At 37.2% G+C, this 288,358-nt stretch overlaps 3 protein-coding genes across 3 annotated transcripts; 2 read left to right on the top strand and 1 right to left on the bottom strand.

Annotated features, from left to right (window-relative positions):
* The first annotated feature begins 25,589 nt into the window (after positions 1 to 25,589).
* On the top strand, positions 25,590 to 94,676 carry LOC149070593 (bone morphogenetic protein 2-like). Its single transcript, XM_089248984.1, has 3 exons — positions 25,590 to 26,537; positions 79,402 to 79,769; positions 91,871 to 94,676. The coding sequence occupies exons 2-3, from the start codon at positions 79,412 to 79,414 to the stop codon at positions 92,686 to 92,688; spliced, it is 1,176 nt and encodes a 391-aa protein (XP_089105110.1). The 5' UTR covers positions 25,590 to 26,537; positions 79,402 to 79,411; the 3' UTR covers positions 92,689 to 94,676.
* An 11,365-nt stretch (positions 94,677 to 106,041) lies between these two features.
* On the bottom strand, positions 106,042 to 239,493 carry LOC149070591 (follicle-stimulating hormone receptor-like). The gene is made up of 10 exons (XM_089249033.1): positions 239,060 to 239,493; positions 158,287 to 158,361; positions 156,192 to 156,266; positions 151,028 to 151,105; positions 150,034 to 150,108; positions 149,636 to 149,701; positions 127,630 to 127,698; positions 124,086 to 124,160; positions 118,734 to 119,707; positions 106,042 to 108,744 (listed from the first exon to the last, which is right to left on the bottom strand). Exons 1-10 carry the CDS (start codon positions 239,278 to 239,280, stop codon positions 107,678 to 107,680), a joined length of 2,775 nt encoding a protein of 924 aa, XP_089105159.1. The 5' UTR covers positions 239,281 to 239,493; the 3' UTR covers positions 106,042 to 107,677.
* Positions 151,506 to 153,193, top strand: LOC149070592 (THAP domain-containing protein 1 B-like). Its single transcript, XM_089249064.1, has 2 exons — positions 151,506 to 152,018; positions 153,082 to 153,193. The coding sequence occupies exons 1-2, from the start codon at positions 151,866 to 151,868 to the stop codon at positions 153,142 to 153,144; spliced, it is 216 nt and encodes a 71-aa protein (XP_089105190.1). The 5' UTR covers positions 151,506 to 151,865; the 3' UTR covers positions 153,145 to 153,193.
* Positions 239,494 to 288,358: the final 48,865 nt, after the last annotated feature.

Here is a 288,358-nt window from a genome sequence, read left to right as displayed (position 1 = left end):
CTACTTTACCGCGCACCAACTCCGGTCATATATCACCATATGGCGATTTTCAACCAGTGCAGTTGAGTGGGATATGAAGGTTCCATCCATCGGTGGTCGCCCCAGTCTCGCCAGGTAAAGAACTTGCCTTCTAACGTTCTATGCCCGGATTCGAACCCATAGACCATGATAGTAACCTTCACAGTGGAAGACGAGCACGCCACTACGCCACTCGGGCGTCGGAACCATGTTCTGGTCAGACGTGTGTATGTTATTTCGAGGTAAGTAAGGGTCTGAGGACATCACTTTATCTGGAGTGGGGGGGGGGGGGGGCGTTTCTAGTGTTTATTCCCCCCCCCCCATGAAAATTGTTTTTTTTTTTGGGTTGCTCAATTTTTAAATGTATTTTATATCGACATTTTTTTTAGCCACGCTGTTTGGCAGTTTTCCTATTGCTGCCAGGACGGCAACTAGATACTTAGCCAGCCGGGGCAAACACGGAACTAATTCAACTAATGAATTATAATTTTTTGCTGCGAATAAATACTTATGCAGTGAAATCTCGATATAACGATTCTCTGCGAACCACGAAAAAATATCGTTGTGGAGTAATTTATCATTATACTGTATTAGGTACCTTTCTAAAGAGGTTTCACTACTACTTATACTACTTAACCGTACATGCATCTCGCACAAATGTGTGTGCTGAGTATGTGGCCCTAACGCATTTGTGTTGACAGAATTGCGGTTGTTTCGTGTTCGACTGATGATGCTATTCTTTTTCTATATGAGTTATCACTGGGGCTGGACAAATCGCAAAAAAATCTAGGCGTAAGCAGCAAAAAAATTTTACCTGTAGGAGAAGGTCCAAAATAATGCTTCTTTTGACTTTTTCAGGGTCTCTCTCATATGTTGGCAGATATGCTGCTATAAATAGAAACATTTTGCCCTCAGCCTGCAATTCAGAAACTACACAAAGAAAATTTTGGGAGCCAATTACCAATTTTTTAGTCGCCATGATGACCTGGTGCCTGGGATTTGTCTACCCCCTGGTGATCACTGTAAAATATTTCATTCTAATGAGTAGGGCTAGGATTTTTATGCTCTAAAAACGTCTAAAAAATGCTGTATATAAAAAACGCATTTATGCTCTTATAAAACTGTACCTATGCCTTATAAAACGAAAAATATGTCCTAAAAAATTTCATTTCTATCTCAAATAACATTAGTTTTAGCAAAATAATATGATAATGAGAAATGTTGATGCAGTCTAAACTATTTTGAACCATTACTTACTGGGGCTGAACTTTCCCCTTGTCCTTAGCGACGTTTTTCTCCTTAAAACATAAAGGGGAAAGTTCAGCCCCCTCCCCCATGAAAATTGTAAGTAAGTAATGGTTCAAAATAGTTTAGACTGCATCAACATTTCTCATTATCATATCATTTTGCTAAAACTAATGTTATTTGAGATAGAAATGAAATTTTTTAGGACATATTTTTCGTTTTATAAGGCATATGTACAGTTTTATAAGAGCATAAATGCGTTTTTTATTTACAAAGCATTTTTTAGACGTTTTTAGAGCATAAAAGGACCCATGTATGAAGATAAATTCTTCGTTTTACTAACTAACCTCATGCCAAAATTTCCCTTTTTGAGCAAGTTTTTCACTACAAATTCAAAATTAATGTGCTGCCACCTACAGGTAAAAATACCTAGCCAAGTAGTGTATTCAGCTTTAGAAAAGCACAAAATTAAAAATAATAATAATAAAAATAATAATAATAATTCTGTTTATTTGATAAAACTCTCAAAATTCCCCACAAACGCCAAAAGGCCCTCCCCATTTACCAATTTTAGCCAATTTTCCCCACGACTTACAATCACCGACACCGATTCAGACGATTAATATATTTACAGCCAAACACCAGTGTCGTTGAAGGGCTAATATTTTTATGCTCTAACAATTCAATGTTATTGCTGATTGGTTGAAAAACCTGAATTTCAGGATTTTTTACCAATCAACGACAACGTTTCATTTTAAGTACATAAAAATCCTAGCCCTAAGAGCTCTCGTCAGAGGCGGGAACTGCAAAAACCAGTTTGAAGCGGGACTGGAATAGCAAGGAAAAATGCACTTTTCATCGAAAATCCTGAAATATGCAAAATATGCATTAAAATTTTGAAAATATGCTCTATCACGTAAAAATAGCGAAATATGCAAAGAAAGAAAAGAAAATGCAAAGACATAGAAATGCAAGCCCTAGTAATAAGGTTTCACTGCAAAACATTTCATTCTAATGAGGTTTCACTGTAAAGCATTTTATGGTGGTGCTAACAATGCCAATTCAGAAGAGATGCCTACAACAGCACAAATTTGGTGCACGTGATGATAATGTTGCCTCTCGGTATTACGATGACCCCCACCACAACGATATTTTTCCTTGGTGTCCGCATAGTATATCGCATTGAGGTTTCACTGTAGTTGAGAACATAACTCGGTTGGATTTCTGTCATGCCTATGCTCAAAGATTAAACACTAATAGGTCTTCTTGGTTCCGCTTTGATATCCGTTATCTCCAGAAAATAACTAATGTTTGTTTTTTTAGGCATAAGATATTACCTTCAGTGGATTCAGTACATCCTCAGAAGTGGATACTTCTTTTCCTCGGAAGAATCTGATTCATTAATGTTTTCCCGCCTCGTACAGTATGTTGTTAGTAAAAAAAAAAAAACCGAAAAAACATCCATAAGAAAGATTCGAGAGAATCATCTTGAATGGTAAAAAGAGAGTGCACCTGAAAAAGAAAAAAAGGAGCACCTTTTTTTTTATTATGATTCGAGGAAAATAGCTCAAAAAGTGACTCTCGCCTCCCTCTCTCTTTCTTCTTCCTGAGCTACTTAGTAACGGATGTCCTTGTCGTATTTGGAATTCCACTGAAAAATGCCGCTTTGTTTTCTAAATGGAATAGATAGCAGCGTCTTAAGAAGAGGCAGGACAGAATGTTTGAGGTTGTTTGAGGGGTGGTTTTTTTTGTTTGATGCGAGGAGTTGAAAACAAAAAAAATAAGAAAGACCACCGAGATGGTTGGAATAGTTGCGAAGGTCATCATCTGCCTTTACAACGGATATGACTTCCTGTCGGTTAAGTTGGAATGACTGGGAAGGACTAGGAGGCACTGGAGCAAAAGCTAAGAGCAAAAGAAATATGCCCACCTTCATCACTGGCCGAAAGCACGCAGGTAAAGAGAAGGTTCGAACCAACCTAATAGCAATTATCTATCAGTATAAGTAGGAAGAGCTTTTGCTATCTTTCACCTTTTAACGACCTGCTTCGTGGTACTACTCTCGGGTCCGTCCACTCAGCCACCGCCCCACACAGACGCATACGAGAAGCGAGAGCTCTACATAAAGTCCGACAAAAAAAAACAAACCAAATACCAGGTTCGCCCCCTTATGCCCCCGACTTTTTCTTCAGAAAACATGAGCACACTCACACGTACTCGGACCTACCTACGAGTGTTTTTTTGTCGCTTCCGTTTTCGAGCTATGTTAAAAAAAAGTGTGGGGGTTTTCCTCTGCGGTCACGAATGTGTGGTCTCTATCTTTCTGGCCGACATATTTCCGATACGGAATCAATTTTGTTTTTTCCATTTCTAGGTAAAAGAATAAACACACCAAGAGGATACGCAGCAATCCCCCCCCCCCCATATTGTGTGAGAATGGCCCACACGCAGTATTTCAGGAGAAACAGAATGACTAATAGAGTGGTATGTACACGACAAACAGACATTAACGTTTCCACCTCATAGTTCGATACTCGCAACACCACATCCGTATCAGCTCCTATCATAGGCGGATACAGAGGGGATGCGATTGCCCCACACCCTTTCAGTGAAAAAATTCTATTATGGGCGTAGGCGGAGGTGGGCATTCACCCCATTCTTCTGGTGACTCCCCCCCCCCCCGAAAGAGGGGGGGGGGTGTCTGCATCCACTTATTGCTCCTATATTGAATTATTGCCCATTGACGATTGAGGACAAGTCTCGATATAAGTTATGATGACGATGATCGGGTGTCACATAATTTCGTAACAATTGAAGGAAGGTTTATATTTGAATGCGATTTGCGAAAAAGTTATTCTGACGAAGGGTGGATGCTTTTTTTTTTGTGTGTGTATGGAAAAAAAATAGTTCAAATTTTTGTCGATTGGAGGCGCTGAACGAAAGCAAATAACAGGAAATAGCAAATCAGAGTCCTATAAAATGCAGGGTGTGCGATTAACAGCTCATTTCTAAATGTTCATTTACATGTGCTCACATAAAGTTTCCATTAATGCAACTAAGGTCACCGATTTGGGAAATCGGATTTGAATTCAAATGAGAAGTATATATGACATCTATATGCGTTATGGGAATATTCTTCCCAGCAGTCCGTTGGGCATTTTGCTTGTTTGACCTTGCATTTGTATATAGTGATGTTGACATTGATGGACAAAGCACTATTGGTGAAGTGGTTTTACCTCCATTACGAATCGTCAGCTAAAGCTATACGAACGTTTCGGATAGACAGATCACTATTTATTTTTTTTTATTTTTTCCTTTTCCAGTCACCTTGTTGGACAATTTGCCTGTGGTGGTTTCTAATTTTGTATTTTTATTCGCAGATTGAGATTTTCACGGAATTCTGTTCTTTACTTTAGGGAAGCACCCTCTATTGACAAAAATTTGAACTATTTTTCGTTCCGTACCACAAAAAAAAAGATCTCCCCTCGTGAGAATAGCTTCTTCGCAAACCGCATTCAAAAATATACCAATCACTTCAATTTTTATGCATTTTCATACTGTTTACGAATTCATGAGAACACACTGCATATAAACATGCAACATGACATGAACACCAGAACTTAAATACGTTGAGGATAGATCTTCCAGCCCGGCATTACGACAAAGCCTTACCAATGTTTGATTGACAACATGGGTGGTGGGGGGGGGGGTGCATTCCGTAAATTCCAACTTCAGCAACTTTTTCCTTGCAATTTTGCATGTGGAGGAATTCATACGTGCTTTTGGAAGGCAAAATTCAGCTTTTATTATCAGAAAGGAAAAATTGGTATTAAAACTCCTCTTTTGTGGACACTTGCAGAAACTTGACCGTTAAGCAAGGGTTCAAAACACATTATTTAAATAAGATTTTTTTTTCCCGGGAAATTTTTTTTTGGCCGTGAAACAGGGGGTGATCGCATCCGAGGGATGACCGTTAAGAGGGGCTTTCATTGTATTAAAAATTCGAAATATTCACGTTAAATGTCCATTTTAATACCATTGAGACACACGCAACTCTTATTAGCTTCGTGGTTAAATCGTTGCGATAACGAGAGTATAACGAGAGAACATCAACATGAAGGACTATAATTGAAAAGAGATGTGGGCGAGTTTCGGCTTCGGAAGGAATTCATGAAAATATTTCGCTCTTTTCTCTCTCTCTTGAATTTAATTCTTTTTATTTCGATACGAGTATATACTATATAAAAGAAAAAAAAAGAACAGAGCCAGAGAGAAAACTAGCCATTGCGATAGCTTTTTAAAAACTAGTTGGACTGGTTTCTCATTAAGTGGCCCTACCTTATGCACTTGCCACCACCAGCAGCAGCAGCACCACATTCATACCATTTCACCTCTAACTCGAGTACTATTTTCTTGTCTGTTTTGCTGCTGCAATGCGTCGTTTTTGAGATCTTTTTTAGATCTTTGTTTATTTTTTATTTTCATTTTTGTTGGTAGCACATCAGTAAATTACGTACGACAACAAAAAACATTTCGATCTTATTTGGCTGTTCCAATGAATGACGCGAAAAAACAGTCGTCAATTTCGCAACACGAGTTCGCTTTCGATTTCATTCACGTGTGCGTGTCTGCCTCTAACAACATTTTCTCGCGATTTTCTTTCCTCTTCTCCCCCACATCTTTTATACCTAAAAATATCTTTTTAATTGTTAGGGGTTTAGGAACAGCAGGGGCGGCTTAAGCGAGGATGCAAGGAACAGAGGCGGCAGGTTGTAAAGGGCGGCAGTTTAGACTTTAATACTAAAACGACGGGAATATCAAACTACCTAGAAAAGGGTTTTCCGACGTAAACCTTCTCGCGGAACCCTTGATAGTTTTTAGGCTGTTCCACGGAACCGTGCATTTCATGCCTTCTGGGGTTATTATTATTGTAAATTGTAATAGCTTTTATGCTGTTCCCACGGAACTTTTGATGATAATGAGGCTGTTCCCACGGAACAAATTTTTGAGTATTTATTTAAAAAAAGCGTCTGTCCCTATTGCCGTCTCCATAGCCTCATAGCTCTAGGGCAAAATGAAAGAGGACTTGGGCACAGTCGCGTAATCTACATATTGTCATTGTGCCAGCTCTTATCGCGAAAGCCTCTATGCAAATGCCCGGATGGGACTCATGTGTTAAGATGGCCATGGGTGTCCCGCAAAGCACACGAAAATTTTGCAATTCAAGAATCCTCACTTCTAGTGGATTTACAAAAAAAGACACACACACAGTTTTCACAACTTATTACATTCTGATGAAACGGAAAATGACATCCATGAGTTTCTGGTTCAAAAATTCGATATAGAATAAATTTAATGTTATCATTTTCCTTAAGCTGTCTGGTCTGATTCGATTCCGTTATCATGTCTCGTCTGATCTTTTTAAACGATACTATTTCATTAAAATTCAAAATATAAAAGAACAGCTTTACAAGTATTGGTGACAAGACAGTTTTTTCCTCTTTGAAAGTTCACTGTTTCCGGAATTTTAAGGGTTCCGCGGCGATTTATCATGCGCAACCCCAAAAAAGCTGTCACGGAAACTCAGGAGATTTCTCGGAACAACAGTTGGAAACCCATGACCTAGAACGACGGAAAGCGGTCATTTTGACCGCAATAAGAGAAGTGAATATAAATTATTTACCTTCACCGAAATTTCATAAAATGACATCAATTCCGTCTCTTCGACTTATTTTTACCATAGACCAGTGGTTTTTTCTTAACCTTTTTTTCCATCCCTCACTCCCAATGCAATACGATTTACCTTCTCGCACCCCCCTAGATAATGCGTTTTCTACTTTTGTTAAAATTCAGGTTTTTTTTGTAATTATATATATTAATTTACTCATCAATTAAATTTTATAAGTTCTTTATATCTTTCTGATCTCATTTTTGGCTGATGGTTAATAGTTAGTTTTTGGCTTCTTTTCCTTTAAAAAAAATTCAAAGCTAAACTAAAATGTATTACAGTCGATAACTGCTATAACGAAACTTATCGTTCTGTGAAAACTAACGTTATGGTGGTGGTTATATCGAAAGGGAAAACATATAGATAGTTGCTATATGAAAACATCTGAGATTTATCCTACCGGTCGTTGTAATGATATGGTTGTTATTTTTTTTCAGCAATTCGTAATTTTTTTAACGTTTTGCCGGAGTCGTGCTTACGATAATATCGAATCCAAGCGGAGGGGCGTTCATAACACAAGATACGAATGTAAGCAAATCGCAAAGCATTTTGAGCAACGTGAATTTCGCATGTTACATTCTTGCAAGCGAAAGCTGAAACATGAAGTGTCGAAATATCAATATGATTAATTTTTTTCAAGGAATTGAAACAATTTAATTCTCATCATTTCACTTTTCCTGAAAAATCAGCCAACGTTAAAATTTTTTTTTTCCATCTCGCGCCCCCGATTAAGAACCACTGCAATACAGGCTTGTTCATATACCCTTTTTTGAAATTTTGAATAATAAAATGGCAATGAACAAACTGAAAGCAATGAATTTTGAACAAAAGGGCCTGTTATGGCATATACTAATCTTTTGTTCTGTTGCCGTAAAATGAGTTTTGATCGTGATTACTTGTGCTCTTGTAATTCGTGGCTTCATTTTCACTCGGCAGTCCACTGATAAGGTTGGAAAAGTACAGGGTTTCCCATAGATTTATAAATAGTTTAAAAATTCATAAAAATTGAAGGAATTAGTATGTATTTGAATGTGGTTTGCGAAAAACTTATTTTCGTGGGGGGGGGGGGGGGGGGAGAGGAGAAAGCTTATTTTCGGTACCAGAAAAGAACAAAAATAAAAACATTAGCTCAGACAGTTAACTCGACAGAGTGCGCTGCATGAAAGCAAATTAATTATACAAATTTTTGGAAATTTCCACAATAGTAAAAAATTTACTTGACATCACGCTTTCGAGCTATACCTTGACGGGGAAGATGTTGAGAAAACTTGAGGACAGACAGGGCTTGGGACCGTAATACAAGAGACAAGAATGTACTGCAGTAATATCTCGACCTACGAAAATAAATCATTCCGGAATCACGTCCGTTAACAGAAACACAATTTGCCATAGGTTTCCATGGAAAATCATCTAATTCAATCCAGGTACGGCTCAAAATTTTAAGACGAGTTTTATGAAACACGAAAAAAAGACAAAAACTGACTGAAGACTAAAATGAACCGCTTCAAAACTGGATAAATGAGAATTTACAGAAAGATGAGATACTGAAGATCTTTTGATTTCATGCACACAACCCATTCATTTGTGATTGGGTCTGATACATTCATTTCTGTGTCTGATACATGCGGGTGGAAATATGAGCTCCCACAATGTCCAGACTTTTTGAAAAACAAAACAATTATTGGGGTCGTAAAATTTGTCCATTTTGGCCCATCGAGGATTGAAACGCCCGTATAAATTCGATTGAATTGAAATGGTGATGTCCCGATATATCTCCTTTCCCGTTTCATCTTCTTGCTGAGCTAGTACCGTTTCAACCTTGATAAATGCATGGACTAAAGATATACTACTATTATTACTCTATGGATAAATGCCAGTCCACAGTTTCGTCTACTCCATTCCCCTCCCGTTTGTATGTTGACATCTTGAAAAAGGGGGAGTACACAGTATTTTTTTTTCAAAAAGTAATCTTAATATTTTTTGAGTCAAGAGCGACTGTATATCTCCATCGTTAGAAGAGGAGCACCTATGTCAAGGGTGCTCAACTTTAGAAGTGTGTAGGGGCAGCTCAAGTTTACCTGCTGCCTGGGTGCAAAGCCTCATGTGCCCACTATCGCATTCACAGCGGAAGAGAGTGGCTTAATGGGCTATAGTCCAGTGCGGCAAGGCCAGAGGAGTAGCAAATTTGAGGAATTAGTGGCCTTGAAATTAGATAGAGCTTGAGATTGTGCATGCTTGTGAATAGGGGAAACAGTGGCCTAAAGTGCCTGCAAGTATATGAATGACCAAAAGAATAACTTGCAGTGTTTCCCAAAGTAGGCAATATCGCCCCTGGTGGGCGATGGAATGGTCTGGGGGAGTGATAGAAACTACGGCTGTATTATAGGATATAGGATCATATGTATTCGATTGATTTCGGGGGGGGGGGGGGAATGAGAGAAAGAAATTTCTGAAGAAGCGGGTGATGGAACAAAAAGTTTGGGAAACTATGACCTAGAGCAGTGATTCCCAACGTGGGTGTTAACGCCCTCCGGGGGGCGATGGAATGTTCCAGGGGGCGGTAGAAGCTACGGGTATAGCATAGGATTCTATGGGTTAGATTGCGTTGGGGATGCTACGAAAAACAAATTTCTGAAGAGGGGGGGGGGCGATGGGACTTGGGAAACTATGACCTAGAGCATGTGCCAGCGTTTAAATGATCAAAAGAGTGACCAAGGAACCAGGGACACCACAAGAATGAACACCACACAACACAAGAATGACCAAGGACAAGCAAGGAACCATGTGAGTGATGACCAAAAGAGTGAGTAACCTAGAGTGCGTGCAAGTATACGAGTGTTCAAAAGAAAAAAAAGTCGTAAAGACACGTGTACTTACGGGTGGGGGGGGGGGGGGGTTGCCCAAGCTGTTTATAGTACAGGGTGGAGAATTCAGGAAAAGATTAGTGAAGAAAATTAGGAATTTGGGACTAGAATAGGAAGGGCAGCAAAATTCGTGTAGCCCACAGGCGGGAAAAACCATAAATGCGCCTCTGCATTCGCCACCCCTAAAAACGACCCTGGCAGGAGGCTGACAGGGCTTTAGACTAGGTGTGGCTCGAGTTATATCAGATATTTTTTCTAGTAAAAAGCCACACACACACACCATTGTTTACTAAACATATCCGTGACCATACGTCCTGCTTTTAAAGAAACTGTCGCAATTTTTGGTCCAGGATTATTCTATTGTTCTAACATCAAGTAACTAGATGCACATTACAACTCTCACTGATGATCCATCATTTATTATGTAAAGAGGAAAGACGAAGTATATAGATGCGACTTTTATTAAGAAACTTATTTCAATGGTGTTCCCCTGGAGCTCCAGAGCTGGAGAAGTAAGAAGCCGAATCGAATTGACCGCTCCAATAAAAATTACTGGGCGGGATCACCAACAGTATTATGTGGCCCCAGGTTCTGTCTGTTCCCGCAGGTTTTCTCAATACTTTTGTTGTCAAAGTATGGCTCAAAAGTGTGCTGTCGTGAGTTTATACAGTACTATTGGAATTTTTTTTAATTTTCGTACCTAACTAAAGCCTGAGCTGTAGCCCGGGTGCACCACATACCTTGCACCCTCGCTTAAGCCGCCTCTGAGTGCGTGGGTCACTTCATTAGTTTTAAAACGTGTCGTGTGCTACTTAAGTGCTCTGGAACTGTGCCGCGGGTCGCTTAAGCCATGTGGGAGTGTGACGTAGGCCGCTGAAGTATAATCTGGTCTGGAACTGTACTGCAGGCCATTTATTTGTAAATACGCAGCAAGTCATTTGAGTTATCTGCAAATGTGCCGCCTATTCATTTTCTACAAAATTAACTTTGAGGTCGCGGGCTACATCAGATGACTCCGAGGACCACATTTGGCCCGGGAGCCATGGGTTGAGCATGCATTACCTATGTATTCACATGCTTGAACTATGATCAACATAAATGGTGAATGTTTAAAACGGGTATTGATCTCGCCAGTATAGAAGAGAGCACTTTTAGTACTTCAAAGAGTATCGCGGTGCTCGCAAATTCTCATGGGCACACAATTTTGGATCAGACTCTTCCGCAGGAATATCTAAATTTGAAGTTATGAATTCCTCTATTCTTTGATTTGTAGGGGATAGAACAGGAGGAGAAAAGGGGCCGAAGAAAAGAGAGCACCAGAACGAGACACTTTTAATTGAACTGAGGATGAAACGTCACTATTTTGACTTGAGGATGAATCAGGAAAAGAAAAAACGGTACTTAGCCGATTGAAAGAATCCGATCAATGGAAAATTTCGTTATTTTCAGTTGAAAAAGCATTTTAAAGGGTCTCATAACTCTGAACATAGTGAAAAACTATGCTCTAGAAGAAATATATCATTAAAATTATTATTAACCATTGATTCATTTCAAATTTCTTACATGCATTTTTGAGTGTATATATATATATACACTACTTTATGTGGGTATAATGCAACGGTTCTCAGCCGGTGATCCGCGGAGGACTGGGCGGGGTGCATGTGTGGTGTAGCAGTAGTAGGTAGGGCCTCCAAAAAATGGCTCGGGGATCCACGATGTTCTTAAGTCAGCCACTTCGTTGGGCAATTGCCTGTTGTGGCGTGGTATTTGTATTTGTATAATTCATTGTTTCATAATCATTATTAAATTCATTGTTTCATAATCAATATTAAATTCATTGTTTCATAATCAATATTAAATTTATTGTTTCATAATCAATATTAAATTCATTGTTTCATAATCAATATTTAATTAGTTGTTTCATAATCAATATTTAATTAGTTGTTTCATAATCAATATTTAATTCATTGTTTCATAATCAATATTTAATTCATTGTTTCATAATCATTATTAATTTCATAATCATTATTAAATTCATAATCATTATTAAATTCATTGTTTCATAATCATTATTAAATTCATTGTTTCATAATCAATATTTAATTCATTGTTTCATAATCAATATTTAATTCATTGTTTCATAATCATTATTAATTTCATAATCATTATTAATTTCATAATCATTATTAATTTCATAATCATTATTAATTTCATAATCATTATTAATTTCATTGTTTCATAATCATTATTGTTTCGTGATGATTATCAAATCCGTTGTTTCATAATCACTATTAAATCCATCGTCTTCAAACACATTTCTCAAGTTCATTGTCTTCCAAGATAGCTATTAAATTCATTGCCTTCAGTTTAGCTATTAAATTCATTGTCTTCAATTTAGCTATTAAATTATTGTTTCTTAATCGTTATGAAATTCATTGTTTCATGATTATTATTTAATTCATTGTTTCATAATCATTATTAAATTCATTGTTTCATAATCATTATTAATTTCATTGCTTCATAATCATTATTAATTTCATAATCATTATTAAATTCATTGTTTCATAATCATTATTAAATTCATTGTTTCATAATCAATATTAAATTCATTGTTTCATAATCAATATTAAATTCATTGTTTCATAGTCATTATTAATTTCATAATCATTATTAATTTCATAATCATTATTAAATTCATTGTTTCATAATCATTATTAAATTCATTGTTTCATAATCATTATTAATTTCATTGTTTCATAATCATTATTAATTTCATTGTTTCATAATCATTATTGTTTCGTGATGATTATCAAATCCGTTGTTTCATAATCACTATTAAATCCATCGTCTTCAAACACATTTCTCAAGTTCATTGTCTTCCAAGATAGCTATTAAATTCATTGCCTTCAATTTAGCTATTAAATTATTGTTTCTTAAACGTTATGAAATTCATTGTTTCATGATTATTATTAAATTCATTGTTTCATGATTATTATTTAATTCATTGTTTCATAATCATTATTAAATTCATTGTTTCATACTCATTATTAAATTCATTGTTTCATACTCATTATTAAATTCATTGTTTGATCGTTATTAAATTCATTGTTTGATCATTATTAAATTCATTGTTTGATCATTATTAAATTCATTGTTTGATCATTATTAAATTCATTATTTTAAGATCACTATTAAAAATAATCGTTTTGTTGGAGCACCATTAGATGTCTTCTTTCTTAGCCAAAGCACTATTAAAAAATATTGTTTGTCAGTATACTATCATCAGAATCCTATACAATGCAGGGTGTACAATTGACAGGTCATTTCCGAATAATTTTCCTGTTACGAGGCTTGGCGCTTGAAACTTTTCATTGTGGTTACCAAAAGTAATTGTTTTCCGAGGGAATCTATTCATTGAAAATTGATTTCCTGTGTGTGTGAGTATAATATATGTTTAATTCTCTATAAAAATCTAAAATTTTAGACCGATTGATGTAAAAAATTTTGCATATACAGTACATACCAAACCGAACCCGTCACGTGAACAATAGGTTCTTCAAAAGTTCCGTTGCAGACATGTATAATTGTATATGCCTCTCTACACTTCTTTAATGCTGCCAGTATACGCAGAAAACACGGGCAGGCGAAGGGTATTATTTCTCTAGTTAGACTAATTATTAAAACTAGTAATTTTTTTTTCTAAATAGGTTGAAATTCATTGTTTTTAAAAAATAATGAAAAGTCGTTTTTTAGAATAAAAGTCCTCGTAGAGAAAATAAAAGTGGTTGTTGTTTAGAGAAGGAAAAGATTTTTGATTAGAGAATAAAAAAATGATTGTTTTTTTTTATAAATAAGTCATTGTTATTCAGAGATCATCAAATAATGGTTTAGGAATCAATGGTTTTGGGAATAAAAATGATTGTTGTTTAGTGACTAAAAATGGTTGTTGTTTAAAGAATAAAAATGATTGTTGTTTAAAGAATAAAAATGATTGTTGCTTCGATAATAAAAATGATTGTTGCTTCGATAATAAAAATGATTGTTGCTTCGATAATAAAAATGATTGTTGTTTAGAGAGAATAATTTATTGTTTTAAATAAGTCATTGTGCGTGTGTGCTATTTAGAGCTCATCAAGCAATGGCTAGGGGATCCGCTGGACATGATTCCCACATGAAGGTTTTTTCCAGAAATGAACCTTGATTTTCATTTTTTCCCTCTCCCACTATAAATTGGAATTGGAATTTTCAGTGGGGGCCCTTGAAAATTCCTTGCCCGGAAGTGCACGTAAATCACAGTCTCAGGAAGGGGGGGGGGGGGCAATAAATCTTAGGGCCTAGCTTCAGGATGTAGGGATTATACCACTGGGTATTATAAGCACCTTAGGTTGCTACGAATTGCATTTACTAGGGAATTTCGGGAAAGCTGAATACTCTTCCTTCAGGCACTCACTGCGTTTATTTCAGCACGCAAGATTTTATTGATTTTTCTGTTGTTTTTTGTTTTTAGAATATACACTGCTGGCCACCCAAATTGCAACACCAAGAAAGACAAGAGATATCGCAACAATATTTATTTTGTAGATAACATGTTGACCAAGCATCAAATGATTAAATTTATAGACTTCTGTGAAGTGTGGTTCCTGCCAAAATCAGAAGCCAGAGTAGCCGCCATTGTTGGAGATCACCGCTGCCACACGCCTCGGCATTGATTCAAAGAGATTTTGGATGTGTTCTTGTGGTACAGCAGACCAAGCAGCTTCCACGCGTTGCCAAAGTTGATCTGGTGTGGCAGCTGGGGATGTAATCTGGGTCAATCGTTGAGCAACCATGGACCACATGTTTTCTATCGGCGAAAGATCCGGAGAGCGAGCTGGCCAGGGAAGCAATTCAATCTGGCGATTGACGAAGAACCTTTGGACAATGCGTGCCACGTGTGGTCGCGCATTATCCTGTTGAAATATGGCTGTGGGCAAGCCCTGAAGGTAAGGAAGGACAACTGGCTCCAACACCTCGGAGATGTAGCGCTGGCTTTTAAAAGTACCGGCAATGCGTACTAGAGGAGTGCGAGAGTGATATCCAATACCGCCCCATACCATAATACCCGGTGCAGGACCAGTGTGGCGGTGCATAACGCAGCTTTTCAGCATCCTCTCTCCACGGTGTCTCCAGACTCGAATCCGACCATCGTGGTGTTGCAGACAGAAGCGTGACTCGTCAGTAAAGACAATTTCATTCCATTGTGCCGTCCACATCCTTCTTTCATCGCACCATTGGCGGCGGAGACGTCTGTGGTTCTGTGTCAAGGGTAGACGAAGCAATGGACGTCTTGCGGACAGACCACTCTGCTGTAAACGGCGTCGAATGGTACGCGCAGACACTGGATGATGCGGTACAGACTGAATGTGCTGTGCTATGGTTCGTGATGTGGCTGAGCGATCCGTCACTGCCATACGCACAATACGCCTGTCATCACGTGAAGTGGTGCACTGAGGTGGATGCGATCGAACACGTCGGTCCGTCGTACCCTCCTGCATCCAACGATCACATATCCGCATTACAGTTGTTTGGTTTCGTCCAACACGACTACCGATTTCCCTGAAAGATAATCCACAATCTCGGTAGGCCACTATCCTTCCTCTGTCGAACTCGGATACTTGATCAAAAGATGATCGTTTTTTTGAAAAAAACCACAAGAAAAACACAATTGCCGTACTTCAAATCGTCGAAATCTCCAAGCCTTAAATAGCGCTTTGAAGTGGCGCCACAGGCGCGCGTGATGTGCGTCTGCGCTGAAATTCTAATCATTTGCATGTCTCACCTCCGCTAATGCATGTTGTAAATTTCATATTTTTTGCATGCTTCCTTCAGGGTGTTGCATTTACGGTGGCCAGCAGTGTACATGCTCATCCTTGGCCCGTGGGCCAAATGCGACTCTCGGAGTCATCTGATGTGGCCCATGAAAAATAACCAAACAACTCAAGTGGTCCACGAAAGATCATCAAACCACTTCAGTAGTTCGTGGCACATTTCCACATCATTTCAACTGCCAACGGCACACATCCAGATCCTTTGAGCGATCCCAAACACATTTCCAAATCCCACTACTCTTTACATTCTCGTACGTCTTGGTCGCTTCACACGCGACTTAAGGCAGAAACACACTACACTGACGTGTAACGCGATTATCATGTCTCGTCAGAGACGTTGTGAATTCTGATTCGTGGAAATTCTGTGACGTGAAATTCCCCCGTCACAGATTTTCCACGAATCGGAATTTACAACGTGTCTGACACGACGTGACAACACATCACGTCAGTGTAGTGTTTCAGCCTTTATTCTCTCTCGTAGTAGCTTTCAGTGGACGACCGGCCTTATAGATCACTTAAACCACCCGTGGCATTTGCACATTTCTAAATCGTTTTAAGTGACTCGAATCGCATTTTCAAATCACTTAAATTGCCCTCGGCCCATTTCCAGATCACTCTAGTGGCCTCCGGCAAGCGTGAGGCAACTTCTAGATAACTCGACTGGCCTGCGACGCGTTTCTCAACCAATGAAGTGGCATGCACTTTCAAAAACGTTGAGCAGCCCTGGTCTCGAGTTTTTATTTGTATCACTTAGAATTAACGTGCACATTTCATTGAATTCTAATGATAACTTCATATCATTGCACTTTCTAAATCTTACGAGTAGATCCCAGTAAAGTAGCGAAAATACTCTAAAAATATGCGAATCCGCACTTGAAAATGCCAATACATGCATTGAAAAACCCAAATATGCTCTTAAAAAATCTTAAAAATGTGAAAAATTCCGAAATAGTTCTCTTTCAGTGTTACTCCACTGGAAGCTTCGCAGCTGTCTCGATAAATGAATGTGAGGAATCTCTAATGCTTCAGGATGAGTCATGAGGCTGGTGCTTCGGCAATTAACGAGTTGGACTCCATCTTCATTATTAGATTATATGCACTGAAAGAGTGGCAAAATATGCACTTGAAAATGACAAAATAAGCATTAAAAATGACAAAATAAGCATTAAAAATGACAAAATAAGCATTAAAAATGACAAAATAAGCATTAAAAATGACAAAATAAGCATTAAAAATGACAAAATAAGCATTAAAAATGACAAAATAAGCATTAAAAATGACAAAATAAGCATTAAAAATGACAAAATAAGCATTAAAAATGACAAAATAAGCATTAAAAATGACAAAATAAGCATTAAAAATGACAAAATAAGCATTAAAAATGTCAAAATAAGCATTAAAAACCATAATATGCATAAAAAACCCAAAATATGCACTAAAAAATCCTGAAAAACTTGAAAATTCCAAAATATGTACCAAAAATGAGAAAATATGCATTAAAAAAATCAGCGGGTATAAAAAAGGCGATATGTTTTTAAAATGCATACTTTCTATTTCTCAGTGCATAATTCATTTACAAAAAAAAAATATGCCCACAAATATACATACTGCATATGCAAATAGCTTCTACATATTTTTTATTTCGGTGGATATTTGGAATATACAGTATTACAAACGTCCCTATAAATTCACCAAGTCCCTGAGGAAAAAAAAAATCCCAATGTTGTGAAAATATCGTGAAATATCTTGAAAACTATAGCAGAATGCTAGTTTTTTCAAGGTAATTTCTTACTTTTATTTTTCAAATTTAATCATCTTTTTCAAGAAAATATTTCACCATTGAGTTGAGTATTATTCATTTTAGGGCACATTTTTAGGCATTATACACTTCATATTTTTGCAGTGCTAAATGTGTGTTTTCTAATTTTTGGTGCATACTTTTCAGTTTTACTGAATGTTTTTCTTTCCTCTTACGTTATACTTAACTACTTTAACTGCAATTTTTTTATTAGATATTTTTCACTTCTAGGTTAAATATCTTCCTTTTCAAAAATTCACGGTTTTTTTGCCCATATTTTCTCTCATTAGGGAAGCTTCAGCATTTCCAAATGCATTTTCTTTCATTTAACGTATACTGTATTTTTTAATATTTTCATTAGGCATATTGAAGAATTTTTGAGCAAATGTTTTTATTTTGCTCATATTTAAGCATTTTTAAATGCATATTTCAGCAATTTTTATGAATTGCTTCATTTTTTTCCACTTTTAAATGCATATTTCAGCAAATTTTATGAATTGCTTCAATTTTTTCCACTTTTAAATGCATATTTCCCAATTTTTTCGTATATTTTTCATTTTTAATCCTATACTTTATCATTATTAGAGGGATTTGTTTACATTTTTTGCACATATTTTTGATTTATGTTCATATATATCTCGGCATTTTTAAATGAAGATTTATTTTACTTTTAGTTTCATATTTTAGCTTTTTTTAGTACATATTTCAGTTGTTTTAGAGCAGATTTCAGCTGTTTAGTGCTGATTTCAGATGTTTAGTGCGGATTTCAGATGTTTTAGTTCTAATTTCAGATGTTTAGTGCCGATTTCAGATGTTTAGTGCCGATTTCAGCGTTTTTAGTGCATATTTTGTCCCTTTTTTTAGCGCATATAATCCGGGCTCTACTTATGAGTAATCTTAAACACTACACTACATAAAAAGATCAGAACTTGAAGTGCAAGGCACTAAAAAACATCTTTTTATTTTCACGTCATATATAATATTCCCCCCCGGGTTTAATTACAACCACTTGTAGGAACTGTACGTTCATCGTATGGATCAAGTAGCGAAAGGGATTCGAACTGGGTTCGAATTGCTTTTTATCGCCCCAAAGTTTGAAACCTTGTGAGAGAGAATGAATAAGAGAAAAGAATTTTTTTAGAGGTCAAAGAAGTACTAAAATAAAAAAAAAATAAAAAAAACCGGTTTAATGACAATAAAAATGTGAGTTCAGGCGAAAAGACGCTTTATGTATAAAAATAGTTAGATGAAGAGAGGGAGAAAAAAAGAGAAATTAAAAAAGTACAACATATACTAGAAAATAACAAGAAGAAAAAGATAAAAAAACTGACCAGAAAAAATATACAAGATATATGTTACTGCCGAAGTTCGGACAATTCGTGATGTGGCCGGCCACTTCACGGATTAACCAATATTCGATGTGCTAAGACGGGTCTGGTAGGCCCCAAATTCATTCATTTTCATCGCCAATTGCTGGCGATGAAAATGAATGAATGGCTATATAGGGTGCATAGCAAACAGGAGGTACGACATTTTACTGGCTACCGTTGATCCTAGTGGTATACTTCAAGTTATAAGAAGTTTCAAAATAACTTGAGGTACTCAGATATGTCACTCATGTTCCAAGGTGTTGTTTAAATATTAAAATAAAATTTTTTTATACAGTCCCAGTGTTTCCCAAGGAACACACGGAATGTATAAAAAGTTAATTTTTTATTTTAATAGCTACACAACCCCCTGAAACATGAGTGACATACGTGAGTACTACGTGTTATTTTGGAACTTTTTCTAATTTGATGTATACCTCTAGGATCAACGGTTCAACCAGTAAAATGCTGTACCTCCACCGTTTGCTATGCACTCTGTATACACTGTACAGGGTGATTCAGAAAAGATGGGAAAAACTTCAACAGGTGATAGTACACACTAATACAAACAATTTTCATCAAAGAATGCATGGTCTAACATGAAACGCAAACGTGCTTGCGCGTTTCGAAACAGCCGCTCCGCAAACGTTAAAACGGCATTCCTGCTTAAATCGGGAGAAAAAGAACACTATGCACGCAAATGTAACCTGGAGAAGAAGAAAAAAACCGTATGTAAATCTGCATCACACAGTGAATAAAAGGCGTGGGGCCAGCCTTATGTAGTTATTCCAGCGTGCAACCGTTCTAACAGTTGTAACGTACGGGATAATATGGCACGCTTTAGTAATACTGAAAAAGCAGACATGCATTTCATTTACGGAGCTGCAAACGGAAGTACCATAGAGGAAGCACGAATGTACGGTGAGCGTTTGTATCAGTGTGTACAACCACCCCTTAAAATTTTTCCTCATCTTTCGTGAATCACCCTGTATGCTAGCTGTATTGGATTAGCTCCATGTGACGAGAGAAAAACTATAAAAATAATAATATATACATATAGTTTTTCCTTCCAAATTTTGAAAAAAAATAAATTATTGCATCGTGACTGTGGCTTCCCCCTCTTCAACGATATTTTTTCTGATCATGCTTGGAGTTTCCTGTATGTAATCTGATATTATCTCCCCTCCATATAACGATATTCTTTATTACAATAAATCCCTCTATAACAGTGTTTCTCCACCTTTCTAAAAAAAAGGGCTCGTAAAATGACTGAAACAATTTGATGGATCACTTGTGTCCCGTAATACGGGACATACCTGCAATTGTTCCGTTTTTTTTTTCATATATTTATCCCGATACGATTTTTTCAACGATATTTATTTGAATGTGTAATTATTACTAAAGTCGTAATACACAGAATATTTATAATACAAATTATATTATGATAAGTATGCCAAAAATTATAAGTATTCATCCCCCCATATTTGCCAAGTTCAAGGTTTTTCTGTAGTTTTTCAGCAATTTTTTAATTGCAATCGGTGATTGTGACTTCTTTTGACAATTTTTTTTTGATGAAAATTGGCAGCGTCCCGTATTTAACAGGTTATTATATTTAATAGGGCTGGGAATCGACTAAAAAATTTTTAACTGGCTAATCAAAAATTTTTAATCGATTAATCGAATTTTAATCGAATATTTTTGTGACCTAATAATATTAATAGATGCTATAAAAATATAGTTTATTCTTTTCACTCACCTATTCTGTAGATGTACACAAATGTAGGAATAGGTTAAAAAATTAAGGCTGTGAGATGAGCTGATGCTTCCAAGAATACAAAAAACTACTGCTCATGGCGGAGACAACAAATTTTGATAGTCTTTTAAAACTCCTTTGATATAGAACTTTCACAGCGACACCAACACTCTCATCAAACTCAATCTGAAAGTGAAATCATCAGTTTTCATTTAATCTAATTTGATCAAAATATGATTCAAATATTTTAAAATATTTTATGGCATTTAATCGGTTTTTTTTTCAAAAAAATTGAGTAAATTCAAACTTTCATTAAAATTTTAATCGAATTGATTGAGTCGATTAATAACATTTTTAGCTGCGATTAACAACTGGTCGATTTCGATTAATCGGACCAGCCTTATTATTTAAGATCCCCATTTTACCGTATTTTTCCTGAATAAACTATGATCATCAGATCACTTGAATATAGTGACACGTCGCTATAACGATAAATCCCTCTACAACGATACTTTTTTTAAATCTCAGGAATTGCTTATAGTCTAATTCAGTATGGAACTTTTCAAGTCACGGAGCACTAACGTTCACAGGGACGCCGGAAGTCACGCTTCCCTGTGTGTGACTAACATTATTTTAGTTTGAATGCATCCAGATTTCAACAAAATTGTCTCGTTTTTGGAAAATGAAAGTGACGATGTATTGCATATTTTTTTACTTAGTTAAAAATCCGTGAAAATTTGCAGAGAGGAAAATTCTTGTGAGTATCTCACGAAATTTCTTGAGAACAACGTGGAGCAAGTTCACGATTAGGGTCCGGAAGTTCAGGCAAAATACCTCTCTTAAATGCCTTTTTTGCCTATTTTCAAACTTTTTTTGTAAAAATGCCTTTTTGGAATTTTTCCTGCCATAAATGCCTATTTTAACATAGTTTCAAGTTTGTGACTGAATTTCAGAGCAGATAATCTGTAAAACTTGGATATTTTGAGCATTGAGGATAAAAGAATTGAAATTTGTAAAATTTTCCAACTCTCAGTACCAGTTATCGTCAGAAAACACTCCTCTACCCCTTCCAGCCTCATTTAAACGCAAAATAGTGATCTGAAAGATAGAGAAATTGGTGTTGCCATGTATTAACTTTGCTTTGACCGGATGATGTTTTAGACTTCAATGATTTTGTTACAGATGAACGCAGCCCATATTAGAAAAGCAGAGGAAAATTAGAAATGCGTTTCTGCGAGATACGTTATTGTATATGTACAGCTGAACGATGACTGTTCCAGGCGGTCATCAGTTGACGTCACACAAAGTGGGGTAGGAGCAGACAGGGCTGTAGGGGCCCATGTTGTTTTCATAGTATTTTGTACACCATAAATGCACTGCAAGCAACCATGGAATTTATTTTACATACATATTTAGCATCCGATTAAATTTACGAGTCGCCCTCAGGGGATTGATGACATGCGTCCACACAAGGTCCAGCTCTCGAAGGAGTCCCGCATACGTAATATAAAAGAAGTTAAATATTTTTACAGAAAAAAAATGGCTATGTTTTAGCTACAGAGATCATAACGATTTTTTCCAAATAATACAACAAATAAACGAAAATTATTCGTAACTCGGAGGAGCCTCACCTCTACGGCTCCGTGTCTGGTAATGGTGGCCCTGAAATTGACTTAATCCTGATGATCCACTAACATTTTATTTTGGGCGTGAAGTCAATTCACCTTGGAAAATAATGGAATTCCTATAACCTATTTTTCAGCGAGTTTTTGGACATTTTATACATAGTTTTTAGTTATATTTTCTTCCTTCCATTGATTATGAATGCCGTTTCTTAGTCCCTATTTTAAGCATTTTTAGTGCTTTTTTTGCCTACTTATTTCAACCATTTTCAGTGCCTAAGACTTCCGGGCTCTATTCATGATAATCGACGTCCAGTTACTAGAACAGATCCACTCCCCCCATCAGATAAATAAGGCAGCAACCGGTACCACCCCACCCCCCAAGAAACGTTGCCAGAGCAAATAGCATGAAATGACTAGTCATATTTCCAACTCTACTACGCTGTTGCGCGTTTGAGAATATGGTGGAGCTCGCATGAAACTAAGGTAACATGCCACATTGAAATCGTACAAGTTCATCGTTATCTGATGATGGCATGATGCAGAGCCGTCTTCAGCCATTTCCTCCTACACCCTCTCTAGGAGGTACTGTTTTAGCCGCATGGGCTCAACCATTACCTCCTAGAGGTTGGTAATCTAATGGCTCAACCCGGGAAGTAAAAACTCCGGAAATTTTTCCCCTGCTGGTCGAATGAGAATGCAGTTTAGCTCAAAAACAAAACCTCCAATGTTTGGCTCCGATACATTTCACAACATTAAAAATATTTGCTTCCGTTGATTCAAAAAAGAAAATAGCTCTTAGCTTTAGCCTAGTGTGAATGAAAACTTTGAAATACTTGGGAAAATGATTTGTTTATCTTCCAATCTCTTCGCGGATCACCAAGAAATCTTTGGATGAGAAGTTTAAGAATCCCCAGGTCTAATGTTAAACACCTCTTGATACAACGATATCCTTTACTACGATAAATCTCTCTATAACGATATTTTTTTGAGATTTTGAAACCGCTACAACGATATTTTTTTATATTTCGCTCAAAATTGTTTTGAGTTTAATTTTAATTTTGTTATTTGTCGCGATTCTTCCAAGAGCGTCTAATAACATCGGTGTTTTACACCACGTAAACTTCTTCACAATGGAACTGCGTCTGAATGAAATTCATCAATCAACTAATTAATTACAGTTTTTCACGACGAATAAATACTTCAACGAGCGTTTTCTGATGGTACTAACAACGAAAATTTAGAAAAGATGCCAAAAACAACGTAAATTTGAAAATTTGGTCTTTCAATATAACGATAATCCTTCAACTTCACTGTATTTCTTTTCGTGAAATACTGTACATTTTTGTTAACTGCGATTTGTAGCATCCCTTTATTTCCACACACTTCAGCAATTTCAGCAGTTATTAGCAAACTGCGTTTAAAGCAATAAATTGAAGTTTTTGGAAAAATTTAGTGATATCCCGTATTTAATAACGCAATTTCCTCCATTCTCCTCGAGGATTGCTGTCTGAATCTAAGTAGAAGGCATAATTTTAATTGAACAATTTTAAAATTATTTTAGCTATAAATTACAATACTATGGCCCTAAATTACAGAATGAAAACCTCAAGAATACAGTAATATCTCAAAATTGATAAAAATGGACGTACGATAGTATGGTTCTGAGGTGCAGATAGTATATTCTGTCGTATAATCCATGGATTAATTGGTTTACAAAAATCTTTGGAATTTTTTTGTGTGGATTATCTACAGATTTTTTTCTCCTAAGAGGTTGGAATGGAAATAAATAATTAAAAAATTAATGTGTAAAATATTTAAAAAATATTAAATTTTTTTAAACTTCTGTTGATGGCGTACAGATTTATGAGTATCGTCATCTTTTCTTTTCTACAAAAACGGGGGGAAAAACGGTCACTTCCATTCCTTAAAATTTCACTATGGTGATTGTACGACGGATTTACCATGACACTTTTTTCATCGTACATTGATATCTCACTACAGCGATAAATCTTCCTACAACGATATTTTTCGAATCTTGTTTGGAATTGTCATATTCTAATGTCAAACTCCTCTCGATACAACGATATCCTCTATTACGATAAATCCCTCTATAACTCTTCATCTCTAATAGTTTGACATGTTTTGTTCTATTGTGATATTCGTAAACAGCGCTGTTATTTGAATAAAACTTTCTTTACCTACTCTGAAATCGGAAAAATCGAAATTTCCGGAAAGTTGAACTAACGATAACTCGACGCTTTTTACGAATGTTTCTTGGGCTGAAATGGGTCTGCGCAATAGACAGCCTCATAACTCATCAACAGCTCGTAACGGCATTAGCCCCCAGATGGCAATGTCTTGTGATTCCATTCTCCACAATAAAATTAGAGAAGAGTTTCATTGTCTGTCGGCCGCTGCATATTCGACTTAGGGCCCATTCAAGTATTACGTAAGCAGATTTTCAACCATTTTTGACCTCTCCCCCTTGTCAGTAAAAGTCAGCAAAACACTGACCCCCTCCCCCGTCAGCAGCTTAGAATATTTCATATCATCAAAAAGGGGTGGTTGATGACGTAAGCAATCTTCAAACCCTCCTCCCCCCTTGTCATCAGAAGTCAGCAAATTCGAAACCCCTCTCGATGCTGACGTAATACTTGAATGACCCCTTATAGAGATTTGACTGTATATTCATTCTGGATGTTTGAGAATTTTATCCAGATCACACACACAAAGATGAGAGTTGAATGTCCGTGAATTGATTTTAAAGGAAAGAGACAGTTGCACACAATGGTGGAACTTTACCACACTGTTTTACTATTCCTTCTTCAAATCTGCTTGACCATTTGACTTGATTGATAGTTTTGTGTAGAATGCAACTGGCTATAGTCCGCTTTTTGATACGTTTGAATAAATCAAATAAAAATAAATTTACTGCGTCCTTCACAAGGCGTTTTGTAGACCTTAAATGCGTTTTCTTACGATACACGAAAAAGATCAAATACAAACACACAAAAAAGTACATACAAAACAACACCTGAGGAACTTTTCCCCTCAAAGATTTTCATTTCTTCGACAGGTAAGGTAAGGTAAAGGAAAAAAAAAAATGCAAACAAATATAAAAGGGAGTAAAAAAGGCCTTAAAGGTGTTTCATGTTGAGAAGACCTAAGAAAAAAAAATAATGGTGGAAAAAAAATGGAAGTATAGAGGGCAGGTGGGGGGGGGGGGTTTAATCAGAGGGCCGGACAAGAAATTTTTCCGACGCATGCGCATAGAACTAGGCCATATGATTGGCCTACGCTGCGGCGACGAATTAAGATGCCAACATAGTCAGTTCTTACTTGGTCAGTACGTGGAACAAGTTAACTAAAATAATAAATAAATAAATCAAAACAAAAAAATTAGGAAACAAAAATAAATCTTTTATGTAGATATATATATTTTTTTTAAATTTCATTTTTAAATTCGGGAACAAGAGAATTATTTGGAAAGAGCGATCGATCAGGAGAAAAGTCGATCTTATTTTATAGTGAATGTGTGTGTGCGTGGTCCAACATGGATTATGGACGTCGTATACTTGATCGTATTACTACTACTGCTGCATCAAGGTGTGAGTGTCATGCAACAACAGATCAACCGGTGATACTGGATCGTAAGGATTCCGTGGTCATCCCGCTGCTGCTGCATCAAAGGAATTCAACCATCCGCAACAAGATCTAATCAACGATCCAACACCATCTGTTTGAAGATCTAACCTAGCGTGAAGTGGTTTTCTATCGCGCAATTGTTTCATTTTGTTTTTGCTTGTGTTCGAAGTGCTCGGCGGTTAATTTGGTGCTCGTGCGAGTGTAACCAATAGCGGGTGCTCTTCTTATCCGTTTTTATCTACTTACTCAATCAATTAAATGTTTATGGACGTCGTTTCGGCCAACGATTCGCACACCCCACTGTGTATTTCTTGACGGTATCTTTACTAAGTAATATAGGAGTGAGTGCGTGTCACTTTGGATATTGTGTCTTTAGGTGGATGGGAAAACAAATCAGCGACATGATACTTATCATGACAAGATTTATCACATTGGATAATCAGTCGTTTCGAAAGTGTTGGATCATGAGCGTCCACTATTGTGTGAAGTGAATGAAACTATAAGAGAAAAAAAAGTTTTAGGAAAGAAAAAGGTGGAAGTGAGACAAAATAATATTAAAATTTGAATAGGAAGTATTTGAGGAAGGCGGTACGACACTGGGATGCCAGTCAGGTTATTATTCTAGAAGTAAGTACCTTTTCTGTTTACAAGTACATTATTTTACATTCTCAATACTTGATTACCTGCGTAAAATCTTAAAATAATTTCTAGGCAATATTGATTGGCATCTCACTTGAGGAGGATGAAAAAAGCCTTCTACAAGCTATTTTAGAGGTCGAAAACATAATGCAGAGTTTCATACTTATTTTATCTCAAAATCAGTAAAAAATTAAACATATAATTAAAATTATAGTTTTATTATTATATAACTTATAGTAACCTCAATTTTCATTCCCTCGGTACAATACGTTATGATTTTTCTAACTTTTCATTTGAAGTTGCTTGATATTCTAGCGCTCTCAGGTTGAATATTTTTCGATTTTAAGTTCATTCTCTAAATGATTCATTTTATAATGAATATATATTTATTTATAAAATTATCCTATCTATATAATCTATAATATCTATAATCTCCTATTTTATAAATGTTAATGGACTACTAAACCACGCATGCACCTCGTCCATATTTCTCTGCAGAACTTCTAAAAATTTTAATAGAAATGTTCATAGACCAAATAACATTAGATATTAGTTAACTTTTAATTTGTTTACACCACCATTAAATTCATATCCTTATAAATTCGTCCAAAAAAGACACGATGGATAAAACTTCTTTGAATTATTGTTTTGAAAAAAAAAAACAAACAAGAAAATTTACTAGAAGTCATTAAAGATCAGTTTTGTCTAACCGATCATGTTTGAACTTGAATTTCGTTGCGGAATAAGATACATCCCAAGTTTAATATCAATTTACTGTATATCATTATGAATAGTTCTGCTCTTGAAAAATATACTTCCATTTCGCTAATGCAAAACTGTTGGCATTGCTGCTGAAAGCGATTTACAATGAGATCTCGATGTAACGATGCTCGAATATAACGAATTTGGTATGTTTACGAATTTATTGTGCGTGAATTGTATATGATACATAATTCGCGATTTACACAAAACTTGAGCATCTAAACCAGAATGACGAGCCGAATAAACTGATACATAAAAAACTTAATTATAAGAATGGTCATCCGAAATTTTGAGTCGATCCTATCTTATTATGACAAACGTAGAAACGGCACATCTTTTTATTTCCATCCTTGAAATTCGAATAAAAGAAAACACGTATCCAAAATATTATGATGGTAATTGAAGAAATCTGTACTGTATTCGAAAAAAATGACTTCTATGAAATCTTTACTTCTATTTTCGATTATTATACCAAATTTGTTTTTAAAAAACATTGTCACGCCAAATTATTCATAGAATAGTTGGAGATCGATGATTCAATTAGTATTTTTGCTTTTTTAAGCAAAAAAATTTATATTTTTATATATTATTATATTTGTCTTAAATATTATTATAGGCAAAGTGGACGAGAAGTCATGGGCATGTTTTAAAAATTAGAAACAAATCAACCAATTGGCATAAAAAGTTGCGGTTGGCACTAATATATTCAACATGGACTAGAGTTTTTTGGATAAAGTAAAAGAAAGTTCACTCACAGATGAGATTGCAAAACGAAAACCTGGACGCAACACATAAAATACAACACAAACAGCGCATAATTAATGTTTATGACAATTTGCGTTACATAAAGCCATCATACTACAACATTAGTGCCCTTTCACCCGTTTAGATGTAATCCGAGCCAAAAAGAGCGCTCTTATTGAAATGCGATAATTTTATGTAACGTAAATTGTCATAAACATCAATTATGTACTGTTTGTGTTGTATTTTATTGCGCATCCTTTGACAGGACTGGGTTGAAGTCGGACGTAACTGTATTTTATTGTGTTTCGTCGAGTTTTACATTTTACTGCGGAACATATGAGTGAAATTTAAAATATCGAAAAAAAACAAAAAAAAAACTTGAGGCCATGATAAGTATTTCAGTATAAACTGCACCGTTTTATGCCAATTGGTTGATTTGTTTTTGATTTTTAAAATGCATTCAGAACTTCTCGTCCACCCTGCGTTTCTAGTACAGTGAAACCTCAATATAACGGTACTCTGAGGACCAAGCAAAATATCGTTGCAGAGGGATTTATCATTATATCGAGTATCGTTGCAGCAAGGTTTCATTGTATCTCAAAAACCATTTGATACATCAAACAAAATATTGCATACTTACTCATTCACGACAGCTAAATTGCCCAAAAGCTTTCCACCATAATAAAATTTTTAATGGTTTTTAGCAAGAGGAAACTTTTCGAATTTTACAAATTTTGGCATTTAATTTGATATTTGAATTTATTTTTTTGATTTTTCAATTTTAGTTTATTAAACGCAATAGAAATTTTTTTTTCTCTGCCTGTGAATCTTCCTCAGACTTCTTTTTTTTTTTCGCAATATCCATGTTCTCAGAGTATAGTAAATTTTTGAAAGGAGTCATTCATAAGGATGAGCAGAGAAAGAAGGGCGTGAGAGACAACTTACCTTACCCCCTCCCCCACAAACATAATCCCCCTTGAAGAAATGGGGTGGGGGAGAAGGAGTGTGAGTGCATATTTTCACGCACCACGTGCACACACCACGCACATATCTTCAGTGCAGCACTCCACGACAAATACAGGTGAACAGGTTGTTGTATATAGCGGTAAAAGGGGAATAGGAGGTAGAGAAAGGAAACCCGAAACCCTCCGTAAAAAAAAAATATTAGTGACGGGGGGGGGGGCACCTTTTCACGAAAATTTTACTGTACATATCCCCCGGAAGGTACACATACGCACATACTCGTGAGGGGGTCGAGGGTTGGGTACGAAAACCTCTGCCTATTCTTCAGAGAGACAGTGAGGACAATATCAATAGGAAAAAGCAGTCAGTCCTGATTCAAAAGCAAACTTTGCAAGGTGGTACGACAAGGGTACTTTTTTTCTCCTTGCAAAGTACAGGGAGCCTTCTTCTTACCTAAGCTCCCCCCCCCCCCCCGTCTTTTATTATACCTGTTGTATCAGCCACACGTCCATCCAAGCAAAAAAACTGTTGGGGGGCACTTTTCGTACTTCTTATTTATTTTATTTATTATCATGGTTTCTTTGAAAAGGGGGAGCTCTTCAATGCAAAGGTATGTGGCTGTTTTTACTACTACGTACTCTATAGGCTTCTCTCGACTTTCTTTTTTTTCTCTTGGCAACGGGTTATATACATACCTGTGTGTATAATGTATAAAAAGGTACATGGAATTGTCTGTGTTGGTACCCCTACAAGAAAGGATTCTCATCTTCATTCAGGTAAGCAGTGAAAGTATAAGATGACGTGTTATGTGTATAGTAAAGTATAGTATGCCTATACCTTTTGGTATTAAGGGGGACCCCATGGTCCTTCCTCCTATGAACAACTATTGTTAAGATATATGAACGCAGGTGTTGAAGTTCGTGTGTTAATCCTTTCACTCATTCTTTGGGTTTTATCCTATTGTTGTTCTTGAACAGGTGTGTTGAGGATAATGCGCGAATGTCATTTTTTGTCAATCAATGGTGAGATTGTTGAAAGGGACGGCGAACTTCTACCGACCATATCCGGAGACATGAGAATTATCGTGACATTTCATTGGAACAAGTTTACTTAATTAATTAATTTAGACATTTACAGACCCGTCCTTAGGGGGAGTGCGACAGGCGTGGTTGAGAGATTCCGCGCTTATACGATAATAGAAGTGAAAAAATATACATATGTCAAGCAATATTTCTTTTGTAGTAAACAAAGTACATGAACTTCAATTGATTTGATTCTGGACTTTTCATCAAATCTAAAATTGTTTGTCTCATTAATTCCGAATTTTCATCAAGTCTGGGACTTTTCTCTTCGATTAATTCGGATTTGAAATTTTTTCCATAATTCTGAATTCTAATCAGTTTTGACATTTTTTCCCTCATTAATTAATCTCAATTCTTGGATTTTTTTCTTTGGTTAATTCTGAATTTTTATTCGTGAGTAGATGTTTTTCATCATTCTTGTAAATACAAATACAAGGCCACAACAGACAAAATGTCCAACGAGATGGCTGTGATAATGCATAGATTTTTGGGTGCCGATTCCCTTCCCCCACAAAATATATAAAATGGAAAGCCTAGAAATTATTTGCTCACCGGGCCCCAAGTTTTATAAAGACACCCCTATGTCCAGAGGCGCATTTATGCATTCACAAGCTTAAACACGTTTTAGATCACTTTTCATCATTCACATGCTTTCACGCTGCCTTGGTCATTCTTTTGGTCATTCACGTGCTTGTAAAATCTCTAGGTCACTTTTTGGTCACTCACTGATCTAGTCCCTTGCTCCCCAAAGCAGAATGTTTTGCGATGTTCTGCAACGAGCCCTCAGCTGACTGAAAATGTTCTGCGGTAAAAATTCGCATATACATAATAGCGTTTTTCTACACTATTCTTCAAATTCTTCCAGATTGTTCTGCAACAGCACTGGTTGTTCTGCGACGTACGTCGCACAGTTCGGCACATTCTGCTTTGGGGCACTTGCTGTCTGGGTAGATGGAGATTTATTGAGAGTTATACAAATTTTGCTACCCTTCTCCCATCCTACCAATTTTTTTGGCCACCGGTTCCTCAAATTTTCCGCCGTCTGAACTTGCCGACCTGGACTACTTATTGCCCGCTAAAAAAACACTTTTCCTGTAAATACGCCACTGCCTGTGTGTACCATAAAAATAGTTTTTTCCTCAGGAGTTTTATTTTATGTAGAAAATTTATTTAAATGACCCTTAAGAAAAGGCCACTTTCGCTTAATTCTTCTTTTCTCAATTTTTTATGGTCATGGCTATTGACTTTTATAAGCTCTGAAATTGGTCTTTTTATTAATGGGCTGTAAATTAAATGATTATAATTTTATTAAATGTATGCATAGTAGGTGTTTCATATTCTATATAATCATTGATAGATAACTTTATCATAGACAGGGGTGACAAAACTTGTTAAAAATATTATTTTATATTCCAAAGTGAATTTTATAAAAAAATCATGATATTTGAAGCACTTTTGAGGACCCAAAGTATCGGAAATGTCTTGTGTGTGAAACCGCTGAGTCCTCCACCTGAGCTTTGAGTAGGATATTTTCTATCTTTTATTAGTATAAAATAAATTTTAGTACGTCAGGCATTTTCAACTTGTCGCTCGCGAGTCACTTGCTGCTCATGGAAATGCGCGAGTTGTGGCCAAAATTTTATAGGCATTGATGTTGCATCATATTATCAACCTACACTGCAGTAGCATATATGTTAATATACTATTTCCTCATTTCTTTTGCAATTGGTGCTTTTATTGAATTTTTAAAATTTTAAGTTCACTGTGCAAGGAGAGAAAAGTTAAAAACATCGGTACGCAAACATATATTTCGGCTCCCCAAAACTTTTTCATGTTGTGAGTTTCATCTATCTACTCCCATCATTCGAATTAGAGCATCCGTATGAAAACTCTGAAATACTGCATAGCCAAATTCAAATCCACATAATGCCGATCCCGATTGGTGCATGGTCTCCAGATTTTGCAGCAGGGCCCTAGGACGAGTTCTTTGGCGGGCTCGCAGGCAAAACTTTTCACGAACCCCTCTACAGTGGATACATTGTGTAGAAATGAAAGAAAACATGCTAAGAATCATCCCGGGCCTGAAGGCAATAGACCGGTCAGCCCCACCCTTGCTGGGACAATAGATTGGCGTGTCGACCTCTATAAACAACGCGTAAAAAATCGAGCACACGTATCGAGTATATTTTGATTTTTAACCCTCTACGGTTCACCCCCATAAGAAACACTAAGGGTAAAATATACAGTTTGCCTTTTTATTTTACTGTTATCTATAAACAGATGTTTATAAATTATTCTGATTATCTGTAAACCGAAATTTTGCTTAGCAAAGTTGAATAGTTTTCACCTTGATTTCTATTTCCAATTCCCTCTATTTTTTGTCATGTTATGAGTCTCTGAACAAAGTAAAATTTCAGCAGCTCTCAAAAAATGACAGCGACAAGGAATCGACATGTTAATTGCATTTTTAATTGGGTTGCTATATTTTTGAAATATATGACATCCATAGTTTTATGGGCATCTTTTTCTCAGCCACCTCGTTGGGAATTTTTTGCCTGTTGTGACGTTGTTTTTGTATTTGACTATTTCTAGTAAAAAAAAACCAAAAACGCACCGTACGTATTCTGATCATTTCATAATTTTTTCTGCACGCGAGGGCAAATTTGACGAAACCGACTATTTATTGCTGATCGCGAATGGCAACATTTGACATTTTACCTATTTTTATACTCACCGAGAGGTTTGTGCGCTAACCCCTCGGTGTGGGACTTCTTGCGGTGGTCATTTGTCACCGTTTCTGTTGCCTTCCCTCGTAAAGGAAATCTCTGACAAGGACGAACCGGGTATCGAACTCGCGACACCTCTAAATATCCCTCGGTACTTTAGGCGAGTATCTTATCGTCCCGAGCTACCGCGCCCTAATGTAATCTGCACTGAAATGACTCTAAAAAAATGTACTTCCTAAAATACCAAACAAAAGTTGAGAAAATAAATTGGTGTAATCAGTTTTTTTTTACCATGTATATTTAGATATTACGGGGTACCTCATAAATTCGTAAATACAGTAGTTAGGAAAAATTCATAAAAATCGAAGGAATCTGTATATTACAAGAGGAATTTTTTCTCGTACAGAAAAAAATTTATCACAAATTTTTGTCGAAAGAATGCGAACCACAGGATTCTGGTCCTGAACCTTTCTTTAATTCCTTCGGGTCCGAAATGTTCCTAAAACTTCAGTTGACGATTCGTGGCTGAGCTATAACAGATTCATCAACAGTGCTATGTACACAAATTTCAATATCACTATCACAACCTCATGTAAGGTTGTCCATTTTAACACGTAAGCAAATCACTGAAAATATGCAAGTCAGATTCCTATAAAATGCAGCGTGTGCGATTAACAGTTCATTTCTGAATGTTCCTGTAACTGGCGATTACATAAGGTTTTCGTTGCGATGTTGACATTGGAGGATAAAGCACTATTGGTCAAGTTGTTTTACCTCAACCACGAATCGCTGGCTGAAACTTTATGAACGTTTCGGACACAGAAGAGATCAAAAAATGTTCAGGTCCAGGAACCTATGATTTGCTTTTGTGAAGAATCCTCTGTTGACGAAAATTTATTAATTTTGGTTTTCTGTATCAAAGAAAATTCCCTTTTGTGAGAGATTTTTTTCGTAAATCGCTTTCAAATATTACGATTCCGTCAATTTTTACGAATTTTTAGAGTATTTACGAATTTAGGGACACCATGTACACCAGACCACAGCGGGTGAAGTGAGCACCACGGTGCTCGTGCGCAGCTGGTTGAATATGCCTGCGGAATGCGAGAATTTATTACGCCGAGTCCTGCCCTCAGGGCTATAATAGCGGCTTGTAAAAGGCCTGGCATGCTAAGATACAATGAGAAAAATTCCCAAAGTAGTAGGGCTTGTTTTATTCGAATTTTTGGATAATTGAAACTTTTACGAGCTCCCCCTGAGTTGACGATAAGTTGCAATTTGTAATCATTTTACAGATCCAGGATAGATAAATTGGATAATTCGAATTATTTTTTTTCCCAGCGACTTAAAACCAAGTCCGACTGCATTTATAATGGCATTGAACCCACAGGAAAGACACGTTTTCACAGGAGAGAACTATAAACACAGAAAATGCATGTGAAAGGGGGGGGGGCGCCCAGATCCAACACGAAGGACATATGAACTCAAAAGGCAGGATCCGGGCCAATATCATTGCTTCTTGTGCTGGTACCAACATACGTGAGTTATGTTATTTTCTGCCAGCTTATATAACTCATTGAAAGAAGAAAAGGAGCACCATACACAAATATTTTGACATACGTTGTATGGGGTGATAGACAGCCCTATATACATGCTGAAATTGAATGCCTTCTTCACAACAGGGTAGCAGCGGCAGAATGAATGTGTAAATATTATACACACACAGAAAAGAATATTTGTGGGGAGTTTCCCCTGCCTTTTTACTACCTTTGCAGGGGGTGGGGTGAAATAGCTTTCCCCCCCAGTACTTCAGACTTCGCATTTTCGTTCATTGTCAGCTCAACATGTATATTATCTACGACATTAATCTTAACCGACAGGAATTTTTCTTCCCCGATCAGTGATTTCCCTATTAGTGTTTAATTATGGAAGAACCCCCGCCCCTCCGATAAATTCTTTCAAGTCCTTGGAGAGCCGGACTATGATTTCAGGGGTTCTTAAGTAAAACAGCCATTTCAGGGTTAAAAGATGTGAATATGATCCAAAAATATTGGGTGAGAGCGTGGTTCTTAATCTGGAGGCCCCTTGTGGTCTTGGGATATTTCAAGCAGGGACTACGGGTGAAAATGAGATGAGGGGGGGGGGGCTACGGTAAGTGGCGAATGGGACAACAGAGAGCTGTGAAGAATTAGAGCTTTCAAGTGATATAGGGTGGGAAAAAACGATACTAATTTCGGACCACAGCAGAGCTGCCATGCATAACCCCCTCCCCACAAGTAGGAAGCTCACAGGATTCTATCTCGGTAGGCACCGACCCAGGTGATGTGCCGGGAGGGGACGTTTATCATTCCTTCTGAGGTTTGTAAGATTGTCCCGTATTTTACAAAGACCTATTTTCCCCATATAATTAGGCTTATGAGAGGGATGATCAGACGCCTTCTAGATCCATGCCTGCCCCAGGGTTCCAGAGAGATTGATTTTAATATTAAAATATTTTTGTTCATTATTAAATTTATTTATTTTTATTAAATTCAATTCGATAAGTAGAAACGTTTTCGCTTTTGGATGATGGTGAGGGGGCCCTGGATAAGACGGGGGGGGCACAAAAAGAAAATAGGGTCAAGAGTGGGTCATGGGCTGAAAAAGGTTGAAAAACACTGTTGTAGACTTTGTTAGCGCGATGCCCGTAATGGTCAAGACGCACACTTTGAAAACCACTAGATTAATCAACGGCATTACTAGCTTGCCCTACGCATAGGGCGATGGACGAATCATCGCCAATCATCTCCATGTGGACCATATATGTTATTCTAAAGTTTGAGTTTTAAACTTTTTTCGAGTCACGAGCATCGTTTGTTCCCACCACAAAAAATAGATTTGCCCAGCTCCACTGGACACCAGGGGAGCACCCAGGATCGGACTATGAGCAATGCCGTCTTAACAGCATCCTGCGGTCCCTGAAAAGAACCCCATTCGTTGCAAATTCAGGCCCAACAATTCCTTCTCTTTAATGCAAGTATATCATCGAAGAAATTTCCTTTGATATTTATTCTCATGTCTTGAAATTGAAAAAATAATAATAATGAACTCAAATCATCAATTGTTCAAAATGTAAGTTAGTAAGGCTACGGTAGCCGTATTGCTGGATCTAAATTTCTGGTGTCAAAAATCGACAAGAATGAATGCAGCAAAAATTTTATTGAAATTTGATTTAGTTCAGGGTTTCCAGCGTCCTGAAAGTCAGGGAAAATGAAAAACGATCAAGGGAAATCGTGCACGTGCGCACACATACACACATAAATACACACGCACACACGCACACAGGGAAATGAAAAATTGTCAGGGAAAGTCAAAGAGAATCTAAAATATTTAGCAAATATGCAAATATTTGATGTCTGGGGAAGTTCTGTGAAAGGGAAAACAAAAATTTGAAATAATTTGGAAGGGTAAGATTTGGAATTATATTTTTTCTCTTCCGAAGTTTTGGTCAGGGAAAATCAGGAAATTTTTGTTTTAGTCAGGGAAATGATCAAGCAGATTTTTCTCGGAACCCTGTAGCTCAAACAACCATCGTTTTTTTGGGGGGGATGGTATTTCACCAAAGCCAGCCTTCGACCAAAGCAAGTGTCGACAAACCACGTAGAGATAGATAGAAGAAGGCCGCAAGGACGATACGTAAGCGAAAAAATACGCTATATACCCGGCAGGAACCAGTAATAACTTGAGTTGGGCGGTGAAAATTTGCATACGTTGCGTGACCAGCATCCGAAAACGTTTAAGGGTTGAAGGAAAAAGACTTCGGTGTCAGCTTTTGTGTAAAAATTATTTTTCTGGATGAAACAATATTTCATTAAACACATATACAAAGGGAGCACCGTGAGTTCTCTTCACGATGATTTTCGCATCCATGTCGACAGAAATGAATGTTTGAGAGAGTATGATTTTCTGCCACCATCGTCGGAAGAAATCATATCGGCGGTTCCTAAAACATTTTTAGCAGAGCCCCACGAGGAGCTCCGCTAAAAGAGACAGGGCCCTACAAAAAACCAGGGGAGAGGGCCCTGCAAAAAACCAGGACGAAAGGGAAAATCACCAAACTCTTTCCCAGGGATACGGATTTGAAAAATTTCGCTCACTATGAAATTTTCAGAAAGATAGATTTAATAAGTAGAAAAAGTCTCGCTCCTGAATGAGGGAGAGAAGGCGATGGATAAGACCAGGGGCCACGAAAGAGAAGAAAAAAAATATAATTCATGGCAAAAATATGGGCCCCCACGCGTGAAAAATGGTTTATTTATTGTACTGTCCTCTAGTTAGAAAAGATGCAGTTTTACAAATACAGTAATACTATATTTTGAATTTGGATTTATGAGTTTCATCCTCTGAAGACAAATTTTGAAAACATTAGCACACATCCGTGTACTGCGTGATGCTCAAAAGCACATACAAATCGCCCTGCTTATTGAATAAAGGGAGCTTCTCCACCCCCTAAGCGTATTTTGAACAAAGAGAACTCATCGTTTTGATGACGCCGACATCGAAACACACACACACAAAAAAGACGGTACTCGTGCTTGAATATTCAGGAACTTTTTTTTACTTATAAAATGGGTTTTTTTTAAGGAGGCCAAGTGTTTAGTTGAATGGGAGACCGAAGACCCTCCAGTGATTAGCGGTAACTTCTTTTGAAGTATTCCGCCAAAAAATAATATACAATAGAAACTGCACTGTACAGAAGAAGAAAAAGGTATTTTCGTTTGAGCAAAAAGACTATTGCGATGTTATTGTTGCATCATCCACGCCGCCAAAGACTTCTATACGACGAGAATGGCTTGAGGGGGGAAGCGTTTTATTTGATGTGGCGCATAAAATGACTAGGACGATAGATCCCAGGCATTAAGTGTTCCTTCTTTCTATCCTTCTCAGGAATTCGACCAATCGATTTTTTATGGTGTTTTTTCTAGTACAGACATCCAGAAAAATTTTATTTTACATTCATACAGCAAATTACTGAATTATTCTCTAAAGTAGCGAATGGTCCCGCAACTTTACTTATTGATGTTGGCTATGGTAAAGAATAAATTTCAATAGTGTGGGTGGTCGTCTAACTGTTCTGTAAATACTAGAACTTCAACTTTACTACGACACTTAGAATATGAAAATTGAAAAACTGTAGATTTTTTTCTTTCTTTTATCAATATCTATTATCATCTTTTATGTATCAAGGATTCGTAAGAATATACTTGGCTCTTTCAACTTATTTATCTGCGTTGAACCAATAAAATTGTTGAATCGGTTGTTATGATACATTGGCTGTGTTAAGCAGATAAAAGCCGAAACGCATAAAAATTAATATTAATCAACCTCGCTTATACGTTTAAAAAGGTTCAAAAAGTTAGAAAAATAGAATAAGATTTATCGAGAAATCAGTTTCCTCTCAATAATTTTTAAAATCTTCATTAAAGCGCTGACACATTCTTCATAGGCTTGAATCCACATTTAGATGCAGCACAACCAAAAGAACAAGCCGGTTTTCGAAATGGATTTAATACAATGTATAAAATACAAACAATATATATCAGGAAAATCGTAGACAGACGTAAGGAATACGAATTACCATTGTGCATGGCTTTCATTGATTTCGAGAAAGCTTTTGACTCTTCTTTGTCATCTGCTGTTAAACTTTTCGGCATAGAGAAGATTCACGTTGATATCATCAAGAGAATCTAGGATAAATCAACAGCAACGATTCGTTTGGAAAAGGAAAAGCAGAAATTAATCTGAGAAGGGTGATGGGGTGATACTAAAGCTATTTGCCGCGGCTTTAGGAGAAGTATTTGGAAAACTGGATTGGGATGAGAAAGAAATTAAAACAAATGGAAAATCTCTCAACCATTTGCGTTTTGCCGACGACATTGTTATTATCAGCAACAATCTAGATCAGTGATACTCAACCTTTGGAAGCCCGCGGAACGGTAAATATTTTTTTTTGTAAGTGAAAGGTCCAGTCATACAGACAACTAAGGAGAAATTTATGGGAAAAATGAAACTGCGAATCACTCGCGTCCCGGTGTGACTAGTGTTAGGGCCTCGTACTGCGCTGCGGCCCGAGAGAAACACTGATCTAGATGAACTAGAGGAAATGGTACAAGAACTGGTGAAGGCCGGTATTCAGGACGGTTTGAAAATGAATCTGCAAAAGACTAAAGTCATCACCTCCCCCCCTCCCAGCATACTGCTCTAGGGCCTCTAATTAGGTTAGGATCGTCGGTGGGGCCCCTTAAAAAAAAGGAATTTATAGCGTTGAAAAAAGAAAGTAAAAGATAAGAATCGTCCTGGGCTCCAGGCTGGAGCCCTGTCAGTTCTACTCTCGTGGGGATATGACTAAAGTTATGTTCAACTCGTTTGCTCCGAAGAAGACGATTTTTCTCAAAACACAGGTGGAAGAAGTACAAAGCTATGTATACCTGGGACAAGAAATTGACATGGATAAGAACATCATTAATGAAATAAACAGAAGAATCAAGATCGAGGGGAGCACTTTTGACAAAAACTGTGATTCTGAAGAGCAGTATTCCATTATGCCCGAAAAGAAATGCTGATCCTAGCTCCGCTGATTTATGAAGATGGAACATGGATACTCACAAACCAAACGGTACAAAGACTGCAGAAAGGAGCATGAAAAGATGCATCTTAAGCATCACATGGAGAGACAGAAAAAGAATCACTTGGATAAGAAGCCAAACAAAGTAATACGATATCGTTGAAAGAATCAAACGTTTAAAATGGAAACGGGCTGGACATATTGCAAGAAGAGAGGATAATCGATGTACCACAAATATACTAAATTGGCACCCCACTAATGTGAAACGTCCAAGAAGTCGCTCCCGAACAAGATGGAGCGATAAGATCCGGAATGTGGCCGGAGTCAACTGGATGACTGGGAAAGTTTCAGACAGAAAAATGGAAAAATTTAGAGACCTTCATCCAGGCAGTGGATTGAAAATGGTTGATGATATGTTTACGACAGTGCAACGACTTCTAATTAAATGACGCATTTCTGAGAATTTTTGTTTTCCTTAAAATAATATACCACACACTTACTGTGGCAGTTAAATTTGATTTGCACTGAATCAAACATTTGTTGATCTTACTGGATAAAAAGACGTGCCTGAGAGTATGCGTAGTAGCAGATGATTCAGCAATGCCTAGGTAATTGAAAAAAAAAATTAAGCGCCAGGAAACCTCCTAGGAAATGGATATTTTTCTCGAAAAAAACGGTCCGAAATTCTCTTTTTTTTTTCTCGATTTCTCTGTGACTTGGTCATCATCCCTTTCCATGTTGATAGGCACCATGATATGAATTCCAAAAACTTTTGTGTTGTCCTCAGACCCTAATTGACTAACCCCATGTGTTACAGACAAAGCTCAAAGTTGGCCAATTCGCGAACTTGCCGGCCATTTGCCGGAAGTGTCTGAAGATTCCCTATCATACCGGTATCAATCCCCTAAATTTTCGATATCCGATCCCTTTGATCGTTAGGGTTGTCATATCTAACCATGATTATAAATGGCCATAATTATCACACAAAAAAATGTGCTAACTTGGCGATGAACCCGAATCATGCCTTTCATTTGGCCAGGGATTTCCAGCCACTTCGCAAACTGACGGACATTGGCCGTGTCAACTGGCCGATTTCAGGCTTTGGCAGTAACTTATACAAAATTTAGGCACCAATAAAAAATTTCCATTCAACCATGGCAATCCAGCGCCCAGGATCTGTTCGGCTCTGATTTATATGTAGCTAGTCAATTAATAATTGACTAGACCATATGATCTAGTCAATTAATAATTGACTAGAGCATTAATTGACACTAGCATTAACTGCTTTGGTAGCTGGAAAAAAAACTGAATTTTTTAAGTAATACAGTATTTAACAAAGGTCCTAACCTTTGTGTTTCATTTGCTTACTGCTTTAGTATATATGCAGCCCCAAAACAGAATATACCGAAAACTGCGACGTATGTTGCAGAACAATCAGTACTGCTGCAGAAAAATCTCGGGAAGAGTTTTAAGAAAAATTTAAAAAATAAATATATTATGGGAATTTTTGCCTCTCAGAACATTTCTAGTCAGCTGAGGGCTCATTGCAGAACATTCTTTGCTATACAGTATACTTTTCAGCAATATTCTTCAATCTTTTTACAGCTGCGGACCGGTAAAGCGACAAAAATTTAAAATAAAAGTGCATAAATGAGAGAAATGATTCACGGACCGGCAAAAATAAATGAGAAATAATTCGCAGACCAGCAAATAAACAAATGAAAACAAATATAGGAACACATAAATAATAATCTATATATAAAATTAATTTTCTATCTGTGTATGTTCTCTATACAACTCTACGATTTTAGATCGATCGTCGTCAAATTTTGAATATATGCCAAATGGGACCCAACTCGAACAGGGCAAAACTGTCGGGCAACAATGGTTTCTGGGCCTCAACAATCACTTGGGGAATGTTTATTTTAGTTACCGTGGTTCCCTAGCAATGCGTTTACAATGGTTTGTCATTCCTTTAATGATGCCAGTATTATGTATAAGGGGGCCGTTTAAGTATTACGTAAGCAAATTTTTAGTAATTTTTGACCCCTCCCTCACTTGTCAGCAAAACTCTGACCCCCCCCCCCCTGTCAGCAAAATTCCGTCGTCATCAGCTCTGTCTCTCTGAATCCTAATGCATATTGGTGGAATCAGAGACGTACACAGGGGGACATAGAGCTGCTCGTGCCCCCTCCCCCCCGACGATCAAACATTTATTTTTTTAATGCAAAAAAAATTATTTTAATTGAAATTTCGGAAGAAAATACCTTTATATGTTACCATGACCAATTTCTGTTAATTTCAATGTTATCTGAAGGCTATGAACTCAAAATTTATCTTTAATAAATTCATTACGACCCACCCTCTAAGCAGGCTCGTCATTCGGGGGGGGGCGCGTTGTCCTCCCTGGCTTTTGAAATACACTAAAAATGGTGTGTGTGTGTGTATATATATACATCCATACATACATTGAGTACATGTGCTTTGCCCCCCCCCCCCCCAGGAAAAAGTTGAAATGACGGCCCTGCCTCATTTAGGGATCCCTTGTCAATAGAGGGAATGTTACTTCAAGAGAGTGCCCACAAAATATCAAAAGGTTTTTCTCGTTTTTGGCGCACCGAGTAAGATGCTATTAAGAATATTTCATATTTTCATAAAGGGTGGTTGATAACGTAAGCATTACCCCCCCCCTTTGTCATCAAAAGTCAGTAAATCGGAACCCCCCCCCCCCCCCCATCGATGCCGACGTAATACTTGAATGGTCCCTAATAGCTTATGCCTTTATAATGGTTTTTGTCACTTTTTCTATCCTCCCAGTAATGAGGCCTTTCGAATAGACGTCGTAATAATCATCACCAGCATCACTTTGAGGGACAGGCAAAGGATGATCGCCATAGAAATCAGTGTTGAAATTGCCGATTTTAACTGTAGAAATGCGTGTAAGGTTTTCCTCCACATCAATAATTTAAAAAATTGAATTGAATCCTCGATTCAATTCAAATTGTTTATTCCTTTACAATGGTTTGTCACTTTTTCAATCGTCCCAGCAATTTAAGAAAATCCGGACAGCGCCGGGTATTATAGCTAGTATTTAATAAACCTAAAATTGTGTATCAGCTATATGAATTGGTCGCATTGTTTCGCGGACCGGTGGTTGAAGAAGGCTGCTTTACAGAATACAGAATAGTCTGAGATGTTGATAAATCTCCTGTTTATCACACTTATAAAATTACCATTGAGAATAATACTTAGATCAAGTATGTTATTAAGTTATCAATGAGTATAATTAAATTATTTCAATTAGTTTTACTCCACCTAGTTAATTTACAATGCTAGAATGACGCATAATTAAAAACTATTCTTATTATTATTCAAGATTGGTTCATGTATGTTACTGTCAAAGCCCGAAGTGCGGCCAATTCACGACGGGGCGGGCCACTTCGCGAATTGGCCAAGAGATTTGGCCAAAGTACGAATTGTAGATGTGGCTGGCCATTTCGTGAAATTTGCAATTGGTTTTAAGACCAGAGCAATAAATTTGAATTTGAATTTCGTGAAGTGGTCGGAAATCCCTGGCCAAAGCTGGATATGCTGATGTAAGACGGCCCGATAGGAGCCAAATCCATTTTTTTAATCGCCAACGTGTGATACATGTTTATTTACAGCGTCTGTATTGAATTAGCTCCATGCGATGAGAGAATAAAAGTGAAATTTTTGAGAGGAGAAAAAACTATAAAAATAATTATATACAGCTTTTTTCTGCCAAATTCTGGAGGAAAAAATGATCACTGCATCGTAACGGCAGTTTGATTGGTTGCCATAACTAACGTGGACATTAATATCACGAAAAAATGCGCCAACTTGACGATGATCCTGAATTATGTCTTTTGTTATCGGACTTTGGCCAGGTATTACCGGCCATTTTATGAACTGGTCTGCCAATGTCTGAATTTCGGACATTAGCCGGATCAATATTTAATGAAATTCTTGAAGTGGCCGGCCCCGTCGTGCCAAATCGGGCTTTGGCAGTAACATATATAAATTTTGTGAATTGATTTTTTTTAATTTAACCATTTTTTACACTTGGTTTTTTACCAATGTCTTGGTAAATACTATACTATTTTCCCAGAAAAACCACCAATCCTTTCGAGAAGCCATGGAAAAAAAGTGCTTAGCACGTCTCTACATCGCTAAAAACGTATATTCGGGGGATATAGAGTCAGAAGATTGCTAAAATTTATCATATACTATGTACATTCCAAAAATCATTGTTGCTGAACTGTAATTTTGAATGTATGTAGCCTGATATAGTGTTTCTCAAAGTGCGCTTCGCGGCTAATATGGCTTCGCCAACCTCTGTCAGGGGCTGGATATACTGATTTTATATGTGTATTTGTGCTTTGAAATGGTTTTGTAAGTGAAAATATGTAATAAACCACACCGGGGTTTATTACATATTTTGACGAAAGTTTGACAACCACTGTGTTAACGGCGACTCACAGCTGAGTACGGGACCCCCAAAACATCACTTAGCCCAGGGACACATGATGTTCAGAAAGCCCTGCATAGAACCCCCTCCCTAAGAAGGAAGTTCACTGCACTCTAATTCGAGGTAGGCGCGGATCGAAGATTATACGTCGGGATGGACATGGCATGGCCCCCGCAAAGGTTGGGTTGACAAGGCTCCAATTCAGGAGCCCGGGACTTCTCTAATCATTTTTTGTTTTTTCAGGCTATAATTTCCCTAAAGACTGACCCTTGAAAATTCTGGCTCGAGGGGGGGGGGGCGGCATCAAACATCCCAGCCTAAAGGCAGGTGAAGATGGACACTAGCGGTTTGCGAAGACGGGACAGGTGGTCCTATATGGCACACATGGGAAATTAAATTCAAACGAAATGAAAATTATTCGATCGTATACCATAGATATAGATATTCCCCTACTGTAGGTTCCCCAATAACTAGTTGTCCGTCGAATTGTATCAGGAATTTCACTGGTTATTGGGTTCAGAAAAGTTTAAAAACACTGCCATAGACCAATGCTTCTCAACCTGGAGTCATATGGCGTCCCCCTTGTAATCCTGGAATATTTGTAAACTGGTGAAAATCAGATGAAATGGGGATGACAATTGTTGGAAAAATAAAACTACCAAGCGATATGTGGTTGGAAAGAATGTGACTAGTCTCAGAATCTAGCAGAGCTGTCCATGGGATCAGAGACATCTTAACCAACGCGAGAATGTGGGTATGACCCAGGGCTATACATCCATGGAAGGGGGGGGGAAGGTGAACCCACACAATAAGATCTGGTATGTCTGTTAAACGTAAGTATGCAAGCTGTTACTTCCAGCTATGGGCCCCACGAGCATCACTACCCGGGATTCACGATGTTGAGACAGCCATGCATGAAGCTCCCCCCCCCCAACCCGCACAAAAAGGAAGCTCACTGAATTCTAGCCCAGGGTAGACGCAGAGCCAGGGCGATATGTCGTTGGGGGGGGGGGGGGTAGATTCATTGTGTAGGTTCGTTGGATCATCCCGTGTTTTACATAGACCCTATTCTTCCCATATAATTCGCCTCGTGGGAAAGTTCATCATAACCCTTCTGGATCCATGCCTGGCCCAGGATTCTAAAGACTGATCTTATTTATAAAATTCTTGTTCATTATTAAATTTATTTTTGTTAAATTCAATTCAATAAGTACAAACATAGATATTTAAATACGATAAACATGTTGGGGTAAATCAACAAGCTCTCCATACTTAGAATAAGACAACCATAAATACATTTTACGGGCATTGTATAATATTTTATCGTGTATATATATATACATTGGTTTATAATTTTTGTAATTACATTTTCAATTGGGTTGCTGATTTCAATTGGACTGATTATCTGTGGATGATGCTATATGATCACAATTTGTACGATTATTTATTCCAGATTATTTATTGTATATATGTATATCATTGTTATTTTCACATAAATTAATAAATTTCCGGATACACCCATCCCCCGGGAAAGCTTCGATATCTCTCTGAGATGGGAAGCGGGGTGTGTCCGGTCCTTCAATGTTCAATGTATTTTTAAAATATATGGCATCCATACTTGTTATGGACATTTTTTTCTCAGCCACCTCGTTGGTGGGCATTTTGCCTGTTGCGTCCTTGTATTTCTATTAAACGTTCTTGTTCTTGGATGAAGGTAAGGACCCTGGATAAGACGGGGGGTGGGGGGCGGCACAAGAAGAAAATGGGGTCAAAAGGGGACCATATGGGCTGAAAAAGGTTGTGAATCACCGCTGTAGACCCCGTTGTGAAAACGGGAGTGCTCGGGAACTACTCTGGCGTATGTAAATGACCAAATTCCATCTATATGAAGTTTTTCCTCATTTACGCGAAACAGTCGGAGAGGGAGAGAGAGAGAGAGAGAGTCTAATAAATAATTTTCTCTCTCGGGGGAGAGAATTACTATTATTATTATTTTCAATTTATTTTATTTTTACTTGACTATGACGAAATAAATAGATAAATACGTTTCGCAAGATACTTCGGCAAAGAAACATGGCGTTTTAAGAGTTATTTCAGAAAAGAAAAATAGTTTTCCCCGACGCCTGTCAAGAGGAATTTAGTATTCTGTCAACGTGTAGGTCGGTGTAAAATATAAATGAAATGGAGAGAGAGAGGAGAAAAAAAAGATGTTGGAATTAGTATTATAGATGAAATGTGGGGCTGAATGAAATGCTGCCAGGTGTACGTACGCACATGCAAAAAAAGGCTGTACGCAGTCCGTCTACGTTTGAAACCATCATGTGGTTGAGCAAGGCAAGAAAGAAATCGGTGAGGTGTTTCTTCCTGAGAGAGAGAAGAGGTCGATTTGTCTGGCAGAAGTCTTGACAATGCACATAGTCTATAACCAGATTGTAATTCTTTTCTTAATGGAAGAATGTGACTTGTAACTTGTAGATAAAGTCTTCGAGGTCAAGGTCTGTCTCTCTCTTTCTCGCATTTTAACAAGTCAGCCGCCCAACAGTTTGCTGGAATTCCACAAAAACACACACATTGGAATTTTGTTTATGTGTGTGTCCAACGTTTTCTTTTTTTTTTTCCTCCCATGTATTTACGAGCTATCGATCAAATTGATAGATTTGATATCGATCAATTGATAGATATTCGGATTGCGTTATGATAAACACACTTGTTTAACAAAATTGAGAGAAATGCGAGATTTAGTTCTTGATGGATACAAATCTTGTACTTGGGCATACAGTCAAACTAAGCGTAAAGCACAACGAGGAAAATGCTGATGTTGAAAAATGATTGCAATTCATCAATAGAATCACACAATCATGACCAAGTAAAAAATAAAGAACGTGAAAAATATAAATTATAGTTGCTATTTAAGGATGATATTGATATTATTTCATTATACACCAATCCCGGACAAATAGAAGTACTGCAATTTGCTGCCGTTAACGAGTTAGGTTGCTACTGAAGGCGCCATCTATCGGTGGATACCTCAAGCTCGTTAGGGAAAATATCTTGTTATTTATATTCTTCCCCCAGTTGAAATTTGAGACCAGACGGCAGCCTTCACGGTGGTAGACACGCATCCTAACATCATTATGTATTAAGGATGAGTAGCTTCCCGAATTGGTTTGAAGTGGATATTGTACCTTTGGGAAATGCCAAATATTGTATAATCCAGGGCTTGACAAATTCCGGTGCCTGGTCGCCATGTCAACTGAAAAATCGGTATTGGTGCCTAAAATTTTCTGTGTAAAAAAAAATTATTTACCATTTATTCTTGGGGGGGGGGGGGGGAATTGGCTCCTAGAAAATTTGGCTGGAGTTTAATTTATTTTTTGATGCGTCAAGCTCTTTTATAATCAAATTCTTCGAAAGGTAAGGTATCCACTACCGATATAGAAAAGAACTTTCTACCAACCCAATCTCTGTCGAAACTCTGGTTCAATGGTATATTAATTTGAAGATGTTAAATACTTTAGTCAGAAATCAATTATAATAAATATTAAAAAGAGGTTCTTAATTCTAAACTGCTTGATATTGATACAATACAGAAGAACCAACGATAAAAACAAATAGCAATGAAAAACTCCCGACTTCTTGTTGTCATTGATAAGAAATCAACAGCACCGATTGCATCATTGTTACAAAGCAGAAGATGCTAATTTTCTCCATCTTTTTACTGGAGCTCCATTTGGTCAGAGAGAACTAGTGTAAACCAGAGCGTGACGAATCCCAAGCACTAGATGTCCATCCTGACTGAAGTCAGAATTGACACCTGCAGTTTTACGTGTGAGCGTTATGTACAGTTGCGTCAGAGACGGGGGTGCTGTGGGTGCTCCAGCACCCACGATAATTTGTGACATTGGTCTGAGCACCCCCAACATTTCTTCAGAAATCGAAATGTCCTATATAAAGCTCAAGACTAGCACCCACAGGTTCGAAAAAGTTCCCACGCCCCTATGCATGAGATTGCTAAATTGAAAACTCAAATTTTGTAGAAATTGTGTCATGTCTCTACCAAGACGAAACGGAATTACCAAGTCCTATGAAAAGTTTTAAAGAGAATTTACACGACCGTTTCTTTCAGGAAAATAAAATAAGCTAAGCTTGGCTCCCCTAAAAAATTTATACCTATACTATTTTCCAATTTTTCAAGCCCTGGCGCAAACCCTTGGTCTTAGGAAACATTCTTTCGTTTTGCATTGGTCACTCATCGAGTCTCTCCGTGTGGCAACCCGTGTTGGATGTTGGCTGTTTTTTTTCCCTACACATCCTGTCTTCTTGTGAAGATATCTCCTCCTAAAAATACAACAAAGGACTGCTTGTGGTCAGTTCGTTCTCACCCAAAGAGTTTCTGTCGTCTTAATCATATTACTAGGTATTTCAACGTCAGGACCACTGGGCAGTTCCAGACTCAACACGGTCAGTCCCTATAACAAAAGATACATACATTTTGCAGCAAAAAAAACACATCTCTCGAATAAATAAAACAGTTCAAATCAAAAATTTCGCATTAAAAAAAACTGGCCGTATTACTGAACAGTGTTAAAGTACTTGCTTGAAATCTAACATTGTAGTAATATGTCTCTACTTTCACCTAAATTAACCTTATTTTTCAAATGCTTTCTATAGAATTTACACTTATAACATAACCCGGATAATAACCCTGTGTAATCCTTATAATTTGGCCCAATTACGTCTATATATTTTTACTTATGTCATAACATACTCTGCTTAAAACATACACTGTCGATATAATAAACTAAAAGAATGATCTTAACCAAGAAAATAATCCGGATATAACACACTAAAAAAAACCCTAGAAAAATATAGTTAAAAACATCTTTTTATGTACAACATTTATTGCATGCCGGTGATATCTTGATGTTTTCTCACAAAAAAAGAACCTTAATTTTTTTTCAATATTTATTTTTATTTCCGCTGTAGTTACATTTCTCATCAACAGATGACAATGAATATTTTTTATTTTAGCGCTATCTATCGATAATAAATGTAACTATTATGGAAATAAAATTTTTTCGGCATTTAATAAAATCCTGTCTTTCTGTGCAAAACTGTATCGTAACTTGTAACTATCGTATGAAACTTGTTTTTATTACTTTGTGATTACGTTATGAATGGCGGTGATAAAGAGCAATTGTAAATCTACTCATTCACTATTGAAAAGCTATGCTAATTTAAGTGTATTTTGATTGGTGACGTGCATAAAATTAATAAACATCAGTGGGTTTTTTTTCTGAATTTTTAAATTGTACACTGCTGTCAACTTCGAAGGGAAACTGTTGGCATAAACTCAAAAAAAATCATTAACATTTCCAAAAATGTCTGAATATTGTTGTATATCTTGCGTTTTCTAATACATTTTCAAAACTTTTCAGATGTCAATCAAAACTATATTCATGCTATATTATATTTCAATTGCTGCATAAGCTTATGTTGTCCAAGACAATCTCATATAATGCATACATGCTATTGTTACGTAAGCTAATTTCAACGAAAAAAACATACATGTCGGTTATTACATACACTTCTTGAATCACCTAAGGATTATGTTATGAACGCATTGTCACAGGGGAAAAAAGTGATGCTTGTGGTTTCACTTTCAAGCACGCTCACAGGTACTCGGTAAAATTACGACTTCCCCACTTCAAAGAGTGTAAATTACCTAGATTTCGCTAAAAGTACAATTTTAGCATTTATTCGTCAAAATTGGCAAATTTCGCAGTTATCGCGGTTACTTCTTTAGTATGAAACTTACGTATCACTGTATTTTTGATCGCTCTTATAATTTATGACCAAATTGCACAATTTTTTTATTTTATACATGATACAACTGATTACTTAAATAACATGTTCGGGAAGGAAAGAAATCTGACATTAATTTTTGTCATGGTTCTTTGCAATAAATGCGAATTTCCAATTAACTTTTTAATTAATGTAAATTATTAACTTTATTTAGCTAAAGTGACTAGTAGTTATGATTGCGAAAAACCTCATATGCCATGTGACAAAATAAAAAACTATATATTTCTCCATTTTTAAAAAGTTTATTTCTGGTTATGGTTGTGAAAAAAAAAACAAAAAAAACCTTGGATCGAAAATATTAGGAAATATTTCGGAAAATTATATTTTTGAAAAGTCACGAGAAATTAAATTTGATTGCAAACAAATAAAAAAAAAACGATCTCTCACTCTCATTGGGTCTTTTAATTTCCAAAAATGTTCGTTTCATCAAACTTGATTGAAAAAAAAAATTTAAACAAAGGTTTGAAATGAAACTTCAGTTAAAAATCGGTTAATGGAGGCAAGGGCTAAAATTGGCAATTGTCTATAGAGCCTGGGCCGGGTACTGTTGAAAAGAATTTTTTCCATTGTCTTGAATTTCACCCTTGTCTTCTCTCCATTAAAAAATAATTTACCAGCGTTATCTCTTCTTAAACGAACCCACAGAGTTCTTATGTTGTACTTGCAGCTACGTACTACCACCATTCTGGTACTGCGTTCTGCAGAAGAGCGATGTAACGGTTGAGGGAAACCATGATTTTGACTATTTAGGAAAAATTTGTTCGTTAAAAATTATCGCAGCTGTTGTATTTAAATACTGACAACACCGGTTGACAGAATAGTGATTGCAAAATTATGAGTAAACTATTTACAATATTTCATATGGAAGAGTTAATAATTCTCTACCTGATATAACTACAAAAGAAGAATAACGAAAGAGGCAAATACATCGAAAAATACTGAAAATACGGTATTTTTTGGTGTATTTGCTGCTTTCGCTGTTATTTTGTGATTATTCATCTCATTCACTTACAGATCCTAGTTACAAACCCGACTCGCGTCATTAGTCAAAAGATATTAATTGGAGAAAAAAAAGTGTGTATAGGCGTGTCCTCGCTTTAAGCGATTAATTGGTAGCAAAAAAAATAATCACGTAAGGTGAAATCGCGTGAAGTGAATTCAACTTTAACATGGGTAAGATAAGGATTTTCTTCAGACGGATAAGAAAAAAAATAAAAATAAAAACCAACTTCCAGCAGTAAAATAATTTTTTTTAATGAATTAATGATACAAACCTATAAATAGATCTCGTTAGTTTAGGCTATATGAATAAATTTAATATTTTTTACTTCTGTCTTCACTACTTCTCATATTTATTCTAGTGTGAGTGTGTGGATGTTTTCTTCCCTGAAGAGCCTGATATGATAACTACCTGATAACTTTTACACTGAAAGCAGTCGAGATTCACACACTGCTGACAAGCAGCATCCTTCGTCTCTTTATAAAAACTTTGGAAGCAAAGCTAGAGAATCGTGAATATTGCCGGCGAATATGACAATTCTAGATTCATTGGAATCGATTTCGATTAAAATTCTGATATGTCGATGTGCTGCTACCAAAAGATCCTCCTTAGTGAGATCCGGTGAGATGTATTCATACAAAGACCGCAACAGGCAAAATTTCCTACAAGGTGGCTGTCCCAATATGTTTATCGTACTACTTTTTAAACGTGTCAATTGAGATAGAATTCACGAATCTTCCAACCCGGGGGGGTGGTAATATATAGTATTCCATTTATTCACAATCCTATTACGGAAAAATTCACTGCGGCACCAAAACCTCGAATTGTCCCATACCAATCGATACTGGTGTCTCCTTGTGTAAGGAGTCGATTGACGGTGTATTAATATAACTCATGATTCCTCCTATCCATCGCGTTGAAAATTTTAAACACTTTGATCATATCCCCCGATATCTGCGTTCCTCTAATGTAAACATATTCAAGAAATCAAGTATTTCCTCATAGCTCAAGCCTTGTGTGCCAACAAGAGCACGCGTAGCTCTTCTCTGCACCCCCCAACCAAGTCTATGCCCCTCTGTAGGTATGGTCTCCAAAACCTTACAGCATACTCCAGTCCAGGACGAACTAAGCCTCGGAAAACCGGAAAAATGACTTAAGGAGAACGCGACAATGCACTCATCAACACTAAAGTTCGTGCTCCAATCGTTAGCCCATCCTGTAATTATATTCAAGTTCTTTTGGAGTATCTCCTTATCACTTGGATTCCCAACTACCCCCTATTAGCTTCCATCGATAACCTGATCGAGATTATCAATAAAAAGTGAAAATTTTATGGAAGAAGTGATCGATTTTCGGACGCTTCTTTCATAATTGTCTACTACATCACATCCAACGGATTATGTCACTTTAATTATGTCATACTTCTAATTTGCAAGCCCATTTTCGAGACTGTAACTAGAGGACCAAATTTTGCTGGTCTCAATTTCTAAAATTAACTTTTCAAAATCGCGTTATAGCGAAATCACGTGAAGTGAAACCGCTTAGGGTTGCTTTTATACTCTGTATAAGAAATCTTGACGATAGCACCACACGTAAGAAGAAAAGAAAAAGATCGTGTCCTTGGTTAATTGAGACTTTTCTCTCAGTTAAGACACGATTTTCATAGATTTGTTATACATAATTATACATTAGCGACGCGAGTTGTCGATTAGAAGAAGATGCACGGTATGTGTGTGTGTGTAATGTGACGAACAAGTATAAAGGAAAGAAAGATAGAGACTTTGTTTAAGACTCCTTGTTTCTGGACATAATGGTGGTGGCATAAAGAGAAATAAATGGTGGAGGAAGAGCTCGTGGTATGAGAAGTGCGATCGAGTGCTGAGACGACCAAGGACGTTGGGTACGAATTACCGATGCTAAACACGTTGTATTTTCATTTGAATTCCCTCCTCTCTTTCACTCCTTTTTTTATTCTTTTCTACTTCTCAAAAGACTTGCCACATAAATTGAATCCAGTCACCTGCAGATATCATTCTGTGAAAAGAGATAGAGATAGAGAGAGAAAAAAAAAGGCTAGTACGCGCGAGAGTTGGTCCATTGGCAAAAAAGTGGTGCCACTCGTAAATTGTGCTAATGACTTTTTTTTTCTTCTCCCTTATTTAGCTGAAAGCGAAAAAAAATAAATAAAAATCAGCATTGCTAAAGCCTGGGCTTAAATATTTTTCTTATTTTATTTTACTTTTTCTACGAGATTTCGTTGCGAAACGTCTTTGCCCTTTCGTTGTTGCTCCACTGGAAGCTTCGTAGCTGCCTCGGTAAATGAATGTGAGGAATCTCTAATGCTTCAGGATGAGTCATGAGGCTGGAGCTTCGGTAATTAACGAGTTGGACCATCCTCATTATTAGATTATATGCACGGAAAGAGCGGCGAAATATGCACTTGAAAATGTCAAAATACGCATTAAAAACCCCTAATATGAATAAAAAACCCCAAAATATGCACTAAAAAATCCTGAAAAACTGAAAAATTCCAAAATATGTACCAAAAATGAAAAAATATGCATTAAAAAAATCCCCATGCAAAGAAAAAAAAACCAGATTTTTTTAAAATGCATATTTTCTATTTCTTAGTGTATATTCATTTACAAAAAAATATCCCCATATGTATATATATATACTTGCATATAAAACTTTCACATACTTTTCATGTATGCACTTTTCACTTCTAGTTGGTTGTGGCTGTACTCAGTAACGAAATACCAGTAACACAAGAACTTCGACACTATTTCTAAAAAAAAATTGAACATTTTTGACACACTTCTAGAAATAGCCTTACAATAAAACGATAGATATTTGGAAAACACTGTATTAAAAAAAGAGCATTAATTACAAATATCTCTATTAATTCACTAAATCCCAGCAGCGGAAGAAAAACCGATGTTGGGAAAATATTGTGAACAATATTTATTAAAAATTTAAAAGGGAAAAAGTGATTGACTTTAAATAAACCTTCGAAAATATGCACTTATTCTGAAAGTTCTTTGATTTTATGCATTTATGCTAAAACAGGCCAAAATACGAAATGCTCATTTGCATATAATCCGGCCTCTACTCATTATGCTCAAAATTGTTACGAATGTTTTTCTCTATTATAAGCTTTTTTATATAATTCATAATCGTTCTTGAAATGGTATCGATATTGTTTTTGAATATTGCTTGGAAATCAATGCTATCACGAAATAACACTCTAGCTCAGGAGTTCTTAACCTTAAGCCGCGACCAAAAATCTGACAACATGATCATATTCGCGACCTGTTCAACTGTTTGTTTTTCGAAATTGATGAAACCATTGGCGTAATAAGTGTATTTATAGCAAGAATTGCTAGTGGATTTGCACAACCCATTTTGGAAGCCCTTGTGAACCAGTTTTGGGTTGCGACGCACAGGTTAAGAATCCCAGTTTACAAGTAAATTTGTACCACCCATCCGTTGAAATCCCCCGTCTATAAAAGGATTCCTACGGCCCATCACAAAAGCCACCGTGATCCAAGTTTGGGTCACGACCCATGGATTAAGAATCCGTGTCGATCAATGGATTTGTACCAATCGTTGGTTACAAACTCCTGTTCGTAGAGGGAATTGTATCACCCACCAAGGAATCCTCTATGAACAAAGTTTGGCTCGGGACCCATAGGTTAAGAATCCCTGTTGGAAAAACGATTTGATTTTACGCAGAATTTGAATTTCCAGCCAATCTCGGAACAAAGTTTGTGTCGCACTCTTGTCTATAAGCGAATTTGAACGACCGATATCAAAAGCAACAGTGACTCAACTTCCTCGACTTCTTCATAAAGTGACACGTATTCATTGTTTTTCTGACTACGTCCCCCACATCGAAAATTAGTTTCTTCTGCAAATTATCCCATCCAGTATGTCCCTAGTTTAAATTTTACCAACAGAAATTTTTCACTAATTTTTCTTCAATTATTATTTTTTTGCCCTTGATTCGACTGTCTTATAGCGGCACGGATTATTATGAGGAATTATTCCTACTCACCAGTAGACTTCAAGAGGAGTTTTATTATTGTGTGTGGGATAAGTCAGAGTTGTCATGTTTCACCAATATCTTTTTACCATACGTCTCATTTGACCAAACGGGATGTATGGTCACCGAATTTGAAAACGGGACTTTTTTTCGGATATGGTTATCATTCGGTTTTTGTTATCAGAAACCCGAGTTCCGATGTGATCACATTAAGCGACGTGGACTATTTGGGTATGCGTAGCCGATTCGTTGAAGTTCCGCGTGGCCATTATGTGTTGGAATCCATTCCGAAAAAGTTTCGTCATATTGAGCAGAACAAATATGCATGGGTTATAAATACAGTGGCTACAAAAGGTAACACCCCCAAAAAAAGGAAAAAATGCCCTTAACAATCTTTAAGTAGTGTGCTCGAAAAGGCAGTATGGTTAAAAATAGCAAATTATTTTCGTTACTTAGGAATAACAACTCAGGGCTGCACAAATTGCAAAATTATCTAGGCGCGAATAGAGACCCCATTTTATGTTGGCAGATATGATGTTAGAAATTCCTAACATTTTGTGCTGCTCTCTGCAATTTATTAACTACACGAAGAAAATTTTAGGCAGAAATATCAATATTTTAGTCTCCATGGTGCGTGGGATTTGTCCACCCCTGAAATAAATGCATGTATGTATTTAGTTTGTTAATCAGAAAGTCTGCTATTAGAACCAATAGCCAGAATAATGATCACAAATTTAATTTTCATGCACGGTATTTTCACCTTGTCGGGCGGGGGCCGCATAAAATCACCTTGCGGGCCGGCTATCGGCCACCTTTGCTCTACGGGAATCAGCCGAGATCGCCAATTCTTGACGTTATAGCCGAGATGTCGTTGCAACTGAGGTCGTAATAATCAAGTTTGACTTATTTCTATGCTCCTCAGCCTGAGGATCTCTCATGAAGCATAACTCATGCGGCTCCTCGATGATGCAACATAACATACGCAAATAAAACTCGATATCATCGGGAAGGGAAAAGAAATTGATTCTACCTATAGAATACCGAGAAGAAAAAAAAATCTATAAGGCTTATTATATCGTTAGCATAAAAAGAAAACAGGACAAAATTGGATTCCGAGCACGTCTCGTGCCTACCGAAGCAGCCACTTGTAGTAGGACGAGAGAGACGATAGGACGAATTCCTTATTAATTAAAAAATTTGAATACACATCGCCTAATTCGACGTTGCCGGTTCTTTACTTCGGTAGAAGATTGACACTGGCGCCCGGCGTCCTGATGAAGGCTGGGCCTAATTACCATCTCGACAAGGACAAGCGAGGCCACTATAAGCATCGAAGACTAGGCTTGCAATTCCTAAAACACGTGAATTAAGTTTTCAACGAGTTGTCCGCTTATTAATCATTTAAAACAACTTCCATGTTGATCTTTTTATCGAATCGCTACAAAATATTTCTCGTTAACTGTTGCCAATGGTACTTATTATTTTTATGCATTATCATATTATCATCATTATAACCGAAAATAAAACTTGCTCAGCTTTTGAACAAAAATAACACCATACGATATTCGTGTGTGTGTGCTCGTAGAATGTACTAAAATTACCCAGTTCTTCTGAGGATTTAAAATTCTGGAAATAAAATGTTTGAACTCTTACGCGCTTTTTACGTTGCAAAAATCTCTTCTTTTATTATGAAATACAGTATGTCCTAACATTAATACCCAGAAATTCCCGGATATTCGTTGTGCGTGGAGTAGAGAGTGGCCTTGATCCCCATTCGGGTCTATTTTATTCGAGTAAATTTTTTGTCTAGCATCGGAAAAAAAAGCCATACCTAATAAGGCAATTCTAACAACCAGAATAATATAAAATTGATTGATAGGGTGTTGTATAATTTTGAAACTCCGATTGAGACCTTGTGAAATCAGGCACGAGTACTGATCACTCTTAAGCCAGATCCACGCCCTCAGCGCTACGCAGCTTCAATCCACGGAAACACTGGCTTTGAATTGTGGGACACAGCATGGGCTATTTTAATGGCCGATTTTTGCGTTGCCACCACAGCAAAATCGGTTTTGCGCAGCTCAGAGTCACGTAGCGTGGCTGGTGTGGACCCGGCTGTAGATAATTCAGCAAGCACACAGAAAACAGATGGAAGATGCTTTACTCGGACTCGTTGAAAGCATTTGCGAGCGTGTAGAAACCCCCTCCCCCCTCATCAAAAATTGCGAAACGAAGATGACAAATAAAAAGAAAAACAAACAAACTTGGACACCCCCCCTTCCCCCCTGAAATTTCTTAGAAGCTGATCATATTTCTTTTTCCGGAAAAAACGGTGCAATTTGAAAACAAACTTTTGAGGCTCGATGACCTCTTTTCGTATAAAATTTTGTATCGGTCTCAGACGCTAAATTAGTAATCACAAATTGAAAATTTTAGATGCAAATACCAGAGTTTTAGTCATAGTGGCGACCTGGTGACTGAGATTTCTTAAGCTGAAGAAAGAAATAAAGATAAATCGCTGCGTTTTGAAATTATAATGATCACATGAGTTTTGGATTCATGGTAACAAGAGCCAAGCATTGATCTAAGAAGATCATGGGCAAAACAGGCATTAAGGAGACCCTAGACTTAAATCAATGATGTTCATTATCACACGTTGTTTAAATATGAGCCGCTGAAAATCACTGGTGGTCTGCCGAATGTCTTACCCACCCGTGATTGACTATTGCCATTGTCGTAATAAAAAAAACCCCATTACACTGTCTTATATTTTTCTTACAATTGCCGGCGTTTGTTTAGCTTTAATAGAGTTTTAAAGTAGCCTTGTTGGGCGAATTGAATCGTGTCCGTTCTATTTTCAATAATGTTACAGACCAAAAAAGTTGAATTCACGAAAATACAACGGTATACCTTTACTCGGTAAGGACCCAGGTTCTTCAAAATCCTGGGTTCTAGGGACTCGACAATCATAATAATGTGCTGTCTCTGTGTGTGTGCATAATTCGACGGCAATCGATTGAAAATTGTATATTAGTATTAAAAATATGCTACAGATGGGAAAACCAATTTTCTATATTGTCCTTGTTGTAAAGTAACGAGTGTCTATTCTACGATAATAATGGAGACCATCGCCTAAGGCAGAGCTCGACAAATCGGAAAATATGTATATATATTCAGGTAATAGTAAAACTTTTTAGGACTAAAGCATGGTTTTTCGCTCAAGCTAAACGATCCTAAATAATATTTTTTGCGACTTTCCAGTGACTTGAAAAATCCTCCCCATGTTAAAGAACGAGACGGAAATGTAATGAAATCAGCTCCCCATTTAGCAATCGCATATAGAAAGTTTTAGGCACCAATATCTATTTCCAATTTGCCATGGCGACATGGCACCTGGACGTTTGTCAAGCTCTGGCCTAAGGGGTTTCTCAGAACTAAATAAAGTATTTCAGAGAAATGCTCTAAAACAGCCTTCTCTGCTCTGATTTTCGATCAGCTGAACTTGTATGTAGTAGTGCCGTATCAGTTTCAGAACATTGCAGTGAATGGAACTAGAAAAATAAGAGATAGGATCATTTCTCATTGCACAGTAGTTTTTCCTAGTTGTAGACCTTTTTTTTGCCTATGCCTACTCCTCCTCCTTAAAAAAGAAATTCAACTCATAATAGGTCAGTCGTTAAATTTTGTTGACAGATACGTAGATACATATCCAAAGACACAGCAGGCCCTCAGCCTCTTGAATACCGTCACTTTCCCGTGTAACCGGTTCTGCCTGATCTTTAATCTCTGGTTTTGCTTCCCTTTTGAAAAATTGTAAAAGAGAGAGAGAAAAAAATGATATAAGGAAGTCAAATGCTTGGTCAAAAGATATATTATAATGATAGTAAACCTTCATCATGGTATTCAATATTAGTTGTAGGCGTGTGTGCAGTGACCACGACCTCAAAATGCAAGAACACAAATAAAAAGAAAGGAAATAAAGCACAAGTAATTAATGAGCACGTGCTCACATGCTCATGATTTACATGAACTGGATTCCAAACAGGCTCGGATATGATTGTACTCGGAATGAAATGCATTTGCAAGGCGTAAATATATCAGGAAATTTATTATTCGTTTCTTTTGAAATGCTAATCAGGATTTTGGAAAATAAATAGAACTATGCAGTATATGTTAGATTATTAATAACAATTTTTATTTTAACGTTGTAGCCAGTCTTTATAAACTACATGACCTTATATTATCCTGGAAGAATTACTCTATGCTGAACGCGTTTCTCAAAGAAGAACGAAAAACCTAACAAAACATTGATAAAACGAAAATATGTTTTCACGTTGATGGAAATGCATAGTGTGAGAACGAGAATAAATATTCCAGAAGTCATTGTTGAAGCCAAGAAACCATTGTTGCCGCATAGGGGTTTTCTCCGGATAAAGCGGAACATTTTCCCCGAATTCAATGGTAAGCTTTTTAACTACTTCGAGAGAGATAGGGCACGAGGGAAAGGTTTACAGATTTTAGGATGTGTGGAGAAGCGTGTGCTGATTTCGAAGAATTTGCGAATCAGCGTGCAAGAAAAACCTATCCAGATTTTTAGAGTTTAGAGAAGGCGCCCCCCCCCCCCCAAACTTCTCTGGGAGAAGCCTGAAGCGCTTGGTTACGCGTTCTCGCTCTTCCCAATTCAGGTTATGCTGCTTTGTGATAAAAACACGAAATTTTGTGACCAGATAATTTTCAGCTTCACTTTTCATACATTGCAGCCACACGCAAGGTAATGAGAAACTTAAATATCGTATGCACTGTAGTCCTTAAGAAAATAACACACAATTTAGCTAGATAGAAAACCACTTAACAGTTTAAATTTAAAAGAAATGAGTAGGACTCAGCTAGGAAATGGGTCTGAGTAACCGTCTATTTAGCTACATGTTTAATTGTAGATTTTCGTATTACGCAGTAAAAATAAGTGATATCATTACTTTTTGTCAATTTTCTTTCATTTACTGGTTCAGCCACGCTTCATGTGCGTTTGTTTGCAGATCTGAAATAAAAAATGCCCAGAAATTACAAAAGGTCTCCTGGGAGCAGAAAATATGCGGATGTCATAGTTGAAAAAAGTTTTATATTAGCTGCATTTAAACGAAGAATGTTTAAATGCTGTAGAGACAGGAGAAATATCTTAGAGAGAGATGCATGTCAGTCTACTTTAAAATGGCATGGAGAAAAGGGCATTTTGTGCAACAAGTAGTGCGGTGTAAAATAAAGAAAATAAGTTCACAAAAAAAAAAAACTAATGAAAAAGAGGGTTGTTCTCAGTTCCAATTTAAAGTACCTTTTTCGTACATTATTATTATTAGGATTAGTTAGCAAAATATGGGTGGAAAATATTACATTCAGCATCACAGAATTTATTAGGTATTTTCAAATTTAATGCCAAATTGCATAAACATTCTGGTAACTAAAATGTCTGAGTGGATTATTATCAGATCCTAGGACTTACTTTAGCCTATTACCAATTTAAATTGTTTATTTCTTTCGTGGGGGAAATGTAGCTTGGGTCCAAGTGATCCAAACTCGGGGCCTACTTGGTCTCAAATTTAAATAATTTGTTACAGTTACATGAAATTAAAATTTTGGTTTGACAAAAACTTAGGATCTTAGAAAAATATCACAAAAGTAGTAAAAAAATTAGGTTATCGGCACAATTAATATTTTTTAGTCTATCGTTTAGTAAGGAATGCACAAAAATGGTCCACGTTTTGGGTCCAAGTAACCCCCAGTTTACGGTACTTCCTACTATTTTGATATAAATAAGAGCATGGCGAGGGCGAATTGGTCTTTAGAGGACTTGGGGAAGCACCAGGGGCGTACGCAGGATCGACTTTTGGAGAAAGGCACAAAGAAATTTCGAGTTCTACATTTCAAAAAGGAGAATTTAAATGAACAGAAATTGATTAAACTAGCATGTAAAAGGTACTTTACTTCGATATTTAATTTATATTGCAGCAAAATGTTTGAAAAGCTGTAGAGCATATAAGGGAAAGCGAGAGTCTCTTAACTTATTTTGTGACTGTTGCCGCAATAAAATGAAATGGATAGATTTATTTGCACAAAACAAGATGAATACAAAAAACCAAGGATTAATACCGAGCATTCATGTTATGCATACAATATCGACAAAATCGTTAATTAATTAGGCCAAGACAAAAAAAAGTCAGATTCATGGAGGCGAGTGGGCAACTCACATAAATAATGTTAATGAAAAAAAAAGACTTGATCATGATTATTATTGAGTGTCGGGGGACCACTCAAAAAACGGGGGAAAAAAGTGCTTCAAAATATGATTTTTTGACGCATATTGAAAAGCAGGTTTTATCAATTTTTTGATAAAATTGTTATCTTACAGGATCATGGCTGGCTCGAGCTTACCTGCCGCCTGGGTGCGAAGCTTCATACGCTGCCCTTAAAGATGAGACCTTGTCAGAAGGCCGATAGGGCTTCAATCAAGGGGACCTCGATTTTTTTCAGAAGAAAGGCGCGTATCATTGCTTGCTACGTAAAATGCTCGTGACCATACATCCCGCCTTTGAAGCAGATTTTTTTGTTAGAACTTAGGAGATAATTTGTGAGGGAGAGGCATGACTCCCACAAGGATAAGACTGATAGAGATCCAGTCTGGGGGGGGGGGTGACTCGATCCTTCTCATTTTTCTTTTCAAACAATATAAATTAACTACAGAAGCTTCCCCCCCCCGCAAGAAAAATCTGGCTGGGGGTGCCCACTAAAGACTCCAGCCTAGGTACCCTGATGCAAAATGTAGGGTCTATGGGGGTATAAGCAGCAAGCTAAAAAAAATACGTTCTTCACGGGGTACAGATTTCGTCTCTAGCCGCCCCTGATTATTACATTCTTTTTTCTGGTATTACGGTCTTAGACCATCTCTAATCCCTCAAGATTTCTCAACATCTCCGTTGTCGAGGTATGACTCAAAAGTGTGATGTCATGTGAATTTTCACTGTATGAATTTTTTTAAGCTGCCCCTATACAGGGTAGTCTGAAAGTTTATGAAACATTTATGAAATTAATAGTACAGCATATTAGTATACGTTTGCAACAAAATGCTCGTCACAATCGAGAATTTCATAAGACATTCTCAAACCTTAGCGATTCTCATAACATGCTGTAGTGGATTCCCATAGCTCCTCAAATCTTCGGGCTTGTTTCCCCCCCCCCCCCCAACCCTTGAGACCTATATAAATTTTCTTCTCTGTCAAGACTTTAAAAACCTTAACTTGAGCATCTAAAATCTACACATCTAGATACTACCCTTGAGCTCTGCACTCGTTTTTCCTCGAGCTCCCGAAATTTGCATTCCCTTTTCTTGAGCTATCAAAACACGGAAGTGCTTCTCCTGAGCTTTTTGAGTATGTACGGGTTCCCCCACCAACTTCCAAAAAATCTGCATGGACATTTCTCTCCGGCATGAGTTTTCAAAATCTGCCGAAGCTTCTCCCGCGCTTCGAAAATCTACATGGGTTTACCAAGCTCAAAAAAGCTTCTAAAATCTACATGAGTTCCCCCATCCCGAGCTTTCAAAATCTATATGTGCTTTCCTTTCAAGCTTCCAAAATTTACATGCGTTCTCCCTTCAGCTTCTAAAATCTAGGTCTCCCCCCCCCTTCCCCAATACCCAAAATATGTCCTCCCTTTCCCTCTGAGCTTCTAGAATCAGAAATGATTTCCTCCAATTTCCCAGGGCACTTAATTTCCCCGAGCTTTCAAAAACTTCCTATGAGCTAAAATCTGCACTGAAATTTCTCCTCCCCCTTCTGACATCCCAAAATCTGCACGGCTTTTTCTTTCCGAACTCCCAAGATATGCACTCCCTTTCTCTGTTGAGAAAACATTGAGGATTAATCGAAACATACGAAATCTCAAGCCCGAAAAATCTGACGATGGTCACAGAAACATTATCAATAGTGTTCGGATTGTGTACATGCATTTGCATATTTTGGTCTTTTTCCAACACATTAATGCATAAAACTGGGAAACTTTCAGAGTAAGTGCATATTTGTCCATGAGCCCGACATGCGGACTACAAAAACTGAAACAAACGGTTGGATGCTTACAAAGAAATAAGCTTCTTTTTTTTCTTCATTACAATGAATGAAAATGATGTATTTGCTACAACTGGTAAAAAGAAAAAAAAAATTGTTTATAGATACTACCGATAACAAAATAAGTGAACTCAAATTGACAAAACTCTTGAAAAATAGTTTATAAATCTTTTATACAGTGTAATATTTATTTGCTATCTCAAAGACATTTTTTTATTTATTTATTCATTCATTTACTCATGCATCATATACATTTCGGAGAACAAATAAAAGCACCAAGGATTGCAAGGATTATGATCACCAAGGATTATAAAAAATAAATTTGAATAAAAGTTTTATAAAAGGTATTTATTAAAAAAGCGTTATAGTGTAAATCCAGCCTGAGGTTGAATTATGTATTCCAAGTGGAATAAAAGAAAATTCGGTCCTTTAAATAGTTTGATGAATGTAGTGAGATGAAGTATGGACGATTGAACGTTCAACATCTTTTTGCTACAATGGGGCCAGAGCTGAAAGCTAGGCGCTTTATTTGCTTGCCGCGTGTTTTTTTTTTAATTCAAATGCTAACTCTCAGGTAAAGAAATTGCCACTTTTGACGCTATTTCTGTTTTGTTAATGATGTGAACCATAGAGTAATATTTTGCTCCAAGGAGGCATGAAGTATACGATATACGTATGATGTGTACGTATACTTCATGCCTCTTTGGAGCAAAATTTTCTCTCTATTAGGACAGTTTCACTCTACAGTTTTTATAAAAAATCTTTTTTATAAAACTTTTATTCAAATTTATATTATAAAATATCTTTTAAGACAATGAATGTAATATGAATAGATCATATTACACTGTATAAAATATTTGTAGAATATTTTTCGAAAGTTTTGATTAGTTTGAGTTTACTTGCGCTGTTACCGGTAGTAGGTATGGATAAAATATTTTTACTCTTCCCTGTGTGTGTACCTCTGTACACAAACTAACATAATTTGAAACCGTTAAAAATGATTTCAAATGGTTTTGATGATTCTTTTTTAAAATTAAGAATTGAGGTACGCGGAAGGGTACATAACTAAAATGGTACTAGGAAATATATTGACCCAAATCAATTAGTTAAATTTTTTCTTTTTGAAAATTCATTTTGAATACAATAAACACAAGTCAATAAAAAAAAATCCCTTTTCTTACTAGCTAGCTTTGGCTCAGGTTTGAAGTGGCTATCATTTGCATTGATCGTAATGGTTTCGATGTTGACGAATAGAAAGAAAAGAATTCTGATGTTCGTGCACTGGGATCTTTCTAGTTCCGACTGACCAACTTTCAATCATTTTTATAAAAATTATTTGATCAAATCAATCACAAAGTACAGTATGCATGTAGTAGTCTTCCGCGGTTAAAAATACAGGATAGAGAAAGTGCATCTATATAAATTTTTTTAAATCAGATGATGAGACCAGTCAGAGTTGACCTTTACACTATCATATTCAAAAAGGTCTCTTCGCGTTCTCCTAAAGCCATTCTTCCGCTTTTCCGAGGCTTAGTTCGCCCTGGACTGGAGTATGCTGTAAGGTTTTGGAGACCATACCTACAGAGGGACATAGACTTGGTTGAAGGGGGTGCAGAGAAGAGCTACGCGGGGTTATGCAAACACCAAACATGGCCCCCCGCTCTATCCCTTGTACGGCTGGGTCATGCTGGAAAAAAAAGCATACGGTGTTATGAAGAAAGATTTCATTTTTTGAATATGTGTTTACATTGGATGAACGCAGGTGTCGGAGAGATATGATCGAATTGTTCAAAATTTTAAACGGGATGGTTAGGATGGACCATGAATTATTATTAATCAACTGCTTTCACAAGGGGGCACCAGTATTGATTGGTAAGGGACAATGCTATGTTATGGCGTCGCAAGGAATTTTTCTCTAATAGGGTTGTTAATAAATGGAAATAGAGAAAAAATAGATATAAAACCCCCTGTGAGGTAGTAAATTCTAACACAATTGACACGTTTAAAAAGAAATACAATAAACATGTTGGGGTAAATCGGGAAGCTATCCATAGTAAGAATAAGACAACCATAAGTATTCTTTATGGGCATTGTATAATATTTTATCATGTATATATATTGTTTGCAATTGATTTTTAATTGGGTTGCTGTATTTTTGAAATATATGACATCCATCTTTGTTATGAGCATCTTTTTCTCAACCACCTCGTTGGACATTTTGCCTGTTGTGGGGTTATATTTGTATTAAACCTTTGCCAAAGAAACTTTATTGTGTAATACCGGCCTATCAGTGAGCAACAACTAGTAACTAGAAATTCCTGAATACAATAATCATGTGGAAGTTATTTGCACGAGAATATTTTTTTGTAAATGAGTATGCACTATACGAAATAGCAAATATACGCTACATTTTGAAAACATGTTTGCTTTTCTGAGGGTTATTCAATCGGATGGGTTAAAAAGTTACAGTGGTATAAATCAATAATCCTTATTTTGAGGGATAAGCAAAGTTTACTGGAATTGTTATCGTAGGTTCCCAAATTGTTGAAAATTTTGTGATTTCGCAATTTAGAGGTGAATTATTGAAGCTGTGACTTGGTTAATTTTTCCTTTTAATAGTTTAGCACTTCTAGATTGCTAGATCTGGACTTGGTCAGAATTTTTGAAAATGTGACTTGCACCACTTAACTTTAGCCCGTCAAATTCTTAAAAGGATTCGCATGGATATACTCGATTGTAACATATGGAATCTGTGCTTGGGAAAGTGCTTGCTATACTAACATAAATAAATTAGATAATATCTACATATATAAAATTAATTTTCTGTGAGTGTGTGTGTATGTTCTCTATACAAATCTACAATTTTAGATCGATCGTCGCCAAATTTTGCATATATACCAAATGGGACCCGACTTGAACGATAGGCTACTTTAAAATTTCGTCAGAGCAGGACAAATGCCCCAAATGGGCAAAAAAACCAAAGGGCAACAATGGTTTTTGGGCCTCAACCATCACTTTCCGAATGTTTACTTTGGTTACCGTGGTTCCCTAAAAATGCGTTTCAGACATGTATATGCCTTTACAATGATTTGTCATTTCTTCAACGCTGCTAATGTATGTATAATATTTATGCCTTTATAATGATTTGATATATTTTCAATTCTCCCAGTAATGAGGTTTTTTGAATGACGTCATAATCATCATCGACATCGCTTTGAGGGTCAAGAAAAGGGTGATCCTCATAGAAATCAGTGTTAAAATTGCCGATTTTACTGTAGAAATGCGGAAATTTGGTGGGGTTTTCTGACACACACACATATACATACACACATACATTAATAATTTTAAAAATTGTATTAAATACTCGATTTTTTAAATACTGAGTTCCCTTAGAGATATATGAAGCCCAGAAAATTAATTACGAAGTGATTAGCCGGACCTACTTTCGAGTTGGATATCCATGCAATAACATTGATTTCAACTTTTCATTTATATCTTCTGAAGCATGAAAATTAATGTCTCCGAATTGTCTTTTAATATTCAACTGCATAAATTCACATGTAGTTTAGGATGTTTAAAAATTAATTATGGGCCCATAAAGTACATCGAAGAAATTCCACATCTTTAACTAAGCATTTTTGGAAGCTGGAATACGCAGATGGATAACTTGAAGTTCAAAAGGGGAGGGGGAATCGAAATATTTAGCTCCCTTAAAAAAGGAAAAAAAATATATTCATTTCTTCGTTTCTTTAAATCTAAATTTGTTTTTTTCATGAGTCGCACAGGAAGTCGCCATATTGGTGAACTTAGACACGGTTTGCATGTCCCTCAGAGAAAGGGGGAGATATCACGTGATCCAAAAAAGCCTCATTGAAGAAACCCCGGGCAACGCCGGGTATTATAGCTAGTATATAATAAAATCGGATCCGCAATAAAAAATAACCCCTCTAACCAAAGCAAAACTGAGTGTCACGCATTATCCCATAAGATAAAACTATACATACAGAATAATAAAATTTGCAATTGCAAATGAAGAATAGTTGATAAAGAATTAGAATAGATCATCAAAATTAGATTACGAATTGAATATCAAGTGCCAAAAGCAAACAAAACACTATTCAAAAAGTTTTAGTTACACTGCTCCAAAAATATTGAATCAATATCAAGCTACTAATCATATTAATATGAGATCAAATTATAATATTTTTTGTTTCGCAAAGAGTATTGTCTTCGAAACACTAATACAATAAAGATATTTGCATTGAAATTTTTTTTTTCACTTTTACAATACATGTGTTTCATTTTTTGAGCATAGAGACATTTATCAAAAATGTGCATATATTCAACAATTTGTATGATCACTAGTTATCAAAGTGTGAAGAGAAAATACCATGAACAGGATATAATTAGTTTAATTTGCAACTCTCATGATATATTTTTTGTGACATATTATAAAATAAAAATTTAATTATTGTGCGCATACACGTGTGTAAATGATTATTGCATACGATAATAGAATTGTATGAAAGTTGCTTTGGCATAAATAAAAATTTAATATTATAAATTATTTTTGACCACCTGGGAGGACGAGCTTTCCCGTGAGGGTCACAGAATGGGTGTATGTGCATGTCCATTTTGTTTCGCTTTGTTTATTTTTTGTGCATTTTTGTCTTGTCATCTTTCTTTCTTTTGTATTTTGTTACATGTTCTGTCCAATTAAAAAAAAAGAAGAAAATTTTCTCATTTTTAGTACCTAATTTGAAATTTTTAACAATTTTTTGGGAATTTTTCTAGTGCATATTGTGGAATTTTTAGTGCATATTTTGGCTTTTGAGCTTTTTCGAGATTGTAAAGATGGCAAAGGTTATTTATTTTATGAAGTATATTTTAGCGCTTTTTTTTCTTTGCGGTGACAAATTGGCATTCAACATAATCCGCTTACTAAATGTATGAATTCAGTATAGATTTTCCACAGATCCATTTCCAAAACGAAACTACGTGGAAAAACTAGCTCACGGCTTGTTGGTAAATGTGACTTTCTCAATTGTGTTAGAGAAAAGATAAACAAAGTTATGAAACCTTCGAATGAGCTTAAAAAAACTTGTTTGCGTGTTGCCCCCCCCCCCCCGTAATTCTGGATTGCTGTGTATTCAGTTCAGAAAATACGTAAAATTTGTTTTTCCTTGTCCACCCTCGACCTACGTGCATTCGACACTCACGAATAAAACGGCCCAGCCTTTCCAGCTGACGTCACAAAACGTTCTCATTTTATTGTTTTCACGGCTTTTGCCCCACGAGTGACGTACGTTTTCGGACTAGTAATGAGCCGATTTCGCGCCATTGACGTCACGATTTGATCGGTGATGTCTCGGAGGAGCGATTCCTAAAAGGCTGTAATCAATTTTCTTTCCATTTATTCAACGGATTTCTACCAACATAAAAGAAAAATATTTCCTCGTATATGTACTTTACATCAACAGGTTTCAGTTACTTATTTACAGAATGTGTTTAGCTTTTACTGATTGGATAGATCCCTTGCGTAACAGACTGATGTGTGATTAATAGTTTTATCCTGATTAATCAATTGATATTTATTAAGTCTTTTTTCTTCGAAATAAAAAAAAACCACAAGTTCCTATCATAACAGATGTTTCTCATGTAAACATGTTCAGATGTTTTTAGATTCAACGTGTCAAAACAAAAATCGGTGATTGATCTACTATTGTTTTAATTGACTTGATTTATAACAATGTAATAGCAATGAAAGATTCTCGTAAATCTGCAAGCACATCGGAATTTTTCGAATCTCAGAATTAAGGGGGTGAAATATTTAAAGCACCAATTTCAAAAGAAGTAGAGCATAAGAAAGGACGTGCAGATTCTGTGAGTTTTTGGGAAGTGTGTGCATGTTTAGTATTTATTCATTTGTTTGTTCAATATTGTATGTATGATGCCTATACAAGAAAATGCGCTGATGAAATTTCACTAAAGTGAAAATTTGATGATGCAATTAAAATCGGAAATTGTTGTACAATACAAATTATGTTTGATGGGAGATTGTTCTAATCGGTTAGTGTTTGAGGAAGGAAACTAAATTTGAAACAACAATCTGTGGATGCTAAAAAAGGACACAGGGGATTTTAGAAAGTAGTGTGAATCGAGCGATATGTTTATGAGAAGTAAGCGGTTGGATATAGAGTTGGCGCTTGAGCTCTAATGGATACAGAGGAAGATCAGCAGTTTAAAACAGTGTTTCCCAACTTTTTGACGACGCGGACCCCCTTTAGTGAAATTCAATGCATCGCGGGTTCTCTATAGAAAAGCCAATTCTTCGCGAACCACCCTCCTTCCCTGCATCGAAGGTCAATTTAGAGCACCCCCCACAAAAATTCAAAATTTATTGTTTTGTGTAATTTGCATATCAAAAAATCGATGTAATAAATTATAATTTCACAGCACTAAATATGTCATTCATGCAATCGTAGTGAATGAAAATGATACCGCGGACCCCTTCAAAAGTACTCACGAACACGAACCCCCTAGGGTCCACGGGCCACAGGTTGGGAAACACTGGTTCAAAATGAAGCGGGTGGCTTTATTTTGGATGAATTGTAATTGTATCATGGAGAGCGCTGGGGGGGGGGGGGGGCACTCGCGAGCACTTGATCAACGCTCCAATTAAACACCTCGCACAAATTGCATTCAAGAGTTGAAATCATCCAGATTTCATGTATTCGCATGTCAAACTTGCCGTAAGGGTGTTTTTCTCTTGATGATGGATACAGGCAGTGCTCGTGACCAGAGAAATATTGAATACATCTGGTCGTTCATGAAAACGATCGAACCCTTTTTTGATTTCCATTTAAAAAACCTTATTCAAGATATGCAGCAATTTCATCATATTTAGCCCATCATGACGAATTGGAGAAGAAACAAGCAGGCTTGGCTAATTCGAGCTTGGTTAATTGGAATTACGAAGGTTTTGACAGCTGGATGATACGAAGATAAATCCAAGAAATAACGAAGAAAATTAAACTGGCCTTGCAGGGAATCCAGCCCACGTCCTTTCACTTACTGGGTGAGCTCCCTAGACCACTAAACTACAAAGCCAACGAATCATTTTTCCTCAGAGCTCGTGTGTACTGAACAAGAACTGGGCCGTACATAGACAACCAGACCTAACTCAGGCTAAAGGTCACAATTTCTGATCACTCTCCGCTATTACTACGAAGTTTCGACAGCTGGCTTTATGAGCTTTGGCCTGAGTTAGGTCTAGCTGTCCATGTAAGGTTCTCTACACACGAGTTCTAAGGAAAGAGGATTCGTTTGTAATCTAGTGGTCTCACCTGCAAGGCAAGTTCCTTTCCCGGATTTATCTTCGCATCAGCCAGCTGTCGAATCCTTCGTAGTAATAGCGGAGAGTGACATCGTCTTTGGGTTAATTTGTATTTTAGGGTTGAGTTCTTATTCAATTTAATATTGAAATTATGTGTATAATTCGAATTTTCCCCCTGATGTTTTGGATAATTCAAAGTTTGATTGTGATATTTAATTTTCAATATGATTTTTTTTTCTGACAATCACACGGCTAACTTTCACAGGAACCCTTTCATTTACTCCGTCGTTTACAGATGACTTTATGACTAGCTTCAGACACTAGCTTTTGTCTTCCCGCTGTAGCAACAGAACTGGTAGGCCTATACAAACAGAATTTCTGGGATGACTTCATTAGTACCTATCAATGGTAGATGCAAATGTTACAACTGTACTCGGAATATACAAAAGTTTGTGTGTGCCGTGATCTTTAAAAGCTGGAATGATAAATTGTGGTTTATTGCCTGGTAAAAATATGTTGGAGATTCGCGTCTCTTTTGCATTATTGTTCGTTTATTTTTTGAGTATCAAATATAGCTCTTAGTAACATTTTACACCATTTCCCAAATTTTGTTCACACGCACGCTTGTTGAACTCTGGGAAAAAAGAAATTGGGGTTGACTTACGGATGCAGACATTGGTGAAGAAGTAAAAAATGTAGAGTCACGTGTTATCTCCTCATGCAGAGGATGAAAAAGAATCAAAGAAAGCAACAGAGTAACCCTTTTCACCACTGTCAGAGGCAAAGGTACATGTTTGAGGAAATCAGACTGCTCGAAGTTCGAAAATCGCATCTTCAATTCTCTAAATCAGGAGTTCTCAACCGATGCACCACGAAGCACCAAGGGCTCCGCGATGACTCCAGGAAAATAATATAAATCGGTAAATTTGATAAATAAATAAAAGAGACCTACAAGGTTCTGCCATAAACATTATGTACAAAAAGGGTTCTTTGAGTCACACAGGGCTCCGCCATAGAAATTAGAACTGAATAGAAATTATACTGATAGGGCTCCGCAAGTGAGAAAAGATTGAGAACCGATGTTCTAAATCAACCTGAAGATTTTATTGTGCAAAGCTTAAGAGCATTCAGAAAAAAAAAAGAAATTTACAGATAGGTCCTTGTAGTTTTCCTGATTGCTTTACAATTTTATAAAAACACTAGTTGCATTTGGCTTAGTAAGTTCATTCAATGCATTTTTTATAATTATTACAGGGTTCCCAGCCACCTGTAAAGTCAGGGAAAATCAGGGAAATAGAAAAATGGTCAGGGAAAATATAAAATATTTGCCAAAAGTCAGGAAATATGCAAATATTTGATAAGAGTCAGGGCAGAGTTCTGTGAAGGGAGAGGGAATTTAAACTCGAAAAACAAAAAAATTCGAAATTTGGAAGGTCAAAATTTTGAATTATATTTCTTCCAGAGTTTTGGTCTGGAAAAGTCGAGGAAACTTTGAGATTTGGTCAATGAAAGCCAAGGAAATGATCAAGTAGATTTTGCTGGAACCCTGTATTAAAAGTTTGGATTTTTTGTGAAAGTATAGTTATCCTATACATTCTAATGCTGTTTTAACGAATACCGTTATAGCGAAAACCCCGTTGTAACGAAAACTTTCCTACTTAAATAAGTTTACATAGGAACAATATGTTGTGAATTCCGATATTACGAAATTAAAAATCTGTTATAACGAATTAAAAAACAAATTTCTGAAAATTAACTAAGTAGTGTAGAACATCCCGTAAATGATCCCGTAAAATCGGGGTTTCAAAGAATTAACGTAGCTTAACTGTTGAAGGAAAGAAGAAGGGTTGTTCGTCAATGGCTTGTGTGGATGCGTGAAATAACATCAGAGTGGAAAGAGCCAGTGTTTTGTGTTGGGTGTGCTTCATATTTCTTCTGTTTCAAAATGAGTGGCCTCCAAAAGAAACAGTTTTTGATCAAAAAAAGACTTGAGATAATTTCTGATGGTGATGCTGGAGTAAATAAAAGCAATCTAGTTTTGAAATAGAGCATACCTCCATCTACTCTTTCAATATTTTTGAAAAATCTGACTAAGATGGATTTTCAAATACAGTAGGGAAAACTTTCGAATTTTCGAAGTGTGGTTGTAGCTGTCTTTACAAGATATTTTCCAGAAACGTACATGGGTTTTGGGACATTCATTCCACAAATGTGCCAGTTACCAGCGCACTCTAATGAAAGAATATTTTGGAATTTCTATGTGCTTTTTTGGACGCGAAATCTTTCAAGCATTGCACGCGTTTGAGCGTGCGTGTACTTTAAACATATTTGTTGTTTCCTCGACTTCCACAATACACGTGCAAAAACAATTACGGTTTATTTGCCTGAAATACGATAAGTAAGTAAAACTCATCCGAAAAAATTTCAACGTTTAATTGATTTGAGTTATTCCGCTCCTACAAATGTTAAAATTCGTAAAATTGGAAATTTTTTTTGTATCGAAATTTCAGTATATAACGAAGTGATTTCTCCACTCCCTTGGAGTTCGTTATAACGGGATTGGACTGTGTTGATGAATTGGATAATTGGAATTTTGAATAGTTCGAACTTTTTTTCCCGTCCCCTAGAGCTCCGAATCAAAAGTTTGACTACTAAACCCCATATGCACCTCTGCTCCATATTCCTCTGCGGAACTCATGAATTGGTACGTTTGGAATGTGCGTGTCCGTGTTGTGAAACTAACGTAAAGTTTGTTTCCGTGCACTGCTTGTTATGTGTATTGCTTCCATCTGCCATCAATTTTTCTAGCTATGAGTGAGGTGTAATGATTGAAGAATTTACCATTGTAGGCCATGGTGCTGCTCTCTGTGGCGACTCGCACTCTCGCCTAGAAATTGGGAACCAACCGAGTTTGACTGTACTTCGGGCACTTCCAGCGAATCTCCACGCATTCAAGATGCCACCCAAAAATGACGAGCGAGACGCACATTAAAATGGTGGGAGGATGCACAGAGAAAACAAAAGTGTCCATTAACTAATGATAAGAAGCTCCTTTCATTTTTTTCGGAAGGCATTTAAAATTCGGAAAATACTTATTTTTTCCAGCATTGAAAGATGGACAAAGGAAAAAAAAATTAACGTAGGAAAGAAATAAGTAGAAGATTCTTTATTTTAAGTAGAAAAAGAAAGGAAAAAGACACACACGTGATTTTTTTTTTTGGTTGGCCTCACGAAATTTCGTGACTTGTGCGAATAGATGGAGAGCGAGCGCTTCTTTAAGGTTTTCTCCTTGGAATGCATCGCCTACGGGTTTGAGGACCTTTTCCTTTATATTATTATTATTATTATTATTGGTTAGAGCGGCGTTACACACTCATGTTTCCATTGGTTGGTTTGGCTCTTCTTACTTTTTTTTTTTCTGCCGCCTCCCTCGTTTCAGCTTTTTTCTCATAGCTTTTCTTAGCTTGAAATTTGCGTTTCTTTTTCCATCCTCAGAGAAGTCTCTTTAATGTTAATGGCCCGGCTATACGGCTATATAGTGTTTCATTTACCTTCCCTCTCTCACCACTTTCCCTCCCTCGTAAGATCACAGGTTAGAATTCGAGAAATATTTGTGGAATTTTCAGTGCACGTGGCTCTCGATTAAGATCCGTTTTTTTTTTGTTTTTTTCCTCTCCCCAAGAAGCTTCTGATGTTTTACTGTAGTACGTTTAACGATACAGAGTGTCTTCGGATTCCTGACGTTCAATATTATGATAATGGTGATGGGCCGGAAGCGCTGGATTGATATCACGTACGAGAAACTTTTTCTGATTTATGGTGATGAGCAAAAAATTTTTCCCTATAAAGAAGGCAGTTAATGAAGTGATTGATATCAATGGTGATTTTGGGACTAGCAACACAGGGTGTCCTGTAAGTGCTATTGTTTGTATATCATCAACCGCCTGTCGTAGAGGTACGATTCCAATTTAAAAAATGTTAAAAAAAGCTTTCAAAAACTTCCCTATACCAGGGCCGTCTTAAAAGCATCATGGGCCCCCGGGATAAGTGATTTTTCTGAGGCCCTACCAGGCAAATTCTTGAAAATTTCAACCAGATTCCATTCTTGTGGGGCCCCCGGGCCGTGCCTTAAGACGGCACTACCCTATACTAGTTTTGAGAATGAAATAGTGTGCCGTAAAATAAAAATCTAAATTTTCATACTGCGCCCCCGTCTTCTAACTTTTGATTAGAAAGTTGTTGCCTTGCCTCTTTTGAGCCCAACAAAATAAATTTCAGTGCAATATTCACTGAGATGTTCAAAAATGCATAGAAGTTGGGAAAGAACAGCATAAATGAGGGGAAATTGTCTGTTAATGTTTGCTGTTAATTAATTTCCCAACTTTTCTTCGATTTTAGAATTAAAATATCTTATTGAATATTGCATTAAAAACTTTTTTTTGTTGGCTTCAGGAGAGACAAGGCACCAACTCTCTTAATTGGAAGTTAGATGACAAGGGATTTGTAGGAAAAATTAATTTTTTTTTATTTTGTGATACTCTCAAAACTGGTTCAGGGCGATTATTGAACGCTTTTTGATAATTTTTTAAATTGAAACTATACCTCTACGACGAACGGTTGATGAGATGAAGTATTTACAGGACACCCTGTACACTCTTATAGAGAGTTTTTTTCTCCTTCATATAATTAGATTTCTTTTAATGCTAATGTGGATGAATATCGTACTTATATGTAGAAATAGCAAAAACGTCTCTGTAAGAGACTTCCTATTTTGATGATAAAATTCACGAAAGCATAAAAAAAATTAGTACGCGAACACTTCCGATACAACAGTAACGAATGATAAAAGTTACATTTAGCCACGTTTCACTTACGAGATGAATGGTATTACGTACTATCCCGGATGCAACTAAGGCCCCCGATTCGGGAAACTCTCATTCACGAACGGCTTAGGTTTTCTCAACACTGTTTAGAGCCAGGGCCGTTCTTAAGAGCATCGTGGGGCCCCGGGCCAAGTGATTTTGTTGAGAACCCAAATATGGCAAATTCTAGAAAATTTTCAACCAGATCTCACTTTTGTGAGGCTCCTTTTTCACTTGAGGCCTTCGGGCCGTGCCTGGGTTGGCCCATGCGTTAGACGGCACTGTGCAGCGGTGGTCAAAAAATCGAACAGAATGCTCGGCTTCATTCTCAAAAAAGTCTTTTCGTATTCTCCTAAAGTGATGCTTCCACTTTTCCGGGACTTAGTTCGTCCCGGATTGGAGTATGCCGTCAGGTTTTGGACACCATAAACAGAGGGACATTGGTCGAGGGGGTGCAGAGAAGAGCTACGCGTGCGCTTGATGGCACACGGGGCTCAAGCTATGAAGAGGGACTTTATTTTTTGAAAGTGTTGAAATATATATATTGGAAGAGCGCAGATGTCACGGGAGATATGATTGAAGTGTTTCAAATTTTTAACGCGGATGGATAAAATGGGTTATTAGTACATCGTGAATCAACTGCTTCGACAAGGGGACATCAGTATCGTTTAGCAAGGGACAATTACAGGTTGTCGTGGTTAAAATAAGGTCGTTAATAAATGGGATAACTTACCTCCCGGGATCGTGAACTCTATCTAACACAATCGACACATTTAAAAAAAAGTATGATAAAGATACTGTAAAATATATCGTGAAGCTATCCATACGGTAAGATATCGTAATTACATAAGTCTATTTTTTTAGATAGTCCAGTCCATATAAAGACAACCATTATATTTTTTACGTGCAGTGCATTATACACAGCCGAATCCCGTTTTAACGAACTCCAAGAGACCGGAGAAATCACTGTTTCAACGAAATTTTGTTATAAAATAATCCAAGGTTTCAGCTATTTGTTCCTATGTAAACTTATCTGAGGGGATTACAAAAGTTTTTGTTAAAACGAGATTTTTTTGCTATAACGGTATTCGTTAAAACGGGATTCTACTGTAGTATCAATTATTAGTTTTTTTTCTTTCGTGATATATGGTACGTGAGGTTACAGTAGTTTGTTTTGGTTATAATTTTGATATCCATATTTTTTATTGGCATCTTTTCAGCCACTTCGTTTGGCAAGTTGCCTGTTGGGACTTTGTGTTTTTATTTGCATAAATGATATGCGGTGAAAGCTCGCTGAAAATATAACCCGTGTAACGACAAATCCATCTACCGTGATATTTTTTAAAAATCTCATTTGACATTGAGATTGAAACTTCGCGCTATCCTACTATAAATCCCTCTGTAACATTCCTCGAAAATCAAAAACGAAAATTATGTGCCAGTGAAATTTCTTGGGAACCAAGCAGCGTTTTTTTTTCAAGAAAAAATGGTCTTACATAATGTTTTTCCCACTTTTCCAGGATTTGATGACCGCTTTTCATGTTCGCACACGATAATGACATCGAAAAATTTTGCGTAATCCTCAGACATCAATTTACCTGGCACCTGGGATTTTGCCAAGCTTTGTGCCTAGGATTTTTCAGCAATCCCTGTTGTAGAACAGTTGAGATTTGAAACCACTACGAAGTATTTTGCTATATCTCTTTGTCATTAGACCCCCCCCGAGGGTGTCTAATGACATTGTTATTTTCCACAACGTTATGCCAGAAAGTGTTGATGAAGTTGTTGGTATTGCTACTCTTACAATAAGGCACAAAAGTGCAATGCGGTAAACTTTATTTATTTTTACAGGAGCATTGCTTTTATGCAACTGAATTTTATCCACCAACTAAATAATTATAAGCTTTAGCGGCGAATAAATACTTGAAAGTGCATTCGTTGGTGGTATTAACAACGCCTATTAAAAAACAATGGCAACAGCAGCATAAATTTGATGGCACGTGATGATAATACAGCCTCTCCATAAAACGATAATTATCGTAATAGGTTTGTCTAGTAATTCGCTGATTAAATTAACAATTTATGAATGGTAAATTCACAGTATACAGGGTGTCCAGTAAGTCCTAATTTGGCCTTTATCTCCTCAACCAGTGATCGTACAGACAATTGTTCTAATTTAAAAAAAACTCAAACTATGTCCAAGAATCTAGTCTGGGGTGACCAGGGCGCTGTCTCTGGGCCCCGAGCTAAAAGGGGGGGGCACGAAAGTTTACACTTGTTTTGCATAATAATACGCCCCCCCCCCCTTCCCCGAGAAGGCACGTTAGAGCCTTGCGCAGAGCATTACCTTTGGGACACGACATTGGGTAAAAAATTGCAACAAAATCTTCTCGCCTTGGGAAAATATCCCAACCCAGCTAAAAGCCAGGTTTTCCTAGGAACAGGTTACTACAGCGCGTGCAGCGTGAAAACGCCGATTGGTCAAAAAACCTGAATTTCAGGTTTTTAACCAATCAGCATTTTCACGCTGCACGCGGCGCAGAAAACCAAATTAGACCATTTCGCGCCGGCACAGACGTGTTGCATAATCACGTTACGCGTTTGTGTTTTCCTAGTGTGGCGCATCAGATCAAGGCGGCTATATTGTATTATATGGCTTTGGCATCCGCTACTCCGTATCGTCTGCATGCTCCAGTTTGAAGGGGAGGGTAAGGAAACACAACAAAATGAAGAGAAGATTGGTGAAACGCGCAGCGCACGACGCATTTGACGAGCAGTCCGCCAATCACGCCCAACGTAATGCGCTGTTGTGAGCCGTATTGCGCTTTCTAGGAACAGTCATGCTGCTTTTCTTCTTGGTGAGTGGACGGCGTGTCGCGCTGTGCGGATCACGTTGCACGCGGCACAGAAAACCTGCTCCTAGGAAATCCCAGCTTAAGCGGTAATCTATGCCGTTTTTCCTACCTGGCTACGAGATCTTTCTATTTCAGCGGCATAGGCTGGTCTATGAATCCTTTTGTCATCCGCGCGAAGCTTTTGACCTCCAAGATGTTTATTCAGAGGGGCCAAAAAAAGGTAAAAATCACTCAGACCCAAGTGCGCACTGTATAAGTAGGTGCGGAAGTTGTTCCGAATGCGATTGGTCAATAACCGCTTCTGTTATGGTGGCCGAATGGAGTATCGCATTATCGTATTGAAGAATGACATTTTAATTGACAATCCTGTACGCTTCTTCCCTCTGAATGGCTTTATACTGAATTTAGTCGAACTGACGTAAAAATAGGAGTTCACTCACCTTTAGTAGTCTCATTTTTGAGAAATAAAAATGAACAAAATCTCGTTCGCGCCCCCTACATAAAATTTTAAAGTAAAAGCGCAATAGAGAACCATAACAATGGTAGAAAATGAAATCCCAAATCCAAGAAGGAATGTCAGTAGGTAGACAAAAACTATATATGCGGCATATTAATTAGCTAGAAGGACCGGTACCGGTAAAATGACCGCGGGTTGATTTTCACTACATGCTTTAAATTTTCTTACATTTTGTTTTGTTTAAGTGCACGTATGAGCGTAAGTAAGCACTAAAATGGAATTATAAGATTTTTTTTGAATAAAATCACACAATTCAATATCAGTTTAAATTACAAAAAATTCCTCGTAGCATAACCAATAAAAAATATTTACATTCTAAACATTATATCTGCAGTTGCATTCGCACCATATTACACTTACATATCTTTGTTCCATTTTATATATATATACAGTATACACACACACACACACACACACAAATGCGTTTCCCGCTTACAGATTTCGTAATGTATCGCTTGTTATGCCTTTACATTAGCTACATAGCGGTATCTGGCATCGCTATATTTTTCTTAATACCGTCCGATTTGCCAAGCCCTGTTATAAATACACCTTGTGCACATGCATACCATGTTCCGTTTTAGTCTATTATTTCTGAGTTTCCCGTAACCTTTGCTCATAGTATAGCCATAAATCAAGATTCCAGAGGCTCTAAAATACTGTAGGTGATAAAGTATTGTGTACAAAAAATATTCTAGATATGTAATACTGTTACGAGTTCATGCAATGTACGATGTGATTAACATGTACTCTCTGGTAAAGTTGGAATGAGAAAAAAAAAAAAAAGATAGATGCCACTGCATTATAATGAATGTATCATTTTCAAAAGTTTTTAATTAAATACAGTAGTTACACAATTATTAATTTTTGTTTTCAATTCCCTTGTGAATGCAGGTCGCTGACAATGCCCCAGTGCACCTGGGCGTTGCTACCGTTGATGCTGGTCGCCTTCGTAGCTGCAGGGGTGAAGCTAGCATCAGGAGCAACAACGACGGTGTCGGACAGTGGTACGTTAGTGTCGCCCCTCGTGTCGGCCTCTAGCAGTGATAATCATCAGTATAGCAGTATCCAAAGAGACCTCTTTACGAAGAGCTTCGAGAAGAGACTCCTTAATATGTTCGGACTTAGTAAGAGGCCTAGGCCTAAGAGTAACGTCACGATATCGGATTATATGTGGGAACTTTATAGGAAGCAAACGAAGCTCAACAAGGGCTTGTTGGATAGGCCCCCAGTCAAGACTATACGATGCTTCAGAGGCAAAGGTGAGTAAAAGCGTCGATTTTTCTTTCCTTCTGAACGATATTCCCAAACAATATTTGTATACGTGCTATTGTTAGAATATACTTTATACTTAGCGTACGAAGTCCCGGTACACTATCGCCATAATGGAAATTTAGTCCTGTCCGTAAAGATTAATCTCCTGTCAAATAATCTCCCGTCCGTAAATATGGCTGTGTCCGAATTCATTATTGTGGAGCGTAACTGTGCATTTATGTAAGTTTTCGTGCCGGGCTCGCGCATTCCAACGTCGAAGTTGGTAACCACAGAAAACCAACTTCTGCCAATCATTACTGAAAAGCAGCGGGAATCGAACCTGGAAACTCGCAGCGTCAGTCCATCACGACGCGAATACTACTGCGCAGCGGCTAGAGTATAGACCAGGCGTACAGGAATATACTGCATAATATAGTGAAGGAAACGTCCAACTGTGTGGGGCACGCTTTCCCGGAAAAGTCCTTAATTTTTTTAAATTGCCATAAAATGCTGCTCTGCAATGATTCAGACGAAATTTTGAAGCGAGTCCTTTGTAAATTAAATAGTATATCAGATTTATACAAATACAAATACAAATACAACGCCACAACAGGCAAAATGCCCAACGAGGTGGCTGATAAAAAGATGCCCATAAAAATATGGTTGTCATATGTTTCAAAAATACAGCAACCCAATTAAAAATGCAATTAACACAAATTACAAACACTATATACACATGAAAAAATATTATACAATGCCCATAAAGAATACTTATGGTTGTCTTATTCTAAGAATGGATAGCTTCTCGATTTACCCCAACATGTTTATCGTATTTCTTTTTAAACGTGTCAATTGTGTTACAATTTACTACCTCCGGGGGTAAGCTATTCCATTTATTAACAACCCTATTGGAGAAAAATTCCCTGCGACACCATAACCTTGCATTGTCCCTCACCAATCGATACTGGTGTCCCCTTGTAAAAGCAGTCGATTGGCGGTGTACTAAAAGTTCATGGTCCATCCTATCCATCCCATTGAAAATTTTGAACACTTCGATCATATCTCCTCGACACCTACGTTCATCCAATGTAAACATATTCAAAAAATGAAGTCTTTCTTCATAACTCAAGCCCTGTGTGCCAATAAGGACACGCGTAGCTCTTCTCTGCACCCCTTCAACCAAGTCTATGTCCCTCTGTAGGTATGGTCTCCAAAACCTTACAGCATACTCCAGTCCAGGACGAACTAAGCCTCGAAAAAGAGGAAGAATGACTTTAGGAGAACGCGAAGAGACCTTTTTGAAAATGAGACCAAGCATTCTATTCGATTTTTTGACAACCGCTGAACAATGTTCAGAAAACTTAAGTCGCTCGTCAATGAGAATTCCCAAATCGGTGACTCTAGTTGCATCCACGTATATATTTGCATTTACGTATATTCTGTGCAATCGGTGGATTCATGCGCTGTTAATGCATGGCTTGTTTATCGAAGTGAGTGCAGTGAAACAAACCATATGCACATAATCTTATGAATTCCAGTAAAAAAAAAAGTCGTAGGAAATCTTTGGACTTGGAATCACGACCTGAGAAGAAAATACCGTTCTCTAAGCAGGATTCTCAACATGGTTCTTATGACCAATCGCCTGAGCCTGAGCCAAATGGAACACCATGGTGATTTTGCAAAGAAAGGGTAACCAAACGTGTGTTGCTCAAAATGTGAAATGGTTTTTGTGTTTTGTTTCAAAGAGGTAGTAGCTGTGTTATGAACTGAATCAACTGCATCTCATGTTAAAGTGTTACTCGTGTTTAACCTCCTAAGTCCTGGAGACCATAAAGAGACACTAGACAGAATTTTTAAAAAAATTTCGCCTAGCTAAATATGAAATGTTCACAGAGAGACCTGAAAATAAGTTCTAGATCTAGTGAACATTTGGTAGTAAATCATTCATATTCATCTGTCGATAGAAACTAACATTGGCGTACGCAAAGGAGGGGGGTTGGGGTTCTAACCCCCCCCCCTCTGAGCCAAAATTATAGTGTTATTTTGGAGGAAAAAAGTAACCCCACCCCCCCGAAGGAAAAAAAAAATCGGAACCCCCCCTTCCCCCTCGAGAAAATTCTGCGGACGCCTATGGAAACTAATTCTATCTGGCTTCATGTTGGAAATAGGCACATTCATATAGTTATTTACAAAGTTGCTTTCGGGACTGAAGAAATTAACTATCATATTTAATACTTCATATCACTTAAATTGTTGTTCGGTCTATGCTTCTTCTTATTTCGACAATGTTACTTACAGGCAGTATCACATATACAGTCGAACTCCCAATATAACGAACTCCGATTCAGTTCCTTGATTTAACAATTTTCTTCTGAAATTATGGTGACAATAATGGTTTAACCCCTATTTAACTAATAAAAAACCTCGATATAGCGAATTTTTTTCGAATTGCCCTCAATTTTTTTTTTCTTATTTCTCGTCGCCCAAAACCACAGTTCGTAGATTTGACTTCCCAGGATTTGACTTTCAGCTCTTTTTCAAAAAAATAAAATAAAGAAAGAAATTACAGCAGCGGTTCTCAACCTCTTTAGAATCGCGGGGCCCTTTTCAGTATACAGGTATCCCTCGCTGTAACGCGATTTTGAAAAGGTGATTTTAGAAATTGCAAACAGCAAAATGTTGTGTGCTTTTTGATTATAGTCCTGAAAATGGGCTTGTAAATTAGAGGCATGGCATAATTAAAGTGCCGAAATCCGTTGGATTTGTTGATGTAGGTGAGACATATATGGAGGAAACGCTCAAATCCATCTCAACAGATCTCACTAATGAACATATTTTGGTAATACATCGACAATTCCACCAGAATTTTAATCGAAGAAAACGATCTTAATGAATCTAGAATTGCTATATATTTGCGAGGCATTTTCAGAATCCTCTTACTTTGCTCCTAAAGAGAAGATTAATGCCACTTGTCAGCTGCATCTCAACTGCTTTCATCAAAAAAAAGTTACCAATCTCATACAGAGAGGGCTCTTCAGAAAAGAAAACATCTACATTCACTAGAATCAGTCAGAAGGTAGTGAAGATAGAGATGTGAAAAGTATTAATTATAAATTTATTCATATATAGCCTAGACTGATTAGATTTATTCATAAGTTTGAACAATAAATAAATTAATAAAAAATTATTTGGCGCTGAAGGTTGAGTTAATTTTTTCTTACCCTGCTGAAGAAAACCCATTCTCTATCTTTTAACTCGACTCACTTTATTATTCGATTATTTTGTGGAACCAATGAATCGCATAAAGCTAGGGATGACTGTATAATTTCTATGGCGGAACCTCGTAGGCCTCGTTTATTTGTATATAAAATTTAGCGATTCGTTTTATTTTCCTCGAGCTGCCGCGGAGCTCCCGGGAAGTGCACACGGAGCCCCAAGGGCTCTGCGAAGCACAGGTTGAGAAATGCTGCATTAGAGTAAGTGTGGGAAGGTTTCGTTGGCCAAATTAGTGTACACCAAAAACATAGTGCTGTCTGCATGTTCAGAGATTTCTTAATAAATAAAGTTACTTCAAGTTTAAGCTCTACCTTGACAAGCAAAGAATGGTGGGTCATGTGAAAAGAAAGGTTTTCAGTCAGCGAAAAAAAATGACAATTTTGACATAATTTGATAAAAGTGTTGGACATAACAAAATTTTTTCATGCATTCTGACTTTATTCTTAAATTTAAATAATTTTCAAATTGTTGTCAGAAACAAGAGAAATAAGTTGTAACAACAACCCCGAAATTAAGTAGGTTTTAAAATTTTTCGTTTCCAGTATGTTTGTGATCCTGATCAATTTGATCCCCTCCCCGATTTAACGAATAAAGTTGGCGGATTCTTTCGATTCGTTATATATATATATTATATATATATATATATATATATATATTAGTAAATAATGACATTAATTTTTTGTGATGGCATCCAGGGTAACTCATCTGCTTAATATGACTAACTACTCAAAAAAAAAAAAAAGTGTTTCTTTGCAAATTTTCAATCCTAGCCAATTAAAGAGTTGATAAAAGAACAACATATAATTGAACGACTCGTGGAATAGAAGTAGGATTAACAAGTATGCTATTATTATTAGGATCATTACTAAATCCTCCGTCATCGAGAGCCATTTTACAACCTCGATCGACAATTCATTCAAAGTCCGTTTTCAAATCAGTCTTAAGAGGTGAAAGAAAGACTTGGCAAGGAGCAAAAAAAAAAAAAAAATTATGCCGATTTTTATGAATAACACATTTCTTTTCTCTCTTTTGGCAATTGATTCTTTTTCTTTCCCTTCTTGTACGGATTGAGACGAGGCTCTTCACTCCCTTCTGACAGCTTCTCAAGATAAATGCGTATGCTCCGAAGAAAATTAATGGAGGGGCGATACACGAAATAACTGTAATTACGCGCAGCAACGTATTTTAAGGGCGTTGAATCGAGTGAGGCCCGTTGGACAATTAAAAGCCTTCAAACCGTCCAACTCCTTTCTCCAAATGCGACGGGTCCGTCCGTCGCCCTTACGTCTGACAGGACCGTCAATGATCTTGCACCTGGTCTCACTCATCTTTTTTTCATGAATGTTTCGTATCGTCACTCGCGAGTTCATTAATGTTCCTACGGATGTCGGACATTTGAAATTTCTTTCGTTCCGGCTGTTTGTATACAGTCGATTTCGGTTGCAGCGACGTCGAAGATTCCACGAAATTTTGTCGTTACAACCTGGGTCGACGTTTTCAGGAACATTTCAAATAGTAAAAACACCATCAGGTGCAATATAAAGTGGGGCAACTGAAAGTTGAATTTTCATAACAATCATTTATTTTATTGAGAAAAATGCGGGAAATTGGGATGTTAAGCACGGGCTTAATGAATCTCTTTTGCATCGCCAAGCATCGATACAATAACAGACGAACGTTTCCAGAATGTGACCAGTTCAAATTCTGGGAATTTCTTAAGGAAACGCTATAAAATGAAAACAAAAAGCTAAAAAAATGCATCTTATATCTAAGGTCATTGCGTTTTCTTTTACGTTATAAGCAATATTCATTATTATCCTCAATAGATTTATTGACGTTATAGCCAAGATGTCGTTACAAGCTAGATCGTTATAACCGAGTTTGACTGCATTTCAATCAAACTCGAATTTCATAGTTTTGGATTTTTTAAAAAAATCTTTGAAAATTCAATTTGATTACTAAATTTTAATTTCGAAAAATTCCATTCAAATTTCTGGGGAGGAGAGGGGAAATGAGTACCTGTGTATTGAATGTGCCACCCTATATATTGAGAGAATATCTGTGCTGTGATTTTCGCCCGTGTATGTTGTTGTGGTGTGTTATAATGCTTTGCTTTGTTAGTTTCTGGTGAATGCTAGCGGGGTGCAAGTTCGATTTAGAACCTGTAGAAAATACCCAAAGACGCCGTAGTTCGATTAATGAATTCTGACGTCATTAGGCTCTCCGAGACTGTCAACCCTTTAGGAAAGAACGTACACCATCCCAAGATGGTATCCGGGCGGTCAGCGGTCATGTCTGTCTGTGTGTATTGAATGGGAGTTTTTGTTTTTTCTTTTGCTTTAGGGCAGGGTTTTTCACCTTGTGGTCCACGGGATCACTTACTATCATTGTATTAATGACACATTTTTTTGATGTGAAATTTGTAATTTACTCAACCTTTTTATGACCAGCAAACTATAAAAAAACAACAATAAATTTTGGATTTTATTTGAGGGTGGCTCCGCAATGGACCTCTAACGTTGCAGTGAGGGAGAGGGTTCCGCGGAAATTTTGTTGGATTCTGCAATTGTATAGTCACTAATATAAAAGCTTTATTTCTTCACACCTTAATTTTTCTTCTCAGCTCCCACCAAACCACCTGTCACGGCCCCTTTCTAAATTTTCTTCCGTAGCCCCCTTGAAGTATCCCAGTGCCACTAGGGGGGCCATATAGCCCCCGGTTGAGAACCACTGCTCTAATGTATACCCACCTTTAGACTACATATAAGAAGCCTGAACGAATCCTATATCGACCTTGGAGATATTTAGCCTATATTTTTAACGGGACCCATCTGTCTTCATTTGCGGCCTTGATTTCTGAATTTAGGTATTCAAGGGATAGACGTAAAAGTTATTTGTGCATTATATTATGCAATATACACCTGAACGAGTTTATATTTTTGTGTGTACTAATTTTAAAAAATCTGTACTGCCTTTTCAGAACAAATTCAGAAAAGTTGTAGCGCAACAATATGGAAATTATAAAGAAGCATTAAAACAGTTTTGAAAAGTGTATAATGTACGGCTTGTCATTCCGTAGCGAACTTGGTGGGATGAAATGATGGAAAAGTCATTGAAAAATTGTGGAAAAGCATTCAAAAGACCAATAATCACATGAAAAGGGGGGGGGGGCTGAGAGAATTCCATACATTAGTGAAAAATAATGAATACGGCAAAAGGGACGAGGTTAAAAAATGGAAATGTAAGAACATGGCCAAATTCGCGGGTGAAAAACAGGGCTTCGCACAAGTCTTGCTTTTGAGGAAAAAACGTTTTCCGATTAGCGAAAAAAATGACAATTTCGATAGAATTTAATAAAAATGTTGCATTTGTATCAAACAAACTTCTATCAAACAATGTTTTCAATTATTATACTCTATTTTTAAGTTTCTGTTTCTTTCCAATTGTTGCCAAAAATACGTTGTAACAGCAACCTCCCAAAGGGAGTTGCTTTTAAAATTTGCCGTTTCGAGTGTGTGCCGTTCGAGCTGTTAGAGAGCCGAATGCTCCTGATCAATTTGACCCCGATTTAACAAATAAAATTGTCGATTTCTTACGATTCGTTAAAAAGGGATTCTACTGTATCAGACCATTGAATTAGCAGTCCATTGAATTGTTTCAACTACTTACTAGACCAGAATTAAAGTTTGAGCCGAGTCCTAGCTCTCAACGGCTGACTGTTGGCATCAAAACCGGCTCAAGGAGCTTGTGAAGAAATTAAAAGATAAACTGTGATGTTTGTGAGGGTGCGAGTGTGAGTGATTTTGGCAAAATTTTGATGAACAGCCTGGCTCTTTTAAATATTTCGCCTAAGGGAAAATTTCGTCATCATATATGTGAATCACATCTGTAAAAGCTACCAAAAACGTCGTTCATGTCAATTTCAAGGAATCCGGTACACGCAGGACTAGGTTCACAAGTAGATGCTTGGTCAGCCGGGCAAGAACGCATTTTTGCGCTACCTTGTAATGTTGAAGAAAAATTTGTGCACACTCTGTAATGGTGCCGCTGGCGCCAGACCAGAGTGTGGTGCACAAATTTTTGCAGAGTGTTCACAAAAATCCGCCTGCCCCCCCCCCCCAGTTGCGGCAGAACAATGGCCCCACAAGTGTGGGACTGACGGGACTCCAGCCCCGGGATCCGAGACGATTCTCAATGTTTTTGGTTTTGCCGGAGTAAATTCACTATAGAGGGGCCCATGAGAAGTTTCACCAGGGAAATCCGCCAAAGTGCCTAGCCTCGGGGCCCTGCTCCAGGATATTAAAAATTTCTCAAAAGCAGCTTTGGTTTCAATAGAAAAACGAAACATTTTTCTTCCAGATGTAGGGTTACCGAATTCGAAAACTGAGAAAGGAGGACGCCTGCGCGCGCATACTAAGTGATAACTAATCTTATCCCAATTTTCTCAGTAGATAACGCCGCTATTCCAACCAATAAAACCGGCCACAACAATTTTTCCTAACTAAAACAGAACTGCTAAAGAAGAAGAAGAAACAGAGAAAAATTCTGGGAATTTCGGCGGTTATTGGTGAATGTGTGTGGTGGTGGGGGGAAGAAACAAGAAACACTCATATCAATGAAGAAATATATGTTTGAAAGTGGAGAAAAAAAAATTTCTCCAGAAAAAGGGAAAAATGAAAAGGGGGGGGGGGATAAGGGATCGAATTTTCAGAAACCAAGTAGGAGGACGCTTGGTAACCCTAACCACATGGAAAAAGTCACTCCGTGACAAGAACAACGTGCTGCCATCTGGGAAGCGGTTAGCGATACATACACGTTTTGAAATTTACGAGTGATCATCACTCGAACTCAGCACTTTAATTTTATGTAATGAATTTTATTTCAAACTCAATTTTGTTAATGAGTAAAACTATGTATTCAATCATCAGTTAAACTGCTTTTAAATAACTTTATTGAAAATAATTAAATACTATTTATTTTATTATAACTATCCATTGGAACCCCGTTTCACCAATTACGGTTTTCGGTTTTCGAAAATAGATTTTCTGTGGCACCAATCATCAAGTGATCTTTTCAAGTGAATTTATAGCATGGTTATCCGCAAAAACAATGCGGATAGTTGTCCCGGGACAATTAATAACAGGCTAATTAATTTGTCAGCCCTGCTCTTGTCAGGGGGGGGGGGGGGCCCATAACGCAGTGTTTCTCAAAGTATGCGTCGCGGCGAGATGGAGATATTCATTTGTATGCCTATCTAAGCATTTGAAGTGGTTCTTTTAAAAGTGAAAATATCTGCCAAACCAGCGTTTCTCAACCTTATGGCCCGTGACAATGGTGTAAGTGGACCGCAAGCAGACTTAATAATTCAATTTTAACTGGTTGGGAAATTAATCAATTGTTGTAATCAATATTATAGTAATATCAATACGGATTCATAAATAAAAATTGTACGTTATAAAAAAAATGAATTAAAATTTCATACTTAGATTCATTATATCTCATCAAGGAGAGTGACGTCATCCGCATGAGTGACCCAGTGATCACTCATAGGATCTCACATACTGTGAGGGAAGGCGAAATGTCGAGGATGAAATTTCAGTTGGTCAAATGCGCCTGGGACGAAACGTGCTAGGGCCAAAATGTCGGGGGGGGGGGGGGAGGAGAGTAAAGTTTTTGTAAACCCATGCACAGCCATTGTCTCTATCAATATGTTTGTCATTTCACTTTTCAAGTCAACCAACGTAGAGGAAGAATAAAATTCTAAATCAACCAACCTGTGGCGAAAATTCGTGTGAGAATAAAGTGCCGCGTGTTCGTGTATAGGGGGGAAGGGGGTTTCGTTCAAAAATGCATGAATTGAATGCAAACCAATCATTGAACATCCGCGAAAGAAAATAAAAACATCCGTTCTAGACATTATTCTCTAATCTGTGCGTTGTATAAATAGCGCCATTACCAGCACTTCCTATCTCCATTCAAATACCAGTAGGCCGTGGTATCTTTAAGGGGAAGGGATACACAGTGTGTCCTGTGTACCAACAACCAAACAAACAAAAACCGAGAAGTTTAGTTAATGGAATGTAAAGAAGGATGAAACGGCTATCTTAAAGATTAAATCACTGAAAAAACAATGTGTTATAGAGTTCAAAACAGGAAGAAAATGTGGTTTTCGAGAATGTGTTTTTTCCCCTCCCTCAGTGTTTCCCAAAGTGGACAATATCGTCCCCTGGTGGCGATGGAATGGTCCAGGGGGGCGAGAGAAAAGCTACGAACTTAACAAAGGATCCTAAGGCCGTTCTAAGGGTTCAGTTGAGTTGGGGGGCGATGAGAGGAAAAAAATTGCTGATGAAGGGGCTATGGAATAAAAAGATTGGGAAACTATGCTCTAATTCATAGAAGGATATAGGCGAACTGGCTGGCCCAGTTGACCCGACCAATGTCCGAATTTCGATCGCCGGGCTTTGGTCGGCCCCATACACCGATCTAACGGTTCTTTGAGTCATTATCACGTTAGCGTATTTTTTTGTCATAATTACAGCCACTTATAGTTATGACTATCTATGAAAACCCTAACAATCGGGGATCGATATATAGGGATATACAGGATGCCCTGTAAATGCTAATGTGGCCTTTATCTTATCCACCGTCCGTCGTACAGGTATAGTTTCAATTTAAAAAATGCTCAAAAGGCGTTTAAAAATTACCCTGTGCTAGTTTTGAGAGTGTCACAAAATAAAAAAATCTAAATTTTTATGCGGTCCCCTTGTTTTATAACCTCCAATTAGAAAGTTGTTGCCTGTCTTTCCTGAACCCAACAAAAAAATTCCCATGTTTTTCACTGCAATATTCAATAAGATATTTTAATTTTAAAATCAGAGAAAAGTTGGGAAATAACAGCAAACCCTAACAGACAATTTTCTCTCATTTATGCTGTCCGAATTCGAATATCTTAGCGAATATTGCACTTAGAAACTTGGAATTTTTTTCTCGGCCTCACCGTATTTTCACTCTCAGAACTGGTACATAGTAATTTTTGAACACTTTTTCAGAAATTTTAAATTGAAACTGTACCTCTACGACTGATGATTAGATAAAGATCGCATAAGGACACCCGTTATAGGGGCGGACTAAAGCCCGAAATCCGGACGTTGGCAGGGTCAACTGGCCGATTTCGGGTTTTGGCGGTAACATATATGTAATATATCATAATTTGGTATCTGATATCGAAACTTTAAATTTTTTTTACTTCAACTTCCGAGCTGTTGTGATCGTGAGAACTTCATTTTAAGAGAGATGAATTTTAATTTTATAAGATTTGAAATTCCATTCGTATGACGGCTGAGCCAGTGGGGGTGAAGCTTACCCTTCGTTTCCACGAATCATTGCATTTTTTCCTATTCATTCTCAATATAAGGAGTTTGTATTTCTTGCCTCAATATCTTGTTCACTTTTTAAAAATTGGTACACAGTTCAATTCTATGCTTTGCAGCTGAAACACGTGTTTTACAGAAGGTGAAGAGGACGTTGCTTGTGTGTACGTTTTCGTTAAAAAAAAAAAAAATATATATATATATATATATATATATATATATGTTACGGTAAATGTGATTATTATGTATACTTAGTAATCGTCCTGGTAAGCTTGATAAATTTACCACTTTTACCGGCGAATATGCATAATACCGAAGCGTCGTTAGTAAGTTTGATAAATAATAAAAAATTTATCTATTTTTTTTTACCGGTGATTAGGCATGATAACTAAGTGCTATTTGTGAATTTGACATTTATCGCCTTATCTGTGATTATTCATAACACTCAACTAATATTGCTGAATTGGTAAATGCGAAAACATTCCAATTGAGTCTAGTATGTGTGACGAATATAGTCATAGTAATATGCACTTCAGATTTCCTTAAAATTAACAATATGAACTTGATCTATAATTTTTCCATATTAATACATGATGAGCGAACTTTGAAAACATTCTAGCACTGGCTGCAATTTTGCATAAGGCTCATTATTTAGCTAAACCTCATATGAGGAATGGGAAATATTCGAGATTCAATCGATACACAGGGTGTCCGGATCAAATGTCCCTAATTTCAAACAACGAGTAAAAGTCAGAGACGTCACGTAGGGTGACGATATTAGAAAAACTTGGACGCCCAACTCTGCGAGTTTGACGACAAATTTTCTGAAAGCGTCGTTACGTACGCTGTCATTGTTACGAGCCAACGAAGAGGAAAATTGCATCATCACAATTGAAGACGCAAATTGTTCTGTGGAATTGATTGTTAGCTCTCTTCGACAGTGAACCTGACTTCCACTCCAGAATCACTTTTTTTCAGATGAGACAATATTCCATGTGTTCAACAGGGTAAATAAGCACAGGAGCCGAATTGGGGGCTCAGAAAATCCTCATACAGTTTTCGAAGTGCAAAGCAACGATCTCAAAATCAATGTATGGTGCAAGCTTTCACGTGATATTGTCATTTGGTCATTTTTCATCCGGGCAACAAAAGGAGCACACGTAGAGAGAAGTCCACTGATTTTTTACAAAATTTTTTTTGAGTGTTGCTTACTTCTCACCTCCTTCCCAACTTCTTGTAAACTGACTGATTATAAATAGGGACATTTGATCCGGACATCCTGTATGACTGCTCCCCCCCCCCCCCAAAATCACTCCTTTGTTTCGTTGTTAGAAATTTTATTTGAACTCGGAAGTTCAATTTATTCATTTCTAACAAGCGAATATGCAGAAGAATTATAACATATTCTCAAATGCTTGATGAATTTTCATTAATTCCTTTTTTTCCCTATTTATTTTATGCAGAAAAAAAGCACGCAGAGCTTCACAAAGCCAGCTTCAAGTTTGACCTGAACAACATTCCTGAACAGGAGGACGTCTGGACTGCAGAACTTGTACTATATCGTCCTCCAGGATCAGAGACCATATCATCGCAGAGGGTAAAAATCTACGACGTGCTGAGGCCGTCCAAGAATAAAGGTTCGGAACCGATCCTCAGGTTGGTTGACACGAGGGTCTTGCATTCCAAGTCCAAGAAAGGTCAGTGGGAAACTTTCGACATCATGCCGGCCCTGCACCGCTGGCGCAAAGACCCTTCCAGTAACCACGGTGTGCACATCGAACTGTCCACGGGAGCGAATAGCAGCGTCCCGCTTCACCTCAGACTCAAACGCGATACAGGGGAATCGCACGAGCAGTGGCAGACGTACCAACCCTTGCTGGTGACTTATTCTAGGGACCCCACGAAACAGGCGTCTATCGGCAGGACTCGCCGCAGCCCCCGTAAACACCGGCGAAAAGGACGGAAGGACAATTGCCGCCGTCACGCGCTGTACGTGGACTTCAGCGACGTCGGTTGGAACGACTGGATAGTCGCTCCTCCAGGTTACGACGCGTACTTCTGCCACGGAGAGTGTCCGTTCCCGCTGGCGGACCACTTGAACTCCACCAACCACGCCATCGTGCAAACCCTAGTGAATTCCGTTAATCCGGCAGCCGTGCCGAGAGCGTGCTGCGTACCCACAGAGCTTTCTCCCATATCTATGCTGTACGTGGACGAGTACGACAAGGTCGTGCTCAAGAACTACCAGGATATGGTCGTCGAGGGATGCGGATGCCGTTGACGAGACGCCCATCGACATAGTTGCCAACCCCCAACTTCTTCTCAAGTACGGTGAATGTTTGAAAAAAGTTTGTGTCATTCTATTATTTTTTTTTCTTTCGATGAAAAGGTAAAGATCCGCGCAAGTTCTTGCGAAAGAGGCAAGGGAGAATCCAAGGTCTTTCTTCAAACGGCTTGCCGAGAGATGCGCTGAAAAATAGTTCGTGTTCGGGTGTGTTTTACCTTATCTTCTATGACATGTCCCCATCACGCGACTGTCACTGGACGAACGACATGAAAGGAGACGAGATGGTAAACTCTTTGGTTTTGAAATTCTGACAAGAACCACCCGACTGCCAAGTTCTAAGCCAGTAGAGACAACAGCACTCCTCTTCGAAAACCTACCGCCACCATCAGCAGCACGAAGACAGACAAACACGTACTGCTTTTTCCTTCGAGTTGGATCGATTCCAGCTGAAAAAAAAGTTGCTTTCCCAGTACATCTAATTGCATAATTTTTTTTATATATATACTGAATATGTTATATTTTGTATTCAAAGCTATATCATTGCTTGGAGGCACGACTTCGTTTGTTATTGGAAGCAACGGAAATAGTAAATAACAGAAAAGAGCAGAAATTCTTTCTTACGTTTTTTCTTAATTACGTTTTGCCCTTGTATTTCAATCTGGTCATGTATTGTGTACGCTTCTGTTTGTGATTGATTCTGTGCGTCCTCAAGTGTCCTTTATTATTGTTAGAAATTATGCACATGTATAATAATATATGTTTACCTTTTATTATTTTTTTTTTGAGCTTGTTTGCGTGTGTGTTGCTTTAAATAGCAATAGAAAACAACTGAATAGCTTAATTATTGTGAACATATATATCGAACAGCTATACATAGTCAACTGGCAATATCCGAAGGTGATTACCAAGTACAATGCAGTCCATATAGAAGTTCTACTAATCACAGACTATCCTGAAAGCAACAATTCATCCTCTTTAAAACATCAGAATGATGACACTTGAATCACCACTTCTCTATCCTTTTCGTAAATAAATTTCCCAACCTCATGAACTATAGAAACCCACAATATCAAAGTCATTACAAGTCAAACAGGAACACCGTGGAAGCCAGTTATGTCCTTTTGATTATCTAGCATTATTGTATTTTTATGTCAAGCAAAAAAATAATCAATATAGTTATCAATCAAATTGCAATTTTTCCGCCAACTGCCAATAACACACGATTTATCCACCGTTTCACACAAAATGAAACGATTCTGAACAGACGTAAAATTTCTATTATGGCTCATATTTTTTTTTTTTACTATGCTTGCACCACACACACAACCCGGTACGATTTTGAAGCATTGATCCCGTTGAGACTTGCTCCTCTCACAAACACCGAATTTGAAATAAATATTATGTGGAGTATTCAATTCTGAGGAGCAATTAGTTATAATGGGTGTTTCACGAAAAAAGTGTCTGAGAAGAATTAAAATTCTACGGTTGATTTCAAAATAGCGTATAGCTTAAAATCTGAAATTTTAAGCAAAAAGAGGGTAATTCAAATGTGATATTGGCACATCCGAGAAAAATGATAATTGGGAAGAAACATCATATCAGTAGATCCCGGATTATATGCGCAAAAAAGGGGCAGAATATGCATTAAAAATGCAGCATTTTATATATGCTGAAATATGCATGAAATAAAAATATGCCTAAAAAATTCTTCAATGTGCTTTTAAGACAATTCTTCTATGCATTTTAAGGCATATTTCGATAATTTTTCATATATATTAAAGGTATATTGAAAAATATGTATACAGGAAACATGAAAAAATATGAATTTCAAAATGCTGAAGTTTCCCTAAAAAAGGAAAATGTGCAAAAATTAAAAAAAAAAATGTGCATTTAAAACTGCAAAAATATAACCTAAAAATGGAAAATATGTATAAAAAGAAAAATATGCATATTAAAAGCACAAGTATCGCCTAACCTAAGAGAAAAGAAAAATAAGAAAATAAAACAAAAAAATATCCGCAGGAAATGAACCCATGTATTTAGAAATACAAAAATATGCATTTAAAAATGCCTAAAATATTCATTTAAAAATGCCTAAAATGTTCATTTAAAAATGCCTAAAATATTCATTTAAAAATGCCTAAAATATTCATTTAAAAATGCCTAAAAATACGGCCTAAAATGAATAATACTTAATGGTGAAATATCTTTAAAAAATATGAAAGAAATTTGATCAAAATTGAATAAAAATAATCTTGCAAACAATGTGATCGAAACGGCAAAAATGCTAAATATATATATATATATATATATATTCAAAAATTTCGGTGAGTTTATGCATTTACATGCAGCTACTGTAAAAAGCACTAAAATATGTAATTGCATATGTACATATTCGGGCTGTAATTATCAGTAATGAAATTCTTAATTTTCGCCACTTTTTAAAATAATTGTCTAAAATATTTCAAGACTTCGAAAAACACAATAAAATAACTTTAAATAACGGATATCTTGGCAAATGTATATTCAAATGCTTCGGCCGCTTGATCAGGATTACGATGCGATCATTCAAGGCTCACTATACACGCTCATAGCTCAATAACGTGATCATTGTGCTGCCAATTAAAGAATATTAAACGTCTCCAATTGTGAATTCATTATACCCTCGCTAATGCCATTCGTTAATTTCTTCGCCAAAATGAAATATATAAGATATTACAATTTACTTTCACAGAAATCATCGCAGAGAATAACCCCCGCCACCGAATGCTTTTTATACCCTGCCCTCTTCAATTTTTATTGTTTGTGTTGTTCGTGGGGACTCTCGAAACGTAACCCCCGCGAATACCGAGGGCCAACTGGAAAAAGAAATACCGTAAGGGCGTAAATTTTACTGATTGGCATGTTTTCTTTGTTAAGGGCACTATAAAAAAGCAAGTTCTTATATTTCCCCCTAATTATTATTTCACTAAGATGCCAATATATGAACCAGTGTTTCCCAAAGTGGAAAATATTGCCCTCTGGGCTGGGCAGAGCAGTAGAAGCCATGAGTTCAGTATAGTGTCCCACGGGTTGGCTGTAGCTTTTTTTTTTGCTGATTGTTTTTCATTTTGGGATCAATGATAGAATGTCTATACCCTTCGTGAAAGATCATGTATATCACCAGGAGCTTATTTGAGCATAACCTTCAATTTTCGTGTGTTTCTTGTTGAAAATATTCGCCGATATGTTCTAAAACAGATTTTCACATTTTCCTATGAGTATCGTCTATCTCAGTGCTTCTTAACCTTTTTCGCCAATGGCGCACTTTGGACCATTTTTTTTCTGGTACCCTTCCTGCCCCCTGTGTCTTATCCAGGGTTCTCCTCCCCAACAAAGGAGCGAGACCTTTCTTACTTATTCAGTTGATTTTTTAAGCAAATTGATAGAGAAATTTCACGAGTTTCGAACCCTTGATTCAGTGAGAGTTTTTGTGAGGAGTTATATGCAGTGTCGCCTTCACACCATCGATCTTCGAGCAAAAAAGACGTTCTGCAGCCCGTTAGCTGGAAGCAACAGCGTATTTAGGTACCCTCGCAAATCAATGTACCAGATCTCATCATGTATCTCCCCTATTGACATCAGGCTCAGCGCCATGAAAGAATGGGCTCATGTGTTAAGATGGCCCTGGTTGGATGCAGGCCTATTTAGTAGGGGTCCCTACCCGGCTGGGAATACCTGTACTCAAATTTACATACCTATTCTCGAAAAAAAAAAACCAGTAGTATATCTACGGATTCAAGGCGCGAATGCGAGCCGATCTCCCCGTTAAAAAGTTTCACCACAGAGAGCAACAGGCTTACAACGGTACAATTACTCAATCATTACGCTTCACTCATTGTTCAAAAAATAGATGGCAGCACGATAACAAACATTAACATTAGGTTCACAACACATGCACGCACATTACAACACGTACTTATTCGTTGGAAATTCCGTAGAGGAATATGGACGAGGTGCATGTGTGGTTTAGTAGTAGCCAGTCACATTTTTTCTCACCATCTTTCACTTGAAGCTTCATTTCTTTTCATCTGAATTTTTTTAACAGCTCTTTGTGGACCCGTTAACGGTCTGTGTGTCATGGCTCCTTTTCAACTTGAATCAACCCATGGCCCCCGACGAGGACCACGGGGAAGCCATATTGGGTAAGAACCAAGGTTGACTCTGATCTTTACCCGCATCAAACAAAGATGCTCACCTCGTCATTCCATTACTTAAATCGTAACAATTTTTTTCCCTTGGTGTAAAAGCATTATCTTCTATATTTATTAGGCATAATCTCGTTTAGCACTGAATATTCTCGCACGTGTCAACAATGCAAAAAAGTATATACAGAGTGCACGCCGCTTAACGTGATTACACCGGAACTCGGGGTTTCTGATAACAATAACCAAATGATAACTATCCAAAAGTCCCGTTTGCAACTACGGTGACCATACATCCCGTCTGTTCGAATGGAACTCATTATAAACGGATATTGGCAAAACGGGGCAGCTCTGTTTTTTGTTTCCCGCATAATTGGTTGCAAAATGTTCAAAATTGTCTCATTTTTTAAAATTCAATTCTAAAATGAGACATTTTTTCCCTTTGAGCCAAAAATTTTTCATTCTGCCGTTCTGAGGCGTTAGAATTAAACTGTCTGATGTGTATCACGAATTACTTCCTCGTTGGGCATATTCCTCTGCGGAACTTCTATCGAATTGGTACCTGTTGGAATGTGTGTGTATGTGCAGCGAACCTGCCGTGAAATTTGTTTCTGTGTAATGCTTGTTGTATGTAGTTCTTCCATCTGCCATCAATTTTTCTAACTATGAGTGAAGTGTAATGATTGAATAATTGCATTGTTGTAGGTCTGTTGCTCTCTGAGATCTGGTAACTGAAAGAAACTGATCAAGAACTAAAGAAAGGGCTTCTTTTTTCGTTGTGCATTTGCCTTCACTATGGGAACGACATTGCAAAATGGAATCCAAATTCGAATCACTACGGACTGTTTAATACATCAAGTAGGGAAATATTTGTCAACGGGGAGGGGGGTGGCGGAGAAAACGCTTTCTATCCTTCTACATAGTCAGGATCATAACGATAACTTACGGAGGAAAAACACTTTTGATTAAACTTTAGTTTCGAAATGCGCAAAAAAAAATTTCCGATAGAAAAGAAGTTGATAACATAAGCCAAAATCCCGATAACTATAAATGAATTGTTTCCCATGTTCAGGTTCGTTCCATTCTTTGCAAAAGTGATGACAGTTTCGAAATGATAACATTTCCGTGATTCTAATAAGCGGCGTCGACTGTGTATAATATTTGTGGAACAAATTTAAATATATCGTAAGAAAAAAAATAATTTCATGTACTTATGTGATCCGAGACGAAAAAAAAAGCACGCATACACAACTTGAACCAAAAGCTAAACTCAACTGTGCAGGTCTTCTTTTCCTCTTAACTTCTCGATGCTTTTGCCATTTTAGAATGCAGATATAAGTTTGCTAACCACATTATTTATTTGTATTGTTCTATAAATGTATACTTGTATTTTTTTTTAAGAGAAAAAAAAATTAGTAGAATTATTTAAAGAAACTATAACAGGATATTGTAAATAACCAGTTATGTAAATACATTATATTTCCGAAAGATTTTTTAAAAAGTAGAAATATTTTGTTTTCCTCCCTTGATTGTAATTAAAAGTTTTGTTCACTTCTGATCAATCACGCATTACTTGCCTAGTAATTTTGTATTATGAACTTATAACGAAGTTGTAAATAAATTGTTTATGTGCAAAACACTAGGACTGAATTCTTCATTTAATGAACTCATTTTATTCGCTGCGTGTAATATATCATGGAATCATGAAAGCAATCGGATTCTGATCATAACTCGGGATAAGTTAAGTAGCAACCCCCTCCCCCTCTCATATTTATTCACAGCTGTATACGGCACCAAGAATAAAACAATTACAATAAACGTCCGATATAACGAGTGATATTGTTATATACAGGGTGATTCAAAACTCAACGTAGAGACTTAGGGGAGGTAGAAAACACAAAACAAAATCACGTAGTATGTATGTATATATCAATGTATGACCGGCAACCCCCAACCTGATCAGCTGGAAGATATACGAAGATGCAGAAATGACAAGCCAATAATGGGTAGAAAAGCTCTTTATTTAGTGATACTTTACATCTTGTGGGGGAACCCTGAAAACTACTGTCTACGAGACGCCCGTTGACTCTTGACACCGACCTCATCGCAGCTGCAAACGTCCGCGAAATGCCGGGTATTTTTTAAAAGGGTTCGACAATCAATGCGTCGCCGTTGTGAAGTGTGCATTAACTGTGGATGGCAAGAACTTTGAGCACTTGTTGCGAAACTTAACGTGTACACGTACTGTCCTCGTGTAAAAGTATCGCTAAATAAAGAGTTTTTCCACCCATTATCAGCTTGTCATTTCTGCATCTTCGTTTATCCTCCAGCTGACATGGTTGGGGTTTCCGGTCATACATTCTTATGTGATTCTGTTTTGTTTTCTACCTCACCTAAAATTTATACGTTGAGTTTTGAATCACCCTGACTATACGTGTGTGTGTGTATATATATATACAAGTGAAAAATTTTGGAACAAAGACAAGAGACGAACAAAGAAAGAATCAATGGAACAATGAGGAGGCCCCTCTCAAGGGGGACTCCACCACATTGTCCCAAAGAAGCAAAAAATGTTTCTGATGATGGTCAGCCAAAAAGGGGCATTATTTTGCCATCTGTTCCCTCGACATTTTTGGTAAAACAAGCTTTGAAAGTCATGCGAAAAATGAAAAAAAAAAAAATTGAGAAAAAATGAAATCTCACACACACACACAAAAAAACCGTAAAAAATATCAGTTATACAAAATGTAAGACACTACCATGTGAAACGTGCACCATTAAAAGTAAATAGAATAGGACACGCAGCACTTCTTACCTAGAGTTGAACTTTTCTAGATGGAGGTGACACAAAAAAAGCACGAGCCAATAACAATCGACTAGCATGTCAAAAAACGTAAGTGAATTTGAAACCCCATGAGGGAGGATGGAAAACCGTTCACTTTATGAAAATAGGAAATATTCTTAATGGCATCTTACTCGGTGCGCCAAAAACGAGAAAAACCTTTCGATAGTTAGTGGGCACTCTCTTGAAGTAACATCCCCCCCCCCTATTGATAAGTCCCCTACAGAGCCACTTTAGTGATCCCTAAATGTTTCGCGGATCCAAGTGCTCTGGAACTGTGCCACGCATCACTCAAGTGATCCTTAATTATATGTCGCGGATCACTTGAGTAATCTGAGAATGTGCCGCGGGTAATTTGAGTGATGTAGAACCGCACTGGGGGCCACTTAAGTGCTCTAAAACTACGTCACGTCATTCAAGGGGTCTCTAAATGTGTTACGGATACCTTAAGTGTTCTGGAACTGTCCCGGGTCATTTAAGTGATATGAAAATGTGCCACGGGCCGCTTAAATGATTTGAAAATGTGCCACGGGCCGCTTAAATGATTTGAAAATGTGCCACGGGCCGCTTAAATGCTCTGGAATTGTACCACGAGACACAGCGATCTGTGAATGTGCCGCTTAGTTCATTTTTACAAAATTAAGTTTGAGGAGGGCAGTCCGCATCAGATAACCCCCAGAACCATATTTGGTCCAAGGGCCTTTATGCGATTTATCATTATATAGCTTAGAGTGTGGGTCGCAATGAATTTATTAAAGATAAATTTTGAGTTCATAGCCTTCAAATAACATTTTAAATAACAGAAATTGATTATAACATATAAAGGTATTTTCTGCCGAAATTTCAATTTAAAAAAAATAACTTTTTGCATTAAAAAAAATAAATTTTTGATCGTTGGGGGTAACCTGCTATGCCCCCTCCCCCCGTGTACGCCTCTGATCCCACCAATATGCGTTAGGATTCAGAGGGGCAGAGCTGATGACGAAATTTTGCTTACGGGGGGGGGGGGGGTCAAAAATGCCTAACAATTTGCTTACGTAATACTTAAACGGCCCCTTTGAATTGTTACATGTTTTTTTAATTCACGGAAGTTGTCCAAAAAAAAAGATTTTTTTAAAATTTTAATACTAATATCAGAATTAAAATTTGAAAAAAAATTAACTTTAAACTAAAATTCCTTTTTTTTAATTAGGTTTTATAGGTTATATACCTATATAATACCTATTTATCCATAAACTCGATCGGGCATCGATGGGATTGTTAGCAAATTCACAGACGAAGTGAAGCGAATGATAGGGAATTGCCAGATCAAACTAAACAGGATTACAGCATGGACAAATGAATGGAGGAGTGTTGACAAGATGATTTTTGTAGGAAAAATCTATTTTTCTATTCTCATCCATATGCGCCATCTATAAATCTTTGAAAAAATTATTTCTTACAAAGCAATTAAAAAAAAACGGTCACGGGCCACATTAGATGATTCCTAGGACCACGTTCGGCAGACGGGCAATGGGTTGAGCATGTATGCTGTATCACAGCATTTCTCAACCCATGGTCCGCGGACCAGAGGTGATCCTTGACGATGGCACAGGTGGTCCGCAAACAGACTTGATAAAATCATTTACCTTCTGCAATTGATATTAGTAATATTTTTATCCACATGGGTTCAAATAAAATTCTACCGTACCTTAATACATTCATGTTCACCATACATCATCGAGGAGGATACCAGAAATTACGGCCTTCAATACAGGATATCACTAAATTTTGCCAAAAATTGCAATTTATTGATTTAAATGCAATTTGCTAGCAACTGTTAAAATTGCTGAAGGGTATGGGTATGAAGTACTGCTACAAATCTCCATTAAAAAAAAAGTGTACGGAAAAATATTCAAAGGATCTGATGACCATATTTCATTGAGAAAAATACGGTAAACTGGGATCTTAAATAATAACAATCCGTAAAATATACGAGACATGTCGCCAATTGTTATCAAAAAAAAAAAAAACATTGCCAGAAGTAGGCGCAATCTCCGATCGTAATTAAAATTGCTGAAAAATTGCGGGAAAAAAATTTTGAACCTGTCAAAAAATGAAATGAATATTTATAGTTTTGGCTTTACATTTATCATAATATAATTAATATTATGAAAACTCTGCGTGTGTGTGTGGGCATTACGACTTATTAATTACGAATTATTACAAATTCAAATAAGTATTGTTGAAAAAAACGGGATAAATGTATAAATAAATCGAAACAACGTAATTACAGGTAAATGTCCCGTAATACAAGTTTTCTGTCAAATTGTTTCAGATATTTTACTGGTCCTTGTTTACAGAACGGTTGAGAAACACTGCTATAGGCGGTCTGATGTCTGGTTGTACTCAAAAACCTTTTCACATGAATGAGGTATCAGTAGATTTCCTTTACAAGATCTATCTGTGGACATCGTAAACTTTTAGTTTACGCCACATACTTCTCAAGATATGTGTTTTTCAACGAGTGAACAATTTCCGTGACGTAGTGCTCAGCTATTTGAAGTTTCCATCCGGTTTATGAGCGATTTTAAAGACGTCATTCACGTCAAACAAAAGAGAACCGATTCTATCGGAAAAAACTTAATCAATGCCAACCACACCTATGGTCGTTAAAAACGATAACTTATCGGTAAAACTTAACGATCCCAACCAGACAAAAAAAAGTGTTTCTCACAGCTTTTTAGTCCGGAAAGAAATCTTATCAGAAAAGTACATTCCAGTAATAATAACAATAATGGTAATAGCTCTCTCTCTCTCTCTCTCTCGTTTTTTTTTGTGTGTGTGTGTGTCTTTTATTGTTTCCGTAACAGAAGAATTTCAGGAATGTTTCGGACATCCCTCAGTAAGAAAACAAAAAAATAGATTCGTATTTCTTTCTCCTTTTTTTTAAGGAACGGAACATTCGTTGGTAAATTATAGCTTCTTAGATTACTCTGTCACTCTTGGAAATTGTATTTTTTTTTCTATCTCTCTTCGTTATATACAAGGGGGTAATACACGCTGCAAATAACAGCTGTCAAAGTTCCTATAAGATAAGGTTAAAGGGGGAAAAAAAAGAGTTGAAATACAAAGGTAATATTTCAAGTATTGCAGCCGTATTATCGGTTGGCCAAGATGAGTCCTAAAGTCGTTTAAGAATTTTTTTTTTGTCTGAGTCGGAGTCAGCGACAGATAACATTGACCCTTTCGCACTCGTATTCTTACACGTGCAATGACAAGCCCTCATTAAAACCTCTTTTTTGCCCTCTCTCACGTAATAATATTGAAGATTCAAATATTTCTCCACGAACTTTTTCCCCAACTGTGTTCGTCGAAAGAAAAATGGCAGTGTGTTGGAATTGAAAGACAGCGATGATGATGATTATACGTAGTATTTTGTATGTGTGTGTGTAGATGTGTCCATACTGTCATACGGGACAGAGACATTTGTTTCCAGATGCAAAAATGTTGCATGATAATGATACTAGTAGATGTAGCTTCTGTCACCGTGAAATGAAAAAGAAAAATTTGGTCTTTAATGATCCTTTAAGGGAAGAGACGGGACGTTTAAATCACGAAAACAACTTTCGTTTTTTTACATAAAAAGTGAATAGAATGCTTGGTCTCATTTTCAAAAAGGTCTCTTCGCGTTCTCCTAAAGTCATTCTTCCGCTTTTTCGAGGCTTAGTTCGTCCTGGACTGGAGTATGCTGTAAGGTTTTGGAGACCATACCTACAGAGGGACATAGACTTGGTTGAAGGGATGCAGAGAAGAACTACGCGTGTCCTTATTGGCACACGGGGCTTGAGTTATGAAGAGAGACTTCATTTTTTGAATATGTTTACATTGGATGAACGCAGGTGTCGAGGAGATATGATCGAAGTGTTCAAAATTTTCAATGGGATGGATAGGATGGACCATGAACTTTTAGTACACCGTCAATCGACTGCTTTTACAAGGGGACACCCGTATCGATTGGTGTTTTTTCTCTAATAGGGTTGTTAATAAATGGAATAGCTTACCTCCGGAGGTAGTAAATTGTAACGCAATTAACACGTATAAAAAGAAATACGATAAACATGTTGGGGTAAATCGAGAAGCTATTCATACCTAGAATAAGGCAACCATAAGCATTCTTTATGGGCATTGTATAATTTTTATCACGTGTATATATTGTTTATAATTTTTATTAATTGCATTTTTAATTGGGTTGCTGTATTTTTTAAATATATGACATCCATATTTTTATGGGAATCTTTTTCTCAGCCACCTCGTTGGGCATTTTGCCTGTTGTGGAGTTGTATTTGTACTCAAAAAGTACAGCGAAATTTATATGCAGGATATTTTAAAATAAACCTCATTAAAATCCTTTCCTTAGTTATTATACTCTATTTCTTTTTATATTATTTAAAAAAAGCCATGGTTTTCTACGGGAAATATCTTTCTAGTGTTTTGTCTGTGTTTGTTTATCTTCACACTGATATTCAAAATGCTCTCTGTGAACCAAATTTCATTCTCCCTCCAATTATTACTCCAAATTTTACAAGCTTGCTTCTCATGACCTATTTGAAATAACTATTCCATTTATAAATATATCAACTATAGCTGTAATATACCTGTACATTGTACATAGGTAACAAGGCGTATGACATTTTACTGGTGAAGCGTTGATCTTAGAGGTATACTTCCAGTTAGAGAAAGTATCCAAATAACGTGTGACCTCAGATCATTCATATTTCAAGGGGTTCGCTGTAAAGTTATTAAAATAAAAATTTAAACTTTTTATAGGGGCACCCTGTGCTCAAAAACCCAATTAGAAAGTTGTTGCCCTGTCTCTCTCGATACCAAAAAAATAAATAAATAAACAAAAATAATAATAACACAAATTCTAGTTGCCCTGTATTACTCGATTCAAAAATCGGAGAAAAGTGGGGAAAAGACAGAATAAATGAGGCAAGGAGCGTTTTCCGTTAATTTTTGCCGATATCTCCCAACTTTTCTCCGATTTTTGAATTAATATATCGGAGTGAATATTAGAAGCACTTAGAAATATGTTTTTTTTTTGTTGTTGTTGGCCTCAGCAGATACAGGATAACAATTTTCTAGATGGAAGTTATAGGACAAGGGGACCATATAAAAAGTGATTTTTTTATTTTGTGCTACACTCTGTATTCTCACTCTGAAACTGGTACAGGGTAATTTTTGAACGCCTTTTCAGCATTTTTTAAAATTAAAATCATACCCCTACGACGGACGGTTGATGAGATAAAGGCCGTATTAGTACATATGGGACACCATGTATAAAAAATAATACTTAAAAATACACACATGAAATAAGTCACTTTTATGAAAAAAATCATTTTATTATCAGATGGTCCAATAATGTTAAATACACTGAAAAATTAGATATAATTTAGACACACACATATTGTATTACTTATTATATAGTGTATAGAGTATAGAGGGAAAACCGTCTTGGAATATAAAGATATTTCACGCAAGACTGAACAAATTCATGCAGAATTTTATATTTCCCCTCATGCTGCAGGTAACAATGTAATACCAATTCCATCACGAAAAAATGATAATCTATCAATTTCAAAACCTGATAGATCGATGCTTCATTAACGACCTTTTTTCTACTTTTAGTTTGTTTAAAAATATCTAATTTATATACTGGCGCATTAAACCTAACTCTGATAATTTGTGTCCGCAACACACGAAAATAATTTGTAGGAGCGTTTGAAAAAATGAAATGTGGCAACGCATAATTCGCTGCTGAGACGAGAAGACTCTGAGACTATGCCACTAGCTAAAGCACTGGTCTCACGGACAGGGCTATCGCAATAGTGTCACGGGCCCTTTTGGCAAAAGAAATGAATTTCAACGACTACCAGCTTGCCACGGTTGCAAGCACGGATCCAGGGGGGGGGGGGCCGATTACCCCTCCGGAGAGCCGAATAATACGCAAGAATTTGTCTATCTCGTAAAAACGGGATGCACCTACACAATAAGTGACTTCTCCGACACATCGCCCTGGATCCATCCGCAGCTGAACATGTCTTCCTTCACTCTGTTCGAAGCTAAAGATGTCTTCCTTCACTCATTTGAAGCTGAAGATGCCTTCTCCACTTCATTCACAGATGCCTGTGAAGATGCCTGTACTCACTTCATTCGAAGCTGAAGATATCTTCTTTCATTCCATTCGAAGCTGATGTTTTCTTTTATTCCATTCGCAGCTAAAGGTGTCTGCCCCTGCTCAGGCACGGATCTGGGGGTGGGGGGGGGGGTGAGCGGAACGATCGTTTCCTCCCAAGAGCTGAATAATATGGGAAAATTTGTGCGCCCCGTGAAATACGTGATCAAACGAACTTGCACAATTCACATCTCCCGACACATTGTTCTTGATCCGCGCCTGAGCGATTGATGATGATCACGGGGCAACTATACATAAAGAACCCCTAGGTACTGATAGGTCATGTCCATGCGATAATAAGACTCATTTCTGCTGTGAACACGTTTTGTAAGGTCGATGACGCAATTGAAGATTTCCGACTCTGAATAACGGAACAATGCAATTTTCCAACTGATATCAGCAATGGCCGCACGGCCTACAACGATACAATTATTCAATCATCACACTTCAGTCATAGTTAGAAAAATTGATGGCAACACTACACATAACTAGCATTACACGGAAACGAACTTCACGTTAGGGTCACATTGAGTAAAATTTTAATTTATTTTTAATTAATTTCCGACATGTACCAATTCGTTAGAAGTTCGGCAGAGAAATATGGACGAAGTGCATGTGTGGTTTAGTAGCAATGGCCGCACAACACGCGTGTATGCCTTCAAACTAAATCGATTGTCGACGGCGTTATACGTATATTCTTAGATTTGGACTGTGTGTCCGAAATAATGTAAATTTTGAGAGACCGTGTGCGGAAAATTTAACGCCACGCAATTCATCAACAGGAAAATTAACCGCTGTGAAAATTCACCGGCAAACCATTCATCGACAAAGGACATGTGAGTGAGTGGTTGAACTGGTTAGTGAGCCAGTATGAGTCACTGATACTGGCACTCACTCTGTAACTCACCCACTCAATCGCTCACTCGGTCATTAATACTGTCATTTGCCTACTCACTTGGTCATTCATACGTTCACTGAATCACTCTAACGCTCTCTCGAACACTCGAACACTAATAATGCCACCGGCTCACTCGGCCATTCACTCTTCACTGGTTCACTCATACAGTCACTCACTCACTCGGCCATTCACTCTTCACTGGTTCACTCATACAGTTGCTCAATCACTCACTCGCCCATCCACTTGGTCACTCACCCATGACCGTCCTAAGAGTACCGTGGACCCATAGATAACAAGTGATTTTTCAGAGGCCTACCTGGCAAATTTACTTGCTTACTCCCGAAAATCTCAACCAGATCTAAATTTTGGGAGGCCCCCTTGGTTGTGCCCGGGTAGGCTCACGCGGTAAGACGACACTGCACACCGTCACTCAATTGCTTACTCGATCATTTATACACTTATTCATTCACCCACTCACTCAGTCATACGGTTACTCCTCGCTCAGCAACACGGTTTACTCACTCGTTCCCCCATACGGTCACTCATTCACTCATTAGCTGATTCGACAGCATATTCACTAACTCATTTGGTCACTTACTTGCTCAATTGACCGACCAATCAGTCACGAAAAAAAGTCAAACATTGGTGACGAACGAACTGTTATCGGTGAAGTGTTCGTTGGTGAATTTTTCCTGCGGTGATTTTTCTGTCGGTGAAGTATCCTAGTAATGAACTGTTATCGGTGAATAGTCCTAACGGTGAACTGTTATCGGCGAATTTACCGGCGGTGAACCATTGTCGGGGGATTTTACGTAAATCAAACGTCACACTGCTTTTGATATTCAGATGTTGGTCGTTTTCTTGCCCTTGAGTACGCACTTGTCACCCTCAATGACGTGTATGTATCTGTGTTTGACGGGATGCGGCGAGTTTTTGCGCCCCGACGACGAAGACACGGCTGCCGAGAACTGCTTGCAACAGCCGGAGCTGTCCTCGCTCGTACTCGTGCTCACATAATCGCTGCAGCTATCCTTGTTATTGTAGGATGACGAGCAGGACCATATCTTGACCCGACTTCCGACAACGACCTCTTGATTATCGCACGGGCAGTCCATTCCCTGAGACGACGAGGGTTCCGCGCTCAGATCCCCGGCCTTCAGAATCTTCATGGAGTTCTCGGAGGAATGGGAACTCTTGTAGTAGTACCTAGACAGAGAGGAACATCGGGGACCGGCGTTTCTGGGCAGTGCCCTGCCGGCACTACCCTTCCCTGTCCATCGACCTGCAACGTCGCAGTTTTTGAGCAATAATAAAAAATCGCGTCGGAACTGAGTTGTGAGTATGGCGTACAGGAAAGGATTCGCGCAGGAGTTCAGCGGATAGAAGAACACCAGCAGGATCTTGGACTCGGTGACGTCTATAAGAGGGTACCCGGCGACGGCGGTCATGGCGAAGAAAGACACGGGTGCCCAGCACAGGAAGTCTGTCAGCACCAGCATGGCCATTCGTTTCGCGACGGCCATGTCGTTGGCCGTGGCTTTGCTCTGGTGCCGGATGACCGAAGCGTACATGCTGACGTAGCAGTAGAGGATGAACACGAAAGCGAAGGAGTTGGTGGCTAGAAGCACCATCAGGTAGATGTAGTCCTTGGCGTGTCTGTTCTCCATCGGCAGGCAGATGCTCGTCCTCGTGAAGCCGTTGATATCGAATAGAGGGAGGCTGGCCATCGTCAGGGCGAAGGTCCATCCAACGGACATGACTCGAGATGCGGAGCCAAGGTTGAGCCTCTTGTTGAGGTGTATGGCATGAGTTATGGCGTACCAACGCTCCACAGAGATCACGGTCAGTGTGAAAATGGACAGTTCTGTTGCGAACACTGTTAGGAACCCAGCAGCGTGGCAACCATAACCTGCATGAGAATAGAAGAATTTCATTATTGATTTTTACCTCGATCGCTCACTCACTCGGTCATCAATACTCTCACTCACCCACTCAATTGTTCACTCTCTCTCGGTCATTAATGCTCTCACTCACCCACTCAATCGTTCACTCTCTCTCGGTCATCAATACTCTCACTCACCCACTCAATCGTTCACTCTCTCTCGGTCATTAATGCTCTCACTCACCCACTCAATCGTTCACTCTCTCTCGGCCATTAATGCTCTCACTCAGCCACTCAATCGTTCACTCTCTCTCGGTCATTAATGCTCTCACTCACTCAACTGTTCACTCACTGCGTCGTTAATACTGTCCCTCACCCCCCTCAATCGATAACTCATTCGGTCATTAATATTGCCACTCACCCACTCAATAACTCACTCACTCTGTCATTAATACTGTCACTCACTCGCCAGTGCCGTCTTAACGCATGGCCTCACCAAGAGAAGAAGGGCCTCGGAAAAACGAGAAGTAGTTGAATTTTTCGAGAACTTTCCTGGTAAGCGCCTCAGAAAAATGACTTGGTCCTTGAGCCCATGATGTTCTTAACGGCCCTGTCACTCGGTCATTAATACACTCACCCATTCACTCAGTCATTAATACAGTCACTCTCCCATCCATTCGGTCATTACTGCCGTTACTCACCCACTTACTTAGGCACTCATACTGTCACTGATTCGTTTGATCGCTCGCTCACACATACAGCCCCTGGTTCACTTGTTGGCTCATCTCGGCCATTCTCCCATTCACTACTTCATTCATGCTATAACTCAATCACTCACTTAACCACTAGCTTGGTCACTCATCGACTTATTTCGTCACTCACTGACTTGGTAACTTATCCTCCTACCCTGTCAATCAATCGCTTACTCACTCGCTCACTAAATTGCTTACTCACTCGTGAATTAATGAATGCTGATTTAATTACACTAATCAATAAGCTTTCTATGTTGATATGTTACGGCAAATGTGATAAATCCGGTTTTATTGTGTATAGATCGCCGACTATTTTGGCAAGATTGAAAAACTTCCCTGAATTAACCACTTTCACCGGCGATTATGCATAATACGCAAAAGCATCTCTCTCGTAGGTAAATTTCATAAATTCTAAAATATATTAGAATGATAACATAATAACTGTATGAATATGCATAATATCCAAGCGTAGTTGGGGAATTTATTAATTGCTAAAAATTTCCCACTTTTACGGTGATTATGCGTAATACTCAAGCATCGTTAGTAAATTTCATAATTGCTAAAAAATTATCACTTTTACCCACGGTTATGCTTAATATACAAGTGCCATCATGTAAACATGATAAATCGTCTAAATTCATCACACATTTGCCAGTTATTATGCATATTCCCCATTACGTATCAATAAATATGATAAATCGGCTCCATTGCCGTGAAAAGATTTATTATTTAGATGACCGTACTTGTGAGCTAGACTATGAACCGCACATAATGAACTAATTTAACGAATTTTTCCGAACACCCCCCCACCCCAGAAATAATTCTTATAATTAATAAATTCCGGTTTGATCCATTCTAATCGGACTTCGATATAACGCAGGCTCGTAACTACATTGGGGCAACCGGTTCTTCCCCAGGACCTCGAGCAGAGCGAATGGTGCCCCCACAAAAATGTACACACTTCTTTTAATTAGAATACACTTCTTTGTAGTAGCAGTAGTACACACTTCTTTTGATTATTATTAATAATCCTTTCAAGGGGGCCCCCAAGAAACAGGTCTGTCCCCGGGGCCCCTAGAAGGGCCGCTACGGCCCTGATATAACGAATTCATAGTTCAATGTTTTGCAATCGCAACCCGACATAATGATCGAAGACCTCTGCTCTAGTTATTTACATACAGTTGTTTCTAAATTAAGTAGGTGGCAGCACTAGCAATGAAAACCATCAGGATATTTTTTGCGATAAGAGTAGGGTTACCAGATCAGAAAACTGAGAAAGGAGGATGCCTGCGCGCGCAGTCATTTTCCCAAATTTTCGCAACAGATGGCGTCACTTTTCTTCCAAAAAAAAAAAAAGGAAAAACTACCACAGTATTTTTTCCTAACTATAAGCAAAACCGCTATATATGGTACGGAATTTGATAAATCTGATTATTATGCATAGTTACCAACCATTTTTTGTAAGTTTAATAAATTTTATTTTCCACATTTACCGGTGATTATGTGTAATTCCCGACTCGTATTGGCAAATATGATGAATCGTCAATATAAATTATTTAAATTTACCGGAAATTTTGCTCAAATTTCTGCTTAGGATGAGGGATTCGATCAGTGATGTTGCTCATGTTTAAAAGTGTTGATAAATGCAGTTCTATTCAGAAAATATGCAGTTCTATTCATTTGTGTCCATTAATGCTGAGAAAAGTGAAAATTTACAAATGCATATGCACGTCATGGGGGAGATAGACTTGGAAGTCTGGGGGGGGGGGCACGGCCATTATTGCTGCAGGGGCACGATGATGATGATGATGATGTCAACTCCACCTTTGCTGTTGGGGGGGGCGGGGCCCTCCTTTCAGAATTTCAGACCAGGCGGATGATGATGATGACGGCCAAAAAACTATACAATGGTCTTGGACATCTTGACATTTCGACATACGTCTATAAGGCTTGGATATAACACTATAAAAGTTAGATAAAATATCTTTCTCAAAACTTTATAAAAACCAATCAATTTGCGCATTGGCTACGCTCGCTCAAATGTAACTGACGCGATTATTAGTTGTATTTCCAAAGTTTGAAAAAGGAATTTTTATAAAACTTTTATAGTGCAATCTCGGCGTAACAGACATTATGAGCTGGGGCAAAAAAGGAAAGAAAATAAGATCCATCTACCCTCGTTTTCAATGAATTGTGCTCACCACCAGATCAGTTTTATTACTTCGTCTGGAACAAAGAGGGAGGTTTTCTTTCTATACCCTTAGAAGTTTTTTTATCTTTTCTGAGAGTTGTTTTTCTTGCCAGAGGGATCAGCAGCATTGAGTGTCGTTTGTATCCGATTTTCTTTATTTCTGAATGGAATAGGTAACCCATTCCTTCAGTATACAGCATTTGCTGTTGGTGAGCAAACAATGGTATTCTCAAAATGTATATTGCGGTTTTCTTCTTTCAGAGCTGTTTTTTGGACTGCCTTTTTCATGTTATCCTGGGGTAAGCTGAGCTATGGCTAGAATAGCATCTGCCCTGCATTTGAAGCAACATGGATTCATCTGGGAATTTTGAGGACATTGATCAAAGCTTGTAAAAATGTGTGTGTGTGTGGGGGGGGGGGGGGAAACACTCCCGCAAATACTCATACCAATGAAGAGGTACGGAGATATGTTTCAGAGTGAAAAAACATTCCCCTAAAAAAAAAAAAAAAGAGTTATTATTCCGGAAACCTGAAAAGGAGGACAAAAGGACGGATTTTCTAAAAGGTAGGAGTACGCTTGAAATGACACCAAAAAGGAGGATGGATGGTAACCCTAGATAATGGGTAGGGTTACGAGTTTCGGAAACTGAGAAAGGAGGACGCTTGCACACATACCCTTGCTTAAGTCACTTTTCCCCAACTTCCCAACAGATAGCGCTACCATACTAAAAAAAAAAAAAAATCCGCCACCATAATTAATTGTTTTCCCCAACCAGAACCGCTAAAAGAAGATGAAAAAACACACTTATCCTTTTCCTCGCGTTTTCAATGAACTTTTCACACACAGTCTGGTCAATTTTATCACTTAGCCTGGATCAAGGCTCAAGGCGAGAGAGCTTTTTCTTTCTCTACCCTCAGAAGATCTTTTTCCTGCTTGGAGGCAACTTGGGTTCTCGTAATCTGATGGCGATTGGTCAAAGCGTATAAAAATGTGTGCGAAAAAAAACAAGAGATATGTGTTTAGGAGTGAAAAAATTTCCCACAGGAAAAAAAAGGAAAATAATTCCGGAAACCCGAAAAAAAGGACGACAGAGGGAAAAATTTTCTAGAACGTTTGTGGACGCTTGAAATGGCATGAAAAAGGACGCCTGGTAACCCTAGATATAAGAGTAGCAATTTGAATTATCGTGGCATGTGCGCAGTCATGGCAACTCGTGGGAAGAATTCAGTAAAATTTGTCCACATGGGGAATTTTGAGAGTTTAAACAAAAGATTTTTTTGAAAACATGAAAAAATTGATATAATCGATGTAATAATTGATGCAGTGTAATATGTACTTTTCTAGCGTAAATTCTTGACTACGTATTTTTCCCGTTAGATGGCAGCAGAACATTTTTTGTGACGTGTGGGTAGGGTTAGAATTACCTAAGGCGACTTAATTACCATATCCGAAGACTGAGAAAGGAGGCCGTCTGCGCACGCATCCTTAGTGACGTCACTTTTTCCAATTTCCCTAATAGATGACGCTACTATTCCGAACAATAAAATCGGCTAACAGCACAACAATTTTTTCCAACTCTAAAACAGAACCATTAAAAAAAGCCGAAACAGAAAAAATTCTGAAAATCTCTACAGCTATTGGTGAATATGTGTGGGAAAAACACAAAAACACTCATATCAATGAAGAAATATGTGTTTCAAAGGCGAGAAAAAAATTTCCGCAGAAAAAATGAAATATAATTCCGGAAACATGAAAAAAAGAGGAAAAAAGGTGAATTTTCCGAAACATAGAGGACGCTTGAAATGGAATCAAAAAGGATAACATGTCTTCCTAAAGGAGGATGGGTGCAGGGTCATCTTAAGAGCATCATGGGGCACCCCCGGGCCAAGTGCTTTTTCTAAGGTCCTCTGACAAATTTTCGAAAATTTCTACGGTTCTAATTTCTCTGAGACCCCTCTTCCCTTGAGGCCCCCGGGCCGTGCCCTGGTAAGCTCATGCGTTAAGACGGCACTGGATGGGTGGTAACCTTAAGTAGGTTTAAGAGTTTCGAAAATTGGGAGAGAAGGGTTACGAGATTTGAACACTAGAAAAGGAAAACGTTTGAGAGCGTGTACACTCGATGACGTAACTTTTCTCAATTTCCACAGCAGATGGCGCCACTATATTAAAAACAAGGTCATGGGAATAATTTTTCCCAACTAAAAAACAACCCCTTAAAAATGAACAAATAGATATCCGTCTCTCCGGCTTATAAAGAACTGTTGACACAGTCTGGTCAATTTTATTACTTTGCCTGAAGCAAGGTCAAAGGTTTTCTTTCTCTACCCTCAGAATGTTTTTTTATTTGGGATCGTTTTTTTTTTTGCTTTTTTGCCGAAGACAATTTCGCCAGAGGAATCAGCATTGATTGTTGTTTGTATCTCATTTTCTTTGTTTCCGAATGAAAGAGGCAACACGCCCCCTTCCACACATACAGTTCAGTACACGACATTAGCCGTTGGTGAGCAAACAACGGTATTCTTAACAAAGATGTTGCGGCTGGTAGTTTTATTCTTAAAGAGCTGGGGTTTTTTTACTTATACTGTATTATTCTGGAGCAAGTGGGGCCGCGCGTGGAATAACTTTGAGTTCTTCTCATATTCCGGAAATTCACGGTTGGAAGAAAAAAGAAAAGAAAAAAACACAAGATACAAATACAAATACAAATACAAATACAACGCCACAACAGGCAAAATGCCCAACGAGGTGGCTGATAAAAAGATGCCCATAAAAATATGGTTGTCATATGTTTCAAAAATACAGCAACCCAATTAAAAATGCAATTAACACAAATTACAAACAATATATACACATGATAAAATATTATACGAGATGGAGATGTATGTTTCAGAGTGAAAAAAGTTTTTTCTCCAGGGAAAAAAGAATAATAATTCCGAAAACCTGAAGAAGGACGCTTGAAATGACATCAAAAAGGAAGGACGCCTGGTAATCCTATAAAAAAATGGATTGATAGGAAAAACCCATTCAAAAGGGAAATTTCTGAAGGAATTTTGTTCGACGAGATCACCATCATCTTGACACAGTAATTGTTACAATAATATTGATACAGTAATAAAAAAAAATCTATATGTGAAAACGCCATCTAGTTTTCAATAAAATATAGGTGGTTATAAATAAATTGACTTTACTCAGACATATGTAGCGCCTATTCCGATGGAGGATCTTGGTATATAGGATTTATGGGTCATAGGAAAAAGAAAGATTCAATAAAAAAAAGTTGAATTTTTCACCGCTAGGTGAAAAAAGTGGCGCTGTTTCATTTCAGTTATCTTTTTCCCACGGTCATTAAAAAAAATACATAATTTATAATTTTTTTTCATTCATGAAGTTAACCTATAAATACTGTTATTTGTTCAAGTGTCACTAAAATTTTATATAAAGTTATTTTAAATATTCAATTTCTTTTTAAAATTTTAATATTAGCACGTCTGGAGTTGTTTGATGCTAGCTTTGTGAGAGTTCTCGTCAGAGCTCTTCTACAGTAAGTAATAATAACTAACTGCAATTGGTTAGGATAGCAGCAATAAAGGTGTTTTGTTTCGATATCTGAATTTCATTTACAAAAATATTTTTAACTGTCGAACGTCTTGGAGGAAGGAGGGAAAGGGCTCTCTGCGCACACACCTCTGACTGTGGATTTCGTTATAGACAGACCCACATTAATTTAACTTTCTAACACCGTACACGTAGTGTGGCGACCAAGAGGTACGGGAGTGCATAACAGAGCCTAGCGACGTAAACAATTGGATTGTTTTGTTCTACACCGCACACATTCGAGAAAAGAAGAGAGGCATAAGAGGCCACTGAACGCGCGATTTGAACAAACCTATGTGTTTTCACCTCGATCTGCTGATTTTCACTATCTGCTGATAAGTCCGTTTCCCTATTTTTTTTCTTTCCGTCTTCTGGGCGGGGGATCATCATCATCAGACCCTTACGTTTCCGATCCCCCCCTCTGGCCATTTTCTCTATCCTCATCCTCTTTTATTATGTGCGAACCTCCATCCCTATGCATTTCTTTCTAGTCGCAATTCTTGTAACTCGTAACTCTTCGCTCTGCCGCTGTGGTGGTCGAGTGGTCATAGAGACGGACTCGCATCGCGGGGACCCGGGTTCGAGCCCCACCGTCGCCACAGTGGTGGTCGGCTGAAGTTGGTTTTCTGTAGTTCCCAATTTCGAGGCGCAAAATACGAGCTGATCTCCCCGTTAAAAAGTCTCGCCACAGAGAGCAATAGGCCTACAAACAGTACAAATATTCAGTCACGACACATCACTTACTTCACTTCTGAGATATAGATGGCAGCACTGAAAATCATACACATCACTAGATACGCACTTAGACTGTTAGGTACACACAATTACACTTCCGGCACAACTCACTGGGTAGAAAATTGCCTATGCGATAGACCTGAGTTGTGCTCGGTTTAAAAAAAAAAAAAAAAACACACACACACACACACACACACTTTTCGCTCTACTATGAGCGCATTCTTAGTCAATATGAAAACTTATGGAATTCTAATTTCCTGTACTTGAAGGGAGATTAGAGAGATGCGACCCTGGAAGTTGACGTTAACCTGGGGCGTACGTAGGATCGACCTTTAGAGGGGCGCACAAGGAATCTCTGAGATTTTAGGTTACAAACCCTCAAAAAACATTTGAATTACAGTAACATAATTTGATTAAAAGAGTGTTTCAAGATATAACCTTTGGATACTTATAATTTTTCATCATCATCGGTTATTTATTTATTTTACTTATTTATTTATTTATACAATATTGTTGGCTGTGGGGCCTGTACATGAGGATGCGATTGAAAATGACAAAGATATTGTTTGATGAATAACGTTCAAAATTTCATTGAACAAAAAACTAGTGATAGTGGGGGATTTGACAATAGAGCTTGGGAGTTCGTTCCATTCACCAATATTATTAGATTATTATTATATTTATAATATTATTGAGATTTAGGATGATTTGGCTAAGATACCAGAAGTATATCTATGTTGAATTGACCATGGAAAATTTCATATAACAATGTTAATCGAGAAATGAGACGAAGAGTAGAGAGGGGGGAGGATGAAGTTCGTTTTTGAGTTCGGACACGGAAACAAAAGATGGCAAATCGGATAGATTTATTTTGGTTTGATTCGAGTTTGTCTATATTACTGGAGGTGTAGGGGTCCCAGATCTCAGCGGCGTAAAAAAGAACGCGGTACATATAAGTTTTGTAACAAAGTGGTCTGATATCCCGAGTGGAGTGTTTAAGGTTGCGCTGGAGGAAGAAAAGTTTGTTTAGACATTTCTGGTAAACGTAGTCCACATGTTTGTTCCAATGTAGGTCGGCTGAGATTATGACACCGAGGTATTTGATTTGAGAAACTTGGGATAACGTTAAATTATTGATGGAGTAAGAATATTCAAGAGGAAGTAATTTACGGGTAACTTTCACGCGAACCGTTTTTGAGATATTAGTCCCGTTCACATGTGCAATAAAACATCCCGGGAAATTCCCGGTAACGGGGATTTTCGCTACAAACCATTCACATGACGTTTAGTTTATGCCGGTAATCCCCCTCTTCTTTCCGGAAGTCGTCTCTGGTTACGTGGGTTGAACGGAAGTGCTTGATTCAAGATGGCTGACGAAGGAGCTTGCAGTAGTTTTCGCGGCGTAGGATTATGGGAGAGAAGGTCGGTGTCGACCACCAATCCACCCCAAGAAAGATGGGCTTTTTTTGGGGGGGGGGATGAGCCTCTCTCCACCTTTTTTTTTCCTATGAGGGAGAAAAATGTTGCCATGCCTGTAATTATCACCAAAGCGACCCCCAATCTTGCACATATGAACGGGGCTATTGATTGGCATTTGCCATAAAGAACACCAGTCTGCGTGGAAGCCAGGTTATGTTGGAGAAGTTCTTGATCAGATTCATACGGTATGATACGGTATTGATACCGTAAATGATACGGTAAATTACACAGTCATCAGCAAATAATCTAGCAGTGCAGTTGAGGGATTCTGGAAGGTCATTGATGTAAATTAAGAAAAGTAACGGGCGGAGGATCGATCCTTGAGGGGTCCTAAACTTTACGGGGGCGGATGGGGAGTTATGATCATTAAAATGAACTGTTTACGATGTTTTAGGACAGCCTCCACCCAATTAAGTAATTGTGCGTTGAGGCCAAGGTTTGAAAATTTAAGGAGAAGTTTATCATGGGGGAACTTTATCAAAAGCATTCGAGAAATCTAGGGAAACGATATCAGTTTGTAGGTTTTTATCAATGGCTCCCGAGAGGTCGTGGATCGTTTGGTGAAGGACTTGTGCCCCCCCCCCGTGTCGTCCCTGCGTATGTCATTGCGGTGAACTTTCAGGAAAGACAGAGGTCTTTCAATTCAGAGATTCAGAGGTCTATAACCTATGGCCCTAATAAGAATATTTGAAAGAAATGATTTCATAAATAATGAAAATTCAAAATTAATTGAAAAAATTAGTTTCAAAACTATCGGGACAAATTCCAGATTTAATATAAGAAATAATTGATTGAAATAATTAGTTAATAAATTATTTTAATCAATTTATTAATAAAAAATTAATTAACTAAGGAGGTTATTTAAAAATGAATAAAAATCGAATGAAAGAAATTCAGAGTAAAAATAAAAGTGTTTAATAATTTGGGGAATCTTGTTTAATAACGGGAAATACCACGGTGTGACAAAAAATTCATGGTATTCATGGAAAACTTTTATTTGGCCCACAATGCCTGAAAGATTGAAGACCCCTGCCTTAATCCCGTCTGGATGTAGACTGGGGACGAACTAAACTTCTGGAGGTGCCAATGAAAGAATAGTTATGATATAGAAATCTGAAATGGGGCGATTTTTCAGAAATGTTTTAGTATGGTGTTTTAGTATGGTATGGGATTTTAAATTCCAAAATTTCACCAGTATAACTAACATTAATAAATAAAATCCTGAATATAGATACTAGCCCACTTTCATGGGTTCGTTTCTCACCGGTTTGCCAGTCGATAGCGTAATTGAAATACGTTCCCATGCTCAGCAAATCCATCGACGCGATCATCAGCAGGTACAGCCCCATACAGAAATCAGCGCAAGCCAGGTTGCACATCAGAAACTTGGATACGCTTCTCCGGATACCGGTTGTCATCAGTACTATCATCACTGTCAAGTTACCGAGAACGGCCGTCACGACGACCAACCAGACGATAACCCTGAGAAAAACATTGCCCATAACGTCCTCGCAGGGATTGAAAGCGTCCGGTTCGGGATCGCACACGACGTCCAGGTAATTTTTGGACAGCCTGCCGCAAAAAGCCTGGAGTTCTTTCCTCATGTCCACCGATATCGTCGTGTGAAAAGTGCCTTCGACTGCCTTGTCGAAAATCGATTTTCCCTTGGATTTCGATTTGGACACGATGTTTTCATGGACGCCAATCCTTTCGTCGTTATCGTGGAAATGGTGAGCTTCGTCTTCGGGTACATTTGCGGTCGTCGCGAACCACGGTCCGAAACTGTCGTTCGGGGATGTCAGGGCTTGAAGTATGATAAGATCCGTGACGGCGATGCCACCCCATTCCGACGGGCTTCGCTTGAAGCGGATCGTATTCTGCACCTCGTTGTCCACGTGAAAACCACCGAATCCTCCTCCCGTCGCTTCAGTAAACTCCGACAAGTCTTTATCGATGAGGCTGATCGGTGTCGTGTGGGAATTCAACGACGATCGGCAATATTTGTCTTCCATCTTCTTCTTGAACGACTGGTAGCGTGAAAACTCCATCGGATCGTGAGTCTGAGGGAATTTGAAAGCGCAGCAATGGTACGGATACGTCAAGTGAGCTTCTTTGATGAATTTGAAGTTGTAAACGGACGGGAAAACCTTCAATAACTGGACCTCCAGCAGATGGAGCTCTTCTAATTCCTCCAGGCCTTTGACTGGCAGATAAGATATACTGGTTTCGGACAAATCTCTAAAAATAGAATCAAAACAATAAACAAACAGATTAGCTGGTTGCAACGAACATGAAATTGAATTCTTGAAATACAATCTTAGGACGTTTACATACGTAATTTGCATGAATGATTCAAATACTTCAAATTTTGTTAAAAACGAAGTCCAACGCAATAGCCATTTATCAATTAAATATTCACTCGGAATAAATGCGTTCCGAACGAAAATTCAAACCTCAAAAATTTTACTGGAAAAAGAAAACTTGGGCATATGTTTTGGGTACCATATGTAAATCATATGAAAAGGACACGTTGAATGCGACGGTAATTAGACAATCAGCCAGTCGCCATCAATTATCGCCGAAATAAATAAGTGAAAATGAGCAGCAGTAGAGTCAGGATGGACGTAAAACTTCGTTTAAATTTGAATACTGCTTGATTTGAACTCTATTGAATTAAGAGTACGAAACTTTTGTACTCCGTACAAAACTACGGAAGAAAGATGAGACTTTTTTCATCTCAATAGCTTAAATTGCAATCTACAACAGGCATCTTCAACCTGTTGCTCGCGAGCACCACAGTACCCCCTGAAGTAGCCGTAGTGCTCGATACCCATGTTCGATTTTGTGCTCGCGAGCGTCCCGAATAAACACCTTGAATAAATTTCATTCAAGGATTAAAACCATCCTGATTTCATGCATTTGTACGTCAAACTTGCTGAAAAGGGTTTTGATGAAGAATACAGGCGGTGCTCGTGACTAGAAAAAGGTGTTCTACAATCGAAAACATGAAAACGTTTTTGTTGGCATACACATCAGGAGAAATAGAGCAACAACTTTCTAATTGAGTTTCTGGTCACCGGGTCTCCGTCCAAAAAGTTACTTTTTTTATTTTTGTTTTAATAGCTATACAAAACCCCTTGCAACATGAATGACGTATCTCAAATTCCAGACTTCGTATATTCATATTCCGCAAGAATGATTTTAATATCTGTCACCGTTTTCTTGCTATCTCGTTTTCAAAACCGTCAGTCGATTGTGGGACACTAGGCATCTGTGGGCAATGTGACCTTGATAAGATTTAAGTGATGTTTCTTGAAAAGCCTATTCGAGAAATTCTAAAAAAATGCTAATTGAAAAAAATACTCTGGAATGTGATTGAAATAAGGAAAAATAAGCTAAAGTCTGTCTCCGCGGAAAAAATATTAATTTTTTTTCGGAAAAAAGCCTACATTTTGGCCATATTCAAATCAGTGATGGTAATATGGTGGATTGAGTTATGGTAATTTTTATTAATTGAATTATTATTTACCAGAACGTTTTAAAGAAAAAAAGATATTAAATTCAAGAAAATTCTAATATAAAAAACTGGGAAAGTGCACAAAGAAACGTTAAAATTTCAATTAGAGCAATAAAATGAAAATTTGAAAGATTTTTTTTGGATGTGAGGGAAAAAGAAATTTTTTTTAATATGATACGAATAAGAAAGTATAAAAAAAAACACAAAAACACAATTTTTGACTTTCGTGCATGTGCGAGAAAATGGCCAAAATGGTCAAAAAACCACTTTCAAAAAAAAAAAAAAAAAAAAAAAAAGAAAAGAAAAATCCAAAAACATCTAGTACATGTAATAAATAATATAAATAAATAACAATATATATAAATAAAATTTTAGCTAGCCAAATTACGAAGAGTGCAATCGAAAAAGCATAATTCTTATTCATATTCAGTCAGAGGCGGATTTAACGGCAGTAACACCGGGTGCGCACCCTGGGCTACGACTTCTGAACGGCCCCGGGGAAAAACCCAGCTTTACGCTTTTTTCTAATTTAAGGGCCCGATATTTTCTTTTGTGCCCGGGGATTAACCGACCTCCATCCGCCTCTGCCTTCAATGCACCAGGAAGTCAAATACGTGAATACGAGACCCGGAAAGAGAAATGCAAAGACGTAAGTGAACGATAAATGCGAGTGTTTTTAACGACACTTAGGTACAATATGGCAAACTGGTCACATGCCCGAAAGTACAGCTGTATACTAGAGAATGTAAACGCTTTAAATTGGATTCCTTTTGGAATAAGAAAATTATAAAGACTTGACCACAACCAGTTACCAATCATATTACCAACTTGACAACAACAGTCACCATATTGACTGTTGGTGTCACCATTGTGACTGTTGTTGTAGTGACAGTAGTGACATCCATGATATCGATACACGATTTATTTAATATTTAAAGTAGTGGTTCCCAAAGCGTGGGTCTCGACTCCCCTGGAGCGTCGCGAGAGATTCTCCAAAAATTAAAACGTACAAATAAGAAATTCATTTTTATTTTAAAAATATATCAAAACCAAAAAAATGCTTTTACTCACCTGAGCTAATTACCATGTCTCATACAACATTATTTTATCAAATTCTACTTATGCAATAATCAATTTATCAAGTTAATATTTTTACAGGGTTCACTCAGAGAAAATCACCCGATTTCAAACGGATGATTCTTTCTTAATCACCCTGTATACGAAAATCAAGAAGCATACACTTCGCTACACTTATATCTTGCATAAGGAACAAGCACCAAGTGCATCGAAAAACAAAATAAATATTTATATAGACATTTATACTACTAAAAATCTGAATTTCTAGGAAAATCAGTATACATGGTCAGCCCATGTAGGAGGCCTCCGACAATTTTTTTGGTCAAAATGGGGTCACGCTTCAAAACGTTTGGGAACCACTGATTTAAAGGAAATGCCATAAAAAGTATTAATGAAAAGATTTGTTCGGGGTATTATATACTCTTCCCCACGTACACACACACGTTCCCTTTTCTTCTCTCTCTCTCTATTTTTTTTTATCTAGCCTCCCTTAGGGGCCATTGAAGTATTACGTCAGCAAATTTTTAGCCATTTTTAATCTCTCCCCGTCAGCAAAAGTCAGCAAAACTCTGACCCCCTCATATGCATAATTTCGTCAGCTCTGACCAATACCTCCTAACGCGTATTGGAATCAGAGACGTACGCGTGTGGGGGAGGGGGCACAAAACCCCTATGCGCCTCCCCATACGATCAAAAACTACTTTTTGATGCAAAAAATATTAAAAAAAATTAAAACATCGAAAGAAAATAACTTCATGCGTTGTTATAGTCCTTTATGTTAATTTCAATGCTATTTGAAGGCTAAGAACTCAAAATTTGTCTTTAAGAAATTAATTACGACCCATCCCTAAGCCGTTTGTGTCCCCCCCTCCCCCTGCAAAGGTTGATCCTGCGGACACCTCTGATTGAGATTGCCCTTCGAAAATAAAACATAGGAATCTGACCACCACTGAAACTGCTGTTATTATATTTTTGAATCTCAAATGCATGTATATTGTCACAACGGTTGTATGTATAACGAATTATACGATGTATAACCCTACAAAAGGGGCCCCCCAACCTCCCTCCTCGTATTTCAGAATTTTCTCCGGACGACCGCGCCCTCCGGGATAATGAGCTGAAATCGCGTAAGTGACAGAGCCTGGTCGTGTCGGTCTGTTCTGTCCTGTTCTGACACTGCTGTTGTGAATGCTGCCTATGTATGCACGGGGATAATTTTTCATAGTTTTCACATGATTATAGACTGAACTCACCATATTTTTAGCTTGTGTTCTAAGTTTATAAATCACTGGTTTAGGTTAAGCAGTAATTAAAAGAGTGGTAAGAATGCCGTTGATAGTTGGTGCGAAGTAGCGAGCATTGATCTCTCGTCTTCTTCATCACGGTTTCCCTAAATTCCAGACACGTTGATTAGTCAATGGCAAGATGGCTGCTTAAAAATAAGTAGGATATATCAGTGGCGGGTGGTGGTGGTGGGGGGGAATGTTTCAGCTGCCCACAAATTAGGGGAAAGGTTGTTTTTTTTTCTCGCTTTCGGCATTCCCAGTAAAGATTCCATCTGGAATATTTCATGTTTTTTCAAAGGGTGGTTGGTGACGTATAAGCATCATTTAACCCCTCCCCCCCACGTCATCAAAAGTCTATGTTGACATAATACTTGAATGGCCCCCTTACTCGTAAATATCAACAGTGACATCGCGTAACTGCTGGGGCAGATTCCGAGAAGAGGCGAGCTCCTCTTCAAAGAAAGAATGCATTATACTGACGTATTTTATTATTAATGCTTTGAGCTGCGCTATCAGCCAAATCAAAATGTATACGTCTAAGTCAAATTCTTACAGTTAAAATTTAATTAAATAGCATATTCTTTTAATTGAAGGGGACATGTCGTATTTTAGAGTCGCATCTTCTTTTAAAGATTATCTAGGAGAAACGGTAGGAAAAAATAAATAAATAAAAATGAGGAAAATATCTTATATTTGCATAATACATGCTAAAATAAATTCCAAAAATGATTCTCACATTTTTCTGATGTTTTTGAGTCCGGCGAAAGCGTTGCCACCTATTTTCCTCAGCTTCTTGTTTCCTTTCAAGCTCCTGCATATTTTAGTGGTAAAATAAATATTGAAAATGTGTTTCACACACAAACAATACAGGCTGTTCTAAATTATTTGTACAACACATGCGTACCTCTGCAATCGTTGACTTAAGAAACTTTCAATTAAAATGTTTCCAAATGACGTGCAGTTACTCAGAAAGTTTAAAATTTCCCAAGGGGTCGGGCACTTAAAAAAAAAATATATATATATATATATATATAATTAACTTTTACGTAGACCCTGTGCACTAAAACATTAAGTTACGAAATTGGAAATATGTCTCTAAGAAGTCATTTAAAATTTTTTAATGTTTTTAAATGCAATATTCACGGAGATATTCGACTCCAAAACGGAGGGTGTGATTAGGGGCGGAGCGTACGAAGGATCGACATTTCGTGGGGACACAAAAGGATTGGGAAGGCACAAAAAAATTTTTTCCGAAAAATTTTCAGTTACCATCCTTCAAAAAGCATTTAAATTAACAGAAACTGGTATCAAAGGTATTTTCTCTTTCAATATTTTAATTTTTTTTACCGAAATATAATTCCTTTTCTTCTAATTCTTGGTAAGCTTGGGGGAGAGGGTGTACGAGCCCCCTATAATCCCCTCCCTGCATACCCCCTCTGGGTGTGGTTCATAAAATACGAAACGTAAATTGTTAAAATTCTTAAACTTCTTGTCAAAACAATTTTCGAAAAACCTTATTGTTCTTTATTGTGAATAATAAAAAAAAAAATGGTTGAGCTCATTCTATTTGTGTACAGTTCCTAAAAATGGCAACTTTTAGGCCAATGGAAACTTGCCGGCACAGTGGTAAGTTGCCAAAACATAGTGGTTTTATGTATTTATTATCTCGATAAATATTACATTTAAAAACATGAAATTTTTTGCAAATGACTTTTCAGAGCGGGATCCACATTTCCCGCTAACTGGAAGTTTTAGCACACGGGGACTGTGTAGGAAGTTAATTTTTTTTAGCGAATTTTTTGAGGTTTTAAAATTTTAAATAACTGCATGACATTTCAAAACATTTTGCAAATAAGAGTATGTTTCTAAAGTCAACGGTTGCATAGATATCCGCTGTGCAAACAATTTGGGACAGCCGTATACAAGGTTATCCAAAATGAATGCTACAAAAAGAAAAGCATGCCTGTGACTGCTGCAATTAATTAATTAATTTAATTATTACATTTCAACATGAAGTGAAATATCACAAAGGTTTTCATTGACGTCTACTCCAGAGTGAGGCGCATAGAACGCACTGACCCTGGTCCCCCAAGCCGAATAGGCTCCCCACAAAAGTTTACATTTCTTTTGCATAATAACACTTTCGAGAGGGGCCGCAAGGAAAAGTCTGCCCCGGGGCCCCGAGAAGTAAAGCACACTACGTCCCTGTCATGTGCGTTGATTTTATTTAATTTGTATATAGTAAAACTCGGTTATAATGACATCGAAGATTCCTTGAAATTTTGTCGTTGCAAAAATGTTGTCAAAAGTGTTGCCAAATGTTGTCGAAATTGCCAAATATTACTTATAAGTAACTTTGGCGAATGATACATTGATACGATACAGCGAGAGTGCTAGAGGGAAGCGAACATTACTTGAATGTGATTAGCTCTAAGCCTGGGAATTTCTTGGGAAAACGTCATTGTGAAACGGAAACAAAAGCGACGAAAAATTTGTCGTTATATCCGAGGCGGTTGCTTTCCATCGACGTTATAAGCAAGGTTCATTGAAATTATTCTCTGTGAGAATCAGTCCGACATTAATTACACTGCTCAACACTGATTTTGCTATCAAAGATATTTCAGTGATTTTAGGGTATATTGGGGCTGCTGATTCCGAATCTGGTATTGGTTTTGTCAAATTGCCTCTTGTTTTTGAGATAAAGTGAAAAATAAATTTCATTGGTAATACCATAAGCAGCATACAAATCGCATCGAAACTGTGCGTTATAAACAAAAAATAGTAAATCATTGCCAAAGATATTTCTATGATTTCAGGATGGTTTTTGGGGCGCTGATTCTGAATCTGTCACCCATTTTCTCAGATTGGTTCTAGTTTTTGAGATAACGGGGAAATTAAATTTCGATGATGATACCATAAGCAGCATATGAATCACATTGACGCTGCGCGCTATAAACAAATATTATAAACGATTGCCAAAAATAATACAATGATTTTAGGGTAGTATTGGGGGACCAATTCCGAATGCCGAACTGGCGCCAGTTTTTGGGATAATGCATACTGTCAAAATCAGCGCCCCAAAATGACTCTAAAATCACTGAAATATCTTTGCCAATGATTTACTGTAATTATTTATAATGCACAGTTTCAATGTAATGTGATTTGTATGCTACTTATGTACTGATATTGAAATTTGATTTTTAATTTATCTCATAAACTAGAGCCAATCTGACAAAAGCAATGCCAGATTCAGAATCAGCAGCCCCAATATAACCCAAAACCATTAAAATTTCCGTAAAAACATGGAAAAAAAAGATTTTTTTCGTCGAACAGTGCAATATTTAGGCCTACATGTATACATTTTTTTTCAATAAAACACATTACAAAATAACCGTAGACAATGCAGTTTTTTCTTTGTCATATTAGTATTCAGTACATTAAATTAATTAGAAAATAGCTATTTTCATCTCGGAAGCAAAAAGTTTTTGTTGCCCCGCGTTATTGACGTCATAGCCGAGGTGTCGTTGCAACCGAGTTAGACCGTATGAACACAGCACACTACGAACTGATTACATCTTGGATAGCGACCAGTCCACAACTTTTCGGAATAGGTACGTATTTGAATTTTTCTGTTTTTCCAATATGTCAAGAGTTTTGAAATAGACATTTCGTTGTCGTTTTATTATTCACCGTTTTCGGGAAAAAGCAGAACAAGGGATGCAACGAGTATCGAACATTAATTACCTCATTTAATGTTAAAAAATTTTTTTTTGTCCTGATCCAGACAAAAAAGAAAAAGGATTCATCAATCAACAGGCTTTTGAAGTGAACAGGTTCCGTAAGCGTTGTACATAAACACAAATAATTTCCACGAACCGATACATTCAATAAGTTCGTTATTATGCATATTTGCTAGAGCGTTCGCAGAAAAAAGAGAATAACGACGGTGTTTTTATGAACGGATTGATCAGAGATTCATAATAACTTCTTGTTCATAATCCAATAAATATCGATTAATTTCTTTTTTAATCATCTAACGTGTGTCAATAATGTATTGGAAATTCATTCTGTTGGAAAACTAATGAAACCATTCGTAGGTTTTTGTTTGCTAGATATGCAGTTCTTCTCCGAATTATGAGTGTGGTATCCAAAAAAATACCTCAGAGTTTATGGTTATAGCAAAAATAAAATATATCTGAAAAAATATAGTGATCAAATCAATCAGAGCTAATTAATGATCGCAGAAAAATAAATAAAATGGATGAGGTTTTCGCACTCACAATTTTGCGATTTCAGCTCCATCGAAAGTCCCGTCCTCTATTTCCTCTATGAAGTTGTAATCAAGGTTTCTGCGAAAAGATCAAAATTGAAAGCAAAACATGACAAACATGAATATTTCAAGATCCTTTCTGCATCGAAATTTATTTTTTATATTAGTAATAAAAAAAAAATTATTCGACATGCCATTTTAATACAGGGTGTCCTGTAAATGGTAATGCGGAATTTATCTCATGCAAAATCCATCGTAAAGGTATAATTCCAATTTAGAAAATGCTCAAAATGTGTTGAAATATCACTCTGTATCAGTTGTGAGAGTGAAAATACAGTGTGTCACAAAAAAATATAAATTTTTGTAAGGTCCCCTTGTTTTTTAACTTCCAATTAGAAAGTTATTGCTCTATACCTCCCGAGGCCAACAGAAAAAATTCTATGTTTCTACGTGCAATATTCGCTGATATTTGAATTCAAAACTTGGAGAAAAGTTATGAAAGAACTGCAAAAACTAACGGACAAAGCTCATTTCCCCCTCATTTATGCTGTCCTTTCAGAACTTTTTTTTCCAATTTTTGAATTCAAAAATCTCAGCGAATATTGCACTTACAAACGTGGAACTTTTTTGTTGGCTTCAGGAGAGACAGGGCAACAACTTTCTAATTGGAAATGAAAGGACAGGGGAACCATATAAAATTTAGAAGTTTTACTTTCTTATACAATGTAATTTCACTGTCAAAACTGGTAGAGGGTAATTTTTGAATGCCTTTCGAGCATTTTTTAAATTGAATCCATACCTCTACGATGGACAGTTTATGAGATGACCAAAAGATGACCAACCTGCGTGCAAGCATGTGAATAACTGGAAAGAGAGGGACTATTAGGTCAGTGAGGTGACTATTATACGTCAGTGAGTGACAAAAATAGTGGACCAGAACATGTAAGTAATCAAAACAGTCTACAACCATAAGAGTGACCAAGAGTGAGTTAGAGACAAAGGAGTATATGCCGAAGCGTGAGCTAAGCGGTTTATAGCTCAAGGCAGCGAATTCGAGGAAGAAGTGGTCAAGAATGCACGTCAAACTTCGTGTAGGTCACAAGTGGCCAAACGATAAATCCCCCTGTGGTCCGAGCACCCCAAGAATTGATTCAGAAATCGTAATTTTTCCCCCCATAAAGCTCAAAAAGAGCACTCACATGTTAGAAGCACTTTCGACGCTGCTGATTGAAGTGGAAAATTTTACACCTCTGAGGTAAGAAAATCTCATTTGACAGAAAAAAAAAATTAAATATATTTTTTGTAGCTTCGATATAATGCAGTTGAAAAAAAATTACTTCGATGTCAATTAAGTAAAAAGTGTTGAAGCGAACAATTTACAAGCTATAGCACAGTGTTTTTCAGAGTACGCAATATCTATACCCCCGGGAAGCGATGTAAAGGTCCAGGGGGGCAGTAGAAGCTTAGGGTTTAGTATAGGATAGGATCCTATGGTTGCCTCTTGAGTTGGGGGGGGGGGCGATGAGAAGAAAAGATTTTGAAGAAGTGATCTATGAAACGAAAAGTTTGGGGAACTGAAACTGCTATAGTAGATTTTCAGATTAATAAACGTGCTGCCATCTTTTGTGTAAATATATAAACTTCTATAAGGAGGAATTTAATTAATAGAGCCCGGAAGTTCAGCCACTAAAAATGGACAAAATAAACAGTCAAAAAGGCTCTAAAAATGACTAAAATAGGAATTAAAAAAAGGCATTTATAATTAACGGAAAAAATGGCAAAGTAACTAAAAGCGACGATATTAAGGGTCCGAAAACAACACTGGTTAAAAATAGCACGCGCTCACCGAATCTACTTCTTCAATGATAGATTATAAGAATTGGCGTGGAAATAGTTGTAAGAGTATAAAAGTTGTTGTAATAGTTATAAGTAGCAAATACTTGGAAAATGTATAGAAAAATTGTAAAAAATAGTCAAACTTCCAACTAGAAAATGTTCCAAATAACGTGTAGTACTCAGATATGTCATTCATGTTTCAAGGGGTTGTATAATTACTAAAATTAAAAAAAACAAACTTTTTATACAGTCCCTGCGTGCCCCCAAAACACAATTTGGAAGTTGTTACCCAGTCTCTCCTGATATATGATTTTATACAACTTTCCATGATTATTTATTATCCGTGCCCGTTGCACTTTGACTTTATTTTGATTAATTTGATTCTTCTTTTTACATAATTTTTAATTTCCTTTCACTATCTTTGACGTATCAATAAATAATGGTTTTGCCGGAGATGCCCTGGGGGGGGGGCGAGGAGCTTACGTTGCTTCTTGCGACAGAGCCTGGGTGTCTAGCCATTTCTTCAGTTTCTCCAGTCTCTCCTGATGAAAACAAAACTATTCTATGTTTCTAAGTGATTGATTTAACAAATACATTCATTGATTTAACAAAAACAGTGTTAAATGCGGGTAAAACGGTTTTTCCGAATTTAGAGCTGTTTTTTTTCCCAACTTTCCTCCGTTTCTCAAATTGGAATATCTCAGTAAATATCGAACTTAGAAACATGAAAGTTTTTTGTTTGCATCAGGAGAGACAGGGCAACTTTCTAACTGGGTTTAGCGGCACGCGGGGACTGTGGAAAAAGGTGATGTTTTTATTTTAATAACCTTTTGGAACATGAATGACATATCTGAGCACCACACGTTATTTGGATACTTTTTCTAATTGGACATATGCCTCTAGGACCAACGGTTCACCAATAAAATGCGATACCCCCTGTTTGCTCTGCACTTTCCAAATTACTATGAAAAATAAGCCACAACTTATCCAGTTCATATTTTCCATTTTCTAAAATGATTTCAATTGATTTGATATATGCTGACTCTCTGAGTTAAAGTTTCGGATGTGAATATCATTACCTTTCAATCGAAACACCTCATACATCCTTACACGTACACTCATACACCCAAAAACCACATACAAACAATTTCTTATCTTCTTTATCCAGCTCGTACGGAGCAGCATCGAACAGGGAAGCTTATGGGAGTCTAGACCCGGCAAGCTCTGAAAAAATTCATCTACCTCAGTGAGTGAGTTAGTAAAAAATAGAAAGTTGTCCACGCGTCGGTGAAAATGGTCCATGAAATTTACAAGTCGGAATAAGTTCATAATCACGAACCGGGTAATCCAGAGACGAAAAACAAAACAAAAAACAACCAATCCAGCTTTAGGGAAAGTTGGGACCCCGAAAATAAATCGTACCAAGAAGGGAAAACGTACATTGGGAACGTTATAGGCAGAATTCACTGTATATTATTCTCTTTTCACTCTTTGGTCATCATTTATCACTCTTTTAGTCATTCTTATACTTTCACACTCCCTAGGTCATGCTCTTGGTCATTCATTGCACGCTCCAAGTCACTCAATGACTCAGAAAAAGAAAAGCGGTGAGAGGTCTTTTTTGAAAATCATCCAAGTAGAAGACAGCGCTTCTCGTCATTCGGAAAATATCAGCATTAGAAATTGGGGGGAAAAAATACGTATATAAATATGGAAAAATCTATGTAGCGAACGTATAGGCGTATAAAAAAATGTATGCCCGGTTAAAATGTTTACATGCCCTAGGCACATCGGGTAATTTGTCCAGCCCTGTTCCCCCACATTCAAAACAATAAATAAATGCTAGTAATACATTATAATGGTCATCTTTTTTTAAAATGATTTTACGATGGTTCTGGCTGACGAAAGCTGAAGAAACATCATATTAACCGATATTTCACTGTATCCGATTCCTTTATAAGTGGGCACAACTTAACAGAATAACAAATTATTCTGTAAATTATTCAGAAATTTATTTCTTGAATTAAAAAAAAAGAAAAAAAAAGATAGAAATTGAAAAAAAAAAATGTTTCCAAAAAATTAGTCCTGTAAAAAATATGAAATGATATTCAGAATCAAAGATAGATGTCGCTAAAAAAGATATTTATTTTGACACGCACAAAACCGAAACTGCTTCGAAACATAATTTTGTCCACCGCAACTAAATAAGGAAATGAGAAATTAACCGATATTTGACTGCATTGAATTTCGCTTATGATTGAAATCAACCACAACAAATTTTATCGAAATAACAATTCTTGCTACAATTTTTTTTTTACAAAAATATGATATGGATGCTCCTTTAATATGTATCAATTCCACTTAACCAAAGCACATATAATGCTTATATATATGAGTACTTAAATAACGTTTGAGAAGTTTCGAAACCCGAGCCCCCTTTCACCACCTACAGTGACGAAAATCAGACAGGACAATCGACCTGCAATCGGGAACACAAAAACTATTTTTATGTCGACCCTTCCATTTTGATGGGAATCGAAAGAGCTTACGATTTTATAAACATAAAGATTGTTTTGAAGTTCTCAATACTGGAAAATATCTAAATTCTACTGAATAAGTCCTCTAAACTTCACGAATAAACATAAAACAATATCGAAATGGGCATTTACGGCAGGAAAAATGCAAAAACAAAAAAAAACATTTTTACAAAAAATGGCGTTTGTGGCATTTGGCCTGAACTTACGGTCTCTATTCACTAATATATGTTTATTGATTTTTTTAAAGTAATCATAAGTATAAAATCTCATTAATATATTTATTATATACAATAATATGATATGTTTTAAATATTTTCAGATAAATATTTCTTAGCCGAGATTTCTTCAGCTTGTCCACATCCGAATTATCTTAGAGCGATTTTTTTAAATTTCGTTTTCATATCCTACATCAGTGCTTTTCATCCTGTGGTCCGTAAACCCTTAGGGGTCCGTGAGTATTTTGTGACGGATCCGCGGTATAATTTTCGTTTACAACCAGCACATGAATGAAACATTTAGTTCTGTGAAATTGTAATTAAATGCAATGCAATTTTATATAATTACTGCAATTTTATATAATATTCGAATAAACACAAACAAACAATGCATTTTGAATTTTATGGGATGTTGCTCGAATTAACCTTTGCTTTTATACGGGATCAGCGGTGAATTGGCCTTCAATGCAAGGGGTCTGTGACCTCAATTAGGTTGAAAAACACGGTTGTGCATGTACACGTCAGTGCATCTACGATCAACCTCCTTGACTAGGGGTAACCAATAGCTGGCTCGTGAGGTGATTTTTGGCGGCCTGAGACTAGGTAAAATTACTGTGCATTAAATTGATTTTCTTATCATTAAACTCATCTTTTTTAACGGCAGACCTGATTAACAACAGTGACAACAGACTATTAACATTCATTATTTTTAGTGACGATAGTGAATTTGACAGTTCTAGAGAAATTCTTATTTCTGGTATTACTTCCCCAAGCATGAACATATGTGTCGGCACGGTATGGCTCAAAAGCATGATGTCATGTGCGGAGGCGTATTTACAGTGGGTTGTATGTGGCCTATGGCGACAAATTTGAGAAATGAGTGGTCAAGAAAATTAGTATAATGGGAGAAGGGCACCAAGCACCAAATACGCAAAGCTGTAAATCCGCCTCTGCCTAAAGAGAGAAGAACTATGTCGGTGAGTGACTGAAAGAGTGGTCTAGAGCAGCGTTTCTCTAACTTTCTGAACCCAAGGACCAGTAAAATATCTGAAACAATTTGACAGACAACTTTTATCCCGTATTTCGGGACATACGGTATTTTCAGTTGTTCCGAATCGTTTTATGCATTTGCCAAGTTTTTTCAGCAATGCTTATTTAATTTTTCAATGTTTACTTGAGTAAACAACGTTTGCATAATTATTTTAGTAATTATGGCTATAAATAAAATATTCATCTTACGTATTTGTCGAGTACAAAATTTTTCCCCCTCGATTTTTAGGGATTTTGCCGACTTCCGCAACATTTCTGATGACAATTGGTGATGTCCTGTAATTTACCGTATGTAAGATCCCAATTCCCCTTATTTTTCTCAATGGAATATGGCCATCAATTAACTTGAATGTTTTTTTTCTTGTCAAATATAATTCTGTTTACTGTGATTTGTAGGAGCCATTTATTTTCCTCACATCCTTCATCCATTTTTGCAGAAATTAGCAAGTTCATCTTTTGGCAAATCAGTGCTTCGTACAGTAAGTGATATTCCGTATTTAGGATCGCAATTCCCCGAACTTTCCTTGATGGGGTATGGTAAACCCCGAAGGTATGAAGGTGCAATTTTTATTTAAACCCATATGACTATTAGTAATACAAATTAAAACAATTTTTCATTCAGTTAGAATCAAATTGTCGTCTGCCTGCGGACCGCCTATGCCATCATCGAGGACCATAAGTTGAGAAACGCTGGTCTAGAGAGTTTGCAAGCTCGCGAGTAACCAAAACTGTGCCAGCATGTGAGAGACTTAAACAGTGTACCAATATGTGAGCGACCAAAATAATAACCTAAAGAACAAGAAACCAGGTTGATGAATTACTTAGAAAGTTTTCATGCATGTGAGTGACCAAAAATGTGTCTCAGAGATGAAGGAATCAGGTCAGTGAGCAATAAAAACATTGACCTAGAGAGCGATTGACCAGATCTGTGAGCAACCAAAAAAGTGACCTAGAGAGAGAGAGAGAGTGACGAAAAAAAGTAACTAAGAAACACAGGCAAGTTTACAGGCTGAGCTGGTAATATAGCTGGATGATAGCCTGGCAAATTTAAGAAATAAATTGTGAAGAAAATGATACGGATGAAAAAAAGAACGACAAAACTTTTGTAGCACATTCAGCTAAACCATGAATCTACTGATCATGCGAATTTTTAGTACTGGAAAATTAAAAGAATTTTGGCATCGAGGGCCGGGATTACACTCTAAAAGTTTTGTAAAAGTTCATTTATAATACTTGAAAAATTTAACTTATATGGGTTTTCGGTTACATTCGAGAAAATGCAACCAATTATTTTCTTACAAGATATACGGAAGACTGGATGTTGTGAAGATATTTATTATTTCAGATGTTTTATTTTTTAAGGAAGGAAAAAACTCATCTCTGCCTCCACCGGGAGTCGAACCCGGGTCCCTCGATTGCCGGACGAGTGCTCTGACCACTAAGCTACAGAGGAGATAGAGATTTTCCTTCGCTAGAGCGTATATATGCCGAACGGAACCGTGCAATGGACGGTGAAACCGATCAGCTAATAGCTCATTGACGACAGGCCACCAGAGGGCTATATATATGACATGAATGTCGCTCTCCACTTGTTAATACAAGATATACGGAAGACTGGATGTTGTGAAGATATTTATTATTTCAGATGTTTTATTTTTTAAGGAAGGAAAAAACTCATCTCTGCCTCCACCGGGAGTCGAACCCGGGTCCCTCGATTGCCGGACGAGTGCTCTGACCACTAAGCTACAGAGGAGATAGAGATTTTCCTTCGCTAGAGCGTATATATGCCGAACGGAACCGTGCAATGGACGGTGAAACCGATCAGCTAATAGCTCATTGACGACAGGCCACCAGAGGGCTATATATATGACATGAATGTCGCTCTCCACTTGTTAATACAAGATATACGGAAGACTGGATGTTGTGAAGATATTTATTATTTCAGATGTTTTATTTTTTAAGGAAGGAAAAAACTCATCTCTGCCTCCACCGGGAGTCGAACCCGGGTCCCTCGATTGCCGGACGAGTGCTCTGACCACTAAGCTACAGAGGAGATAGAGATTTTCCTTCGCTAGAGCGTATATATGCCGAACGGAACCGTGCAATGGACGGTGAAACCGATCAGCTAATAGCTCATTGACGACAGGCCACCAGAGGGCTATATATATGACATGAATGTCGCTCTCCACTTGTTAATACAAGATATACGGAAGACTGGATGTTGTGAAGATATTTATTATTTCAGATGTTTTATTTTTTAAGGAAGGAAAAAACTCATCTCTGCCTCCACCGGGAGTCGAACCCGGGTCCCTCGATTGCCGGACGAGTGCTCTGACCACTAAGCTACAGAGGAGATAGAGATTTTCCTTCGCTAGAGCGTATATATGCCGAACGGAACCGTGCAATGGACGGTGAAACCGTCCATTGCACGGTTATTGATATTAATATAATCTTGTTATTATTAATATATTCTTTAAATTAATATATTCTTGTATTAACAAGTGGAGAGCGACATTCATGTCATATATATAGCCCTCTGGTGGCCTGTCGTCAATGAGCTATTAGCTGATCGGTTTCACCGTCCATTGCACGGTTCCGTTCGGCATATATACGCTCTAGCGAAGGAAAATCTCTATCTCCTCTGTAGCTTAGTGGTCAGAGCACTCGTCCGGCAATCGAGGGACCCGGGTTCGACTCCCGGTGGAGGCAGAGATGAGTTTTTTCCTTCCTTAAAAAATAAAACATCTGAAATAATAAATATCTTCACAACATCCAGTCTTCCGTATATCTTGTATTAACAAGTGGAGAGCGACATTCATGTCATATATATAGCCCTCTGGTGGCCTGTCGTCAATGAGCTATTAGCTGATCGGTTTCACCGTCCATTGCACGGTTCCGTTCGGCATATATACGCTCTAGCGAAGGAAAATCTCTATCTCCTCTGTAGCTTAGTGGTCAGAGCACTCGTCCGGCAATCGAGGGACCCGGGTTCGACTCCCGGTGGAGGCAGAGATGAGTTTTTTCCTTCCTTAAAAAATAAAACATCTGAAATAATAAATATCTTCACAACATCCAGTCTTCCGTATATCTTGTATTAACAAGTGGAGAGCGACATTCATGTCATACAATTATTTTCTTGGTTACTATATCATCATCAATCATCTCGCTATCAACTTTTCCTTTATAAGGGACGAGTTTCGATGAGAATTCAGAGACAAGGGACTTATCACCGATTAATTTTAGATCGTGCTACCATTTATATTATATGTGCGAAAGTTTGCATTTTCCGTGGGAAATGTGTGTCCCGTGTTTTGATTTTTGAAATCCGGAATACACTGGCCGCCTATCAACGTATGGAAAACGTCACCTCTTTTTGTTTCCGTTTCAGTCTTACAAAGTCATAATTTTGTCGGAAATGAAGCTTTTTCACATTTGAAACGAATTAATGTTACATATGTGAATGTTACTACATGAAGTTAAAAAATACGGACATATTACAAGTGCTACGTCCTGCAGTAGGGGAGCACAACCTCCGGCCCTCGGGACCAATGCAGCCAGTCAAGAGGTGTTCCGGTGGAAAAGTATCAATAGTAAAATGGTGACCATACCTCCCTCATACAAAGTACGGGTCATCGGATCCATAATGCGGCATCACCAATCATCACCAAAAAACTGTCAAAATTAAGCAGAGTTGCCAATTGTGGCCAGAAACTTTTTTTGAAGGTAAGAAAAGTTATAGCATACTATCGATACACTTGCTGATAACGGCGGGAAATATAATGGCCAACTAACTAACTAACCGTGTGATGGCTCGGTCCATATCCTACGGAACTTCTAACCGAAAAGGCATCACCGGGAGGCATATTTTCAATATGTTTAAAATGCAAAATGAAATAATACATACGCATTCCACAACTTACAAACATTTCAGAAACAATCATACCTACAAGCACAGTAAAATAACAAGCAGAATAAAATAGTACATATGTGTATGCCATAGAACATTCCGCAATTTCTAAACATTTCAGAGATCATAATTATACATACATGCAAAATAAAATAGTGCACATATGTGCATCCCATTCACATTCCACAATTTCCAAACATTTCAGAGACAGAAACACAAACCAAAGTGTGCGCATCAGATAACTTAATCACATATGGCTAGTCGTCAGGGAAATTTAGGGACTACAGCATGTCGGAATACATTAAAATGTAATTCACCAAAAAAAAAAATGCTTATGTTTGATTGGATCAAAATTTGCCATTTTTAGGGAATGTCCACAAATAGAATGAACTCTCAACCGTTTTATTTATTTTTTTCCAATCACAATGAGTGATAATTACATGTTTTGACAATTATTTTGACATTTAGAGAATTTTTACAACCTTGAATTTAGTTTGCGTTTCGCAATTTGCTGATCACACACTCAAGGATCGGCGACAAAAATGTGTGAAACTTCAAATTTCTACGTTATTACTGCATTTAAAAATGTGCAATTTTTTGTAGATGAATTGTCAGAGCTGCTTTTACATTTCACTAATTGGGAGTTATAGCACACAGGCCCTATGTAAAAAGTTAATTTTTCTATTTTTTTGTGTGTGTGGCCACATAGGGAGTTTAAAGATATTTTGAGAAACCACACATCATTTGGAAAAAATATTTTAATGGAAAGTATGTTTCCAAAGTCGACGGTTGAATATATATCTGCCGTGCAAAAAATTTGAGAAAGCCTCTATATGTTACGGTAAATGTGATAAATCCGGTAGTTATACCTAATAACTGGTTATTATGCATAACCACCGAATATTTTGGTAGGTTTGACGCATTTCCCTAAATTAATCACTTTTACCAGCGATTATGCATAGTATCCAAGCGTCGTTGGTACAATACTAAAAAAATTATCCTTTTTACCGGCGATTGCGTATAATACCCAAGCATCGCGTCTTTGGTAAACATGATAAGTCGTACTGTATGATATGCTATACATTATAATTTACACACCTACCGCATCAATATCTCGGGGTCCGACTATATTCATCACACATGCTAGACCCATTTGCAATTTTTGTCATTCACACTAGGGTTATTATGCATAATCACAAACAAAGACGATAAATTTCAAGTATTTATCAAATTTATCAACGACGCTTGGGTATTACGCGTATTCGCCGGTGAAAGAGATAAATTTATCAAACTTACCAAGACGATTGATAAATATGCATAATAACCGGTTCTTATGTATAATAAACGATTTATTAAAGAAAATTAATACAAATACAACGCCACAACAGACAAATTGCCCAACGAGGTGGCTGACTTAAGAACATCATGGATCCCCGAGCCATTTTTTGGAGGCCCCACCTACTACTGCTACACCACGCATGCACCCCTCCCCCCCGCGGAACCCCCCAACGAACCCCAACGAATCGGTACCTGCGGGAATGTGCGTGTACGTGTAGTGCAACCTGACGTAAAGTTTGTTTCTGTGTAATGCTTGTTATGTGTAGTGCTGTCATCTGCCCCCAGTTTTTCTAACTATGAGTGAAGTGTTATGGTTGAATGATTTACCGTTGTAGGACTGTTGCTCTCTGTGGCGAGACTTTGTAACGGGGAGATCGGCTCGCATTTGCGCCTTGAAGTTGGGAACTACAGAAAACCAACTTCAGCCGACCACCACTGTGGGGTTCGAACCCGGATCCTCGCATCACGAGTCCGGCACTATAACCACTCGACCACCACAGCGGCAAACATTTTCACTTTTGGACTGAAAAAGTAGTGTAAACCTGTCTTACAGGACCCTCAGAATTCGGTAAACTTAAAAAAAAAAAAATTGAGATAATGAAGGATGAGAAAAGGACGCAAGTTGCTGTTCGAAAGGAGAAACTAACACTTAGTACACATTAAAGATTTTATTTTTTTCTTCCTCCCAACTCGATTTATCCCATGAAATTAATTAACTCGTTAACTTGTTTTCAATTAAAAATTAAGGTGACATATGGCTCATGATATTCGAAGTTCTTAATTATTTTTCCCCGAGTGAAGTAAAAGTTTCTTTTTTGGAAAAGTCTCTTCTCATTTTTCATAGTTAAAAAATGTTTAAATTTTTTTCTAGTGTAAGATTTCAAATAATGCAACTGAGCAATTATTTAGAAATTAAATTTATTAGAACATTATTTAGAAATAATTAACGTGAAAAGAATTTCTTCTCTAGTAAAAAAATTATTGCACGATTGATTTCTTTCAAAGTGTTGGTGTAAATGAAGAGGGTAATAGAAATTCTACTCCTTAATTTTCCTCTAAAGAATTAACTCGTTAATTTACAATCCAGTAATTAATCATCTTTCTTTCTCATTATATTCTTTAAAACAACACTCGATTAAATTAAAAAAAATATTGTGATTTTTTCATTTTAAATCAAAACTAACGTATTCAATTTGGCTTACAGTATTGAAAATATAAAGTTTACGATAGAGTAAATCTCTGCTTTTCAAATAAGAGATACTATTAATTTCATCAATTAAACGGGATTCATTTAAAATTTTGAAAATTCTCTCTGAGTCAGTGACTCCTAAACAATGTGCCGCAGTTCATCATCTGGGGTGAGAAAGGAGGGGTGTTGGTGGGGGTTAAAAAGTGAAATACCGTATTGCGTATTTACTCGCGCATTGTAGAATTTATATTACTTTGTAATTTATTCGGCTTCTTTCTTTCATATTCGGCTATTGATTCGTAATTGGCATTTTCATGCTTAAAAGTAAAGACGCGGGATATGTTATATTATTTTATTATTTGAAAATTGCCACGTTTCCATTCATTCATTTTTTATTGAAGATAAAAAATCTTGAATTTCCTTGAAGGATTTTTTTTAAAAACACTACAATTGAAAATTTGTACACTACAGTAAAACCCTCATAACGGACACCCTCTCAGACGCTATCACCCCTCTTTTACGAACAAATAATAATTTCCCCTTCGTATGATAAAAGTATGAATTACAAACCCCTGATTAACTGCCAGCCCTCTTTAACGGACGAATTTTTTTGTTCCGCAAGTGACAGCAAGGTTTTAGTGTATTATTTTAAAATCTGCGGCGGGCCGGACAGAACCTCTAACCGGGACGTAGTTTGCCCATCACTACCTGAGGCTATTCATTCAACTCCTTTATGAAGCGACGCCATCTAGAATTGAAACACCTTAAAAAAATAACGAGATTTTCGACTCTATATACTACTTATATAACATATTTTTTTCTTTCAATTTAATGAAAAAAAAAACTTTCCATCACAACTTTTACTTGCGAATTAAATTTTAATTTGTAAGAAAAATTATATAATTTCTAATGTATATATATAAATACATCATAAGTATCTTCCAAGTATCATGTGAATGATGAAAAAAGTATTTATTCACTTGACTTCTATCACTTAAAAATTTCTATGTCTAAGGCTAGTTTGTCGACAGAAAAAGTAATTTAGGGTCCGCAATTCCGGATTCTACTACTGATGCTCGTGACTTTACGCTGTGGTGTCATTTCCAAATATGGACGATAGGTGGCACCACCCGCGGAACACAAAAACTTCGACGGCCGCGCGTATGCCTTTTATTTATTTATTCATCAAAGTTACTGATTTATTTTTATTATTCAAATATACTTATATTTTTTTCAAATTTACAGGTTTTTTTAAAATTTTCCTCCGGTTGAGAACCGCTGGTTCAGGGGACCACACTTACACTCATAGCACACATTCCGTCATGCACCATTCCGTTAAGAATTCCATAGAGATATATTAATGCTATCTTTAAGTGGCTTGACACTCCGCCCAGTCTCTCAAGAGGTAAAGAGAGAAAGGCATTTTTTTTTTCCAATAGCTAGGGACTTCAGCAATCAATCAGTCGTTCATGATTTATTTCCACCAGGGGTCTTCAACACATGGCCCGCGGGCCTCGGAGTTTTTCGCAGTGGACCGCCGGTGAATTTCAGAAATCATGAAAATTTCATGTTTAATGAAAGAAATGAATTACAGAACTCACGAAAATTTCCATTTGATGAAAGAAATAACTTCATAATAATCAAAAGTCTTCAATAAAACTTAGTTCCCCCTCCGTTTAACACCGGGGCTCGTTGGCCTACTCCCCACTGTAATTGGCTTTTTTTTTATTCGTCAAAAACCTAATAATTCCAGATATTATTGTATGAGTTGGCGGCTGGGGCCTCAGCGGAAGTTACTAATTTGGCCCGCAATGCCTGAAGGGTGAAGGCTCCTGATTTATCACGGGCGAGCTGACATCCCATTCCAAAGAGTTTCTCCAATATGTAACATACACACATTTACAGATAACTCAAGCGGCCGTAGCACATTTCCAGGTTATTTGAATGACCAATGACACATTTACAGATCGTTTACGTCATAAATGTGCAATCCATGGCCCGCGGGTGAAATATGGCCCCCGGAGTGATTGATGTGGCCTGCGAGGTCAAAAACCTACTTTTGTATAAAATTAACCAAGTTGCACATTTCCGCATCACTCGAGTGGCCCGTGACATATTCCCAAATATCAGTCAAGTAGCCCGCTGCTCATTTCAGATCACGTAAGCAGCCCGCAACACATTTTGAGTTCACTCAAGCAGACCACGGCACATTCACAGATCACTTGAGTGACCCGAGGCATATTCACAGGCCTGATGTAAAGTTTCAGAATACTTGAATGTGCCGAATACCGCGGCACATTTCCAGATCACCTAAATGACCCACGAAACAATTCCAGGTCAATTCCAGAGTCCCACGGTGCATTGCCAGATAACTTGATTGACAGCGACATATTAACAGATAATTGCTTCACGGTTCCAGATTATTGAAGCGGCCGACTTTAAATCACTCATGTGTCCCAGCGCACATCACCGGATCACTTAAGTCTCTCACAGCACATTTTCATATAACCTAATTGATCACGGCTTACTAATACATCACCGCGGCACAGTTCCATATTATTCAAGTGGCCTGCTTTCAGATCACTTATATGTCCCACGGTGCATTCTTGGACAATCCAATTGACCACGGCATAATAACGGATCATCGCGACACATTTTCAGATGATTCAAGCAGCCCACTTCTAATCAATGAGGTGTCCCGCTGCCTCAACAGGGTAATATCTAAAAAACAAAAGCCAATAAAAAATTGTGATGGTGATATTCATGTTCAGCAGGTCACACACAAAGACATTCGTAATTGCATATTTTTATGTCCGACGCAATTTCATTGCTGTCCATTGCTATCGAACATACTGCTTCTGACTCTGCCATCACTTTTTTTTATTTTGCCAAGAAAAGTACAAAATCCGTGATTTTCATGTGTCACAATTGTCGGAATACGCTGGAATAAATTTGAAACATTCCACACGAGCAATGATGAATGAGGTTATTATAGAATTTACTGTCAGAAATAGTACGCGACAGTACCCGGGGAAAATATGTTGTAAAAAAGTTTGTATGTTTTTTTTTTTTGACACAAAATAAAGTGTTCCAGAGTCTGCCACGAAGCTGGGCTGGAAGAGATCTCGTCAACGGGATAAGTCCAGTGGCAAAGTTCTGGCGTTCATTCATTCATATATTTATCAGAAATAGTAAGACCAAAATTATTCTGAATAATAGAATATAATAGAAAAGACAAAAATTATTCTTTGATTATATATAAGGACTATTACGATTACGGACTGATTATCTGTGGATGACGCTATGATCACAATTTTTTTTCCAGATTCTTTATCGTATATATGTATATCGTTGTTTGTTATTTTCACAGAAATTAATAAATTTCCGGATACACCCATCCCCCGGGAAAGGTTCGATATCTCTCTGAGATGGGAAGCGGGGTGTGTCCGGTCCTTCAATGTCAGAAATAGATAAAAAAAAATGTAAAAACAATAATTTGAGCGTCTTCTATCAATGTTTGTCATATTTTTAATAACATTTGATTCATAGATCAAGTTTTATTCTCCAAAATAATATTTTAATAATGTAACAAGAGGGTGCTCAACCTTTAGGAGAGTCGGGGCCACTTCATTGGCCTGAACAGGCTTCGCGGACCACTTGATTAAGTGATCTAAAACAGCGCCGCAGATTACTTAAGTGATCCGTTAATGTGCCACATGCAGCTTATAACCCTTCAAGTGGCAGTGATGAAATATCTCTCCTCCATAAAAGCCCGTTATTTCAGCATTGACAAGCGCGAATGCTTTGTAAAGTTGATTTCTCAATGGATAACATTTCCTTATGCCCTTTAGCTTGCACCTGCTGAAAATCGGACGAGAGCCTACTTCATTGAAGAAGATATGGCATTTTGAAGGGTGGTTCAGTGATTTCTAATTGCTGCTTAAAGATTTACGTGTTCTTGCAAGTGTGCTGTGGGCAGGGCCATTAAGCAAAATAAGCACGTGCTTAGGGCATCAGGAGAAAAGGGACACCACGAAAAATGATCAGTGTATATATTTTTTCTTAAATTCACATTTTCTCCTCAGCTTCAACCACCCGGGAGAAAAACCCAAAATTTTAAGAACACTTGATTTTACTGTTGAAAATCTTTATCAAAAGGTTGACCAGGGTCCCACAAGCAAGGAAGGATAAGGGATGTGGTGCTTCGGTTGTTGAACCAGAAAGTACGCTGAGTTTACTCGATTTACGTTAAAAATTATGGAAATGTTTTCTAAAATAGATACAGACACTCCTCCTCGCCAAGTGACCAAATAAATTTTAAGTTAATTGCAAACAAGAACTCACGTTAATGCTCACTTTTTGGATTGAGATTTCGCTCAATTCCTGTAAATTAAGTCCAGAGCCGTCTGAGCAGCATTATAGGCCCCCGGGCAAAACAAATTTTTCTGAGCCCCCCCACCTAGCTATAGAAACCAGCGCTTACACAAATTCGCATACTTACTCTCTCTCCAAAATTTATACATAACATATATGAAATTCTATTAGCTTTGCTGACTATGCCATGATAATGATCAGTGAAATCCCGAATGCGGCTCATTGCGATATCTAAATCCACACATGTATCCAATTGCTGTAACGTTTCATTACCTAGTTGATAATATTCAGGATCAGTGCGTCTACCTAAATGCATTGATCCACTTTTTGATGATGAAATAGGTAGCTTATACTGACAACTCCACTGGAAAAGTTGTTGGCATGCAAATCTTAGGTCCCTAGCTTACAAATTTGCATACTTACTCTTTCTTTCCAAAATTTTAACCAGATTGAATTGTCATTAGGCTTCTACGACACTTACCGATCCGTAGCATCATAGGCACCGGGGAAAAGGATTTTTCCTGAACCCCCCCAAAAAAACCCTCGCTTATCACTTTACATGTCTACTCACGAAAATTTTAAACAGATCTAATTGCCATGAGGCCCAGGTCTATGCTGTTAAGGGGATGGGGCACCAAAATCATTAAAGTGCTTAGGGCCTTCATATGGGTTAATCCGGCCCTGTCAGTGGGGTCACTTAAGTGATCTGGGAATAGGAATGTGCCACGGTTCATTCAAGAGATCTGGAACTGCTTCGTGGGGCACTTAAGTGATCTGCTTATGCGTCACTTAGTTCATTTTTACAAATTATGTTTGAGGTCGTGGGCCACATCAGATGACTCCGAGGGCCACATTTGGCCCGCAGGCCATTGGTTTAGGTGTGTGGTATAACATGACTGATTTATCTTCTACAGATGGAATGCGTTAAAAAGTGTATTTTCTAGGGAAAGAGTCGTATATCATTTTTAACGTGTGTAATGTTTCGAAAAGTATGCTACACACGCGAAACATTACAGTTGAATGCGTGAGCAGTTGGCTAATTAAAACTTAAGAGATGAATCAGTGGATTAAACGATCATATATGAGTAAATGTAACTCACTAGCATCGAATCGAAATACGCGTACAACAGCGAAATATACGTATATAACAGGTGAAATTTCCGAGAAAGTATGAGCGACAGCAATTTTCTGTGTAAATTTAATCAAAATGCCATTTAAACTTTCAAAAAGTTTCTACACTTTGAATGAATTCGCGAATCTTTTCACATGACTAACTCTTTCCGACTACTAATCAGGACTTACAGATTCGAGCACATTTAAATTTAAAGTAACATTACAGAATAGTGAATAGTGGCTCATAAATTCATAAATAATTAAAAAATTCGTAAAAGAGTTGAACTGATATATTTAAATGTAGTTTGGGTAAAACTTACTCTCACAAAGGGAGTTTTTTTCCCCATCGATTTTTTTTTAAAGTTACAATTTTTGTCGATAGAGCGCGCTGCACGGAAGCAAATCACGGGGAATATGCAAATCAGAGTCGTATAAAATGCATGGTGCACAATTAGAACTCATTTCTGAATTTTCCTGTTATTGGGACTTGTGCAATTTCATCGTTGACATTGATGGATGATGTAATACTGATGAAGTTGGTTTACCTCATATAGAGACGAATCGCCGGTTGAAGTTTCATGAATATTTCGGACACAGAAGAGATTGAAGGAAGGTTCAGTTCCAAAATTATGCGATCAGCTTTCGTGTGCACTGCCATCTATCAACAAAAATGTGAACTAATTTTTTTTCTTGTATCAAAAAAAAATTTCTGTTTGTGAGAATAATTTTCGCAAACCGCATTCAAATATACCCATTCCTTCAATTTTTGTAAACTATTTGCAAATTTGCGGGACACCTTGTATATTTGGCACATGAATACGGTTTGAACCTTGAACCTTCACGCGTACATCGGGGTGCCGTAGATGAGACTTTTAACAGCTCATACCCCCTTCATTATCGCTCCGCCAATCAAATGCAGTAATGTATTGAAAAGCCATGGTTAAATAAATTTTTAATTTTGGTTGAAAATACTACAATCGGACTCGCTTATAACGAACACCGATGGATATATAACGAATTTTTATATATAACGAATTTTCCGTATCTCGTGAACTTCGTATTGCTATATCTACACTATTTTGATTGCTTATATATAACAAACACCGATTCACCCAGAGTAAGCCTATAATCAATTTTCGACCGATTTTCAAACATGAAAAAAATTGCCAAAATTTTCTTTGCAACCTTTGTAAAAATCCTCTTAATATGTAGATAATGATAACGTCTGATAATGTCTCTTTTCTTTCCTTTGAAGCCATTCTAATAGATTTTTTTCGGGAACCGTAAAATTATATTTTGCTTCTTTTTTCCTACTTTTCTCTGTTAAATATGCATTTGTTTGCACAAAAATCCTCGAGGAAACAAGTATATGCTCAAACACTTATAGTGCTTGCATTAAAAAGCACATGCAAATTTCAGTCCTTCCTTAAATTATTTTCTTATATGAGTGGGCTGGGGGTTAGTCCAGGCAATTTATGAATGAACCCCGGCAAAATTGCAACAGAAGTTTTTCTGCATTTTAAACAGTAATCATTACTGAACGACATAGCCGAAATCAGCCAAAATCTTTCAAAATGGCGGAGTAGTTTTCTCTATTTAAGGCAAAGGCAACTTGATGTGCTTTGAATGAAAACATATTGCTTTATTTTCACAACTTAAAATAGAAGTATCTTCAAACAGTACACTAAACTCCACTATTGCTTTCAAATTACTGCTGAAAATCTTATTATTATTTTTTTTTCAAATTCAAATGCAGTAAAACCTCGATAAGTCGTCACCACAAGTTATCGAAAAATTATGACGGCTTAAGCGGAGTGACGATTTAAGCGGAGTTCCGTCAGTTTGAATGTGCAATGTTATGAAAATCGTATAAATTTAAAGTAATATGATATTTATTAAAGTGTGAATCAAAATAACAATATTAATAAAATTTATAGATACCGAAATTTATTACTTAAATTATTGTGGTGAAATTCACTGTACACTTTGATTTATATACTAGCAATTTTTAATTTATAGACTAACAGAGCAACTGCTTGAATAAGTAGCTTTTCTTCATAACAGAACTCTCTATTGAACATTAATTTTACATATACATCAAATTTAATTTTAGTGTTTGAATTCTTCATCAGTAGTTCATGATGCAACTACAAAGTAATCTCGAACACTTTTGACTTGGTGGAGGGGCCCTGGGCCGGGAAAAGTAAACAGAAGACCTCAACTTAGGAAGAATGTCTAATTTTTTCAACAAAAATATTTTGTTTAAATTTTAAGCCCTCAATTAGTAGAGCCCATGCTTTCTATGATTATTTATTACCCGTGCCCGTTGCACTTTGACTTTAACTTGATTAATTTGATTCTTTGATTTACGTAATTTTTGATTTCCTTTATGTAATCTTTGACATATCAATAAATTTTGGGTTTTGCCGGAGATGCCCTGCAAGGGGGGGGGGGAAGCGAAGTGCTTACGTTGCTTCTTGCGACAGAGCTTGGTTGTCTCGCGTTTTGTCCAGTTTCTCCAATGGAGCCCAGGCAGAAATGAGATCTAGCTTGAACAGTCCCCAACGTTCCAAAAACCTTAGTCGGCAAATGAACTTCCCCAGCGTAACTTTCGTTACTTAAACTGTTCCGTTTGGGTATATAGGATTTTATGGTGACTTTTAAGCATATGACAATGCTGTTAACAAGCTCTTTTTTTTAATGGGAGCCATAAAAATAGTCTGTGTTCCACTTTCCCAAATTTTTTCATAGTGACCACTTAACCGAAATTGGCGGCAAGTAAACGAGGGCTTAATAACATTGTGGTCTATGAGAACTGGAAGGGTCTGAAGAAAAACGACGACTTAACCGGAGTGACGACTTATCAGGGTGACGACTTAACGAGGTTTTACTGTAGTTTATTGTTATTATCATGCAAATACAGCAATATGAGGAAAGAGGAAAAAACATTAACCAAGGGGTCCAGAAAGATGACCGAACGAAAGAAAGATAGTCACAGAAGTGCTTCAGTGAAGCAAAACTTTAGTTTAGTTGGCGCATTTCGGGAATGAATGTGATGAAACCATGTACGTTTCTGGAAAACATCGAGAACGAATGTCCTGTAAAGACAGCAACATCCACATCTTGAAAATTTGTCTAGTCTTTCTTAGAAAAGTCCAGTCTTTCTTCCATGGGATCCTATAACTACTACTACAACTACTAAACCATACATGCACCTCGTCCATATTCCTCTGTGGAACCTCTAACGAATTGGTACATGTTGGAACGTTCTTCTACGTGCAGTGAAACCTGATGTGAAGTTTATTTCTGTGTAATGCTTGTTATGTGTAGTGCTACCATCTGCCACCAGTTTTTCTAACTATGAGTGAAGTGTAATGATTGAATAATGTATCGTTGTAGGCCTGTTGCTGTCTGCGGTGAGACTTTTTAATGGGCAGATCGGCTGGCATTTGCGCCTCGAAGTTGGGAACCACAGGAAACCAACATCAGCCGACCACCACTGCGGCGGCGGTGGGATTCGAACCCGAATCCTCGCGATGCGAGTCCGTCACTATGAGCACTTGACCACCACAGCGGCTGGGATCCTATAACTGCTGTTTGAATTTGAAATTCCAACTTGGTTAGATTTTTCAAAAATGTTGAAAGAGAGTAGAAGGAGATATGCCGTATTTTAATGCCCCCCCCCACACCCTTTTCATTTACTAAAGCATGAACTTCAGAAATGATCTGAAGTTTTTCTTTAATTAAAGAAAACTGTTTGCATTCGAGGTCACTCATTTTGAAATAGAAGAAATAGGAAACATTCCTAACACCTAACACTGGCTCACCACAGATTTCATTTATTTTTTTTAAACACCGTATTGCTCAAACTTTTTCGTCACAAGCCATCCTTAGAAGAACAATCCTTCTTCCCAAACAGTTCAGAAAGTTAATTCTTTGAAACAGATTTTTTTACGCGATCATTTCTTTGGAACGTTCTGTACTCTTTTGTTGATTTTCAGAAACTTGTTTTTAAATTCGTTATAACGGATTTTTCATTTCGTAATATTGGAATTCGCAATACATTTTTCCTATGTAAAATTATTTGAGGATTATAAAAGTTTTTGTTACAACGAGACTTTCGCTTCAACGGTATTCGTTAAAACAGGATTTGCCTGTACTTCACGGTGTTTGAAAACAGGTCTGTCATGAACCTGAGGGTCTACTCTTATGAATGTTAGTAACGCAAGTTGTCACTCCATCTATTCAATATGCATATAATTATGAAGATTTTTTTTTAAATGTGAATCTTATTAAAATGACCATATAGCAAAAGCAATGTGATTAGTCCATCGATCTATTGATATCGATAATGAAACAGAAGAAAAGACTCTCATAATAAAGTAGTATTTCTCGATCAAGAATGAAACATCAACGTATAAGTTCAGTAAGACATATAACGAGAAACATTTACTCACAGTATTTCAGTCTTCATTTTCACGGATCCAGCAGTAAGCTTCTTGATCTTATTATTTTCCAGGTCTCTATTTGATCATAATCATAAAAGTAAATAAGAAAAAAGTAAAAAAATACTATAATAATCGAACCGTATTGTAATCAACACAACCATTCGCTGGTGTCAAACAAACATTCTGTATCTATAATATATACATTTACATCGTCATGATTTTTAGCAATCACATGCTAGCTACACCGCTTGTTTAATACATTCGTGCACTGTACTCATTTGAGCACAGCTTAACAAGAAAACGCATGTGTTGCAAATTTTTCTGAAAAAAAAAAATACTAGTGGGCATAAATGGGTTAAAGAAGTACGGGTATCGATCAAGATGATGGAAGATTATGAGGTACTTACACCATATAGATGACGTCTTTCGTTTCCACATGCTGCAAGTCGGGAACGGCGCCTAATGATGTATGAGTGATTCGCCTGTTATGAAACACAGTGGAAATATAAACTTTTAACATAAGGTTGAAAAGGAATTTTTAAATGATAATGGGCATTGCGTACAGACAAAAAATAGATGAACAATATTTTTGTTCATATTCCATTATGAGCGCCCTTTTTAGCTCGGTTTACTTCTAAACGAGTGAAAGGGTGCTCATGTTGAAAATGTGGTAGTTTTATATAACACAAATTGTCATAAACATTAAACATGCACTATTTGTATTGCGTTTTGTGTTACGGCGAGATTTGCTTTCAACAGTGCCACACGTGAGTGAAATTTGAACTTTTTTTTTGAAATTTATTAAAAAAAAACGCTCTAGGCTAGTGGTTCTTAACCTTTTTTGACTCGCGGAGCCCTTTTGAGTATATAATTTTTATGAGGAGCCCTGTTTGACGACTCGAGGTGCCCTATTTGTGTAAAATTTTTATGACGGAACCATGTAAGCCTGTTTTTTTAATCTATCAAATTTACTGATTTATTTCATTTTCCTCGAGACGGCGTGAAGCTCCCGGGAAGTGCACACGCAGCCCCCAAGGGCTCCGCGGAACACCGGTTGAGAACCACTGCTTCTAGGCCATAATAAGTACGGTATTTTTGTACAAATTGCACCTTTTTATGTGAGTAAGTTGATTGCTTATTAGTTTTTAAAATGTATCCAGGACTTCTCGTCTACCCTGTATTTTACCTCCATATTTGTTCAATAATCACAAATTGAAGTACCATAGTAATAATATTTAATCTTTCTGTCTCGGCATATGAATATATATTTAGAATCATTTCGAGAGATTCGCTCCAGAATTGCCTGTAATGAATGAATGTGCTGCCATTATAGTTGAAAAAAATATATATATATGTATTCGAAGTGTGTGAATAATTGCGAAAATTTGTACAGCGACTTACACTATTTTCAGGTTAGGCAGCTTACATTTGAAGACTTCGTTGGAAATGTTTCGCAACTCTGGAGCTTGCTTTATTGATCTGAAAGAATCAATATATATTGAATCAACTAGCTATCACATATAATGAGCAGCACTCTTATATTGATGAACATAGAATTTCACTCAAAATAGCGTGATTTAACACATATACGTTGACGACTGGAAAAATAATAATAATTAAAACATTCGATAATTATATATATATCCTAATACTTCAAAATTATGAAAGAATAGATCAACAGAAATTGACTGCGGAAAAGTTATTCTTTACGAAAGAAATGGGAAACCTAAAAATTCTTCTAAATAGTATATCCAGGGAACAGTAAAAGTGATATTTTGCCACACCCACGTCACGTGATATTCTGATATTTCATTACTGAACCGGTTAGACTGGAAACCGGTTTTATGGTCGTCGACCCCAGGCAACACCCTCTAGAAAACAAGGCCTCTACACGGTAACCCAAAAGTAGTTGTGACGTAGCATAGTTAGGCCGAAGAATTAAATGGAATGGTTGCCATCAGCCTACGATAAGCCATTAGTTATTCGGGAAAACGCGCCAAGTGATAAAAAGCAATTTTTCTTTAACGCATGTAGGCCAACACCCGCCCCATAGATAAGAGGCTTATCTATAGGGGGTGATGTGTAAGCACGTTGTTTTCTCGCCAACAAAGCACGTTGCTTGGCTTCTACTTTGTATCTTCCACGTTGTTATTGTCAGACATGTGCGAAAACGAAGCTCTTAAAATCGTTCTTTTTTATTCGTTTCTGTGGATTTCAACATCTAAAAAACTTTACAATCATGCCATATAAAAGCTGTGCACCACATTGTCGGGGAAACTATGTTAAAGGTCCCAAAGTATCAGTATTTTCATTCCCGGAGAATGCCATGTTGAGGAAGCGTTGGCTTTCAGCCATTTCAAGAAAAGACTTCATTCCGATAGAGAATCACAAGGTAAGTGCATAACTAAAATTATTTTTTAATATTGGAATTACATAATTGCCAGATTTTAGAAACAAATAATATATAATATTGCATACTGTAGAATTTTCTTTTTTATTCCCGAAATTTAATACACGTAACTGAAGCTAAAAATATTGATTTGAATAATCAATTGGCTAATGAACATTTGCTAACGAAAAATTTCTGATTTAAATCAGACTAATATTTGAAGCAATTTTGAATATGATTTTTTTTTAAACATGTGTGATGTAATACGAGTAAAGGGAAGATTGGTTCATATTATTTACACATTAATTAATATTTAAACAAATGTAATGCAGTTTTTTTTGGGGAGAGAGGGCGAGATAAACAGTTGGTAGAATTTGATGTCACTGGTATGCTGAATGAGATTTTTAGTAGTTTTTTTTTAAGCACGATCTTCAGAGCTTAATATTGCCTATAAGTTAAAAACTGGGAACTATAACTGTTATGAAAAATATTTAATACACCCTAATGCAAATACCACAACAGACAAAATGTCCAACGAGGTGGCTGACAAAAGCTGCCCTTATAAAAAATATGGATGTTTAATATATATTCCACAAATACAGCAACCCAATAAGAGCAATCAAAAACCAATAATTATGATAAAATATAAATATACTGCCCATAAAAAAATTATGGTTGTCTCATTTTTTATTATGCATAGGCGCATAGCTTCTTGATTAATCCCCATATGTTTATCATATTTCTTTTTAAATATGACAATTGTATTAAAATTCGAAGGCAAGCTATTCAATTTATTCACAACCTTATTAGAGAAAAATGCCCTGCAAAGTTAGCATTTTCGATTCGACTCAAAATTTAGGAAAAGAAAATATTGAATTTTTTTTTCAAAAAATTTTGATTTTTTGAAGCAAACAATTTTTGTCAACGCTGTCTATAGTGCTTGATTATCTCCTTAATTATCCTGATGATCCTCATCAGGCATATTTAGCTTATTATTTAATTGATATTTTAATGAATCCTTGTAAATCAGTAGACTGCTAAGTAAAATTCTCTTTTTCTTACACAGGTGTGTGAATTACATTTCAGTACAGAAAATTACAAATTTTTACAAAGATATAAAGGAATTTGATGGTTTGTGCGATACAACTGTTTATAAAATATATAATTTTTTAATAAAGTATATATAATTCTATGAATAAAGTGTAATGAAAGTTATCTTGTTCTCATTTACTGTTATAAGAATCATTTTATTAGCTTTTGAATATTAAAATTCTTGCTTGTATGTAATGGAAAAAATTTGAAGGAAATTTTTAAATTATTGCTTAAATTGTTTGAGAATGAAGACAGTGTTTAAAGTAGATAATGTTCCCAATTCGTAAAATATATTTGAAAATATTAATTTAAAAAAAACTTCCACTTTCTGTTGATTTTTTTTTTTCTCTGTAGGTGTGTGATATGAAACTTGATTGTGAGAAAAATTTCATTTCAGTTATAAATTTATTTTCCTAAAACCATTTCAAAGGAGGAAAAGGATAATTTTTTCTGTGGCTTCATTTTATTTTCAATCGTTCTATGAACCTAGACAAGTACAGGGAATTTTTTCATTTTTGTCTGAACTGAATAATGGGGGGGGGGGGGGGTGAGTAAAACAAAAATATATATATAATCTAAATTCAGCTAGCAAAAAGTTAAGGCAGAAATCAGAAATATTTCATAGCACCAATTTTACTCGCGGAATAATAAATGAGTACGCTACATATATCAAGTCGATTCCACAGTGCGTAGCGCAAGCAGTCGCCTAAGTTTAGTGACGTCACGAGCTCGTGTTGCGGCCTTGAAAATTCTCTAGTAGGTGTTGCCCCAGGGCCGTCATTTCAACTTTTTCCGGGGGGGGGGGGAGCACATGTACTCAATATTTGTATGCATATATGTACCATTTTTAGTGTATTTTCAAGAGCCGGGGGGGGGAGGGTGGCAACGCCGCGCCCCCCCCACTAGTTTTTTGTTTGTCGCACAGGTTGTCCCAAATTGTTTCACAGCGTATATCTTCGCATTCGTTGACTTTAGAAACATACTTCCAATTACAAAAGGTTTTCAAATGCAGTTACTCAAAATGTCTTAAATTTTCCAAGGGGTCGCATACATAAAAGAAATATTCTTAAAAATTAATTTTCAATATAGAGAGAACTTGCTTGCTAAAACTTCTAATTCTTGAAATGTATATGTGACTCTGAAAAGTCGTTCACAAAAAATTTCATATTTTTTAATGCATTATTAACGGAGATATTTGACTATGGAGTTACCGGCATTTATCAGCAATGAATGAGGACGTAGTTCACAATTTGTGCAACGTTAATTAAATTCAAAGTTGTAAAAGTTCTGAAATTGTCAAAAAATGTACGGCTAATTTTATGTTTTTAGTCACAATAATGTTCATAAAATGTGTGTGGTGGAGTTCATTTCATTTGTGTATTGTCTCTAAAAGGGGGAAACTTTTGAGCCAATGAAAACTAGCCAACACAACGATAAATTGCCAAAATATAGCAATCACATAAATTTAATATCTCGATAATTATCGCATTTAAAAATATGAAATATGAAAAGTGATTTTTAGAGCGAGACTTTTGTAAGTTTTAGCACACGGAGACTGTATAAAAAATTAATTAATTAATTTTATAACAAAAATTTTATTAACAAAAAACGAAGAAAAGTATTACTTTTTTTTTCAATTTTCAAGGCTTTTTTAAAGAGAATATACAATGAAAATAAAGTATATATATAAAAAAAACCAACCACATATTTAATTTATTAAAAAAATGTAATCGAATTATCGTATGAAATGAAAATTTTCATGTTTTCGATGAAATGAAGTTGGCATTTTCTGTAGGAATTTAGAATTGTTTTATTCACTTCATTCTTTTCGAGGTTAAACCTTTTTCCAAGTTCGCAAATAAAAAATGAAAATTGAGGAAATATTTGACTTTGCATATTAGCTTGTACAGTGTTGAAGCATGTACGTATGAAATTTAAAAATTTAAAACGAAGAAAAGGTCACGTGCATTTCGAATGTTCTAAAAAAGGAAAATTGTTGACTTGTTTAAAGTTCAATTTATTTTACGAAACACAAAAATTACTTTCGTAAAATTTCTCTTCAAGAAACGGAGAAACAATTTTCTCGAGAAAAGACGTTCCTTCACGAGAATATGTGCTCACGGAAAAAGTAAACACAAGTAACTTGAAACATATTTATAAATAAAAAAATTGATGTGTATTTTCAAATGCTGACGGACAATTTTTTTAAAGACGACCCCCGTTGTAAGTGTTTGTGAAATACTTTATTTTTCACGTGTATTCAGTTGGAGCTAATCCTTCTTAAAATATCCACTCCGTCGTATTTCATCCCTGAATTATACAGGGTGTCCCGTAAGTGCTAATTCGGTCTTTATCTCATCAACCGTTCGTCTTACAGGTATGGTTACAATTTAAAAAAGGCTCAAAATGTGTTTGAGAATCTCTCTGTACTAGTTTTGAGAGTAAAAAATATGGTGTATCATAAAAGTGAAAATCAAATTTTTTGTACATTCTGTACCCCTGTCCTCTAATTTCAAATTAGAAAGTTGGTGCCCTATCTCTCGAGGCCAACAAAAAGATTTCACTTTTCTCAGTGCAATATTTGCTTAGATATTTGAATTAAAAAATCTCGTAGAAAAGTTCGGAAAGAGCACCATAAATAAGGGAAGGAAGCGTTGTCCGTTAGTTTATGCTGTTTTCCCATTTTTAAATCCGATTTTCAATTCGAATATCTTAGAGAATATTGCACTTAAGAACATGGAATTGTTTTTGTTGGCCTCAGAAGAGACAAAATATAACTTTCAAATTGGAAGTCAGAGGAGGGGGGGGGGGACCATCCAAAAATTCAGATGTTTCATTTTAAGACGTACTATATTTTCACTCTCAAGACATGTACCGAGTGTTTCCCGAACATATTTTAAGCATTTTTTGAATTAGGACCGTAACACTACGACGAACGGTTGATGAGATAACAGCTGAATATGAGGCCTTACAGGACATCTTGTAAATGAATGGAAGTAAATTGTGATTCTAACGCCTATGCATTGAAAATAGAAACATATACACTGTTTTATAAATGAATGATAAACTTATATAAGATCTTACATTGTGCGTAAATGACTTAAATTGTGCAGAGCTCCTGCCTGGATATTTTCTAAATCTTTGACAGATTCTAAGAACCTAAAAGAAAATAATAAAATTTACAATTTGTATTAGAGAGAGAGAGAGAGATCTACAATTTTTTCAGCTAGTATAGCTAAAATTCATCCTTTGAATGAATGCTCTGACAATTTTGGAGCTGATATTGTTTTACATAGTTGGTGGCACGTATTCAAGCCAAGCGGGGGGAAAAATCATTAAATAAAAATCAATTTTAAGTTGTACAGCTAAAACAAGTCCTTATTGAACACGTGCAAAATCTTAGCAATCACACGTAAAATAAATGTATTGAAGTGATGTTACTTTCCGAGAGTATATATATAACTACACTCTTTGTGGTATTCAAACTACAGTATGAAAAAATTGGGATTGAAAATTTTAAGGTAAAAAAACCACATTCAAAAAATTTGCAAAATCACAGCTACACCGGCTATGCAACAAACAAAGAGTTATTGTCGTTAATTGGCATATCTACCAGAAAATTCAAAGTATAAAATGAAAAGAATTTGTGTAAATGTGCAGAGGCTTTTCTGAATTCTTATCTTCAAACTAGCTGCAGTAATGAACGTTTAACAATTTTGCAACTGACTCGTACTTTAAAGTACCACAAACATTTTTATCCCCGTAACATCCCTTACATACTTTGTTGGGTGTTGGTATTTTCAAGTATAAAGGTATGTAATATACAGGGTGTTGCTTTGGAGTGCGATAAGCTCAGAGGGGTGATATTGGGCATCAAGTGGAACAAAAATTGTCACGGATCATGGTATCGCGAACCACGTTTAGTCGTTGAAAATCACAAAAAATACTTATGAAGGGTGTGACGTCGAGTGGGGCAAAAAGACCAATAATAAGTAGAAAAAACATTTGTTTGACAGCATGTGATTACAACTCAATCTGTAGTGTACAAAATAAAGTACAATAATAAGTACAAAAAAGTAAAATAAATAAGTGCGGAAACCATTTACTTGCAAGCATGATTACAATACAGCCTGTGCAACACATCTCAGTGTCAGAAAGTAGCGGAGAGGAATGATTACAAGAGTTGTTGACACCACAAGCTGTGTTGTAATCATGTCAAATAAATATTTTTTCTACTTATCATTGCCCTTTTTGCACCACTCGCCATTACACCCTTCATAAGTATTGTCGCGATTTTCACCGACAAAACGTGGTTTGCGTTACCATGTTCTGTGGCAATACTCGTTCCTCTTGATGCCTAATATCACCGCTATGAGTCTGTCACCACATCAAGGCAACATCCTGTATAAAGGAATCGCCCATCACGGGGGCGATGGAATGGTCTGGAGGGCGTCAAAAGCTACGAGTATAACATACGATCCTGCCGCTGTGGTGGTCGAGTGGTCGTAGTGACGGACTCGCATCGTGGGGATCCGGGTTCGAGCCCCACCGTCGCACAGCGGTGGTCGGCTGAAGTTGGTTTTCTGTGGTTCCCAACTTCGAGCCAATCTCCCCGTTAAAAAGTCTCGCCATAGAGAGCAACAGGCCTACAAACAGTACAAATATTCAGTCACTACACATCACTCACTTCACTTCTGAGATATAAATGGCAGCACTGAAAAATCCTACACAATACTAGATACGCACTCAGACTGTTAGGTACACACATAATTCCGGCACAACTCACTAGGTAGTAAATTGCTTATGGCAATAGACCTGAGTTGTGCTTGGTTTGGAGAAAAAAAAAACATACGATCCCCTCAAACGATGGGTTCGCTTGAGTTAGGGGAGCGATGTGAGAGAGAAAATTGTGAAGAAGGGGGTTATTGAACAAAAAGTTTGGGAAACTATGGTCTAGAAGAGCATAGTTTCCCAACCTTTTTTGGCCCATCGCCCGCTTCTTCAGAAATTTTTTTACTCCCATCGCCTCCAACGCAATCCGACCCATAGGATCCTATGTTATACCCGTAGCTTCTACCGCTCCCTGTAACATTCCATCGCTCCCCAGCGGGCGTTAACACCCACGTTGGGAACCACTGGTCTAGAGGGACGGGTAGTATTTGTTAGTAAAAATACTTACAGATCTCTGATTGAACGTCCATATAATTGTAAATCACCGGGTCTCAACGTCCGCAGAGAAACTGCGGCAAAATTCCTGAAACAAAGAAAACAGAGGAGAAAAATGTAAATTTATCAGAATTAATGGTAGCAGGAAAATAATCTATAATCTTAATAATCTTATAGTACCGTATATTATATATTGAAAGAAATGTTCCTACATGGTTTTGCAGCGTGAAAACGATAAGTTACAGGGAACAAATTACTTAAGCTTCAAAAACCTAGCCTAAGCTTCAGAGTGCGCGAAAAAGATACCATTATTCGAAGTTCTGATAACTATAAACTATTTTTTTCCCATGTTATAACAATGACTGAATGACAGCATCCGTGATTATAATAAGCAGCGTTGACTGTATTACAATATCATATTTTGCAGCACAATTCTGCTCTGCTTATTCGAATTATGATCAAAGAGTACAGAAACAATTCACAGTCCAGTATTTTTCCAAATTAGCTAATCTGCTTTACGAGAACGAATACGTTTTTTATTAGTATCCAACATTTGCAATAAATAACGATTTATGGAAGCAAAAGCAAACGTAAAAATTCGAACTATTTCCAACGTAGTTTGTAAAACACAAAAGAACCCGAAATACGAGGTTCAAATCAGATATTTCAAGCTATTCTTTGAGTCTAGATATAATGACCGCAGCAAAAATTGCTACCGTAGGGAGTCCCCCATCGAGAGGTTAGCGCACCAACCTCTCGATGAGTATAAAAAACAAGCCTGCCGTTCGGAATCGGCAATAAATTGTAGGTCCCGGTCTAATTAGCCCTCGTGTGCAGAAAATGACCGCGGTGCGACAAAAATGATCAAAAAATGATCAGAGAGTCTAGATATTTAAGAATTGTTCGAAATCCGTGACTTCAGTTTCTCGGGATGCTGGTCTCCCTCGCTGTTTCCCGGCACGTCGGTTAATGCGAGGAATACGGTAAGTAATAATAATTAAAAAAAATAATCATGTATTGAATAGCGCGATCCTCTCACGTATTCCCAAGAGCTCCGTATGATCTGTCCAGGGAACTTTTTAGTGTTAGTAGACATCCATTCCCGAACAGGGATTCGAATCCAGACCTGCACAGTTAGAGCCTAGCTCCCTAACCACAGGACTGCCAGGTGGCATTTACTATTGCCACATTCGAATTATTACCACAATGCTTGATTTAAAAAGAACAGCAACAAATATTGCCTTGGATCAGGAATCTTCAACCTTTGAGACATTGCGGGCAAAATTGAAGCTTTTCACGAAGAGAACGCGTTCCAAATTGAAATTTTTTTTTTACGAAGCCTGCTGTCAAAATCAATTTAATTTGTTCACGAAGCCCGCGGCGAAATTGAAACTTTTTACGAAGCCCGCAGGCAACCAACCGACTCATAGTTCGAGACAGGGTCGTTCTAAAAGCATCATGGACCCACCGGGCAAATTGGTTTTTCTGAGGGACTCTTAGCTGACTAGAAATGATTGTTTACAAATTTACATGCCATATATCAAAAATCTATATCACATTATTACGAGGCCCTCTCTGCATTTGAGGCCCCCGGCCGTGCCAGGGTGGGCCCATACAATAAGACGGCACTGTCTGCGACTATGCAGAGGTGTTACTGTATGATTTAACACAGGAACGTACAACTTTTTTTAGTTCCAGGTTAGCTATGCGAGTTCATTACCGCATGCAACCCACGAATCGATGATTCTTGTCATCCTATGTCGATTCAGCGGTTTCGGAGGTGCTTGAGCACCTAAGCCGAAATCTCCTAAATAAATCTTAATACGATCACCCACATGCATAAAACACTTCCGACGCACCTGTGTGGCGCGATACCTTTTTTCTTCACACACAGTATTCGCGTGACGGATAGAATACCTTCCTCGGACCAGATTTGGCCTCTCAGGCTAGAGTTTGCGCACCCCTGATTTGACGTAGAATATAGCTACATAGCGTAAGCGAATCTTGCGAAGTACAAGGATATCTGTGTCCACACACAGCCACCATTAGGGTTGGTTGCTACATGTTGTGCTACATGTGAGGTTGCACTGGAATCATCACTTACAGTAATTATAATTTCTTTTATGAATTCGGAATTTACGTTAATTCTGGAACTATTTCATAAAAATTCATGAATTTTCATGAATTATGGAATTACTTCTTTCAAAATTATGGAATTATTTTTTTCTGAAGTCAGAATTTTTTCATTCTGCAATTTTATCTGAAAATCTAAATTTTCATAAATACAGGAGTTATTTTTTTATTTATTCTGAATTATTATCAATTTTAGAAGTACTTATTTTGCATATTCTTGGTTTTCGTGAGAAGCTAGAATTATTTCATTCACTTTTTTTCCACTTTTCATGGGTGCTGGAATTATTATTTTTATTTACAGTCGAATCCCGTTAGAACGAACTCCAAGAGAAAGGAGGATTACTTCGTTATAAAGGAATTCCAGGTTTTTGTATTCTTCCCATGCAAACTTATCAGGGAAATTAGGAAAGTATTCGTTAAAAGGAGATTTTCGCTATAACGGTATTAGTTAAAACGGGATTCGACTATATTTCGAATTTTTATTAATTCTGGAATAACTTCGTTCACTTTTGCTAAAATAATTTCTTTTATTTGCTCTGAATTTTCCTCATTTTGAAGTATTTCTTTCATTTATTGTGAATTTTCATCAATTCTAGAATTGTTTTTTCGTTTATTTATTCTGGATTTTCATGGGTGTTTTAATTATCTCTGTCAATTATTTTTCTTCTTTTTTCGATTTTGAATTTTCAGTAGTTCTCAGACAATTCCTTCCATTACGTCCAAATTTTGATTGGTTTTGGAATTACTTCTTTCATCAACTTAAAATTTCCTTCAGTTCAAAATTATTATTTTTTTTTGTCACACCTTAACATTTAATCTATATATATAAAATTGATTTTCTGTGTGTGTGTATGTTCTCTATACAAATCTACAATTTTAGATCGATCGTCGCCAAATTTTGCATATATACCAAATGGGACCCGACTTGAACGATAGGCTACTTTAAAATTTCGCCAGACCAGGGCAAATGCCCTAAACGGGCAAAAAACTAACCGGCAACAATGGTTTTTGGGCCTCAACAATCACTTTCCGAACGTTTACTTTGGTTACCGTGGTTCCCTAGCAATGCGTTTCAGACGTGTATATGCCTTTACAACGGTTTGTCACTTCTTTAATCCTGTTAGTATATGTATAATAGTTTATGCCTTTATAATGGTTTGCCACATTTTCAATATACTCTCAGTAATGAGGCTTTTTGAATAGACGTCATAATCATCATCAGCATCGCTTTGAGAGTCAGGAAAAGGGTGATCCTCATAGAAATCAGTGCTAAAATTGTCGATTTTACTGTAGAAATGCGGAAATTAGTGGGATTTTCGGCCCCATCAATAATTTTAAAAATTGTATTGAATTCTCGATTTTTGAAATATTCAGTTCGCTTACAGATATACGAAGCCCAGGAGATTAAATATGAAGTAATTAGCCAAACCTATACTTTTGAGTTGGATATTCGAGCAATATCATTGATTTCATTTATATCTTCTCAAGTATGAAAATTAATGTCTCCATATTGTCTCTTTTGATATTTATTTGCATAAATTCATGTGGGTTAGGATATTTTAAAATTAGTTATGAGCCCGTGAAAAGTGCATCGAAAAAATTCCACAGCTTTAACTAAGGATTTTCGGAAGCTGGAACAGACAGATGGATAACTTGAAGTTCGGGGGGAGGGGATCGAAATACCTAGCGCCCCTTAAAAAAAGAAAAATATATATTCATTTCTACGTTTCTGTGTAAATCTAGATTTGTTTATTTCATGAATCGCGCAGGTCGCCATATTGGTTAACTTGGACACGGTTTGTATGTCCGTCAAGAAAAAGAGAGGGAGATATCACGTGATCCAAAAAAGCCTCATTGAAGAAAACCCGGGCAGCGCCGGGTATTATAGCTAGTTGTGTCTATATTTTTCATTTCTTTAAATTTTGTGATTCTGAAAGAATCTTTAAGTATTCCCCTCTCCCATTGAATGTATAAAATTGGGACTAAGGGGCCCCTGAAATTAAGACGCCTCTGGTTCAGCTATTATTTTCGCGTCGACCCTGCGTTCTCATGCTATAATTTCTACGCGCCTGCTTATCAGAGCACTTTCGGCGAGCACCATATTTGAAGCATCCGCTTACACCAGACCAGACCAGAATTGAACGTTTCCGTCGCTGCCCAGCCTTTGCAGGCTGTCTGGCGACTTACAGATCACCAGGAGTGGTATGAGAAGGAAAAAGACAAGTTTGTGCATGTGTGTAAGGTATGTAGTGTATGTGTGTGTGTAGAGAATGAATGAGCCAGGAGAGTATTGTTTACAAATCTTCGCGAAATGAATGCTCATCGAGATAAAACACAACACAATCGAAGAACAAGGGGGGAATGCCTTAAGGGAAGCAGCTGATGATATGCTACCCAAAAACCCCAACATTATAAATATTTACATAATCGAGAGACACTAACCAGAGATGTCTGAGGTACTGTTGAACCGTCATCAGTCATTTAACCATAATCAAGAACGTCAAAGAAAAAGTTATAATGAAGACATGACACATACCATCTCTGTATTGTAATAACATCAGTTTCAACACGACACGAACCCAATGCACCATTTTATGCAAGCGCAAATTATGAATAAATGAGAAAAATTATTAATTGCGAAAAAACAACAACATATAAATGCCTCTGAATTGCGATCACAACATCCGCAATATCAAACAAAACTGACATTAGATTGATAAATTGTTTTGAAAAAAAAAAAAAAAAAAATCAAAATCATGAAAATGTTCTGCAAATTACATCAATTCGTCACCCAATCCACGCTCAGCAAGTCCATTGGCCTAGAGTGTACTGTGGGTATTCTAGGGTCATAATAGACAATTTCTCTAAGATGCGGGTGTTCAGAAGATCGTAGCCTGTCAAAATGAGCATTGGCAAGCTCCTTGATATAGTCCAAGATTAGTGGTAAGTCAAGATCTTTACGGATGTTTTTTCCTCTCACATACCAGGGGGCTCTGGTAAACTGACGAAGAATGATGTTCTGCTGTGTCTGTAAACGTTTCATATTTGCAAGACTGGCATGAGCCCACACTGGGGCAGCATATGTCAGAATAGGACGAATAATAGTTTTAAAAAGAATTACTTTATTCCTCAACGTTAGCCTGGCCTGTGGGAATGTGATTCTGGATAGCATCCCAACTGCTTGTGAGGCCTTATTTCTTACGTACATCACCTGAGGAGAAAATGAGAGCGACTTATCTAGTATACAACCTAGATACTTGACTTGGAGTTTTCTTGTCAACACCGTGTTGCCGATGTATATGGGAGTTCTTGGAAACTTGTACCGTCTTGTGAAGAGAATATATTGACATTTTAGATGATTCAACTTTATATCGTTGTCTTGGCACCAGTCCTCAACGTCTTCAGTTGATTCTTGTAAATTTTCAATACATTTTTTCCCTTTTTTGTGATTGGTCAACAGGATGGCATCGTCAGCAAATAGACCAAGCATTCCGCGCTGAGGAGCTGGGAAGTCATTGATGTATAGCGCAAAGAGCAGTGGTCCCAAACAAGAACCCTGCGGGACAGACGCTCTTATTGGTCTAACAGTTGAGAGACAGTTGCCATTTTTGACTTGGAATCTTCGATTGGAAAGGTAACTGTTTAAAAAAATGATGAAATAGTCAGGCAAACCCAGGTCAATTAGTTTGGATAATAAGGTCGTGTGATTCGTTTTGTCGAAGGCCTTACATATATCCAGACAGAGAGCACAGACATGTTCCTTGTAGTTGAACGCAGTCATCACGAACTCGGTAACTCTGTGCAGCTGAGTAACGCAAGAATGCCCCCGCCTGAATCCGTGCTGCTCACTTCGAAGAATGCTGTTGAAGGACAGGAAAGCGTCAAGACGTGAAATATAGATACGTTCAAAGACTTTAGAAATGTTACTGAGTAAGCTGATAGGTCTGAAGTTTTGAGAGAAAAGTGGGTCAGTTCCAGATTTATGAAGAGGTTTGACAATAGAAAGTTTCCAGACATTAGGAAAATAGCTTGTCTGAAGCATGCTATTAAATATATTAGTGAATGATTTGAGGATAGAAAGAGGAAGATTTTTAAGAGCGAGATTTGAAATTTCATCATGACCAGAAGCTTTTTTAGTTTTGAGTTTGTTAATCATGCCCCTGATTTCGTCAACATTGGTCAAACCGGCAGCACCCATTCCGCGCAAGGCATCCGAGCGAACTCTATCCAGGAATTCCTGAACTTTTCCATGATGAGCTGAAGCAATACTTCGAGATTGCAGACTGTTTGGCATGAATTGCTTTTCATAGTTATCAGCAAACGTTTCAACAATCTCTTCATTTGTATACAACAGTTGACCTTGTTCGTTTGTAATTTTGTCCACCGCTGGAGATTTTCGTTTACAGATTTTCCACGCCTTCCAAAGTGAGCCATCGGATGCTGTGGCCTCCTCAATGAAGTGGGTGAATCTCTCATTGACATATTCAGTTGTTTCTTGTCTTATTTCCTTTTCTAGTCTGTTTAGAGTGGTTTTGTCAGACCGTCTTCTAAATCTTTGCCAGAGTTTTCGGACCCGGTTTTTTAGTCTGATTTTGTCCCGTAATTCTTCCGAAATGCCAAATCTGTTTTCTTTTGCCTTAATCTTCCTGGTAGAGGCTTGAATAGCTGTTTTAATTTGTTCAGTCACATCAACTACTGCATTTTCAATACAGTTCGTCGTCAATTCCGCTGAGTTCCACACTGGTAATGTTTCCAGCGTAGAGCGGAAGATTTCCCAGTTGGTAACCAGTTGATATGGAATATCCTTTGGTCTAGTTATATCGATGGTGAAAATAATAGGGTTGTGAGTTGAATTAAGTTTGGCAGTTGTTTCGAAAAAGATGTTGTGCCTGAAGTTTTTGGAGATTCCATAGTCCAGAACATCGGGTCGATAAAATCGACTAGTAGGATAATTGGTTGGAATGTTCGATGAATGAATGCACAAGCAATTATTCCTACAAAATCTTTCTAGAACTCTACCTTGTCTATTTGTGGAATGGCTGAAGAATGTAGGGCTTTTACAGTTCCAGTCGCCAGCAATTAGTACCGGATTGTTGATATTAACGAGATAGTTTAGGAGATTGATATCAACATGGTTATTAGGTGGTTTGTAAATTGCACAAATGGTTATTGGTGATCTGTTGATGAAGATGTTTACTGCCAAAGCTTCCATTTCAGTTGAAGAAGGAATCGAAAGTTTTTGGTGAGGAATGTCCTTTTTAACGAACACCGCAATTCCACCACCCCTTCCATGTAGACGGTCTTCACGTAAACAGACAAAATTAGAGATATTGGAAGTATGAGAAGGTTTTAAAAAACTTTCACAAACCAGTGCTACATCAATTTGTAGGTCATAGAGTAATTGTTTGAATTCTTGTAGTTCCTGTTTAAGCCCAGTGGCATTCCATGCCAGAATTTTCAGCGGTTTGCTGATAGTTGACACTGGTGTATTAATTTTTGAGCGCTGAAATAAAACCAATCAGAATTTGAATAAGGTTATGAGCCTTGTCTTCAGAAATGCCCATATTGACCAAAAGTTCTCGCACAACATTGGAAAAGTTCTCGATGTTGTTCTTCTGTGAATTCTCCACTGTTTCATTAGTAGTTGAAGACATACAAACTGAATGTACAGACGCATCAGTGACATCAGTTTCATCAATGACAAGGTAAGGTACTGGCATTTGCCTGTTTACAGAATTATTATAAGATTTGGAAAGTTCAGACGGCTTAACTATGTGATCGCCGAAAGAATCATCACGATTATTAAGATGTTTGTTGAATTCATGAATTACATCTGTGAAATTAATTCCAAATTGATTATTTTTGTAATCTAATATTTTCACTTGCTCGGCTTCGTTATACTTTCTGTTCAGCTTCTCGACCAGTTCGGCTTCCGTGAGATGCACTTTGCCTATTCCAAGAATATGTGGTCCCTTTAAGACTTCGTCTACAGAACGTTGTAATACCAACGGGATTGTACTAGCCTTGATCCAAGGATTTGACTCCGTTTTAGTAGACAACTCATTTTCAGAAAAGTTGTTTTCCCCATTTCTGTCTCTTCCTCGTTCTAAAACTACGTTATTTCCTACGCTGCCTAGAAGGGGGAAATCTCGAAGCGAAGGTGGAAGCTTGGAGATGAAGGTTCTTCCAGATTCACCTGTGGAAGCAGGTCTGGCAGGGCACTTAGAATACGTTCCTGTATGAGGGCCTCCACAGAAGTAACACTTTATCTTGTTCAGATCTCCCTTAACCAAGCAGCATCCGCTTACACAGATATTCGGAATGATGTCAAGGAAAAAAAAAATTATTAAAAGAAATTGATTACCTCTCTTTAAAAATACTGATGGTAATTTTTCAATAACATTTTTTTTTTCTTAACCGCAATTACTGTACGAGTTGTTTAAGTAAGATTATGAATGTGTAAAAAGAAATAAATTTCTTTAATCCTCATAGATGGGGACACCTGCAACAAGACGGCAGAAACCAGATGCGTACGTTTATTGGTAGGGTTAAGGTGACTAGATAAGGATTATTCTAGTGGCTACAGGTAGGGTTACTAGATTTGAAAACCGAGAAAAGAGAACGCCTACGCGCACCCTTAGTGGCGTCAATTATCCCAATTTTTACAAAAGATGGCGCCACTATTCCGATCAAAAACACCGGACACAACAATATTTTTTCCCAATAGTTTTCCAGAACCACTTAAAAAACAGAAACAGAAAAAAACTCTGGGAATTTAGACGGTTATTGGGGGAATGCGTATGGGAAAAAAAGCACAAAAACACTCATATCAATGAAGAAATAAATGTTTCCCCCCCCCCCAAAAAGAAATATTTCCGGCAACCCGAAAAGGAGGACAAACGGGCGAATTTTCGGAAACGAAGGAGGACGCTTGAAATGACATAAAAAAGGAGGACGGGTGGTAACCCTATTTATAGGAAATAAGGATAGGGTTACCAGATGTCCTCCTACGCTTCGGACGAAATTCGCCCTTTTGTCCTTTTTTCAAGTTTGCAGAATTTTTTTTTTTCGTAGACATTTTTTTTGTCACTTTGAAATACATTATATCTTCATTAACATGAGTGTCTTCGGGTGTTTTGTGCATTGAACAATAGCAGTCAAAATTCCGAGAATTTTTTTTTTTGCGGTTCTGTTTTAGTCGAGAAAAATGATTGTTGTGTCAGGTTTTATTAGTCAGAATAGTGGCGTCATCTGTTGTGAAAATTGGGAAAGTGACACCACTAAGGGTGAGCGCACAGGCGTCCTCCCTTCTCAGTATTCAAATTCGGTAATCCTACATAAAGAGGAACACCTATATAGATCGTCAAAACGTAAAATAAATATTCGATGTGTTGAAAACATATCACAATTAAGAGAATAATTAGAGTAGATGGATCACACAATTATGGATTACATTCACGAAATTTTTCTTCTCATATGGGTCATGTTCGCAAAATGTACAAAAGTTACGATAACTGTGTTAAATCCGGTTCATAATTGCCGAGCATTTTGGTGAGTTTGATAAATTTCCCTAAAATTTACACTTTTATCGGCGATAATACATAGTATCCAAGCGTCATTGGTGAATTTGATGAGCATTTAAAAATTATAAATTTCGATTATGCAATGCGATTATGCATAATAACCAAGCGTCGCATCATTGGTAAGCACGATAAATCTTACTATAGATGATAACTGATATAGATGATAATTCATACATGCATTGCAACATTTTATTGGAGTGCGATCGTGAAATTTGTTATCGTTATAACTTGGTCCGACCATATTCATCACACATACTAGACTCATTTGGAATTTTTTCTTGTTTATCAAATTAATCAATTACACTACGGTATTATGCATAATTACAGATAAAGGCGATAAATTTCAAGTATTTATCAAATTTACCAACAATTTTTGTGGGCATTATGCATATTCGCCGGTAAAAGAGATAAATTCATCAAACCTACCATGAGGATTGGTAAATATGTGCAATGTATATCGTCTGTCATGTATAATACATGACATAATCGTGACATATCTAATCGAACTTGGTTAATTCGAAGTCCAAAGTCACTGGAACGAATCATAGTCAAGATAGAACAATTAGTCTATCCTGAATTCGTAAAATGACTACAAATTGCTACTGAACCATCAACATTCACATACGAGATAATAATTATCATTTATTAAAATTTTAACATCAGTTACGAAACTATTTTCCCAAATTTTAATAATATACAAAATAAATGTTTGAGGGAAATAATTGTCATTTTTTTTTTTTATTCTGGCTAAACAAACTCAAGAGAAATAATGATTTCCACCATGGAACAAATAAATGTTTCTGTTACATAGTGTTATACAGTAAAGAATGTGGCATGCAAAGGATTTCTCAGAAAAGCCAAACACTGATAAAGAGGCTTGAGATGTATCTGTTCGCATCATAGGCGGAGATAGACTTTGAAGTCTGGGGGGGGGGGGCATTCCCCCCCGCCCCCTCCCCCCCGTATCTCCGTCCATGGTTCGCATGCTTTACAGATTCTTAAGTAACCGCTGGACCAAAAACCATCTTCAGCTTGTGAAACACATTTGTGCATTTCGGGGCGAATTTCGGACATTGGCCGATCAGTTCGCGAAGTGGCCGGTGCCGGTGATCCCTGGCCAAAGTTTTGTAACAAAAGACATGATTCGGGCAGTCAAGTTGGCGTATTTTTTCGTGATAATTATGTCCACGTTAGTTATGGCAACCCTCAAACTTGAGTCGTATGGGCTTCCGACATGATTTGTAGAAATCCACTTACAGTGAAGGATTCTTGATCTATGGGTCACGGCACAAGTTTGATTCTCAAAGGCTTCCGAGATAGGTCTTATAAATTATACTTACAGACAGGGATTCTTGCGTTTTTCGAGCCCCCACCTGATTACAAATCTATTTACAGTTAGTTATAATGATTCTTGAGCTATGGGTCACGACCCAAACTTGATTCGCAAGGTCTTTCGAGAAGGGTCGTACGAATACATTTAAAGCTAGGGGTTCTCGACTTATGGGCCACTATGGGTCACAAATTTAATTCGCAGGGAATTGTGAAACGAGTCGTTCCAATCAATTAAAACAGTCCTGTTAAAAATTTCCACTAATTTCGAAAACCGAAAAGTCCCATAGGTCGCGAAACTTATCATTTTGATTTTGGGTCGCGGCTGAAAAAGGTTAAGAACTTCTGATCTTCGAGAAGAGACTTTACTTATATTATAAAAGTTATTCATAAAAGTTTTTAAATAATATTATTGGCGCGAAAACTGTTTTTTTGTTTGCCATTTTCAATATTCCAGTCAGCGAATGGTATAAATGACCAATTCACAAATATCGATCCCTCCTCACCACCAAAGTTTGAAGGGGGAATAATGACCATTTTAATGATTAATCCATCTAAGCAACGACAGAAATAACAATTTTTACCTAAGGACACTTTTTTTGTTACATAGTGCTATGAATTTGTAAAGGAGGTGGGTATTTCCAGCTAGATAGAAGGGGGCCCCCGGGATAATACTTTGTCTGAGGCTTGGACACCCTCCCAGCATACGGAATTATGGTACCCATTTGCTTTCCTATAAGAGAAAAAGGTATCCAGTGGATCAGGGGTTTTTAACGCCTTTCTCGCGGGCCAAATGCGGCCCTTCAAGCTTTTTTCTGTGGCCCATCGACCATTTTTAGAAAATACTTACTTTATACGGAAAAACGATTAAATTCCAAAAAAAAAAAAAAAAAAAAAAACGTTAAAGAGCTCTGGTCACTGAAATCTATATTCAGAACTGGGAGATACTTTCCAGATTCAGTTGTAATGCTGCCCTGCTCAAAAATGTTTGGGTCATGACCCATAGCTCAGTGATCCCTGGCTGTAAGTGGATTTGTACGATCCATCTCCTCGGAAGCCCTTGCGATCAAATTTTGGTCCATACTCATAGGTTAAGAACCCGTGCGATAAACAGTGCCATCTTGCTTTCACATATCGTTAGGTAGCATCAGGTCTTTTGAAAATAAAAATCGGGTGAAACTGATTTATTTTGCTCTCAAAAATGAAGGATATTCTCACAAAACTTTGTACAAATTTATGTCATTGACATTCACGAGCCACGCATTTTTGAGTAGCCCTATATAATTAAATACAGATTACATTTCTTCGAATTCTAATACTAAAAAGAGTCGCATGAAATTAAAATTCATGCACAAAACATATTTTTTTATTAACTTCAAATTTTTCATTTCATATAACTTACGAACATTTTTCGATAACTAATCAGGTCTTGCCGAGTTAAGAGCGACGTGGCAAGCCGGAGAAATGGCCTTTATATGTCTTCCCCGTCGGCTGTTAGTGAGCTAAACGCTTGGAAAGAGGGAGTAGTAATTGATCACCATCTGTTTTCGGTGACATTTAATCAAAGTACCACCAGCGGAGCATGAAATATCAGATTTCGCGCTTGAAGTCACCCGTAATGGGAAACACTGTATTCAGTAGCTGCTACATCACGATGCATTTGTCCAGAGGCATTTATCTACAGGGAGGCTTAGCGGGCTGCAACCAAGGTTAAGTCTCTTCAAAATGTTTTGAAAAAATTACCACCGATTCTACTCATCTAAATATGCACAAAAATATTTTGAAATATCCGGCGGAATTATTATAGGTCAAATACAAATACAACGCATATAGAAATGTCCTCTCCACTTGTCAATAAGACGCCACAACAGGCAAGATGCCCAACGAGGTGGCTGAGAAAGAAATGCCCATAAAAAATATGGATGTAATATATTTTAAAATGCAGCAACCCAATTAAAAACACAAGCACAAAAATTATAAACAAAATTCCATTTATTAACAACCCTATTAGAGAGAAAAATTCCCTGCGACACCATAACATCGCATTGTCCCTTACCAATCGATACTGGTGTACCCTTGTAATAGCAGTCGATTGGCGTGTACTAAAAGTTCATGAAAATCAGAAAAAAGTTGTAAATACAGTAGAACCTCACTATAAAGGACTTCGCTTATAACGAATGGCTAAAAAATTATAGAAATTGTGAAATTTTCATCTGACGAGTTAAAACTTGTTTCAAGTGCGTAAAAAAAGTATTAACGCATTTCAAAAGCATTTAAAAGCAAACGAATAAACATCGACACATATTTTGCGTAAATATGGATGCGCTGCATGACTCATACCGCTCACCAGCTAGAAAAATTAAGATTAATACAGTGTATAGGTTATACGGTAAATGTGATGATTCCGGTCATTATAAATACATAATGGCCGGTTATTATGAATAATCGCCAAGCATTGTGGCAAGTTTGCTAAATTTCTCTAAATTAATCACTTTTACCGGTGATTATGCATAATCACGCAGGACCACAAATTTCAGGAATGAGTGGTCAAAAAAATTAATAGAATGTTACAAGTGCGGCAAAATTTGCGTAGCCCACCATAAATTATTTTCTGCTTTACAGTGACAGACTACTCAGTGAGTGATCAAACGTGTGAGAGCTCTCAACTAGAGATCTCACAAGAATGTGAAGGACGAAAAAAGGTGTGCTGGCATGTAAGTGTCAAAAAAGTGACTTAAAAAGCATGCGATCACGTCAGCGAGAGACCAACACAGTGTGCAAGTATGTGAGTGACAAACACAGTGACCGTGGGAGTGAGGCACCAGGTCAATGAGAGACCAAAAGAGTGACCCAGAGAGTTTGTGGGCATGGGAGTGAGAAAAAGAGGGACTTGGAGATGTCTTTGCGTGGGGCGGGGATGGACAACAAATTTTCAGGAATGAGTGGTCAGTTAAATTAGACCCGAATAGGAGACGGACGGCAAAATATGTGTAGCCCGCAGGCGGAAAACTATGAAATTACCTGCCTCCGTATTACTTCCACGATCAATCGCTTACTTCTCTTTAAGACTCATCTATTGGCTTATCTCAAGAGATAAAATTGCCTTGTCCATTGACGGAAAATTACGTCAATCGTAGCACGTGGTTGCTCCGTCTCCAAGTACTTCTACGTAAATAAATGCGGTTGGACGTTTCTCTACTGTATCATATTCTCTTAAATTTTTCTTGATCGGCATTCAGACTTAGTGTCTTAATACTTACAAACACTTACTGGCGCTTACATGAGGCTTTCACTATGATATTGGTAGATAAAGCACTATTGGTGAGGTTATTTTATCTCAGCCACGAATCGTAGGAGGAATCTTTACGAACATTTCGGACACAGAGTGCATTGAAGAAAAGTTTAGGTCCGCCTTTTTACTGCTCTACTTTTGCGCAGCGTTCTCTACTGGCAAAATATTTGAACTACTTTCTTTCCTACCGAAAAACCCTCCTTTGGTGGGGATAAATTTTTCGTAAACGCCATTCAAATATAAGAATTTCTTCAATTTTTATAAATTTTTGAAATATTTATTATATTACAGGACAACTTGTACTACTCATATACTCGACAATTTATACTAATATAAATGAGTTATATAAAAAAATTCCCACATATTATATTATCATTTCCGAATTACGATTCTCGTAAATATTTATTTTCGTATGAGCAGAGATCGCGTGATAGCTGCCATCAAATTTTGTTTCGAATATGCAGATTCCATGTTGAAAGCTTGAGCTACTTGGCTACTTTAAATTGATATATGATCTTAGAGGCCGTAGTACCTCAACAGGCGGGCCAATGAGGACTTGGGTAACTCGTCAAATCAGACCCTCCCAAAGGATCGAAGAATTTCATGTATGGCATGAACACGATTTTTCGAGATCAAGGGGGCTCCAAAACCGAAAGATATCCAGGCCACATCGCCATATGGCAATATCGGCTCATTTTCCTCACGGACTGGATATATATACCTCTGGCAATTAATTCATAAAAAAGCATACATTACAAAATATACATTACTATCATAATCATAGTACAAAATCATAATCATAGTACAAAATCATAATCATAGTACAAAATCATAATCATAGTACAAAATCATAATCATAGTACAAAATCATAATTTAAGTATAAAATCAGTTGCGAGATCACAATCTACGTATGCAATCGGAAATCAAGCATATGATAATCGGCTACACTAATGAGGGTTACTAGATGTGCTCGGCTGGGGCTCCAAAAAAAAAAGCACAGCCTAAGCAAATAACCTCCTTATATAAATTTAAGAAACTCCCCGACTAGCCTTTGGACTATCTTAACTAAGGATTTTGGACTTTTAGGAATTCTCTCCGGTGATTCTGTTCTTGAAACGCGTTTTCGGTAATTTTAAAGCTATTCATTAGCCATATGTCACGTAATAGCATGTATGCTCACTAATAGCATCAACCTTCGTTTTACAGCAATCTCTTCTATATCCCATCATACCGAACTAACGTGTTGAAAAATTCTCCTCTTTTCCGCTTCCTCAGTTGTGGAAGTTCTCATGTGCTCTTTTTTTGACATTTTTCTTCTTGTTTTTGTATTCACATACGGTATTATTTGTATTATATTTATTTGTGTTATTATTATTGTGGTATTATCATTTATATTATTATTTGCCTTTGTATATTGCAACGTGCTGTTTATGTGGACATGCCTGTGTTTAAAAATAAATATTTGTTAAATATTTGTCATCCTAGAAGGAAAAAAATATTTTCGCACTCCTTCACACAACAATTTCTGCAAATGTTCACTACTTGCGTTCTCTTTGCCGGAAAATTTACTGTGAAAAATCAAACGGCTCTAGACCACAGTCTAGGGTCAGTGGTGCTCGGCTGAAGCTAGTTTTCTGCAGTTTTCCAACTTCGGGGCGTGAATCCGAGCGCCGGCCTCCCATTTAAAAAGTCTCTCCGCACATAGCAGACAGTCCTACAAAAACAATACTGACGTAACGTGAAAATCTTACCATTTACCATATTTACTAAAAAAGTATGGAAGGCAGATGGCAGCACTAGTAAATACACGAAACAAGCAAAAGTTGGACAACATACATATGCTAGGGCATATACGTTAGAAATTACGCAGAGGAATGTGTGCGAGTTTCATGCTCTGTTTAGTAGTAGTAGTAGTAGTAGCCTTCACAATGGGAGAATGGGTTTCGTACCCAACCGTCGCCACAGTGGTGATTGGCGGAAGATGGTTTTCTGTTGTTCCGAACTTCGATACACGAATGCGAGCCGATCTCTTCTTTAAAAAGACGCGCCACAGACAGCACTGACCTACCACGGTACAATCATTCGATCATTACATTTCACTCATAGTTAGAAAAATTGATGGCAAAAGACAGCACTACACATGACAAGCATCTAACAAACTTCACGTTAGCTTCACAACATATGCGCGCACATTCCAACCAATTCGTTAGAAATTCCTCAGAGGAATGTGGACGAGGTGCATGTGTAGTTTAATAGTAGTCTTCACAATGAAAGCCTTTCAGCCCGAGTGGAAGACTTCATAATGGAAGTCTGTCAGTCTCACTCACCGATGTGGGCGGCGGTTTGTGTCCCGTCTTCACAGGCCAAAGCCCGTGTGGCATGATGGTATAATGCTCGTCTACCATCGCGAAGGTTGCCGTCACGTACCAAGTTGAACCGGGAAGAATTTGAAGAATATAGGCAAGATACTTTCTTTTACGAGTTTGAAGCGACCACCGATAGATGGCACCTTCATTTCCAACCCAACTGGTTAATGGTAGCGAATTGCAATATGGCCCGTCGGCTCACATTTGTGACTCATAGATGGAAAACCGTCACAGACCTACTTACTGACGACTAATATTAAATCATAATTAATATAGGTTATATATATAGAGTGTACTTTATTTATTAAATCAAAAAATTATGTAGATTGAGCGAAATGTTTTGCGAACGGCACTTGTTCGCGGACTAGCGATTGAAGAACTTTGGTCTAAATTTATAAATATGGAAAAACGATTTCGATTTTCAAATTTATCACGTGGCTGTGAAGTTTACCTTCCTAATTACGGTTCCGAAAAGATAGTTGCACTTAAAATGCAAAAAAAAAAAAAAAAAAAACGCGTCCAGGGTATATGGATATACAGGGTGTTCCGTTAATGGACCGACAAATATAAAGGGTTGTTGGTAGGCATCAAGAGGAACAAAAATTGCAATGGAACATGGTGTCGCAAAACCACGTTGGGAGGTTGAAAATCACGAAAAACGCATGCAGGTTTCAATGTCACGCTGGAATGACAGAAAGTACAATAATAATTACCAAAAGATTTATTTGATTAATTATTACAAAGAGTTGTTGGAAAAGGCACCCGCTGACGTCATTGCACAGTCTACAACGACGTAAAAACTATTCCCGGACGCTCTCGAAAACACCAGGTATGTTTTGATGTCTGCATAATTTACGTCGTCCGCTGCGCATGATCCTACTCTAGCGCATGCGTTTCACGACGTTGCTTACGTCAGATATATGGTGAGTGAACCCACGAACACATTCAGCGATCAACTGACATCCACCTTTCGTCTCCTCTGGACTCAGAGTCTGCATGCATTTTTCGCGATTTTCACCATCTCAACGTGGTTTGCGACACCATGTTCTATTGCAATATTTGTTCCTCTTGATGCCTACTAACAACCCTCTGAATTTGTCGGTCCATTGACAGAATACCATGTATATGTATAATGTCAATGTACGCTGGACGGATTTTATAATCCCTTTGGCTATCACATAATTGGTAATATGTATTCGTATTTTGTGTTTTTATTTTATGCGTATTTTGTTTTTGTGCGTATTGTATATGTTATGATGTATGTGTGTGCGAGTGTGAATAAATTTAAAAATTTCAAATTTCAAATAAAAATGTCTCATTTGTCATTGAAAACAAAATACGGATATTTTGCAGAATATTTTCACTTATTATAAAGAATTTAGATAGTAATTAAATATAAATTAGTTCAGTAGGTAAAACATTATTTTTATATTTCGTTTCTAGCATTCATGCTAATACTCTAGGATTTTTATTGATTCAAGTGGAGTTCATAACTAAAATTACGAATTACTATCAAGTATCAATAATCAATCTATAAAGAACGATTTCGCACGAAGGCAGCATTCCAATTAGGCTAGAACTCGGGAAGTAGAAATAGGCTAAAAACTAATGTCGAAGCTGTCATAATCGTCATACATGGCTAGATGTTAGAACGGAAGGTAACTTGGACACAAGACCAATGTCTTTCTGTGCAAATGTCAAATCCAGCTTTCATCAAATGATAGAAGCGGCGTAAACAGATCTAAAAAAAAAATGTAGGTATTTGACAATCAAAGATTAGAAATAAATAAATCGATAACCACGCCACGCCTATTCAATGTCCATACGAATAGTTCTTATATAGCTTCTGAAATGGAAACTGATTCGTTTCTTTTTTTCATTTATATTGAGAGAAAAGTTTTTTCTTCTCTCTATTTTATCTTAAAATATAAAGGCGTGGCCCAAAACTTTTCTGAGCGAGATCAGAGCAAAGTGTTCGACATTTCAAAGACCATCTTTTTTTCTGGACTGGGACCTGTCGAATCGGAAATCGATTATACGTTTCCTAACTGAGCAATTGGTAAATAAAAAGAGAAGTGGAATTACTAGGCGAAAAAGTGAGTAGGTGCGTCTCTTGGATCGAGATTCTTAAGAAAGTTGATGGGCTTCCTTTATACGTTCCTTCTTTGTCCTTTACACAGGAGGCGGGCGTTATCGAAGGAAAGAGCTAATGCTTGTGGACGGGCCGGTTGTGAAATGGAATTTGTCACTTTAACTGTTCCGATATCCGACCCTCGGATTATTATTATTTTTGTTATTATTATTGTTGCTGTTGCCTATTTATTATTTTATTCCCTTTCTAAAATAGATAACCTTGTCGAGTTCGTCGCTGACGGGCCGCCGGCGTCCCGTCAAGATGAAAGGCGGCCCCGGCCAAAAAAAACCAGAAAAATGATTCTCGATTTATGAGCGATTTTTTTGATGAGTTTTATGAATTATATATGGACGGAGTAAAAAAAAAAAGGTGAAAAATTAATGTTTGTGCGAACGATCAATCTAATTCGAATTTCGACATTGATTAAAAGATTTTCGTGCTTAAAGGGCTTGGCCTTGTGTATTGGCATTTTAAAGCTATCCGTTCCGAGGCTTTTCTCAATTCTTTCCTGGCCTACGGATTGCTCTCGGTGAAAAGCGCAAGATGTTTTTTTACCACATCCTTTCCTATATATATTTAACATTCCCTAATTTGATTCCGGGACTAATTACAGGAGTTTCAACCGATAATTATTCGGCACAACTGTAGTCAAATTCTTTTCCCCTACCCGTGGGCACAGTTACAAATAAACTGAACATTGCCTTATGGGGTGAATTTTACCTTAGGGAATTAATACTAATTCTGGTAACTGTGACTGTTTTTACTGATTGACCGTGCTCAGGTTGTCTCTTAATCAAACAATTTACAATCTAAAGTGTTTAATATATTTATGTAGGCCGACGTTACATGCAATATTTGTCGATAGACATTATGACCTCACGGGCATAGATGCCACGTTTGTTAGGAACGTTCGCATGATTTCTTAGTGGGAGTCTCTTAACCTTTTAACGGGTGAAAAACTATGCTCAAGTAAAAAAATATTTAAAAATATCCTTTAATCAAGATTTTATAACATGACATCAATATAACTGAATAAAAGTTGACTCAACATAAAAGAAATTGTTTAGTTCATAAAATGATTCTGAAAAACTAAAAAATGAATTAACTTTTTTAAATGTAGAACAGGCATTTATGTGAATGGATATCAAATATTTTTTGTCATTTTATGAACTGAACAGTTGCATTCATTTTGAATCGATTTTTATTCAGTTATTTTAATCATGTCACGCTATTTTATCATGTGGGGAAGCTGTAAGTAACTTCTTTTTTGTTGTTGAAAAACATCAAGTATTAGGGATATGTAAAATTTTGTAATGGCAAAGGACAGCATGTATAATGGAAAATATGTAACCAAATTTTAAATAAATTGATGGTTAATTAATATTTTTTATGATATTTCAAATAAAGCATAGTATTTCACCATGTTAAAGCGTAGGAGACCCTTGTACTAAAATTTACGAAGTATGAAAAACCTTGATGCTCCGATAAAACTTCGGTTTCTTGTTGTTTGAACGGAATCGAATTGAAAGGCGCCAATCAAGCAAACTAATTTAATAAAAATTAATACTAATTTGTTTCACTTTTGCTCAAATTTTTTTTCTTAAAGATGTAACTAAATGTTAGGAAAAAAAATATTAACAAGAAATAAAATTGTTTTTGGTTTGGCAACACTTGGAAATTTTTGCTGGGAAAGTTATTGCAGAGATAAATTCTTTTCGAGGGATATTTAGAGTAATAACTTCGTCTATGAGTGAAAATTATACATCGGATGTAGTTATAGAGGTTGGTCCAAAAGTTCATGTCGCATTTGGACAATTAAAATAAATTCGGCCCATCAACGTATGAAAATGCAGTTAAAATTTTTGTGTCATAGCTCTTTATATTCTAAACATTCTTCACATGCTATTTATGGTACGGGAGGAAAATTTTGAACTTATTCTTAGTATTTTATTTTTAAATTCTCGAACATGAAAGATAGGGACAAGTATTTTAATAGAAACTGCATTCTCATACGCTCATTAATAGATTTCGAGAAATTTTCGAAATGTATCATAGAATGCAGCCTACCCTGTATTCATATCATCACGAGTAATACACAAGTAGTAAAAATTATTAGTTTGCGCTTCGTCTTTCTACAAATCAGAATTATTTTTCTCGATGGATTCCAATTTCACTGATAATACAAGGTGCTTTCCACAAGAACTTATAGTAAAATGATAAAAAAAACAAAAAAATATAGGTATACAAAAAAAAATAATTTATTCTTTTTCAAAGTATCTTTCCTCAGATGATATGCAATGATTTCATTATTTCAACACACTGCTCAAAATAAGTAGAGAAAGCTTTTTCCGGAAGCTCTCTTAGTTGAAATAACTAATGCTCAAATAATAGCTGAGATAACTAATAATTTTCCCACAGAGCTTCTCCTTCAAGGTTGGAAATAGCCAGAAATCGAATGGTACAAGATCCGGACCATAAAGAATCTTGGCGGGCCACATAATGCCTCCGTGGGCCAGAGGTTGTGCACCCTTGCAATGAATCATTTAGCATACTGCATTCAAAATAGTTTTTTTCTGGCAATGTCTTGAAATTTTAGATGAATATTTTGTTGTCAAGAACACAGCCCGCAAGAAAAAAAAAACCAGAATTTTTCGAAACCCAGTCTTCAAGTTTTTGATAAAAACAGAATATTCTCTTTTGGCAAATCTACAGGCGAAGAAACTGATCAGCAGGGTTAGAATGAAAATGAAAACAAGCCCCAAAATTAAGACAACAGCTCCAACATCGTCCACGAACAGCAGCTTTTGAACAGCAGAAACATTATCCGAACCACCCGTCGATGTGCAAACCGAACACAGAAACCAAAAAAGAAATGGGAAGCACAATCAGCAAAATCCTCGTGTCGTGATACAATTTCCCCATATCCTACTCCTCCCAGAAAGATAACCATTCGCGCCCGGATGCAATTGTGAGAAAAAATATAAGAAAAACCCGCTATATACGAGGTTATCAGCGAGAGCATGTCTCCACCTTGACCTCTTGGGCAACCTCGAATCACGGGAGAGTCCCGTTCATTGGAAAAGAAAATATCGCAGGTAAAAAACATATCCAGGGGGGTCATGTGGCCACTTGACTACTCCTGTGGTAATTCTCGTAAAAACACAGCGAGAGAGAGAGAGAAAAAAAACTTTTCTATTCACATACACACCTAATTCCGGCAGGACATATTGCACAGGTTTTTAAGGTGGCGATAAAAACCCCGCCAAGACTCATTTCCTCAGGTAGGGACCTGAAGATGTTTTGACTGGAAATTTTTTTTTTTTTTTTTGTGTTTGTTTGCACCATGCTGTGTTCAGTTAATACGAGCGAGGGAGGGACATCCCTCTCTCATGCACGTACTTCTACTGTACACATTTTTTTTTTTAATTCCGTGTGTTTAGTTATTTTCTGTTAATTTGAAGAAGTACGAAAAACAATTTCTCAATTCATCTTAGCTGCTGGAAGGAATTTCATAACACGCCCAAAACGTCAAAGAAATTCACTAAAAATACATGTACAATCGTTAACATGAAATATTTAGCTGAAGATGGAAATTACCATCACGTGCCAGCCTTACAATGACTTCTACACCAGTGGTCCTCAGCGGTTATGGGATATTCTAATTAGAGCCATGGGCTAAAGTGGGGGGGGGGATTCATGGCAAATGGTGGCCACAGTAGCTGTGAAATAATAAATTTTTTCCAGTGAAATGTGATGGAGCAAAATGTGACTATTTCTAGAATCCAGCAGAGCTGTCCGTGGAACCCGGGCCATTTTTGCCCGCGTGGGAATGGCCCGGAGCCTCATATCCATAGGAGACCTACATGATGAGATCTGGTACGATGATTTTCAGTATGAGTTTAAGTATGTAACTAGTAAGTATGTAAGCTGTTACTTTTCCAGCTAAGTATGGGACCCCAGAGCATCACCCTGCCTAGGGACCCATGATATTGCGACGGCCTTGCGTGAAACTCCCTACAAGAAGGAAGCTCACTGAGTTCTAGCCCATGGGTCGTATGCCGGGACGGGTGATTAAGGGTAAATTATAGTCACAATTTTTGGATCGGAAATCGACACGGATTGGTTAGAAACCTAAATTCAACCAATCAATGTCGATCACCTATCCAAAAGTTGTAACTAGTTTAAACCAGTGATTCTCCCAACGTGGGCGTTAACTCCCCCTGGGGGGGGGGCGATGGAATGTTCCGGGAGGATGGAGAAGCTACGGGGTATAACATAGGATCCCATGGGTTCGATTGCGTCGGGGGATGATGGGAGAGAAACATTTCTGAAGAAGGGGGCGATGGGACAAAAAAGGTTGGGAAACTATGGTTTAAACCATGTCGGTGAATAAAACTATTATTGGGTAGATTCGTTGGATCGTCCCATATCTTATGGAATGTATAATTCGGCTTAATGTATATCCTTCCTTGTATAATTCGGCTTTTGGGCGGCATGATCGTCTCCCCCTCAGGATCCGCACCTGTTTAAGGAGTCAACATCAATCTCATAAAAACTTTGTTTTATACAGTCGACGCTCGATATAACAATCCCCTTTGTCCCATCAAAAACAGACATTATATTGGTCGGGTCATCATATCGAAAGTAAAACATAAATTAGAGTAGTATATTATAGTCGTTCTATGAAAACATTTGATACTTATCCTACCGATTGCTGTAATGGAATGGTCGCTATAACGAGCGTCGACTGTATATTCATTTTTGACTTAATTCAATTCAATAAGTAGGAAGGCTCCCGCTCCTGGATGAGAGGGCGGGGGGGGGGGGGGTCCCTGTAAAAGAGACGGAGGATCACGAGAAGAAACTATAGTCAAAGGGGGGTCATGGGCTAAAAAAAGTTGAGAAACACTGCAGTACACGGAAACACCCCGGTAGAATTTGGATTCTATAAGTAATTTCACTCCTGTGCACGAAGTAATGGATTTTGTTATTTAATTTCGAAAATGTCACATCATTATAATTTTTCAGAGTAGAAATTTATTGTGAATTTTCCTCCTCTAAAAGACAAGACGCATAATTTATGCACGTGGAAAATTTCAGATTTCTTTGTATTGTCCATTCATTAAAAGTTTGCAGAACCTATTCTTTTACTTTTTATGTGTTTTCTCCCAATTTCTTTCAAAAGTTATTATCCTTTTCAATTAGTCTCTAGAGAGTGGAGGAAGCTAAATTGAGCTTTAAAATCGATCTATATGGTTCTAAAAACTTTATGCCTCGCCGGGATGAATGGATACTGAAGCTCCCGTATTAATCCAATTTATTCAGACCGTGATTAGCTAACGGGAAAAATTCCCTCTTGATATAATGGATAATACATAAGAAAATTTTTTCATGCATTTTTCTCATTACGCTTTTATAATTTCTCACGAATTCGATGCAGATTGTTTGAATTTTGTCTATGGGAAGGACTTGATTCAAATAAAAAAGTCAGTAAATACAGGGTGCCCTATAAATAATTCGTAAACAGTTGAAGAATTCATAAAAATTGAAGGAATTGGTATTTTTAATTGCGGTTTGTGTGTGGGATAGTTATTGTCACGAAAGGGGTGGCTTCTCGGTACAGAAAAGAAAATAAGTTCACTTTTTGTCAATAGAGGGTGCTGCACGGAAGCAAATAATTGGAAATATGCATATCAGCGTATACTAACGTTATACAATTCAGGATGTACGATTAGCAACTCATTTTTGAATTCTCCTGTTGCTGGCGCTTTCTTAAGGTTTCGTTATGATGCTGACAGGTAGATAAGGAGCTACTGGCGAAGTTGTATTACTTCATCCACGAATCGCCTGCTGTATCTTTACGAACGTTTCGGACACAGAAGAGATGGAGGAAGGTTCAGGTACAATCACTATTCATCACGCACCGTGTATCAACAAAAAATTAAAAACTAATTTTTTCTTACTAAAAGAAAACTCCTTTTGCGAGAATGGCTTTTTCATAAACCCCATTCAAATAGATACCGATTACTTCAATTTTTATGAATTTTTAATCCATTTACGAATTTCTAGCACACACTGTATGTCAGTGCATCATCACATAAAACTGAAAATGTCAGTTTCAGGAGTATCAACCAAGGGTGTAAATCATTCACTCAAGTAGAAATCAGAAGCTAACCCATTTGGGTATACGCAAATTCCATCTCAAATGAACATACACTCTAAAGTAGCGCTTGATTCAGCTGCGGAACGCTCAAAATGATGCAAGAAGCAACTTGAACTTAGAGAGCAGCACCTCGGCGCAGTTTTGCTTGATACATGAGTCCAATTTCGTGCTAATGACGTGTTGTTCATCGATCGATACCCCCATTCAAATTGCGTTCAATGATTACCATCATACTCGTCTCTGAGTTCAAGCATACATCAGAGTTTTCATATGGGTGCTCTCCTGATGCTACATAAACGGTGCTTATAACTCGTTCCAGAATCTCTGACAACTACTAGAACACTTTACCACTACTGTAGATTTCCTGCACCGTTACTACTGAATTTCGAGTGGAACTGCGATTGAGAGGTACGCTGCTCTAAAGCGGTAAAGTAGAAAGATAGATAAGGACCGAACACAGTCCCTGGGCCGATCTCCATTTGCAGATTTCTAAGCCATTACAGACGTGTTTTTTAATGTTTTTCAGCCCATCGTCCCCTTCGGAACATATTTTCTTCTCTCGTATCTATCCTTCCCTCATCCAAGAGCGAGAACATTTCTACCCATCGAAATGAATTTAATCAAAATTAAATTTTAAAATGAACAACACTTTTATAAATAAGACCGATCTCTTGAACTCCGTTCCAGGTAATGATCCGGAGGGCGGGGAGGGGGTGATCATAACCCCTAAAAGCTGAATTATATGGGGGAAAAATAGGGCTATGCCTATAAATACCGGATGATCCAATAAATCAACCCAAATGTGAAAAAAGCTCCCGGTCCTGATGGAATAACAAACGCATTGATTAAAAGTATACATGCTTTCCACAAATTCTTTTTCCTGACTCTATTCAATAAATGCCTCAGCTTCAATATTTTCCCTACAGCATTCAAGAAAGGGCAACTGATACTATTTCTAGAACCAGGAAAAGATCCGAACAATATCAACTCATACCGTCCAATAGTTCTTCTAAACACAGTGGGCAAAATTCTCGAAAAGTTGCTGACACAAAGGATCAACTACTACATCGAGAAAACGAAGTGGATCAGCGATAAACAACATGGATTTAGAAGAGGATTCTCGACTGAGACAGCACTCTCAAAGATTCATGACAGCATACAAACATTTAAGAGCCAAAAACAAGATGTTGCCCTAATATCAGTAGATATTAAGGGAGCCTTCAATAACATTTCACATAAAACAATAGTAAAACAACTTCTCAACATCTCAATGCCGGACAATGTGAGAAGAACAATGATTGATGCAATCAGAGAAAGACATATATCCCTTTTTACAGATGAGGGCGAGGCCACTATAGTTCAAACGAAAGGGTGCCCTCAAGGTTCCTGTAGTGGGCCGATGCTGTGGAACCTTGTCATAAATGACTTTTATAGTATGATAGTAATTTTGTAACCTTGAATATATATTTGTATGAGCTCATGGTGATATTTGTACCCAATACTACCTTCATAGTAATGTTTATGTGCATTCCCAATAGTATAAAAAAGGGAAATTTTTGTAAAGTAAATAATGTATGCATGTAATTCAAATGTGAATGCCCAGCACTGTCAACGGAGGCTCTGTTTGATTGTTCCCGTCGCAGTGTGGGCTATGTGTGTATTCTGTGTGTGTATATATTGCATGTTCTGTAAGGGGAAGAGCGAGCAGAACACACTGTTCAGCGCTGTGGACGGAGGCTTTGTTTCTTCGTTTCCCGTCACAGTCGAGGCGCTGTATATATGTAATTTGTATGCATTGTGTATTTGGACCATTCTCAAATCTCTCCCACTTCAACATGCCAGCTTCTTTTTCTTCTTTCTTGTCCACAAGTCTTTTCCACCCTTCTTTTGAAATCCCAGGCTGCGGTCTCCGGCCCTTATGTGCCACTGGGCGCACGTGCAATTTTTCTCCCTAGTCATTGGATTCAGTCACCCATTTTAGTCAAATGGCTTGTACGTTGCATCGAGTTGATGGCTGTCTCCATGGGGAGAACGACGCGAGTAATTCGAAACTTGCGAGCACGGGGCAAGGGGAGCCACCACTATAAATCTTTGCTAACTTTTCCGACACAACTCTGCCTCTTTTGAGGTAACGGAAGTAAGGTGCTTTGCATCAGTCCGGGGCTGTGAGCGGTTCTATCTATCTATCTAACCCTCCTGTCTTATCACGCTGGGTCTGAAGCTACCGTGGGTTAGAGTACAGTGAGCTTCCTTCTTGTGGGGGTTTATGCATGGCCGTCTTCACATCGTGGGTCCCCGGGCAAAGTGATGTTCTTAGGCTTCCTTTCTTAGTTGGAAGTAATTGGTTACATATTTACATTCGAAAATCATTGCAGCACTAGATCTATTCATATAGGCCTCTTATAAATATGAGGTCCCGGTTCTTCCGATTTGGGGCCCATGAGTTAAGATGGCCTTGGTTCTATGGACCACTCTGCTGGATTATGAAAGTAATCACATTTTTTCCCACCATAATTCAGTTGAAAAATGTATTTCTTCACAGCTCTTTGTGGCCCCCTTCACGAGTTATCTCGGCTCTCTTTTCATCTGATTTTTATCCGTGGCTCCCTTGGAATATCCCATGTTCGGAGGGGGCCATGTGGTCCCAGCTTGAGAACCACTGCTGATTTCCACTGCTAACTGCTGATTTCCACTGCTAACTGCAATTCCACTGCTGATTTCCACTGCTAACTGCAATTCCACTGCTGATTTCCACTGCTAACTGCAATTCCACTGCTGATTTCCACTGCTAACTGCAATTCCACTGCTGATTTCCACTGCTAACTGCAATTCCACTGCTGATTTCCACTGCTAACTGCAATTCCACTGCTGATTTCCACTGCTAACTGCAATTCCACTGCTGATTTCCACTGCTAACTGCAATTCCACTGCTGATTTCCACTGCTAACTGCAATTCCACTGCTGATTTCCACTGCTAACTGCAATTCCACTGCTGATTTCCACTGCTAACTGCAATTCCACTGCTGATTTCCACTGCTAACTGCAATTCCACTGCTGATTTCCACTGCTAACTGCTGATTTACACTGTCAACTGAAAATCCACTGCTGAACCTTACTAAAGCGGAAGAAGTACGTCTGTTCACTTCAAACGTCGTGGTTAGAAGTGAACAGACGTACTTCTTCCTCTGAGCAACCGAGCGTTAAGATTTGGTATTCAACCCAAGTGGGAAACTCGGTCAGTGAGACTAGTGGTTAAATTTTTCCTCTGAAGACGGCACCCATTGGTGTTGAAATGCATTAGGACTTTTATTATTTTTTGTGTATTTGCTTTATTCGTTGGTGTCTTCTCAATATTCTTGGGCAAAGTTGATCAACTCTTCTAAACTCAAATAAGTTCTCAAAAATAAAACGGTTTCTTCTTTTGGAAATATAAACTAGTAGTAATAATAGCTAGTAATTGTTATTTAATATATTCCTAAATGACTTTTGTAACATTGAATTAACTGGTAAAATCATCACATTTGCAGATGGCGCGGCACTACTTTATTCAACTGATGACGATCATTCACTAACATTCTGATAAACACTGATTTATTGATAATTCGTAATTGGCTTATCAGTAACAACTTTCAGATAAATGTAACAAAAACTAAGTCTATGTACTTTCTCTTCTATAACTAATATAAACTTCAACCATAATCTGATATTCCTTAATAATAATTGCCAAAATATTTCTACTTGTAACTGCCATAGTCTCGAACAGGTTTGCACGATTAAATACCAAGGTATTCATACTGATCATAACTTTAGATGGAAAAATTCATGTAAAATATTTGCAAAATAAACTTCGTTATGTAATTTACAAACTATATTACCTTACCTTACTCATTATTTCATTCCCCTACTATTATATTGTTTGGCTATCTGGGGTGGTGACTTCGTTTCAAATCTTACACCAGTAACGAAACTCCAAAAATGAACAATAAGATTCATCACGAGTGACTTTTTTAACCCCCGCCCCTCAAAACAATTTTTTCACAGTCTTGGAATCCTTCCCTTACGTCAGCTTCTACAAATCCACTATAATTATTTTTAAACGACAATTTGCTTTGCCTTTAAACAGTTCTCGTTTCTCAAATAGATTGAACAATATATACTCGCTACCACTTATTCACAAAACTCTTCTAAAGAAGCATTTTACTTACCTCATCCCAAAATTTTGCAACTCTTTGCCACCTGATATCCTTAATATTACTAATTTATCACCTTACAAAAGTCACGTGAAGCAATATCTTTTTCAATCAATGACATTTAGAGCTTCTTTTGATCTGTCCTGTTCTCCTTACTCAGTTGAATTAGGAATCTATTCGATCTCACGCATTGCAACATTATATTGATTCTTGTTATTTGTACGCATCTGAAAAGCATGCAATATATATTTCATATAGTTGTGCTCCTTGCTGTTGCCAAAAATACTACAAATCATACGAAAGTTTTGATTTTTCCCCCCTCGTATTAACCACTATAAAAAAGGGGTGGAAGGAAAATTTAATTTTTAGATTCCCCTTGCTTTGAGTTTTTTTAAATATTTTTTTTTTCCGTTTTAGTTTGTTGATATTGTTCATTAATAAGTAGCTGGGCTCATTAGTATTAATTATAAACTTGCAATGTATTAACCAGTATGGGACTTTAAATCCCCTTGGCTGATTCTTTTTTGTCTCATCTTGTATTTATGTAATGAAATGAAACAATAAAGTGAATTGAAAGTAAAAGGGCGACTTTCATGTAATATTATCTTGCTTAGATGTTCACATTTCATGATTGCTACAGAGTTTTCTAAATAATCCCGTGGACTTTCGTGGGCCTACGGATAACCTCAAAAACCCCCTTTCACAAGCATTTCTCAATAAAATGTATAAGATATTCAACTTAATGTCCTTTCAAGTACACATAAGTATATAAAAATAGTAACCCATTTTTTCCTTTTTCATTGCTCAAACAATATAAGCATTTGAAATTATGTAAGTGCTTCAATTTATTTGAAAAACACAATACGTACTGAAGAAAGAATAAAATAATGTAAAAACACGTACTGCGAAGTTGAACGCAGACACAATTTACAACCTATTTATAGATCTTTTCTGAACGAAAATGGTTTTACACAGATTATATCCGAATATCTTTTAAAGGATTTTTTAAGGATTTAAAAAATAAAAATGTTTGAAAGATATTTAGCCCTGCTTCTCTGAACTGGTGAAAGTATCAAATCCATTTTCTGTACCAATGTTGTATGAAACAAATATTACAAAATGTTTTAATTGTGAGTGAAATACCGCATTAGAAATGTACAGGGTGTCCTATAAAATCGTTTATAAAAATTGAATTGGGAACATAATGGTCATGCACCCCGTATCATAGTATTTAGCGTCGTTTTAATTAATCTCTCTCACACACACACACATTTCGGAAAGTGCAGAACAGAATTCAATTCATTCCGTCGTTTCCAGGCCAAAAGGCTGTCTGACGACTTACAAATGACTTTTCTGAGGCGTAATTTTGAGAAGTAAAAGTTGTTAAATATATGAGTAGTACAGGGTGTCTCACAAAATGATAAGTATATTGAAAGTTCATAAAAATTAAAAGAATTGGTATATTTAAATGCAGTTTGTGACAAAAACAATTCTCACGAAGAAGGGGAATTTAAAAATAAGTTCAATTTTCTTATAAACAGATGGCGTTGTATGAAAGCAAAGCATTGAGGCAGACTTGAACTTTTCGTCAATCTACTCTGTGTCCGAAACGTTTGTAAACGTTCATCCGGCGATTTGTGGCCGAGGTAAAACAACTTCGCTAACAGTGAATGTCAACATCACAGTGAAAACCTCATTTAAGCGCCAGTAAGACGAAAATTCAGAAATGAGCCGTTAATCGTACACCCATCATATTCTTTAGTACGCTGATTTGCATATTTCCAGTGATTTGCTTTCATACAAAGCTTTTTATCGACAAAAACTTGAACTTGCTTTATTTTCTGTACCAAAAACACCCCCTTTCGTGAAAAGAACTTTTTCGCAAACCGCATTCGAATAAAATGACTCCTTAATTTTTTTAAAAATGAATTTTTTAACTATTTATTAATTTATGGGGCAACCTGTATATATAGAAAACATTATGTCTTTTTATAACTAGCACACTTTCATGCTCATAAAATGGAAAGGTATACTTTGGCATAGAATATACGTACGTATTTATACACTTTCTAATTAATTTAATTAATTTTTTATTATAATTGTTTTATGTATAGTTCAAGTAACGATAACGATCCTTAAAAGAAATATTATGTTCGGTATTTTGAATTATCCGAATATTAAATCCGGCACCCGAAGCAAAACATTTATAATATAAAGTTAATTACGATTTATATGATTCTCAGAAAGGTATCAATTTTCAATAAACAAATATTTTTTCGATATTATTAACTAAAAGATTTTTTTATTTTTTGATTTTTTTTTGAAAAATCTTGAATCGGTTTTCCGGAGGGCACTTATATATTTTGGCTTCTATAACAGTTTACTTAGGGTAGAAATTAATTAAAAAGATTCAATTAGAAGACATTCTTACATAAAAATCTAGGTTATTAAAACGTAATTAAATTTGGAGGAGTCCATGAAAGTAAATACGGAGCGAAATCAAAGAGATCACTGAATTTACCGTTTTTTCCCTCCCCCACACGATAATTGAAAACTTCAAAGGATTTTCCTCTTTACTTTAAATAACTTCATCGTATATTCAACATGATTGACGTGGCTAATGAATTTTTAATATCTTCACACCAAATTTTGTAATTTTTTCCCCGATCGGTAATGATGATAACTGCATTCAACTCCACATACTGTCACTGGATTATGGTCCAACAGCTGTTGTGTTTTAAAATTTTCTTTCAGCCGTTTAACACCGCAGCCATTCAAACACCTTGTGCTGCAAAAAGAAATGCTTTCGGTATTGGAATTTAGATGATGCGTACGAACATTTTGACACTACCTGGGCGTTTTATAAACAATTTAAATTCTATTAGGACGATATGAGTGACGTTCAGAAGCGATTTAAATTAATGTTTTTAGTTAAAAAATAGATTGTTTACTTATTAGTAAGAATATACTGGGCGGACGAGACGCTCTGGACACATTTTGAAAAATTAATAACAAATCAATCAATAGACATAAGAAGGTGTTTTGTTTGCATTAAAATACTTATCATGGACTTGGCACATTCGAGTTATCTTCAATACCTACATTTAATTATAACATTTCTGTTCTATATTGAGTTAATAGAGGGCGCTAACTTTCCTAATGAAAAGTAAAAACCAATGTATTATGATCATTATATAATTAAGTATAACTTTTATTTAATTTTTTTTTATTATTCTGATTTATTCGAGAAGCTTTATTAATATTGATCCTTCATCAGTTAGACATAGTACTAATATCTAATATTGTGAAATAGCAATTGAATTCTTCCCCGCATAATCGGGTATCATGGGGCCCTGCTTAGGGGTCATTCAAGTATTACGGCATCATCGATGGCCGGGGGGGGGGGGAAGGGGTTTCCGATTTGCTGACTTTTGATGACGAGGGCGGAGGGGGGGGGTTTGGATAATGTTTACGTCATCAACCACCCTTTATGAAAATATGAGTTAGGATTCAGAGGGGCAGAGCTGATGAAGAAATTTTGCTGACAAGGTGGGGGGGGGGGGTGTCAGCCGTTTTGCTGACTTTTGCTGACAAGGGGGGGGGGAGGGGGTCAAAAATGGCTAAAAATTTGCTTACGTAATACTTGAACGGCCCCTTAATTAGAATCGTTGATATACAATTAAACGGGGCTGGCTGTATCTAACTGGCCGGAAGTTCCCTCCCCCAGGCCTATTTGTATTTATACAAACACAAACACAAAGGCCACAACAGGCAAATTGCCTAACGAGGTTGCTGAAAAAAGATGCCCATAAAAAATATGGATGTCAAGTATAACCGAAATACAACCCCTCAATAAAAGCATATATCACGAAAGAAAAGCTAAGCACACCGAAATGTATAAAATAATTTTTTAAATAATATATATAGCATAATATAAAATATAAATACAGGCCACGCAGTTTAATATGATCACATATTGGGACAGGTTATCTGATAACAATAACCGAATGATATGTATACCAGAAAAAAAGTCCCGTTTGCAAGTGCGGTGATCATACATCACGTTTGGTCAAACACGACGTGTGGCAAATGGGTATTGATGAAAAACGGAGCAATTTTTTTTCTTTCCCACATACCGTATTGGTTGCAAATTATTTTTATTTCGTTCTCAAATGGGACTTCCTTTCCTTTCAGCTAAAATCCTGCATTTTTGTTATTCAGGAATTCTGAGGAGTTAGAATGGAAATGTCTAATCCATGAGTTCTCAAACTATGCTCCGTAACGCCCTTTGCGTCACCATCTTTGTCAGGAGAACCGCAGACACGGGGGGACCGACAATTTTTTCGAAGAGATTCTTTGTCAAACTGCTCTAGGCAGATGCGTAAAAACGTTGATTGGAGAACCCCTGCTCTAATGTACATCACGAATTACGCGGTATTTTTTTAAATACACAATATGTGTTTGATAAAGTCTCTGAAAAAAAATACAAATTTGAATCTGGGCGACTGAAACTTCGTAGAGTAGCGATTTTAACTCCATGGAAATTTTCAACAGCCCTTTTGAACTCAATAAATTTCTCGAGGACAAAAGTGGCAATATACCTTGACCCTCCGTTAGATGTAGGCATGATAGGTCCTGTGACATCACTATGAATGAGCTGAAGTGGCCTCGATGCACGTTTGGTCTCTCCTTCAGGGAAAGGAATTTTTCTCATCTTTCCAAGGACACAAATAGAGCAAATATTTCCATCTTCCATTGCTTCTGCACAACTGTTGACAGTGTCATCCTGCTTCATGAGCTTCTTCACTGCATTCAAATGAAAATGTCCTAAGCGTCGGTGGATAAGATCCTCATGCCTTGAGATATGCGCTTTATAAGTCCTCGCTTCTTCAACCTTATAAAGTCTCCCACTTCTATATGCAGTAAGGATTACTCCATTTCTTTCATTAGGGTCCTTGACGATGGCCTTGCCTCCTTGAAATGAAACAGTCATTCCCATCTCCTCCGTTCTTCCCACTGAAAGGAGGTTACCGTCGAGCTCTGGTACGTACAGAACGTCGGCTAGATAGAATGTTTCTTTACCACAGGATTTAACAGGCTTCAAAACAACATCACCTTTTCCAACCACTTCCATTTTCTCGGAATTAGCTATTTCCACTTCGGACTTCACAGTTGTCAAGTTGAGAAACTTATATTTTTGTGAACACATGTGCTCCGTAGCACCACTGTCTAGATACCAATCGCAGCTAGGCTTCTTGTTACCAGCGTTGGCAGTCAGTGTCCGATTCGCTTTCTGCGAAACTATCTCGGCCCGATGGGACGTGTTCTTCGACGGGCAGTTTCTGGCTATGTGTCCCCAAACACCACAGGAAAAACATAGAATTCTTCTCATTATTTCTGGAGTATCTCCCTGATTGTACGCGAGTTTTTCCTATATCGTCAGTTTTAAGAGCTCTATCGTCCACAGCTACGCGATTCGTTTGCGTATAGTCACACAGTAACTTCTTCTCGTCCGCAATCGCGATTTTAACATTTTTGTGGACAGTTCGTTCTCATCACGCTCTAAGTTCAGTATCAGACCTTCGTACTTTTTGGGTAGACCACAACATCACAAGAGCGACTTCCCTGTCGGTGAAACCATATCCGCAGGACGCTACCTTTCGATGTAAGTCCATCAATCTTCCCAAGTATGCACTTACGCATTCGTCAGGCCTCATCGACACATTAAAAAACTGTCTAAGAAGCTGCAGTGTGTGTGTGTAATAATCCGAACTTCGTGTGAATGTCCCTCAAAGATGCCCAAGCGTCCCTCGCTCTCGCACAGTCCGCGATATCGTCTAAAAAGTCATCTTCGACCACTAAAAACAGAAACGTGAGGGCCCTTTCATTGGTTTTCCTCTCGTCCTCCCTCAGTTCTGGTCCGTATACGGGTTCTATGGCATCCCAGCAGTCTTTCTGCACCAGTGCGGCGCGCGTCCGTATACTCCACGCGTTGTAATTGTCCCTATTAAGCTTTGGAATCTTCAATTCCTCCATCTTTATTAGGCTTAGGTCCACGCGTGTAGAATTTTCTTCGATCCTTTGTAAAATTTGATTTAACATATCTACTTCCCACTTACCGATGAAACGTCTATCCAGGAGCCTTCGTGCTGATAACGTGTTGCGAAACAATGGGGTGGGTGGACTGGATACATCGTGTAAGTGAAATACACTAATCACACAAGGAAACGCACGTCCTTCATCATCACACTTTATTTACGGGAGACATTCCACTTAACATGTTGCCAAAGGGAGAACTACAATATTCTTCATGCTTTTGGCATAACCAGCCATTATAAAGGCTACACTTTTATATCGTAACAGGTATTACACTGGTGAAATAAATTAAGAGAATTTGCATATTTTATCGAATTTCATGAAAAGAACTAAACTGAATGTAAAACCACTTCTTCTAGTCAAAAATGCAAATCTTTTACGTCAAATACGTAAGCGTACACGTGTGTGTAGGCGGAGCCACTAGAGAAACAGGCTTTATAAGCGAGCGTAAGTTAAGACGCATTTCGTTCGCTAGCACACCTCGGCGAATTTCTTGGTGTTATTTTGCAGCAATCAGTTAATTTCAAATTGTAGCAGTAAAAATGAGTAACCACCAACGTTTAGATGAGGGAATGTGGTAGCGAATTGTGGGGAGGCTAGAAGCAGGCCAATCTCAAGTCCAGATTTGTAGAGAGTTCAATTTAACGCCCAGCGTCGTGTGTAACTTATGGAAACAGTTCCAGGATACCGGATCCATCGAGAGAAAGCCTGGGCAAGGTCGTCCAAGTGCCACGACGGCCAGAGAAGATCGCCATTTGTCGATTATAGCGAGGCGTAACAGGAGTGCTACAGCTTCTCAGCTCTCTCGTGACTTGTATGCAGCCACAGGAACCCGTGTATCAAGGGTGACTGTTTCCAAAAGACTTCATGAGAGAGGGTTGTTTGCAAGAAGACCTGCTGTTTGCGTCCCGCTCACTTCTACGGTCAGGAGAATCCGTTTATCATGGTGCAGAGAACATAGAGATTAGATCAATGGGCGACCGTTCTCTTCATTGAGTCCCGGTTCAGCCTAAGCACCGATTCTCACCGTACGTTCATATGGAGAGAACCAGGGACCCGCTACCTACCCCCTCCAATGTCCGCGAAATCGACCCATTATGGCGGAGGAGGTTTAATGGTCTGGGCAGGCATCATGTTGGATGGCCGCACACCTCTCCATGTCTTTGAAAGAGGCACCGTGACTGTGTGAGGTATAGGGATGAGGTCTTGGAGCCCTACGTTCGCCTTTTGAGGGGTGCAGTTGGTCCTGAGTTTATTTTAATGGACGATAACGCGAGGCCACATAGAGCTCTTCTGCTCGACGATTTTCTAGAGAGTGAGGATATTCGCCGGATGGATTGGCCAGCCAGATCTCCAGACCTTAACCCTATAGAGCATGTCTGGGACGCTCTGGGGAGGGCAATTGCAACTCGCAACCCCCCTCCGGGAACCATCCAGGGAATGAAAACAGCGTTGCTGAACGAGTGGGACCAATTGCCACAGGAAATGATAAACTGCCTTATTTCAAGTATGAAATCACGCTGCGAGACCTGTATATCTGTAAGAGGGGACCATACCCCCTATTAACCCATCTATTAACCCATTTTTTTGTTTATTCTGCAACCGCTGTTTCATACCTTCCGACTCCAACGAGTGTTACGCACGATCATGCGTGTGTATTGCAATTATTGAATGGTTATTTGTTTTGTATTGTATCAATGTATGTACATATCAAATTTCATTAAAATCGGCACAGTAGTTCTAGAGATAATCGACCAAGTCTGCAAATTCTCTTAATTTCTTACAGCAGTGTATTTTAGATTAAAAAGTCAGTTTCAAAGCTCACATTCATGAGGCGAAGGTTCGAGCCGCTAAGGCTGCGGGACTTCTAACCAGAGTCTGTTACACACGCTCTGCACTTAGGCTCAAAAACAAAACCATTATGTACAAGGCAGCCAATTATGAGCTATGCAGGACCATGCTTTTCCACAACGAAACCCTCTGTCATCAAACAATTACAAGTGCAACAAAATAAAATACTTCGGTGATATAAGGACGCATACTCACCTGATATGGATCAGTGAATTGGTTTAGTTATTGATTTAGTTATTAATTGGTCATATACCGAGAACGGCCAAGAGCAGTCATTTTTACAGCTATATGTAAATTATATGTTTCCCCCTTGTTTCCCCATACGTTTACTTTTAGGTTTATTCCCTATCGTTCCCTGATGGCATACCCAACACAACATATATATTCACGAGTAACATAGCAATAAAAAAATAATGATAATAATGCTATGTGTACTGAGCAATCTAAAGAGTCGATTGACAGGAACAGTTTATATCCGCAATCAAAACCCTATATCTTATTGAGCTATAGCCTCTGTTATGGAAGATTTTTTTCCTGATCGTTCATCTGACAAGCTCAATTTTTGTTTTGACATTTCATAACTCTTCATGTCACCATCTGCTTTGAAATCTTCCTGGGAAACAGAGGCTCATTCACAGTGTGTAGAAATGGCTTTTAAGGAAAAGGATGTATTAGAACAACATAGTCTAATTTTATCAGTGCTGAATGATATTTTGGACAATAAATCTGAGTCTGAAAGGCATTTACGATGCATACTCTGACAACGAAAATCGTGATTTTCTGCTACATTTACCCAAAAAAGAAAGCAGTGATTGTGGAAGGTACTGGTCTGGATCAAATAATGCTGACGGAAAAGAGAGACAGAAAGGTATATTTTTTAATTGTATATTCTTTATAAGTTAATTTGCAGTATGAAGTTTTGATAGTGCCCTAGTTTCTCCTCGATAGTGCAAATTTACAGCGGCGTAATATGTTTTCCATAGCGTGTGCGAACAACTAAATAAAGTGAATAAAAAGACCGTGGTATACGTATAAAAACGTATACATAATCAAAATGGAGCAAGCACAGTTGCCCTTTAAATTTTCATATTTAAAGTTGGAAAAACATTTTATGGACACCCTGTATGCTTAAGAATAGGTAGATTTCTTCAAAATTAACAAATTAACCATGTAGGATAATACTTGTTATTTTTTATTGTAAAAATTCAGTGCGATTAAATATATTGCACCAGTCAAAATGACTGCCAGCGGCCCTTTCAGGTATATCGTATAATCCGGCCTTTCTAGTGTTAAATACCGATAATGGCGTCTCCTTGTCGAAGCAGTTGATTGACGATGTATCAATAACTCATGGTACATTTTATCCATCCCGTTGAAAATTTTAAATACTTCAATCATATTCCCCCCCCCCTCGACGCATGCGCTCTTTCAATGATGTAAACATTTTCAAGAAATCCAGCTTAAGCCCCGTGTGCTTTCTAGAGCACTCATAGCTCTTCTCTGCATCCCCTCGACCAAGTCAGTTTCCCCTTCTGTAGGTATAGTCTCCAAAACCTGACGGCGTACTCCAACCCCGGAAAAGTGGAAAGATCAGTTTGGGAGACTGCGAAGAGACCTTTTTGAGAATGTAACCGAGCATTCTATTCGATTTTTCTGGCCACCACTGAACAATGTTCAGAAAACTTTAGAGAAACCTAAGCCGGTAAACGAGGATTCCGACATGGGTGATCGTAGTCTCAACCGGAATCACACTACCATTCAACTCGGAAGTGAAACATGGGTTGTTCAAACAATTATACATAATAAGTTTTAGAAATGGTAGCAGGTTTTATCTAGAGAAGATTAAAATATAAAAAATGATAATGTTAATATAATCAACAATGGCGGTTCCTGAAGGAGGCACGAAAGCGAACACGCTTCATGAAAATTTCAAGTTATCAATTTAATTCAACAAGGATTTGATACCAACTAATTACCAATTTCGGATAATTTACTAATTTCGGAAGCACTGAGTTAAGAAAAAGTGGTCCTAAAATACAGGTCATATGGTCAAGGTTTGGCGGCGCTTTCCACGGAGAGCTACGTATTCTTCTTTCCTCTTTGGGCGCTTTCCGTCGTGCTCCGATATGAGATACCCTTAGTAGTAGAAAACACGAGAGAATAGAGAAAGAGGATACTCTCTGATGATGCCATCTAACTCTATCTTTTAAATCTATTGTATCTATCGAAAAACAATATATATATATATATATATATATATATATATATATATAAATAAAGGCGACGGCAATGAGAAGATGTAAATTTCATTCTTAAAGACATGAACATTTTATTTACACACACGGACAAGTTATACGCGACATCCATTCTCTATGACGAAATACAATCAACTGATTAAAACGTTCGAAAACTCTCTGGCGATCCGTTGCTAGGTTACCATCCATCGCAAGGCGAAAAACGCTACAACGAGAAAACGTGACATCGTGACGTCACAGAGCATCGTTTATGATCGGTCACTACACACTCCCCCCCTAGTGTCAACGAAATTTGTGGTCGAATATCTGTCGGGGAAGTGCACGTGACGACCGGAGCGAGTCACAGTTGCTGGTACTGCTTGTGCGTGCAACGCTGTACTGGATGGCTGTATGGGCACTTCTGAAGGTACCTTAAAGCTATCTCCAAGGAAAGCTGGAATCAAACGATCAATGGAGATCCTCTTGCTTGCCCCATTGATGCCAATGTCGAAAAATTTTTCTCTGCGATCTTTGACAGGAAACGGGCCTTGATATGTTGGTTGTAAGGCAGGATGTGGTGCGTCGTTGCGTACGAAGACATGCGACGCGGATTGCAGATCACTAGGAATATACGTCGGCGTGTATCCGTGAGTTGTTGTAGGCACCGGCTTCATTGAACGCATTAGCTTTTGGATTTGATGGACGAAATCGGATTGTACAATGTCTGGTGTTTTCGAAAAATACTCGCCGGGCAACTGCAATGGTGTTCCGTAGAGGATTTCTGCGGAAGAGCATCCCAGGTCTTCTTTCACTGCTGCTCTTAGACCCAGTAGGGCGAATGGAAGAGCATCAACCCAAGCAGGATTCGATTGAATACGGCATCTCAGGGCAGTTTTCAGCGATCGGTGTTGTCTCTCGATCAGACCATTTGCTTGTGGATGATAAGCAGTCGTTTTATGATGTTGGAATCCTAGATATCTGCTCAAGCTTTCGAAAAGCTGGCTCTCGAACTGTCTGCCCTGGTCGGTGGTGATCCTGTGCGGTATGCCGAATCTTGAAAACCAAGTGGCAATTAATGTTTTGGCGACTGTTTCGGCAGTTTGGTCTGGCATTGGAGAGGCTTCGATCCACCTGGAGAATCTGTCTATCATCGTTAGGAGGTACCGAGAACCTTGGCATAATGGTAATGGACCAACTATGTCAAGATTGATATGCTGAAATCGGTTGTTAGGTACCTTGAATTCAGCCAGCGCGGATCGAGTGTGTCGGGAACTTTAGAGCGTTGGCATGGAATACATGCTCTAGTCCACTCACGACAGTCAGATCTAATTGAAGGCCAAACAAATCTGTCACTCAGCAGTTTTGATGTTGCTCGGATGCCAGGATGTGATAAGCAATGCAATGATTCAAACGCTCGTCGTCGTTGAGAAATTGGTACAAAAGGCCTTATTCTGCCGTTTGACACATCACACCAAATTTCGGCTGTTGCGTCAGGAAGGCTGAGTTTTTTCAGTTGTAAAGATGATACACTAGAATTTAAGATGGTTTTGAGATCGTTGTCATTCTCTTGGTCAGCTGCGAGTTGCACATAATCTAAAGGTGTGGGTACAGAAATGGTCGATATTCTAGAAAGAGTATCAGCTGGAATATTTTCGACACCTTTTATATGAAGAATTGCTGTTGTGAATTGGCTGATAAAGTTCAACTGTCGTATATATATATATATATATATTGTAAATTTTTTAGAATATGAATTTGCAAAATATCATTGCGCCGATGGTAACTACGTTAAATCTAAATGATAATTTTCAACGTTGTTAAGAATCGATTAGACTCACACCTCAAATTATTTACGTTATTGTTGCGTTGATAGATCATTATTATTTTTGTGCTGCATGAATATACAGATAACGTGAAAAATAATTTCAAATAAAAATACGTTTTCAATGCAGAGCAATACTTCACTAATTGTGAATATTTGACTACATATTTTCACCGATATATACCAGCATATTTTTTGAAACCAGCGCCCCCTCATAAGGGCCGTTCAAGTATTACGTCATCATCGATGGGGGGGGGGGGTTTCCGATTTGCTGACTTTTGATGACAGGGGAGGGGAGGGGGGGGGTTTGCTTACGTCATCAACCAACCTTTATGAAAATATGAGGTAGGATTCAGAGGGGCAGAGCTGATGACGAAATTTTGCTGACAAAGGGTGTGGGGAGGAGGTCAGCGTTTTGCTGACAAGGTGGGGAGGGGGGTCAAAAATGGCTAAAAATTTGCTTACGTAATACTTGAACGGCCCCTAATATCCGACCACGAGCCGCCATTGATAATTAAAAATACTATAATATTTTTTTGGAATTAGTCCCAAAATCGAAAATTAACACGAATTGAAATCATTAAATGAGACTTATCATTCCAATTTTGTTTGTTTCAAATTTTCTTATATTTCAATTATTTTTGCTGATAATGACATTTAAAGCTCGCGTATCGAACTAATAAATGACATTCATTAGCTCGTCTCGCATATTTCGTGTATGCATGCCATACAAAACACTATCCTGCTTCTGGTATCCAACAATATTGCGCAGAAGAGGATCTCATTCCTTTGTGAGAATTACGTCTCGCATGTTTTGGTTACCCGCTGAGTTCTAATATAAACATATTTCTTTCCCACGCGGTAATAATGTCATGTGAACAAGTGCACATTTAATTGAATTCGCTACCGATGACTGTTTGTACATCCGTTTCGTTAGAAAATTACCATTTCCCATCATGTTATCTATTTTCTCGCCTCCCCCCTTTTACATCTTTACTTTCCTTATGTATTCATACCAAGTTAAAGATACGACTTCTCGGTCTCAGTGATTTTATTCCATATAGAAAGATAAAATAGTTATACAATTTTTTTAAGCCATACATCCGAAATTAGGAAATCAAACGCCAAGATGTCATGTGAACATTGTTCACTTGTTAATGCGTCTGTAATGTTACCTTGATATACGTAATTTACCGTATTTCCCTCCGTATAATGCGCGGATTATCTGTTTAAGAAAATGGTTAAACATTAAAAATTGCAGATTATCTACCGCTGCGGACAATCTGCTGATGTTATCAGCCTGATGAGTTTGAATCTGAAGATTTTTGATTGAACTGTAAATTTTTTTGTTTCATGTGTAAAAAATGCTATTGTTAATAAATAAATAAATAAATCGTAAATCGTAAATAAATTCCGTTAATTAGTGAACCAACGGATTGATTATTCAAAAACGCAAGGTAAGTTTTTATTTATTATATTTTTTAAAACCTGCAAATAATACTCCACTGCGGATTATACGTGGTTTCTTTTTCCTCTCTTCAAATTTCGCTTGCGGATTATGCACCAACGCTGGGTAATGAGAGACCCTCTTCGCAAAAATGACCAACAAGTTACTGGCCCTTCGTAAAAGCGTAAGATTACCCAAAACCGTACATGCACCTCGTGAACATTCCACTCAGGAATTTCTAATGAATTGCTACACGCAGAAATATATTGTGTGTGTCTATGCGTGGCCTAACGTACTCATGTTGACAGATATATGCGTGTTTCGTGTTGTAGTAGTACTTTACATGACGTACTATCCATTGATACGTGTACACGTACTATCTGTTGATACGTATACACGTACTATCCTCGTGTAAAATATCGTTAAATAGTTTTTCCAACCATTATTGGCTTGGCATTTCTGCATCTTCGTTTATCTTCCAGCTGATCAGGTTGGGGTTTCTGGTCATACATTCCTATGTGGTTCTGTTTTGTTTTTACGTTTTCTACCTCCCATAAAAATTTCTACTTTGAGTTTTAAATCACACTGTACATATACGCTCCAAGCAGGGTATATTCTATCTGTTTTCATACTCCCATACTTTTAAGTGAAAATTCACTATGAATTTTTCGTAGTGAAGGCCTGCTGCTGCCTGCGGAGAGACGTTTTCCAAATGGATCGGCTTGCATTCGTGCCTCGAGAGAAGTTGGAAAACCGTAGAAAATGAACTCCAGTCGACCACAACTGTCCCACCAACGGTTTCGAACCCGGATAATCACGATGAGAGGCCAACACGATGCCCTCACGACTATAAACGGAAAAGGGCAAGGCAAGGAAAATAAAAAGACGTCCGTTCATACCTTGGGGATACATTATATACGGAAAACTGGTTGTTGAAGAGGTATTGATGTTTAGGAAAGGAAAATTCCTTTTTGCCCTCACGGGGACTCGAACCCAGGTTTCTCGTATGCTCTACATGTAAGTTATGACGAGAGCTCTAGTAAGCTATGAAAGCAGATAGAATATACTCTGTTTGGAGCGTATATGTACAGTGTGATTTAAAAGCCAAAGTAGAAATTTTTAGGGGAAGTAGAAAACGCAAAAACAAAACAGAATCACATAGCAATGTATGACCAGAAACCCCAATCTGATCAGGTGGAAGATAAACGGAAGATGCAGAAATGACAAGCCAATAATGGTTGGAAAAACTATTTAACGATACTTTATATACACGAGGATAGTACATGTACACGTATCAACGGATAGTACGTCATGTAAAGTATCTCTATAAATAAAGAGTTTTTACACTTATTATTGACTTGCCATTTCTGCATCCTCCAGCTGATCCGGTTGGGACTTCCGGTCATACATTCCTATGCGATTCTGTTTCGTGTTTTTGTGTTTTCTACCTCCCCTAAAAGTTTGTACGTTCAATTTTAAATCTCGCTGTATAGCAACATGGTGGGAGAGAACGTGCTTCTCTACATGTACGTCGCCACCTATTGGCCTTGATGTCATTTGCAAGCTACTGTTATTGCAGGGAGACCATTTCAAATGAAGACCGGCTCGCATTTACCCATAGAAGTTAGAAGCTGCAAAAAACCAACGTCAGCCAACCACCATCGTGTCTCTGAAGGCTTCAGACAATTTCCCATTAATGAATGCATGGGGTGCATCGTGTTTTATGCATTTAAAAAGTGCTGCCAGCTGTTATTTTGGATTAACAGGGAGAAACCGCTAATGTGTGAGTTTTTGGGGATTAATAATATTTGAGTTTGCAATTCCATTGGCTGGCGTCATGAGTACACGACCAATGATCTTCCCTTGCTTTTTTTCCCATCTCAAAACGAATGGAAATGTCTAATCTAATTTCAGCATCTCTCACAAACATCAAAGCTGCAAATACGGAGTTCTGGAAAATATTTTCGATTCTCGACAAGAAGAAGAAAAAAACACGATTCAGGGATAGAAGAGAAATTTGGCTCTATTAGATTTGTATTCCCCTTGCATGCACATTGGATCTGAAATCCATTCCAAGCGAGAAAAATTTTTCAGATCAGCAGGAAAATAACTGGGTTTTGCTTTGCGATATGGACAGGAAAATTTGAGAATCCGAGTGGAAAATCACGGCACGAGTGAAAACTGGAGCAGTTTTTTTCCCCGCTTACTTTCTGGAGCTACGAAATCGAGATTTTATGTATAGCACAGACACTACCACAGTGAAATGAAAACAAAAAAAAAAATATATACACTATATATACGATGTTTACTGTAGTGTCGTTTCCGGGACATTTGATATCGAGAAAACATTCAAAATGCTTTATGAGGAATCGAATCGATTCCCAAAGTTTCCCATTTTTTTTTTATCAACAAGGAATGGGAAATTCACTCGGTGTTGTGTGTGGTACTCGTATGAAAAAAAATTTCTTTTTTGCACACATTTTCCTACTATTCTAATTCATCTTGCAGGAATCGGTTTTGTACTGATATTGGTGACTGAAAGAGGCAGTAACATCTATGTACGTTTTTCGGTGTCGATCGGATTATTCAGTTTGATATACAGGGTGAAATAGGAAAGAAAAGTCCCTTTATCCACTTACTGTTGGTTCTAGAAGCGTACTTCCAATTAGAAAACATCCAAATAACGTGTAGTGCTCAGATACTTTATTCATATTAATCATCTAATCAGAAAATTGTTGCTCTGTCGCTCCTGAACCAAAAGAAAAAAAAAATTGTGTTTTCTCAAGTGCAACATTTGCTTAGATATTTAAATTCGACATCGCTGAAAATGAAGGAAAGAATCGCATAATCAAACGGACAAGCTTATTTTACTCCTCATATGCTGTTTTTTCCTCATTTTTAGTCATTTGTAATTCAAATATCTCAGCGAATGTTGCCATTACAAACGTGGATTTTTTTGGGGGGGGGGAAGGGGACTTAGGAGAAACAAGAAACAATTTTGAAATTGGGATTTTTAGAATGAGGGCGAGAGAGAGACTCAAAAAAAGTTAATTTCTTTATTTTAATAAGTACACAACCCCACGCGATATGAATTACGTTTCTTATTTAATTTATAATACTGAAAGCGTGACGAATTACACTAAACTGCGCGAAACCAAGCTCGATTGGTAAACTCCAAGTGCAAGTCGTTGGATTTGATTCAATTTTTCCACTTTCAAAACCTCGGAATCCACAATTTGGCTTGCCTGACCCTGGGCTTAATTTTCTCAAGGAACATACTTCGAACCATCTAGTTCAGAGGCCTGCGACCTTCTTCCCGTTGCGAGCACTGCCTGTATCCACCATAAAAAAAGAGCACTCTTACGGTTAGTTTATCATACGAATACATAAAATGACGATGATTTGAATCCTTGAATACAATTTCGAACGTTGATCAAGTGTTCTTGGACACAAGCATCTAGAATTATGGGTAATTCAGGGAGTACCACGGTGTTCGCGAGCAACGGATCGAAGATTCCTGATCTATAGCTGCTGTTAACGAAATGTACCTTAAAATTGTGTGAAAAAAAAGATGTTTCGGGTTGCTTTGGAGCTGATTATTGCCAAATTCGAACTTCCAAAAAAGCAAATATTCTTAAATATTTCAGAGTCTCGCGTACATTTTTATATACGCCTCTTTCACATCTCAAAAACAACTAAGACACGTACAATCAGTGAGATCTAAAACAACGCAGGATGATTCTGAATTCATGGGACAAACTTCGCAGTCATACTGGTCATAGATTGTGAGGTCGAATCGCAATAGTAAATGCGTTAGAGGTGCTTTTAGAGAGTGCACATCAGCAATTCATCTGTGGCAAATACTACATTTTTCCAATCTCGTGACGGTTCACGGTGAGACAATTCAGCGCAGTGATAGTGTTTTGTAAATAACGGTTCCCTTCCCACATTTTACAGACTTAAAACTGGCATACTTTCAAAATGATTTGAAATGATTTTGAGAAAAAAAAAAGGATGTGTGGTTGGAGTTTTTTTTTCTGACACAAAATATGTTGTCGTCATAAAAAATCTATCATCACGTCATAAAAAGTAGCTACCCTTGGAGCTGAAAATTACGTGATATTACTCGTAGAAATTCATCTGATATTCAACCCCTACCTGTCGAATATTTTACTAGTGTATTACTAGTGTGTTTACTAGTAAATAGTGTATCCAAAGACCATCGTGAACAAAATTCTATTACGCATTCTATAATAAAATACACGAAGTCTCTCTTGGGTTCTAGAGGTAAATAGTAAATAACGATTGTCAATAACAGATCGGGTGACAAAGACCTAATAAATTCAGAGCTAATACAATGTTGGCTTAACAAATCAGATTCTTCAATTTAAATTCAAGGTTTTTGAGTTCAGATCAAGTCTCTGTTGTGTGTAGGTAGACGATGAGGTTAAATTAAGCAAATGCATTCCAATGACTTCATTTGACTACACAAATACGAAAAGTTGATGCATTGACGAAATGAAAATTTACATTTCCATCTAACGTTTCTCAGAGAATCCACGAACTACCAAATTTTACAATGAAAGTTACAGAGAGTAAATTGTTGTTTATTGAGTTATTATTGTAAAAATCTTGTTTAAAAAAATATTAGCATGGATGAAAAACTGAATCTATAGTCACAAAACATGCAGATGTCATTTGATGTGTTATGTGGATGATAAAAATTCCCACCAGTCATTTTATAAGGTTCATTATATTCATACGACAAAGACAAGACTTACGAAATTTGAAATTACTAGTATATGCTCACTCGCAGGAAATCTCAGTTGCATTCTGCTTTAATTACAAGTACAAAGATGTAGAAGTTCGAGGTACACGGCGACGTTAAGAGCACTCGTTTGATTTTTAGAGAGGATCCTGTCACTTTAGAAAGAAGCCGGTTGGCGTCCAGCAACTACTATCTTGGTTAGAGTGATACGAAAGATTCTGCGAGTTTTCTGGGGTGGATCAGAGAAAGGTACTTTTACGTATTCTGATCTAGCAACATCTGATCTGGTAGTTGGTAGCAAGTAGATCATGTGTAACCGAGACGCTGAGTCTCAAAGCATTAGAAAACATGCTGATCGAGAGGATCGGACATTCACATGAGAATCCTGAAACACATCAGAGGTATTCAGAGAGGAACTATTAGAAAATTCCTAGCGGAAGCTAGAAATGGGTCCAACGTCTGCTAATGATATTTATATAACGTCTGGGTCCAACCTTTATACCAGTGACGTCTCAGAATACGCTTTGCAGTAATCGTCTAGATCAGCGTTTCCCAGAGTAAACAATATCATCATACGTATATATGTTACTGCCAAAGCCATTTTTCATTGGTCACTTCACGAACTGCTCTGTCCAGTTGACCCAGCCAATTTCCGAAATTTGGGCTTTCGCCGGTCCCTATATGTCGATCCCTATATATGGATCACTAAGATATCGATATTCAGATTCCTTTGATTGTTAGGGTTAACCATAGATAAGCATAATAATTACGGTTAGCTATAGTTGATAATAAATGACCATAATTATCACACAAAAATACGTTAACGGGGCGATGAACCCAAATCATAAGGATCGATATAGGAATATATATATAGATCGATATATGGGGGCCGGCCGAAGTAAATTTTTGATAATCAATTATTGGATGGAAAATTTTTTGTCTACCGACAGAGGACTAGAAGCTGATGGAATAAATACTGAACACATGCGGATAGATTTGTTTTGAATTTTCAATGGATTACTATCATAAAGCTGAAGGTGGCACAGTGTCAAGCCAGCTGTTCTTAAGTTTTCGGAAGAGCAGAAAAGTTTAAAAAAATTACAGTTATTAAAAAAATTAACAAGTTTATTTATTTAATTTATCCATTCATCAAAGAAAATGCTATCTCACCTTTATTCCGAATGCTCAAAGGTTTTTTTAACGCATATGCAGAAGCAGGAAAATACATATCAATTATCTCTTCATTAGTAAACCTCATTTTTATAACGTATTTACATACATTATTCACAAAACACACTACATGCCACTTTTCTATGTAGTTTTGAAATTTTGATCCATCTCACCCCTAGATGTCAAGTTGACATAGAAAAGTTCCGGAATTTGTCACCAGGTAGCGTTATAATCGCCTAAACAGATTGCACCTATCCACATTGCTATACCACTCTGTATATCTCACATGATTGTGCAAGCGTTATTTCAAGAGTTACTTTTCTACACGTTGACGTTTAATTTCCTCCCTTTTCTAAGTTTCTCTAGAGACGTCATTTTCGCTCTCGGGCATCCCATAAAAGTTTCTGAAAGGTTAAAAAGGATTGTGAGAAGCTGCGTACTCTCTCTTATGTCATTACACACGAGATGTTAAAGTGCTTATAACTGATGAACGGATGATGAGAAAACGATGGGACAAGTTTCCAGGTATATTAAGTTGGGTATGCGCTACAAGATAATATCGACAAAAATGCCCCCGGTGGAGAATTTTTGAACTTTATTTTGCTATCTCTTCGAACAAATACAACGCCACAACAGGCAAAATGCCCAACGAGGTGGCTAAGAAAAAGATGCCCATAACAAGTAATCGTGAATAAAAATTAGGGCTTAAATTCGTGAAAATTTATTTCGTGATCATGATAATAGGAAAAGGGGGTTCACTTGGAATGTGCACAATGACTGTAAAAAAAATAAAAATCTTTTAGAATTGCATTATTATTGTTATTATTTATTTACATTCCAGTATAATTAAACATTACAATTACTTTTCCATTATGTTTACACACGGAATCCGGAGAAACCATTAGGCAATAATAGCAGAAGCTGTTATTAGGTCAAACGTCTGTCTAGCTTTTATACCACTGACCTCTCGGCATATAATATATTGGCTTAGCAATAACCGTCTAGATTAGTGTTTCCCAAAGTGCGAAATATCACTCCCTAGGGGAGGGAGCATGAAATCATCCAGACTGGCGATATAAGCTATAGGTTTAGTATAGTATCCTGTGGATTGGTTTGAATTGGGAAGTGATAAGAGGAAAAATATTTTTTTGAAGAAGGGTGCGCGCGCGGTGGAACAAAAGGTTTGGAAAACTATGATCAAGAATGGTGCCAGGCCTAGGTGATGAATCCCCCCGCCGCACAGTGGTCAATATAGCGAATTTAGGAGGAAAAAAATGTTTTCTCAAAAACTAATGAATATTTTGGAAAAATTCTTTTTGCTTCACGTCAAAAATAGGCATCTACACAGGCCGAGAAGTATAATTTAATAATAATAACGTTTTGTAATTTTAAAACTACTTTGACATGATTACTATGTTTTCTACATTTTTGCAATTCTTTCCATTTCAATGAAATAATTACTTATTTCTAATTAATCTTTCCATCTTTGACTGATGTTTCCTACTTTTCTGATTGACTGTCTCCAAAATAATAATGCATCACTCATATTTATTACGAATAATATTTAAAAAATAATGGTAATACCACAGCACATTCTAAACAAAATGTTGCCGTGAAAACTGGGAGGAACACTTATTTTAATATGTAAAAAATCAAGATTTTCACTCAAAAATAATAAATTATTCTTTTATAACACAAAACATTAAAAATAAACAGTGCAAATAAACAAAATCTATGATTTGGGGGCTTGATCACCGATTGAACATTTTAAATCGAAATGAAATTTTCCATAAAAAAACAAACCAAACTCCGCTGATTATTAAATACTTACAAATTTATACTCGCAATTGTACAAACACTTAAAAATATATTTCATTTCATACTCGGAATTAATTTACGTTTATGTACAGTAATTTTGCATATAAGTTAAAAATTTATCTAAAACGCACCCACCTTATGCGTAGTGTCAATCACTGTAAGACTCTAAGGATTTGCTTTTTTCTCCCTTTTCTGTCTCGCTAAATTTCAGCGAAGTCAAAACCGCTTTTGGCAATGCTCCCTTTTTTGGGGCAGTTTTTTGTGGGCAGTTCTCTTATAGAATATACTAGATGATCTGATGATGTAAGAAGATAGTTCATCAAATCTTCATTAGTTGTTTGACGTGAAATTTTTCTTGATCTATATTCTCTGGCTTGCTTATAGTCTTTATGTCTGGCTTCTTGTGCTTCCTCCGTCAACTGACCAACGGGAAGTAGCAAATGTTGTATAACATCTGCGCCATGAACCAAAACTTTGTGAACAGTAACTGGCACGTAAAACCAACTGTAAAGTTGCTCATAAAGCTTTGCAGTAGTGTTTGCAAACTCTTTAAATTTTTCGACATCTATTTCATGTTAGAGACCGTACGTTGGCCGGATGATGTAAGACTGGCTTGTGCTGCATATCACAACTCGTTGGTTCTATGTTCTTGGAAGAGATTTTTTATTTTTGCCTTCTTGGTCCTCAGGCCACTATCTTCGAAATTCTTTTGAGGTCTGCTCCGATCTTTCTAGACTATTTTGGATGGAATAGCTATTTTCCCTTGTAACCATGCTGAATTTTTGTCGAGGAAACGTGTCAAGGTCTTGTTACACTTTTTTGATAAGAAACTGATGAAACATTTGATTTTCAAACGAAACTTACTACTCTTGACTTCCAGGCTATGTTCAAATTTTGACTTTTCAGCAATATATTGGATTGACAGGTCTGCAGACTTTTTAGAAGGCAAGCTCAACCCACCATTAGCGCAAAAACAACTCTAGACGAGCCACACATAAGGCCATTTCAAAAAATTTCTTACGTAGAAAGGGGAGGCTGGGGGAGGCTACGCATAATGCAAAACGTTCACCAACAACATGTAGAACATCAGAAAAAACATTTCATGATTGAACAGAGTTAAACGTTTTTTGTAACTCACTTTTTGTGCTCAAAACTACTCAAAAATAAGCCAAACTTCAAGGACAAATTACGAAAATTATTTCCTCTACTCGGAGCTTGGAAAATATCGAACCGGAAAGGACAAAGAACTAAAAATGAATGGCGAAAATAATTTCATAGTTCCACTCAAATGCAACCAAATGACAACCTAGGGAAGTTAAGCTTTTCATCACATTTCGGCGAGAGCCCCATCTGAGTCAGTCATTACCCTTCTTTAACCACCCTCCCCCCGATGTAAACAAATATCACCTCAAGATGCACCAGACATTTCTCTACACACCCATGTGGTTTTTTTCTCCGAAGCAAAAACTTCATTTTTTATTTTTTTCCAGCTAATTTCCCGATTTGGACCACTGTGCGCTGCGCCGCAGAAAAGATGACTATCGAGTAGTCTAAAAAGGCTTCTGTGTGTGTGCATGGTCTGATGGAACTTGATTGCTATTTTTTGTTACTTAATCAAACTTTTTTGCACAGTCGCGTGCTTTCTCAAATGATACATATCATTCGAATATGTCAGGGGTGTGATCGTAGCTGTTTTTTTCTTCCCCGCGTAGATATTATACACTGCTCAAAACAAGTATCGAGCATGTTTGGGACATGCTCGATACTTGTTGGATTCAGGTTAGGAGAGCACGCTGGCCATTCCATACGCTGTATTGTTTCAGCTTCAAGCATGTTCTCCACCAGACGAGCTCTATGCGGTCGGGCATTATCATCCTGGAAAACGAAGGAATCTCCAATGGCTCCAGCGTAAGGGATGACATGAGGTCGCAGTATCTCGTCTGCATACCTTCGGGCCGTCAAAGTGCCATTCCGAATGATATGCAGGTCCGTACGTCCACCTATGCTGATTCCACCCCATACCATCCAACCAGCTCGTCTGTATTGTGACCTTTCACGAACGAATGCGGGGTTATTTCGAGTGCCCCTGTCCCTCCATACCAGAACACGTCGGGTGTCACACTCCAGACTGAATCGGGACTCGTCTGTAAACAGCACTTGGCTCCAATCATGTTGCTCCCAATCTCGATGTTCAGCAGCCCATCTTCTTCGGGCCGCACGGTGGCGTGGGGTCAACGGAATGTAGACCATTGGCCTACGTGCATAGAGCCCTCCCTCATGAAGCCGATTACGTACTGTTTGTTTGACACCCTTCGTCCTGTTGCCAAGAGCAATCGTCTTTGCAGCTGCGTAGCATTCTCTGTTCTGTTTCGACGGGCTGTTAACCGTATATACCGGTCATCAGTTGCTGTAGTGGCGCGTGACCGTCCTTGCCCTGGTCGACGTCTAACAGTTCCTGTTTCTTGGAATCGATTCCACAGCCTTGCAACAACACTTCTGGCGACTCCAACAGCGTCCGCGACACTACGTTGTGTTTGCCCAGATTCCAGTCTGCCTATAACACGCCATGCCATGGATTCCTGTAAATCACGTTGTTGAGACATCCTCAAGTCACCTTGTCTCAAAAAAAAATACTGCGCAATCGAATTTCACAGTTACGGCAGTAAAACAGACGTTTCTGCAACATCCCGATTTCTGCCCTTATCTCCTTTTTCTGGTTTTTGACGTCATGAACTTTGATTTGCATATGAAGTTTTCTTCTTCCGTTTCCTACTAGGCTTTAAATTATGGATGATTCATTTTATGTTACTTATCGGCATACATCTTTGCGTAATTTTGTAAAACCATGTGCTCCCCTAATTGTTTTGAGCAGTGTATTTCGACAAAGTCTGAATTTTAACCCACGATTGGACACCTTAATAATATGTATATATACACTAAAGGTTCTCTCGCCATTATTATTTTTGATTTATATAAACGAACTTCCTAATTCCATCAATTACCATATCAGACTCATTGCAGGCGATTGCGCCATCTACTAAACAGTGCAAAACGAATCCCCAAGCATCTCCCCAAAACAATCTCAATATTAATTCGGGTTGGTACTCGTCCTGTCAATTACCCCTTAATTCCTCAAAAACAGTGTTTTGAGACTTCCTCTCAATTCTTCTTACTCTATCAACAATTCTCTAATCAACGGGGTTTCCTATTATAAATATCTGGCTGTAATTATTTCTGCCGACCTCTGTTGGAACCTCCACGATGATTACATCTTTCATAAGTGTGTCAAAAACTCTTCTTTCTCCGTCGGAACCTTAAAAACTCCACCCGTCACATCAGACATCTCTGCTTTTAAACCTATATCCTTCCTGTACTCTCATATGACTGTGAAATCTGCTCAAAATCCTGTCCTTCATGCTCATTTTCATATCGACACTTCCAATTTTTCAACTCCAGCTTCATACCGGGTGTTTCACGAAGGGCCCCTAACTTTAAAAATAAATAACTCGGGAATGGTGACAGATAGAAGCATGAAACCAGTTGTATGTTTATTAAAAAACCGTAAGAATCTGATACAGAAACCTCAGAATTTTAGTCACAAATTGCGCAAATAGATGGCGCCGCAAGCGGCATTACAGCTCCCTATAAAGAGAGCTCAAACACTAAGAACGATCACTCGTCTAAGATTTCGCGGTTGAAACGTGACTGCTATTAGCGTATAGCAAAAGAAATTTCGGAAAGGATGTATTCCATGGAGGAACGTATGTTTAATGTGTTGGTGTACCACCGATTAAATCACACCTCTACTGCCACAAGAAGTTTTCAAACGTGATTTCAAGTCGCAAAAGGCCCAGATGGGAAAACAATTCGTGAGCTGTTCAAAAATTTCAACAGACTGGCAACGTGGCCGATGCGTTAGTCGGAATCATGCGTCCCACCACCCACTCCGTCGTTACATCTGAAAATGCAATGGCATTTGCTGAAGTTATTAAGCGTCATCCGAATGAATCTGTCCGCAGACTTGCAGCTGAATCCGGAATCACGCCATCCCGCACGTACAGAATCCTGCGGAAGACATCACACATGTTTCCGTATAAGATTCAATGCCGGCACGCCATACCAGTTCGAGCTGAACGACAACGAGACGATTTCGCTAACGAGATGCTCAACATGATTGCTGGTCCTGGTTTCGATGTCGCTCGAATATGGTTTACAGAAGAGGCGTATTTTCATCTGGATGGTGTCGTTGACAGACACAATTGGCGATTTTGGGGTACTGAAAACCCACATTTGTTACATGCACGAGAACTCCATTGCCCTTACTGTTTGGGCTGGAATCTCCTGCAAAATCATCATTGGGCATTTTCCTTGTGAGAAACGGTGACGACTGACCGGTGTATTGCGCTTTTGAAACAATTTGTCACCACTCAAAAAAACAAGCGTTGGACGATTGTCCAGGCACGGCGGGGTTCATGCAAGATGGGACTCACCCACACCGTACACAAGCCGTTTTTAACTTTCTGGACGAATATTTCGATAATAGAGTTATTGCGTTGAACTATAGACAGTTAAGGGAAAAGGCATGGTCAGGCCTCCGTCTTTACCCGACCCCCACGCCCCTGCTACTACTTTCTGTGGGGCACACTCCTTTAACACTCGACGAGCTAGAGGAGGTTATTTGTCAACCTTGGGTGTAGATTTCCGGTGACACACTACAGAGTCATTGACAACTTCATTCTTCGTTTGCGACATGTGTGTTGTGTGAAGGGTGCACATTTTTAATCACTTTCGATGTGAATACAACGATGGCTGCTTGCATTACCCACCATGTACATTCTACTTATGGTGATGCCGCCTGCGCCGCCATCTTTCGGCGCAATCTGTAACTAAAAGTCTGAGATTTTTGTATCAGATTCTTACGGTTTTTTTAAATAAACCTACCACCGGTTTCATGTTTCTATCTATCCGTTTCCGAGTTATTTATTTTCAAAGTTGGGGGGTCTTTCCTGAAACACCCGGTACTTTTCCAATGGAATTAACCATTCCCATAAATTGAAACCCATCTTTGCATCCACTAATTGTTCATCCAACCTCTCACCATACATTTTTGATTGTACAAGTTTCTGATTTCCTTGATTTCTGATTTCCCTGTCACATTAACTGTCTCTTCTGTCAAACTATCACCGCATTCCCTTGTATAGGCTTCGGCCAAGCAATATTGATTAAATAAATAAAAAAAATAAAGAATATAATATAAGAGGATTTTTTTGCCTTTTTTTTTCGTTGCTTGCTGAGAAATCAGTTTTTGATTATCATTGTATTGGATGGAATTTTTTTTTCACTGACAGGATTAAAAGCTGATGGAATAAATATTGAATATTCGGGGTAAGATTTTTTTTTTTCAATTCCATTAAAAATTAATTTTTTACGGGCCATTAAATTGTAATTTTAAGCTAAACACAGGGTTTCCGATAAAAGTTGAAAAAAATCCAATAAAAGGGAAAGCAAAGCCTTTTATAAATAGAATGGTTTTTGATTGGTGGAGGTTTTTTATTCCTCAATCCAATCAAGAATGATGCACATTGAATTACCACCATAAAAAGTAGTCAATAAGTTTATTTGCATGAGTAAGTGAATAATCTTTTTTGCATCAATATAAGTTTTTGCATAATAATTTTTTCAACAAGTATTTGATAAGTTTGCATGGGGACATTTCATTAGTTTGAAAGTTGGCCCATTGCTAAGCTAGCTCCGCAAATTTTTTGAAGACAAGTTTTCAGACAAGAGTTTTCATAAAAATTAATGGTGTAAAATAATAATTATACAAACTTATTTATTCACTAAAGGGTAGACACTAAAAATGTTATCTTTCCTTTATTCTACATTCGTATTCACAGGCTCTTTAACTTATTCATAAGCAGCAAAATACATATAAATTATTTAGCGCATTTCTTATCATATTTATGCACATTACTCATAAAACGCGTTTTATTATCAACTACATGCCACTTTATGATTTAGTGTTTGAAATTTATTTTGATTATCTCACTTAGATTTTAAGTTGGTATTGAAAAGTTCCCGAATTTTTCTCCAGGTAGCGTTGTAATCCGTACCAATGGGTTGCACGTATATCTAGATTACTTTACCACTGTATAACTCTCATGAACGTATGGCATTATTTAAAGATATTTAAATTTATGTGGAATTTCCCGTGTTCTAAATTTCTCTAAATATTTATCCTCATTGCCGCTGGGCATCCCAAAATGATTATGACAGACTGCGTACATATGTCATTACTAGGGATACGCAAATTTTTCGTATTTACCAAATAGATGCGATAAGTGTGAAATTTTTGGAAATTTTTATGAATAAATGCTAAAATTAGATTTTTGTTACTACGTTTCCGTGAAATCTCGATGATTTTTTCAATTTTAAAAGAGGAAATCGGTCACAATTTTACTCAGTTCTTGCGCCTTTCGTCCTATTATATGCTTTTAATTGCTAATACTCTCTTGCATAAGCAACTCACCTGGTTGCATGCGATTGTTTTGCAAAATATGTGCCTGGTTTAGGTAATCTTTCTTCCTATAACGAAGTTCTATGTCAAGAAATACGAGTTCAGTTGACTTTCGCTAATGAGGTCTACAAGTAAATTATGCAACTAATCAATATGGAACAATCAAGCTACCCATTCGCGCACGTTTTGTGAAGTTAATAGTCACAAAATGTTTGGGCACCAAAGTAAGGGCATTTTTGAAAAAAAGAAAGGTGGACAAATTTTAACAAATGAGAATGGGGTGTGTTGAAGAATGGCACAATATTTTTTTTTTTTTATGTTAACGAAAGCAACTGTTCAAGTAAACTTGACTCTACACATGGCATCCACTTCAACGAATTAAGCCTACTACCATACAAATATTTTGGCCATCTGAAGCCACCACAACACCTACCTCATCTTTGTACCCAAATTCATTACAGGAAAACTTTTCCGAAAAATATTTTTTCAAAGACGTGCAGGGGGACGATCATGTTAACAGACAGCTACCTCTAGTGGTACACTAACAGACTTTTGGTTATGTCACGGATTATTATAACAGACTTCAAATGTCACCATGTCATGTAGTGAACATGCATTACTTCGGCAACATAAATATGTCAGGGCCACGCATATACACACCACCTGCCTGCTATTAAAGTTAAAAACATTCCATAACTAAAAAACAGTCGTGATTATATTTGAAAAAAAAATTGTGCCACTTTTAGTGAACAAATGAAAAATTTTTGATTTGAAATTTATTTAGCGAATAAATGCGAAATTTAGGATTTCATAACTTTTTTTGCCAAATTTCAATTTTTTATTTGCGAAATTTGCGTTGCACATGAGATGTTAAAGTGCTTATAATTCATGGATGGATGATGAGAGAGCGATGGATCAAAGTTTCAAAGTTCCTTAAGCTGAGTACACGTGTACAAGATAGTATCGACAAAAATGCCCTCGGTGGGAAATTATTGAACTTTTTTTCGTTATTTCTTCGAATAAGCAAACGGGGATCAAAATTATAATTTAAAATTTGTAGAGATTAATTTTTTGATGGTGACAGAAAAAGATTTTCTTGGAAATATGTACACTGACTGTAAAAATTGAATAACACTTAGTATATATACAGGTACAATTAATATATATATTCACACAACTCTCAATATTCATTGCGATTACTTTTCCACAATTAGTAGACATATTTATCCTTTGACAATGATCCGTTGATATGTTTTATTTGTCAATTTCCGAATTAAAAATAAATTCTGCAGAAGGAAATCGATATTTTCTGGAAATTATGCTGAGGTGTACTCGGAAAAAAAAGCCATCTGCTCGTTGTCGGGACACGAACCCAGTCCCTCTTGCATACCGGGCGAGCATGCTGCTATCTACACCACTAGAGACACAATCCTGCTTTCCTTATTTCACGCACTATGACGTGAGGTACTGAAACGGAGGTATTAGTAGCCTCTTAACTTTAGATGACTCTTTTCCGAGTTCACCTCAGCATATTATCAAAAACATATTTGTTTTTTTGATGTCTTGGGCTGGGAAAAAGCCGTCTATCTCAAACTCTACAGATTTAATCACTTGCTTGTCTGAGACGAGATATCTCGTCTTAATTTTGTTGGGAAAAAAATCTATTATATACAGAATAGTGCTTGTTTCGTGTTTTTGCTGATTCTATCATCTGTGTTCCCTATGTTGAAGTAAAGATGGTAAATGCTTGCAAGATGCTTATTCATAATTCATACAACAGTTTAATTTTTGCTGTAACAGCAGTGATGTAATTAAAATTGTCATGGTATTACCAGCATCCTCAACAACATTTCCGCATTCATCGATATCGTGTCTTAACGCTTCAACTGTCAACATCACCGCAATTATTACCATTGTCAATTACAAAGTTTTCTCTCTTCATGATTCATCACTATCAATTTTCAGTGTCTTCAAAATCGTATCAATCGCATAACACAATAAACTTATTATAACAAACTAAATAATGACATAAAAAAAAGACATTAAGTTGCAATTTATGAAACGTATCGATAATTTTATAGAGTTACACAATCCTAAAAATAAAAGTCCATCCATTGTTTAAAGGTATATGCTGTTCGTATTTCATCAAGCCTTCAGTGACCTCTGGCCTGAAAGTTCCTTTTTTACGACCGTTGTTTTGTGGCATCATTACTTGATAGAATGTTTCGAAACAAAAAAAAAAAAAAATAATAATCTTAAACCTGAAACAACATATCACGATTGTGGAAAAAAAAGATCAAGGTGAATGAAAAAAAAAAGTGAAAGATAGGTGATCGGATGCGATGATGATCGGCTAACGAGGTATCGGATCTACTTAACGTCACCTCCGAAAGAAAAACGGACTGGTGAAAAACTTCAGATCTCATTCACCTCTTTCATTCATTTCTTTCTCGAGTCTGAATGAGCTTGTTATTTTATATTATTAATCAGTTACGCTGGCATTTCATTTTTATTTTATTTTTGTTATGTGCGTATGGTATGAACGGGTAGAGAGTTAATGGGGTGTTTGGTGTTTTCGAATGCTGAAATCGTCCGACCAAAAAAATAACAAGAAAAATTCATCCAGTTTTACGATTGTCTGAACCTCTGGGTGGTCTCTGATCTCTCTACGAAACGAGTAGAGTATTAAAATATATATATATATATAGATAGAAGAGAAACGTATAGAAGAGTAGATCGAAGCTGGCAAAGCCGACAGCTACACCCCGCCTTAGCGATTATTAATGGTCATTAGTTATAATCGATTGTCGCCACTATTTATAAATCTCTTCGCCTCCACGTTTCAATAAACGCTTCAAATGATTCCTGCAGCGTTCAACGTTAGATATATATAGGCTATATAATGGATACCTTTTGGTGTGTTTTATATTTTTTGGTTGTTTCCAGAGCCGCTTTTCTAAATCGCTTTTTTTGGTATCCGTTCGACCTCTGATCGGAAACTTGTCCGGCCGCCGAGGAGAACTTTGTTGTTGTTATTCCCCATTTCTAATTGCTTACTTACGAGAAGAAGTATTTTTTTTAATTATTTTAATTAGTGCTCGGACATGACACAAATTGAGTTTGAGCGGTGAAAATGGATTCGTAAACCATCCTTCAAAATGCCTCGGTTTTCTTTTCCATTTCCGTCGCTCTATCGCCAATCTTCCGTTGGTGTGTGCCGCCGCGCCGCCGCTGCCACTGTAAGATATATTGTAGTTTCATGATTGAGGCAATTATAATTGAATGTTGCAGCTGAATAATTGAAGTGAAAGTTGCGATGAAGGTGAAATGATTTATCTTTGGGTATACTGGGGGGAATGGAGGACGCAATATTTCAGGATTTGTTCTTTCTTCTCTTTGCGTCTCATAAGAGTTGTTAATTAATTAATAATGAGAAAAGATTTCTATAATCTTTCTCGATGGATTAAAATGAAAGAATTTCTTGGATGAACATCTTAGGAGGTGGCCGATATTTCTCTGGTAAATGGCCTTTTTTCCAACTTAGAAGTTGAGAACAGTTATTGAGAATTATTTTGAGAAATTCGCTATACTTAAAGCGAACTCAAACAATATTTCAAAATTTTTGGAACTAAGTGAAGTCTAGAGAACAAATTTCAGTAGTTTGTAAAAGATTGTGAAGGAAGTAGGAAAGTTTTATTTCATTACACAGGTGCATTCAATGGTGGAAACTGCGTCTGAAACTACAGTTGAATTCTGAATCGGTATATGAATATCTTAGCGAATCGGAATCGGATTGAACGTATTAGTGAAACACTTAATAGAATGTTCAGCATAACCATAAATTCGTAAATAGTTTGAAAATTCATAGAAATTGAAGGAATTGTTATAGTTTTTAAGCGGGTGGTCGAAAATTTAACTTATTTTTTTTATTTATTTCATAAATCTCTCAGACATCCAAAGATTTGGCTGTATTCGAATAAAAACCACACAACTACGGAAACTGTAATTATAATCACCCTGTATGTATGGTATTATGTAATGCCTGAGAGAATGTTTTCTAATTGAATTAAGAATTATTACGTAATAGAAAGAAATTAACACACGCCCACACACACACATACAACGCAACCTAAAAATGAAAATATCAGAAATCCTAACCACTTCACGATCGAGGACGTAATATTGCGTCGAAACGCCAGTGGGATAAATTCAAACAAGTTCTCTCTATTTCTTTACCCTCTTCTAATCATCGCGAAGCTTTGTTGTAACTCTATAATTTTTTCTTCTTGGGTTTGTTCCTCTACACCCTGAGAGTGATTGTTTTTTCACATACGTTGTATTTTTCACTATATACGTATCGGATAAGATGACAGCTAATGAAGTGTGCGCAGTGACTCTCGTAACTTCATAAGAGCGAAAGAGAACAGGTAGGGCGAGAGGGAAAATAGAAAGCTACTTTATACCTAAACTCGTATTAACTTATCTATTTTATACTGGTTTTACTCTTTCATTTGTGTTTTTCCTTCCTTTTTTCTTCCAATTTTTCTTCCTTCTCCTTCTTTTAAATATTTCTAACGTGCGGTTAGGATAAGATTACCATATTTATCGTCAATTCTTTAAACAGAGTCATCCGAATTTGTTGCCGATCGCTTGTAAGCGAAGGGAGTTAAAGCCGCGAATAGAATAACATCTTATAAATATTTATGTGTGTGAAAATGTCTCTTTATTAATACTTTCCCTATATATTCTTATCATACGGATATATATTCAAGCAATTTACACTGAAACCCCCATTATTTTAAAATACGTACTGATTTCAGTTTTACTAAATTATTCCCTTTTGTGTTATACTAACTGAGGAGCAATGAGATTCCTCTCCATTTTTTAAAAGACTGGTGTAATGGGGGATGATTCCAAAACATTTTCCCGGATGGCAATGAAGCAATTCCACTGATTGTGACAGCTAATGAAGTGTGCGCAGTGGCTCTCTTAACTTCATAACTTTACTGGAAGTTTCACTGAACTCCCCCGGAGATGGAAGCTTTTTTTCTTTTAATTATTTCTCGTACGATTTTTCAAAGTTTGCTGATCTTTTCCCGTGTAGGAAAAATCTTTGTTTCGTGATTTGCCGTCTCACATGTGTTCTCGAGAAAATTTGCTCCACAGCCAAGTAATTTTCTCCAGTGTTTACTTTCCTCCGTCTTCTCCGGAGGGATTTTGCTCACGTATTTCAAAGAAATACCTTATTTCGAAGTTTGCAATCATCTCCTTCGGTTCCTCCGTTCAGTAAGCATTACCTACGAGAAAACACGAATCCCTTTTATTTTAATCCTTGAATGGAACGACTCCCCATTTATTCCGTAAGGCGTTACATAATCTTTTTTTTTTTTTTTTTCAAGATAGGGTGCCAACTGCAAAATATATTAAATAAAATAAAGTTTAATATCGATATGATGATAAATTTGTGCTACTGTGAGAAAAGATCCATTATGAGATCCATTATTTTCCATTATTATTTGACTGAGAATTTTACACGGGAAACTCATTTTATCTAGAAAAATGAGTTTTATTTTTCATCTTTCTTCTGGGGTTTCACCAACGTTATTTGGATCATTATCATCAATAACATAGATTCTTTTAGATTGAAAATCTCATTAATTGAGCATGATATCTATATTGGGATTTTTTTACGTGAGAAATGACGGATTTGGCGTTTCCGTTACATATTGGTTATTTTACTATTCATCATTTATGAAATTGATATGAACGTAATTTCTGTTATCTGCACTGTATAGTTGGCGAGTATCAAATCAATATAACTTATTCTAGATTGGTATTCTACCGAACCTTCTGTGGGGTTTGAAAAATCCTGAAAGGCTAATCGAGTTTACAGATCTGTGCAACAAAATGCTTTCTGGGGAACAAGCAATCCAGTGGTTGGGGAGCTGGGTTCGAATCCCGGGTCGGGCATAGATTTCTACTAACACTAACAAATTCCCTGGACAGGTCGTAAAGATCTCTTGGGAATACGTGCTGATCACGTAATATTATAAAAAATATATATATCCTTTATCGGTTTTTCACGAATTTAATTCCAGTTACCGAAAGGCCTTTGAAAAGTACTTCGTTGCAGTTTTCTTATAGAACATGAAAGATAAAAGTGTTAAAATGAACAATATTTTCATACTGCTGTGTTTTGTAAAAGTCCTAACCCTTACAGTGGAAATCCCGAGATATCTCGTTTTCCTACAACCCTCTTATATCGGCAATCCCGAGCCCAGACAGCTCTGTACCGTGAGCTTTGCCTGATAACATGTTTCCCTTCTTCCCCCGTACTGTCAATCAACTGTCAGTGGGTGAAGTCAGCTTTCGTTCAGTCTCTTAACACAAGGCGAAAAGATATTTTTCGTTTCCATTCGAGGTAATACACGATTATGCTTATAGAATGAAAGGGGCCATTCAAGTATTACGTCAGCATCGGGGGTGGGAGGGTTTTTTTTATTTACTGACTTTTGATGACAAGGGGGGGGGGAGGAGGGGTTTGACGGTTGCTTACGTGAAGATATGAAGTATTCTAAGCTGCTGACGAAATTTTGCTGACAAGGGGGGGGGGGTCAGTGTTTTTTTGACTTTTGCTGACAATGGAGAGGGAGGGGGTCAAAAATGACTAAAAATTTGCTGACATAATACTTGAATGGCCCCAAATACATAAAACAGTTTTTTTCTCTTTCGTGTTTTCTTATCATTATTTTGTGCTGGGGGGAGGATTTGATTCCTGAGAGTTCAAGCCTGAGAAATGGCTACCACATCCAGGGAAGGCAGCAGGTACGCAAATTCAAATTACCCACTCCCGGCACGAGGAGGTAGTGATGAAAAATAATGATACGGGACTCTCTCGAAATCCTGTAATCGGAATGGGGGGTGGGGGAGGATTTATCAGCTCACGCTATCGGGGACGGGTGGCGGGGGGGGGGTGGTTCGAGCAACCCATGCTTCACTTATGAGTTGAATGGGGGTATCTTTCCGGATGCAAATAGGATCGCCGATTTGGGAATCCTCATTGATGAACAACTTAGGTTTTCTGAACATTGTTTAGTGGTGGTAAAAAAAAAAACCGAATAGAATGCTCGAATGTTTTTTACAGTTTTATTTACTTCGATTTGCAGCAGCCCATTGTTCGTTCATCCTTCAGAAATTTTAGCAATAATTTCAGTTTTTTGACCACATTTAGTGATATACCACACTTAAGATCGAAATTTTCTGAACTTTTGTCAAAGATATATGATTATTTTAAGCAAAGGTCTAATTTTTATTTGAACTCATAAGGATATTATTAATATCAATTACAACAATCGGATAGCTTTTCATTCAGTTAGGAGTAAATTTCCAAGTTTGCCTGCGGACCACCTGCGACACCGTCGCGGACCATAAAAGCTTGAGAAGAACTGCATTAGGCTATAGGCAATCCCAAACAAGATATGAAAAAATATCATAGGTATACAGTAAAACCTCTCGATATATATATATAGCGGACACTCCATGGGGACCAAATTTTGGGGGAAAAAAATATTATAACCATTCTTATCTTCATTTAACCAATTAATTATTTTTTATACCCGCACATGATACATTTCACGTGCACTGCACATATTTTGCAATAAATATTAAATTCAATTAAAATAAGTGTGAAGATGAAAGCATTCATAACAACACTATCAGTATTGTAATGTTGACTTTCTCCACGCATAGCATCATGTGTAAACAAAACCAACATCATCATTACGTTCCATTAATTAAGTAATTGATTGACGATTTATCATATTTACCAATACGAGCCTGAGACTAAACATAATCTTAGTTGAATATAGTGAATCTTGGTTTATGACCAAAATTTAATAAATTACAGTTTGCCTGGTTTTACTGTCCACTAACGGGAGTGTCCGCTAACGGGTGAGTGAAATACACTAAAGCCCTATTCCACGGGACCAAGGATCAGAAAAGTGTCCGTTAACGGGGAGAGTCCGTTAGGGGAGGTTCCACTTCATATGAATATATCTGTCGGGGGGGGGGGTCATATCGTTGTAGCGAGGGTTCACTGCAATATCAACATGTACATCAAAAGGAACACCTAAAAAATTGGCTGATAATAAAAATCATGGAAAAGAAGGCAAAAAATCAACAAATTGCTCAAAAAATTTCCCCATCTTTCTGGTAGTTTTATGTTGTTTTATTCTTCAAAACACTCGTTATGATGACGTCGAACGTCCAAATCGCATTTCGAAAACTCTTTTGTGTTTTAGGTTTTTTTCATTTTATTCCACTCAGACAAGACCGAAAGCGCAACTTTATCCTGTTGCACAAAAATGTCTTCTCCATGTTCTCAGTTATTACAAATCTTTTCTATCAGGTTTTTTTTTTGAACTTCTCTTTGATGCATTTCTCTGGTATTGCAATTTCCGACTCATTTCACCTTCTTCATGCACTTAATCTTCAATTACACTGGAAGGAAATGAAATCCCAATAACAGAAAGGAATGGCTCGAGGGACGCTTAAATCGTTTTTCAACACATTTCTAGAGCTGGCGCGCCAAATGCAGCGTGTGTGTTACGGTAAACGTGATAAATCGTTTATAATAGCCAGTTATTATGCGTACTTAACAATCGTATTGATAGGTTTGATAAATGTATCACACTTTTACGGTAAACATGCATAATACCCAAGTGTCGTAAATTTGACAAATACTGAAACAATCATCCCTTTTATCGTAGATTATCCATAATATCCAAGCGTCGTTGGTAAATTTGATAAATACTGAAAACATTACAACTTTTACCGACAGTTAAGCATAATAACCAAGTGTCGTTGGTAAATTTGATAAATATTTGAAATGTATCGCCTTTATCTGTGATTATGCGTAATAGCTGCTGTAATTACTGAATTTGATAAATATGAAAAAAATTCCAAATGTGTCTAGTACGTGTTATGAATATACATATATTCGGACCCCGATATAATGATAAATTTTATGATCGTATATCATTATATAATGATACAATGCATGCAGAGATGATGGACATCTTTTTTCCATGTCACCTTGTTGGGCATTTTGTCTGTTGTGGCCTTGTATTTGTATTTATATGAATTGTCATACGTATGTCAGATCCTCAAACAGTTCTCGCGAAATATCGATTGGTGGAAAATCCCTTATTCAGATATTTTCAGCCGGTAACTAAAATTACTGCTCAGTGTATCACCGGCATCTTTCTGAATTTTTGCGACATCGTACTAGAATTTTTATATAATTATTGCACTATATATCTGGCAACTAAATTATGAAAGAAAATTATAATTCCTGCTCATGCGTGATTATAGATCATTTACTTAAAATATTCAGTTAGATTTGAATATTTTAATATGTCGCATTCCAAATTAAATTTCTTTGTAGTGTGTCTCACGCATACATAGCGTCAAATTCACTGTAAATTTCACAAAAAATCTTTGAAAATTCCGCATGTTCTAAGCAAAAGAAAATACGATGTAAACAAGTATTTTTATTTTTTTTAAAAATTCAATATCTTCGTCAATGTACGTGCTACTTTCACGAAAATACACACGCGTATTGCCCAATGCTAGTAAAATATTTGTAAAAGTTACAAATCATTTGCTGGTTTTTAATGATACTGGGTTCATCAAGAAACCTTTTTCTTCCTAATTTAAATTTTTGTCGGTCCCCTAAATACATCCGTGGCTAAATTTTCACTGGAAATTAGGAATATAAGCACAGCGTTTACGTGACCGAAATTTCAGAAAGATTTGTCCAGTATTTCACTAGAAGTTCGAGAAAAAATGTCTAAACTCCGAAGTAAACGCAGACTTATAGTGTATAATATAGTGTATTTGTTACGTTAAATGTGATGAATCCGGTTACTATGCATTTTGACTCTACCTGGCTATAACTTGAGATAGAGAGATGTTCTGGTTAGGAGGAGGAGGTTACTATGCATAATCGCCGAGCATTTTGGTAAGTTCGATAAATTTCTCTAATCGCCAAGCATCCTTGGTAAACATGATAAATCGCCACGTTTACCTGCGATATTTGGTATTATACAAAATCGTCGGTAAAAGTGAATTTTTTAGCGTTTATATGTGATATATACTGTACATAAGAATTCATACATGTGTATTGCATCATTATATATATATATTTTAATAATAACGTGGTCTTCCCGTATTCCCAAGGGATCAGAATGATCCGTCCAGGGAATTTGTTAGTGTTAGTAGACATCCATGCCCGAACCGGGATTCGAACCCAGACCTGCGCAGTGAGAAGCTAGTTCCCTAACCACTCGACTGACTTTTCAGGGTAGGATAGTAAAATTTGTTATCATTATATCGGGGTCTGACTAAATTCATTACACATACTAGACTCATTTGGAAAATTGTTTTCCACATTTATCAAATTCACCAAATACACTAGGGTATATTCACACGCATATTCGCCGGTATGAGAGATAAATCTCTATCAAACTTACTAAAACGATTGGTTAAGTATGCATAATAAGAGGTTATTATCAATAATGACCTATTTATCATATTTATTGTAACATATATGTTAGACTTGTATTTTGAATAAATAGTTGCCATTATTAAGAAAAACCAACCCTTTATATAGGGCAATGCGAATTAGACCTGGACGTCTCTCACATTCTTCTTAACATGAAGTCCAATTTAGAAACTGAATTCTATACAAATCACACATATTCTAAGGCCGGGGTTACACTATAAAAGTTTTATGAAAGTCGTTTTGTAAAACTCGAAAAATGCAACCAACAAGCGCATCGGTTACATTCGAGTGAATGTAACCAATAAAATTATCGGTTGTTTTTTCAAATTTTGTAAAATATCTTTTATCAAACTTTTACCCGTTTAGGGACATTTATTTCATTTATCATACTTTTTGGATGTTAAATTGTTCGTGAAGAGTACTCTCACTGAGTTTATTTGTGGCAATAACGATTAGGCTTAGTTCTTTCTGTTATTGGCTTTGAAAAAAGCATGCATCAGACACCTCACATACGAAAATCATACCAAGAAATCAAGGTTCTGATTGTTTGATCTGAAGGCTGTATGTAATACGAGAAAAATAAAAGCAAAGCTTTCCTTAATCTTGATTGATTATCACAAGGGACAGCTGCCATGACCATGAAAAAAAAATGTATATATATATTTCCTGACTCTTTTTTTCGGACACGTTAATCTCTCTAAGGATGACCAGCAGTCTGATTGCCCTTGCGTGAATCTGTTCTGAAAGAGCGCCTCAAAGGGCGCTCAGCGAACGGAAATTCAATAGAAATTCTACACTTGTCCTTTCTGTGGCGAAATATTTGGATTTATGGGAGTTGTGTACAGTCTTATTGAAAGTTAACGTGAACTAAACCTACAAAAAAGTTACTGTTTCTAACTTTCGGTGAAAACGATAGAATTTTTTTTTTCCTTATCCTATTAAAGCTTTATTTCTTGTAGCTGGTTTTTTGAGTTCGTATTAGAGGTTATTTCTGATAATTATCTGACCGAAATTCCTTCCTAGGATGTTCTTTATAACTTTATAATTTCAAAACACCTAAAAATTTAAGTCTGACTTTGAAGCGCTTTCTGGAACCAAATATTCACCTAGGAACATTTGTCAGTGCTGGGCCGTACATCGTATAGCCCACCTATGCTATTGGTGCTTCATTGCAGCGAGATAGGCGAACATTGGAATGAAATGTTTTCGAATGATTATCGGACCAAGCTGGACATGAGTGCGGCTCTAACCGATACACACTGGCCGAGCCTGGTCCAATGTTTCTCGCCGAATATTTACTTCCAGAATATTCTCCTTGTTGTGGCTTTAGCTTTCTTCGAGTAATGTTTGGCCAGACAGACCATTAAACCAACCGTGACCCCCGTTCTGTCCCACTAGGAGATATAAGCTGGTCCGTCTCAGGAGACGTGGGCCACGGTGGAAAAATCCAATGACATCCAAGACCAGCAAACCATCCACACCAAGCCCCAAGCCAACCAGCAGCAGGATCCCTCATACAACTTCACCCCCCCACACACACACACTTCCCCACTTGTTGTACATGAAATGATATATCAATAGAAAGATATGTCCTTCCTTCCTGATCTGGAAGGAAGTCCGTTCCTTTGACTTAGGGAAAGGGCTGGAAGGTCTTTATCCTTCTCTTCGACTAGTCTTTCAATATCGTCCAGGATCAGGCTGGAAACGAGTGTGGCATCGGCTTTAGACTAACTAGTGTGGGACCTAAAACATTTGAAGGATCCACCTACTGACGCGTTATTCCTATCCTAGAAAATAATTCAAATTTTTTTCTGAATTTCATTATTTTCATTCGAAAGAATTTTATTATATTATTTTTTAATGGAAATTTTGACCGTGAATCTGTGGGAATCGTCCAAATAATGAAATATCAAATCGAAGTTAACCACAAAAATCGATTACTGATCGAAAGTGAAAAATCGCAAACTGTTACCCAAAGTCTTTTGTTAAATGAAAGATTTTCTAACTTGAACGCAGAAAACCGCCAGGAGGGTATATATTCAAGTAGTTTTAATCAGAGGAAAGTTCTGGAAGAGCAAATAAACAAACGGCTGCTGCGTTTGAGATCCATACGACCCATCAACTCCACATTTGCTGGGCGTGGGGGTGTTTTCATAACCATTTCATGAAGAAACAATCTCTGGATATTTCACCATTCCTGTGGAATTCTAACCTTTCTCGTAAATGAAAACTAGTTAACAGAGGAATGCGACGAAATAGTTAAAAATTCATCATCCAAACATACTTTACACAAATTGGAGATTGAAAATCGAACGCCCGCGCATTACTCTTCGACAGATAAGAGTTAAACATGAGAGTACAAGGTACAGTACAGTTGTCCCGCTTAATCCAGTAACGGAGATACCCCACTTAAACAGATAAAATTCTCTGTAACCAAAATCTCTCCCATAGAGACAATGTTAAAGTTTTCCATTTGATAGAACAATATAAATAACTTCTCCTTGAACCTTCATTCATCTATCGGGGTGCCTTAGATGAGACTATAACTACTCACACCCCTCCCCCATTCATCGCTCTGCCAATTAAATAAAGTACTGCATTGAAGCCATGGATGGTTTTAGAGTTTTGGGATGATCACCATTCAAGAGTTATCTCACATCATCTATAAGATCATTTTAAAATGATGAAATTTTTTTAAAAGAATTTTTCCCCGCTTAATCGAATATTGTGATTCACACATGGTATATATATATACAGTATATTCAAATAGTTTTTTAGCAGAGTTTCCTAAACCTTTTTGTCCTATCGCCCCCCCCCCCCAAGAATTTTTTTTTCCTCGTCCCCGCTCAAGTGAACCCATAAGATCTTATGTTATTCTCATAGCTTCTACCACAGCCTGAACAATTCCATCGTCTCCAGAGGACGATATCGCCCATTTCGGGAAACATTGAATTAGAAAAATAAGTAAATGTTCAATTTTCAATTGTTATCGAATTCCTGGACAAAATAGTTTTGCTGGAGCGAAAAACAGTTATCTTTATTTTAATTCGCTTATTCATTAAGAATTGTATATAAACTGATATCGGTCTTTTGAATGTATTGTATGATATTTGTTAAACCTCGTTTTTCTTAGCATGTAGGGGATGGGACAGACCAACCGTCTTCATTCAAAGATCCGGCGCCCCTCGATTTTTACGGCATGCCGGACAATGTGGGAGATACACTAGTATCTTAACTGTCGAAAAGTAAGTTCTGGAATTTTCTACCCCTATTTTGATTCCAGTGGCGCATTTGAAAATGTCATTAATGAAAAGAAAAAAAAAAAAAAGGAAAAGAAATTCCATTAGAGCGTTGCAAGGCGAATTTTCATTAGATTTTATGGCGATCGCGGTCGGTGGCTGATGTATATTTCACGAAACGCCTCTGGCGTTACGCGTGTCAGTGGTGCCTACGCAATCGACAGTTGATCAGTCGACGACTCCCGCAGCCGAGAGTATTTAAAAGGTCAATATTAGCGTGCAGCGGGGGGTTCCACGCTACCTAGCGTATCACTTATCACGCATTAAGTGTTAACTTCACCAGTGTCTCTATATCTTTCCTTATTATTATTATTATTTTTCGTGAAGCGTCGCATCTTTAGCGTTAGTTTATGCTAATTGAACGCTTTCAAATTATTTGCTTAACCTTCGATAACTTTCACCGTGATCTTCGTTTTATTTTTCAATGGCTCCAGTGAAGACATAAAGGGTTAAGCAATTTTTTTACAACATCGAAAATAATGGATCTGAGTTGAGAAGGTCGAAACCCGAGGTATTAGTTTTCACTACTAAAAAGCTAATCTAGTTCTATTGCGGTTATTCATTTATTCATTCCACGTGGCACTTAATACAACCATAGTCATATTTACTATATCGTTGAGGGAATGTCAGGTCCACATCACGATCACTTTTGGTTACCAAATGAATTATCTTGATTCTGGTAGCTTAGAGATTACAACGAACCATCGAATTGTCCGAATACCTGTCATCCGATAAATGATGGATGATCGTGGAAAACGGTCGATGATTGAAATAGCGCTCCCGAAATAAATGCAACGTTGTGGACAATGTACAAAATTTCAACCCGTGGACACATTTAGAGGAGGAAGAAAATTAACGCTTCTGAGCATTTTAAGGCGAACTTGAATATGTTTGCAGCATGGGCTAACGATTGGAGCATGACCTTTAGCATCGACAAGTGCATGGTCGATTATTTTGGTTCGAACAACCCACATTTCACCTACGAGTTGAATGGTGGTGTCATTGCGAATGTAACTAGGATCACTGATTTGGCAATTCTCATTGACAAGATGCTTAGTTTTTCTGAACATTGTTCAGCAATTGTTAAAAAATCGTACATAATGTTCGGTTTCATTCTCATAAAGGTCTCCAGGTCTCTTCGCATTCTTCCAAAGTGATCCTTCTACTTTCCCTTGGCATAGTTCGTCCTGGATCGAAGTATGAAATTAGGTTTTTGAGATCATCCTTACAGAGGGAAACTGACTTGGTTGAGGGGCTGCAGAGAAGAGTCATGAGTGCTGTTGATGGCACACGGGGCTATAAAAAAAAGACTTGATTTTCAAAAAATTATTGCATTGGAAGAGTGTAGGTGTCGGTCGGGAGGGGATGCGGTCAAGTTTTTAAAATTTTCAACGGGATTGAAAAAATGGACCATGAGCTATTAACACATCGTCAAGCAACAGCTTCGACAAGGGGACACCTGTATGTCCCCTTGTTTGTCGACAAACGCCAGTTTATAGGTTTGGTAAATATGGAAAGATTTAGAAGTGACTTAACCAATTTTAAAAGCGTTATAACTCCGGAATTATTGGTCAAATCAAAAACACTGAAAACACTATTTTCCATTAGTTTCAACACGGAATCACGTGTGTGATTATTGGCAAATCGATGGTATTCACCCTGTAAAACATATGTGACTAAAATGTTCACTTGCAGCATGACAACTAACCGGTTCGCTTACAAGGTTTCGGCGAGAAATTCGAATGACCTCTATTTGACGAATGGGTGAAAAATATGGTAACCTCGTCCTAACCTAACCGCACGTTAGAGAAAGGTAAAGAAGTTGAATGAAAAAAAACAAAAAAAACAAATGAAGAAAAACAGTACAATACATAAGTGCAGATTAGAGATGGAGGTAAGCGAATGTAGTTATACAAATACAAATACAAATACAACGCCACAACAGGCAAAATGCCCAACGAGGTGGCTGATAAAAAGATGCCCATAAAAATATGGTTGTCATATGTTTCAAAAATACAGCAACCCAATTAAAAATGCAATTAACACAAATTACAAACAATATATACACATGATAAAATATTATACGATGCCCATAAAGATTACTTATGGTTGTCTTATTCTAAGAATGGATAGCTTCTCGATTTACCCCAACATGTTTATCGTATTTCTTTTTAAATGTTACAATTTACTACCTCCGGGGGTAAGCTATTCCATTTATTAACAACCCTATTGGAGAAAAATTCCCTGCGACACCATAACCTTGCATTGTCCCTCACCAATCGATACTGGTGTCCCCTTGTAAAAGCAGTCGATTGGCGGTGTACTAAAAGTTCATGGTCCATCCTATCCATCCCATTGAAAATTTTGAACACTTCGATCATATCTCCTCGACACCTGCGTTCATCCAATGTAAACATATTCAAAAAATGAAGTCTTTCTTCATAACTCAAGCCCTGTGTGCCAATAAGGACACGCGTAGCTCTTCTCTGCACCCCTTCAACCAAGTCTATGTCCCTCTGTAGGTATGGTCTCCAAAACCTTACAGCATACTCCAGTCCAGGACGAACTAAGCCTCGAAAAAGAGGAAGAATGACTTTAGGAGAACGCGAAGAGACCTTTTTGAAAATGAGACCAAGCATTCTATTCGATTTTTTGACAACCGCTGAACAATGTTCAGAAAACTTAAGTCGCTCGTCAATGAGAATTCCCAAATCGGTGACTCTAGTTGCATCCGGGATAGTGACACCATTCAACTCGTAAGAGAACCGTTGGTTGTTCGAACCAAAATGAGCGACCATGCACTTATCTACGCTAAACGTCATGCTCCATTCATTTGCCCATGCTGCAATCTTGTTTAAGTTGGTCTGGAGCAACTCCCTATCGCTTTCATTCCCGATTACCCCCATTAGCTTCACATCATCTGCGAATTTGCTAGTAATTCCATCGATACCCTGATCGAGTTTATCGATAAAAAGTGAAAAAAGTATGGGGCCAAGGACACTTCCCTGAGGAACTCCACTTGTGACGTCTGTCCAACCAGAGAATTCCCCGTTCACCATAACTCGTTGCGACCTATCTCTTAACCACGATTCTATCCAATTCAGCAAGTTGCCCCCTATTCCAATCTCGTGTAAACGCTTCAAGAGTTTGCCATGTTGGACCCGATCGAATGCCTTCTGGAAATCAAGGTAAACAACGTCGACATTTTTGCTCTTACCCAAAGCCTTAGTCACGTAATCGTAGAAGCAAAGGAGGTTAGTTACACATGACTTCCCCTTCCTGAACCCATGCTGATTATCCGACAATACATTATTCTCGTCTATCCACTTCACAAACTGCCTTTTGATGATAATTTCCAAAATTTTCGAGAGGGAGCTCGTCAAACTCACTGGACGATAATTAGACACCACTTCTCTACTACCCTTCTTAAATATCGGAACAACGTTAGCCAGTTTCCAATCTCTCGGGGCGATACCCTCAGCAACACTACTCCTGTATATCTGTGCGACTGGCCCCAACAATTCATTAGCACCTTCCCTGAGAACCCTGGGATAGATATCATCTGGTCCTGGTGCTTTGCTTGCACATACATTTCTTAGAAGATTTAGGACCTCCACGTCTTCCACTTGAATATCGTTGAGCGTTTTATTACCCCATGCAACACCCGTATATCGAATATCATTATCTCCATTAAAAACCGACGTAGTAGATTACGTAGTAGATACGTAGTAGATTTCTCTTTTTACCCTCACCCAACCAGTTCTATTTTGCTCTTATACGTATATAGTAGAAAGATACATCATATGTGGGGGAAGAAGTCACTAAAGTAAATATGGGAAGCATAGTTTACATGGGAAATAGAAAAAGCGGGTTTAAAACCTTCTTCAAGAATTTTCACCAATGACTGCTCTCCATTTTTACGAAAGAAAAAAGTCGTCAAGCGGGTGCTAGAACTCCCAATGCTACCTCAATATTGCACATGTAAACGGGGCTTGATAATTGTATAGAAACAAAAGGAAGACAAAAAAAAGAACAACTTCGTAGGGCTACAACAAAGCCTGACGGTGATAAGACAGGAAAGAAAACAGAGACAGCTTGTTTGACTTTATTCCAAAGGCGTTTGGACGCAATACTACGTCATTTGTCTACGTGATACTACGTCGGGTTGCATCTTGTGATCACAAAACGACAATTGAAATATTTCATTCGAGAGTGTTTCTCTCTCTCTCTCTCACCACTGCTACTTCTTTTTTAAATTACATCCGAATAAAATAAATGGAGTCAGTATATCATGTAAAAGCTCCGAGTAACAAAAAGAAAAAAAAATCTGTCCGACTTTTTCTAGTAAGGGTTTTCCGCAGCTCCCCCCCCACGGTTTTGTCATGCTAATCATTAGAATGTTCTCGATAAAATAAGTGTGTATTCATGTCCTCTCTCGAGATCTTATTTCCTTCCTAACGAACAACGGTACTAGAACCTCAACGTGTTACCCTATCTCAAAAGATTAGTAACGATCTGAATAGTGCGAAGTTCGTAACCTTGTTAAAATGTAAATCTGAACTTGAGTAGGGGTGTTACGAGTATCAGAAAGAAATCCATTTCTATTCGATAACGAGAAAATTTCCTTTCTTCAATGTCATTTGAGACAGCTTTTTTTAATCTGGTATTAAAATCGAGAAATTAAATTTTTGATGAAATATCTAGTAAATATATCGCAATTTCTATCGGTTATTTTTAGAGTTATGTTCGATTATATAGGGACTTCCGTTTTTTTATTGTTTTACTGCATACCGAATCTGTCCATGTTTCTATAAGTAAATGATTTAGAGCCGCAACTTCGTAGCTTCAGAAGTAATGATTCAGAGCTGGCAACTCCTTTTAAGCTCTATAACTGATGCTTTAGGGAAGAAGCTCTACTCAGCTCAATCACCGTGTCGTCTTACTTAGCTCTGTTAGAGCAGCAACTCTACCTGGGTCCTTCAGGGAGGCAACCGTTTCTCAACCTATGGTCCGCAGGCAGACTTGATAAAATTATTCACCCGTTGCAATTGATATCAGTAACACCCGCATGGGTTCGAATAAAAATAGTTAGGTTCCAAAACATTTACATTCATCATCGAGGAGAATGCAGAAAATTGCGAACCTAAATACGGGATACCACTGAATTTAGCCAAAAACTCCTATTTATTGCTTTTACACTAATTGCAATTTTTGCTTTCAATACGGCTACAGCTGGTGAAGAGTGTAAAAATAAAGGCTGCTACAAATCGCAGTAAACAAAAATGTATAGTTCACGAAAAAAACATTCAAATGATCTGATGACCATACTTCATTGAAGAAAAATAAAATTCGTTAAGCTGGGATCTTAAACCGTAAAATACGGGACACCACCAATTGTCATCAAAAACATTGTCAGAGTATTGTAGACACAACATTATAGAACATTGCAGAAAAAAATGTAAGCACAATTACCAATAGTAATTAAAATCTGAAAAAAAATTGAGGACAAATCGTTGGACTTGACAAATACGTGAGAAGAATATTTATAATTTTTGCCATGATTATCATTTAAATAAATTATAATATCATTTAGGTTATGAAAATGGTGTGTGTGTGTGTGTGAATTCACGACTTCGGTAAACACTAGAAATTCAAAAAAGTATCGTTAGGAATGGAAACAAGTTGTCTATCAAATTGTTTCAGACATTTCACTGGTCCTTGTTTCAGAAAGGTTGAGAAACACTGTGGTATACTTTACGCTGAGTACTGTACATCTTTGTTTGTTGTTGAATTGTATATATTGGGGGTTTAGTGGGGCTCTGTAACTCCGGTTGGGAAACGATGAAGGTATTATATAATGTTGAGTGGACGTTTGTGCGAGCTTGCCATCAATGCAATTTCGTAGGAGTGAGCCTGCTCTCTCAGGAAAATGCAATTTATTGTCCTGCGATAAAATTATTTTGTAGTCAGACTGTAGTGGCTGGCGCTTTACGGTGGAATCATCAGCTAATATTGTTGGCTATCAATTCTGAGATCGTTCAGGAAATGATTCGATTGTCGACGCAACCAAGTGAATGGTGGCAATCAGAGAAGACGTGTTTTCCGCTTGGAATTGAAACGGACAGCCGAGTGTGCGCAAATATACACACTTGTATACACACAACACTCGATTGTTAAAATCTACTAGCATATTCAAATACCATAATCCTTCAGGATAGAGCCTAAACTGGTCTACGGGAGTATTGACAAACGAGACGTGGACTCTATTTGACTTTTAATTTTTTTTTTCAATCGTATGGAATGCTATACTATTATAGGAAATAAAATTTTTGTCATCAGTGCCGTAATCGATGGAAACATGAAAAAATATTTTTTCCCGATTGGGCAAAAAACTAATGTAAAATCAATAATCATTCTTCATCAAAGTATAATGCAAACTGAAATCACATGAATAGTATTTTTGGCGGAGAAAATCCGAACCTTTACTTAAAATATCGTAAAACAAACCATTATCTGAAAAAGTTTCATTTAAAAGAGTATTTATCGTTTATCAATATAACAATATCCTAAAATATAAGCTTTAAAATTTCATGAAATCCAAATAAATGTTTTTATATGTAAAAATTTATGAAAAACTTCACGAATCAAAACTCGAACAATTTTCGATAAATTCAGAGATATTGAGACAATAATTTCTTTAAATAATACATTGTTCAATGTATACAAACTTGATCTATCTTGGAAGTGAGGCATAAAAATGTTATAATTAAGTTATAATTAAACGAATCTCGCGGGATAACATTTCCTTTTAAAAAAAACGCGACGTCAAAATCAATAATAACAATTGTATAAGTCAAAATTTGTTATTTAACTCATAATTACAAAAAAATCATAACAAATTTAATAATTTCTTTAAGTATGGACACATGTTCAATACATAACCTTGACCTTGGAAAGTTATATTCATAACAAACGCTACATACGGGTAATATTTTCTTCATATTGTATATCTTGATGTTATATTAGGTTGCTTTGAAAGTTTCCTTCGTTTTATAAGTAGAAGATACGCAATATTTTACGTTCTATTATTCATTTATAACATATATATGATCCAAGTCTGCTGTATTTTTCTTCTGCGATCTCTCCGGAAGCCGCATATCGCCATCTTTCCTAAAACTTTTTGTGCTTTGTTAGCAAAAGAACATTGAAAATGCAATTTTTTTTTTGTCATTTATTCCACTTAAACTTCTACCGTGAAGATAATATTTCAATGGAAAAAAGAAATAAAGTCACATAAAGCAATATCCGGAGATTACAAAAAATGTGGTTAGAACATCATAATCAATTCTTAGCAATATTTTTTAATGGTTGAAGATAGTTGAGAAAATGATAATGGAAATTGCGTTTTTAGCGAGCAGAGCAAAAATGCTTTCGAAAGATTGCATTATTTGGCTTCTGAAGAGACGCAAGAGGGTAATAAAGTAGAATATGCAGTCAAATCCCATTATAACGGAGAGAGAACAAAATTTCGTTATTAAGGAATTCTAGGTTGTTTGTCATTGTTCCCATGTAAGCTTATTTGGGGCGGAGATTAGAAAAGATTTCGTCAAAACGAGATTTTTTTGCTATAAACGTATTTGTTAAAACGAGATTTTTTTGCTATAAACGTATTTGTTAAAACGAGATTTTTTTGCTGTAAACGTATTTGTTAAAACGAGATTTTTTTGCTATAAACGTATTTGTTAAAACGAGATTTTTTCTATAATAGTATTCGTTAAAACGGGATTTGGCTGTAATGCAAATAACTGAATGATATGACGTAAAACAAAATATTGCGAATTTTGTTACTCTCTGATAAAAGGGGAAAACAATTTCAGTATCACTCATTAATAATGACATGCAGTAAACCCTTACGGGGGTTGGTGTACGCAAATTTTCCAAAAAAACACATTTTAAAATTTTTCAGTATTCAAATACTATGAAATTTTCTGCGTCTAACTGTGTGTGTTCAAGATTTTGTTTTACCTGTAATAGAAACATTTTTAAAATATTTTAATATTTACTGCCGGTAGGCATGATATATAAGCGAATGTTTTTCACGGAAATGCCCTTTTCTCAAAACTGAGTTGTTTTTTTTTCTTAGATAAAGAATATTTTTTCGAATACTAAATTCATTCAAATGTCTTGAAACTTTGTGTGTCTCTAAACTATGTTACATATTTTACTAAAATCATTCAACAAAATTTTATGGCACAAAATATGGGTAAATTTTGGGGATTTTTGGAAAAGTTTCATGTTGTTGGAGTAAAAATTCTATAACAAAATAACCAGCGATTCAAACCATAAAAGCTGGTGTCAAATTTTATAAAAATATCCATAGCATTTGAGGAAAAAAAAAGAGTTCTTATTCTCTTTTAAAGTGAATAGAAAATTTTTAAATCTTCCTTAGAAGGAGATTTTTCCCATTTCTCCCAAGCATGGGAAACCAAGATCGTGCACCAAACCCCTTAAACGTGTCCCCGCAGATGCGGTCAGCCCCCTCTTTGACGAAAAAATAGTGATCAAGTTTTATTTTGAAGGTTTCGACGAGAACCCACATTTTCACTGTAATCTCTGTTTTACGAACGAATTTTTTTTGTCCTGTCGATGTCCGAAAACGAAAGGGTTCTACTGTATTAATAATATATTGTTACCTGACGATAACTTACTCAACAAATACCACGCGAGTGAACAGACGAACATTATTTTTAATTGTGAATGTGGAAAATGTATCAATAAGAAATTTAATATTGGGAAGTGTTTTCATAGAAATGAAGGCAGTTCTTATGCCGATCAAATTGAAAATTGAAGAATCCGACTATGTTTAAAACATTATTATAAAGAAAATCAATTGTTTTTATTTTTTATGAAAAATCATTTGTTTTTGTGATTCAAAAACAAGCCATGCTTTGTTTATGTGACGAACCGAAGTTACGTCCACTTCAGTGTTGCGCTTTTCCATCAAGTAATATGGGAATAAAAACGCGTTTTACAAAGAATGCTATTTTTGGCATTTTACTTGAGCTTGAGACTTCTATCACTATGAAAATTGTATCACTATAAAATTTTATTATAATATCTTTTCATATATATTTTTAAGGTTAAGAACTAAAATCTAAGTTCTATCATTTGTAATTGTCTAATTGTAGTGTTTTATACGATATGCTAAATCAAATTTCAAAAAATTCACCCGCACACAGACAGATTCACGTGTAACTTACGAACATAACTTATGATCATTTAAATTTTCGTTCGTAACCTGCATCATTACTGGCTGAATATACTGAATGAATGAACGCCAGAACTTTGCCACTGGACTTATCTCGTTGCCGAGATCTCTTCCAGCCCAGCTTCGTGGCAGAGTCTGGAACACTTTATTTAGTGTCAAAAAAAAACAAAAACATACAAACTTTTTTACAACATATATTCCCCGGACAATTGGGTACTGTCGCGATTAACAAATTAAGCTAGTAGCTAGCTGAATATACTGTGAGAATAACAAAACATTTCATTTATAGAATTTTTTGCAATCCTGTTTCAAATATTACGGACGTTTGCTTGAAATTTGACATAAAAATGACTTTTTAGCAGAAAAATAACATAAAGAGTCCAAAATTTATTGTTGTTTTCATCAGTTTGGGACAGTTCCTATCAAAAAATGTTACTAAAGTTCACTCCAGTAATTAAAGTACAAAAAAAAGTGCTCAGCAATGTAATCGGATATCTCGAGACACCATAATTTTTACGATAAGTAATGATTTTTGCTTTTATATAAGTTATATCAATGATTTTTGCACATATCGAACTTAAAAAAAATGAATTTTTAAACAAAGTGGAAAAGAAACTTTCCTATTTCATAGAAAACTATAATAATATTAAAAAAAGCAAAATATTTTCCGAAAAAAAAGTATATACAATTTTATTACTATTTTTTTATTGTGTGTACGTGGTGTAGTAAAAAGGTACTCACAATCGAGTAACACCTCTCGTCAGATTCTTTGGAAACTCCACAATGTTGAAGCCACGGCATTGACAAATCACTTCATCTAAGACGATGGTGTCCCTCAAGCACCTACATCCTGTTCTCGGGCCCCTCTCAAACACTTCTGGGCTTCCATAGGTCCAGTTCTGGCCTTCCGCAAACAACGGTCTGCTTGTTAAAATACTCAACAAGACGAGCAGAGCAAACATTTTGTTTCGCTCTTCCAAAAAGTTTTTCCAAACCAATCAAGTTCTGTTTTTTCTACTTTGAAATATTTTTCTTTTTCTATTGATAGTCTACTTAGTACTCTAGAAAATTTTCTAGTTCTTATCTAGGCAATATAGTACATAAGAAATGTTTGACTACGAAGTCGATGGAAGTTGTTTGCAAACAAGGGGTCGAGGAAAATAACCTCTCGTCCGGCACTGGTAGAATCTTCACGAGGAATGCTCCAGACAAAAAGCCAGCGGCTACTCCTAACTCGGGTGTTATTGATTTTGCTACTGTGACGAGAATTTGGTTGGACGAGGCGTGTTCGGATGCTCAACAGGTGTGCGCCTAGAGAAAGAACGCAATTCTTTCAAAACTATTCAATTACTAACTTTATTTTTTAAGCAAATTAATTCGGAAAAATTCCATTGACATTCCATAGTTAGTGATCAAGCAGTCTAAGGAGCAATGAGATTAGGAAAAGTAAAGCTGCTTACCTGGATATTCCGAATTCTTGGAGCATTTGAAGTGTCTCGGAAAACCATCCAATCGCAATTTTAATCCATCGCACTCCAAGTATTTAGGAATCAGAATATGATAAATCTCTGTGTGTGTGTGTGTGGTCAATTAAATTTTAATCTACTTTTTAAGTTGATCTTTAGCGTTGACAAGTGCATGGTCGCTCATTTTGGTTCGAACAACCCACGGTTATCTTACGAATTGCATGGTGTCACTATCCCGGATGCAACTAGGGTCACCGATTTGGGAATTCTCATTAACGAGCGACTTAGGTTTTCTGAACATTGTTCAGCGGTGGTAAAAAAAAAACCGAATAGAGTGCTTGGTTTTATTTTCAAAAAGGTCTCTTCGAATCGTTCTTCTAAAGTCATTCTTCCGCTTTTCCGAGGCTTAGTTCGTCCTGGACTGGAGTATGCTGTAAGGTTTTTGAGACCATACCTACGGAGAGACATAGACTTGGTAGAAAGGGTTTTATAGAAGAGCTACGCGTGTCCTTGTGGGCACATGCGGCAGAGACTTCATTTTTTGAATATTTTTACATTGGATGGACGCAGATGTCGGGAAGATATGATCAGAAGTGTTCAAAATTTTCAACGGTGTGGATAGGATGAACCATGATTTATTAATTCGCCGTCAATCAACTGCTTTTACATGGGAACACCAGTATCGATTGATAAGGGACAATTCTAGGTTATGGTGTCGCGGGGAATTTTTCTCTAATAGGGTTGTTAATAAATGGAATGGCTTACCCTCGGAGGTAGTAAATTCTAACACTATTGACACGTTTAAAAAGAAATGCAATAAACATGTTGGTGTAAATCGAGAAGCTATCCATTCTTAGAATATGACAATCATAAATACATGTTATGGGCATTGTATAATATTTTATCATGTATATATACTGTTTATAATTTTTGTGATTGCATTTTTAATTGGATTGCTGTATTTTAGTAATATATGATATCCATATTTGTTATGGGCATCTTTTTTTTCAGCCACCTCGTCGGGCATTTTGCCTGTTGTGGTGTTGTATTTGTATTTGTTTCACCTTAACTTTTGAGAATTCAAATAGGAAAATATTTTTCTGTCTGAAACATTTTAAATAATTACATATAATGTCAGTTTTACTGCACTTAATACTACATAATTCTAGCAGACGAAAAGTTTTATTTGAAAAATTTGAATTTTTCGAATGTTGGACCCGGGGTATGCTTATAATACTAGTTTTATTTATATGAATATTTGGAAGGAAGTTGACTTATAGTTGCGCAAGTTTTCGTTCAAGAAGTTTTTCAAAAAGTTTGGAATACTGCCACGGGAAAACATTTTGCACGTCTTAAATTATTAGGACAGTAAAACTCCTCTAGCCACTTGGCGTTCCGCAAGTGTGCCGTCAGCGAAATAGATATTGTATAACGGAAAAAACTTATTTCAGGAGGGTGTGTGTCAAAATAAAGGTTTTTGTCACAAAAACTCTTTACTGAATTTATTTACAATGCCCATAAAAAAAAAAAAATACAAAAAACGATGAATCCCTTTACAACGGCATTTTTTTCAAATCTTGTTTGGAATCACCTATAATCTGTAATGTTAAACTTTCTCGATGCAACGCTATCCTTTTCTATGATAAACCGCTTTATAACGATACCTTTCGAGGAGGCTTTTGAAACCGCCACACCATTATTTATATTTATCTTTTGCTCAAAAAATATCTTTGAATATATTTACAAACTCGCAACACATTTCAGTTGTTCCGAGGACGTCTAATGATATCGGTATTGGGAATCACCTAATCATCGAAAGTATTCAGTATCGCTTTTTGTGGATACATCAAAGTGCATTGCGATAAACCAGTTTATAGGGACAATACACATTTCACTGAAAGAATTTCTTTTATCCGCTAACCAATTAAAATATTTTGCGGCGAATAAATACTCATAGGTGCACTGTTTGATGGTATTAACGACGCTATGCACAGTAATATTCCAGCTGTGTATTAAAAATGTATTTCTCCTCTGAAAATTTTCTTTTCATGAAAATATTCTTTTTCGATGATGGCAACAATATATAATCTCTTTCACTTGTCCCAAAGAATTTCATTTTGCTTTGCAAAGCATGTTATACTTTTTACAAGGGTGAAGAAAAAAGATCGAAATTCGAAGCTCCCTCAGATCTACGGATTCACGTTATTTTTCCGCAGTATTTTTCAAAAGTACTTAAAAGAAAGAAACAATATTTTTGTTGCCGGAAATTTCTTGTTTTAGAAAATTTTCGTGGACATGATTTATTTTTTTCATTTTTAAATGTGAATATAATGAATCGTAAAAGTGGAAACATAATCCGAATTCCTCCCATACATTTAGTAATAATGTGTTGCGCTGAATTGAAAAGAAACTTTCCACTTATTTGCCCAAACGAAAATGAGCAAACATGTGGAAGAATGCAGAAATGGTTGCCCATTAGAATATTCTTACGAATGGATTAATTTTGAATTTTTTTACAAGAAGGGAAATATTTTTAATTGAAAAAAATGTGAATTTTTTTTGCAAGAAAACTAAGTTAATGGTTGTTAAGGGAATAGCGAATCAACTTCTTAAATAGCATTTGATGTATTTTTGTAAGAATTCCGCGATACGGATTCCAAGAAAAATTTCGAAATGTTTTTAATACAAATCCTCGAAGAAGTTTGAAAAATTATTTTCACGTTTTTCATGTCGACTTATGCTTGTTCATGAACTGTATACGTTCATATTCACAATTTTCAAATTTTTTGAAATACCAATTTGGCTAAAAACACAAATATCGTACCAGGTGAATCCCCCAACATGGTGGTTGAATTAAAAAAATACCCCTACCAAATATGGTACGGGTATTCATTAATATTAATAATTATATTTATATTTCATATTATTTTATATTAATAAGTAAAAAACACTTATTTGAAAATGGCAATATAACAAATAAATCCGTTTAAGAAATAAAATTGGAAAAAGTCCTCTCACAATGTGGTAGCAGACCTTCAACACAATACTTAAATCGCATTAAAATATTAAACACATGTGGCAACACCAGTATAACACGAAATAAACATAACTATGTTAGGATCAAGCATATAATTATGTTACGGTAAATGTAATGAATTGATTATTATCATACAAAAATAAAACAAACAGTTACCATGCATATTCCACCAATCGTCTCCGTAAGTTTGATAAATTTACCACTTTTACAGGCGTTTATGCATGATATTCAAGCGTAGTTGGTAAATTTGATAAATGTTAAAAAATGATCGCTTTTACTGATTATGCATAATACCGTAGTGCAATTGGTGAATTGGATATATATGAAAAAAAATTCCCAAATGATTCTAGTATAATAAATGTAGTCGGACCCCCCCTATTAACTTACCCATTTATTCTTTTTTAAGTTTCCTGTGAAATCCGTTAAATAGGAGTTCGTTATATAGAGGTCGAATGGTGAAATTAGTCAAATAGGAGTTTGTTATATTGGGGGTCTGATTGCATACGCAGGTTATAGTGACGAACTCGCGTGGCAAGGACCCAACCGTTGCCACAGTGGTGGTCGGCTGAAGTTGGTTTTCTGTGATTCCCAGTGAATTTGAGCCGATCTCTCCTTTGACAAGTCTTCCCACAGGAAGTAACGGGCCTCTACAACGATATAAATTATTTAATCGTTACACAGACTTGAACATTAATTTGATACGTTGTCAAATAAACGTTTTTTCTACTTATTATTGGCATTTTTGTCCCGCTCGACGTCACACCCTTCATAAGTATTTTTGCAATTTTCAACGACTAAACGTGGTATAAGGTACCATGTTCAACGACAATTTCTGTTCCTCTTGATGCCTAATATCACCCATCTTAGTTTGTCACCACTTCAAGGCAACACCGTGTATATACTCACAGTGCTACTAATACTTGCAAAAAATATTTTTCTGATTGTTTTAAATTAATTTGAGCTTATGTAATTTTTTCTCCAAATTAAAAAATTTACACAAAAAAATCCGTCAGGATTAAAATTTTAAATTTTAATCCTTCACTTCAAATTTAAATTTAAATTTAAAGTGAAATGCATGGTCAAATTCATTATCGTGCGTTGGCCAGGCGATCTGGAATTAGCTTGTATTGCATAACAAAGCTTTCTCATTCTGTGTTTCACCAAAAGACTTTATACCATAGGATTCTTGTTCTTCAAATCAATGTCTTTGCAAATTTTCTGGCCTTATATTTATGAAGTATTTTCCATGGTTTATCGACATTTACTCGTAATCACGATAAAGTCCTTTCGAGGAAACACGATAGGGTCTTGTTGTGATTTTCAATTTTCTGAAAGATTATTTCTATTGAACGTTTCTATATTCGGACGAAATTTAATACTTGTAAGCTTGAGGTGAATGTTGACATTTTGTATGCGTAGAATTTTCATAATTTGATCAACAGATCTCTTTGAACTTTGTAAAAAGCAAGCCCAATGCACCATTAGCACCACGCGAGTCATGCGTAAGGTAATTTCAAGTTAATTTCAAGGAAGAGGGTAACTAAGGGTAGCAATGAATCATACAACACATTCACCCACATGTAAAACATCCGAAAAGATGTTTCACGGTCAAACAAAGATGAACTTTTTTCGTAAATCACTTTTTGTGCTTGAAACTATACAAAAATAAACAAAATTTTAAGTACCATTTCCTAAAACAATTTATTCTACAAAGAGCTGAAAAAACAAAGAATCGAAAAGGAAAAAAAAAACCAACATAAAAACGAGTGAAGAAGAAAAATTTGTTATTTCACTCAAACACAACCGACTAATTAGCTACGAAAGTTAAGTTTTCATCACATTTCAGCGAAAATCATATTTGAGTAATTGACCCTCCGATGCTTCCCGATGCGAGAGAGAACAAATATCGTGAAATAAACCACTTCAAGATAGACCAGACATTTCACTATACACTGAGAGGTCTTTCTCTTTTTTCCCGATACGAAAACTTCATTTTTTATTTTTCTTCCTGCTAATTTCGCGATTTCGACTCTCGCCCCCTCGAAAAATGTAAAATTTTTTCAATAGCAGATACAATCAAACAGACATCATACTGAATTTACGGACAGTCGTTGAAGAGCACTGCTTGTGCGGGAAGTGATGAAGAGCAGTCACGTATAAGTACCTAATCCTTCAAACCAAATCATGGCTCGCCGCTATGTCACCGTAAAGACATATAAACAGGTTGTAGAGGGAGACCTGGGCCAAGCTGGAAAATGTGTGTGTATGATATATGATAGGGAACAGATTGTTTTCTGTGTAATGTTTCTTATAATGCTGCCATCAATTTTTTTAACTGTGAGTGAAGTATAATGATTGAATATTTGTACCAATGTGTGTGTGTGTGTAGGCCTGTTACTCTCTGTGGCGAGATTTTCTAAAGGAGGGATCGGCTCGGAATTTACGTCTCGAAGTTAGGAACCGCAGAAAGCCAACTCTACCCGACGTTTAAGTACGTAGCATCAAGCAGGGATGTAACTACGATTATTGCCGCCCGGGACAAACATTATTTTGCCACCCCCCCACAATTTTAAAATTCAATAATTTTGTAATGGTGTTCTTTGTTCCCAGCTAAAACGGCCACCCCCTAAATTTTGCCGCCCGGGGCAGTTGTGCCCTTCTCTAGTTACGGCCCTGGTATCAAGTAAGAGAAGTACAGTTTTCTCTTTCCTCTAATAATCATTTTTACTTTTGTGTCGCCTTGTAGTGGTTGTTTGTCGTTTTCGTATCTAAATAAATCTTTGGAGCAGGAATCTTAACCTATTACTCGCGAGCACCCTTGGAGTTCCATGCTAGTGTCCAATTTCTTGTTCGCGAGAACTTAATCAAATTCCCAATTAAACACCTTGTACAAATTGCATTCAAGGATTAAAATCATCCTAATTTCATGCATTTGTACGTCAAACTTGCAGTAAGGATGCTCTTTTTTTTTGATGAGTACAGGCTGTCAGGCCCGTCATTTGGGGGGGGGGAGGGGCGTGCCCTCCCTGGCTTTTGAAAATACACTAGAAATGGTAAATATATATACAAATATATATACATACATTGAGTACATGTGCTTTGCTCCCCCTGGAAAATATTTGCCCTCCCCGGAAAAAGTTGAAATGACGGCCCTGCAGGCAGTGCTCGCTACTAAAAAAAAAAGGTTCAAGACCTCTGCTCTAGAGGCATCCGAATCCCCATGAGACAGTGAACTGTATACTCGGGAAAAATCAACGTGTATAGACCAAAAATTGCAAAAAGGAATCACGACTAAAAAGCGTTCCGGAACTATATGAAGTTTCTTCATCAGCAACAAAGAAAGAATAGTAAAAATACTCTTTATAGCGTGAGTTACTCGCTGTTGTAGACAAAGAGTCGAATTCAAAATGAACCGGCAATAAGAGCAAAAGAGGAGGAAAGAAAAGAAAAATAGTGGAGCCTGTGATCACAAACGAGAACCTGACAGTGATGCTGATGGAGAAAAAACAATAACCATTGTAGCAACTTATCCGAAGATGTCACTCTCCGCTATTCATGCGAAGGTTTTTAACAGCTGACTGATGCGAGGATATATTTTGGAAAGGGAGAAAATTCAACTGCCCATGCGGGGAATCGAACGCATGTCCTTTCACATTGAAGATAAGTCGCCATCTGGTCCCGTTCAGTGCACACGAGCTCCAAGGAAAGATTGAGGTATTCGTTAACTCTGTAGTCTAGTGGTCTAGGGCGTTCACCCGGAAAGTGAAAGGACGGGGGTTCGATTCTCCGCAGGGATAGTTGAATTTTCTCTCTATCCTAAATATATCTTCGTGCCGGCCAGCTGTTAAAAACCATTGCATTGTAGGAGCTGTTGCCAGATTTTTGAGAAGGGTGGTGTGGTAGTTAGGTCGTTTACCAACTGGTTTGAGTTTTTTGTTGATGTGGAATGATTCGAAGAAGTTCAAGACAGACGGTGAGGGGCACTTTTGAATAATTTTGGCAGAAGAAAAGTCGAATTTATGGTCAAAGGACCAGCAATGTTGGGCTATGGATGAGCGATTAAAGTCTTGGTTGGTTACATATCTTCTATGCTCGCTTAAACGGTAGTTCGGTAGTTCAGGGCACGTTTCTAGTTTGACTTATATATGATAATCTGCATTGGCACGAGATGCTGTAGATGCCCCAGTTGTTGAGTGGGTCAATGGGATTTTTTAGTTTGATGAAGCTGAGTTTATTGACGGGGGTGAAAATCACAGAAAAAATTATATTTTCGAAGGATTTCAGCAATGCGTTGGCTGGTTTTTGGGTAGAAAGACAAAATGATCAAGTTTTTCTGTTCAGGTTAAGGCTTGGTCGCGGAAGTGTTTTTAATAAGTTTGCTGTGTAGCCACGATCAACTGCTATTGCTCTTAGGATATTCAGTTCAGCTACAAGTAGCGTCGGTGAAGAGCAGATATTAATGGCTCGCTTCACGTATGTGTAGAACGAGGCATACTTTTGTGCCGGAGGATGCGCAGAGGGGGGGGGGTGGGAGTAGAGAAACAGCAAACGGTTTGCGAAAGACAGTTGTGAAGAAAGTTTGTTCGCGGCGAGGGACCAATACGCTCAGGAATGCAATTTGGCTATTGTTTTCTTCCTCTGTAGTGAATTGGATGCAGGGATCAATGGAATTAAAGGTATTTAGAATATGGCCAATGTTAGCGTTACGGTCGAGAAAGACATCAACATATCTGACGTAAAAAGGAAATAGAATTGTACGGAAGAGTTTTGTTTCAAAATAGTGCATATAGATGTCACTAAGTACAGGGCTGAGAGGATTTCCCATGGCAAGACCTTCAGTCATGCGATAGAATTGTTTGTTGGAAGCGAACGTATTTTGGTTGAGAAAGACCCGAGTAAGATCTAACAGTTTAGAGAATTCAAATTGTGAAAAATGGAATTTGGTTAGTCGTCTCCAGTCCTCGAAGGGTGCCTTCTACAGGGACATTCCTGAAAAGAGATTTTACGTCAAAAGAGGCCATTTTTGTGTTGAGGGGGTTGAAATTATGGAGTTTCTGCACGAATTCCACTGAATTTTTCGTAGTGTTTGTGTTATTGCAAGAGAGCTATGGGTTGATGTGGAATGTCGTGGTTGTGGACTTTAGGCAGTGTGTAAAACCTGGCGCAAAACGCAACCGATTGGGTGGGAGCTTTTTTCATAGTTTGAGATAGAATTAGACAAGATTTATTGGCTAATTTGACTGTAACCAACCAAGACTTTAACCGCTCATCCATAGCACAACATTGCTGGTCCTTTGATCATAAATTTGATTTTTTTTCCTGCCAAAATTATTCAAAAATGCCCCTCACCGTCTGACTTGAACTTCTTCGAATCCTTCCACATCAACAAAAACTCAGTTGGTCAACAACTTAACTTGCACACCATACTTCTCAAAAATCTGGCAACAGCTCCTACAATAGTTATTGTTTTTTTCTCCATTAGCATCACTATCACGTTCTCGTTTGTGATTGGCTCTTCCATTTTTCTTTTCTTTCCTCCTCCTTTGCTCTTATTGCCGGTTCATTTTGAATTTGACTCCTTGTCTGAAACAGCGAGTAACAAGGAGTATTTTCACTATTCTTTCTTTGCAACTGATGAAGGAACTTCATATAGTTCTGAAACGCGTTTAGCCGTGATTCCTTTTTGTAATTTTGGGTCTACATACGTTGATCTTTCCCTAGCATTGTCTCACCCAAAAGATAATTCATTTCTAATGAACTGAACTCACCTCAAGTGACAGAGTCTGGATGCCTCTTGACCATTTCGGCGTATCATCTACTGCTCCGGAGCAATTTTAACTCTCGTATAAATTTCCATATTGAAATACCATGAAAGTTTTAATTGTAGTGTATGCAAATTTAATGATGCCGAAAATATCTGAAGTTTCGTATTATATTTGATAACTAGAATTATTTTTTCAGGTTCCCATTGTAACGTTAATGAGATCTTCTGACCTGGAAAACTGACTCCGGACTTAAAGATGAATTACAAAGGAGGAGGAAATTGTAGGGGACAGGAAAGGAAAAACAATAAGAAACAATCAACGGGCAATTAGGAGCTCAATTAGAACATTTTTCTTGGGAAGTGCTTCAAAGACACGAACCTCTCACCATACATCATCCGAAATCTTCGCGTGTAGAAAGACATTAGTCTTTTTCTACGTAAGGAGACACTGATCATGTATCATCCCGAAATTCGCCATTAATTATATTCTAAAGAGCGATTTTTCCATAAAGAAAAAAGTTCTTCCACGAATACAGCTCCAGAGTACAGTTCATGAATGGTTTATGTCGCACGTGCATTACTCTTTTCTATCTTACATTTTCGTCAAAAATGGCGAATTTTTCAATGAGGGCACTTAATTCTCAATCAATCACCCGAAAATCGGAACTTAAAGATCATTAGTGGAGGCATACACTGGAATGCCAGAATTTTGTTACGGAGAATCTCTCGCACATTTTATTGCATTGCTATCTATGCACTCAGTTATTGTTTCCATCAGTGATTACAGATAGTTATGAAAATCTTTGGAAGAGAGTTTGGAAGAAGTTCATGAAGCTTTTTCTGCTGTGGAAATAACAGATTAATTTGATCGTAAACGATTTCCAACTGAGTGCGACGGTTGGAACTCGAGAAATAGGTTACAACACTTATACAGGGTGATTCTAAATTCCTGACACAAAATTTAATAAACCTAAACAAGCATTTTTTGGCCGTAGAATGTGTAATCGAATCGCAAAAGCAGACACGGTAGAGGGTGCTTGTAGGGGGGGGGGGGTGCAAAAAATATCTTACTGAAAGAAAATATATTTTCCGACGTATGATATGTGCTGTCAGGCAGTCGAGGGTTCGTGGGAGTTGTAACGTGGTGCGCAAAATTTACCACAAGACAGTATACCGCTTGTTATCGTTTGGCGCAATATAAACTTGATGGCCCTCACACACACGAATAAAAACAAAACCCCCGATTCAATCCGGAGGGGTGCATATGCACCAATAAAAACAATTTTTTTTTAAACCGAAGTTTAGTTTTTATTCGTGCGTGGACCATCAAGGTCATGTTGCACTATGCAATGACAAGCCAGGCGCGGATTCAGAAAAACCTGTTGGGAGACGATTGGTTGTGTAGGTTAATTTCATTGCTCTGTACAACACTGTAACCTACAATTTTTTTCTATATTATTCAACTTTTGGGAGGAGTATTTATTCCTATCGCCCCTCTCTGGATCTTTGCTGTGACAAGCAGTACAATGACTTGTGGTAGATTTTGCTTTACCTAGGTTGCACCATGAGGAGGCCTACCACATTACAACCCATCCTGCACCGTCGAATGATTGATAGCACGTATTGCAGCACATACGTCAGAAAAATGTATTTTATTTTGCTGAAATTGCTTTTGTGCACTCTCTAAAAACACTCTCTACCGTGTTTGCTATTACTACGTTATTTGCGATATTACTATTCAATCACACATTCTGCGATTAATACTTATTCTTATCAGACTATTATCAGGTATCTTTTGTCACATCTTAAAGTTGTCCCATGAGTTTAGAATCACCCTGTATAACTCTGTAAATTTACAGCGCATTTAAAAATGCTTGAATCTTGTAACAATTACGTGTAAAAATTTCGTGTTCTGAAAAACCTCCAATCTTCTCGTATTTCCTCTCTCGCCAACCAAATATAACCACGAAAAAGTAGTCAAAACGCAAGGAAATTTCTGAAAACATGTATTTCTAGAGCTGAACCATCGTGCTACGATGAGAATTTTCGATTTTTCTTGAGATGCATTTAATGGTGTGTTATGTAAAATAGTTGTTTGCTCGCATATCATGAGCAGTTTTTAATGTACAGCTTCAGATACGAAATTTGCAAGGAAATTCTATTAACTTTTGGGAAGAGATGATCATTATGAGAATTTTGAAACTAAAAAAAAAAAAAAAATGTGCAACCATATAAGTCTGCTCACTACTAGTACCGTGATGCTTCTTTTCTACTCTTTGCTCATGTATCAGAGCCAACTACACCATATTCTGACGGTATACAGAGATGTTCTGAAATAACTGGAAAAACAATATTTCCGGATGGATGAAGGGTAGATAACATAGAAATCGAAACCATTTTAGAAGAAGAAGAAGAAGAACAACTCAGAAGAATTAACTTTTCTTACAAATGCGAATGGTTGACCGTGACCCTAAACAGTGATGCAGAGCGCCAAACCCAATAATATTTATTTAAGGGCCTACATCTCTTTTATCATGCAGATCACTATTGACGTGATCACTAAGAATGACTAATAAGGGAGGTCCCTTAGTCTATTTCAAGTCAAAGATTTCTCTTCTTTTTTTTTAAAACATTTTTTTACTGCCATTTGCAGACTGCCCCAGGAAATGTGTGATTAAGATCTTACTTACTTAAGTTTCTTGTTAAAATTTTCTACTATTGATTACCCTTTTGCACACTCAGTCATGACACATAGAATCGGTTATATCATTATTTTTATGGAAATTCTACTATTTTTCCAAAAAATTGGTTCATAATCCCTTCTCTCTCTCTCTCTTTTTATCACTTTATCTCCAAAAATCTTATCTTTTGCATTTGCTTTTCTTCCACTTTTTTCCCTAGAAAATTTTCTCTTATCTTTTTTACATATTCTAAATCTATGATATACATTGATTATATGCGAATAAAATAAATTTCCAGTTGACCTAAAGGTTCCAGCATGTTGTCATTACTTCAATTATTTGAAGAATAAATAATTTCGATGACCTATATATTTTTTACATTATGCATTACTATTCCAAAATTAATAATGCCCATTTGTACCTTTTATAATTGTACAGCTAAATTGTTTCAAAAGTGCTTATTATTTCCATGCTTACATATATACATTTTTTTTACTCTAGGAAATGCAATTTTTACATCCTCTGTACATGTCCTATATCTAAGGTATATATGCGAATAAATAGGTTCCAGATGAGACAGTATGTTGTCATTATTTCAATTTTATGAAGAATAAATAATTTCGATGACCTATATATTATTTACAATACACATTGCTATTCCATTACTATTATGGTTATGATGGATTTTTCGAATAACTTAGACAGGTGCGGTAATAATGCAATTGGTCTATACGAATTAGCCTCTGCTGTTGGTTTTCCTGCTTTTGGTATCACCTTTATTATGACTTTTTTCCACATTTTGGGAAAATATGCTATTCCCATTAGTAGGTTGAAAATGTTTGTTATTGATATTATTATATTCGGTGTAAACATTTTCACTGCCTTTGATGTAATACCATCATACCCAGGTGTTTTTCTTGGTTTTATTTTGGCCATATTTTCTTCAATTTCTTTTATTGTAATTGGTCTAAAAGTCATGTTGTCTGTTGGAATATTGCATGTAAAATAATTTAGCACTTCTCTTTACAGAAATGAAATTTAATGAAATTAATGAAATATTAATGAAATTTTGTGAAATTGTCCTGTTTGGAGTAAATTGTTTTTCATACACTCCGACAAATTCGTTCGATTTCTCAGCATCTCCATATAAATATGTTGTAAAAATTTTGTATGTTTTTTTTTTAAACACAAAATAAAGTGTTCCAGACTCTGCCACGAAGTTGGGCTGGAAGAGATCTCGGCAACGGGATAAGTCCAGTGGCAAAGTTCTGGCGTTCATTCATTCAGCATCTCCATTTATTAATATATCATTTGAATTTTTTATTGGTGGCAATTTTCCTGTTCTATTTTTCATTTTATGCTAAATCTGGTATAGCGTTCCGTCTTCTGGTGTTGCTTCTTCCAGCCATTGCGAAAATATACTATTTATGCATTCTGATATGTTCTTCTTTTGACCTCTTTTGCTTTCCTGTTGTATTGATTTCTAAAATATGGGTCCCATGTTCTCTGCCAAATTTTTATTAGTTTATTTTTTATTCTAATTTTTTCTTTAACCCATGTTGGAAATCCCAAAGGGTTTGGATGTATCATCTTTTCATTCGTTGCATAATTTAATGCTTCCAAAATTGCTTCCGTTATTTCCTCTGTTTTTTTCCTTCTGCTTCTTCTTCTGTATTTTGACTTGGAATTATGATTTTGTTGCTTCCTGTAATTTCTCTTGATATTTACCCCAGTTTGTGATTTTACTTTTGATCAACTCGTGGAGTATTGTAAAGTCCATTATTACTCCACCGGTAAGTGATCTGAGTCAAGTTCATTTAAGACTTCCGGCTCAACAAATATATTTAATCTTTTTAATAACATTATATCAAGTATATCACGTTGGTTTAAAAAATGCTTTGGATAATGAGTTGGTTCTTTTGATGCACGTACCCTTATTCTTTCTTGTTCACAAAATCTTTTTAGAATTCTACCTTGTTTGTTTGAGTTTTTACATCCAAATGAAAGGTCCTTACGATTAAAATCTCCCATAATAACACATATGTGGTTACAGTCAAATATTTTTTTTTTTTCAGATGATTTAGATCAATTGCATTCACTGGCGGTTTGTATATTGACGAGACTCTTATTAATGTTTTACTATTATATTCTATATCCACTGTTATCGTTTCTATGCTATCTGAGTTTGGATGTCTACAATGCACAGTTTAAGTTATTTTTTATATAGACTGCTACTCCTCCTATCCTGCCATCTGTTCTATTCTTTCTGACACAGTCGTAATTTGGTATATTTGCATTCCATCCTGGCTTCAGGCGAGTTTCACCTATTAAGCAAATATCTGTTTTCGAACTAATTATCAGTTCTTTAAGTTCTGTTATTTTCTTTATCAACCCATCAGTATTCCAATGAATTATTTCGAGCGGTCTTATCTCGTTATTCATTGAATGAGAACCTCTGTTATTTGTGCAAATGCTTCCTTGAGTATTTCCTTCTTTGAATTTTGATTCTGCAGCAAAAAATTTCCAGATATATTTTAACACTACTCATGAAATTTATTCAATGATAATGTTCATATCTTGTGTTCCAAAATTTTCTTCTGGTTCAATTTCATGACAGACTTCATCTATTGTATTCTTGCTCTGTGTTGTATTATTTCTTTGAAAACCATTAAGGTTCTTTTTTTCTCTTCTTTTGTCCCAGAAATCCTCTTTGCTGATGTTCTTTTTTTTCTGGATTCACTATATTTTCTTGATTCTCTTCTTATCGTGTATTCTTTTTTCTGCTTTTTTGCCAATTTGGATTTATCCAAACCTTGTCATTTTTTTGTGATTTTGCTACATATCTTTCTTCTCTTTGCTGTTCCCCACTTTTTATCCTTAATTCCTCTCTAGGTCTTTTGATATTCTGCACTGGATATGCTGTTGTCGAATGGTTATTATCACCATTGATTTTGAGTTGGGCACTGGATGTACTTGAACAACGCTAAAACTTAATTAGCATTTCCGAATACATTCCTGAGATATTTATTATGCACTGAATTGCCAGAGAAATTGGTGCAAACGAGCGTTTGCAAATAAAAGAGAAATCCAATCAGTAAACATAACTCGATGCGGTCAGCAGTGCCTATATAAGACAACAGGTAGCTAGGGAAGCTGTTAGATCGGTTTCTGCTGGTAAAAATGGCAATTTCTCTCGATTTAAGTAACTTTGAACGTGACTTAGTAGTCGAAAAATGGAAGTCCCAAACAGCGTTCCCAAGGTATACATGAAATTTTGGCACAACGAGCGAGAGAGCGCACATTGAATATAAAGAATGCGGAAAAAAATATCAAAACTCTGACAAAGATGCGTTCGGGAAAAGGCCCTGAAGGGACCCATAGACGGCTGACAAGAATTGCTTCACGAGATAGACGCGGAACACTGCCTCAAATCACTACAGATTCCGATGTTGGGGCATCAACAAGTGACGCATGTGAACTGCACAACGGTCCCTCCATGATATCGGCTTTCGGAGCCAAAGGCCCACTCGAGTGATAACTGCAAGACACAAAACTTTGTCTCTCGCCTGGGCTCGCCAGCATCACCATTGGATGTTGACGACACGTTGCCTGGTCCGACAAGTCACATTGTAGTTGTATCGGGGGCCGATGGATGTGTATGGAGAAAACGCTGTAAAACCAGGGGGGCCCCTCCAACAGGGGACTGTTCAAGATAGTAGAAGCTCTGTCATGCTTTGGGACGTGTGTAGTTGACATGATATGGAACCACTGATACCACGGCTACAGACGACTCTGAATGGCGAACAGTATGTAAACATAGGGGCGTCGGACCAGGGGACTCAGTTCTCTCCAGTATGGCTCAACCAACACCGCCTATAGAAGAAGGCCCCGCACGAAGCTCGTGACATCACTGAAGAAGGCCATTTCACCTATTGCTATTAGATATAGCAGGCCGACGCATGCGATATATTTTTACCTTTTTTTTCAGCACATCAAATAGCCATCTGATGGGAAAAAAAAATATTAGGTGAAATGGCCTTCTTCAGTGACGTCACAAGGTTCGCATGGAGACCCTCTACAGGTGGTGTTGGGTCCAACCCCTAGGGGTAATGCGCTTATACCCATCGGACAGAGCCTGGGACATGGCCGTCACTACTACAGTATGTAAATATCCTTCCTGATGACTGAGCACTCTATGGGGACCTAATATATATATATATATACACAAACGTGTGAACTCCATCTATGTGATCAGTCTTTTGTGGCCGTCGTTCAAGGGCTGCATCGGTACATGCAAGAATGTGTTGTGTATGAATATGTATCAATGGATCACCCTAACGCATTTATGTTGGCAGAGTTGTACTACTCTGAAGTTGTACTACTCTACTACAAGTCAGACTACTCTGTGCTATTTGTTTTGTGTCCTTGCTGGTGCCTTCCACATTTTGAAGTGAAGGTGATGAATCCTTGGTTTTTCATGTTATGTAAGTATGACGTTAAAGGCTTGGCAGTTCTCTCCAGAAGGACTTTTACAAATGAAGACTGGCTCACTTTTGCGCCTCGAAGTCAGAAAACCATAAAATCAATTTCAGCCGACTACCGCTTTGCTTGCTATGGGGTTCGAACATGGATCCTCACGGTGAGAGTCCAGCACGATGCCCGCACGATCGCACTGCGGCCGCAGTAACTACGAACTAAATTGTTGAGCGTGGTGACTCTGTCTATATCGTATGTCCAATATCCTACGTCCATATCCTAATCCAATTACTACTACTATTAAACCCCATTCGTACCTCGTCCATATTCCTCTGCGGAACTTCTAACGAATTGATACATGTTGGACTATGTGTGTCCGTGTTGTGAACTTAACGTGAAGCTTGTTTCTGTGTAATGCGTGTTATAGTGCTGCCGTCTGCCACGTATTTTTCGAACTATGAATGAAGTGTAATTTTTGAAGATTTTACCGTTGTGGGCCTGTTGCTCTCTGCGGCGAAACTTTTTAATGGGGAGTTGGGCTTGCACTCGCATCTCGAAGTAGGGAACTACAGAGAACCAACTTCAGCCTACCACTACTGTGGCGTTAAAAAAAATGAATCCAACAGCACGCGGTGTTGCCAGGTGGTCACCTTCCCAAGTACTAACCGCACCCGAGGCTGCTTAACTTCGGTGATCGGACGTGAAACGGTTTTTCCAGCATCGTATGTCCGTTGGCCCCCAATTACTACTGAAATACGTCTCGGTCTTGAATGAAAAAAAAAAATCTTAGTTCAAACTCATTGCAAGGGAATGGGATTCATAGAATTATGCATATAGGTTCAAAATATTTCAATTCGGTGCTGTTGCTTAATAATAACTGGGAGTATAAACGTGTTTCCCTCTTCCTTTGAAACAAATTTTAGTTCAATAGTGTCTGCGTCTAAAACTTGAAAAGCCTATGGAATACGAGTTCGAGTTCGCTCAATGAATGGACAGAAATGGGTAAAACGAGTCTACTGTGAGTTGATGGATTAACACTAGATGTTCATCGAGAAACGCTAATAAAGACTCGTTGGTTTCAGGAAACTTGTTAAATACCCCCCCCCCTTCCCCCGCTCTCCTATATAGCGTAGATTTCCTCACGTTTCATCGTTCACAAACTATTCATCGCGACTGTTCAGACGTTAATTTAGAAAGCTGGGTTTGTGTGAAAAATTAGACGGGCATGCATGTTCCGCTAATTTTTTCTTCAAAATGCGGAATATACTCGAGCGTCTTCCCTCCCCCTCTAATAAGATATGAATCAAACAAATGAGGCGTGATTTAATAAATTTGGTTAAATCAATAACTAGGAGAAGGTTTATTATTCGAGTAAAGTTTGATGCCATTCGCGGCCCAATGTAAGTCTTTGAATGGTTCCCAATGTCGAGGCCTTAGTCGATGAGAGTTTTTAAATTGTGGAATGTTGTTCGAGAAATCTTGTGAATATTATTTTTACGAAGGCTATTTCTTAAGTCAGGACCGTTGGGAAATATTATACATATATAAAATTGATTTGCTGTATGCTTGTCTGGCACTGTGTGTATGTATGTTATCTTTATACACAAATCGTTCTTCCTTTTTTCTTTCAAACCGAACACAAGCCAGTTTACATCGGATTTAGAAAATTTTAACCATTGCCTCTGTGAAGGGGTGGGACCGTGTCGGAGAATCTCTGTTGAACACAATCGTATTACGTACATAAAATTTCATTTATACAAAATATTATGGAGCAAAAATGAAAAAAAAAATGAATAAATACAAAAACAATGCAAATATACACAAACACTGAAGAAAATGAAAAAATGCAAAAAGCACTGAAGAAATACGGAAGTACAATACCCAGTGCAAAAACCAATGCAAAAATAAATAAAAATAACATATATTTGATAGCATAGATTAAATGCTCAAATCATCATAAAAACATAAGTCACACACACACATTGTATATACAATACTGTCATCGAGAGGGAAGTAAAATGCAAATCTACAATTTTAGGCCGATTTTTGCCCAATTTTGTACATATTCCAAACAGGATCCAAGACTTGAACAATAGGCCAATGTCCTTCCCCCTTAACGGTCAGAAAGAACGTAGATCGAAGAAATTCATTCTACCTCTCTACGTTTTGTCTACATCTTTTCTCATCATCACGAACCTTCATCACAAAAAGAGAGGAGTTCATTCTTCAGTAGGGAGAAATGGGGGGGGGGAAGAAATCTATCAGCAAACCTGGAGGATGTCAATTTTCTTTTTTCCCCATTTCTCGCTACTTAAGAATGAACCCTGTCTTTTCGTCAAGAAGGAAGTACAAAGCCATAAATCAACTTACCGCTTGACGGTTTTTCTAAACAAATTAGATTGGATATACTTATTTATTCATACTTTTCTCTCTCTCTATTTCTAACAGGCGTACAAAGTTAGCAGTATTTGAGATTTATTGCCGATACACGTCGTCCAAATTTGTTGCCAAAAGCTGTACGTGAAAGAGTTAAAAGTTCGTCAGTCTCATGGAAATGCCCGAAATAGGCATAAAACTGAGACAACGATGGTCCGTGGTCCCCAACAATAACTCTTGGAATGTTTGCTTTGATTACTATGATTCCCAAACAATGTGGCTCAGATATGTTTATTTTTTTTAGGAAACCCGTGTGTGGCACCTCGTATTTTTGCTAGTTATTTTCATAAAGTGGGTTTTTGTGCATGCGCATTGTCTCTCAGCATGATTTTCACAAAAACAGACGCCATTTTTAATCGCATCGGCGTTGTGTGTGTGTTTCGTGCCATGCAAACGTAAATTTGTAGCGAGGCTGAGCCTGACCACCGATTGGGATAGTGAGAGGAACGACACCCAGGCTCTGTCACACTCGGTGATAACATCATTATATTATAAGCACAGCGTTCCTCGGGACTCGGGAACCTCCGCGGAACTTAACAATTTATAAAGGGTTGAACGTCGATTGCGAAATATGATCCGTTATTCGCTCTCCGACATTATCCCAGGACACTGCTACTGCACTTATCCCGTCCCCTTTTTCGGTCTATGGTTTCTGCGCTGTGCGGCCGTGTTGGCATCGTGCTCGGTTCATATCGTGAGGACTAAAGTTCGTACCCCGTTGACGGATCAGTGCTGGTCGGATAAAGTTGGTTGTCTGCGGTTTTTCAACTTCGAGGAACAATGCAAGCCGATCTTCCGTTTGAAAAATTCTTTCCACAGAAAGAAGGCAGACCTTCAAGACAAAGAAATTCATTAACTTGCCATTTTCACTTCAAAATATGGAGGCAGATGACAGCACTACTATAATAAGTTACAAGCGAAGAGCAAGGAATGCCAGAAGACAATACGAATGTGAACCTTTTTAAAAATATGTTGCAAATGTTTTTTTTAATAAAAAAGAGCCCTATATGTATTTTAACACAATATTTATTTTACTGAAATTTCTTGGGCGATGAAAATAAGAAATACGTTCACATTTCATACAAATACAAATACAACGCCACAACAGGCAAAATGCCCAACGAGGTGGCTGATAAAAAGATGCCCATAAAAATATGGATGTCATATATTTAAAAAATACAACAACACAATTAAAAATGCAATTAACAAAAATTATAAACAATATATACACATGATAAAATATTAAACAACGCCCATAACGAATACTTATGGTTGTCTTATTCAAAGAATGGATAGCTTCTCGATTTACCCCAACATGTTTATCGTATTTCTTTTTAAACGTGTCAATTGTGTTACAATTTACTACCTCCGGGGGTTAGCTATTCCGTTTATTAACAACCCTATTAGAGAAAAATTCCCTGCGACACCATAACCTTGCATTGTCCCTCACCAATCGATACTGGTGTCCCCTTGTAAAAGCACTCGATTGGAGGTGTACTAAAAGTTCATGGTCCATTCTATCCATCCCATTGAAAATTTTGAACACTTCGATCATATCTCCTCGACACCTACGTTCATCCAATGTATACATATTCAAAAAATGAAGTCTCTCTTCATAACTCAAGCCCTGTGTGCCAATAAGGGCACGCGTAGCTCTTCTCTGCACCCCTTCAACCAATTCTATGTCCCTCGTAGGTATGGTCTCCAAAACCTTACAGCATACTCCAGTCCAGGACGAACTAATCCTCGAAAAAGCGGAAGAATGACTTCAGGAGAACGCGAAGAGACCTTTTTGAAAATGAGACTAAGCATTCTATTCGATTTTTTGACCACCGCTGAACAATGTTCAGAAAACCTAAGCCGCTCGTCAATGAGAATTCCCAAATCGGTGACTCTAGTTGCATCCGGGATAGTGACACCATTCAACTCGTAAGAGAACCGTGGGTTGTTCGAACCAAAATGAGCGACCATGCACTTACGTACGCTAAACGTCATGCTCCATTCATTTGCCCATGCTGCAATCCTGTTTAAGTTGGTCTGGAGCAACTCCCTATCGCTTTCATTCCCGATTACCCCCATTAGCTTCACATCATCTGCGAATTTGCTAGTAATCCCATCGATACCCTGATCGAGTTTATCGATAAAAAGTGAAAAAAGTATGGGGCCAAGGATGCTTGCTTGAGGAACTCTACTTGTGACGCCTGTCCAACCAGAGACTTCCCCGTTCACCATAACTCGTTGCGACCTATTTCTTAACCACGATTCTATCCAATTCAGCAAGTTGCCCCCAATTCCAATCTCGTGTAAACGCTTCAAGAGTTTGCCATGTTGGACCCGATCGAATGCCTTCTAGAAATCAAGGTAAACAACGTCTACATTTTTGCTCTTACCCAAAGCCTTAGTCACGTGATCATAGAAGCAAAGGAGGTTAGTTACACATGACTTCCCGTTCCTGAGCCTATGCTGATTATCCGACAATACATTATTCCCGTCTATCCACTTCACAAACTGCCTTTTGATGATAATTTCCAAAATTTTCGAGAGGGAGCTCGTCAAACTCACTGGACGATAATTTGTGACACGCTTCTCTACTACCCTTCTTAAATATCGGAACAACGTTAGCAAGTTTCCAATCCCTTGGGACGATACCCTCAGCAACACTACTCCTGTATATCTGTGCGACAGGCCCCAACAATTCATTAGCACATTCCCTGAGGATCCTGGGATAGATATCATCTGGTCCTGGTGCTTTGTTGCACATATATTTCTTAGAAGATTTAGGACCTCCACGTCTTCTACTTGAATATCATTGAGGGTTTTATTACCCCATGCAACACCCGTATATCGAATATCATTATCTCCATTAAAAACTGACGCGAAAAAGTCATTGAAAGCACTACACATGCCTACATTGCTCTCTACCCTAGAGCCTCCTATCGAGAGGAGGCCAACTGTCCCCTTACATCCATTATTGACGTATCGAAAAAATGATTTTGGGTCAGAGTCAATGTTATCTGCCAACCTAGATTCAACTTCCTTTTTCCTATCCCTTATCGCTTTCATGATAGACAGTTTGATTGGCTGTTTATTTTAATTAATCTTGTATTCAAATTTTTACAAAAAATGATTTAAAAACAATGATTTTGAAATTTTAACAACGAATACATCATTTTTATACACAGGCTTCTTTTGTCAGTATCACATCCATCGATTTCTATTTCTCATATAAGTAAAAGCTCTGGAAAGGTTTCATGTTTCGAGATGACAAGATGCACATGGCGTAGACTGCATTCTTTCAACTACATGAAAGATCCATCCAATCAAAATAAAACAGACATCGCCTCTCATTTCCCTGCGCCAATATTTGAATACCGAAAACATTTAGATTATTAATAAAAAAACCAACATTTTCAGGTCTTTTGGGAGTCTTTTTTTACTTTAAATCGTTTAATTTCGTGAGATTATAGCAGGTTTTATATCCTTATGAAATAATGTCGATTTTTTTTATAAGTTTCGCAGACTCGCTACTCCGGCACATATTAGATCAGGGTGTGCCGGATTACCGAAATCTGGTTAAAGTTACTTGAAAGAGTCTATTTAAATATTGCAAACTTCTGTACAGCGGCATGCAGGCATGTTTTCCTTTTCTATGGCTCGAAGAAAACCTACCTAAAACCACCGGATTACTGGACGGGTCGGATTACTGGGAGTATACTGTATTAGTAAGTACACACATTTTACACACACAGCAGGAGTTTCCAACGTTGAGTTTCTCGCGGAACCCTTGATGGCTATAAGGCTGTTCAGCGGAAACCTTAAATGATAATGAGGCTGCTCTAAGGAACTCGAACGAAATTTTCAATATTTATGTAAAAAGGAAGTGTGTCCCTACTGCCGTCTCAACAGCATCATAGCCCCCCAGGATAAAATGAAAGAGGGCTTAGACCTCTCAATCAGGGGCGTACGCAGAATCGACCTTTGAAGGGGTAGAAAAGGCTTGGGGGCATTACAAAAATTGCCTTACCGAGAAATTTTGAGTTGCCTCCCACTTCCCTCCAAACAGCATTAAAATTAATATAAATCGGTTGATATAGCATACAAAAGGTATTTTCTTTCGATATTTAAAAATTCTTTAAACCGGAATATTGAACTTTTTTTATCAATGTCTGTGCAGAATGTCAAAATGACATGCTATATGCAATATAGGGAATATTTTTTTTTCCGCAGCAAAAAACTATGTATACGAAAGCATTCTCAATCATTCTCAGACTCTGAACATCCATATTTTGTAAACTTCTGAACCATGAAAAAATGCCATTCTCAGTTAATTTTGTCCATACCCAACAAACGGGTAAAAAAAAAAAAAAAAAGTATCGGCCAAAACACTCTTCTTTCAGAAAAAAACTATACATTACAGAAAGCATTATATTGAGAAACATCATTAAACTGTAACCTCTTCTGCCACCTATTAAATAAAAAACACAACCGTTCATGATTCTTTAATTGCAATTGCCTACCGGGTTTTGATGTGTGTGCCGTATGAAAAAATACGATAAAGTATGATATTGATAAATATATTTTGAGCAATAATACAAATAAAATTATCTAGTTTGCTTCAAAATTTTAACAGTTGATATTTGTGTAAAAACTGAAAAAAATTTCATTATAGTTTTATATGTGTGCTTTTCAAATATAATCACAAGAGGCCAATGGAAGCCATACTTTGCGACTGCGACTAACGTTCTCTTACTGTACACAAATATCAATTGTTAAAGCTTTGCACCTTATTTGATACTAATTCAATCTGTATATTAAGGAAACATTTTATTTTCTGGATATTATGCTGAGGTGAACTCGGAAAGAAAAGTCATCCTGCCGCCGCCGGGACTTGAACCCAGGCGCTCTTGCATACCGGGCAAGCATGCTACCATCTACACCACTGGAGACACGACCTTGTCTTCCTTATTCCACACACTGTGGCGTGAGGCACTGAAGTAGAGACATTAGTAGCCTCTCAACTTCAAAACTGATGACTTTTCTTTTCGAGTTCACCACAGCATAATATCCAGAAAATAAAATGTTTCCTTGATATATATTGGGCTGAGAAAAAGCCACCTATCTCTCAATCTGTATTATTTCTCAACATACATTTATTAATATCATACTATATTTGGTTTTTCCATGCGGCACATAAACCGATAGCCAATTGTAATTGAAGAATCATTAACGGTTGTGTTTTTTTATTCAACAGGAGGCAGAAGGGGTTCCAGTTTAACGATGTTTCTCAACATAATGCATCGTCTACTGGACCTTTTCCTACGTCAAACATTAACTGATTTCCATAAATATCCGAGATTTCAATAATATCCCGTCTATTGATTGCGAAGCAACTGCTGCAGATGGCCAAATATACACCGAAGAGCCAAAAAAACTGGGAACCTGCCTAATACAAATACAACGCCACAACAGGCAAATTGCCCAACGAGGTGGCTGACTTAAGAACATCATGGATCCCCGAGCCATTTTTTGGAGGCCCTACCTACTACTGCTACACCACACATGCACCCCACCCCCCCGCGGAACCCCCAACGAATCGGTACCTGCGGGAATGTGCGTGTAGTGAAACCTGACGTGAAGTTTTCTGTTTCTCTGTAATGCTTGTTATGTGTAGTGCTGCCATCTGCCACCAGTTTTTTCTAACTATGAGTGAAGTGTTATGTTGAATGATTCATCGTTGTAGGACTGTTGCTCTCTGTGGCGAGACTTTTTAACGGGGAGATCGGCTCGCATTTGCGCCTTGAAGTTGGGAACCACAGAAAAGCAACTTCAGCCGACCACCACTGTGGGGTTCGAACCCGGATCTTCGCATCGCGAGTCCGTCACTATTACCACTCGACCACCACAGCGGCTATCGTGTAGGGCCCCCGCGAGCCCGCAGAAGTACCGCAATACGACGTGGCATGGACTCGACTAATGTCTGAAGTAGTGCTGGAGGTAATTGACACCATGAATCCTGCAGGGCTGTCCATAAATCCGTAGGAGTAAGAGGGGGGGGGGGGTGGAGATCTCTTTTGAACAGCACGTTGCAAGGCATCCCAGTATTGTATGTTCAATAATGTTCATGTCTGGGGATTTAAGTGGCCAGCGGAAGTGTCTAAATTCAGAAGAGTGTTCCCGGAGCCACTTTGTAGCAATTCTGGACGTGTGGAGTGTCGCATTGTCCTGCTGAAATTGTCCAAGTCTGTCGGAATGCACAATGGACATGAATGGGTGCAGGTGATCAGACAGGATGCTTACGGACCCGTCACCTGTCAGAGTCGTATCTGGACGTATCAGGGGTCCCATATCACGCCAACTGCACACGCCCCATACCATCACAGAGCCTCCACCAGCTTGAACAGTCCCCTGTTGACATGTAGGGTCCATGGATTCATGAGGTTGTCTCCATACCCGTACACGTCCATCAGCTAGAAGCAATTGGAACCGAGACTCGTCAGACCAGGCAACGTGTTTCCAGTCCTCAACAGTCCAATGTCGGTATTGTCGGGCCCAGGCGAGGCGTAAAGCTTTATGTCGTGCAGTCATCAAGGGTACACGAGTGGGCCTTCGGCTCCGAAAGCCCATATCGATGATGTTTCGTTGAATGGTTCGCACGCTAACACTTGTTGATGGCCCAGCATTGAAATCTGCAGCAATTTGTGGAAGGGTTGCACGTCTGTCACGTTTAATGATTCTCGTCAGCCTCGTTCTTGCATGATCTTTTTCCGGCCGCAGCGATGTCGTAGATTTAATTTTTTACCGGATTCCCGATATTCACGGTACACTCGTGAAATGGTCGTACGTGAAAATCCAAATTTCATCGCTACCTCGGAGATGCTATGTCTCATCTCTCGTGCACCGACTATAACACCCCGTTCAAACTCACTTAAATCTCGATAACCTGCCATTGTAGCAGCAGTAACCAAGCTAACAACTATGCTAGACACTTGTTGTGTTATACAGGTGTTGCCGGCCGCAGCGCCGTACTCTGATTGGTTCCGCTTTTATTGTTATATTGTTATATTGTTTATACCGTTTGCTTTATTTGCATACGCATCCCTGTACCAGTTTTACCAGCTCTGTACCAGCTCTGTACCAGCTCTTCAGTTTAGTAGGACCTTCAACGTCATAGGACGTCAACGATTCTAAAATATTTTACGAAGCTTACAGATACAGATTCCACATCATTGGAATTATATGAATTGGTTTTTTCGAATCGAAATCGACAAGTTTAACTGAAACCCTTTCGGGAAAGAACATCGTCAGGTGCTTCCAGCCGCGGGGGGGGGGGGGGGATCAAGATTACTTTCGTTGATCCCATTCAAAACCTAGAGACGATGTGACACTGAGATCTTATCGGGAATAGAGAAAATAGAAATCCACCATTTCTTTCTCTCTCGAGTTTCCTCCCCACTGACGCTCATCAAGAGAGGTCGTTTGCACAGAATGCTTTAAAAACTAAATAATAATAAAAAAATATATATTAATAGATCAATGGCTTTTTACTCAATGATTCTTTGTGTTATAATTCTATTCTCTAATAAAAATATTTTACTATACTCTAAAATATTAAAATGTTCGCAAATTGCCGGGAAATGCTATGAGGCCACACAGACCCCTCCCACGACCAGTCTTCTAGTGTTTAGCGGCTTTTAAAAATTTCCTGATCCGCATTATAACTGCCACATTTGAAACTGTGAAACCTTCAAAAATTTCCAGCCATTTTCAAGATTTTTTTTTTCGGATTGCGAACTGATAACTGCTTTCGCCCCCCAACAAGAACATTTACTCCGCCCATCGCTTTTATTTCAATCACTATGATACAAAAACACCTGCCGTGTGTGGACTGTTCCAGACTCGGCAACGGGATAAGTCCAGTGGCAAAGTTCTGGCGTTCATTCATTCATGCCGTGTGTGGTTTTCTAGGAAGAGAAATACATTTTTGTATTATTTATACTGAGAGCGTATATTTCTTTGCAGCGCTGAGAGAAAGCGGGGGAGGGGGAAGACACAATCTATTTGTCTCGCTCCTTCTCTTATCTGACCTTGAACAAGAGCTGACTCCGTCCACTGTCAATTGTTAGATTGGGGAGGGGTTTTGTTGGAAAACACGTTTTGCTGTTAAAACAACTGCAACGCGTTTTTAGAAGACGAGATACTTCGGGGTGGGTGAAATAAAGCAGATCAAGTTCGACGAGATATCTCGGAATTACCGCTGAAGAGGTCAAGCGATGAGGTTTTCGATTATCGGAGGGGACAAATCACACACACACACTTTTCTTTTCAAATATTCGTTTCAGCATTAATATACAGAAAACTCAATTCCTCAGAATATTTCAGATTCACTCTGAGATGCGTTTCATTTCCTTCTCCCCTTTTTTCCTCTCCTAACACCCTCTTTCGTAATCTGCATTATCATGTTTATCGATACACACACACACAACTAAAATTTCTTCATTAACACTTACGTTTATTGAAATTTGCATTATATATATATACAAGAGATATTCACCCCGTACATTCATTTTACTCTAATGTGCGATCCTTACTCCTTCGACTTTCTATTTCAACTATTTCATTATTGAATTGCTTTTTTAATTACACCACCAATTTTTGAATAATTCATTAAAATTTTTCTTTCATACACTTGTTCAGTTTAATATATTAAATATTCAATTGTCACTAACATCCAGTAAGAACCATTATTATTGGCTACTTGGAATATGTATGAAGTGAAATCAAATGGAAACATATGTATATATATATATATTATGCATTTTTGCAATTTTAATGAGAAATTCGGCATTGCTTTTCCTTGACTAGCTTTTCGATGCAGGCGTTGGACGTCGCTATGAACAGAGTATTTTCGAAATGTTGGTCCACATAATATGAATCCTTGCGTTATACTTCACGTGTTTTATGCCGGAGAAGAACTGCTCACATGTGTTTGTGCTTCCTAACAAAGTACACGTCATCAAAGCATACCGTCAAAGATTAAAGAATGCGTCGTCCGAAATACAGTGTTTATAAAATTCGATCAAGGGCGTGCTAGATAATTTTTTTGTTCAAGAAAGAGCTGTTTTGAAGTTCGAGCAGTTCCATTTGGACTAAGGCTGGCATTTCGTCTGCACCTACGTGGGAGGGCATCGAAAATAAATCTAAAAACCACTGTTGTTTACGAAAGTCACAGAATGTTTCTTCAAATTCCTTTCGCAACAGGTCTAATTTAGTGACATATTCGTCAAGAAAGGAACAACTGGACTTGGCGAGAAGCTGAAAATAAGTCAGATTTTTCATTTTGGGTTGAGCCTTCTGAAGTTTCAGCTTGGCCACACTTCGACACGGTGAAGTGAGGCCAAGGCTTTGCTCTGTCTTACATAAACTGCTGTATTTCACTTTTTGAGTCGAAGTCCCTTACCCTTCTGACAGGATCTCAATACGTGATACGCCAATTTACGGATCGTTGTCGTTCTGCGTCTCGCCCTGGTTGATATTTTTTTCTGCGGGGCCATCGCGCTTTCTGGATATTTATGGTAACCTCGGTCTCTTTGAAGATGAGTCATCACAATCATTCCCTTAGACTACATTTTTGATTTCAATTACTGAACCGGCTTGAAGGGTTGAGAACTTTGCCCCTGCTTAATCAACGCATATCGCTATGATAGCCAACATCGACGTGATTCGCTTGGTACTCTTGGGTCAAAAACTCCTGAGATTTTAACGATTATTTAGTTATCTACAGCCACAATAACTTCCACGACATTTTCATATCCGGTTGCGATCGGTTAAAGTTGGTTTCAATTTTATAATTAAAAAAAATGTAAAAACTGAAATTATTAAACAAAAACAGTTCAAACCAAATTAAGTACGTATTTAAAGTCGAATTTTGTGAAACTCCTAGTGAAAATGACTCAGATGATTATAGAGTAATAAGCGTAGTATATATCTTTAGTCTATGCAAATGATCCTCGTCTTCACACGACTTGTAAGCGAATGACAAATGAGTTCTACACTTTATGCATTCTTCTTTTGATGCGAGTAATTCATTAAAAAAGAATAAAATGTTAAAAAAATCACTTAAATCACACATTTCAGTTGGTGATTAACATATTATATCCTTTTCAGACCTTTGGGCCACAAACATGTGGATTGGTTTTTCTCACGGTGTAGAACCATTTCTTTTTAACCTTGAAGGAGTTGAGCTCTGACCTGAAGGATTGTATGAGTTTTGAGTAAGAAATACGGTGAATAGGAAATTTGGGCGCTTTCATCAGAGGACAGCACTTGAAGTTGAACTTTCAGGGTGTTTTTTTTTTTTTTGAATGTCTTCTAGGAGAAAGTGCCTCCGGGAAAAGTGTGATTTATTGCATGAAATTTAGCACTAAAATTCTGGAAAAAGTTTGAAGTTTGTATGTGAAGATGAATGTACCTTGCACATCATCTTGGCTGAAAAATATTGACCGAAGTGAATTATTTCTTCACAAAAAAATTACAGAAATTGAAAATTTGAAGAAAAAATGTTAGAATGTTAGGAAATATAAAAATTTGCCGACATGTATTTTTTGAGAATCGAAAATGCAAAAACAATTCGAAAACTCCAAAAAAATGAATGTTCGGGTCTGAAAGGGATACATAGCTAACAGCACGATCCACGAATTACGGAAGAACCGTTGATCATAGTTGGCATACTAACAATTAGAAAACGTATTCAAATAACGTAATGAGAAATTTGATCATTTTTGTCGCATCACGGTGATTTTCTGCACACGAGGGCTAATTAGACCTGGACCTACACTTTATTGCCGATTCCGGCAGGCTTGCTTTTATACTCATCGAGAGATTGGTGCCCTAACCCCTTGATGGAGGGACTTCCTGCGATAGCAATTTTTTCCGCGGTGATGTCGCCGTTTCTGTTGTACCCCTGAGTCAGGAAAGTTTTCTGACTAGGAGGAACCGGGTATCGAGCTCACGACACTTCTAAACATCCTTTGGTACTTTAGGCGGGTATCTTATCGACCTGGGCTACCGCGCCCCAAAAATTAAAATAAAAAATTGAATAAAAATTGAAATAAAAAAAATTTACTTTTATACGGCAACCCTATGCTTAAAAACAAAATAAGAAAGTTATTGCCCTGCCTCTCCTGAGGAAAACAAAACAAAAATTCCACGTTTCCAGGGTCAATATTTGCTGAGATATTTGAATTCTCGAAAAACGGAGGAAAGGTGGGGAAAAACAGTATAAAAATATGAGGGTGAAACACGTTTTCATCGGCATATTTACCCTTTTTTCCCAACTTTTGTCTGTTTATTTCAATTCAAACCACAAATATTGCACTTAAAAATATAGAATTTCTTTTGTTGGCCTCAGGAGAGGCAGGGCAACAACTTTCTCATTGGATTTATGAACACATGGTGGCCGTATGAAAAATAATTATTTTTCATTTTAATAACAATACAACCCTTTGCAATAAGAATGGCGTATCTGAGTTAAATCTTATCTACACGGTATTTGGATGCTTTTTCTTACTGGAAATATGCCTCTAGTATTAACGGTTTACCAATAATTATTGGTTCATGTTGTTAGTTATTCATTCTATATATTGTATATGTTACTTTCAAAGCCCGAAATTGGCCACTTCGCGAAATGTCCAAATTTCGGGCTTCCGCTGGACTAGTGTTTTGTGAAACTTGAATATATCTTTCATGGGAATGAAACACGTAAATAAAACACACCTCACCAAGATCCAAGCAAAGACTTATTGAGCTAGGTAAATAAGTATATTTTACTCTCGATCGTCGAGCAGCATTATTGTCTAGGGGGCACCCTGAATAGCAATTTTTGTTATATTTCTACTCTTTCCTCCCCTTTTTTGCTTTTGTTTTTGAATTGAAACAAAAGGTATGGAACATAACTTTGTGCCTAGCCTCTGCATGTCGATCCCTATAAATGGATCACTACGATATCGACATTTAGATTCCTTCGGTCATTAGAGTTGCTATAGCAAACTGTAATAATTGAGGTTAGCTAATAAATGGCCATAATTGTCACAAAAAAGTACACCAACGTGGCGATGACCCCGAATCATAGGAATCAGTATATAGAAATCAATACATATTTGCCGGCGAAAGCCCAAATTTTGGATATTGGTCGTTCAATTGGGCCAGTCAGTTCACGAACTGGCCCACTTCGGGAATTGGCGGCAACATATTTATATAATTGTTTTGTTCAAAATTCGTGCGAAATCTAAAAAAATTTAGTTACATTATTTATCCCCCAACGTATTGAACATTTTTTTTATTTTATGAAATATAACACTTGTACTGTCATTTATCTGAAGCAAACTATAAATTCCTACGCAAATTTCAATGTTGAATATTTATTTTTCCCAAAATGGCTGCCGGACCACGGTGTTGAAGACCCCTGATATGAATTCATAACTTTTTTTTCCCAATTTAAAAACAAAAGCAAAAGGAGAGAGAGAAAACGTAGAAAGATGGCAACAATTATTATTTATGGTATAATTTTATTATACTGTAAATATTATTATTATAAATTCACGAGACTTGCTGCTCTGCGGTCGAGAGTAAAATGCACTTATTTACCTAGTTCAATAAGTCTCTTCGTCTAGATATTGGTGAAGGACTAGGTGCTTTATTCCTATGAAAGATGTATTCAAGTTTCGCAAAACAATAGTCTATCTTTCTTTTCCATCTAAAAGTTTTACATTTTCCTCTCCCATTTGTTAACTTTTTCGAAAGTAACAAACATGGCATTTTAAAAACATAGAAACCTATTTATCATACAAACAAACGATGATGTATAGGTTTTTCCTTAGAAACGTACCGTGCGGTGAATTTCACTCCCGTAGTGTATCAATCCTACGAATGATTACATTTCATATTCAGGCAGAAATGAAAACAACTTTTTTCCAAAGTGATATCTATTTCGATATCTTTCCATTGTGCAAGAAAAATCGTTATGCATTTTTGAAGATAAGATATCGAGATAAAATGTAAAGAAAAAGTTTGACCGCGTCATATTACTTTTGCGAATGCCAGAAATCGGAAAATGTGGGATATAGTGAAAATATTACCAAGAAATTTCCACTCCCGCGGAAAAAAAACTCAGTAACAATGGCAACGATATCTTTAAAATGTTATTATACTACCTACGTAACTTATGAAAAATTCCTATTTCATATCGTACTTTTCCCAAGGTTATAAAGTTTCTAAAACTTAGAGAGACTTACATGCCATATACGAGTATGTTCTCATTCGAATGGAGATGTATAGCTTCAATGCAATTACCTGAAACTTAAAGCTACAGATTTTGTGAAGAAAAATTTTAGCTCGAAAGTATAAGATGTTACAGGAATAAGATACACTAATCTTCATATATGCAAAACCAAACTATTTTGATGCAAATTCTTGTATCATAAGAATAGGTGGTACTCTTACTCTTTTTGTTGTTGAATTTCGATCAATAGAATTTTGCCACAATTTCAAACTCGTGGATATGACATACGAAGATTTTTTATAAGATTTTTTGCATACTTTTTGGTGGAAATAAAAGGCGCCACTTTCTTCATTTTTTTCTATCGGTTTTAAAGAATGAAAAAAATATTTTGTCAACCCTTCAAAATTAAGTTATTTATTTTAATTATAAAAAGAAGTATCTGATAAAAGTTTAACTAAGAAAATTCCCCAAAAACTTTCAAAGTTTATGAATAATTATAGCTAGAGGGTTAAAATATAATTTCTTTTTTTTGTGATCTTTTGCCTAAACTTTCTATATTCATACAATTTTTTTTAATGTCAGGAACTAGAGTGAGGGTCGATGAAACGAAACCCGTTCGAACGAGTTCGTAAAAGACAGTAAAGTTTTAGAATTATCCAATGGGGCTGCAGAATTAACCAAAACGACCGACATTCTTTTCCGATTAAAGCATTTATTTTTTGGAATTGTTAAGATGTTTTTGCAATGTTAAATTAAAAAAATACAATAAAAACATAAACTTCAGCAAATTATTTTCTTTTTAAAAATTTTCTTGAAAATACAGGACCCATAGAAATGTGAGGTCTGAGATGTGAAATGTCAGTTTATGTGTTGGTAAAATCGCTCTCTTTCATTATGGTTCTTTACTCAGACATAATATTTTTATTTTTTTTAATAACGTGATCAGCACTTATTCCCAAGAGATTGTTACGATCTGTCCAGGGAATTTGTTAGTAGACATCCATGCCCGACCCGGGATTCGAACCCAGACCTGCACAGTCAGAAGCTAGCTACCTAACCACAGGACTGCCAGGCGGCCTGTATGTGCTGAATTTTCGGCATCTCGTCTTCACACGTCTCTTAGAGCCTATCTGTCGACAATACCTAGCGAATTCGAGATCTACAAATATCAGCGAATTTTGCACTTAAAACATGAAATTTTTTTATTCGGCTCAGAAGCAACAGGGCAACAACTCTGTTTTATTGGGCTTTTAGGGCACGGCCAAATGAGAAGTTAATTTTTTTAGTTAAATAAGTATGCAACTCTTTGCAACATGAATAGCGTATCTGAGGTCTAGTCTGCTAATATCAACGCGATTCGCGAGTTATTTCATTATAAAGGGACTTTCCTATGCAACCTGTACAATTATTTGACTCAGTTCAATGAATCTGCCTGGATCTGGAGGAGCACCAAAGAATAGGTGCTTCTCATTTCCATGCAAAATGCATTGCAGTTTCGCGAAACATTGGCCTATCTTCTACTAACTGTTAATTTTTTTTGAAAATAACACACGAAATTTTAAAAACCTGCAATCTTATTTATCATACAAACAAACGATGATACATAAGTTTTTCCTTAGAAACGTACCGTACGGTGAATTTCACTCCCATAGTGTATCTATCCCACGAATGATTGCATTGCATATTCAGGCAGAAATGCAAACAACTTTTTTTCCAAAGTCATATCTATTTCGATATCTTCCCGTTGCGAAAGAAATACCGCCATGCATTTTTGAAAGTTAAAATAGAAAGAAAATGTTTGACCGACTCATATTGCTTTTGAGAATACCAAAAATTGGAAAATTTTGGGCATAGTAAAAACATAACCAAGAAACTTCCTTTCCTCGAAAAAAAAATCCAATATTAATGGCAACTATACCTGCAAAATGTTATTATACTACCTACGTAACGGATGACAAATTCTTATTTCATATCGTACATTTCCCAAAGTTATAGAGTTTATAAAACTTAGAGAGACTTAAATGCCATATACGTGTATATTCTCATTCGAATGGAGATGTATAGCTTCAATGCAATCACCTGAAACTTGATGCTTTAGATTTTGTGAAGAAAAATCTTAGCTCGAAAGTATAAGATGTTACAAGAATAAGATACACTAATATTCATGTATGCAAAACCAGACTATTTTGATGCAAATTCTTCTATCATAAGAATAAGTGGTACTCTTATTCCTTTCGTTGTCAAAATTTGATCAATAGAGCTTTTCAGAGTGTCAAACTCGTGGATATGACGTACAAGATTTTCATACTATTTTTTTCCTATTTCGTGGAAATAAGAAGCTCTGTTTTTCGATTTTGTTCAATCGATTATAAAAAAAAATGAAAAATATATATTTTGTCAACCCTTTAAAATTCAAATTATTTATTTTAATGATAAAAAATTTATCTGATAAGAGCTACTGAAAAAAATGACAAAATTCTTCCGAAGTTTATGAATATCTAGAGGGTTTAAATATGATGATATTTCTGATCTTGTGTAACCTTTCTACATTCATCCACGTTTTTTTAATGTCAGGAACGCAAGTGTGAGGCTCGGTTGAATACAACCCGCTCGAATGAACCCGTTCAAGATGGATGGAAAAGTGTTACATTATATCCGATAGTATGATTAGAAGTATAAACAAAGATCTATCTAAAAAAATACCCTTAGAAAGCACTAGAATTAAGAGTTAGAAGTCCAATTCCGACATGAATAAAACTTCTCGAGGGAAAAAGGGATATCGTCCGGAAAATAAAAACTTGTGATTGCCGCGTGTTCTAAACGCATTTATTTTTTTCTCTCGCAGTTTTTCTCCAATTTTTGAATTTAAATATCTCTGTGAATATTGCACTTAGAAACGTTGAATTTATTTTATTGGCCTCGGGAGAGACAGGATAATACTTTCTTACTGGGTTCTAACACAGGGTGTTGGTATAAAACGTTAGTTTTTTTTTTATATTTTTAATAGAGTTCGGAAGTTTTAGCACTAAAAATGGTCCGAATAGGCAGGCAGAAAGGCACTAAAAATGGGCACTAAAAAAACCCATTCATAAGTAATGAAAAAAGGAAAAGTAACTGAACGCTATGATGTTGAGGGTCCAAAGACCCTGCTAAAAGTTGCCTGCATGACATCTACTATTTTAATAATAGATCATAATAAATGTATTATTAGCAATGCTGATATTATTATGCCAGCGGCTCTTCAGGGGTAGTTCTAAGTTCGATTTAATCGAATACTTAATATGTAATTAGCTGAAAAGCAAAAGTTCTAGATGAAATTAAAGAACAATTATATAAAAACAACGTTTTCATAGGAAATTAATTATTTACAAAACATATTCACATAAAAAAAATATTTTCGAAATTTTCAAATATTGAGTTTTGTATTCGATCATTTGCATCAATTTGGGGGAAAAAAAAGACCGCTAAAATTCTGGAGCCCATTTTTGCATATCTATGATAATTTGTCATGGTTGCATGGTTGCGCAATGCATTTATTTATGGTGTACAAAAAATTAAATCAAAAGAGCATGAGCTCCAGGACTGTCAGCTGCCATCCGCCCTGTTGGGGCAGTCATCGATCAACTATTTATTTGCAATGTAGTGCAATGCATGAGCAAGACATGTTATGTAAAGCATGTGGAGAAACAAACTTCTAATTTATTTTCAGCTTTTCTTTTACATGCCTGCTTTCGTCTGGAGATCTTATATACATTTTTATGCGAATTTGATGGTATGTTGATGATCTGAAAGATGATGATGTACAGAAGAGATGAAAAATCTTTGTCACTTTTATGTCGAATATCAATTTTTCTATCTCTCAGTCACTTACGCATATATGAGTTTAAATAAGGCTGGGGGTTGCTGAGCTGATACGAATGAATATCAAGGGTTGAAGATATTGAAAAAGATCATTTCTTTTGAAGTTATCAATGCTAAAATAACCAAGTCCTACAGAATGTGGGCACTAAAATTCTCGAGTAAACACAAAACAAAGTCCAGATAGACATTTACGGCCGGAGAAATTAAAAAAAAAAACATTTTTACAAAAAAGAAAGTTCGAAAATAGACAAAAAAAAAAAAAGCATTTGTGGCATTTTGCTTGAACTTTCGTTCTCTATTGATAACTATAAAACCCCTTGCAATATGAATAACGTATCGGAGGTCCACACGTAATTTGGATACTGTTTCCTAAGTGGAAGTATCCCTCTAGGATCAACGGTTCGCCAGTAATTTGCGGTTAAAGGACCTAGCTACGCACCCTGTATATTTTTTCGTTAAGTGAAATTCTACCAAGAATCTCGCTTTTTTGACTCCTTGGGTTTGAAAAGAACAAATATCCTTTAGAACAACAGCATAATATAGTGTGAGTACGAATGGATTCCGGAAGTTCTTCCGGAAATTACATTTTCGACAAGTAACACCCTGCTGTTTGTATATCCACTTGGTATAAGAGGAAACACTCTTTCTACTTCTAAGAGATATGTTCTTGCCGAAAACATTTATATTCAAAGAAATGGAAAACAACTCTTCTCAATTCGTATTCTAAGAATGAATATTCGAAACTTTTTTTCTCAAAGAAAAAGGAGCTATCTTGGATACAGTCCAAGACAAAGAATCTGCATCTCGTTCTGGAATAGTAACTTCTACACTCTTTTATGGTTGAGAGCCTCAAACATACGAAAATAAAGTAAGCAAATATATAAGTATATATAACAAACACAAAAACCATATAAACCGAGATATCTGCCATGTATAGGAATGTATGAACATCTATACCTTTCTGTTCTTAAGATTGTTCTAGGTCAATCCGAAATCGGATTCTGAAAACATTCCATTGCATGTTAGGAAAGATATTCGCAGTGTTTTCCTTTAACATAACATGCACTACACGGGATGCCCCAAATGGTTTGCGCAGCGGATATCTACTCAACTGTTGACTTTGCATACACAAACATACTTTCAATTAGAAAAGTTTCCAAATGAAGTGCGGTCAGTCGAAATGTCTTAAATTTTCAAAGTGGGTCGTATGTATAATTAAATTAAAAAATTAAACTTTATATGCAGATCCTGTGTGTTAAAACTTCCAATTAGTGACTGTGAATGCAGTTGTGCATTTTACACTGTTATAACAATAACAAACTACAGTATGTTTCTAAGTCATTTATAAAAAATTGCATATTTTTAAACGCAATATTACCAGAGATTGGCTAAAAAAGATGACCATAAAAAATGTGTATATCAAATAAACATATCCACCACACACACACACACATATCGGCTGAACACACATCGACCCAATATGAAATCATATAGCCTACTTCGATAATAATCAATATTATATAATACACTGTCCATAAAAAAGATTATGGTGATAACGCAGTGATAAGTTGCCGAAATATAGTAATTTTATATATTTAATATCGCGATAAAAATATTAACTTAAAAACAAGAATTTTTTTCCTAAATGTGTTTTCAGAGCGGGATCTGTTTTTCAAAAATTGAAACTTTCAGGACATGGGGACTGAATAAGAAGTCAATTTCTTTATTTTTTTATGAAAATGTCCCCCCTCAAACAAATTTTGAAATTTTAAGTAACCACACGTTATTTGAGAAAAATATTTTGCAATTGGACGTATGTTTCTAAAGTCAACGGTTGTAGAGATATCTGCTGTGCAAACAATTTGGGACAGACATTTTACTCTCTCATTATATGCCAAAACTCTATTATTTAACATTATCAAAAAAAAAAAAAAAAATCGTAAAAATGATAACATGTATGAAATATGAAAGGAAAACTACTTGTGAAAAGAAGTTTATTAAATTAAAATTATTAATTATTAATATATTAATCATTATTTATTAAAAGTTTTATATTATGTTTATTGAGTTTGTAACTTTTCATAGCAGTCAGTTCAAAATTTAGACGCAACAATCAAAACTAAAAATTCTCTTCTCCTTAATTAGAAATGAAAACAACCGTTTCCCTTTTCCTAAGTAAGGGGTAAATGTCCCCGTAGTGTTCAAGTACTACGTCAGCAAATTTTTTGCTATTTTTGACCCCCCCTCCCCACCCTTGTTAGCAAAATTTCATCAGCACTGCGCTCCCCCCCCACCTTCTAACGCATATTGGTGGGATCAGAAACGTACGCGGGAGGGGGGGGGGGCATAGGGGGCTCGTGAGCCTCCCTTCTATAGACGGAATTTTTTTAAATGTAAAAACACTTTTTTTAAAAAATTAAAATTTCGAAAGTAAATTCCTTTACATGTTATTATAATCGATTTCTAATTTCAATGTTATTTGAAGGCTATGAACTCAAAATTTCTCTTTAAGAAATTCATTGCGACCCACCCTTTAAGCCATACATTGTAAACCCTTGACCCGCGGAAGAAATGTGGCCCTGAAGGTTATTGATGTGGTTTGCCCCTCTCAAACCAAATTTTGTAAAAATTAAAACTAAGCGGCACATTTACAGATCGCTTAAATGACCCGTGGCACAATTCCAGAGCATTTAAGTGGCCCGTGGTGCATTTTCAGATCACTGAAGTAGGCCTCGTGGCACATTCAAAGATCACTTAAGTAACCCGCGACACAGTTCCAGAACAATTAAACGATCCGTGGCACATTTAGAGATCGCTTGAGTGGCATGTGACACAATTTTAGAGCATTTAAGCGGCCCCCAGTGCGGTTCTACATCACTCAAGTTACCCGCGGAACATTCCCAGATTATTTAAGTGATCCGTTGCATAGTTCCAAAGCACTTAAACGGCCCGGAAACATTTCCATAGCACTTCAGCATACCGGACACATTTCCTGACGTAAGCATCATCCAAACCACCTCCTCCCTTGTCATTAAAAGTCAGCAAATCGGAACCCCCCCCCCCCCCCATCGATGCTTACGTATTACTTGAATGATCCTTAAGCAGTAGAATGCTTACTATAAATAATGGGTTAACTGAGAACTGTCACATGCAGTTGTTACTCCATGTGTTTTTATTTTCAAGTTTCATCAAAAGAAATAATTCCTTTCTTCAAATTTAATGATTAAATACGTGTAAACAAATTTGCCGGTTTTGTTTGTTGTGAAAAATCTTCAGATGAGTAAACTAATCTTGGAAAGTTTAATTAATTTCAAAATTTAATTAAACATTTCATTAATATCAATATCAGCGGAAAATAATTCAATAAAATCATATCTATATATAAAAGCACGTTATTATTTAAAAATATTTGGTATTTTCAAATAGTTAATTCACGCGAATTTCAATTGTTTCGACTATAATTAAACTTATAGCGGCAGAATAATGGTGAGGTGGGAGGGGTTTAATGGGTTATAGTTACGCATCGGAACCTCGGTATCACCAGTTATGGTTTCAAATTTTCTTGCCTCCACTTGAAATAATGCATATGGTTTAATTGATTTTATAAATTTAATGATGCTTTCTTTAAAAACAAAATCGCCATTAGCAATATTTTTAATTACTGTAATTATATGAATAGCGTTTTCAAAATAATCCCAAGCAGCATTAATAGTCATTATTTGATGAGTGAGATTGTCTTGGGTTATGGCCTCAATACGTATATATTATGATAGTACGTGATAATATCAACCATTCTTTCAGTCGACAAGAGTGATCAGGTCACTGAAAAAGTTTCGTACAAACATTAAGTAGGAAATTTTTCAGACGATTGCGTGAATAATACAGGATAAGTGAAAATTGCATGTCGCATTCTAAAAATTAATAGAAAAAGAACGAATTGACATGAAAAAAAAAATATTCTGCACAAAATCCAGTTAAAAGTGTTTCGTCTTCAGAGGAAAAATATTTAACCACTAGTCACGCTGACCGAGTTTTCAACTTGGGTTGAATACCAAATCTTAATGTTCGGTTGCTCAGCGGAAAAAGTACGTCTGTTCACTTCAGACGTCGTGGTCAGAAGAGAATGAAACTGTGAGCCTGCGGGAGATACTAATGCAGCGTCCTAATTGGACGCGTGCGGAATAGTGCTACCCGATTGGTGTATTTGAATTTTCTTAGAATTTCCGCGCGAAATGAATTTAAGCCACGGTGTTGCGATCTTGAGGTGTTGATTTATTATCGTTTGCTAGTGTATTTTTGAAGGCCCGAATATATGTGCCTTCGTAGAAATTTAACTCAGCTGTGGACTTTGACTGTGAAAAACTCGCTTCTTGAAATTTAATTCTATGGCCCTCTTCCCAACAGTGAGCGGCGATGGTTGATTTTTCACATTCCTGATTCTTAACACAACGAGCGTGTCATTTAATCTTGCTTTTATGGGCCTCTTTGTCTGTCCTATATAAACCTCAGAGGGTAATCATCACATGAAATGTAATAAATGTCCCATTGTTTATTCTTTGGTACAGCATCTTTAGGGGGCATGAAACCAAAGTTTTTAGTGGGCACATCTATGGCTGTTAAATTAAACTTTTTAAGAATGGGTTTGATCTTCAGTGAGAGTATTGGATCGTAGAGATTCTAACTCGTGATTCTAACACTTTTATTGGATGTTTAACTGACTACACTTTCTTTGAGTGGTCTCTGCAGTATTTTCTAAAGTGGTTCCTCGTGCCGGTTTCCAGAATTTTCTACTTATTTAGTCAACGATCTTAGTGCTGAACCCCCTGTCTTTCGAAATTTCTCTGATCGTTTCAAGTTCATGGTCTAATGTATTCTGATCTGAATAGATGTTAAATGCTCTCGCTACATAAGTACGAAAAGCCGAAAGTTTCTGCTGCATAGGATGACAAGATCTGAATTGAGATGGTAATGAGACCGCGAAAGAGAGAGATTTACGATAGACACCGAGGTTTGGAACTGTGATTTTTGTTAGTTACTAATACGGCAAGAATGAGAGTTCATTGTTAGTTTCAAATTCGGCTGAGAACTGAACGTGGGAGGTCGTGTCATTCATAACGAGTAACAATTGTTCTAAGTCATTTTTAGAGCCGTCCCAAAGTACACAGAAGTATCGTCCACGTATCTCCAATAAAATGAGGAGGGCACGACGTTCAATAGCTTACTCTCAATGTAGTTTCAATGCTTACTAATATTCCCATAGCTGGTAGTATCTGTTGCCTAGAAAGACGACTTAAAATACACAATTTTTCACAGCCCGAGGTAGAAGAAATATGCAATCTCACCTTCACATGTATCTCACAAAAAGCCTTCAGTTTCGATGACAAGTTTTACACCCAGAATAGCAATGGGAGATCCCATCTCGCCGATTTTGGGTAATATGTATATATGGACGACTTTGTGTTGATCCATGCAACAGGCTCAACTACATAATTCGTACTTATTCGTAGACTTACAAACTATTTAATGCAAAAAGAAAAGAAAATTCTGAGATACACACGTTTTAGCACACAAAGGGTACAATTTTGAAAGAAATCTGGGTATTGTTATTGATGACCGGCTTAGGTATTCTGAACAATGTTCAGCGGTGGTAAAAAAAAAGCGAGTAGAATGCTCGGTTTCATTTTAAAAAAGTTCTCTTCGCGTTCTTCTAAAGCAATTTTCCGCTATTCCGAGGCTTAGTTCGTCCTGGAATCGAAGGTTTTGGGAACCATACCTACCGAGGGACACAGATTTGGTCAAGAGTGTGCAAAGAAGAGTTACGGTACGAAGTGAGACTTCATTTTTTGAATATGTTTACATTGGATGATCGCAGATGTCAGGCAGATATGATCGAAGTGTTCAAAATATTCAACGGTATGGATAGGATGGCCCATGATTTATTAATTCGCAGTCAATCAACTGCTGTTACAAGGGGACACCAGTATCATTCGGTACGGGACAATTCTAGGTTATGGTGTCGCAGGGAATTTTTCTCTAATAGGGTTGTTAATAAATGGAATAGCTTACCCCCGGAGGTAGTAAATTGTAACACAATTGACACGTTTAAAAAGAAATGCGATAAACATGTTGCGGTAAATCGAGAAGCTATCCATACTTCTAAGACAACCACAATACATTTTATGGGCATTGTATAATATTTTATCATGCATATATATATATATATATATATATATATTATACAAGGATGACGCCACTCTCCGCTACCATACGAAGGTTTTTAACAACTGGCTGTTAATGTTGAAAATGAATTTTTGAAAAGGGAGAAATTTCAACGGCCTTTGCGGAGAATCAAACCTACTTCCTTTCACTTTCCGGGTGAACGCCCTAGACCACAAAGGCAACGGACCTCTCAATCTTTCTTTGGAGCTTGTGTGCACCGAACGGGGCCGTACATAGACGGCCGGACCTGACTCAGGCCAAGCTCAAAACTGCTGCCGCTGCCACCAGATGGCGACTTATATAAGGATGACGTCACTCATCCTTGTGTAAGTCGTTAATCATCGTTGGGGAATTCGTTGCCTTTATAGCCTAGTGGTCTTGGGCGATTGCCCGGAAAGTGAAAGGACGTGGGTTGAATTCCCCACAAAGGCAATTGAACTTTCTCCCTTTCCAAAACTTCATCTTCGCAACAGCCAGTTAAAAACCTTCGTATGGTAGCGGCGAGTGACGTCATCCTTTTTATAGTCGCCATCTGGTGGCAGCGTCAGCAGCTGTGAGCTTGGCCTGAGTCACGTCCGGCCGTCCATGTACGACCCCATTTGTGCACAAGCGCTCCAAAAAAAGAATGCGAGATTCGTTTCCTTTGTAGTTTAGTGGTCCAGGCAGTTCACCCGGAAAGTGAAAGGACGTGGGTTCGATTCCCCGCAAAGGCAGTTGAATTTTCTCTCTTTCCAAAAATTCATATATATATATATTGTCTATAGTTTTTCTAATTGCGTTTTTAATTTGGTTGATGCATTTTAGAAATATATGACATCCATGTTTTTTTGTTATGGGCATCTTTTGCTCAGCCACATCGTTGGGCATTTAGCCTGTTGTGACCTTGTATTTGTAAATGGTATTTATCATCACTTAGAGTTTCGTTTTTGGATAAATTAAAAAGAACTTGAAAATATTTAACCGATATTTAATCCTTACTACTGGTTGTTTTGGCAATCCTTTCAACGATATTGAGTTTAAAGAAATTTAGTACTAGAGTATTAGGTAATTTATTGAAGACCGTATCCACAGTGCAATTTAATAACGTAGTATTTGTAACAAATAATTGCGAAATAGCGTAGTTATGTTGAGCGAAGTTTTACTAAAAAAAAAAAAAAAAAATTCTAATTCAAATAAACTAAATTATATTTCAATTACTTTAATTAACAAAAGAAAAGAGCATTACATTGCCATTAATTGATGCACGTTAGAATTAAATATAATACAGAGATTTCTCAATCTTCTGACTTAAATTTCCCATTAAAAATCGATGAGTGTCAGTGAGTTGCGGGGAATTTTGATGCTGAATGAAGAATTAAAGAGTTATATACATAAAATGAGAGACAACGCATTATTGAAAAAAAAAAGTAAATTATTTCTTTTAGTTTCTTCAGAAATTATATATTATCAAGCATTTGCGGCCATTTTGTTGATGAAAATCGTGAGAAATGAGGAAATTCGAATCAAATATAAAAGGATATAAACAGAACTTTTTCTTCAAACTACTTGAAAGCCTTTAAAGTGAAATTTCTCAGAAATTCAAACCGAATCCCATTTACGAAAACAGCTTAAGTTTCCCATAAAATTCAATAATTTCTTTTTTTTACTTTTATGGGATTTAAATAAAACTTTCAATTTCCAAGCCGAAAATACATTGATGAAAAAGATTTTGAATTTAAATATTCAATTTTAAAATTTATTTCACACGACACATTTCATACTATTGGATTCTATTTAGGTATACGTTACCAACTATGTATGTATTTAAAAGAAAATCTGAATATGTGTGTGTGTGTGTGTGGTTTCGTTTTTGTTCACGCATGCCATATATATATATATATATATATATATATATATATATACATATGGCATGCGTGAACCATATATGCATATATATATATATATATGCATATATTAAATCAAGAAATAATCAAGAATAATGGTTGGATGATACGTTGTTTCGAAAACTTTTCCGAAACTCTATTCCGGATCAGGCTGATCCCTTGGGAATACGTAAGGATCACGTTATTATTATTGAAATTTAATTTTTTTTTATCATAACATGAATGAAATATGAAAGGAAAGCTGTTTGTGAAAAAAAAGTTTTTTTAAATAAAAAATATTAGTTATTAATAAATTAATTGATATTTATTAAACCATTTTTAAATATTTTTTAATGAATTTGTAACTTTTATAGCAGTAAGTTAAAAACTTAGGTACAACAATCAAAAATAAAAGTTTCACCGCTCAATAAGAAATGAGCGGTGTTATTATTGTGGTTATTCTACCAGTGTTCTTGATAGAAGTACCTATCAGCAGCAAAGAAATTGCCAACTTAGTTGATATTGAAGACGTACCAATTGAAATAGACCGACCGTTACTGAGGTAATAAATTCCCTCCACACACAGTGTAGAAATTACTACTGTTTTAATTCACAAAACTATGCTTTTTGTGCCCTCGGACACAGCACCAAAGATTTTCCCCTCAAAGGGGAATCAATCTAATATGAAATGTATTTGTGGTGGTCCACACACTGGAACTTTCACAGGCTGTCCACAGAGACCTCCGAGTAGAAGTGACGGGGCCAGAAATTTCCTTCCCAAGCTATGTTCCAGCTTAAGGGACTTCCCAACTCCTTGGGGATGAGTTCTAACAAGTCTGAAACAAGTCAACTACTTCACATCTTCACTCCTTCGTAACAAGTGGACTACCGTGAAGACCTCGACTAAACCCTTGTAACATAGGGGCTAACAACATTGACAAGCAGCCGACTCAATAACAAGAACCCCCCCCCCCATCCCCCGTGAAAATAGTGAGGAAAGGACTACAAATTTTGGTACAAGGCAAGCCACAGCTCTACATGGAAGAATTATCAGTGGAGCTGTAGAACAAATTCTCAGAGGCAGAGCGTGAAAAACTAGTTAAAGTCAAAGCCAGCGAAACAGGAATGAGATATTAGGAAGTCTTAGAAGATTTCATGACCCATCATGCTGTACAGGACGAACTCGAACAGGAGTAGGACGTGACGAATCAGGATAAGGGTGTGCCTCAACAAAATTCTCCCTTCTACCGCCATCACTTTTCCGGAACTGTTACCACAACAAATGTGATAAAACCTATATCATAGTCGAAAGTGCAAAATAAAGTTTCAGTCTATTCAACAGAAGCAACTCATTCCCCTGCTCAAAATATTGAACAATTCCTGAACCTCTTAGAACCGTTCTGCAATTTTTTATCACTATAATCTCACACTCCAAAAATTAGCACGCTAAGACTTGCCAGTGTGTGTGTTTGGGCATGGAATGCCACAAGTCTGAGAGTTTGGGCGGGCAGGCACTCTACGACATGGAAATTGAATCAAGATAAGGATGTGCTTTCAACAAACTTCTCCCTTCTACGGCCATCACTTTTCCGGAAGTTTTACCACAACAAATGTGATCAAACCTACATCACAGTCGAAAGTACAGAAGAATATATAGACAATAAGTAATGACAACTCACAAAATAAAGTTTTAATCCATCCAACAGCAGCAACGCATTCCCCTGCTCAAAACCTCTTAGAACCGTTCTTGAGAAAACTGGGTCTATTCAAGGACAAAATTCAATTCATACTGATCGCTATAATCTCACACTCCAACAATTAGCACGCCAAGACTTGCCAGCAGCAAGTATTTTGGCAAGGAATTCCACAAGTCTGAGAAGTCTTAAAGAGTTTGGGCAGGCACTCTATGACATGGAAATTGATATTGCCCTCGTCTGCGAAACATAGTTGAAGCCTTCCACACCACTAACATATTTAACTACGCCTGTCTCAGACGAGATAGACCAAACGAAAGAGGAGGTGGTGTATCATTCTTCATCAAAAATGATATACCATTTAAAGAGTCTGATACACCAGACTCTGACTCCATGGAAAAACCGGCAGTTATCATCTTTATTAATAGGCATCCAATATCTCTATGTGCAATATACAAGCCATCTAGAAATCGACATGACCTGAACTTACTTAACTTTCTGATCAGCACCAACAATTCAATTCTACTGGCTGGGGACTGGAATTGCAAAAGTTCTGCCTTCTGCAGTAACAGATTAAATTCCTGTGGTAAAATTCTGTGAAGATGGTGTAGAAACAAATGCCTACAAATACACTCCAGCTCAACACCAACGCACTACCATAGAGGGCGGGGTACACCAAATGAACTGGACTATGGTCTATCTAAAAACTTTCGGAATAACATTGATTTAGAATCGTTCATCGGCCTCAACTCAACACATAATCCAATCATATTCACAATTTATTTAACAAGGCCTCAAGATGTTCCTTTTTGCCTTGCCACCGACTGGAATAAATTCATAGATCTGCTAGATGTTGACGAAGTTTTAGAGGTCCAGCATGCAAACAAGGAGGAAGTTGAAGCAGCAACGGGCATCTTTTCGGACAGAATTAAATCCACCTTAGATTTAATTCTCAAAACCTCACACCACACTCCTCAAAAATTACAATTCAACTAGAAAAATCAAATACCCGGGAAACAAATTTGGAATCTCTCTTGAGCTGAAGGAAAAAATTAAACTTAAAAATAAAATAAAATAATCTTGGCAAAGATTTCGTCGTCCTTTGGACAAAGTTGCGCTCAATCCACTGGGAAACGAAATCAGGAAAGAAATCAAAGAATGCGCCAACGAGCGCTTCTCGAACTTCGTTGAAGCGGCCACTGCGAGTGAAGGTTCCCTACGGAAAATTTGGAAGATCTGCAAAAAGGATGACGGAAGTGCTTGCTGAAACTTATGAGAGTCAATTCACACCTAACAGTAATCAACTAATTGGCACTCAGCGGGAACACCTGAATATAATTGAAGAATTTCTCAACAGACCACGTCACCAGTGGGTTTCAAGATTCAGAGCTAACAACTATGGAGGAGGTTATAGAACTTATTTATAAGCTCTCGATCAAGAAAGCCTCTCTCCTGGACGAAATCTGTAATCTTGCTCTCAAAAATCTGCCCCTATCTGCCCTTATGTCTCTCACCAATATTTTAATAACTTGTTAAAAACTTGTCACTTCCCGGAAGTATGGAAAATTTCAGTAAGCAAACCTATCCACAAATCTGGCTCTAATCCTCTCATAGCCAAAAATATTCGACCGACCAGCTTTCTGAGCAATATATCTAAGCTGTTTGAACGGATTCTTCTTACACGAATCAATAACTATCTCGACTCCTCTAATTTCCTTCGTCCTGAGCAGCATGGATTCATAAGAAACCACTCCTGTGTCACACAGCTGCATCGAGTCGTAGAATTCCCAATACAAGCCTTCAACCACAAGGAATTCACCTGCGCAATGTGCTTGGACATTAAACAAGCGGACATTTTACTAGTAAGGCATTTGACAAAACGAATCACGTAACTGTGTTGGCCGAGCTTGTTGAATACGGTTTTCCTGACCACTACGTGTTATTCTTCGACAGCTTTCTTAAAGACAGATATTTTCTAGTCAAAAATGGAAATGCTTGTTCTTCTATTCGTCCAATAAGAGCCTCGGTTCCCCAAGGATGTCAGTTCTTGGGCCTCAGCTCTTCTCCATCTACATCAAAGACTTCCCTGGCCCCAAAATGGGCATACTGGGACTCTTTGCGGATGATGCAATTATTATCACCAACACCAGAAAATCTGAAAAATGCAGAGAAAATCTTCAGGAGACTCTGGAGGAGGTTGAAGGCTGGTGCGAGGATAATGCTGTTGAGCTTAATCATGCCAAGTGTCAGTTCATCTGGCTAACAAGAAGAACTAAATTCACTACAGCACCAATCTACCTGGACAGAGAAGCCGTAAGACCTGTGAAGGAAGTCTATATTCTAAACAAATCATTATCCTTCGTTCCTCAGATAAAAAACGTAAGATCCAAGGCTATCCTGACCATGGGAATGATGTCACGCACTACATTTCCAAGTGCAATGAAAACTCTTAAAAACAAAGTCATATTGTTTGAATCGATCATTAGACCTACCATGACCTACGACGCCCCAGTGAGGGCTCATGTTTCAAAGACCAACATGCAGCGTCTGCAAAGTACATCAGAGGGGCTGACATTAGAAAAGCCCTGAAGATTCCAACCATCCTCAGCTACATCCAACAAATCTCAGAGGATCACTTTGAAAGGATGAGGAACTCAAAATACTTGCATCCGAGAGAGCTGGTCGATTACAACCCACGTCAAAGACTAAAATTTCTCAGGCCTCAAAACGTGCTGCACGTGCCATGATCGGTGCGTTAGGGTCTGAACTACTGAGCTGTTAATCTTTGTCCATCTATCATAATATTTTTTTACTTTTATCTTGCTATCGAAATTATCGATCAACTCTATTGCATAGAGTAACATTGTGGTTAAATGTACATGGCTGATCTTGCACTGCACCAATTTGTATAATTTCGGCTAACACACTTGTTTTTATATTAATTCTTTTGTATATTAGATTTATTCTTTACTATTATTTTCTCATCAATGCATTATGTAGCATTTTGGTGAATTGTACATAAGTGATTAAATTTATGTACCCATTATAATACTCGCATTTATCGCATAATATTTCTTTTCTTACTATTAATTTTGCTGATCTATCTATTGCATAGAGTAACATTTTGATGAAGTATACATGACTGATCTTTGTGTGTGTATTGTAGTATTCTGATGGTACATTTACCGGACCGTATGTGTGTGTGTATTTTTTCCCTTCTATTAATTTACAAGCACTTCACATCTACACAAACATGCACAAACTTGTC

Source organism: Pholcus phalangioides, unplaced genomic scaffold, assembly GCF_987345545.1.
Source record: "Pholcus phalangioides strain wild (caught in Gottingen) unplaced genomic scaffold, Ppha-v1.0 ptg000021l_1, whole genome shotgun sequence".
NCBI lineage: Eukaryota > Metazoa > Arthropoda > Arachnida > Araneae > Pholcidae > Pholcus > Pholcus phalangioides.
The sequence above is the reverse complement of the archived record's forward strand: the minus strand, read 5'-3'. Positions and strand labels throughout refer to the sequence as shown.

Coding starts and splice junctions, on each gene's coding strand:
- LOC149070593 (XM_089248984.1), top strand. CDS start 79,412: ATGCCCCAGTGCACCTGGGCGTTGCTACCGTTGATGCTGGTCGCCTTC. Junction 79,770..91,870: donor ACGATGCTTCAGAGGCAAAG/GTGAGTAAAAGC, acceptor TATTTTATGCAG/AAAAAAAGCACGCAGAGCTT.
- LOC149070592 (XM_089249064.1), top strand. CDS start 151,866: ATGCCATATAAAAGCTGTGCACCACATTGTCGGGGAAACTATGTTAAA. Junction 152,019..153,081: donor TTCCGATAGAGAATCACAAG/GTAAGTGCATAA, acceptor TTTCTTACACAG/GTGTGTGAATTACATTTCAG.
- LOC149070591 (XM_089249033.1), bottom strand. CDS start 239,280: ATGTTTGCTCTGCTCGTCTTGTTGAGTATTTTAACAAGCAGACCGTTG. Junction 124,161..127,629: donor GGAGCTGAAATCGCAAAATT/GTGAGTGCGAAA, acceptor TAAAATATGCAG/GAGCTTGAAAGGAAACAAGA. Junction 108,745..118,733: donor CGCTATCGACTGGCAAACCG/GTGAGAAACGAA, acceptor ATTCTCATGCAG/GTTATGGTTGCCACGCTGCT.